The sequence below is a fragment of the Cibotium barometz genome, chromosome 6, assembly GCF_041138505.1.
Source record: "Cibotium barometz isolate CiBa-2024 chromosome 6, ASM4113850v1, whole genome shotgun sequence".
NCBI lineage: Eukaryota > Viridiplantae > Streptophyta > Polypodiopsida > Cyatheales > Cibotiaceae > Cibotium > Cibotium barometz.
Window position 1 is genome coordinate 33,855,061 of NC_141051.1, and position 288,358 is coordinate 34,143,418.

A 288,358-nucleotide genomic window follows, 5' to 3' on the forward strand; every position below is an offset into this window, starting at 1 on the left:
GTGCATCGTCTAGAAGAGCTGCATTGTTACTTTCAAATGGTCATACAACTCACTCACACTTCAAAATCCCATTGGTGCTCAATGCTTCTAGCACATGTGGAATCAAAGCTAATAGCCCATTGGCTGAGATGTCGAAGCTTGCAAGGTTAATCATTTGGGGACGAGGCTCCAATGATGCATCGGTATGCATATGAAGCATTGGACAGGACATTGAAGACATTATGCAAAGTGATACAGTGTTTGGTGGGAAAGTTATGCTCTTTGGTGGTGACTTCAAGAAAATCTTACCGGTTGTGCCAAAGGGATTGCGTGAGTATATTGTTGATGCAACGTTTTGCCGGTCAAATATTTGGAGATATGTGAATGTTTTAAAGCTCACCTAAAACATGCGGGTTAGACAGAGTGCTTATAATTGTATAGAACATGAATTTGTCAAATGGACATTACAAATTGGAGATGTCTCTATAGGCCATCCAAATCATGAAGGTAGAGTGGTAATTCCACCACAAATGTTGATCCATGGCAACTCTGTTTTGAGTTTGGTAGAATGGGTCTACAAAGACCTTCAGAGAGTGGAGGATTATGCATGCTTCTTTAAAGACCGTGCTATTTTTACACCACGAAATCTGGAGGTTCATGAGATCAATGAACTAGCCTTGAGTGCGTTGCCCGGTCTTGAAAGAGAATACCTCAATGTAGATTCGGTTGTTTCTTCTGAGAATGATGCAATATTATATTCAATTGAGTACTTGAACAGTTTGAACTTAGGTGGTGGCTACCCTCCTCACCGCTTACTTCTAAAGATTAATGCTCCTATCATGTTGCCCCGCAATTTGGACCCTCGACGAGGACTTTGTAATGGTACTAGATTGATATGCAAGCAATTTAACTCAAAGGTGATAGAAGCAGAAATCATTATAGATATAAACATTGGAGACATGGTCTTTATTCCCAAGATAACATTTATATCTACTATGCTTCAATTACCTTTGACATGAGAAGGAGATAATTTTTTGGTATGTCAATCAATAAGTCCCAAGGACAAACATTGAGTGTATTGAGACTTTATCTGGCCACACAAGTATTTACACATGGACAATTATATGTTGCTAAGTCACGTGTTAGATCATCTGATGCAGTGAAAGTGTGTGTAAAGTATATTGTGGAATATGAAAGCAGCATAGAAGGTTCAAATGAAGACTTCACAACCAATGTTGTTTACAAGGAGGTTTTGTAAATGACATGCATAAGAATGTATATGTAAATGGCAGTCTACAAATATTAGAGACTACATTTATACATATCTCTGTATCAATGAAGTAAGCATTTGAATGAAGAATGTTTGCAAAGATGTGACATGTGCAATCTATGTCTGCTTCTAGCTTGCTTTTATACGATGCCATTATTTTATTCCTTGCTTGGCTCAAGCTACTGAACAGACACACACACACACACACACACACACACACACACACACACACATAGAGAGCTTAAAGTCTTATGTAAATGATTAGTGTAGTGAGGGTTATATTTGATATCAGGGGTATATTGCTTAGGATGGATGTGGCAAGGAGATCATTTTCATTTGTTTATGGTGATGGACAAGATATTGAAGGTAAAATTTTTTAATGGTTGCTATAATATAGGTATTATTATTTTCTAAAATCTATTTAATATTCATGGCTTAATTGTAGACCCTCCATTTTGGAAAGGACAAGCAACAACATCTCTAATTATCGAACTATTAGAGAGCACCGATGTTTTACGGTCTATATAGAAACTTTCTTTTTATGTAGCTTTTTGCATTTTATTTGATAATTTTATATTGTTATCGATACATTCTTTTTACAACAGGGAATATCTTAATTTTTTAGAACCTAGATTATTGCTAGGTTTGTATGGTCGACACTTATAACGAGAGCTTTGGGCTCCTTGGAATTTACAATCTAAGATTGCGGATCAACTTCATGTACGTGTAATGTTTGTGGACTATGAAAAGCCTGATAAGTTAGATTTTTGGTGCATAGGCACATGATAATACATAATTTTTTGATTTGCTGTCTACAAGTCTGTTTAAATGCCGTTCGCCTCAAATATTGATCTACCAAATGACTTTTGTAAGGTTTTATCCTTATCCTTCTTTTTTTCTTTGAAAATTATATCTTCAATAGCTAATGTTTTTATCTTGAATATATTTTACCAGATGGAGGCGAGGAGTATAGGCTTCAAATGAGAGATAATCCAATTGCCCGAAGATTGTTTTAAAGCCGTATTCAGGTGTGTTAAGATTGTGAACATTTTGTTAGGTTGGAATGCTAGATGTATATTTATATGCCAAGTTTGGTGCTTTAGGAGCTTCTATATGGATATATATGGCAAGCATGATGTGTTTATATATAGGTTAGCAAGTTGAGGACCATGAGGTCCATCATGGGCTTCAAATATAAGGCTTATCTCTACTCACCCTCCAAAGATAGACGGTTTTTTAAAATATATAGAATTGACTGAAATTAGAAAGTGCAACACAACATACACACCCATGCGTGCCATCGCTTGCGCAATGAGAGCTTGAACTCGTGACCTTGGGACTCTTGGGCAACAATATTTCTCCATTGCACTAATTGGCGGTCGACAAAGACGAGCCTTTTGTTTTTATGCATGCAAGATTACTCTTGGCCGTCAAGGACGACTAGTAAAAAAAAAACTTCTCAAACCTAAGGAACCTTTTTGGGGCCTTAGTTAGTGTACTTTCGATTGAGCTCGGTGTTCGATTGATTTTCCTTTATTATCTATTAAGGAAGCTCAGCGATGGCGGGGCTTGGAGCTGCAATGCCGTTGGTCCATCCAACTCCTTACCTGGCTCCCACACCACCGCGCTTGCATGGCTCTCGCACGCGACACCTCCGGATACATGCTCGCTTGGATGCGTCCAGAAAGAACGGAAGCAAGCAAAGCGTCTACGAGGAGGACATCTACAACATAGATGAAGGCCCTGAATTGTCCACCAAAGAGGTATGTGGAGTAAAGCATCTGCCATTCATCACTTGTAGAATGTAAGGTACTCTTGTGTGATGGAATGGGGGGAAGTCGTTTGCATGCCCCGGTGGTTAGCTCACCACTTACCCTTGCCAAACTCTTCGAACACCGACATGTCACGTACAGCCCACACTTGATGCCGTGGACATACTACACCAATGCAAGTGCAAGGCCCTAAGACTTGACACTAAGTGGAACTTGTTTTTTGATTAACAAGGGGGCTTAGCGTAATATGTATGTACAAAGTGCATTTTATACAAAGTGCTTTTTGGGTGGGGAATGTTGGGATCAAGGTATTGCTGGTGTGTGTATGTGTGAACCACCTCCTAGACAGTGGGAGTGTAAGTGTCTTGTTTGTGTATGAACCACCTCTTAGAGGGGTGATAATAATATCTAGTTATTATATGTGTGCCTAACATAAGTAGTGATGTCAAGGCAACCTTTGTAACTTATAAAGGTGCGTGCACTTCATTGAAGAAATCAAGCAATAGTCACATAATTGAGTTGTGTACTTCACTCTCTCTCTAGCATTGTCTTCTCTGTCTAAACTCTCTTATTTCTGGTTGCTCCATAGCCATGGCTGCCTTCACCTTCAAGCCACCATAGCTCACCCCTATTTCAACATGGTGTCAAAGCTTCAGGTTGATACTGCCTGAAGTGTCCGAATTTTTGTACCCGTCCGTCCAGTCGCAAGCAATCCAGACATCCATAGTGAGTAGATCCATACCTGTCCGTGTATAGTACAGTCGCACTAATGTGCATCAGGTCCGACACTTAGGCACGACCAAGTGCCATGCTATCGCCTCATTACTAAATTACTAAAGTTTGCTTGGCTCAACTACAACCGTGGAGAGTTTCCCTGGTTAGCGCCGCTTGCGACACCTGCCGCTTGCTCTCAATGCTGTTGTGTGCATCGCCCTCGCACTATTGTTGCTCGCTTGTTCGCTGCCTTCATCTAGTGCAACCTCTTTCTCCCTGATGCAACCAATGAAGAAGAGCCCGGAACACAATAGGATCTATTTAGAGCAGAGAGGGCATATACCATCATTGCTCTTAGCTTGGGTGATAACTATTTGCATCACATATCTGATCTAGAATCACTTGTTGAAGCTTGTGCAAAACTTGATTTGCTTTTCAGTGCCAGTGCTAAAAGCTCAAAGCTATCTTTAAAGATCACTTTCTTTGAGTTGCAATTGAAGAAAGGAGAATCTCTTGCTGCACATGTCACAACTGAATGAGGAGTCTCATGACTCATCTAGCTGCAGTTCAATCTCCAGTAATTGAAGATGATGCCATGGCAGTGTGTCACATGCACTTTGCACTGTAGTGCATGGTGACAAGATGGCTCATCATCACTGCATCATTGCTCATCAGTAGGACCCTTTAGGATATGATTTTGTTGTATGCCGTGGCCCCATTGTAAGCCCAGTCCGGGACATGTCAAGCACGAGCTACGTAGGTCTTTCCTCAGCCATAGAGTGTCAGTCAGTCAGTCAGTCAGTCAAGTCCCTTAACCCACTCGAAGAGAATCATTCATGCATATAGAAGTTAGTGTAGAAGCCTTAGGGTTTGCATTAGGTCATGGTCTGCATTGCATGGAATTCATCTTATGTGCATGTGAACCTTCCCTTAGTCTTTATAAGCTTTAGCCATAGCTTTATAGCCCAGTTGGTAGCATTATAAGCATTATATTCAGCATTATTAACTCATTTAGCAAGTCGTGTAGCATTAGTAAACTAGCCGACTTGCTTCAGCCAGTCGACGAGCCTTGTTATTGCATATAAATACCTAGTGTTGCATTCTAGCATTCATTCATTCAAGCATTCAACAATCGAGTCATCAAGCGATCAATATCCAGGCTGAAGTGCATCATCCCTCTACTCATCTCTGTAGAAAATGCAGCACATCTTAGCCTGCATATTTAGCATCTCATCCTTTTCTTCTCCATCCTCCTGGGTGAAGGAAAACGAATGCATATACAGCACTTCCCAGCCATAGAACTGAAAGAAAGAGCATCATAGGTTGTAGGCCTAAAGCACAAACTGTAGAAGGTTGGAAATAGTTGATTATTACTGAAAATGAGCATGAGGGAAGCCCGTAGGTGCTTACAAGCATAAGAGACTGTTGATACAGTCAATGACCTCCAGTAGATATGCAAGAATGAGATGAAAAGTGAGGGGAAGGGTGAGAACCCTTATATATCCCTTTAGAGAGCTGGTTGGCTAGCTGTCTAGTTGAAACCGATCCCGTCAAGTGGGAATAGACTCCGTTGGACACCCACACGCATAATAGCACAACTTTGAAACCACAATTTGAAATGGACAACTTAATACAACTTGAAATTGAAATGAAATAAAATGAGATAAGTGGACACCAGCACTGGGGCCGGAACGGGCCGACCCCCCCCTCAATATATGATATATTTATTGGGAGTATTTAACAAATACAATGCTCCATGGGTTCCAAGAACCAGATGATGTCCATGTACAAATGAATACAGTACCAAACAAATAGCTCGAAGTAGATATTCGAAGTAGAACGACCACTAGCGTGGTCCAATCTCTACGGTCCTGTGCTTTCACTGGATTCCGCGGAGAGCGCCCAACTGGTGTTCCAGGACCACGCACAAACAGGCGCTCCCGTACTAACACCTGGCTCTCCCGATATCAGCACCTTTGGACCGAGGTTCTCCAATAGAGCTTGGACTACCCGGCACCGAACGGGTGTTGCCGTGGAGAGAGTCCCTTATCAAATTTATCACAAAATACTTTACTTAAATCTGAAGTTCACTTACTTGTGGATAGCAGATGGAGGACCAATATCCGAGGTATCGGTAGCTACTTGAGAGGGACACCAGATGTAACCTCTTGAAGAAGGAAGACGCCGCCTATGGAAAGGAGGCACAATCACCTACCAAGGAGATTTGCCACCTGCTGAGTAGAACACAGCCACCTTCTTGTGGAGGAGGGAAATAGAGTGGCACAGCCTGTGGAGTATGCAGCCGCCTGTAGATGTATAGCCGCCAGCAGCGATGGAGGAAATAGCACCACCCGAGAGCATGCGCTAGCTATATGCAGAGCACCGCCGCCTTTGAAATGGCTCAGCCGTCAGCAAGCGATGGAGCGCAGCAAAACTGAGGGTGATGGAGGCGCACCAAATCGTATGTTTTTAAGGGTGGTCGTGGAGCTTTTTTTTAATTAAGGTTGGAGAGGGAGTCACACGACTAGTGCTGGTTGGCTCCCCACGCTTGCATGTGGGCGGCCAGCTCTTTGGGGGTGTGGGTAGGTGACCATGCACCCACCCCCCCACACACACAACTAAAGTGTGGCTCCCCACCTTGGCCCCTAAGTGGGTGCCCACTTTTAAGTGTGTGAACATAAAACCTTATAAACCAAAGGGTTAGAATATGAAATATTAAAACAACATGTGCAATATACTTACCACCTGTTCACATGCACCAAAACTCGTCAGAAGACAGAGCAGACTTCACAGCTCACTGGCAGCGTCCCCGCTCAGTAAGTGACACGTCAAGCAGGCAAACACAAAAATACAAGTCATGCGAAAACAGTTTCAAACATGCAAAATATAAGTTCATGTGCAAATAGTATCATGGACATATCTCCCGTTCATGGAACAAGTACAAAATATCTGTCGGCACAAAAATGGCACGACGCAAAACATAAAAACCTGGTCTTCCTATGGAGTGACAGTCCCATAGGTAAGACACAGTTCCAGGCACGAGCCTCCCTATGGAGTGACAGTCCCATAGGTAAGACACGGCACGAATACTGGCTCTTCCATGGCGTGACAATCCCATGGATCGAACACAGTCCAGGTCATACATGGGTGGCACCAGTCTGGTTCTCGTCCATATGACACCATCCTGCTAACACACGGGTGGCACCAGTCTGGCTCCCGTCCATGTCAGCAAAATATTGGCCTCTTCACATGAGACACTGGCTTGGCCTCAAGTGAATGAGACACAAAAACTGGAGATGGACCAAATGGTCGGCCAATTGGTGACATCCCCCCGGGCTTCTAAAGAGTTGTCCTCAACTGAAAAGCCTCAAGATATGCCTGCAATAACTGTGGGTAGTCAACAAAATAGTCCTCATTTACCCATTTTGCATCAATAGGTAAATAATTCTTAAACTTCACAAGGTATCTCCTTGAAAGCTTTCCTGCAGGTAGCTTTCTCTCCTTGTGAAAAACAATCTGTTCTGGCTGGAGGATCTCCTCAAGCTCTTCAATCTCTGGCGGATCTTCTGTGTGACAGGCTCATTAGGATCTGGCCCCACATATTTCCGAAATAGACTCACATGAAATGCATTGTGAATCTTCCAGTGACTAGGCAAAGCAAGCCTGTATGACACTTCATTGATCTTCTGAATCACCTTGAAGGGTCCATAATAGCGAGGAGAAAGCTTAGGATATGATCCTTCTCGTCCTGGCCTCTTCCGAAGCCTAGCTTTCTCAAATTTCAGCAAAACCCAATCACCTTCTTTGACTTTCATGTCCCTTCTATGCTTGTCAGCAGCCATTTTATGCTTATTCTGAGATCTTGCAATGGCTGTCCGCACCTGTGCAAAGGATACATCCAAGTCACGAACATATTCATCAGCTGCAAAAATCTCATCCTTTGTACGAAGAATGGGTGGTAATACCACTCTCCCATAAATAATCTAGAACGGAGCCTTTCCCGTGGAAGCATGGATTGTATTGTTGTAGGCAAACTCAACAAGTGGAAGATACTTCTCCCATGCAGTCTTTTGATCTGCCACATAACACTTTAATAAATCCAACACGGCTGAATTTGCAGCTTCACTTTGGCCATCCGTTTGGGGATGATAAGCTGATGAAAACTCAAGTTTAGTACCCATATTATCAAATAAAGCCCTCCAAAAGAGGCTAGTAGTCCTGGGATCTCTATCCCCAACAATGGATTTAGGCATACCATGATGCTTGAAAATATTAGCAAGAAAAAGCTTTACCATATGATCAACTTTAATGGTTTTCTTGACGGGCAAGAAATGAGCTTGCTTGCTAAACCTGTCCACAATGGTCCAAATAGCATCATTCCCATGCTGGGATCTAGGCAAGTCCATAATGAAATCCATAGTAATACTTTCCCAAGGTTGCGAGGGAATAGGCAATGGCTGAAGCAAACCTGGAGGTTTTTGCTTGTCAAATTTCACCTTTTGGCAAGTAATGCATGCACGTACATAAGCCTCAATGTCTTTACGCATGGTTGGCCAAAAGAAATATCTTTGAATCATGCGTGTAGTAGGCATAATCCCTCTATGACCAGCATAAGGTGGAGTGTGACATTCGTCCATAACCTTTGGACGCAAATCCTTGACCACACATAGGCAATTATCCTTCATGAGATAACCCTCGTTGATAACATAAGAGGCATGTGAATGACCAGCCATCAAATCAGTCCATATATGGCAAAAATCAGCATCCAAATGATACAAATCTCGCATAGCAGATAAGTCTCCATGAGAGGCCACCGAGACTGCAGCTACATAAGGCCTCCTGGATAGTGCATCGGCCACCACATTTTTCTTTCCTCCTGGAGTATGCACAATCTGAAAATGAAACATGGAAAGAAAATTTGCCATTCTCATCTGCTTCTCTGAAAGCTTTGTTTGAGATAAAAAGTATCTCAAGCTTTGATGATCTGTCTTGACTACAAATTCAGCCCCAAGAAGATAATGTTTCCATATCTTTAAGGAGTGAATTACAGCCAAGAGCTCTTTCTCGTAGATATCCATATGAAGCTCAGCATCATGCAAACGACGGCTCTCGTATGCAACTGCATGCCTTTCTTGATTTAGGACAGCTCCTATGCAATCACCACAAGCATCACATTCAACTACGAATGATTTGTGCAAGTCAGGAACAATCAATCCTGGATGGACCACATATGATAGCATGCTTGAGCTGCAAGAAAGCATCCTATTTCTTTGAAGTCCATTTGAAAGCAGTTTTCTTCTTTGTGAGATCATGTAGAGGAGTGGCTATCATAGCAAAATGCCTTATGAAACGCCTTTAATACGAACATAATCCCAGAAAACTACGTACTTGATGTACGTTTTGCAATTCGGGCCAATTCCAAATGGTCTCTATCTTTGCAGGATCCATTGTAACTCCATCTTTGGATGCAATCAAGCTGAGCCATCAAGCTTATCCAAAATTTCATCAATTCGCGGAATTGGGAATCTGTTCTTGATGGTAAGCTTGTTCACAAAGCTCTATAGTCCACACACATGCGGAATGATCCGTCCTCCTTTTGAACAAGAAGCACAGGAGAGCAATAAGGTGAGGAACTGGGCTGAACCAAACCTTTCTCTAAAAGCTCGTTTACCTGCTGCATGATCTCTTGTTGTTGTGCGGCACTCACTCGATATGCGGGTTTGTTGGGTGGAGAACTACCTGGCACAAGATCTATACGATGATCTTCGGGCCTTTGGGGAGGTAATTCACCTGGCAATGTATCAGCAAAACAGTCGTTGAATGCATAAAGAAAATTCAGCCTATCATTAGACATAGCATCCACATTTTGATGATTTGGCACATGTCTATCACGAACAAAAACCAAGTACGCAGAAAGACTCTTTTTGATTGCTTTATTAATTTGGATGTGTGATACAAGTGGGATGGAATCCCCTTCTTTGCCAACATCAATAAAATGCATGCGGCCTTTATGCATAAAAGAAATCATATTGGACTTGTAGTCTTTGCGGGGCTCAAGCCTATGGTGCCACGGCTTGCCCAACAATACATCACATCCATTTAGTGGAGCAACTAGGAAATGTTCATTATCAAGGTAGCCCTGGATATGGATGCGCAACTTCCCTATCAATGGGGTAACCTGCACCTCTTTACCAATAAATGCAGCTTCGGCTTCAATCTGAGGTCCCATGTTCTCAACCTCAATACCGAATGCAGCTGCCGTTTGCATAGAGATGAAGTTATCGGCTGCACAGTCATCAAACATGAATAAGGCGGGCTGATCCTTGATTTGCCCCCAAGCCTTGCATACCATTCGCTCTTTTGCATCATGACTTGTATTTCCTTGCACATCAGGAACTGCATGTACATTAGCCTTGGTCTGCTTGTCCTCGTGCTTTGGTTTGCGATATGGGCATTGTCGAAACATGTGGTCTTTGCTACCACAAGAAAAGCATTTTCCGTCCTTGGCATATTGCTCTCTTTGCTCCGGGGTTGAGCCGAATTTGTTCTTTCTTGGGCCGTGATCTTTAGATGTGGTATTTTCAGCTTTACCACCCTTGTAGGTCTCCCGGAAGTTCTTTTTAGGTGGCTGTCCATCCTTTTGCAGATTTGGGATTGCAGATTTGGGACAGCCTTGTCTTTCCCCTTTGAACCTCCTTGATCCTGTTTAATCTTGAGCACCAATTGCTCCGTAGCAAGAGCAGAAGCTGTGAGCTGTTGCAAAGTATGTTTTGGTTGCAATTCAATGATATGCTGGTTGCAGTCTAGAGCGAAACTTCCTCTTTCTTTCATCCTCAGTGATTTGCATAAAGGGAGTTACTTCCAGCAATACTTTCCAGAACTTGTTAACATACTGTTGCACACTTTCATTATCTCTTTGCTCCAGCGTGTCCCACTTTTGAGTGAGAGTTTGCTCCGCATTTGGTGGCAAAAACTGAGCATAGAATCTATCCTTAAATTCCTTCCAGGTGCAAATGGGATCCTTGGTGATCTTTTCAGTGATCCACCAATGAGCAGCGGTCCCTTTCAAAAACATGCTAGCATGGCGTACTTTAGACTTTTCTGTGAAGTCCTCATCACTAAAAGCAATGTCGAACTGTGCCACAAATGCTAACACTTTAGAAGCATCATGTTCTCCATGAAAGACATCAAACTTAACAGATTTGTCACCTGCTTTAAATTCCTTGAGCTTTCTGGCATGAGGCTCATGGTCTTCTCTTTTTCTTTTCCCCTTATCCAACGGGGCAGCCCTATCTGCATGGGCTCCATGGGCCGTCATAGAAGTTTCATGAGGCACGGTGGCATGTGCTTCATGAACTTGAAACTCTGATGCATGTGACTTACCTGCATAAGGCATTGTCTCTCCATGAGACAGCTCAGAAGGCAAAATTCTTCTAGAAGCAGACCTGTCACCCTTACCATGGGATACATGTCTTGCATGCATGTGACTTTTATGCTCTCCATGAGCACTAGCATACATATATCTGTCAGGCTTTGTGCCTTGTGGAGAAGATGCATGTCGAGAGGTGACTGTCACCTCTTCCTTTTGCATAAAAGACTTAAGCCTTTGAGATGCAGGATCTCCATACTTCAAGCGAGGTGGATTTCTGAATTTCAGCTCTTCGTCGTCCCCCTCTTCGATGTCACCTTTGCGGAGAAGGTAGGCAAGTGCCAACTCCCTTGGCTTCTTGCCCACTTCCCGTGCCATGGACTCAAAAGTTACATCTACCATTGCATCAGCCTTCCTAGCTTCAATGGCGCTATGCACATGGGGATCCTCATGCAAAAATTTTAACTCTTGCTCTTGTGCCTGCAAAAGTTTTCTCATATGTTCCATTTCAGCCCTCATTGCATCAGGCTCTTGTTCAAGCATGACTGTCTTTCCTGGAGACAGTTGACCCTTTGATTCACTATCATTAACCCTTTCAAGGGGCTTGTGTCTTCCTCGCAGAGCATCAGAACCACGAGAGGCACTAGATGGACCCCTCGAATCAGGCACTTCCAAAGGGTTGCCTTGGCTGTCCATTGTGTTTAAGTGTGCTAAAAGTGGAGTGTCCAGTACACAGGTTCGTTTCCCCACTAGGAAGAGCGAAACAACCGTGCTCTGATACCAATGAAATCGATCCCGTCAAGTGGGAATAGACTCCGTTGGACACCCACACGCGTAATAGCACAACTTTGAAACCACAATTTGAAATGGACAACTTAATACAACTTGAAATTGAAATGAAATAAAATGAGATAAGTGGACACCAGCACTGGGGCCGGAACGGGCCGATCCCCCCCTCAATATATGATATATTTATTGGGAGTATTTAACAAATACAATGCTCCATGGGTTCCAAGAACCAGATGATGTCCATGTACAAATGAATACAGTACCAAACAAATAGCTTGAAGTAGATATTCGAAGCAGAACGACCACTAGCGTGGTCCAATCTCTACGGTCCTGTGCTTTCACTGGATTCTGCGGAGAGCGCCCAACTGGTGTTCCAGGACCACGCACAAACAGGCGCTCCCGTACTAACGCCTGGCTCTCCCGATCTCAGCACCTTTGGACCGAGGTTCTCCAATAGAGCTTGGACTACCCGGCACCAAACGGGTGTTGCCGTGGAGAGAGTCCCTTATCAAATTTATCACAAAATACTTTACTTAAATCTGAAATTCACTTACTTGTGGATAGTAGATGGAGGACCAATACCCGAGGTATCGGTAGCTACTTGAGAGGGACACCAGATGTAACCTCTTGAAGAAGGAAGACGCCGCCTATGGAAAGGAGGCACAATCACCTACCAAGGAGATTTGCCACCTGCTGAGTAGAACACAGCCACCTTCTTGTGGAGGAGGGAAATAGAGTAATAACCACCACTCTGAAGAGAAACCGCCTGGTTACAGAGTATAACTTGCTGGAGGTGAAGCACACAGTTGGCTGTATGAAGAGGCAACACAGCTTGTATGGAAAAGGCAGTCAGCCGCCTGTAGCAAATACAGTCGTCAGTTTGTGGTGTAGCCACCTGATGAATAGTAGGCGCCTGGCTGCAGTGAAGGAGAAGACACTGGCGCCTGCAGGAGATGGACAGCAGCGTATAGAACCGCCTGGCTGCTTCAGGTGGGGGCAGCCGCCTGTAGATAGTGGGCAGCCCTGCTGAAAGACAGGCACAGCCTGTGGAGTATGCAGCCGCCTGTAGATTTACAGCCGCCAGCAGCGATGGAGGAAATGGCACCACCCGAGAGCATGCGCCGGCTATATGCAGAGCACAGCCGCCTTTGAAATGGCTCAGCCGTCAGCAAGCGATGGAGCGCAGCAAAACTGAGGGTGATGGAGGCGCACCAAATCGTATGTTTTTAAGGGTGGTCGTGGAGCTTTTTTTTTATTAAGGTTGGAGAGGGAGTTATACGACTAGTGCTGGCTGGCTCCCCACTCTTGCATGTGGACGGCCAGCTCTCTGGGGGTGTGGGTAGGTGACCATGCACCCACCCCCACACACACACAACTAAAGTGTGGCTCCCCACCTTGACCCCTATGTGGGTGCCCACTTTTAAGTGAGTGTGAACATAAAACCTTATAAACCAAAGGGTTAGAATATGAAATATTAAAACAACATGTGCAATATACTTACCACCTGTTCACATGCACCAAAACTCGTCAGAAGACAAAGCAGACTTCACACTGGCAGGCGTCCCCGCATAGTAAGTGACACGTCAAACAGGCAAACACAAAAATACAAGTCATGCGAAAACAGTTTCAAACATGCAAAATATAAGTACATGTGCAAATAGTATCATGGACATATCTCCCGTTCATGGAACAAGTACAAAATATCTGTCGGCACAAAAATGGCACGACGTAAAACATAAAAACCTGGTCTTCCTATGGAGTGACAGTCCCATAGGTAAGACGCAGTTCCAGGCACGAGCCTCCCTATGGAGTGACAGTCCCATAGGTAAGACACGGCACCAATACTGGCTCTTCCATGGCATGACAATCCCATGGATCGAACACAGTCCAGGTCATACACAGGTGGCACCAGTCTGGCTCCCGTCCATACGACACCATCCTGCTAACACGGGTGGCACCAATCTGGCTCCCGTCCATGTCAGCAAAATACTGGCCTCTTCACATGAGACACCGGCCTGGCCTCAAGTGAACGAGACAAAAACTGGAGATGGACCAAATGGTCGGCCAATTGGTGACACTAGTAGCATAAAATGCTATAAAATGCCTTAAAAATGGTAGAAAAAACCTAAATAATATCTGCGAAATATGCTGATGTAGGGTCTCATAAAATGACCGGTACAAGCATGAAAAAAAGGTGATGTAGACCCTTTGGAGATGATATATTCCAACAAGAACAGTCTCCAATCAGCCCCTTTTCTCAGCCTTAGTTTGCAGCCTTCCTACAGCCCCTTGGAAGAGTGCATTGGCATTGAGATTGGTCATCGTTGGTGCTTCTACAATAGTGTGCGGTTAGCCCATCGTTTGGTCTTTCGAAGGTCTGGCGTTTGGCTACAGTCTCAAAGTTAGTCGTGGAGTCATTCTCTTCAAAGAAATAAAGTAAATACTCCTAGCAATAGGAGGGGGCCCTTCAGTGGGTAATTTGGGACCCAATAAGGTGTACAGATCTCTCTCTCTTTCTCTCTCTTAAAGTTTGAAGTGGTAAAGTGGATTGCTAAAGACTCACGAAACTTAGGATACAAAAGGTGGTGTGAGACTTTGTGTGATAGGATCCTTTCATCTACGCATAATTCTGCTACATGTTACATTGGTATCAGATTTAGCTTGTCCACACACACCGCATCCTAGCATGAGAGCATCCTTGGATGGTCAAACTTCGTTGCGGCACGACCATCGACTTTAGCAAAATATCTCGAGAGGAGAGTGCACACCATCAAGAAGACGTCTCTTTTGAAGGAGACCACACTCTTTCACCACTAGCAGATACCATAGCTATACTTAGAGCTCAGAACCAACTTCTCATGGAGCGTCTCCAACTCTTGGAGGCCACCGCAACAAAACCCACTCCACCAGCTACCCTCGACTTCATCTCTCTTTTCTTTCAAATGGAACAACAAAGATGAGAAGATGAGGCCAGACGGTGGGAAGAGAAAGCAGAAGCAAGAAAGCAAGAAAGCAACAAGAAAAAGCAGAAAGACGGGATTATGAGGAAGCTCAACGCAGGCTTGAAGAAGACAAGCGTCAGGTTGACCTTGCAGTTTGGGAGCACCAATGAGAGTTTGATCATGAGCGAATGTTACTTGAACACAAGGGGGAAAGGGAGGCTATGCATCTGTAGTTACAACATACCCTCTCTCTGTCCATAGGTGTCACTAGCCAGACTCCCGTAACATCAACGACCGTCATCTGGACTCAGCCAAAAACTTTAGGAAGGATGACGGTAAGTGTGATCATTCAAGTGTCAATCAATTTATTCATCAGTTTAATGCATATTTTCCTTTGGCTAAGCTGACAGATCCGCAAGATAAAGTCCACGTAGCGGCTCCCCACCTTACAGGCGAGGCACTCATGGGTGGCAGCATTGGTCTAGTTTACATTCAGACCCGACCGTAGGTGTAACAACTTTTCATTGGGACACCTTTGTCCATGACCTGAAGACCAGATTTCTCCCTCCCTAGTATATGACCAACCTGGCAGATGAGTTCTATGGACTCAATCAGAACGGGTCGCTCGTGCTTTAGTCTTTCGGTAAGGTTATTACTTTAGCACAACAATTAGGGTTATCTGAGTGGGCCAAAATGGATCATTTCATTCGTGGATTGGATCCTAACATTTGGTTCACAGTTCGCAACTATGAACCTAGCACATATGACCGGGCTTTGACTCTTGCTGAGAATGAAGAAATGAAGATGAACGGAGGCAAGCGAAAACAACCGCAGTCTAATACCAAAACCCAGCAGCAACAGTCTTCTTTGCAGTCGAGGAAGGGTACTCCGTCTTCTAAAGATGCTAAGAGGGACAATAGTTCTAGCTCTAGATTAGGGGGTAAGGAATCCAAGCCTAAGAAAACCCCCCAGGAAAAGGCTAAAGCAGGTATCATTGGAGACTATCTTCCTCCAGAGGAGCAAAGGAGGTACTTTCACGTTTCAGTGTTGAAACGTTTCATGTGCACATTGAAACCATATTGTTTCATGTGGGGAAAAAGGTTGTGATTTTGTGTGCTTTTTAGCTTTTACAATTCTTTCTCTTTCCTTCTTTCATCCTATTTGTCCTTTTCTCTTCTCTTTTGTATATCTTCTTTGTTTACCGATGATAAATATACTAATATCATCTTATAACTATTGGCCAGTACCTTCACATTTTATGCATATGATCGTTTCGGTCCAACATTTCATTGTTCACCTACCTAGTGTTGAAACGTTCTGTTCCAAAATAAATCGTTTCAACATCGTTTTGTTTCGATAGTGAAACGTTTCGCGGTGACCTTGCTCCGTACCCACATATCTCAAAACGCACAACAATTTTCTTTTCAGGTTCAAAAGGCCTCATTCCAGTGAGATTTCCTTGTCTCACTCAAATGGGGGAGGAACAGTTTTTCTGAGCCTGTCATGATTCGTGGGGATAGGAGCATTCTGGGCATTCCCTTGATTTCTCATCTCCAAGCCCGACGAGCTATCCAGAAGGGAGCGGAAGGAGCATTGATTTATGTTTGTGCTCAGACAGCTTCTATCTCATCGATAGCTTCTATCTCATCTGCTATCTCATCGATAGCAGATGTCTCATCTTCATCTTCAGTCCCTTAGTTGGCAGATCTCCTTTCTCGACATCACGACATTATGCTTAAGGACGATCTCCCATCCAGTCTCCCACCCTCTTGTCTTGAGGATCAGCATATCGATTTGGTCCCTGGAGGAGAACCTCCTAGGCTCTAGCAAGTTTCCCTATTGTCTTTCCACAACTTTAGAGAGCGAGCTGGAAAAGCAGTTAATGATCACAATGCCCAAACATTGGAAGCCTTTTCTTTATGTATAGGTTTTCACAGTCAAAACAAACCACCAAGTACTTAAGTGGCTCCAGACGATGCCAAGTGCCCAGTGGATTTATTGGCAAGCTAGATGGTGTCAGATCTTCCAACAGTTTGGAGGAATGATCAAGTACATCCCTGGTAAGCATAACCCAGTGGGGTTAATGCTCTTAGTAGAAAGACCAGCATCTAGATCATTTAGAAGTCTACCATTTTTGAGATCTTTGGAAAAGACTTGGATAGCATGAAAGATTAGTATGTTGATTTCGCTGAGTTTGGTACTCGATACAATTTGGTCCTCAATTCTCAGCCTGGCCATTATTCAGTGCACAGACAGGCATATAAGTCTAGACGAGATGTCCACTTCAAAGAAGGGGGTTGGGTCTATTTGTGTATCATGAATCAGAGATTTTAATAAGTGGTCAAGCGTTGTTCCAAGCTTTCTTTCCGTAGTTTTGGACCTTTTCCTATAGTTAAGAAGCTAAGTGATTTCTCCATGAAGTTAAAGTTGCCTAACAGTTGGACGATGCATGATGTTTTCCATGTTTCTTGGCTAAAACCGTATATTGGACTAGAAGTTTTTGATGTTTTAGATGAACATCAGCCAGACGTGGTTGACGAAGTAGAAGTCATTGAGCTTGAGTAGATCCTTCTTCATCGTTGGAAGCATGGTTCCGGTCGAAGACTCCGTCAGTTCTACACGAAGTTCCGAGATCAAGGTACCCACGAAGCAATTTGGCTAGACGAGTTCTTTCGAGAGTACCCCCAGTTGTTGGCAGACTACTTGGAAGCCATGAATCTGCTGCCAAGCTAAGCAGGAGGGAATGTCATATGCACTCTGCACTGTAATGCATGGTGACAAGATGGCTCATCATGTGCGTCATTGTATATTAGTAGGACCCTTTAGGATATGATTTTGTCGTATGCCATGGCCCCATTGTAAGCCCCAATCCCGGACATGTCAAGCATGAGCTACGTAGGTCTTTCCTCAGCCATAGAGTGTCAGTCAGTCAGTCAGTTAGTTAAGTCCCTTAACCCACTTGAAGAGAATCATTCATGCATATAGAAGTCAGTTTAGAAGCCCAGGGTTTGCATTAGGTCATGGTTTGCTTTGCATAGCATTCATCTTATGTGCATGTGAACCCTCCCTCAGCCTTTATAACCTTTAGCCATAGCTTTATAGCCCAGTCGGTAGCATTATAAGCATTATATTCAGCATTAGTAACTCATTTAGCAAGTTGTGTAGCATTAGGAAACCATCCGACCTGCTTCAGCCAGCCGACCAGCCCTGTTCTTGCATTTAAATATCTAGCGTTGCATTCCAGCATTCATTCATTCAAGCATTCAGCAATCACGTCATCAAGCGATCAACATCCAGGTTGAAGCGCATCATCCCTCTGCTCATCTCTGCAAAAAACACAGCACATCACAACCTGCATATTCAACATCTCATGTTTTCTTCTCCATCCCCCCGAGTGAAGGAAAACGCATGCATATACAACACTTCCTAGCCATAGAACAGTCTCCAATCAACCTCTTCTCTCAGCCTCATTTTGCAGCCTTCCTACAGCCCCTTGGAAGAGTGCATTGGCATCGAGATTGGTTATCATTGGTGCTTCTACAACAGTGTGTAGTCAACCCATCGTTTGGTCTTCTGAAGGTCTTGCGTTTGGCTCATCTGAGGTCTCAAAGTTAGTCGTGCAATCATTCTCTTCAAAGAAATAAAGCAAATACTCCTAGCAATAGGAGGGGGTCCTTCAATGGGTAATTTGGGACCCAATAAGGTGTACAGATCTCTCTCTCTCTCTCTCTCTCTCTCTCTCTCTCTCTCTATCGCTCGACGTCGTTCCTCTTGTGCGGCAACGCGGGCTGCCGCCTGTGTTAGAAGCTCTGCCTCTTGTACCTGCAAATCATGTAACGCATGGGATTGCTGTGTCAACTCCTCAAGGGAGATAACCAAAGCAGGGATTTGGGAGGGGTCTGGGAAGGGATCTCAGTGATGACTGGCAAAGGAGGGGGGGGTGTGTTGAGGTTTCTTGAAGAGGTATCTGTTTCTCCAAGGCCTGTATTCTGTTCCCCTTGTTGTGCTATGATGCACATGAATTCCTAGAACATGGCATTTGTGTCACCACTGAGGACTTGGCTTCTCAAAGTAGTCATTGTCGAAGAAACAATTTCTGCAGGGGTCTAGTGTTCTCTCTCGTCGTCGGAATTCGCCATAGTGGGAGTGAACAAGTTTTTCCTTGATCGCAATAATACCATCCGCTATGTGTGTGGGAGACGTCTCCGGTCGCTTTCGGAGGCCATAAACCAACTATCCTTCGAGGGACAGGAGTCACACCGGAATGGGAGTGCAATCGGCACTTGAAAACCAACCACACAAGCAAATTGTTTTTTCTTCTTTTTTTCTGTTGGCTGAATCTCTCTACCCAAAGGCAAAGCTTTGAACCATGTGGAAGCTTACAGAGAGGATTATACTTTGATAATGGATATTCAGCACCTTGGTTCCTGACGATTATACAATGTAGCGGATATAAGAGTGCCAGAGAGAGGAGACGGAGAGAGAGAGAGAAGTACAACAAAGACAAGGTACGCCCGATTGGGTCCCAAATACCCGCTGAAGGCCTCCACCAAGGATTGGTGTATTTGCTTTATTAAATTATGAGAGAAAGATTGATTTTTTAGGCACACCTTGGCTATAAACCTACAGCCTATAGTACCTGACTCTTGACCTTCAAGTTCACCTTTTGCTTGGGATTCCCTTGGCTGTCCGGGCCCTTAAATACCTTCAGCACTTTGTGAATATGAGATGTCTCCCACACACTGTGTGTGGGAGACGTCTCCGGTCGCTTCAGAGGCTATAAACCAACTATCCTTCGAGGGATAGGAGCCATACCGGGATGGGAGTGCAACTGGTGCTTGAAAACCAACCACACAAGCGATTTTTTTCTTCTTTTTTTCTCTTGGCTAAATCTCTCTACCAAAAGGCAAAGCTTTGAACCATTGAAACATGCGGAAGCTTACAGACAAGATTATACTTTGATAATGAATATTCAGCACCTTGGTTCCTGACGATTGCACATTGTAGCGGATATAAGAGTGCGAGAGAGAGAGAGAGAGAGAGAGAGAGAGAGAGAGAGAGAGAGAGAGAGAGAGAGAGAGTTGTATTAACGTCTTCAAAAGGCCAAAATGACCTATGAGACCAAAAGGTTACATCATATCCATGAGGTACATCATCTTGGGTACAAAATAGTAATAAAGAAAGATAACAAAAAATCTAGAACTTTAGTGTCCTAGCATCTGGCTACAAGCTTATCAATGTCCGGAACACTTGTCATCATTCGAGAGGGTGACTCATAAACGGACTGGCATTGCTTCACGTGCGGGACCTGCACACCTAACCAAGACCATGTACAAGGCTTGTACCCCTGACCTTGGACGCGTATAGTGGAATGCTAGCTGACTTGTCCCGGACTGGCGCCCACAAGGGACCAATTATCAGTCTAGGTCCTGCACCTGCTGTACAGGTGGCTGGCTCGTCCTGGACTGGGGCCCACAAGGGACCAGTTACCACTCCAGGTCTTGCATCCGCTGTACAGATATGTCCGCAAGGTGTTGGGGTAAAGGCGTTATGCCCACCCTTATAGTGTGTACAAGCCCATAAGTTATAGTACATAGTACACTTGGTACTTTTAATGTACTAAGTGCACTATGTGTACTAGTGCAATATACATGTGTGATAGGGGAGTCACACACTCACTTGGTGAGTTGACTTATCCCCACAACTCTCTCTCTCTCTCTCTCTCTCCCTTGTGCTTCTCTGTGTATGTCTCCCACATGACCTAACCCTAATTCTCCCATCAACTGGTATCAGAGCCTGTCTTGATCCTCTGTAGCTGAGTTTCTTCAGAAACGCCCTGCCATCAAAGAGGAAAGCGTGGCTCAAATTCTGCTATGCAGGCTGTGTGTGTGTAGCTCCATGGAACCTGGAGGGCTGAATTAGCTTGTCGGCGTGACCCAGTCAGTGTGAGCGTGGGCTGCCCAGCAGCCACGCTAGTCTGCCCAACATCGCTTTGCACACAGCCAGGCGCCTACAGCAGCAAGGCGTAAAACTCTCGAGCAGTAGGCGCACTTCAGCGTTGGGCGGCAGCAAGAATTCCAGGCGGACACGAAGGCAGCGCTGGCCCTTCCTTCAGCGTGAGAAGCGAGCGCTAGGCAAAGCAAGTCCATCGGAGCGAAGAAGCGTCGACTGAAAGCGTGTAGCGCTGGGCGTGAGACGGCTACTACGCAGCTAAGCGATTCGGCTGGCGAAAACGCGTATTAGCGCTGGGCGTTACACACGTAAGCCAAGGACACGGCGACGGCTGTGCAGGGTCTTTAGGCGTTTCAACACTTCACGCCCTCTTCGTAGCTATGGAAGCTGCTGTCCACCGCTTTGAGCCTTCCTGGCCATAGCAATTAGCATCAGTGAATAGGCAAGATGCAGTCGCTCACTATGTTGTACAAGCAGAAAAGCGAAGGCTCAAATTCAACAAGGGTTTGATAGAGAAAGATCTAGGGAAGGATCACTGGTCCTCAGGTACACTTAATTGACCCAGCCGTCCCTACCTGCACAGCTGCAGGAGCATCAGCAACAACATCATCTATACAGCAGCGCCTGAGGAGTCCCCCTTTCTGCACTCTTTTCCTGCAACAGCTTGCAAATTGAAGAAAAATCAGAAATTACAAGGTATTTTCCTCAAATTTTTTTTGGGATTTGCAATTGAGCAAGTACAATCAACAATTGAGCAGGTACAGGTGCCCAATTGCTCAATTTTTTGAGCAAAATTGGCAAAATTGGGTGACATTGGTCACAATCAGGATCAATTTGCAGGACATTGGTCACAATCAGGATCAATTTGCAGGAAATTGGATGTCGAAATTTGGGGCTTTTGATGTAATTGTGCAATTAAGCACTCATACATGCTGTATGATGTGAGAAATCGCACATTCGGGCAAAATTGCAACAAATTGCAGTGCAAATCAAGGGGCTTTTGTGCCGATTTGGTTGATTTGCATGCAGGCAATCGTGTTTGATGCTGTGGATAATGTGTTGATGCCTTACAAGCACTCAATGTGCCTGTAAATCATCAACACATTATCCACAGCATCAAACGCGATTGCCTGCATGCAAATCAACCAAATCGGCACAAAAGCCCCTTGATTTGCACTGCAATTTGCTGCAATTTTGCCCGAATGTGCGATTAATAACTTGGCTGACAATACCATTAAACTCATTGAGATGGGCTGTCATAGATGCCCCTTCCTTCATCTGAAGACCTATGAGTTTCTTCAACCAATACACTTTGCTTGAGGCACTTTGTTGGGCATACAAGTCCTGCAATCTCTGCCACATTCCCCAAGCTGTCTTCTCTTCACGAATGCTGAAAAGTAATGAGTCTGACACAGACAACATGATAGTAGATCTTGCCAGCTCATTCATATCTTCCCACTCTTCAGCAGTAAGAGAAGCGGGCATTACACCCCTTTCTTTAATAGGCTTGTGCTGCTTTTTCTGGAGCAACACATTGTAGCACTGGGTTTGCCAAATATCATAATTATGCGAGCCATCAAGCTTCTTGATGTGAAGCAATGAAGAGCTCTCACCTGTGGTTGCCATCGCAAAATGCAACCTGTCAATGCCTGACTCCCTGCAAAAATGTGCAAACACTGCACCAAAAGCACACAAAGTGCTCACAGTTTTTCTCCCAAAGTTTTTCTCCCACTGCGGAAGCAAGAATGCAACTTTTCTCCCACTTTATGTGATGAAATCACCAAAATCTGGTTGCTGCAGATTTAGGACAGCACCTTAAATGTGCTCTGTTGCCCTTCCAAAGTACTGTACAGCAGTACCAAGTGCTCACCAATGATGTACCAAACCTGTACCGGCAAGTTCAGCAGCTGAAATTGAACCTTTTGGTCACTCAAAACAGTGTACAGCCATGCCAAAACTTGCACAAAGTTTTGCCAAATCTGTACCAGCAGGTACAATAGCAATAAATGCTCTCCTGGCTGTCCAAATGAGTGAAAATCAGACTTTTACAGTCCTGTACACTGCATACAACAGTCCCAAACAGAAATTGGGCAAAAGCCCCTTGACTGCAAGCTGATTTTTGAGGATTCAAGGCATAAATGTCTTGCCTGCTACTTTACCAAGCTCAACAAGCATACGAACTTGAAAAGCCCCTTGATTTAAGATCAATTTCTGATCATACATGGTACATTGACGCACATGAAGGCATCCAGAGTGTTCACGATGCTTCCCCCTGGCCACATATACATCAAATACATGAAAGCCCCTTGATTTACAGGCACATTGTTGAATGAGCTGGCAAGATCTACTATCATGTTGTCTGTGTCAGACTCATTACTTTTTAGCATTCGTGAAGAGAAGACAGCTTGGGGAATGTGGCAGAGATTGCAGGACTTGTATGCCCAACAAAGTGCCTCAAGCAAAGTGTATTGGTTGAAGAAACTCATAGGTCTTCAGATGAAGGAAGGGGCATCTATGACAGCCCATCTCAATGAGTTTAATGGTATTGTCAGCCAAGTTATTAATCAAAAGTTGGCAATGGACGATGAGTTCAAAGCCACTTTTCTGTTATGCACTTTGCCAGAGAGTTGGGACACATTCAGGACAGCCACTAGCAATTCGCATGCTATGCTGTCATATGCAGATATTGAGGGTGCTCTTCTTCAAGAAGAGATGAACAGGAAAAACAACTCTGTTGGAAAGTCCAATGCAATGAATGCACGTGGGAGATCCCAGCAAAGGGGAAAAAGCCAAGAACGGGGAAGGAGCAAGTCTCGCTCCAAAAAGGATTTGGAATGCCATTATTGTGGCAAGAAGGGACACATTAAAAAGCAATGCTACAAATGGAAAAATGATCAAAAAGAAAAGGGAAAAGGCAAAGAGAAAGAGAAAGATGAAGCCAAAGATGTAAAGCCAAAGGGCAAAAGTGGAGTCAAGATTGAAGAAATCAATGTGTCACATGCATGTGGCAGTGAGGATGAGGTCCTCTTTACGTCTTCACTTGATGCCCATTCACTTCTTACAGGTGGTCATGGTATGCACTCATGGATCATTGATTCAGGTGCCTCCTTTCATGTCACAGGTTGCAGAGACTTGTTTGTCAGGTATACTGCTGGCAATGAAGGAGTGGTTTATTTGGGTGATAACCATGCATGCAAGATTCTTGGCAGAGGTGATGTGAGGCTTGTGTTTTCAGATGGCTCACAGCTTATGCTCCATGATGTCAGGCATGTGCCTGAGATCAAGAAGAACCTGCTTTCTACTGGACAGCTTGATGATGCTGATTATGTTACCACATTTGGTAGTGGAAAGTGGAAAATTAGTAAGCGCTCACTGGTTGTTGCCAGAGGCTCTAAGGTGGACACTCTTTACTTTATGCATGCAGGTGTTTGTCACCATGCTAATGTAAATGCAACCGAGCTGTCGGAAATCTCTATGTGGCATAGCCGGTTGGGACACATGAGTGTCAAGGGAATGGAGCAATTGTCTCGTTTGGGTTACTTGCCTTCTCTAAAGTTTTCAAGTTTTCAGTTTTGTGAGCATTGTATATATGGTAGGCAACTACAGTGCCCCCACAAGAAAGCTCTTGGATAGAAAGATGCTCAGTTAGAGCTTGTGCATACAGATGTATGTGAGATGCCTCAGCTTTCTTTGGGAGGGGCAAAATACTTTGTGTCATTTATTGATGATGCCACACGCAAGGTGTGGGTTTATCCTCTTCGTTTGAAGAGTGATACATTCTCAGTGTTTCAGAAGTTTGTTGCTCTTGTTGAGAATCAAACTGGCAAAACACTAAAGGCTTTGCGTTCCGACAATGGTGGAGAGTATATGTCCAAACAGTTTTAGGACTTTTGTGATGCTAAAGGCATCAAGAGGGAGCTCTCTACTCCTTATGATCCTCCACAAAACGGGACAGCAGAGAGGATGAACAGGACCATTCAGGAGAAGGTCCGTTCTATGTTGTCACATGCTGCATTACCTCATGGTTTTTGGGCTGAAGCTGTTATGATAGCCGTTCAACTTATAAACAGGTCACCTAACACGAGGCTTGGTGGGAAAGTGCCAGAAGAAGTATGGACAGGGAAGCCTCCGTCATACAAGCACTTGAGAGTGTTTGGTTGCGTTGCGTACGTGCACATACGCAGGGAAATGCGCACCAAACTTGATCCTAAGTCTCACAAATGCATATTCCTAGGATATGGTGACAGAGGTGAAATGGGGTATAGACTTTGGGATCCCATGAATAGAAAGATCATACGCAGCAATGATGTCATTTTTGATGAAACATGCATGTATAAGGAGCCTGCAAGGCAACAGGAGCCTGGCAGAGTCATCTTTGATGATGATGGACATCATGGACAACAACAAAGGGCTGTAAATCAGCCATTACAGCAGGAAAACCAGCCCTTAAATGGTGCTGAAAATGGTCCAAATGGACAGCCAGAGATGGCAGAAGATATCCCTATGGATATACCACAGTTGGAGGAGATACTGGGCATGATTTTTCAGCCTTATGGCATGGAACAGGAGCCACCAATGGGTGATATGCAGGCTGGACAGCAACCTGCAAATGATGGTCATTGGGTACGGAGGTCCACTAGACCCTCCAGAGCCCCTGACAGGTTTGTTCCAGGGGTTGACTACTTGATGCTCACTGACTGTGGGGAGCCCTCATGTTATAAAGAGGCTTTACAGAGGGCAGACAAAGCTCTATGGGAGCGTGCCATGAAGTCAGAGATGGATTCTCTGCATAAAAATGGAACTTGGAAGTTGGTGCATTTGCCTGCAGGCAAGAAGGTTTTGCCATGCAAGTGGGTATACAGGCTCAAAGTTGCATCAGATGCAAAGCCAAGATACAAAGCCAGGTTAGTGGCTAAGGGCTTCAAGCAAGAATATGGTGTGGACTTTGATGAGATCTTCTCTCCAGTGGTCAAAATGACCACACTTAGAGCTGTGTTGGCTTTGGTTGCACATGATGATCTGGACTTGATTCAGATGGATGTGAAGACTGCTTTTCTTCACGGTGATCTCCATGAGGAGATATATATGCAGCAGCCAGAGGGTTATGCAGTAAGTGGAAAGGAGAAGCTTGTATGCAAGCTGAAAAAGAGTCTTTATGGGCTCAAACAGGCACCAAGGGAATGGTATCATAAATTTGATACATTCATGAAATCCCAGAAATTCAGGAGAAGTGACATAGATCACTGCTTGTACACCAAGAAAGCTTTGGATGGCAGTCTATTGATCCTCATCTTGTATGTTGATGATATGTTGATTGCCGGGAAATCTCGTAAGGAGATGGATACCTTGAAGCAGAGGCTGCATGAAACCTTTGATATGAAGGATTTGGGTGATGCAAATCACATCTTGGGTATGCGGATACTTCGGGACAGAAATCAGCATGTGTTGTATTTGTCTCAGAAGGAATACATTGGCAAAGTTTTGCAGAGGTTCAATATGGACGGGGGGAAGAAAGCTAGTACTCCTTTGCCTCCATATGTGAAACTCAGTGCTATGGACAGCCCACAGTCGGATAGTGACAGGGCTGATATGGCCAAGATTCCGTATGCTTCAGCATGTGGCAGTCTCATGGATGCCATGGTTGCTACTAGGCCGGACATTGCATTTGCAGTGGGAGTGGTTTCTAGATACATTGCCAACCGTGGCAAGAAGCATTGGGAAGCAGTGAAAGGTGTCATGAGATACCTGAAGGGCACACAGGATTTGTGCATTTGCTTTGGCAAACAGGATGCATTAGTGCATGGTTACACGGATTCGGATTATGCCGGTCATCCAGATAACCGGAAGTCTACTACCGGTTATGTATTTACATTCACAGGAGGTGCTGTGTCATGGATATCCAGGATGCAGAAGTGCACTGCCTTATCTACTACAGAGGCCGAGTATATTGCAGCCACAGAGGCTTGCAAGGAGGCATTATGGCTATCTCGGTTAGTGGTTGATTTGGGATATACAGGGGATGTTCCATTGTTGCATTGTGACAGTCAGAGTGCCATCTAGTTGGCAAAGAACCCTGTCTTTCATGCAAAGACGAAGCATGTGGATGTGAAGTATCACTTCATCAGAGAGGTGATAGAGAATAAGCAAATTCAGCTTGTTAAGATTCATACGGATGACAACCCGGCTGATCTGTTGACAAAGAGTTTGCCTCCAGAGCGGTTTGCTCATTGCAGACACTTGATGGGCATTGGATGAGGCCATTTTCAGCCTTGATATGGCCTTGTATATTATCATGTACATGCTGATTTTTTCTTTTCCTTTACTTAAGGGCACTTTGCCTTTAAGTGGGAGGTTGTTGGGGTAAAGGCGTTATGCCCACCCTTATAGTGTGTACAAGCCCATAAGTTATAGTACATAGTACACTTAGTACTTTTAATGTACTAAGTGCACTATGTGTACTAGTGCAATATACATGTGTGATAGGGGAGTCACACACTCACTTGGTGAGTTGACTTATCCCCACAACTCTCTCTCTCTCTCTCTCCCTTGTGCTTCTCTGTGTATGTCTCCCACATGACCTAACCCTAATTCTCCCATCACAAGGCATCCAAGTGCGGGATGCACGGGACAGGGTCGCACATGCTTCTTAAACCAGATTGTCACCATTTGGTCCCTTCACCAGTCTTGACCAGTGTTTGACACGCATTTAATGGAGCCAAGGTGTGAACGGGGATTTTCCACATAAAAAAACGCTAAAGCATTCACTAGCATTTGGCCTGAAAGATGGCAACAGAGTATGAGCTACAAGGGATTTTATTTGTTGGTTTGATTTTTACAGCGATAGGTTCACACATCATTAAAGTCTGGCCGGATTTATCACCTTTTGGGCATGTATATGTGGACCAAAAGGAGACGACTAGAGGAATCTTGACCAACCAGCTTGGAAAAGCATGAAACTTGATATTTTTGGCTATTCAGCCACTTTTGGCCAAAAGGGGAAAAAGCACAGCTACTTTTGGGCTGGTCGACTTTATAAAAGCAGGGATGGGTTTCTCTTTTGCATGGATCAGCAAGCGCCCCTTTCCCTGGTCGGCAGCAACCTCTTCCTCTCTTCTGGGTGCTGGCCATACAGCGGAGGATCATCAAGTGCCTTTTTTTCTCTCTGGCCGACTGCAGCAGCAGCTTGCTTTCTCTCTCCTGATGCGCTGTCTGTACAGTGCGGCAGCAGCGTGCTCTTCTCTTTTCTTGAGCGCTGGCCATACACAATCAACATATCATCAACATACAAGATGAGGATCAATAGACTGCCATCCAAAGCTTTCTTGGTGTATAAGCAGTGATCTATGTCACTCCTCCTGAAATCTTGGGATTTCATGAATGTATCAAATTTATGATACCATTCCCTTGGTGCCTGTTTGAGCCCATAAAGACTCTTTTTCAGCTTGCATACAAGCTTCTCCTTTCCATTCACTGCATAACCCTCTGGCTGTTGCATATATATCTCCTCATGGAGATCACCATGAAGAAAAGCAGTCTTCACATCCATTTGAATCAAATCCAGATCATCATGAGCAACCAAAGCTAATACAGCTCTAAGTGTGGTCATTTTGACCACCGGAGAGAAGATCTCATCAAAGTCCACACCATATTCTTGCTTGAAGCCCTTAGCCACTAACCTGGCTTTGTATTTTGGCTTTGCCATCAGGTGCAACTTTGAGCCTGTAAACCCACTTGCATGGCAAAACCTTCTTGCCAGTAGGCAAATGCACCAACTCCCATGTTCCATTTTTGTGCAGAGAATCCATCTCTGACTTCATAGCACGCTCCCAAAGAGCCTTGTGTGCCCTCTGTAAAGCCTCCTTATAACAAGAGGGCTCCCCATAGTCAGTGAGCATCAAGTAGTCAACCCCTGAAACAAACCTGTCAGGGGGTCTGGAGGGTCTTGTGGACCTCCGTACCCAATGACCATCATTTGCAGGTTGCTGTCCAGCCTGCATATCACCCATTGGTGGCTCCTGTTCCATGCCATAAGGCTGAAAAATCATGCCCGGTATCTCCTCCAACTGTGGTATATCCATAGGGATATCTTCTGCCATCTCTGGCTGTCCATTTGGACCATTTTCAGCACCATTTAAGGGCTGGTTTTCCTGCTGTAATGGCTGATTTATAGTCCTTGGTTGTTGTCCATGATGTCCATCATCATCAAAGATGACTCTGCGAGGCTCCTGTTGCCTTGCAGGCTCCTTATACATGCATGTTTCATCAAAAAATGACATCATTGCTGCGTATAATCTTTCTATTCACTGGATCCCAAAGTCTATACCCCATTTCACCTCTGTCACCATATCCTAGGAATATGCATTTGTGAGACTTAGATCAAGTTTGGTGGGTATTTCCCTTCGTATGTGCACGTACGCAACGCAACCAAACACTCTCAAGTGCTTATAGGACGGAGGCTTCCCTGCCCATACTTCCTCTGGCACTTTTCCACCAAGCCTCGTGTTAGGTGACCTGTTTATAAGATGAACGGCTGTCATAACAGCTTCAGCCCAAAAACCATGAGGTAACGTAGCATGTGACAACATAGAACGGACCTTCTCCTGAATGGTCCTGTTCATCCTCTCTGCTGTCCCGTTTTGTGGAGGATCATAAGGAGTAGAGAGCTCCCTCTTGATGCCTTTAGCATCACAAAAGTCCTGAAACTGTTTGGACATATACCCTCCACCATTGTCGGAACGCAAAGCCTTCAGTGTTTTGCCAGTTTGATTCTCAACATGAGCAACAAACTTCTCAAACACTGAGAATGTATCACTCTTCAAACGAAGAGGATAAACCCACACCTTGCGTGTGGCATCATCAATAAAAGACACAAAATATTTTGCCCCTCCCAAAGAAAGCTAAGGCATCTCACATACATCTGTATGCACAAGCTCTAACTGAGCATCTTTCTGTACAAGAGCTTTCTTGTGGGGGCACTGGAGTTGCGTGCCATATATACAATGCTCACAAAACTGAAAACTTGAGAACTTTAGAGAAGGCAAGTAACCAAAACGAGACAATTGCTCCATTCCTTTGACACTCACGTGTCCCAACCGGCTATGCCACATAGAGATTTCCGGAAGCTCGGTTGCATTTACATTAGCATGGTGACAAACATTAGCATGCATGAAGTAAAGAGTGTCCACCTTAGAGCCTCTAGCAACAACCAGTGAGCCCTTACTAATCTTCCACTTTCCACTACCAAATGTGGTAACATAACCAGCATCATCAAGTTGTCCAATAGAAAGCAGGTTCTTCTTGGTCTCAGGCACATGTCTGACATCATGGAGCATAAGCTGTGAGCCATCTGAAAACACAAGCCTCACATCACCTCTGCCAAGAATCTGGCATGCATGGTTGTCACCCAAATAAACTACTCCTTCATTGCCAGCAATATACCTGACAAACAAGTCTCTGCAACCTGTGACATGAAAGGAGGCACCTGAATCAATGATCCATGAGTGCATACCATGACCATCTCCTGCATGGAGTGAATGGGCATCAAGTGAAGACATGAATAGGACTTCATCCTCACTGTCACTTGCATGTGACACATTGACTTCTTCAATCTTGACTCCACTTTTGCCCTTTGGCTTTGCATCTTTGGCTTCATCTTTGTCTTTGTCTTTGTCTTTGCTCTTTTCCTTTTGATCATTCTTCCATTTGTAGCATTGCTTTTTGAAATGTCCTTTCTTGCTACAATAATGGCATTCCAAGTCCTTTTTGGAGCGGGACTTGCTCCTTCCCCGTTCTTGGCTTTTACCCCTTTGCTGGGATCTCCCACGTGCATTCATTGCATTGGACTTTCCAACAGAGTTGTTCTTCCTGTTCATCTCCTCTTGAAGGAGAGCACCCTCCACATCTGCATATGACAGCATAGCATTTGAATTGCTAGTGGCTGTCCTGAATGTGTCCCAACTCTCTGGCAAAGTGCATAAGAGAAAGGTGACTTTGAACTCATCGTCCATTGCCAACTTTTGATTGATGACCTGGCTGACAACACCATTAAACTCATTTAGATGGGCTGTCATAGACGCCCCTTCCTTCATTTGAAGACCTATGAGTTTCTTCAACCAATACACTTTGCTTGAGGCACTTTGCTGGGCATACAAGTCCTGCAATCTTTGCCACATTCCCCAAGCTGTCTTCTCTTCACGTATGCTGAAAAGTAAAGAGTCTGACACAGACAACATGATGGTGGATCTTGCCAGCTCATCCATATCTTCCCATTCTTCAGCAGTAAGAGAAGCGGGCATTACACCCCTTTCTTTGATGGGCTTGTGCTGCTTCTTCTGGAGCAACACATTATAGCACTGGGTTTGCCAAATGTCATAATTATGTGAGCCTTCAAGCTTCTTGATGTGAAGCAATGAAGAGCTCTCACCTGTGGTTGCCATAGCAATATTTGACACAATCAATGCCTGACTCCCTACAAGATGTGCAAACACTGCACCAAAGCACACAAAGTGCTCACAGTTGTTCTCCCAAAGTTTATCTCCCACTGCGGAAGCACGAATGCAACTCTCCTCCCACTGAATGTGATAAAATCACCAAAATCTGGTTGCTGCAGATTTATGACAGCACCTTAGATGTGCTCTGTTCCCCTTCCAAAACACTGTACAACAGTACTAAGTGCTCACCAATGATGTACCAAATCTGTACCGGCAAGTACAGCAGCTGAAAATGAGCCTTTTCCTCACTCAAATCAATGTACAGCCATGCCAAAACTTGTACAAAGTTGTACCAAATTTGTACCAGCAAGTACAGTAGCAATAAATGCTCTCCTGGCTGTCCAAATGAGTGAAAATCAGACCTTGACAGTCCCCACCACTGCATACAACAGTCCCGGACAGAAATTGGGCAAAAGCCCCTTGACTGCAAGTGGATTACTGAGGGTTCAAGGCATAAAAGTCTTCCCTGCTGCTTTGCCAAGCTCAACAAGCACAAAATCTTGAAAAGCCCCTTGATTCAAGATCAATTTCTGATCATGAATGGTACATTAATGCACATGAAGGCATCCAGAGTCTTCACAATGCTTCCCCCTGGCCACATATACATCCAATACATAAAAGCCCCTTTTACTGGCACATTGAGTGCTTGACAGGCATCAACACATCGCCCAAACCATCAAATGCCAGTGCCTGCATGCAAATCAATCCAATTGGCACAAAAGCCCTTTGATTTGCTCTCCAATTTCTTGCAATTTAGCCCCGAATGTGAGATTGCTCACATCATACAGCATGTATGAATGCCCAATGGCACAATTACATCAAAAGCCCCAAATGTTAACACCCAATTTCCTGCCAATTGACCCGGAATGTGACCAATGTCACCCAATGTTGCCAATTGTGCTCAAATCTGAGCCATTAGGACCTGTACCTCCTCAATTGATGATAATGGACACGCAAATCCCAAAATTGAAGCAAATACCTCTGAAATTTCTGATTTCTTGCGATTTGCAGACTGAATTTCTTGATTTCTGTTGCAGGAAGGGGGGCGTCATATTTGCTGACTCGTGTGCTGCTGCTGCTGTGCAGGTACGACTGCTGCTGTGTGCTGTACGGCTGTTGAAGGGAGCTGCTGCTGGACTTGGTGCTGCGAGCTGAGAGCTGCTGCTGTGCAGGCTGGGAGCTGGCTGCGCTATGATGCTGCTGCTGCGCTGTGGTGCGCCTGGCTGAGTAGCAGCTGTTGGCTGCCTGGTTGGGCAGCGTGGCTGCTGCTCGGCAGCAGCTGAGCAGCCCACGCTGTGGTTGGGCACGCCTGGCTCAGCTGCGTGGTCTGTTGGTTGCCTACGCTGGGCAGCCAAGGCAGTACGACCAGCAATAGACAGGGCTCTTCGACCAGCTAAGTAAGACGAGCAGGCGCACAATAGACAGTGCGACCAACAGCAGGGTGATCACGTGCAGATGGTACGGCCAATAGGAAGCGACCAGTAGAGTAATCAACAGGGGACTGTGAGAAGAGGGAGGTGATCAAGCTCTGATACCAGTTGAAGGAGCTAAAGAAGCTCAGCTGAAACAGTTAGGGTTTCATGTGGGAGACACACACAGAGAAGAAGGGAGAGAGAGAGAGAGAGACATGTGGGGATAAGTCAACTCACAAAGTATGAGTGTGTGAGTCCCCTATCACACATGTATATTTGCTCTAGTGGACATAGTGCACTTAGTACTTTTAATGTAAAACTTATGGGCTTGTACACACTATAAGGGTGGGCATAATGCCTTTTGGTGGAATTATCGCGTCAGTCGGCCAACACTGAAAGGGTGGTCGGGTATCAACAGAGCATTCGGGCAACCAGTAGACACAGTCGGCCAACACCTGGGGGCAGCCGATAGCCCATACATAGCTCCAAATAAATGGGAAAAAATATGGAGAGTGAGGAAAAATGGGAAGACACCAAATACGGGCGGGCACACCCACAACAAAGGCCCTGACATAGTGTACAGACAGGAGATGACTGCTAACAGCCAATTGCTAGTCAACCAGGTCCCGGACAAATATTCCTCGAAATGCTGTAGGTGACTAGTCATAATTCTCGTATATGTTGGCCGACAGCCCTTTCATGTCCTCCACTAGTCCAGCGGAGGTCAAGTCAAGCAGTTCGACAACAAGCAGCTCCCTCCAAACGTAGGCAAGTCAAGCAGTTCGATAGCAGGCTCCCTCCAAACGCAGGCAAGTCAACAAGCAGCTCCCTCCAAACGCAGGCAAGTCAAGCAGTTCGATAGCAGGCAGCTCCCTCCAAACGCAGACAAGGGAGACCTGCTCTGATGCCAAATGTTGGAAGGCCACAATAAGAGAGAGAAAGAAAGAAAGAAAGAAAGATTTTATTAACGTCTTCCAAAAGACCGAACTCGGCCTATGAGACAAATCGGAGTACTTGTATGGGGTATCCTCTGTCATCCCAACAAAATGAAAAAGTACTGAATAAAAAAGCTGAATCTGGGTGTGCAGGGGATGGAGCTCTACTACTAGGAGAATGCAAAGCTATATGCATGGAGTATACAATCATGATATGCAACCTAGCTAGCTCCATCCTGTACCATACTGGGGGTATAAAATGGTATACATCAGTGAAGGGGGTGTCCACAGCTCCCTGAAGAACATGCCTGGGTGTGCTCTGAAGCGAGCCAGTCGCTCCGCACCCTCTCTGTGAAACTGAGCTCTGATCTCTGTCATCTCTCTCTGGTATAGGCGTGGTGTCCGAAAGCCAGGTGTCCTCTGTCTCCTGCGGGCTCTAAGTGTCTCTGCTCTCTGGAGAGTAATTCCTTGCCGTGTAGGGGCTGGGAGGGGGATGGATCTTTGAAAAAATGTAGTAATCTGTGTCTGTCGCCCCCCCTCTGGAGCTGTCTGAGCCTGTAATAACGTCTCTCTGTGGCGCTGTATGTCTAGAATGTATCTCCCCAGTATGCGCTGGTCTGCTGCCTCAAAGATCTGGCGTAGGGAATGTGGCTCTCTGAATAAAATGGGATCTCTCTCTGATGGCTGTATATGCTCTGCATCTGCATACATAATGCTCCTCACTCTCCACCTCCTCTCTGCACAATCTGCATACCCTCTCCTCTCGGGGGATCCGTGCTGCTTTGCCAGTCTCAATCTCCAATCGGTGTGATGAAACTCTGAGCTGACCAATAGCCACTCGGGAGCCGTGTGGTAAAAAGCCCTCCATGTATCTAGGCCTCTCTATAAATCCATCATCAGTGATACTCATGAAGTGATCTCTGTAGTAAAGCATCTTCGGTGGAAGAGGCTGTGTAGGCGATATCCATGTCTCTCGTGTATAGAGCTGCCATAGATCCTGTCTCAATACTCTGTTCCTCTCACTATGAGAGAGACGGATATGTGGTGCATCCCTGTCATACTGGAATGGTGGTAGATGATCCATGTCTAGGCCATGCTGTGAGAACCAATGTGTGACCTGTGCATACCATGATCCTCTGTCTCCTGCCTCAGCCAACTGTCTAGATGCCTCAAAAGCTCTGTATGATAATCTGTCTTGTGGCATCTCTCTGAATCTGTCTAGCAGGCATATAGTCTGAAATATGGCCTCTACCATCATAGGAGGCGCAGCAAACTGTGCTCGGATAATGTCATGAGGTACTGACGGTTTGCTGCGTATCATGCGTGCCATCATGAGGGCCTGTGGTCTCTCTATCTGTGTCCACCAATGGGTAGCAAGGCCTGGCGCCCATACTGCTGCTCCATACATCAATGCCGGTGTGACTAATGTGTCAAATAGCCACCCCTTCGTCCGTGGCTCCTGAAAATGCGCCTGGTGGCACTGTCTCTCTAGCATAGCCAATGCTGCATATCCCTGTGTCAATCTAGCTCTGGCTGCTGAACCCATGGTGAAGCGTGTGGCTGCTGCACAGAAGGTAACCCCTAGGTACACGTATGATGTCACCACCTCCACCTGGCATCCTGCGAGAGTGAATGTCAGCTGACTCCTGCCCTGTCTTGATGTATGAAAGACCATAACCTTGGTTTTCCCAAGGTTCACAGTAAGACCCCTCTGTGTGCAGAAATCATAGAGTGCATGTAGATGCTGCTGTAGACCACCTGGGGACTCAGACACTAATACAATATCATCAGCATAGAGCATAATATGTACTGAGGTACTTGCTAAATCAACTCCATCTCCGCCTCCCCATGTAATGAAGTCAGCCACCTCATCAATGTATAACCCAAATAGCGTGGGGGACAGTGGGCATCCTTGCTTCACACCAATGGTGCTAGCAATAGTCTCGGACATACCTCCTTGACATTTGACTCGCCCAAAAACCTGCTCATATAATGCATAGATGCCCCATGTCATATCTGCTGGTATGCCAAGAGACTGCAGGCGCTGAAAGAGCCTCTCTCGTGGTACTGTGTCAAATGCCTTGCGGAAATCCACAAAGCAGCAATATAGCTTTCTCTTCCTCACCCTGGCCTGATCAATCATACATCTCAAAGTGAATACATGGTTAGTGGTAGAGAAAGCTCTCCTGAAGCCTGCCTGCCCTGATGAGCGTAAACCTGCTCGCTCAGCATATAAGCTAAGCTCTTGCTCCAGCACTGCACCATAGAGTTTGGCCAGCACGTGGCCAACCATAACCGTCCTGTAGTTTCTCGGATCGAGCATATCCCCTGTTTTGTGAATTGGCACAATGGTGTGCATCGTCCACTCCGCAGGCAAACCCTCTGCTAGTGCCCTGTTAAACAGGTGTGCAAGAAAAGGAGCTAAACAATCTACTGCATATATGAGATGCTCACTCTGCAGGCCCATATGGTCGGCGGCCCATCCATGCTGTAGGCGGCGGATAGCTTCCTGTACCATCGAGTGGGTAAAGAAGCTAGCTGTGGTAGGTCGAGGCTCCTGTGGCTGAGGTATAGGTGGCTGCTGTGGGGCATGGTATAGACCCTCTGCATATGTGTGCCATGTCTGTGGGTCTGCAATAGGTGCCGGGGTCCGGGGCTCTCTGAAGTGCCGCCATGAGACAGGGCTATCTCTACTCATGAAGAAATGAAAGATCTCTAGCTCCTGTATCTCTGCGAAGGCCCGCCTTTTGCGGCGAGTAAGTCTCCTCATCTCTCTCCTCGACTCCTGCTCTGTGATGGCTCCCAAGGCTCTCTGTATGCGGAGTTGTGAGTATAGGGCTCTGCACTCGTCATCATACCATCTGTTCTGGGGCATAGTCCCAGGTCTCGCAAGCTCTCCTGAGTGTACACGATGTGGGAAGCTCTGTAATGCAGCCGTGTGTAGGAGTGATGCCAGCTGGGCTGTAATGGTATCCATAGATGCCAGGGGATCCATGAGTAGGAGCCCATCCTCTACTCTGCCAGTGTATATGTCTGCCATGTCATGTGTGAAGTAGATGGTAGTGTGTGGCGTCGGTATGTGGGGGGCTGGTGATACTGGTGATCCGGCTAGTGAAAATGCCAAGTATGTATGATCTGCCCCAATAGGACGTGGTGGAATGGAGAATGAGGTGACAAGCTGTGATGCCTCCAAAGACCCCATAATGTAGTCTACCACCGTGCCTCCGGTCCGTGTATGACCCCCATGTGGGAAGCATGTCAGCCCTCCTGATCCCGGCCACTGTAGCATCCCATTATAAATAACGAGATGATGCCTGGCTCCCAACTCTAGTAAGTGGTCCCCATAATGTCCTCTATCTGGTCCAGTGTCCTCTGATGCCCGACTAGCCCCTATCTCCTCCGGATCCACAGGGTGGAGGATCTCCATGTCATCATAGTCATACACCTCACACTGTCTGCTTTGTGTGTGGGCATTGAAGTCGCCCGTAAGAAATACTTCCCCTAGTGTAGAATAATGCATAATCTCCTCTGACAGACAAGTGTATGGCGAGGCTCCTGTCTCCTCCTCCTGTGGCATGTCCTCTGTAATGACATAGGAGGATCCTGATGGAGAAAAGTAACATAGAGCTATGTATATAACCCTGTCCTGTGAGAGCTGTAAGCTGATCCACATGTATCTGGCCTCTGGATCCTGTGCTACCACTCTCAGTCTCCCATGTAGCTCCCGTCTGAATAGGACTGCTACCCCCCCCGACCCTCTCGAGGTACCCTGGAGTGTGGTCCTCCTGTATGCTGACTCCCACTGGAATCCCTCTACTCGAGGTAGCCCTCTCTATGGGCTCTGATGTGTCTCTGTCAGAAGTATGATGTCTCTCCCCACCATAACATGCTCCAGTCGTCCAGGCTGCACCCATAGAGAACCATTACATTTCCATAGTGCTATGTGTATCTCTGTCAGTGGCCTGGTCTGTGTCCCATAGGCCCCAAACCGCTAATCCATGGGCCGGCCATCAATGATGAACCGACCATCTCGATAGAAGGCCTTCTTGCCTTCTCTCCTCGCGTGTAAGACTCGTGGCATGCAAGTTCTCCTATGCTCAAGCTGCATCCTCGTGAGATCATCATCCAAGAAAATGGGAGCTCCCTCTAAACCCCGTAGTATGATCCTCTTCCTCATGAAGGTGACCCTCTCCGTCTCTCCTGCAAACTGTAGGATGAGGGCTCGTTTGCGTGTTGAGTCTTTCCCGGCTCTCCATGCTTTGGTGAAGGGGAGAGGGTGCTCTTCCTTGTAGCCGAGCTTCATGCATAGAAGCTGTCCATCTTTCTCGGGAGTGGAGTCGGGTGTCTCGGCTATACCTGTGACTCGAATGTTGAGGCGGCAGGCATGCCTCATCTTCTCCTCCTCAATGGTGGTGTGAATGATTTGGTGTTCTTCCCTTTGAGTCTCCTCCCTCACTTCTTTACGGATGTTTTTCTTCACCACCTCGACCCATCCTGACTGCTTGGCTTCGAGCTTTCCCTCCATGTCTTTTGTGATCTCCTTGGAGATCTCTTCTTTGATGGCGGTGAGAGTGTTGTCATTGATCTCCCCTTCTTCCTTCTCAGCATTCTTGATGGCTACCATTTCCACTTTCAATGCATTCACCTCCTCCTTGAGTGCCGTGTTCTCTTGTTCGAGGTTCGTGACCCGTGCTTCGAGAGCTATGATGTGCCTGTGTAGTTTGTTTTCCACCTCATTGAGGTTGGAATCGGATGTCTTCTTGTTCTCCTTGATTAGTGCCTTCATTGCCATCTCGAGGGCCTCGAGTTTCTCTTGGAGACTCGGGGCCATTCCTCCAGATCACTCTGCAGTCCTTCCCACAGGCAGGGAGGAGAGAGAGAGAGAGAGAGTTATGTTGCTGCCTTGGGGGCCTGAGCAAGGCTGGGTGGGTGGGTTGGTGGGTGGGTGGGGGAAGCGGTGGGTGGGGTCTTGGCAGACCAGATGCGAAATGGGGGAACTGGCGGGCAGAGGCGAACTGGACACCAGAGGCGACTGGGCAGACCAGATGCGAAATGGGGGAACTGGCGGGCAGAGGCGAACTGGACACCAGAGGCGAAATGGAGGCGACTGGGACACACCAGAGGCGAAATGGAGGCGACTGGGCAGACCAGATGCGAAATGGGGGAACTGGCGGGCAGAGGCGAACTGGACACCAGAGGCGAAATGGAGGCGATTGGGACACTACAAGAGGTGTCATGTGATGCCTCACTCTCATAGAGCATTCATCAGTTGCCTTTGTTGGAGAAGTCGAAGCAGCTACTACAGTGTGAGAGAGAGAGAGAGAGAGAGAGAGAGAGAGAGAGAGAGAGAGAGAGAGAGAGAGAGAGAGAGAGAGAGAGAGATATATATATATTAAGTGTCTACTAAAGACCCAATGGGCCTATGAGACCAAAGTGATACAATAATGTCCATGGCATATCTCATCATGGAATGGAAAATAAAACAGAAAGAAAACATAAACATAGCTACCTCACTAGGGTGATACAAAACGGTTTCAGCTCACAGCCACAAAGAGAGATGGAGATAGACATAGTACATGAATTTGTGAGTGAGAATCGGTGGACGTGGAGTCAACCATCCACATATATCCATCCATAATAATAATATGGAACTACAAAGCAATAGATAGAGTGTCCTTTCACACTGGATATCCAAGGGGGAAAACCACATGGGAAAAGGTGCCCTTGGTTAGGTCCTGTTCACACATAGCACTACCATCAGTGTGCGTTTGCCTTCAAAAAGGCCCCCTAATAGAAAGGACAAATGGGGTCCAACAACCAAGTGCCAAGTGTCCCTATAAATGAGGAAGGTGCTACTAAGGTTATAAACCATTCAAGTGAGTGCTAATAAGTGCCTTATGTCCTAGCACAATAACTCCCACTTACAAACACATAAATCCGGCCACAAACTCAACCTCTGAGCTAGCCAATGGGTAGAAGCATGTTCACGTCACACTCGGGAGAGTGTGCACGTTGACATTCATGGAGCAAGCCAAGGAGTTCGGATATGAGCCTCATTCTTTGGCTTTATCCTACTTGACTAGGACAAGTGAGATCTTCAAGGGCCAAGATGGGGAATATCTATGAAACCAATCCAATCCAATGAAAACAAATCCCGGAACACTCGGAGTACAGACAGACAGCACAAAACCAGAAACAAACTTTGAGACGCAACCAAAGAACCATAAACAATCACCAAAAGAACACAGCACTGAGCCCGAACGGCCAGCCCCCCATAGGAACTTATTTATTCAAAGACCAAGGTGCGGGTGCAATCCTGCACCGGTTTTCCACAAAGCTTCCTCAGCAAACACTTGGTCAGGGATCTAGGTACAAACAGCACCAAAAACAGTACAAATCAGCCTCGAAACAGCCCCAAAAACAGTGGCCAACTCCGAAAGAAGAGAGAGAAAGTGCTGCCCTGCTGTATGACCAGCTCTCAGAGAGGGAAAACTGCTGTACGGCCAGCCCTCAGAGAAGAGAAAGCGTGCGCTGCTGCCCTGCTGTACATCCAGCGTTGTAGGAGACAAAGAACACCAGTCATCTGCCGCTGCTATGTACAGCCAGCGCTCAGAAGAAGAAGGGAACAGGCTGCTACTGCACAGCCAGCGCTCAGAAAAGAGGAGCACGCTGCTGCTGCTGTACGGGCAGCGCTCAGAAGAAGAAGGAACAGGCTGCTGCTGTACAGCCAGCGCTCAGAAAAGAGAGAGGAGCATGCTGCTCGTAAAGAGATGGATGCCTTGAAGAAGAGGCTGCATCAGACCTTTGATATGAAGGATTTGGGTGATGCAAATGCGGATACTTCGGGACAGAAATCAGCATGTGTTGTATTTGTCTCAAAAGGAATAAATTGGCAAAGTTTTGCAGAGGTTCAATATGGAGGGGGGGAAGAAGACTAGTACTCCTTTGCCTCCATATGTGAAACTCAGTGCTATGGACAGCCCACAGTTGGATAGTGACAGGGCTGATATGGCCAAGATTCCGTATGCTTCAGCTTGTGGCAGTCTCATGTATGCCATGGTTGCTACCAGGCCGGACATTGCATTTGCAGTGGGAGTGGTTATTAGATACATGGCCAACCCTGGCAAGAAGCATTGGGAAGCAGTGAAAGGTGTCATGAGATACCTGAAGGGCACACAGGATATGTGCATCTGCTTTGGCAAACAGGATGCATTAGTGCATGGTTACACGGATTCGGATTATGCCGGTCATCCAGATAACCGGAAGTCTACTACCGGTTATGTGTTTACATTCACAGGAGGTGCTGTGTCATGGATATCCAGGATGCAGAAGTGCATTGCCTTATCTACTACAGAGGCCGAGTATATTGCAGCCACAGAGGCTTGCAAGGAGGCATTATGGCTATCTCGGTTAGTGGTTGATTTGGGTTATACAGGGGATATTCCATTGTTACATTGTGACAGTCAGAGTGCCATCCAGTTGGCAAAGAACCCTGTCTTTCATGCAAAGACGAAGCATGTGGATGTGAAGTATCACTTCATCAGAGAGGTGATAGAGGACAAGTTGATTCAGCTTGTTAAGATTCATACAGATGACAACCCGGCTGATCTGTTGACAAAGAGTTTGCCTCCAGAGCGGTTTGCTCATTGCAGACACTTGATGGGCATTGGATGAGGCCAGTTTCAGCCTTGTACATGCTGATTTTTTCTTTTCCTTCACTTAAGGGCACATTGCCTTTAAGTGGGAGGTTGTTGGGGTAAAGGCATTATGCCCACCCTTATAGTGTGTACAAGCCCATAAGTTTTATAGTACATAGTACACTTAGTACATTAAAAGTACTAAGTGCACAGTGTGCACTAGAGCAAATATACATGTGTGATAGGGGAGTCACACACTCATACTTTGTGAGTTGACTTATCCCCACATCTCTCTCTCTCTCTCTCTCTCTCTCTCTCTCTCTCTCTCTCCCTTCTTCTCTGTGTGTCTCCCACATGAAACCCTAACTGTTTCAGCTGAGCTTCTTTAGCTCCTTGATGATTGTAGCAGATTCACATGGGTTTATTTTCTTTTACAGAAGGACCAAGCTTTTGTTCGGCTCAAGGAGTGGCATGTGATGGTGGAGAAATAGTGTGGCTTGCAGATAAAGACTCTTAGGGCGGACAAAGGAGGAGAATTTTCTTCCAATGCATTCGTGCAGTTTTGTGTGGAACATGGCATCAAGCAAGAGCTGGCCAATACAGGTTCGCCGTCAGAGAATGGAGTAGTTGAGCGTAAGAACAAGACTCTGGTGGAGATGGCGAGGATGATGCTGGAGCATCGTGATCTTTGTCGTCCTCTTTGGGGAGGGACTGGCACATTTTTTGTTAGAAGTCATCTCCTGTCTATTTGTATACACCAGGGCCTCTGTTGTGGGTGTGCCCGCCCGTATATCATTTTTCCACACTCCCCGTATTTTTTCCCTATTTTTTCCATTTTTTTCTAGTGGCTGGAGGGCTGCCAGTTGATGCCAGGAGCACTTTGAAGCTGGCCGACTGCATCTGTATCAGTCGTGGGCTGTAGGAGTGCTGGCCGACTTGTTCTGTCCAGGCGTGGGGCATCTGTTGCTGGCCGACTGCTATTTTCAGCAGTCGTGGACATTTATCTCAGTCGTGGGCACCATCTGAGGCTGGCCGACTGCTCATGTGGGATTGTATATATTGCCCCTCATCCTCCTCCACTTTCTCATTCAGTATTTCCGGGATCTTGTGTATAGAGAAGAGTTTACATACATCTCTCTGTGTTTCTTGTGCTGATTATTTTCTGCAATCTACTTGCTCTTGTCTACCCAAGTTTGGATATCATTGCCGCTGCATATTCTGACATGGTATCAGAGCCCTAGGCTCTAGGAGATCTTGGGCGTTTTTCTGAGCAAGAGGGGGAGCAACAGGTTGCTGATCGGTGGACTGTTTCGGGCTGAACGGGAAGTGAAGGTGCAAGAGGAAGGCGGGCAAGGGGGCTGGACAGCCACTTGCATATTTTCTGATTTTCTGATTTTTCCCACCCACCCACCCTTTCAGGTTACTCTCCGAGATGGCGGATTTACTCGAGATGGCAGAGAAGCACGTGAAGATTCCGACTCTCCCCACGTTCCCAGTGGATCGGCAGTTGGACGGGTCCAATTATGGCATCTGGAAGGTCATGATGGAGTCAGTTGTGGAGTCATATGATCTTGCTGATTTTATTATCAAAGGGGCGCGAAGGCCGGAAGCTGAGGAAGGGGAGTTATTATCGACGAGGAAGGACCGAGAGGCACAGGCACAAATGTGGGACCGTGTCAACGCCAGGGTCCGGTCGTTTATATTCCTCAATTGCACACCACAGGTGATCAACCATGTGAAGCACATGACGCTGGCGAGAGGCATATGGGAGCACTTGGCTTCTTTGTACAACAGGGAGCGGATATCCTTGGAAGTGCTGATGCGGGTTATGAACCCTGCAAAGTCTTCGACGATGCGGGAACACATTAACAAGCTGCAGGCCCTTCAGCAGGAAGTCCTTCAAGCTGGGAAAGAGATATCGTCCGAAGATATGGCCATCACGTTACTTTCCCACTTGCCTGGTCAGTATTCCGCTTTCTATTCCTCGTTGATCACGAGTGGCAGGCTCAGCACCATTACTTGGGAGGAGCTTGTGCCAATGGTGTTGGACCAGGAGGAACGTTTCACGAACCCTCCTCACGGCGGAGGTTCGGAGGCCTTAATTGGCCAACGGTCGAAAGGCCGTAATACCAACAAGGGCAAAGGGAAGGCTTCACCGAAGAAGTCTTCCGAGAAGAAGCCTGATCCAGAACGAGAGAAGCTGAAGGCCGAAAGATCGTGTAATGATTGTGGCGAGAAAGGCCACTACTGGAGGAAGTGTCCTAAGCGGACAGGGAAGAGTGCTGATTCCTCAGCCTCAGCTGCGAAGACTCCGGCATTTGTGCACTTGGAGATGGTAGACTCCGATGATTCATCGTCTTCGAGTGAGGAGGCAGTTGGCTTCACCGCAAAGGATACTCGGGAATGGATTCTCGACAGTGGTGCTTCCAGGCACATGACTCCATCCCGTGACTTCTTCCTGGATCTGAAACGGCAGTCAGGTCGTATCTTTATTGGCGATAACTCCACTATTCCGATTCATAGTGAGGGCCAGATGGAGATCATTCCCGACGGCAAGGGGGGCAAGCATGCTTCCCGTGTTCTTTATGTCCCTGCTCTGGGCTTTCATCTTTTGTCAGTGCATGAGTATGCAAGACTGGCTTTCGGGTGGAATTTGAGGAGCATTCAGTTGCTCTAAGGGACCGTGAGACAGGCAAAGTTGTTTGGGAAGGCGGTGTGGAGAACGGCATCTACAAGCTCTCTGCACTCTCCTCACTGACAGGCTCTCAGGTCGGAGATTTGTGGCACTTTCGTTTTGGCCACTTAAATGTGGATGCTTTGCGGCGCGCCTCCCGGGACCAGATGGTGGTTGGCTTGCCAGATGTTGGTAGTAGGCAAGGACGCTGCAGTTCTTGCATACGTGGTAAGCAGCACAGGGAATCCTTTCCGAAGCAGGCTTCCAGGCGGGCTTCGAAACCATTGGAGTTGATTCACACTGACTTGTGTGGACCACAGCAGATACCATCCTTGGGAGGATCTCTCTACTTCATGCTGCTTGTTGATGATTGTACTAGATTCACGTGGGTCTACTTTCTTTCACAGAAGGACCAAGCTTTTGCTCGGTTCAAGGATTGGCACGTGATGGTGGAGAAAGAGTCTGGATTTCAGGTCAAGACTCTCAGGGCTGACAAAGGAGGGGAATTCTCCTCGACTGTATTCTTTCGGTTTTGTGCAGATCATGGCATCAAGAGGGAATTGGCCAATACCGGATCGCCTTCGGAGAATGGAGTTGTTGAACGTAAGAACAGGACTGTGGTGGAGATGGCGAGGACTATGCTGGAGCATCGTGATCTTCCTCGTCCACTTTGGGGTGAGGCTGTGGCAACAGCTGTCCATACCATTAACCGCTCTCCGACGACTTCTGTACCCCATATGACTCCATTTGAGGCATATTTTGGCAGGAAACCCGATGTCTCGCACTTCCGTGTCTTTGGGAGTGACGCGTATGTACATATCCCGAAGAAGCAGAGGGGGAAGCTTGACTCCAAGTCCCGCAAGCTGGTATTTGTGGGGTATAACTCTCTTTCCAAGGGATACAGGTTGTATGATCCAGAGAGGAACGAGATTGTTGTCAGCCGGGATGTGGTCTTTGACGAGCATGTTCCAGCATCCACTGTCGAGGAGCCGCCACTTCTTGGAGATCCAGAGTCTGATGATGATTCCCAGTCTACCACTCCAGTTGATCCACCTCAGTCATCACAGGAGGTTGAGCCCGCAGCTGGAGTTGAGCCCCCGCGATCACAGGAGGCTCCACGATCTGTTCGAGTACCTAGGTGGTTGTTAGACACCCTTCGGGAGTCAGGTGTCACGGAGCTACCCTCCGAGTGGACCACACAGGACGGCCCTTGAAGATCACATCGAGTTCGAGATAAAAGCAACACGGCGGAGCTTCTTCAGGTGAACTATGCTCTTATGTCTCGTATCATGCGAGATAAAGAGCCCACTTCCGTAAAGGAAGCCCTTTCACAGGATACTTGGAGGGAAGCCATGCAGGTGGAACTTGACGCCATCGAGAAGAACAACACTTGGGAGTTGGTATCGAGGCCGTCGAAGCGGTCAGTCATTGGTGTCAAATGGGTCTTTAAGACCAAGTACGCGGCTGATGGGTCGGTGGACAAACACAAAGCCAGGCTCGTGGCTAAGGGTTATGCTCAGCGGGCGGCCAGGCATCGACTACGAGGATACCTTTGCACCGACAGCGCGGATGACCACGATTCGGACCGTTCTTGCCCTTGCTTCTTCTCAGAGGTGGCCCGTGTACCAGATGGATGTAAAATCGGCATTCCTTAATGGTGACCTGCAGGAGGAGGTGTACGTTGAGCAGCCTCCAGGCTTTATTGTTCCAGGATCGGAAGGGATGGTTAACAGGTTACGTAATCCTTGTATGGTCTTAAGCAGGCTCCGCGGGCTTGGAATCAGAAGATTGATTCCTTCTTTATTCGGATTGGATTTCAGAGATCGGTTGCAGATCCGAACCTGTATCTCTTTCGGGAACGCGGCATGGTCACACTCATCATCCTTTATGTGGATGATCTCATTCTCACCGGCGGTCATGTGGAGCACATTGGAGTGACGAAGGCTGCCTTGTCAAAGGAGTTTGAGATGACCGACTTAGGCTTACTCCACTTCTTCTTGGGATTGGAGATCTGGCAGACCCAGAGGGGGTTTTTCGTCTCTCAGCAGCGGTATGTTCATGAGTTGCTTGAGGCCTTTGGGATGGAGAACTGCAAGCCTATTACTTCGCTGATGGACCCGAACACAAAGTTAACCGTTACAGATCCTTGTGAGCCAGTTGATGCCTCGCAGTACCGGAAGTTGGTTGGTTCATTGATCCGGTTGCTGAACACCAGATTGGACTTGAGCTTCTCCGTGGGGCTGTTGAGCTCTTTTATGCAGACGCCATTGAAGACTCATTGGGACGCAGGATTGAGGATCTTGCGGTATCTGCAGAGTACGAAGGATCTGGGACTCTTTTACACAGGAGGGAATGGAGTCAAGCTCCAAGGTTGGAGTGACTCAGATTGGGGAGAAGATCCAGACACGAGGAGATCTACTTCAGGATACACTTTTACCCTCGGCTCAGGAGCGGTTTCTTGGAGCAGCAAGAAGCAGCCAACTATTGCCCTTTCTTCGACAGAGGCAGAGTATCGGGCTGCTTGTGGTGCTGCTTGTGAGGTTGTATGGCTGCGGAGGCTGCTAGGCGAGATGGGGTTTCCACAGAGGGAGCCCACAGTCATCCAGTGTGATAACCAGAGTTGTATAGCTATTGCTCGGAACCCAGTTTTCCATGCCCGGACCAAGCATATAGAGATACAGTATCACTTTGTTCGTGAGAAGATCTTGGCGGGTGACCTCTTGCTACTTTATTGTTCGACGGAGGACAATGCGGCGGACCTCTTCACGAAGTCTCTACCTCAGGCTACGCTCAGGCGGCACTCCAGCTCCCTGGAGTTGGTTACACAGCCAGGAGCTGAGAGGGGGTGTTAGAAGTCATCTCCTGTCTATTTGTATACACCAGGGCCTCTGTTGTGGGTGTGCCCGCCCGTATATCATTTTTCCACACTCCCCGTATTTTTTCCCTATTTTTCCCATTTTTTTCTAGTGGCTGGAGGGCTGCCAGTTGATGCCAGGAGCACTCTGAAGCTGGCCGACTGCATCTGTATCAGTCGTGGGCTGTAGGAGTGCTGGCCGACTTGTTCTGTCCAGGCTATTTTCAGCAGTCGTGGACATTTATCTCAGTCGTGGGCACCATCTGAGGCTGGCCGACTGCTCATGTGGGATTGTATATATTGCCCCTCATCCTCCTCCACTTTCTCATTCAGTATTTCCGAGATCTTGTGTATAGAGAAGAGTTTACACACATCTCTCTGTGTTTCTTGTGCTGATTATTTTCTGCAGTCTACTTGCTCTTGTCTACCCAAGTTTGGATATCATTTCCGCTGCATATTCCGACATTTTTTTCATCATTACCTTGCATTTTTAATTTAAAAAAATTGTGATATTTTATCTCTCCTCCTTCAAACTGGATCAAAAAGTGAGCCAAACTGGTCCAAAACTTGTCTAAAATGGATGAAACTGAAGCTGGAAGCCTCTAGATCCCAGTCGGACTTGATTAGTGGCCTCCCTCATCTTTAAATAGACTCTCATTCCTTTGTATTTTCATCTTTGAGTAATTACATGCCAGTATTATCTTCATTTTAGTGTAATTCTATTATTCCTCTATTTTGCCTCTACTTTTGGAAGCTTTGGAGCTTCACAATTCTCCATCCTCTCTTTGAGATTACCCTCCCCAACTTAGTGGCCAAAGCTTGCACGGTTGTCCATACCCTCAACTGTTCTCCGACGACTTCAGTACCGAATCTTTGAGGCGTATTTTGGCAGGAAACCAGATGTCTCCCATTTCCGTGTGTTTGGGAGTGATGCATATGTTCACATTCGAAAGAAGCAGAGGGGGAAGTTCGACTCAAAGTCCCAAAAGCTTGTCTTTGTGGGATATAACTCTCTCCAAGGGATACAGGTTGTATGATCCAGAGAGGAACGGGGTTGTCGTCAGCAGGGATGTGGTTTGTGATGAGCATGTTCCGGTTTCCACTGTTGATGAGCTGCCACTTCTTGGAGACCCAGATGATTCTGATGATGATTCCCAATCGATTATTCCAGTTGGACAGCCTCAGTCAGTTGAGGAGGTTGAGTCCACAGCTGGAGATGAGCCCCCGCAACAGGAGGAGGCTCCGCGTTATGTTCGAGTACCCAGGTGGTTGGTAGACACCCTTTGGGAGTTAGGTTGATTTCTTCTTTCTACGGACCGGATTTTAGAGATCGGTGCAGATCCCAACCTATATCTCTTTCGGGAACGCGGCATGGTCACGTTGATCATCCTTTATGTGGATGACCTCATTCTCACCGGCGGTCATATGGAGCACATTGCAGTGACGAAGGCTGCCTTGTCAAAGGAGTTTGAGATGACTGATTTAGGCTTACTCCACTTCTTCTTGGGATTGGAGATCTGGCAGATCCAGAGGGGGTTCTTTGTCTCTTAGCAGCGGTATGTCCATGAGTTGCTTGAGGCCGTCCAGTGGCAAAACCATCTTTGATTGTTTGCCACCCCTCTAACGCTTCAACGCCAGCCTATCACGTCACCAATGGACCCGAACACAAAACTTACAGTGAATGATCCTTGTGAGCCAGTTGATGCCTCTTTGTACTGAAAGCTAGTTGGTTCATTGATCTGGTTGCTAAACACCAGATTGGACTTGAGCTTTCTTGTGGGGCTATTGAGCTCATTTATGTAGATGCCGTTGAAGCCTCATTGGGACGCAGGATTGCAGATCTTGCGGTATTTGCAGGGTACGAAGGATCTTGGACTCTTCTACACTACTGGAGGTGAAATGAAGGAACGAGTTCGACCCCAAGGTTGGAGCGACTTAGATTGGGGAGGAGACCCAGACACGAGGAGATCTACATCAGGCTACAGTCTTACCCTCTTGGCTCAGGAGCTGTTTCATGGAGCAGCAAGAGACAACCAACTATTGCCTTGTCGTCAACAGAGGCAGAGTACCGGGCTGCTTGTGGTGCTAGGTTGTGTGGCTGCGGAGGTTGCTTGGCGAGATTGGGTTTCCATAGAAGGAGCCCACGATAATCCAGTGCGATAACTAGAGCTGTATCGCTATTGCTCGGAACCCGGTCTTCCATGCCCGGACCAAGCACATAGAGATACAATATCACTTTGTTCGTGAGAAGATCTTGGCTGGTGACATCTTGCTTCTTTATTGTTCGACGGAGGACAATGCGGCGGACCTCTTTACGAAGTCTCTACCTCAGGCTATGCTCCGGTGGCACTCCAGCTCAATGGGGTTGGTTCCACATCCAGGAGCTGAGAGGGGGTGTTAGCAGTCATCTCCTTGTCTGTACACTATGTTAGGGCCTTTGTTGTGGGTGTGCCCGCCCGTATTTGGTGTCTTCCCATTTTTCCTCACTCTCCATATTTTTTCCCATTTATTTGGAGCTGTGTATGGGCTGTCGGCTGCCCCTAGGTGCTGGCTGACTGTATCTCAAATTTTCTTATTTTTTAAAATTACTTCTTCTTTGTCCTTTTTCACTAGAGGGCAGCACGGGCTGCGGATTCCCTCTAGTGAAAAATCTTCTCTTTTATTACTCCCTTGAAGCTTAAGGTTTAAGCTTTGAAGCCTTAAAGCTTCATAATGATATTATAAGCTTTATTTTTGTAATGATATTATAAGCTTTATTTTTGTAAAGCTTATAACTTTAAGGAGGAACCTTAAGCTTTGAAGCCTTAAAGCTTCCTAATGATAAATGCCTGTTTTCAAGCTAAACCCAAGGGCTCCCACTAAACAAAACTAGATAACCTCATCTTGCAACCACCCAATGCCTAAAGTGTCAACAAGTGAAAGTTGAGCATGTAAAGGAACCAGGATCTATGTTATTATTATATGTGCCAGAGATGAAGTGAAAATGTATATCAATAGACTTTTGAGTGTGTTTGAAAATGATCATTGATTATTTTTCAAAATCAATGGTGCAATAGCTACTATAGTTCGAGACGGCGTGAGAACTCCCATATCTGGTAGAATCTTCCTCAACCATACTGCCTCACAAGCAACAAAACCAGTAGCCTTGTACTCTGCTTCTCTGTTGATACCCGACCACCCTTTCAGTGCTGGCCGACTAGATTTTCTCTTGCCGACTGACCTTTTTACTGGTCGTGAGCAGTCAGGCTGCTGTCGGCCTATTTTGGGCTGGTCGACCAGCAGCCAGGGGCCATATAAATGGCCCGTTGCCCTCACACTCCTTCATTGTGTATTTCCGGGATTTATTGGTGTATATAGCAGAGTTACACAAGCTTCTCTCTCTTTCATCTATGTATTGCTCTCTACAGCGGTTGTCTTCATTTCCACTGTGCATTCTGACATCGGCCAGTCTACTAGCAATTCCCAAGGGCTATTTAAGGCAACTTGGCTCATCATTTTAGATCACAGTCCAGCCAAGGACTAGGTCAATAGACTAGGTATTTCTGCCTTTTCGACGACAGCCTATGGCTGTAGGACTTGTACTACCTTCTTGTACATAATGAATATATAGAATACTCAGCTATCTCTCTGTCTCTTCTCTCTCTTCTGCTTGCATTTTGCATCAGCATGTTCCAAGATGGTGTTTAGGGCTGAAACAAGACTCCTAGAGCTTCCGCATGCGACACCTCTAATGCCTTAGAAAGGCGATAGGGGAACTTACTAGGAGGCTTTGTCCCAAGGACCGACTCAATGTGATGATCCTCAAGACGAGAGGGTGGGAGCTGTGGTGGGAGATCGTCCCTCAACATGATGTCTTGGAACTTTGGAAGGAGACCTGCCAGCTTTCTTTCTAAGGGGGTTGCTGGTTGAACAACAGATTGTTGGGCGTGGACATTATGCAACGCACACTCAGCTCCTTTTTCGAGAGCTCTTTGGGCCTATACATGTGAAATGAGAGGGATTCCTTGGATGCTCCTATCCCCACGGATTATGATGGGCTCAGGTAAACCGTCAACAATTGTGAAGGTGTCGTGTTGCCAATCAAGAATGGGCGCATGCTCTCGGAACCAATGGATGCCGAGAATCATGTCACAACCGAGAAGTGGTGAGACTATGAAATCTCGCTTGAGCGTGGTCTTTTGAATATTGAACTCAAACTATTGAGCTTTATGAGTGATATGTATGCGGAGACTAGGTGTAGACCCATCCATGACTAACTTATGAGACAGTAATGTGCAACTCATTGTCTTAGCCAACTGCGGAGAGATGGTGTCTTCCGAGCTGCCCATGTCAAATAGGACAATGAATTGTTGTCCCTTGGCTGTGCCTTAAGCACGGATGAGAGCTTTCGTGTGCCCTTCAGTATCGCCCTCCTGCTTATCATCAAATATCATTGGGGGTACTAGATTCAAAGAGGGTAACAACTGTACGACATTCGTGTTTGAAGGAGGAGGGATGGATGTAATGTCAGGAGTGGCCACTGTAGAGGAGGATGATTTGGAGGCTTTAGAAGCCTGTAACTTAATGCAATCCCTCTTACCATGGCCTACTTGATGACATAAAAAACGACAATTCTCTGTCCGGTACTGCTTTTGCTCCTCTGGTTGGACATAACCTCTGGTAATTCTCTCTTTGGCCTTTTCCTCTCAGACATCTTTTTAGGCTTAGCCTCTGTGGTTTTCTTGGTGCTTGAGGTGTTCTAAGACTTATCGTCCTTACTGTTTTTATTGTTATGAGTATCCTAAGCAACTGGAATGAAGATTGTTGTTGCTGTTGGGGTTTGTGACTGGTTTGGACACGCTTAGGCTTACCTTTGTTCAGCATCATCTCTTGATTTTGTGTGAGAGTCAAAGCTCGGTCATAAGATTGAGGCTCGAAATTGCGAACGGAAAACCTGCTCTTTGTATCTAATCCCTTGAGAAACTGTTTCAACTTATCATCTTCCGTCTTCCCCAATTGTTGTGCCATGGTGATGACCTTATTGGAATAAGTCAACACGTGCGACCCCTTCTGGGAGAGTTTATAAAACTCATCCTCCAAATTGGTCATGTACTGGGGTGGAAGGAATCTTGCTTTGAGGTTCTACACAAAAGTCTCCCATACGTAATGGGTCGTGCTTGTGGTTAGGTCTGTGTGCAAACCTAACCAATGTTGCCACCAAGTAACGGCTTCTCCCGTGAGACGTGGAGCCGGCAGTAGATGGACTTTGTCTTGTCGATTTGGAACTTTAGCTAAAGGGAAATATGCAACAAATTGATGAATAAACTGTGTAACTATAGAATGATCACACTTACCATCATACTTATTGAAGTTCGGTTGAGGTCGTATGACGGTGGTTGATGGAGTGGATGAGGTGCTAGGACGAGGTGCCATTTTGGGAAGCGTTGATAAGACTGGTCTAAAAGGTTGCTATCAATTGCTGATGTTGAAGTTGCATGGCTTTCCGATCTAGATTATATTGGTATTCTGCCACGCTGCGCGTTCTGCCCTGGCGTTGGTCTTCGACGTCCCTGCGTTTGGTATCCCCTATTTGTCACGCCTCAAGTTTTAATCTTCTTTGTTGATCCATGAGAAGAAGCATATGCTGAAAACTTTGGGGGACCTTGCTCCATGATCTATTCGTTAGGTTGCTCTTTAGGTTGTTCTTCTTTTTTTTCTTTTGCTTCTTGTAGCTGTAGCTTGAGTAACATGTTTTGTTCCATTAGCTCTTAAAGGATTATCGTTGCACTTTGCGGAAGCGTTTCTTTTTTTCTTGCGTGTTCGGGGACACTTTCTCTTCAGGGACACTTTCTTCTGGAGTGGGGTCTTCGTGGACACTTTCTTTTGCAGCGACACCTTCTTGGTAACTTCTTTCTTCTTCTCTTGACATGATGAATGGCCCAGTGGTTTTCCTTGACCTCAGTTTTACCATTCATGGTTTTGCTCACTTAGGTAGTCAAATTGGGTCACAACCAGCTCTGATACCAATGTAACATGCAACTGGCGAGATTGTGTAACGCACGCGGCACAACAAGACCACCTTTATACCTTTATGAAGTGAGTATGAAGCAATCTTTTATACACAAGAGGTACAGCTGGAGAGAGAGAGAGAGAGAGAAAGAAAGAAAGAAAGCTGTATTAACGTCTACTAGAGGCCGAACTCGACCTATGAGACAAATCAATGTACAACTATCAATGTCTTCTGGATGCCCAGGAAAAAAAAGGGACAAAATGAACATGAAATAAACTATGAAAGTACTGAGCTAGTGGGGGGGTGTGATGGATGGAGCACTATTGCTAGAGGCTCAGTATGCAACCTATATGCGTAGGGTATACAAGAATGCAATGCAGATCTGTCTAGCTCCAACCAGTACCATAATGGGGGTGTAATATGTAATATGTAATAGGCGATGGTGAGGCAAAAATACCTCGAAGCATGATCTCCGAGTGTGAGTGTAAGTGAGCTAGCCGCTCCTGGATATGGTGCTGATGTTGCGCCCGTATCTTTGTGATCTCCCTCTGATGTAGTCTGGGACTCTGGTAGCTTGGTGCTCTCGGTCTCCGTCTGGCTTGGAGGTCCGCAGCGCGCTAAAGTGTAACCCCCTCCTGTGTCAGGGTAGGCACTGGGATAGATATCTGGAAGAAATCAGTGAGTTGGAGCTGTCGCCCATCTCTCCCTGTGGTATGAGTCCGTAGCAGTGTCTCTCTGTGGCGCTGTCTCTCTAGCAAGAACTGGCCAAATCTGCGCTGGTCTGTGGACTCCATGATCTGGTGGAGTGAGGGATGTCCATTGAAGATGGAGGTGTATCTCTCTCTAATGACACTATATGCTCTCTCAACCTCCTCTTGGCATAGTCTGCATATCCTCTCTGCTTTGGGGATCCGTGCTGCCCTACCTGGTGTGATGACACTCTGAGCTCGCCAATCGCCACTCGGGCACTGTGAGGCATGTACACATCCATGTATCTAGGTCTCTGTATGAATCCATCCGCTGAGATACGCATAAACTGATCTCTGTAGTATACCATCTTCGGCGGTAGAGGCTTACTTGGTGTAATCCAAGTCTCTTGAGTGTATCGCTGCCATAAATCCTGTCGAAGGACTCTGTTCCTCTCACTGTGAGAGAGCTGGATGTGTGGTGCATGTATATCATACTGGAAAGGTGGCAGGTGATCTCTGTCGAGACCATGTTGAGTGAGCCACTGTATCATCTGTGAATACCATGATCTCCTATCTCCACTCTCTGCGAGCTGCTTGGACACCTCAAAAGCTCTATGTGAGAGTCGATCTGATGGTATATCTCTGATCCTTTGTATGAAGCAGATCGTTTGGAAGAGGGCCTCTACTAGCATAGGAGGTGTAGCAAACTCCGTCCGGACAATGTCATGTGGGACGGAGGGTTTGCTGCGGATCATTCGTGAGAGCATGAGAATCTGAGGCCTCTCTATCTGAGACCATGTGGAGGTGGCGAGCCCAGGTGCCCATACTGCTGCATCATACATCAAAGCAAGGGTGACTAGTGTGTCAAACAACCACCCCTTTGTGCGGGGCTCCTGGAAGTGTGCCTGGTGACACTGTCTCTCTAGCATGGCCAGAGCTGCATACCCTCGTGTGAGTCTATCCTTGGCTGCCTGTGCCATAGTAAATCTTCCTGGCGGAGTCGCAAATGTAATCCCCAGGTACACATATGAGTCTACCACCTCTACCTGTCCTCCTGCTAGTGTGAAGATGGCCTGTCGTCCGAACCGGCCGTGAGGTGTGGAAAATCATGGCCTTGGTTTTCCCAAGGTTCACTGTAAGCCCCCTCTGTGTGCAGAAGTCATCGAGTGCATGGAGATCGTGCTGTAGTCCCATCTGCGACTCAGAGACAAGAATAATATCATCTGCATATAGCATAGTGTGGACTGTGGTACCTAGGATGTCGCAGCACTATAATCTCTTCTCCCGCGCCCTAGCCTGGTCAATCAGACATCTCAGAGTGAATATATGGTCAATAGTGGAGAAAGCTCGTCGAAATCCAGCCTGCCCTGGTGCTCGCAGTCCCTCCTTCTCTGCATATGAGCTCAACTCTGCCTCGAGCAGCACTGTGCCATAAGTTTGTTGGCCAATGTACGACCAATCATGATAGTCCTGTAGTTGCTGGGGTCTAGCATGTCTCCCGCTTTGTGGAGAGGCACGATGGTGTGCATAGTCCACTCAGCTGGTAGGCCCTCCACTAGTGCCCTATTAAAGAGGTGAGCAACAAAGGGTCCCAGTGTGTCAACTGCATAAATAAGATGCTCACTCTGTATACCTATGTGGTTAGTCGATCTCCCATGCTGTAACCGACGGATAGCTCTCTCTACCATCGAGGCGGTAAAGAAAGTAGAGGTGGTAGGGCGGGACTCCCGTGGCTGTGGTATGGGCGACTGCTGAGGGATATGGTAGAGGCTCTTTGCATATGTGTCTATGTGTGTGGATCCTCAATCGGGGTACGAGGGCAAGGCTCTCTCATCCTGTGCCATGCAGTGGCTGCATCTCTGCTCATGAGTAGGTGGTATATATCCCAGTACTGTGCCTCCTCATATGCATGCCTCTTACGGTGTGTGAGGGTCTTCATCTGTCGGCTCGCTTGTCTCTGTGTAATGGTCCCCAGTGCTCTCTGGGCACGGAGGTGTCTATATAGCTCTCTGCACTCATCATCCTACCACTGATTTTGGGGCATGCTCCCAGATCTATCTGTGTGTGCAATGCGTGTATGATGGGGGAAGCTGTGGGTGGCGGCCATATGTAGTAGAGATGATAGCTGGGTGGTGAGTGTGTCTAGAGGTGACAGGGGATCCATCTCGAGTAGCCCGTCATATACATGATGCTCATATATGTCTGCCAAGTCATGGGTGAAGTAGAAAGGTGTATGCGATGCCTGTGTGGGCTGTGTGGGTGTTGGTGTGGAGCTCGCCAGTGACAGTAAGAGGTACGTGTGATCCGCACCAATAGGACAGGGGGGGATGGTGAAAGATGTCACTGCATGTGTGGTCTCCATGGACCCCATGATGTAGGTCCCCCCCCCCCCCCCCCTCCGCGGGATTGTGGAAAGCATGTCAGTGCTCTTGAATCCTGCCACTGTCTCATCCCGTTATAAATAACGAGATGGTGTCGCGGTCCTAGCCCAAGTAAGTGATGACCATATCTGGTATTATCTGGCCCCATGTCCTCTGACACCTTGCACGCTCCCGTGTCCTCCACCTCTAGTGTGTGCATCACCTCGGGGTGCTCGAAATCATAAATGTCGCACTGTCGGCTCTGTGTCCGTGCATTGAAGTCCCCCATAAGGAGGACTTCCCCCCAGGTTGGAGTACTGTACGATCTCATCTGAAAGGGTTGCATATGGTGACTCTCCCAATGGCCCTGTGTCCTCCTCCTCCCCTCTACTCTCCTCCTCTGCTCTCAAGGCATATCTCGATCCTCTAGGAGAGAAGTAGCATAGAGCAATGTATAACACCCTGTCTGCCGAGAGCTGCAGTCTGATCCACATGTATCTAGAGAGAGAGAGAGAGAGAGAGAGAGAGAACACCAGACTGGGTCCCAATTCACCCACTGAAAGCCCCCCTTCCCCCACTAGCCCCCCCCCCCCCCCCCCCCCCCCCCAACCCGTTGCAAGCAGGAGTATTTGCTTATATTACTTTGGAGAACTGTTACAGTGCAGAGAACTTAGACTTTGATTGATAGAGACTGCCAAACGCAAGGACGTTGTAGACCAGACGTTTCTTGAACCATCAAGTGGAGCCAACTTTGAAGCCACTTTGGAAAGCCTTATGCACACCCAAATCGGCTGAGGGAGATGCACTACTGAAGGCTGACTGCTGAAGCAAACTTTGGGGCTGCCTTTGGACTGCTTGCTTGGCTGTGAATTATGCTTGCAAAGACCAAAGTCTTCAAGCACACATATCTGCATCGTGTTCTCTAAGAGAAAACTGATTTTATGCAGGGCTGCTTATATAGTTCTTTAGGCTGCTGGTTGGTGGAGGAAAACAGCTGTCTGCCTGTTTTTAATGCCCTTGACCTGCTGTAATTAGTAATAAATGCTGCTTAATTGGCTTGGCTAGCAACTAATGCTGGCCTACTAGTATTTGTTGCTGGCCGACTGCTATAAATGCTGAAAAATGTGTAACATCCTCCATGATGGCTTGACAAAGGACTAGGCTGCCATATGCTGCCTAGCATGAAATGCTAAGGCATATAACATGCCCATGGGCTGTCCAATGCATCCATGTCATTAAATGCTCTAACATGCTTTGTGTATGCATCTAAAGGATTGACTTTTACCATGCCTAACCTCAGATGACCTAAATGCTTGTTCTCCAAGTGGGTTAAGGGACTCCCTGACATCTAAGGTTGGGAGACTGACCGATGTAGCTCGTGCCTGACATATCCCGGATTGGGGCTCACAATGGGGCCACGGCATATGACAATTAATTCTAAAAGGGGTACTAAACATTTGTATAAGTACAGCATTGTTGATGAGCCAATGTGTCACAGTGCACCTCAGTGCATGGTGCATGTGACACATGGGAACTAGTTGACTTGCCTCTAGGCAAGAATGTGATTAGTACAAAAGCAAAGGGAAACAAGATGGATCCATTGATAGGTACAAGGCAAGGTTCGTTGCTAAAGGCTATCCCTAAGGGAAGGGGATAGACTATGATGAAACCTTTGCCCCAACTTCAAAAATGACAACCATTCGCATAGTCATTGCATTGGAAGCTCACCATGGTTGAAGTATGCATCAATTGGATATAAAGACCGCATTTTTGAATGGGGATCTTTTGGAAGAGGTGTATATACAACAACCTCTAGTCTTTGTGGTTGAGGATGAAAGCAAGTTGTGCCTTTTAAAGAAGGCACTCTATGGTCTCAAACAAGCTCCTCGAGCTTGGTATGAGAAGATTCATGTACATTTGGCCAGCCAGGGTTCCAGAATAGTCCCACTGAGAGTACTCTTTATGTGTAGAGAGATGGTTCAAACATTGTGATAGTCATCCTAAATGTGGATGACTTGATCTTGACAAGGAACAATGAGATGAAAATTTCAGCTTTCAAAGTTGAATTACAGAAGGCATTTTAAATGTCACTCTATGGTCTCAAACAAGCTCCTCGAGCTTGGTATGAGAAGATTCATGTACATTTGGCCAGCCAGGGGTTCCAGAATAGTCCCACTGAGAGTACTCTTTATGTGTAGAGAGATGGTTCAAACATTGTGATAGTCATCCTAAATGTGGATGACTTGATCTTGACAAGGAACAATGAGATGAAAATTTCAGCTTTCAAAGCTGAATTACAGAAGGCATTTGAAATGTCACATCTTGGTTGTTTACATTTCTATTTGGGCATACAGTTTATGTAGAAGGATGGTGGCATTGTTATGTCTCAATCAAAGTATGTTGGGGGGGCTTTTAAAAAGGTTTTGCATGGAGGATTGCAAACCTATAGCCACACTGGTTGAGACAGATGTAAAGCTCAGTAGCTTTGATGTAGGTGAGCCTTTTGATGCTACCATGTATAGCGAGGCTGTGGGATGCCTTGTATACTTATGTTCGACATGGCTTGATATAGCTTATGGTGTGGAGTGCTGAGATTTGCATTTTTGCGGCGTACTTTGTTGCTGTGGATATGGCTCCCCCCCTGTATGAACAAGGAGGACAATGGGGGTGTCAGAATATTGTGCATCTCATTGATTTGGGAACTGGACCTTTTATTTGGCATTTATGTATTTTTCTCATTTTATGAGTCGTGGGCTGCTGTCGGCCACTTCATGAGCAGTCAGCCAGCTACAAGGCCTTCCTATATAAAGGGCCTCCCTCATCACTTGTTGCGGCGTACTTTGTTGCTGTGGATATGGCTCCCCCCCTGTATGAACAAGGAGGACAACAGGGGTGTTAGAATATTGTGCATCTCATTGATTTGGGAACTGGACCTTTTATTTGGCATTTGCAATTTTATAGCTGAGATAATTTGTCCTGTTGTGATAAACTGGTTATTCAATCTTGTGACTAAATAAGCAATGGAAATTTGATCGTGCGTGTAAAGATATATTTTCAGGCTAAGTCAATTTACTTGACTTGTTGGCCATGTTTTGAGGGCAATGTATTTTTGTGTCTTGGAAAGATTATTGAATTGGCAGGTGTTCAAGTGCCAAAGAGGTTGGTGCAACAACTTCAACAAGAGAGAAAGAAGGGCAAAACAAGCGTGGAAAGGCAGATTACTCCTATCAGAAAGACTCACAAAATTCTTCGGGTAAATGACAGCAACATTCTTGTGGCGTCCCCCCTCTCTCCTCTCTCATCTCCCATCTTGTTTTTCCCTTTGTCTGACTTATCCTTTTCCTTATAACTTTTGTCTGACGGTTCGTATTTTTTGGTGTGCAAAAGAACGATCTTTCAATGTGATTCTTCTCAAGCTAGACATATTTATTGAATTACTTTGATTTTTTGTCACAGAAGTGAAGGGAAAGGAGAGAGAGAAAAATAAAGTTCCATTATGTTTATGAGACCAAAAGTTATATAAATCATGGAAAAACGTAAAAAACCAACTAGAATTGATACAATGATACAATGTGATGGGATCAATGTGCATCCTTGGCATCCGTGGCTACGTTATCACCTAATCATCTTTACTTTTTATCTTCTTAGTCCTTTAGATTATGTTCTGAAACTTTTTGAGATTTCAAGGTCATTGCAGGAAAGGCAAGTGGTAAGAAGTTGCTATCTGTTGCAGACATTGGTGTGCGACCAATGATGGAAGTTGTTCGTGGGGCAGTTTTTGACATATTGCAGGTGTTTTCAAAACACTCTTTTGTATTGTTCTTTTTTTTTTTTTTTGATTTCATTCATTCAATTGAAGAACCCCCTACAATATTTCATGGACAGTTTTTCCAGATAAAGTTTTCACATAACGGGAGTTTGTTTCTGTAATTTCAGGCAAGGCTTCAAGGTTTCGGAAGCTTTTCATCAGGCGGCAGATGGCTGGATTTGTACAGTGGCACGGGCTCAGTTGGAATTGAAGCTCTAAGCAGGGGATGCACTTCAGTAATGTCTTTTCTTTCTTTCTTTTGTTGTTGCATTTGGTACTAGCCAGGCACCTTGTAGTAGTTCTTAGGCTTTAATCTTGGTTCATCACAGACCATAGAGTGAATAACTCTTTGTGAACAATAATAACCCAAGTCTCACTTACATCTGCCTCCGAAATTAGGTTTCATACCTGTCTAACAAAGCCACATAGCTAGGTATCCATTAACCAACTCAACTGAAGCTGCTATTCCTCGAGACTATCACCGAGGAAACAAGATGAAACCAGAACCTACTCAGGCTCTTGAGGAACACAACAATCTCTCAATCCCCCAACTCCTCAGGAAGTTGGAAAATCTCAAATCACTGAGACAACTATCTGCTAGCTACAACATAATAACTCATACCTAGGGAATAACTTCCCAACCTTCCCTGATTGTAACGTCTCAGAACTCTTGGATACTCTCAAACACACCAGCATTCCAATGGGTAACTCCCTCAGGGAATGCCTCCTATTAGAATATATCCTGAGAACTCTTGGGTACTCTCAAACAAACCAACATTCCAATGGGTAACTCCTATCCTGAGCACTATCCCTCAGTGAATGCCTCCTATCAAAATATAACCGTGCTCTATCCTGAGTAGTCCTGATAGCATCCGATGCACTGAATAGCTATCCTTAAGTCCCATAGTTAATGGAGATGCAAGTTGAAAACCATACATTAGCATACTTAGACTGTAATCAGTATCCGAATGATGGTACAACATAGACAAAACCGATCATAGGGATGCACGTCTCCCAGTTAGATGGTCCCCTGGAGACGTATGCATAAAGCATATCCTCCAAAACCTGACGCATCCTCTTGTTTGCCCAACAAACTGAGGATGATCAATAAATACTTTCCTTTTCGAGATTCATATAACTATCAGGTATCTGTGCACTCTCATCATAAGTAACCTTAGAGAATGCTCCTATTTGAACGGTGTTCAATTATCCGCCCTTTTCTAGGGTTAACTTGTCCTAGAGTTATACCTTCAAGTTCTAAAGTCTTAGAGAAACCTAGGTTATCGAAACCCACATTAAACATAATCTAGTTGTCACTAGGAGTCCAATGCTTAGCATCATCGTAGGTAAATTTGACCAAATCATACGATCTCTCGGTGCTAACTGCGTACAACATTCCACCAAAATATACCCGCTTTGCTGCCTGACAAACCAAGGACAATCATTATGAGCAAGAACTCAACCCAGTCAATCCTAGTTGCATGAAGTACCTAGAAACTTCAAGTTTTACCCAACCACTATGTCAAGGTAATCTAGATGCTAAACATCATCACAATGTTACTGGGACCGTGTTGAATCCCACTAGTCAACACTCTACTACACAGTTCTGGATAACAAATCCAATAGCCGTATATTTGTCACATTAGAGGATAGAGTTCATACCTCATGAACTAAGGTAACTAAAACATCAGTTTTACCATCGAGGAATCATGAGTTCTGGATCACATTGGAGGTTAAAACATCTACCTCACTGAAAACTCGTAAATTGCACATGAAGTAGACCCTAGCGTCCCATACCACGAGGATATGCCCTAGATATGTTTTAAAAATCCATCTCTCACGAGTCTGCGGACCCCGAGTATTTAAATTTCTGGCGATATCCGGCACACAAACTAACCCTTCACATAAGAATAAATCTATCCATGAAATTCACTAAAATACCATCAATGATATAATTTATGAGTATGGATCTCAACAGAATATAAGCGCGCGCCTCAAGATCCATTGGTAACCCAAACGGTTTCCCAACACTGCTCAAAATAGGCAAAACATAACAGCGTCACCATACCAATGAAGAAACAAAGAGTTTGCCCACCCCAATCCTAGATCCAATCAATATGTAACAACACTCCAATCATTTGCAATTCCCAATCCATTTTTCCCTCTTCAGGGAAGACTGATTCAAAAATCAACGGGTCTCACCTTCGGTCAACTAACACCCAAACAGAAATATGGATGCATCCGGAAATCCTATATGCAGCATATCCTAGTGTCCCATACCACCAAGATATACTCCATACAAGACCTCCTTTAGACATAGTCATAGGGAATGGGCATTTTTAGACTTGGGAATGCCGGGGATGGTAGCATCTTCCCGTTCCCATTCCCATCCCATGTCATTCTATAGTCACAGGGAATGGCCATTCTCAATCTTTTCCGTCTCCATTCCCTGTTCCCATTGCGCGTCCCATGTGACTATGCCTTTGGACCCATAAGTCCAGGTTAGAGTTATCAATTCCTTCTTGGACCTTGTCTTGACACAATTGGACTTCTACCTGAATGTTGGGCACTTTCAGGTTAGACCCCCACATCAATCTGCCAATACAACATTCCCTAGGACCCTCCAATCCTGGGACTACCATAAGTTCTTAACACTCAAAAAATGACTAACTATGTCAATACTCCAACGAACATTGTGCCTATAGCTACTCACTGGCACCGAGCGTAGCCATAAATGGCTAACCAGTCTCGGAGTACTGCTACCACAACTAAGTCCTACATAGGAATCTCTGAAGAGCATGGATAGCACATGATTCTAATCAAAGGACCCATGGACAATTGTCCAAATAATTGGAGAAGAATCTTAGAAAATCCCAAATATTACTCGGAACAAATTACACTACTCCAGGTAAGAGACAATAAATCCCTGCACAACGAGTTCCCAATCGTACTGAGGAAATTCACCCCCTTTTTCAGCCTTTGTATCCGCCCACCCCAATGTACATGCTCCGCCTAGTAGATCCAAAATCCCAAGATAACTAGGCTCTATCGAAGAATGTCTTCTCACATACCAAAGCTATAGCTTCTCGTCCAGAAACACTAAGACGAGGCTAAATAGAGAATGTTGCATGAGAAGCCATACAACAAATGTACTGATCCGTGAAGTGAAAGACCATCCAACATATGTTGTAAACCTTGAAGTGAGCTAAAGGTATCTTGGAAATAAGATAAGAGTCACCATGTCATACAGACACCTGGTATACTCGTTGAACCAACCACATCACATGGTTCATTCATTACCCTCCGATCATGGAGAGGGATATATATTCTGTTGAACCTTAATGTGCACACTTCAGAATAACTAGACAAATCCAAGTCAAATTAGTACACCTCAAGGAAAATCAATTGGTGAGAGACCCATCCTCCACATGCGGATAATTGTAAAGCTATCTCATGTGACCATAGAGAAATCACATAGTTATTAGTGTATCAAATCACATATGTGAATTGGTCTTGATTGTAGTCAAGGCTTATGCTTCCCGTGGCTTGGACTCATGTGTATCACCATACGTGGTGTCGTGTGCACCCTGCACCGGGGTACACAGTGACACGTTGGCATCATCACGAGTGCAGCATTTGTATAGTAGTAGTACCTTTTTTAGGAACTTTTGTCGTACGCCGTGACTCCATTGTGAGTCCTCATTCCAAGGACAGTCAGGGATGAGCTACGTAGGTCAGTCTCCGAGCCATAGAAGTTAGTTGGGAGTCAGTCCCCTTAACCCACTTGAAGAACCCCATTGGATAGATGCATGTAGAAGTCAACCATTGCTGTAGAAAATTGCATTAGAAAGCATGTATAGCTTAGATTCGTGTCTAAGCATGCCTATGGGCCAGCCAAAGGCTAGCCCATGGCCTTGGGACCATTCAGCAGCCTGTTTAGGGCTGTTTACAGCCCAAGACAGCACTTGAGTACTAGGGAAAGCTCCATGTTGCAGTCGGCCAGCATCAAGTAAGGCTAAGGCAGCATAAAGTGCTTATAGGCAGCAGTCGGCCAACACCATGCTGTTGGCCAGCAGCATATGGGGCAGCAAAAGCATCTTGTGCAACATTTAATGCTAATATTAGCATTATTTGTCCATATAAAACAGGCTGACAGAGCTCCTACTAGCCGACCAGCACCTTCAGTCCATATATGAGCAAGCGCCTTGTTCTCAGCCTAAATCATCAATCAACAAATCAGAATTCAGTTCATCGAGTCAGTCTTAATCCACTCCAGGCAACATTGAAGCCCCTCTTTAGCATTCAGCTAGCATATGTGCAGTCCTACAGCTATCCTGGACTTGCATCAGTGGCCCACAAGAGTCTTCTACAGTGCCCTTGGATTGGTGGATTCTCAGTCGACGCACGGTCTTCCTTGTCCTTGCGTTGGGCAGTCATAGCTCTTGTTCTCAAGCATTGTATAGAAGTTCTCCAAAGAAGTAATACAAGCAAATACTCCTTCTTGGCTTGGCTTCAGGTTCATGGCCTCCAAGTAGTCTGCCAATAACTGGGGGTGATCGTGAAGGACTTTTCGTCCAACCATACCGCTTCATGGGTTCGTTGGTCCTTAAACTTTGTATAGAACTGTCTGATTCTTTGACCCCATTGAAACCCTAGTGTAAAGCCGTAACCGCTATCAATGGATGCTAAAAAAATACCTCCAAGAGTACCGTGCACTACAACAGAAATGTGCCCAATCTCCTCCATTATTCCTATGTCTAATAGATAAGACTTAGGGACCATATTGTAAAACCAAGGTTTCCTAATCAGTAGTGGCAAAACAGGCAAGATCAATGATCATATAGGAAAGTAACAGCAACGACGAATAGTCACTATGCAACTAGCTATTAGCATTGGCTATGATAAACTTGGATTGTGATTGAAGTGACAACCCTTGTGAAATTTCTTCGTGGATGGTTGTTAGATTGGTAACTAGCAAAATCACTGATAAACTATCTAGAGTGACCGAAGTTATCCCTGAATCTATAAGTGTAAGAAGGTTTCCCCATGTGAATCTTGACAACCATGATAAACATCATAAACATGCCAGCCAAAATCTAGATATCCAGTGCCATGCTATCAAACATCCCTCTCATCATTCCGTGGTATCCACCAAGTAGCCTACAATCACAAGGATCCACACTATAAAATATGTGTGTCCCACGGATTCATGGAATGTGTATTAGAAGATACCACGCATCCCACATTGCATGCTCAAATCGAGGAAGTCTCTTAAAACCCTGTAGCATGTGTCAAAGAGATGCTCTCCATATCTAAGTCAACAACTCAGACACCGCATTGAAATCATCTCGAAAGTGCATCTTGAAATCCATCCACATAGTGGGTTTGTGTATATGCTCTCTCCACCCCGTAAGGAGACCCCTCAGAGACTCTTAGACCGTCCGTGGAGCGGTGGCTGAACCAACCATTGTCCTTTGAAGGATTATCACGAGTTTCCACAAAAGCTGAATATCAGGATGGAACTGAGCTTGTAGTTTGACAGTTGACTATCTGTCCAACACCCCGTCTACCATGTCCCGCTGAACCTCCATATGAGCCCTTGACCCACGAGGATAGTCTTCCTCATGGTTGTAGACATCTCACCAAGATGGAGTCATCCGCCATGGGTAAGAGATAAAAAGTTGAGAATGAATGTTGCTATCGCAAGATAACCTATGTGACTGATTCTGGCGGTTCGCATTTAAAGAGAGGAACTGATGTGCGAGAAACGATGACAGGATATGCAAAGAAAAGCACTGCCTACGTGTACTCCATGAACGAGAATTGGAAAGCTTGTTGTGTATCCATGTGAAGACCGTCTCCAAAGTTTTGTTAGGCATTGAGTTAGGTAAGTTTGCTTTAGTCCTGCTTTGTACGCTTTTTCCAAAAAAACATGACCTTCTTTTTTCTTAAAATTATAAAAATCGCAACATGCTTTTTCCTTAAAAAAATGTGGCCCCAAAATTTGCATCAGCTCCATGCGGCTGTTTTTTTTTCTATTGCCTGTCCTGCTGAGACCCACGTCCACCACCTCCTATTGTTGCTTTATGTACGCACATCTGCACAAGGCCTCCTAGCTGGCTGGGCTGTCCACTTGGCACCCTGTACGGAAGCTGTACCAGCCTGTATGGCTTATATAGATCAATGCCCAGCCTTGGCCCCTTGCTTGCAGCCCTTCCATGCATCCATAGCCACCTTGCTTGGCACCCCATGCAGTCCATGTATGCATTCCTATAGGCAACTCCTATGTGCATGACCCATAGCTACAAAAGTGCACTACAACCCATGCATAAAACCTGCGCAACCTGTTGCTACAGCACTTCGACAAGAAGACAACGTGCTTCAATTAGGGTTTCTGCATTTAGGGTATCCGGGAAAATCCCCCCCCTTCTTGCACATACGCATACATACTACTCTCTCTCTCTCTCTCTCTCTCTCTCTCTCTCCTTCGCCTAGAATCCACAAGGTTCCATCTTGCAAGCAACCATGAGAAAACACCTACTTCTTTCTTGTAAATCAAACATGGATATGGCGGCCGAGAGAAAAACCCGAGTCCAACTTGAAAAGCAATAGAAAGACATGCAAACCTTATTCCTTCTTCTGCGTTTAGGATTGCTTTGATATCAACTCTAAGATCCACTAGGATCTCCCTAAACACAAACAACTAGATTAGTACCAAATAGAAGGGGTGCAGGCTAGCTCACCTCCCAACCGTAGATTCCATCCGGAATCCCACAAACCATGCCAGTTAGCACTGGTATACCACCAACGCGTACCACCAACGCTTGCCTGTTGAGGCCTTCGGCATGACCGTTTGTGATCCGTCGATTCCAATCATGTTCCTGATGGTAATCCTGGTCCATCACAGACCACAGAGTGAATAACTCTGTGTGAACAATAATAACCCAAGTCTCACTTATAAGTGGCTATTGTGCGCGCGCGTGTGTATGTATACGTGTATATATGTACATTTGTACAGGTGTACAGTGCCTCCCCTTAGGGGATCGGAACTTTCAAAACTCTTTCAAAACCTGTACTGTACGCACATTTCTAAAGGTTCTGACAACCCTGCTACCAAAAAACAGGGCCTGCGTGCTATTTGAGCCTGTATGTAGATTGAAATAAGCTGTTAACACAAGTAGACTTCAATGTTGTTAAGTGTTGTTGCATGATTGTCACTTTAAGCTCTTACTGTTGATATGGATTATTGTTGATATAGGCTGTTGTTTGAGAAGCTATGTTAGATGTGCTTTTCTTTTTTTTTAAAAGTGATCCGCAAAGACACTAACCACTATCTCATGAAACAGGCACACTTTGTGGAGATGGATCCTTGGATTGCATCAAATGTGCTTAAACCAAATATAGAAAACACTGATTTTTCTCCGCATTCTGTTGTGCATGTTATGAAGACAGAAGCCTTTTTGCAGCAAGCCTCAAGACCAGGACGTATGCATATATCTCTTAGTTTCATGTTGGTGTAATTCTGTGAACAAAGTTTGATTCATTTGGCATCTACCCTGTATGGAAGGTTTAATATTTGTGGCCTGGAGTTTAGATTGTTGCTTTTGTTCACTTAAAAAGTACAGAACAATGTTTGTAAAGTATTGAGGGCCACTTCCTCAATTCACCTTCCAGCCTTGACTTGCTCTAGCATGATACGTATCCTCGTTATACCCTGTGTAGTCACATGCTGACCCCCTTGCCCTGTGGCTAGTGGAAATTTTTCTTACATACCTTTGGGTAGTTCACATTTTACACTTCAACTAATGCCTTAGGCCTCTCCATTGGCACTCACATTGGCCACCTCAGCCCCTGACTGAGCCTTGTGGACCTCCCAATCCCTTTAATCTCCCTTAAGAATCATTACACATAACACTCTCCTCCCTACCAGAAAACGTTTGCCCTTGGAAACAAATTCAAGAAAACTTAACTTCCCCCAGGGTGAAAATCCTTTTGGCCTATCCTTCCATCACACTAGGTATTCTCAATTATTTGTTTGATGAGCGCACATGTTTTTTGTATCCAAAATTATTTGTGATTTACAAGAAGACCAGTTGGTTCATTACATGCAACTAGGGCTTCAGCAACAACAAGGTTGTCCTCAGTGGCAAGTTTTCTTTTTAAGTGACTTACTCAAAACAATGGATGAACAAAAGTTTTCTACATACTTACATAGTTTCAATACTTAATTTTAAATACTTAATTTTAAGCAGTATGAAAGGACCATTTTACTTGGGAGATAGCTTTGCACATTTAGGCATCTGGAAGGTTTTAAAAGAAGAGCCTTTTAAACCCTACCTGTGTGTGGGAAGTGTTCATATACCTTCTTACTTGAGATGGCACCACGTCATTATTATCCATAGTAAACTCTACCGGAGGATAGGCATGCATAATAGCTTGAAAGATAATGACTTCAAGCAAGCTATTGTTTTGCTTATTTGAAGGGTTAATAAAACAAATCAGAAGTAGAATGAAATTTTGTTTTTGTTTTTGTTTTTCGAGCCGGGGTCGGGGGCGGCCGGAGCCGTCCCTGGATTCGAACAGAGAAACGCTTTTGTCATTAGGGCTGAAATGTTAGGGCATGATGAAGCTGACTTATGTGTGCTTTTTTCCACCCCCATGTAGGTGAGTTGGTACCATTCGACTACATAAGTGTGACTCCTCCTTATGAAGCGGTTGACTACAATGAAGTGATGGGCCAACTCTCCACTTCATCTATGTTGGGGAAAGATACTTTTGTGGTAAGTGAAATGAAGCATTGAACTCAACTAAACGATGCCATGAGGTACTTCTATGTGATCAACAGCGGCTTGTTTTCTATCTAGAATGTTGAGAAGAGAAAGTGTGTTCAATCACTAGTGGCCTTAGGAGAGAAACAATGTGTTCTGTGCTTTATTGGTGCATTTTTTAAGTGTTAATTGGAGAGGGTTGCTTGTTCTCTAGATGGGATGGGTTCAACTTGCACACTTTACATGCCCAATTGGGTTTCATGCAATATATGAAGTGATGATTCATTGTTTGTTGCATCCAGGCAGCGCTGTTCTTGAAAATTCAATGACTCTGAACAATGGGCCAGAACTAGATGTCTGAAACCTCCCTCATATCTCATAGTACTCTGGGCATTTGAGAAGGTGGCGTTCCTCCATCTTGACCTATAGAGTGCAGCACAGTATGCAGATCTTCTCCTTCCTTACAATGCCCGCTGATCACAGTCTCCAAAGCATGGGTGAAAACATCATCACTTGCAATTTCCCCACCCTCACTTAGTCATCCTTCCCAAGCTCTGGTCCCCAAAAGGGATCCCATACATAACTGCAGATGTCACTCCATCCATGAGTGTCAAGCACCTAGAATTTTTCCTGGAAACACTGCCTCCAAGGGAGATATTCCCTTGCAAGTTGGGCTTGGCCTTCCGAGCAGATGGTGAACATCAGGCTAGTGAAAGTAGCTCCATGGAATTTCTGCCATGTGCTTGTCTCTAATATCTGTGAGTTCGTCCATCTCCCTCGTGTAAAGCCTTTAAACCTAGAATTTCCTTTTCATGGTGTTCTTCCTGTAGTGAAAGGATCTCCTTTATACTTGTGAAGCTGTCTTGGACAAATGCTGCCATTCCTCCTGGCTTGCCCAAGTTGGCAAGACAAGTGTTCATTCCCCTAAAAGCATCCATCAGTTTCCCAAGGTGTCCGTTCCACTTGTTTGCTGGTGTCACTCTGTTCTTGGAGGTTTTTTTTTTTTTTTTTTGGGGGGGGGGGGGGGGGGGAAGAGAGAGAATGAACAAAAAAGAAAAAAATGAAAAGAAAATGGCCGGCCGAGGGTGCCACAGGCCGAGCACTCGAGCAGCAGGCACAATCACAGCAGGGAAATAGGGCGGCATAGGTGCAGTAGGCACAACAGTGAAGGGCAGTTGCCAGGTGGGCAGCGCAGGTCGCACAGCAATGCAGGTGTGTGTGGGCAGATGTACGCAGGAAACAGGACGTGGGAGGAAAGCGCAGCACAAGGGGGGGGAGGAAGGTGTAGCCGGGAACCATGCGCGTGTCATGCAAAGAGGGGGCACTGTAGCTGGTTCAAGCCATTACTGATTGTTCGACCAGTTCATGGTAGCGAGGAGGAGGGGGCATGCCACCTGCACAAGCTGGAAATGATAACGTGAGAGAAAAGAAAGAAACAAAAAAAGAACGTTATATTAACGTCTACGGAAGACCCCAAGGGTATATGAGACCATAAGTAATACGATGGTACCATGGATAGACTGAGCCATGGAAAATAGCAAAGAATACTTCCACCAGCCCGCACCCAGTAATGGATCTTGAGACCAACAGTTGAGCTTGAGCTGCGTGCCCCCCCATCGCTCTGCGTTTCCCCTTTCTTGCATCTCTGTTGCCTGTGTGCCCCCCCCCCCCCCCCCCCCAGCCTGAGCCCTGAGCCCTGCGCCCTTCTGCCTCCACCAGTGTTTTTTGTCCCCTATGTCTTCTTCCAGCAGCGCCTTCAGCTCTTGGGCAGTTATCATTTGGCAAGTCTCGGCCTCTTCTTGTCTTTGCCCCCAGGAGGACTCCATGGCAGCTGCTCCGTTATCCCCGACCGAGGCTGCCGTAACTTGCTTATCTTTCTCTGAAGTGGACCTGCAGCTTCTCGCTACAACTGTTGCATCCCTAGAGGCCTCCACTCTGGTATGCAAGATTGTCGGTAGCCGCCCTGCGGGAGGACAACTCAGAGATCTTCTTCAGGCTAGCCTCCTTGGTGGGCCTGCAAAGATCACATACATTCATCCTCTGGGGTGTGGCTACTACGAGGTTGAGTTCGACTCGCCACCGGCGTCAGATCGAGTCATGCTGCTGAGCCCTGTTGCATTGTGTACACCCCAGGCCTTCTTTGCATGGTGGCAGCACGGCTTCGACTCCGCATCCAGCACTCTCATTGGCGTTTCAGGCTTTCCCGTAACAGTCTGTTTCTTAGGAATGAATACCTTCCTATTCTCTTAGTGATCGGTCCATCCCTTCGCATTTGTATTGCCTCGCTGGAGACAGTGGCTCATGTCGTATCCATTCCTTGCCTTCGGGGAGACCCCATCATTCAGCAAGTGGAGTACTTAGGCCTTCCCGGCCAGTGTTTCATTTGCAGGCAGATGGGACACCTTGCCCTTGGCGCCAGTCCAGGAGACCGCCTCAAGTGGTCCCGCCCCGGTCCCTGTTCAGAGCCTCACTAGGGGGTAGAGAGAGAGGCAGGCCCTTAGGTAGTTGAGTACGAGAACCCGACCACGGAGGACTGTTGTCAGAGAGTGGCGGACCGTTGGCCTGTGTGAGGGCCGTCACCCGACTACTCGAGCTGAGCGCCGCCGCCGTTGCCGCGCGCGCCAGGCTGGCAGAGTATAGGAGGATTCAGTTATGTCAGAGAACCGTTTCGAGCACTTATCGCAAGACCCACTTGTCGGTGATGGGCTCCCTCCAGTCACTGTGAGGGTCCCTCCGGCTCCTCCGGCTCCTCCGGCTCCTCCGGTTTGGTGGTCGCTCTCCCGTTGAGATTCCTCCTCCGGTTCTCAGTTTCTAGTGAGGCCAGCTGGCCCCACTGAACCCCCGGGTGCCCCCTCTCCAATGGATCACTCCCAGCCGCTCCCATCTCCTTTCGTCTTTGCCTCCCCACCCCCACCCCCACCTCCCCGCCACCTCCTCCATCCTTGTCTCCGACTCTTCCCGCAGTAGTCCCCTCTGTCCCGTTCTCTTCCTTTGAGCCCGCACTCCCCCCTCCCTCTGCCTCTCCAGAGCACTCCCGTTGCCCTCTAGCAGCACCCGACCCGGAGAGGAGACAGCCGGCGAGCTCTGTCCGCTGCTTGGTTCATCGATTTGCGGAGCCGGTAGAGATGACCACCCCTCCGCCTCTCGAGAGCACTCCCGTTGCCCTCCAACAACACCTGACCCGGAGAGGAGACAGCCCGTGAGCTTTGTCCGCCGCTTGATTCATCGATTCTCGGAGCCGGTAGAGATGACCATCGCCGCTTCCCCGGTGAGGGCTCTCCCACCAGAGTCCCCAGGTGGGCCCCCAGGTTCTTGGGGCTACTTGTGGATTACAGTTTCTTCCGATGTCTTCGGGTAGAAGGGACATTTTTGAGGAGACAGTAGCTCATTCGGATGTGGTGTTTTATCACTCTAGACCTTCTACGCGAGAGAGTGGTGCGATGATCTTCTCCTTTCCCTTGAGTGCAGCCCCGGGCTGTCGCCATCTAGGGGCAGACAATAGAGAGCTCACACCATCTTCATGATCTACACATCACCGATGTTGTCACCCATCTTTTGCCATTGAGACTAGGACGGGGAGGTGGTTGCCTCCAGCCTAGAGGTGATGCTCTTTGTATTCTTTCATATCTTTACTGTAGTACCCCTCCCTCCTTATAGATACCTCCATTGTGATTGATGGAGTTCGGAGTATGCCTAATTTCGCGCTCAGACAGAGTGGCAACACATGGAGGACAGGATCCGCGCCTACTTGGCATGCCTTTGCCTCAGGACTGATTGTGATTATTCCCCATTTAAACCCACGCCCAAGACTCTTCGAGTGGAGGGTAGTTCCAATAGTTCTACCTCGCATAGGGATTGATATGCGGATAGCCTCATGGAACATTCAGGGTTTAGGGGAGCCTCAGTGCTTTCAGAGGCGAGGTGTCCTCAGAGGAGAGCTTCATAGAGCTATAGTTGGGGGACCCATCGGCATTCTTTTCCTCCAGGAGCACCGCCTCTCCGAGGGGCGTGCCTACTGTTGCTGGAAGATTTTACCAGGTAGGAGCCACTCTTTTTGGTCTCCCTCTTTTGTCCCCTTAGGGACGCAGGGAGGAGTTCGCATTTCTGTCAGTGAGCAGCTCTTTCCGACAGTGACAGGCTCAGGTGTCAATAGTCTTTGGGCGAGCACAGTGGGTTACCATTATGGTTGAGCAAGACTGCGTGGGCTTCCTCAATGTTTATGCCTTGAATGCCGCAATAGGTAGAGCCATCTTTTGGAGCACACTCCGTGAGGCCCTTCCTCAGGCTGACTTTTGGTGCATGGGTGGAGACCTTAACATGATTGAGGCAGCAGATGACAGACTCGGAGGAGGCACGGCTATGGTCTCAGGCGCAAAGTACTCTACATGAGAGGAGTTCATCGTGGCACTTAGGGGACAGGATCCTTGGCATCTCCCAGAGTTTGAGCGCAGCCTCGGGAGCTTGTGCTTCTCGTGGTCTGATAGGAGGAGCACCGGCCCCAACCTCTCTCGACTTGACAGGTTTTATGTGGATGAGTGGGCTTGCGGCCGTGGGGGCATGATCGGCATCTTGGCGGGCACTCCTTTTTCTGATCACTCTCCGGTTATTTTGTGCTTAGAGGACCCTTGGAGGCAAGTTAGGCATGTGAGCACTAGGATTCCGGACTGCCTTATATCTCCCCAGGTAGCCCATGGATTGAGAGTCAGCTTGTCTACCCGTATGGAGATCAAATCCATTGAGGAGAGGAGAGTGGAGTACAAGTATCATGCCAAAGCTTCCTTTTGGACGCACGCGAGAGGGTTTGGTGGCACACGAGAGAGGTGGTTCGCCCCGCTCTTCGGTCCTCCTTATTGACTCCCTTCATTGCAGAGGAGCTGGCGGAGGCATTGACGGCTCTTCCTAGGGGCAAATGCCCGGGGGCGGACAGGCTTCTAGTTTCTTTCTTTCTTCGCCATTGGGACCTCATGGAAGGCGGCCTTCGAGCAGCCTTCAACAAGATTATGACCACAGGTGCCATGCTAGAGAGGCTTTTAGAGGGTTTGATACACTTGATTTTGTAGTGGACTCGGTTGCCCGACTTGTCGGCACACTAGAAATCACTAGGGTCCTCTCTAGGGCAGTATACCCTCAGGAGTTGACACAAGCTAGGGAGATGGCAACCTCTCTGTCCCACTCCACTATGCACTCACACAAACTCAAGAACGGAATACAACACAGGAGTCAAGAGTGACATGCACATGCACAAGACTGAAGTCGATGAGAGTTGGAACATCACAAACTATGTATTGCATTTGGGGATCCCCTCTCAGTAGACCAAGGTCTCTCTTTATACAACGGCATGGCCCTGTGGGCCATCACGAGCCAAGTGCTAAAAGTGGTCACTGACAGATGCCGTTGGAGTAGGTGAGAGGCGCCGAGCACAAGTGGGTGAGCACCGCTTCAAGTGATCAAGTGGGTAGCCGAAGATTCTCTCCTTGTGTGATTGGTGGTGACTCTTTGGGGTGCCCACATTTGAGGTTCACGAAGGGGTGCCCGATCTTGGGTTCATGAACTTGGGGGTGCCCGACCAAGGGCGGTGAGGGTGGCTACGATTCCTAAGGAGAGTGGTGATAGATTGGAGATCTAGCAGTGGAGACCCATCACCCTTCTTGCGACTGCCTACAAGATCTTGGCCAAGGCCATGAGGCGGAGACTTAAGCTTTTCCTCACTGACTTAATCCATGACACTCAGAAAGGCTTTGTTTAGGATCAGAGCATTCTGGACAACATCTTCACCTTCTAGGAGGCGATTGCTTCAGCCCGGATGCGGCAACAGGACCTCATAGTGCTACTCCTAGACTTTGAGAACGCTTATGATAGGGTTGACTGGAGCTTTCTAGAGGGCACGATGAGCCGGATGGGGTTCCCAATGGAGTGGATCCGTGGTGTTTTAGGACTTTACTCAGCCTATCAGAGTTAGTTTCTCATTAAAGGAGCCCGAGGCGACAGATTCCCCCTTTTTCGCTCGGTTCAGCAAGGCTGTCCTTTGGCACCTTACCTTTTCCTATTTGTCGACGAGGCCACGCGCAATTTTCTCTCAACTTAGGAGACAGGGCTCTAGGGATTGTGTCTCCCCCTCCGTACTCAGGGAGAGCTGTTGGACTCACCGTTTGCAGATGACACAGTAGCTTACCTATCAAGAGATGTGGGGAATCTCTAGAGATTCGCTGAGGTGATCAAGATCTGTTGTTGCGCAGATCAATTGGCACAAGTCGTGTGGTTTTTGGATAGGCTCTGCACCTGCCCCGACTTGGCACCCAGTTGAGGCTTTCCAGTGGATCTCGAGGGGCACTCCAGTCCGCTATCTTGGATGCGAGGTGGACATCGATATCTCTCGGGAGCAACATCTTGCTCCTCTTCTTCTGAGCATTTGGAAGAAGCTTTTGTACCGGAGTTCTGCGAGACTCTCCTTAGCTGGTCGAGTGGTGGTGGTGAACTAGGTCCTTCTTGCCATTATGTGGTACATTACTTCTTGTTGGGCCTTCTCCCGAGCATGCATTGGTCAGCTACAATGGTTGGTCTGGAACTTCTTGTGGGCTGGCAGTTATGGGCATAGTTGTCAGGTACGATACCGTACGGTTCGTACGATACAATACCGTACAGAAAAATGCGGCACGATATACTTTTTTTTCTTATCGTACGATAAAATATGGTGTTTTAAAAAAATACTTGTAAACTTAGGTATTTCCAAGTCCAGATATGGAGTATTTTAGAAAGGAGAGAAGCATAATAGTATAGAGGAAGCTCAAACAACCATAGATAAGCAAAAGAAAGACCATTACCTACCAAAAAATTTTTTTTTTGGGGAAAAAAAATCCGTACGAGTACGTATGGTATCGTACCGTACGGTATTCCGTACGATAAGCCGTCGCACATTGTACGGAAACAACCCTGGTGATGGGAGGCATGCACTGACCAAGGTGGCATGGAGAGTGATCATTCAGCCTTGACGCAGAGGGGGCCTAGGCAATTTGACCGTGCTATTCAGAGTTGTGCCCTGCTGGGCAAGCTGATTGTTAGAGGACTCCTCGTTGGTGAGCCTTGGAAGGACTTCCTCTTGGCCCGGATTTCAGCTTGCACCTCGTGCCTGGGGGGCCCTGGCCACAAAGTACCAAATGGATCTTCATAGAGATGTGAGCCCGTGGATTCAGCCCAACTTTTGAGGATAGATTTGTAGCCAGCCCTTAGGTAGCTAGCTCCTGTAGTCTTAGAGGAGCTTCTTCTCAGTAGCCACTGATTTGGAACCCCTTGATCTGTTTACTTAGTGGCCATATGTTGGGGGCCTGACCTCATGTATCATTGGGTGCGTTGAGCATAGGACTTGCCAGGTCCCTTGGAGATTGGCTTGCACACAGGCAGCTACCCCCGAAGATTCAGGAGAGAGGCCTGGCAGGGATCCGGGGTAGAGACAGGCTCAGCCTCGACATTGACTCTGCTATTCCCAAGAGTGGCTGACACCTATCCCAGACCCGACCCCCCCACAGTGGCTAGGAGTGTTTACTAGGCATGATATTCTGTTGGCAGTCCATGGAGCGGATGAGGGTTGTAGTTTGCTCACTTTTTCCATTGGTCCCCATGGCAGATTAGAGAGGTCAGAGCCCCCCTTGGAGGATTTCAGTGGCTGCACCTTAGAGAGGGTGAGGGTGATTGGATTTCAGGCACATGAGTGGCACATAGACCCCCCACCAGCCAAGGTGGCTAGGGAGAGACTCTCGTGGCTATGGATTTGGGAGAGCCGACCTCTCACGCGCCTCTAGTGGGAACCGGGAGAGTAGACTTGGCGTGATCCTGGTGATTGGGAGGAGACTCTGGATGCCCCCTTTTGTGCATACACACTGTGGCTAGGTTGCAGGATTCAGATGCTAGAGATTGATGGCACCCTGATAGCAGTAGTACATTGGTAGTCACAGGTTCTCTCCCAACGTTTTCTCTCAGATTTTTGGAAGAGGCTCTAGGACAGTTTTCGTCCTCGAAAGATCACCCTCTTTCTTTGGCTGATGGCACACAAGAGCTTGGCGGTTGGCATGTGGTTGGCCATTGGAGGCCGACCAGTAGCTTGCACGAGGTGGGGCCACCCTCAGGAGTCTCGGGGACACTGTCTTTGGGATTGCCCGAAGGCTCAGCAGATTTGGCAGCGGATTCTTCGCATCTTCATGATGGACAGGATCTCGACCCGCATCATTACATGGGGCACTGTCGCTTGGGCCATGGAGGCTGAGGTTGTCAGGGCTTATGAGAAGGATAGTGGGAGGCTAGCCCTTTAGGTCTCTCACCTCCGCATTTCGGCAATACTAGTCTCAGCCCCATCTATTGACCAATGGAGACCGGACTCATGTCAGAGATGGGAGATTCGTAGTACCATTGCAGCCTGACACATATGGAGTGCATCGAAGCCATTGGGGGTACCCACACTCTGCTTGTGGAGTCCATCAGGAGCATTTGGCTTGACATCATCCATACCCTTCGCGGTCAGTGGGGGAAGTTGCAAGGTTGTTATGACCGCATGCGAAAACAGTGGGAAGCATTCTTGAGGCTTTGGCGGCTTGGCACTTTTCTCACCGATAGAGGTGGTGATCCTACTTGGCATTACAGACCACCTGTGTGGTTATTCTTGCCTGGTATGAGATAGCCTTCTCCTCATAGAGCGGCTATCCGGAGGAGAAGTGCATCTTTTTCCCCTTTGGATTGTGTGTTCCCTACCCCGTATATGGAGACGAGTTTGTATCTAGCCCTTCGTGGCTGTTTTCTATTAACTAATAGAAGGAGCTTTTTCCTGGAAAAGAAAAAGACTGGGCCATGGAAGAACTGAAAAGGAAATGAAAAAACGACTAGTGTATGTATACATCCAGATAGCAGATGATTATCCTATGATCCCTCCTTAGCCAGTACCAAACTCAGGGCAGAAAGAGGAGGGTCAGGACTCTGTGATGGGAGCATGTCATGTCGGCGGAGAACCTCCGGATCTATCTCTGTGTGGTGGAGGGTCCTGATACTCTAGGTTGGGGTGTCTGACTTGTAGAATGGATCAAGCTCTCGCTAAGAACCCCTCTAGGGCACAGAGGTGGAGTGCGGGTATTGGTTGTGGGCTCTGATGTAAGAGTAGAGGCATTGGTATGGGTGTGGACTCTGATGTGGATGCGTGTACACAAAGAAATCTCTAATGGCTCTGTGGGAGGCATCCTGACGGGGCTGGGCCTGTCTCTTAGCATGCTGCCTCAGCACTATATCCGTGTCTCAGCGTGCTGCCTCAGCACTACGTCTCTGTGTCGTCTGAGCTCCATCACGTACATGCCTACGCATCTCTGATCCTCATACTGTATCACCCATGTGAGTGGCCTGAAGGCCCTGAAATCACCCCTGCATCTCGTAGTAAGCTGAACAGCTAAACATATAATGGGCCTTATCCTCTACCACTCCCGTGGTGCATACTTTGCATATAATGGGCCTTATCCTCTACTGCTCCCTTGGTGCATACTTCATATCCTCTTCTCCTGTGGGATATTCTCGGCTCTGCGAGTCTCTACTTTGAGGCGTTGGGAGAGCTGGCCAATTGCAATACACAGCTTGTGACATGAGTATTCGTATGTATACTGGGATCTTAATGGATCCATCCTGGGAGAATTTCAAGAAGTGGTCTCTGTAGAACTCACACTTACCAATCTCACCAGCTAGCTCATGAATGTAATTCCCCCTTCATGAGGCACGCCATGTTTGAAGGGCCCTAATATCATTTAGACACTAGATGGTAGGGGGAATCTAGGCTGTACTGAAATGGGGGGAGATGGTCCATCTGTATGCCATGTGCATGAAACCACTCAACTACCTCCGAATACCATGCCTGTGTCAGTAATGGTGGTGGCCATGTCAATGAGTAGGACAGCCCAGCTTGTCTCACCCGCTCCCTCTTCCTCTCGCGATATACTTGAATAGAGTACTCTAATGCTAACCGTGGGAGGCAATCTCTATCGAGAGTGTATACATGCTGAATGTAAGTGACGGTATGAAAGAGGGCATTTGTAACTGATGGGGCCACCCCAAACTGGGCACGTGTAATGTCATGTGGTACATATGGCTTATTCCTGATCATGTGTAACAACATCATCACTTGTAGCCTCTTGATGCTCCTCCATTGATCCTTCCCTAGGCCTACCTTAGAAGGCTACACCATACAGCACGTGGACCCTTTTTCAAAGACAGGCCAACAAGAATGAACATACATGTAGAAAAAATAATTTTGATGTCAAAGAGAGAGCACCACAAATGATGTTTTGAACAAGAGTAAAGATGCTGTATTTGTTTCAAATTAATGGTCGTTTGTTGATGTTTTGTTTATTTAGGTGGTTGAGTATCCCTCTGAAGTCGATATTCTTGATAGTTGTGGGCCACTCCAAAAAGTAAGTTCTTACTTCTTTTTTTTGAGTTCTTACCTTCTAATAGAGTTAAAAGTGCAACATATATTACTCACTCAACAGTCACATTGAAGAGACTTTCTTTTAGTCTTGTACTAAAGTCCTTGCATACCATCTCTACTCTCTCCCCGCCCCTGAAAAAGAAAGAAAGAAAAACACTTTCCTGTCCCAACTTCTCTCTTCTTCTAGTCACCTTCCCCTGTCATGGTCCCACCATCTGCTTTTGCCCCCCCGTTAGGTTGCCTTCCCTCCTGCTTCGCTGCCTTACATCCATCCCCCCCAAACCACCCCCCCAAAACCATCTACTTTCTTGTCCTTGCGCAAGCCTGTTCAACAATAGGAGCTGACCAGCCTCCTATTTGGTGCAGTGGATTTGCCTCCACCTAGCGCCATGTGGCAAGTCCACCTCTTGCTTGTTGCTTTACCCACCTCCCAGCATGTTTGAGGCGATGGGAGTCTATGCTTGCCCTCTTGTATTCTCTTTCCTCTGCTTGCCACTTCTTATCCTTCTGGCTTCAGCTCATGATGCTTAAGTTTCTGGTCAAGAACAGTTGGCATTTGTTGTAGGTGAGAACTGTGGGGCCTGTTCTCCCGCCAACACCTGGCATGCCCGGTGGAGACTGCACCAGCAGTTGAAACCTTCTTTTGGCCCTTGATTTGGAGGAAGAAATTTTTGCGGAACCACTGCAGATCTGGAATTATTTATTCTTGTTCCCATCCTTTCTCAGTTGATAGCTGGATCATTGATGCTCCCATATACAAATTCTATCTTTGTTCTGGTATTGTTTCTGGGCTCATACTCTCTTCTGCGTCTGCTCATTGCAGCATGTCCGAAGTTTCTTCTCTTCCGGTCTTCTGTTTTCTACTTGTATTACTTTGGCTTCCAGAAATCTGGCTTGTGCTCTTCGCATGACTGAAAACAACCATCTTTGCAGAAAAAAGCGTGGGGCTCTAAATATTCAAGAGAAATGGCATCATCATAATAGATTTGGCTTTCTGGCTTGCTGGTTCTACTCCTGCTTCCAGTGCTCCAGGTCCATCCGTATGTAGGCCTCCCGACATTTTGGGAGGGGCTCTGTATTGTTCCTCTTTTTTTTTTTTTTTTTCAGCTAGCCTGGTCCATTGGTGAGTGGTACTGGCGGTGTCGCCTTTTGCTTGGGTTTCTACCCCCTCACTTGTAGCGGCTAATCAGGACATGGGTCCACTTCCTCTGACAGACTTGGAACTGGTTTGGGGATGTGGTGTCGGGTCTTTGTCCGGCTGTTCCATGAACTTTCGGATTTCCACCCAGTGCCAGGAGGGCCAGCCCGGCCGTGCATAGTGTCATCTGCTAGATCCCTCAGAAACTCGCATGCCTTCTTCATTTCTTTTTCGGAGTCTTCCTTGGTCTTGTAGAGCTCGCTCAGCAGTTGGATTTTATCCTGTGCTAGAGCTTTTCTAGCATTGTTCTCTCTTAAGGCTCAACTCTGGAAGTCCAAGAGCATAGCCTCCCCTGTACAGTCCAGTCTACACCTTCTGCCCGACCCTACCCGACTATATCTGGCAAGCACTGACAGTGTACAGATCTCCGCCCACCTGCACACTACAAAATTTGGGGCATTTGAATTTTTTTGAAATTTCAGCCCACAGATTTACAGATTCACAGGTTTGTGGGATTTGGCAGTTTTTGACCTGAAATTGCACATTTTGTCTGTTGAAATTCGGGGCTTTTCACCATTGAGCTTGAAATTGCAACATTGGCACACATTGGCATTGATTTGAGCAGATTTGGTGCGTAATTGCACTAGAAATTTGGGGATTTTGCAAAAATTGGCACTATTTGCAGGTCAATTATAGACATTTGCAGGCATTTTGGGTGTTACAGGCACATTTACTTGGCATTGGGGCATTTCCCCCAATTGTTTGGGCATTACAGCATTTGGTATAGGTGACAATTGCTTTAACAGATATATTGGTGCAGATTTGGTTCAAATTTGGTCTAATTGGCGGCTTAAAAATTGGGGCTTTTCTACATTGAGCGCATTTTTGCAGCAGTCGACCAGTTTACCTTTGATTTTTCTAGGTTTGAGCACTTGCAGCTCTTACAGGTGTTAGCTGATCGTGTTTTTCACGGCACATGTATACATTTGTCGTTTGCTGCAGTATATGTATGCCATTGTGGACACTTTGATAGATTTGCATCATCGAGCAGTACACTAGTAGATTTGGGACATGCATATGTATTTCTTGTGGTGAAGGAGTTCCCTTTCAGTCTATTGATTATCCCGCTGTATTTATCTCCCGCATTCTTACGGTTTTGCTGGGCATTGCCTACTCGTGGTGACTTGGCAGATTTGCTGTGTTGTCATGGCCAACAGTAATAATGACCTCTTTGGCATGCTATCTGTGACCGCTCCCTATAGGAGGCCTACAGATCGGAAGACAATATACACATATTTAGAATACTTAATTTAACTGTTATTAAACAACGGAAACAACATCAACAACACAAATATTGGAAATGCTGAAAATACAAATGACACCAGCACTGGGGCCGGAAAGGGCCGCCTCCCCCCTCAATGCTTTTTTTGTATTTCTTGGAATATTTATATTTGTACAAGTGTCACGGGCCTGACTGGCCAGATTTCTCCACAAGGGAGTGAAAACAACCAAATAAAACTGGTTCAAGTCGATGAAGAGGTGTTGGTCGGAGTAGCCCCAAATTACAGGCTCATTCCCACCTTCACTGGGTGGACACCTGCCTTTCCCTGGTCTTCCGGGACCGTGCACCAACAGGCCTGCCCGTACTAACGCAAGCCAAGGGGTACACTGCGGAGGGAACGTGGCCTGGTTCTCCCCAATGAAGCTTTGTACTTGGTTTTTCCTCATACCCTCTTGACCTTCATTGGCTCCTCTATAAATGAGGGTGCGGTCAGGGCAGTCATGGGAGAAACCTCTTTCCAATGATCCTCCAGAGTGTATGCAACTGGAGCAGAACTTACCTACACAAAGCTTGTAATAATAGCATTTAACTTGAATTATTACCTGAATTTGAGATAAAATATTGAAATAAATACCTGGCATGGATTTTAATTCATATCTCAGTAATGAAGACCATTTCCCTTGTATTATACTCCGAATGGAAGCTTCTGCTGCTATAAACAAAGCAACCAGCCGGTACACAGGGAAAGTATAGCAGGTACATATGGGTAGCCAGCAAGTACACGTGGGCAGCCAGCAGGTACAGCAAGGACACAAGGCAGTAAATGAGCAGGTACTGTAGGTGGTACAGCAGGCGTGGGCAGCCCTGCAGGTAAGTACAACTGCAGGTACAGTAGGCGTGGGCAGCCCTGCAGGCAGGTACAGTAGCAGCTTCAGTAGGTGTGGGCAGCAGGCGAGTACCAGCAACAGCTTCAGTAGGCGTGGGCAGCAGGCGGGTACCAGGCGATGGAGAGAGAAATCCAGCCACCACCCACCCACGTTGGAAATATGTACTAATCTTTCATGCAATAGTTGCTTTTAGAATTATTAAACTCTAAACAAAGGTTAGTTTATAGGCACCCACACTAGAAAGTAAATGTCTAGCCCAAATTTAAATGTGTGTGAACACATTAGCTTATAAACATTAAAGTTAACCATAGTTTATGGATTTTACCTTTTAAAAAGGCCAAAATGAAAATACTTACCACTTGTTCACCAAGTCAGTAAACAGCATTCCACGGTACATTGGGGGCGTCCCCGTCCAGTGTATTGGCATGGCATAACAGGCAGACACACGCAAACAAGTCATGCAAAAACAAATTTATGCATACAGGCATAAATGCATGTGCACAAATAATGGACGAAATCTCCCTTTCATGAAACTTGTACAAGAGGTTCTTGTCGGGCACAAAACTGGCACGACAAATATAAATAAATATGTCCTGGTCTTCCTATGGAGTGACAGTCCCATAGGTAAGACACCATCCTGGTCATACATGGGTGGCACCAACAGGCTTCCGTCCATACAGCACGAAGCAAATCACACACGGGTGACACGAAACAACTGGTTCCCGTCCATGTGACGCAGCACTGGTCGTACACGGGTGGCACTGATCTGGCTCCCGTCCATGTGACACCATAAAACTGGCCCTTTCACATGGGACACTGGCCTGGCCCCATGTGAACATGGCACAAATCTGGCTGCTCTATGGAGTGACAGTCCCATAGAAGTGGCTCGAGAAATGGAGATTGACCAAATGGTGACATTCCCTCGGGCTTCCAAACAGTTGACCTCAACTGAAAAGCCTCAAGATATGCTTGTAGAAGCTGAGGGTAGTCAGCAAAATAATCCTCATCTGTCCACTTTGCATCAATTGGTAAATAATTTTTAAATTTCACAAGGTATCTCCTGGAAAGCTTTCCATGTGGTAACTTTCTCTCCTTGTGAAATACAATTTGCTGTGGCTGAAGGATCTTCTCAAGCTCATCAACTTCTGGCGGATCTTCTGGGACAGGCTCTTCTAGATCTGGCCCCACATACTTGCGCAAAAGACTCACATGAGAAGCATTGTGAATCTTTCAATGGTTGGGTAAAGCAAGCCTGAAGGACACTTCATTGATCTTGTCAATCACTTGGAAGGGTCCATAATATCGAGTAGAAAGCTTTGGATATGATCCCTCTTGTCCTGGCCTCTTCTGCAGCCTAGCTTTCTCAAATTTCAACAATACCCAATCACCTTCCTTGACTTGCATGTCTCTCCTATGCTTGTCAGCAGACCTTTTATGCTTATCTTTTGACCTTGCAATGGCTGTCTGCACCTGAGCAAAGGCTACATCCAAGTCCCGCACATACTCATCAGCTGCAAAAATCTCATCCTTTGTACGAAGGATGGGTGGCAAGATCACTGTGCCTAATCTCAAACATGGCCTTTCCCGTGGAGGCATGAACTGTGTTGTTGTAGGCAAACTCTACAAGTGGAAGATACTTCTCCCATGCAGTCTTTTGATCTGCCACATAACACTTCAACAAATCCAACACAGCTGAATTTGCAGCTTCACTTTGGCCATCCGTTTGGGGATGATAAGCTGATGAAAAATCAAGTTTAGTGCCCATGTTATCAAATAAAGCCCTCCAAAAGAGGCTCGTATTCTTGGGATCTCTTTCCCCAACAATGGACTTAGGCATACCATGATGCTTGAAGATGTTAGCAAGAAAAAGCTTCACCATATGATCAACTTTAATGGTTTTCTTGACGGGCAAGAAGTGAGCTTGCTTGCTAAACCTGTCCACAATGGTCCAAATAGCATCATTCCCATGCTGGGATCTAGGCAAGTCCATAATAAAGTCTATAGTAATACTTTCCCATGGCTGCGAGGGAATAGGCAATGGCTGAAGCAAACCTGGAGGCTTTTGCCTATCAAATTTCACCTTTTGGCAAGTAAGACATGCACGTACATATGCCTCAATGTCTTTACGCATGCTGCCAAAAGAAATATATCTCAATCATGCGTGTAGTAGGCATGATACCTCGATGACCAGCATAAGGTGGAGCGTGACATTCCTCCATAACCTTTGGACGCATATCCTTTACCACACATAAGCAGTTATCCTTCATAAGATAACCCTCTTTGATCACATAAGAGACATGTGAATGACCAGCCATCAAATCAATCCATATATGGCAAAAATCAGCATCCAAATGATACAAATCTCGCATGGCAGATAAGTCCCCATGAGAGGCCACTGAAACTGCAGCCACATAAGGCCTCCTGGATAATGCATCTGCCACCACATTTTTCTTTCTCGGGTATGTAGAATCTGAAAATGAAACATGGAAAGAAAGTTTGCCATTCTCATCTACTTCTCCGAAAGCTTTGTTTGAGATAGAAAATATCTCAAGCTTTGATGATCTGTCTTGACTACAAATTCAGCCCCAAGAAGATAATGTTTCCATATCTTTAAGGCATGAATTACAGCCCAGAGCTCTTTCTCATAGATATCCATATGAAGCTCGGCATCATGCAACCGATGGCTCTCATATGCAACTGCATGATCTTCTTGATTTAGGACAGCCCCTACACAATCGCCACAAGCATCACATTCCACTATGAATGACCTTTGCAAGTCGGGAACAATCAATACGGGTCCACATGATAACATTCTTGAGTTGCAAGAAGGCACCTTGCTCCTTTGGGTCCATTTAAAAGTGGCTTTCTTCTTTGTGAGATCATGTAGAGGGGTGGCAATCATTGCAAAATGTCGCCTGTAAGATGAACATAACCCCAGAAAACTACGTACTTGATGTACATTTTGCAACTCTGGCCAATTCCGAATGGTTTGAATCTTGGCAGGATCCATTCTTACACCATCTTTGGATACAATGTGACCCAAATAGTGTATCTCTGAAAGGAAGAACTCACTTTTCTTGGCACACTGTGGCCAAATGAGTCCTATGCACCTGCTCATTCTTGGAGAAAACCAAGATGTCATCAAAGAATACACCTGTGAATTTTCGATGGGGTCGGAATATCCTATCCATCATACGATTGAATGTGGCTGAGACATTGGTGAGACCAAAAGACATCACCAAAAATTCATACAATCCAAAAGCTATCCTGAATGCAGTTTTGTGGACATCCTGTGGCACCACTCGTATCTTGTGATAACCACTCTTCAAATCAATACGGTTGAAACAAGCCGAGCCATGAAGCTTATCCAGAATGTCATCAATACGCGGGATTGGAAATCTATTCTTGATGGTGAGCTTATTTAGAGCTCTATAATCCACACACATGCGGAATGATCCATCTTTCTTTTGAACGAGAAGCACGGGAGAGCAATAAGGTGAGGAACTTGGCTGAACCAAACCTTTCTCCAAAAGCTCATTAACTTGCTTCATGATCTCTTGTTGTGCGGCACTCACACGATATGCAGGTTTGTTAGGTGGAGAACTACCTGGCACAAGATCTATGCGATGATCCTCGGGCCTTTGAGGAGGTAGTTCACTAGGCAAAGCATCAACAAAACAATCTTTATATGCATGAAGAAAATTCAGCCTATCCTGAGTCAAAACATCCACATTTTGATGACTTGGTTCAATGCTATCACGAAAAAAAACCAAGTACGCAGAAAGACTCTTTTTCATTGCTTTATTAATCTGGATGTGAGATACAACTGGGATAGAATCCCCTTCCTTGCCAGCATCAATAACATGCATGCGGCCTCTATGCATAAAGGAAATCCTGTTTGTCTTGTACTCTTTGTGGGACTCAAGCCTATGATGACATGGCTTGCCAAGCAATACATCGCATCCATTAAGTGGAGCAACCAAGAAATGCTCATGATCAAGATAACCCTGAATATGTATGCGCAACTTCCCAATAAGTGGGGTAACTTGCACGTCTTTACCAACAAATGGAGCTTCTGCTTCAATTTGAGACCCCATGTTCTCAACCTCAATATCCAAGGCGACTGCCATCTAGGTAGAGATAAAATTATCTGTTGCACAATCATCAAACATAAATAGAGCGGGCTGATCCTTGATTTGACCCCATGCTTTGCATACCATCCTCTCTTTTCCATCATGCTTTGTGTTTCCCTGCACATCGCGAACTACATGCACATTTGCCTTGGGTTGCTTGTCCTCATGCGTTGGTTTGCGGTTGGGACATTGTCTAAACATATGCTCTTTGTTGCCACAAGAAAAGCATTTCCCCTCCTTTGCATATTGCTCCCTTTGCTCGGGGGTCAAGCCAAATTTGTTCTTCTTTGGCCCATGATCCTTGGATGAGGTATTTTCAGCTTTACCTCCCTTCTGGACATCCCGAAAGCTCTTTTTAGTAGGTGGCTGTCCACCTTTTTGAAGGTTTGGGACAGCCTTCTCTTTGCCCTTGGAACATCCTTGATCTTGCTTAACTTTGAGCACCAATTGCTCCGTAGCAAGAGCAGAGGCTATAAGCTGTTGTAGGGTGTGTTTCGGGTGCAATTCATTGCCCGAACGATAAGCTGGTTGCAATCCGGAGCGAAACTTCCTCTTTTTTTCATCCTCGGAGAGTTGCATAAAGGGAGTTACCTCAAGCAACACTTTCCAAAACTTATTGACATACTGCTGCACACTTTCATTATCTTTTTGCTTAAGTCTATCCCACTTTTGGGTGAGAGTTTGCTCCGCATTAGGAGGCAAGAATTGGGCATAAAATCTGTCCTTAAACTCTTTTCAAGTGCAAATGGGATCTTTGGCGGTCTTTTCAATGATCCACCAATGGGTAGCTGTCTCCTTCAAGAACATGCTTGCATGACGAATTTTGGACTTCTCAATGAAGTCCTCATCACTAAAAGCAATATCAAACTGTGTCACAAAAGCTAGCACCTTAGAGGCATCATACTCTCCATGAAAGGCATCAAATTTCACGGACTTGTCCCCTGCCTTGAACTCCTTGAGCTTCTTGGGATGTGGTACATGTTCTTCTCTTTTTCTCTTCCCCTTATCCAACGGGGCAGCTTTCTCTGCATGGAGCTTCATGGGCAACCAAAGATGTTTCAAAAGGCACGGTGGCATGTGCATTATGAATCTGTGGCCCCGATGCATGTGACCTCCCCAAATGCGGCAATGTCTCACCACGAGACAACTCAATGGGCAAAGTCTTTCGGCTTGCATGCCGACCATTGTCCCCATGATGTACATTCTTGGAATCCAAATGGCCTTAAGCATGCATAAATCTGTTTCCTCCTGTGCCTTGAGGAGTGGATGCATGGCGGGAGGTGACCGAAACTTCTTCTTTATGCAAGTATACCTTTGAGAGGCTGGGTCTCCATGGTGCAAACGGGGTGGATTCTTGAACATAAGCTGTCCATCCTCTCCCTCTTTAAGGTCACTCTTGCGGATAAGATAAGAGAGTGCCGTATTGATATTTGTACTTTTTTGCACCTAGGGAGAGTCTCCCTAGCTGCCTTGCTTGGATCTCTGCTCTGTTTTCTTATGAGCAGGAGAGGGTCTTTTGTAGCCCTATGGGCGTTTTTTATATAACTAATGAAAGGATCTTTTCTCGGAAAAAAAAGAAAGATAAGAGAGTGCTAGCTCCCTTGGCTTCTTGCCCACTTCTCGAGCCATAGACTCAAAAGTCATGTCTACCATAGCATCAGCTTTCTTGCTTCCATGAGACTTTGTACACGAGGGTCTTCATGCAAGAATTTCAGCTCCTGCTCTTTTGCCTGCAAGAGCCTCTTCATGTGCTCCAACTCAGCCCTCAATGCATTGGGCTCTTCCTCGTGCACGGGTTCTTTACCACGTGATGGTTGTCCCATGTATGCACTGTCATAGACTCTCTCAAGAGGCTTATGCCTTCCATGCAATGCATCGGAATCCCGTGAAGCACTTGATTGGCCCCTTGAATTCGGCACCTCCAATGGGCTGCCCTGGCTGTCCATTGAATTAAGTGTTCGTGCTTGCTTCCGATCTCAAAACTCTGTGTCTCCTCTTGAGAGAAAGAGAGACGTCCGGGCTCTGATACCGATGTGACCGCTCCCTACAGGAGGCCTACAAATCGGAAGACAATATACACATATTTAGAACACTTAATTTAACTGTTATTAAACAATGGAAACAACATCAACAACACAAATACTAGAAATGTTGAAAATACAAATGACACCAGCACTGGGGCCGGAAAGGGCCGGTCCCCTCCTCAATACTTTTTTTGTATTTCTTGGAGTATTTATATTTGTACAAGTGTCACGGGCCTGACTGGCCAGATTTCTCCACAAGGGAGTGAAAACAACCAAATAAAACTGGTTCAAGTCGATGAAGAGGTGTTGGTTGGAGTAGCTCGAAATCACAGGCTTACTCCCACCTTCACTGGGTGGACACCTGCGGGACCGTGCACCAACAGGCACGCCCGTACTAACACAGGCCAAGGGGTACACCGCGGAGGGAACGTGGCCTGGTTCTCCCCAATGAAGCTTTGTACTTGGTTTTTCCTCATACCCTCTTGACCTTCACTGGCTCCTCTATAAATGAGGGCGCGGTTAAGGCAGTCATAGGAGAAACCTCTTTCCAATGATCCTCCAAAGTGTATGCAACTGGAGCAGAACTTACCTACACAAAGCTTGTAATAACAACATTTAACTTGAATTATTATCTGAATTTGAGATAAAATATTGAAATAAATACCTGGCATGGATTTTAATTCATATCTCAGTAATGAAGACCATTTCCCTTGTATTATACTCCGAATGGAAGCTTCAGCTACTGTAAACAAAGCAACCAGCCGGTACACAGGACTGGTACAGCAGGTACATATGGGCAGCCAGCAAGTACACATGGGCAGCCAACAGTTGCAAGTACAGCAGGTACTGGTCAGGTACACATGGGCAGCCAGCAGGTACACATGGGCAGCCAGCACGTACACATGGGCACAAGGCAGTAAATGAGCAGGTACTGCAGGTGGAACAAGAAGCGTGGGCAGCCCTGCAGGCAAGTACAACTGCAGGTACAGTAGGCGTGGGCAGCCCTGCAAGCAGGTACAGCAGCAGCTTCAGTAGGCTTGGGCAGCAGGCGGGTACAGCAGCAGCTTCAGTAGGCGTGGGCAGCAGGCGGGTACCAGGCGATGGAGAGAAGAGAGCAGGCGATGGAGAGAGAAATCCAGCCACCACCCACGTGGGAAATATGTACTAATCTTCCATGCAATAGTTGCTTTTAGAATTATTAAACCCTAATCAAAGGTTAGTTTATAGGCACCCACACTAGAAAGTAAATGTCTAGCCCAAATTTAAATGTGTGTGAACACATTAGCTTATAAACATTAAAGTTAACCATAGTTTATGGATTTTACCTTTTAAAAGGGCCAAAATGAAAATACTTACCACTTGTTCACACGCCACACCACCAAGTCAGCAAACAACATTCCACGGTACACTGGGGGCGTCCCCGTCCAGTGTATTGGCACGGCATAACAGGCAGACACACGCAAACAAGTCATGCAAAAACAAATTTATGTATGTAGGCATAAATGCATGTGCACAAATAATGGACGAAATCTCCCTTTCATGAAACTTGTACAAGAGGTTTCTGTCGGGCACAAAACTGGCGCGACAAATATAAATAAATATGTCCTGGTCTTCCTATGGAGTCACAGTCCCATAGGTAAGACACCATCCTAGCCATACATGGGTGGCACCAACAGGCTCCCGTCCATACAGCACGAAGCAAATCACACACGGGTGACACGAAACTGGTTTCCGTCCATGTGACACAGCACTGGTGGCACACGGGTGGCACTGATCTGGCACCCGTCCATGTGACACCATAAAACTGGCCCTTTCACATGGGACACTGGCCTGGCCCCATGTGAACATGGCACAAATCTGGCTGCTCTATGGAGTGGCAGTCCCATAGAAGTGGCTCCAGAAATGGAGATGGACCAAATGGTGACACTCTCTCAAGGGGACAAGGTCAATGGGGATAACTACCCTACGTGGGCTTATATGATGCGTCATGTATTGGTTGCTAAGAATGTATGGCTATATGTGGATGGCATTGAGGAGCGTCCTGTAGCACTTGCTCCAACGGAAGGTGAAGTGATTCCCGCTCACCTTCCTGCAGGTCCACCTCCTCGTTCTCCTCCTACCTAGCAGCAGCGTACTTGGGATGCTAGGGATGCTCAGGCCCATGCGTTGATTGCTCTCTAGTGCCGTAGGCATATCATTCCGCACATTCATTCCTGCATCACTGCAAAGGGTGCTTGGGATACCTTGGTGGCGTTGTATTCAGGTCGCAATGAGGCTCGTGTAGTTTACCTTTGGGGCAAGCTTGAAGGTGACTCTATCGATCAGTACCTTACGCATGTGAAAGACCTACGAGAGCAGCTCATTAACATTAATGTGGTCTTGACAGATGGCTATGTTGTTCAGACAGTTTTGTGTAATTTGTCCGACTCTTATCAGGCATTTGGCACCACTCTACAGTTGTTGGTTGGCAATGCACCTAAAGCGGTCACTTTTGACAACCTTGTGACTCTCTTGCTCAGTGAAGAGCAATCCCGTTCCAACAGGAACAACATGATGTCTACTACTGTGCTCTAGCATCATCACTATGACATTGGGCATTCTCCTTTTCCCCGTCATATAGTGCTTGCTTTTTCCATTGGCACTGCAATTCATCTTTGCCTTCGTGATCTCTCTTGATCATTCTTACTGTGGAGCATAGTGCAGGGCAGCATTCACAACTTTATCACCTTGCTACCCGTTCACACCGTTCACTTGAGCGGGGCTTGTTGGTCATGTCCACTCCCGGCTAGTTCAGGTGTAATGTAAACCGGCCTTCTGAAAGCAAAGGGCGGTGAAACAAACACTCGCACATAAAACACTTCAACACCATTGAGAACCTAGAAAAGGAAAACAAACAGGGGGAGCTAGAGTGCTCCTGCAAATAGTACACGGACACCGATTGGCCCCAAATCGCAGTGGCGCCCCTTGCGGTATTTCTTTAATTGATTAAAAGAGCTTTGATTACAATATAAGGCTGGCAACTCAGCCGTCCCAGTAGAACTCCTGAAGCCTGCAAAGAACCTGCATCTGGCTTCTAATCCACACGGCATCCACAAACAAATCCAGCCATTGCTCACATCGAAAGACTCTCACATTGAGTCTGAATACAGAAGCTTTCTCCCATGATCAAGGCTGCCACAACCATCTATAGCCTCTCACACTATGAACAGCTTCACACCCTGACACATCCAGTGCTTCTGCATCACAACACAGACTGCCAAACTGTCTCTCAAAAGAGAACTCGTATCATAGCACGACATACCATACAGACGACACACCTGTACAAACCCTCTCTACCTTCCAAGGGTACTATCCATCTCTGTCATGGATTCCCTGTCCCCTGTCCTATCAGTAGCAAGGCTGTACCAAACATGTGTCCATTCCTGTACCTTCTGCCTGCATGTGACCTATCTCCTGGAGAAACCCAAAAACATGTTTCCTCGTCGAGAAACCTACGACCTGTTTCCACATGAAACCCTTAGGCCTGTTTCCCTTTGAAACTTATGTCCTGTTTCCCATACATCTAGTTACCTGTTCCCTCATGAAACATCTGGCAACATAGAGATGCCCATAACTGTAGGTCCCACTGTTCCTTTCTAGCAAGAGAAAACAATCTGCTCCATGAGCACGCAGCCATGCGAGCTTGCATCACTCCCATGCCAAGAAACATATTCAAGTGACCTGTACTTGCAGCCATAAACCCAAGCACATAGCTGAATTTGCAGCCAAACAAAAACAGCCCATAAACTGTCCCAAAACAGTCCCGAATCCAAAGCAAAGAGAAACTGAAAATTCCATCAGATGAACGCCATCGACATGATGTCTATGTTCATGGAAATCCAGCCCTTGTCCACCTTTGTGCCGACTTTGAATGTACAGATCTGAAAAACAGCCCCGTACCCGTCTGTACCACCTCGGGATACGTGCCAGGAGTTGTACTTGCGCAATCAGCCTGCTGTCCTGATTCTGGTCGCCTGAATCTGAGTAACCAGGCCTGTCCAGCACCTGTCTACACCCCTGCAGCAACTGTACTTGCTGTACTTGGCTGCCCGTACACTGTACGGCAGCCGTACAGTACTGTACTGCTGTTGTACCTGCTGGTACAGCCTGACCAGACCTGTGCGCAGAGAATCCAGCAGAATTTAACAGTCGCCTGTGTGTAGCGTGGACCAAGGAAGTGCCTGCAGCCTGTCCGTACAGGCTGTACGGCTGGTTTGCACAGGGAAAACTGCAGCAAAGAGTCTTCAGCAGTCGCCCTTCTCCTTCCCAAGAGAAAAGCACATGTGCATGCTGCAGTCGACTCTTAGCAAGAGAGAGAGAAAAGCCAACGTGCTGTTCATCCCCATGCTTCCTTGCAGCCCACTTCTTCCAAAAAGCACACGCTTCCTCATCAGATAGGCGCCTCCTTTGCCTGCCAGCCCCTCTTCTTCCCAAAAAGCACACGTGGCCCCAAAAATCTCATAAGGGCCACGTTTCTTTAATGAAAGGCTTAATAAATGATTTTAAAGGTTTTTAAACCTTCAAAGCTAAAATCTCTTTGCCCCCTTTCACACATGGGGTTATCCACACATGGGCTTCCATCCTCACTCCCACCTGATGCCATTCACACTGTCCACCATGTCCCCGTGCACATCTGCATCTTGTCCAGAGAAAAACACAGGGTGATGACATGTAAACCCAGCTTACTCACGGGCATTTTTTCCCCGCGACTGGACACAGGTTTTTTCCCCATGTGAACACACTTTTGTGTGTTGGGCACTTAGCCCTAGGCTTTTTTAGTACTCACTTGTACTTTCATTTTATCATTTATTGAGTACATCTTTTCCAGCACTCTCACGTTTCTCTGTGCTTGAGGTTGTGTGTGTGTGTGTGCTGGCTAGCTGCCCTCCTACCCAACAGTTGGGACAATCAATTGGGTTAGTTGATGATAGAGAGCAAGGGACACTGATAGCATGATTGCAGAGGGCAGCAATGCTCAGAAGGCTCAAAGTGATAGTGAAGGGTGCCGAGCGGTTCATGCAACTCAAAAAGAGGTTGCAGTCACTAACAGCGGTTGGCTCCGGGTGCGCTTCTCAAAGGCTCAATTGTGTACCGCTGAGATCCTCATGATTGAGCACGATCTTTCGCTTTTTGTGTATTTATGTGAAAAGGCACACGAAACAATAGAAATCATGAGGGGTAGGGGTGAGCATTTACTAATGTCACCTCTCCACCCTTTTCCCTATGCTCACTATTTGTGGCTGTTCCCTTTGGTATTCTTGGTGTCGCCAGCCCCACAACGGCTCTTCTTCTACCATTATGACATCAATCATGAGCACATCATTCAGGATATAGACTGCCTCTTGGTTTGGATCTTCTCTTTTTTGATTCGGTTTCCTGAGTGGTTTTTCCAGAACAGGTCCATGGTACTGCTTCAACCTATACCCATTCACTGGCTTCCAAACTTTCTAATTCAAATGTTCCTATACCCAGCTTCCTAAAGATTTTGTATGGTCCAACCCCTCTCATTTTCAGCTTTGCTGGGTGTGGTCTCATCCTAGAATAAAACAATAACACTACATCAACGTTTTGAATTTTGAGTTCCTGTCCACCTTGATCTTTTTTCTCTGAACCACTTCAACTGTCCAGGCACTGAATAGCCTCTTCTCTTCTAGCTTGAGGAGGTTCTCTATCCTATGCTTGTGAGATTCCTCCTGAGATAGCCTTCCTGCTATAGCTACTCTACGGCTTGGTACTAGGATCTTCATGGGCACCACAGCCTCCAACCCACACACTATGCAAAAGGGTGTCAGATGTGTGGTGTGCTTGTAAGCTGTTCTAAATGCTCACATTGCATAATGCAGCTTTGTGTCCCAGTCCGTCCGGTTCTTATGAAAGGCTCAAAAGGTAGTACTAGGTTTAATGGCATTTTGTCTAATGCATTCGGTTGTCCCATCCTTCGGCACATGTCACATTCTTTTGCAAAAGTGTGAGCATCCTTGAGTGTTGTTGGCCACCATAGCCTTGAAACACTTATCTTCCTATTATCTTTCCAGAGTAGTGTCCCCCCCGTGATCCCTTGATGCACTTCTGGAAACATAGTGGGCTGTTCATGCTCTGGGACACACCTTTTGAGTATTTGATCAACGTCCATTTTGTAGAGTTGCCCAGCCACTAGTATGAATGACTTACTAAGGGTCAACTTCTTTCTTTGGTCTCTTGACATATACGCTAGAAAGGATAAGTCTGATAGGAATTGCAACATCTCTTCGTGCCAGTTTAACTTTTCACCATCCACTGTGAATAATTGTGCGTGGCAACACAGTGGGCTGTTCATGCTCTGGGACACACCTTTTGAGTATTTGATCCAGCCACTAGTATGAATGAGTTACTAAGGGTCAACTTCTTTCTTTGGTCTCTTGACATATACGCTAGAAAGGATAAGTGTGATAGGAATTGCAACATCTCTTCGTGCCAGTTTAACTTTTCACCGTCCACTGTGAATAATTGTGCATGTCGTCCTCTACTTGTATTGGAGCTTCTCCAGACTCCAATTTGGATAGGAAATCGGCTATTGCATGCTGATTACTCTGTGTGTGCTTGATGGTGAAGTTGTACTCCTGAAGCAACAACATTCATCGTGCAAGATTGGATTTGTTCACCAGATATAGAAATGTCCTGTGGTCTACGTGGAACTCAAACATGTTCCCCAACAGGTAGTGCCTGAACTTTTTGATGGAATAGATCATCCCCAATGATTCTTTTTCTGTGGTGGAATAGTTTCTCTCTGCTTTATCGTCTTTTGCACGCATAGTACACTGGTCAGAACCATCCCTCTTGTGCTTCTTACATCACAGTGCTCCCTATGACCACATCTGAGGCATCCCAAAGACATGAAAAACGAGGTCATAGTTGGGCTGTTGAAGTATGGGTGTGGAAGCCATCATTTTCTGCAAATTCCTGAATGCATCCTCACACTCTCTGATCCAGACATATTGTGCATCTTTTCCTGTCAATCAATAAAGGGCCGTAGCTACATCGGCTAGAAACCTTCTGAACCTTGTGTGCCATTTCATCTGGTCTAGGAATGTGGCTAATTCCTTTGCATTTTTTGGTGCTTGCAGTTTTACAATGACCTCAATCTTGGCCGGATCCATTGCCAATCCGTATGTTGACACTGTGTCCTAGTAGGGACCCACTAGTAACTACAAAAGCACACTTTGCTGGGTTTAGACTGAGCCTTGTCTCTCTGCATTTTTCCAGGCATAGAGTGAGGTGTTGCAGGTTATCTATTGTTGCTTAGGATATATGAATCCAACCTTTAGCAACTTGTCTATTTCCTCTTTGACTTGCTGTGCATAGTTTGGGTTCATCTTGTATCTGCCTTGTCTGATGGATATTTTGTCCTCCTGATTAATCTTGTGTTGAAGGGGTCGATTCCTTTCATATGTGTAGCTCCATGCAAACACATCCTTATATGAGGTTAGCAATTCCTATAGTTCCTTCTTGGGATCTTGGTCCAGTCTGGCACTTACCCTCACCATATGCAAGGTTCTCTCTCATCATTCAGATTTATTTTTGTGAGCTCATCCTTGTGCACTCTGACACGTAGCATCTGCTATCCGCTTTAACCATGTTCACAGTTGAGATCAAGTACTCCTGGAAGCACATTTCTTGGTTCTTTTGCATCTTGTAACTCCCATTGATGTCTGACCAGGCATGCTACAAGTTAATCTTGCTCCTCTCTAGCCAAACCTTCCACCTCTAGCTCTTGTTCCATAAGGGCGGTTATTTCGAGGTGCAACATCTACTTGATTGATGTCTAGTGGCAGTTGTTGACATTGCTGCCTCTCCGTCACCCTAGGATTTTTATTCCTAGTATTATAGTAGGAGTTGTCAATGGTGTGGTTGGTCTTGTCACAGATGGCGCATAGCTGAGCAAGGGGGAAGCTGGCACTCTTCCTTAGTGTGGCCATGATTTTTGCACTTTGTACACCAGACATCCGTCTTTGGTCCAGATCCTTTTTTGGTTGCGTGTCCTCCGGCAAGCTTGGCTAGGGTAGCCTTTAGTTCTTTATGAATATCCACTGCTTGCTTCCTTTTTTTTTTCTCGGGAAAAAAGATCCTTCAATTAGTTAAAGAAAAAACAGCCACAAAGGGCTAAGTACAACCACGATGGGCTAGATACAAACTCGCCTTATATAAGGGCAGGAAACAAGTGATCATAAGGGGAAGAGATGCTTCTCCTCCGGTTGGCTGCTTTGTGAGGAGAAGGCTATCTCATACAGGGGGGGGGGAGGAAACAACCACACAAGTGGTCTGTAGTGCCAAATGGGGTCACCGCCTCTATTTGTGAGGAAAGGGCTAGGCCTCCAAAGTCTCAAGAAGGCTTCCCGCCGCTTCCGCATGCGGTCTGAACCCCTTGTAGCTTTCCCACTGACCGTAGAGGATGTGAATAATATCAAGCCGTGATGGTCTCAACCGGCGGAGTGTGGGTACCCTTGATGGCCTTGCTGCATCTAGTACGCCAAATGTGCCAGGCTGCGATGCTATTGCAAATCTCCAACCTTTGGCATGAGCCTGGCCGCCAGCCACCTATAGGAGGGTCTGTGACTGGTACTGCTGCAATACAATGGTGAGAGACCTGAAGGGCTAGACCTCCCCCATCCTCCTCATAAGTCCTGATCACTCCAGCCACTGTGGCCCAGGCGACAGTGCCCCATGTGATGATCCGGGTCGATACCCTGTCCATAGCGAAGATGCGGAGAATCCACTGCCAACTTTGTTGAGCCTTCGGACAATCCCAAAAGCAATCTTGACAGTGGCCGCACCGCGGACAAGCCGCTGACCGACCTCCAACTACTAGCCAAGTACCGACCGCCAAACTCCGATGTGCCATCAACCAAAGAAAGAGTGATAGGCCCTGTGACTGCCAATGTGCTGTTGTCGGTGTGCCATCTATCTCATGCATCTGGATCCTGCTGCCTAGCCGCGTTGTATATGCAAAGAAGGGGCGTCCAGAGTCTCCTCCCGATCCGTAGGATCATGCCAAGTCCACTCTCCCGGGTCCCACTGCAGCTGTGTGAGAGGTCGGCACTCCCAAATCCATAGCTGCCATAGTCTCTCCCTAGCCACCTTGGCCGGTGCTGGATCTATGTGCCATTCCTGTGCCGAGAAACTAATCACCCTCACCCTCTGCAAGGTGCAGCCTCTGAAATCCTCCAAGGGAAGCTTTGATCTCTCTACTCTACCTTGGGATCCAATAGAAAAAGTGAGCAGACCTGTGTCCTCATCTGCTCCTTGGACCACCATGAGGATATCCTGTTTGGTAAACACTCCTAGCCACACTAGAGGGGTCGGGTCTGGAATAGGCATTAGCCACTCCTGCGGGATAGTTGAGTCAATGTCGATGTTGAGCCTATCTTGACCCCGGATCCTTGTCAGGCCTCTCTCCTACTCCTCTAGGGGTAATTGCCAATCTCCAAGAGATCTAGCTGGTCCCCGGCTCAAGGCTCTCCAAGATACATGCGGCCGGGCCCCCAACATGTGGCTATTGGGTAAAGGGATCAAGGGGTTCTAGACCAAAGGTTGCCGGAGCCGCTTCTCTAAGGTAACTGAAACCATCTGTCTGAGGGCTAGCTTGAGATGATCCCAAGCCCGAAGTAAACTGGCTGCAAATCTGTCCTCAAAAGCTGGGCTAGAGCCACGGGCTCTCATCTCTATGAAGATCCATGGGGTACTCTACGGCCACGGGCCCCCAAGGCTCGGGGTACGGACTGAAATCCGGGCCAATAAGAAATCCTTCCAGGGCTCACCACCGGGAAGAAGCCCCCCCCCCCCTGACAATCAAATTGCCCAGCAGGGCTCAGCTCTGAATAGCAGGATCGATGAGGCCAAGCCCCCCCTCTGCTACGTGGCTGAATGATCACTCGCCATGCCACCTTGGCCCTGGCTGGCCTCCCATAGGAAAGAGGGCAGATTTATGCCGCAATTGAAAACCAAGGGCCAAATCGTCAATTCTCTATCATCCATACTCCAGCTGAGTATAAGGATAAGCCATTTAAGCTTTTGATTGATTCAAGCAGTACTCATTAATTTATTTCCCTAGGATGCTTACATAAGCTAGTCTCAAAACAGAAATCAGGGAAACTTATGCAAGTTGAATTGGCCAGTGGGAAGATTCTTTTCACTCACCATGAGACGGATCATATTCAATTTAATCTAGATGGTAATGTACCTGACTGCCAGTTCAGAGTCTTACCTTTGGGAGTTTTCGACGGAATCCTTGGAATGGATTGGCTCCACAAAAATCAAACTGACATTCACTATCACAATGGAACCATTTCCTTCAGTGACCTTCACACGGGAACAAAGTTCAAGGAACTGGAGCTTTCGGATCCCCAGATCTGCAATTAGTAAAAGGGAGCTTCATTGCAGATCTGATATAACAACCATGCACCCTTAGCAGAAGTACATGAACGGATATGAGGAATGACTTGTTGTCTACATGAGAGAGGGATCAATGCATGAGCTTGTGCATCAGTAGCATCCCATTTGAGCTGTTCCTGTGTAGGAGGAACATGTGCAAGCGGTGCACTCACACTGGAACCAGCATCACTAGTCCCAAGAGTGGACCCCCCTGACGTGCTAGCTACAGGTGCAAGACCAATAGGTCTTAACTCAGCACAAGATACATATACCCATAAATTCTTTGCAACCAATACATGCTTCATCATGTATGCACACATGGGATAGTTGGTACCATCCAACTTATCCTCAACTGACAACATGCCAAACAAGTCAGTGGTGTTTCCAAACATTTTCCAATAATATGTATACACTGACTGTTGAACACAAATCTGACTCAATCAAACTGTCTGAACCACATAACTTGCAGCAAAATGAACTAATGTACTGCAAAAATTGGACAAAATGTACCTCTAAGACAAATTGTTCACACGGGGAAAAACCCCATGTCCAGCCGGCATGGTAAAAAGTGCCCATGAGTAGGTATATGTTCACACCCGAACTTCCCGGAGGACAATAGGCTAACATGGGGGCTGTACAAACATAAGCTAGCTGGTGCTTGGACAATACAAAGAGTGGAGCATTGATACCAATAGACGGTCCCTCAGCCTACCCATTGACCAGAGGATTTTACCTAGTGCATCGAATTTTCTAGCCTTCCAAGTCGATGTGCCTCAGCTATCACCATATGGGACGTTAAACGAAACATTGCCCACATTTATGGAGCCTCTCCAGGTGACCTCCCCAACTGGGGGGCCAGGCCCCCCCTTGCTTCCCTCCCCTTTCCCCACTGCCTCTTCCCCCTCTACTAGTGTGGCAGTCACACGACTGACTAGTATCCAATCATTTCTCATGTTTGCAGATGCTTGATTTGTAAAAATCCATGCCCATTTTTGTGGCTGCTCCCTTTGTTGAGTGGGTTTTAAAACGGAATCACACAATGTCTTAGTGCATATTGCTTTTAGCTGATCATTTATGGTGTTCAGAGTCATATATCTTCTGATATCTATGAAGAATATTTTGTGTAGTCACTGTACTTTGATTCATGATGTCTAAGCAAGAGATAATCTATATGCTACTCATGTTTATGTTGCAGATTCTGAATAGACGCTATGGTCGAACTCATGTAGCAATATATGGTCCTGAGTGGGCCTTGAGGACTTGAATGCTAACGAACAAGAATGTAATTAAAAAGGGAAGTGCACATGCTGGATTATAGAGTATGAGATTGTGCCATTATAATCCTTTATTTTCTCATGAAATGAAGAGTATCTCAGAGGCAAGATTCTAGAGTCTTGAGACAGTTTTGCTTTTAGTAGCGTCACATACTTACAAATGAGTTGATGAATACAAGGCAAGGTTCTGGAGTCTTGACACACTATGGAGTGTTCCCTGCAACATCTACAGACTAACACAATATTGGTTGTAGTCATATTAGTTGTATCGAGACAGACTTGAGTGGTCCCCACAACATGATATTAGTTGTATCGAGACAGACTTGAGTGGTCCCCACAACATGATAGTAGTTGCGCCATATTTGTTTGATTAGGACTACCACCTTCAGCTTTCAGATGGTTGTCCTTTGCCAAAACTTCTGAGAACTTCATGAAGTTGTAATGGTGATATCATCTAGCCTAGGAGGCTACCTCCATGAAGGTCCATGCTTTATGCCTCTTCCCATGCATCAATCAATGCATTAAGCCTTACAACATCTTTGAGTATTGTTGATTTGTATGAGCAATGCAGCTTAATCAAAACTTTGTCATCCTTGGTTGTGTAAAGAACCTTCCAATCAATCAATCAAGGAAAGCACTGTACCCCTCAATGAAAAAGTTAGCACACATTATTTCTTTTCTTATGAACATCTGCTGCTGTTGGTCAAGGCTAAAATTGGCATTTCAAAATTAGAGTTCAAACATTATTTTTGGTGGCTAGCCTTCCGAATGGTGGTCAAAAAATAAATAATGATTGTTTAATTATCTACCTTAAAACGGTGACATTAGGGTAATGAGAGTTTTGAGACAAGGCTAATTATGTAAAAGAAATTAATGGAGTGGAAAGACTATCACTTGCAAATAATTGAAGATATCAATCTTTAATATAAGTAAAATACATGTGAACAATGTATCTCACATACAACTTAATCAACGACAATGTAGTGGCAACGCGAGATAGCCATGAGCCTCAATACACGTGCTTGCACACATACATGTAGAGGAAATAGTATATAAGTAAATGTGTAAAGTATGACACTCCAAAACAAGGTAATCTTTTGTCACCTTAAAGAACATACACATGAAAATAAGTCAAATAATGTATGATGGTGATTTGGGTAGAGCAAAGTCAACAAAATGACATCAATGTAGCAAATTGTCATGTTATTAGTGTTCACTTAATGTGTTCGACATGATTCTCAATGTGTCTAACTACTTTGTCTACATAAGGTGAAAATTTATAATCATTATAAATATTTCAAGATTTATTAATAATACTGATTACATTTATGGAAGTTGGGTATTTTGTCTCTTAAGTTGAGAAAGACACATTATTCTTTCATTTTGGTAAATCCAAGAGAAATATATCAACCTTGGAAAGTTGAATCTAGCTTCCTAAACTCAATACTATATTCTATTGTAGTGGACGTGGGCTTGCACTCTTTGTTAACCACTCCGTTGATAGCATAATTTTGGCCGTCCAACCTACCATAAGATGTTTTGCCATCTTACCTACTCAAACAGGTACGTAACTTTTGTAAGACGATGATGGAACATATAAAGCAGCCTTAACCTATGCTTGATGTCAAATAGGGAAAGTATACAGATGTAGTGTAAATAGTTACTTAAGACTCGTAATAGAGGTCTAGTAATTTTTTAAGTTTGGTTGACCTTGTGTGAAAACTAGTCATTTGTATATGTGTCATTTCGACAATAAGCAATACACAAACATTCCCTTGCAATAGGTTTCTTGTGAGTTCTCCTTCTCTCTTTTTGCTTGCTTGCTTACCTTTATTACTTAATGGATGCGTGCTTTCTTAGGTTTGATTGTAGGTTTTCTTCTTGCATTAGCTTCTTCTTCTTCCCCCACCTTTTATGAGAGAGAACCATCGTGAAGGATCATCTCTTCATACCAAAATCTAGGCATGAAGAGCTCCCCCGTTACCCCTTTAGCAAGGAGCATTTTGGTGTGACAACGGAGTGAGGACCGCAATGGACGGGCTAGCGCACCCACAATGGGAAGTTGCATTTGTGGCTTGAAGGCAAGACTTAATGACACATGCTTCGGCAAGGCTAAGGTAAGCTCTTGACCTAAACATATTTAGTGTTGCTATTAGGGACTAGCCCAGGGATTAGCACAGTTTTTCATCAATTCCAAGATATTGGGATCACCCACCATTGTCTCGTGTTGATTAGGAGGTCACACTCTAAAAAACATACGGTTTTGGAGCCATTGGATGTGTTTGTTTGTGTTTAATTTTGATTTAAACTTTATTTTATATTAGGGCATTCTATTTTCATCTATTGATAGAGAGAAATCATGGTTCTTTAGTGATTTGCATGAAATTGGATCCCAAGAGACATAGATTTCATTACTTTGATCCAAGAATTAGCTTATCAATTGTGATTAGAAGTGGAATCTACATCGAAAACATGAGCATTGAGCTTCATTAGGTTGATTTAGAGTGGGATTATCAATTGGTTTTCTTGCATTGTTAGAATTGGTAGATTAGGTTAAATTAGAGGAGGATTATCAATTTTTGTTTATGCATTTCATAAATTTTTGTAATTTATTCATGCATTGTTTGAATTGATAGGTTAGAAGCATGCTATAATATCAAAAAACATTCCAAAAATACTAAGTTAGTTGTATAAAAAATATTAACTAGGATTAGGACCATTAATTAAAATAATTAAAAAAACATTCCAAAAATACTAAGTTAGTTGTATAAAAAATATTAACTAGGATTAGGACCATTAATTAAAGAGAATGCGGGGGAGAGAGAGACCTTGAGTTCCTTGCAAGCAAACACACACACACACACACACACACACACACACATACACAAAAGAGTGTAAGACACGAGAGAGATGGATGGGCTGAATTTTCTTCTATTTCTTCTCTTCTCTACAACCATATAACTAAAAGATAAGAGTACATACATAAAGGGAAAGTACTCTCCTACAATAATATACAAAATGGTTGGTCCATAGTGTGAACCCAACTATATGGCCTGGCGCTATAATATGCCATAAGTCTAGTACTCCCAAGTGGCTATCACACAGCCTGTTATCCACTGGCGGCATATCAACCATAATCACACCAACTGTGCCAATGGCATAAGTTCGGAAGCTATCACCTAGGTGGGTCATCAATGTCCACTGTAGCACTAGTTGAGCTCGATATCTCAACACTCCCCCTCGAGCTCAAATCCACACACTGCACTCCAAGTAAGCTCCTAAGCCTGTGGAGCTTCTCTGTGCCCAATGCCTTCATGAAGATGTCAGCCACCTGATCCTCTATGCTGACATATACCAGATCTACATCACTTGCTAGAATCTTGTTCGTCACAAAGTGATAGTGCACCTCAATTTGCTTTGTTCTAGCATGATATACTGGGTTACTAGCCAATTGTATGTTACTTATGACAATTGTCCTATACACGGGCTCACCCATATCACCAATTAGCTTCTGAAACCAAGCTACCTCACAAGCTGCCATAGTAGTACCCCTGTACTTTAGCTCTGTACTCGACAAGGCAACTGTTTTTTACTACTCCAACATAGTAGCACTACCAAATGAGAATATAAAACAACTGGTAGATCTTCTGTCTGCAACACCACGAGCCCAATTAGCATCTGTGTACCCATGTAGTTGTATCTCTATACTAGTCTCATAGAAAAGGCTATAATCAACTGTGGACTTTATCTATCTAAGAATCCGTTTGACCGCATCCAAGTGTGGCTTCCTAGGGGCATGTATATAAACTGACTCACAAGTCTAACATTATAGCTCAAGTCTGACCTAGTAATGATCATGTTGATCAAGCTACCACCACTATGCGCCTGTATGTAGTGGGGTCCTCCAAATGCTCACATGTATTTGCGAAAAGCTTTGTGTTCTAATTCAATGGCACTGAAATAGGCTTACAGCCTATCATGCTATACTTGAACATGTCCAAGTCATACTGCCCTTTGCAATAACAAAATGCCATGAGGTGATCTCACCATCTCTATGCCTAAGAAATACCACAGCTCACCCAAATCCTTCATCTCAAACTTTTTCTTTAAAAGCCTCTTGACATCATGTATGTCAACATCACTATCACCAGTGATAATCAAGTCATCCCCACATAGATGACTAATAGCATGATCCCTCTATCTATCTTTTTCACATAAAGTGAAAAATCTACATTGGATATCGGAAATCCAATGGTAAGAAGATACTCCTTGATCTTGTTTGACCATGCTCTTGGTGCCTGCTTCAAGCTATACAAGGCTTTGCGTAACCTACACACAAAATCTGGGTGTGCATCAATCTCATAACTTGGTGGCTGCATCATGCAAACTTCTTCTTGTAAATCACCATGCAAGAAGGCATTCTTTACATCCATCTGATGTAAAGCCTAGCAGCCATAGCAATGACAACTCTCACGGTTGCCATTCTTGCAACCGGGAGGAGTGTCTCTTCATAGTCAATGCCATAAGTTTGTGCATAGCCTTTGGCAAACCAATCTTGCCTTATACCTGCTCACTTAACCATCAACATTATACTTGACTTTATACACCCACTTACATCCAATTTTCTTCTTTTCCTTAGGCAAAGACACTAACTCCCATGTTGCATTTGTATCCAATGCTACTACTCATTCATGGAATCTTCCCATTTCTTATTTCCAAGTGCCTTTTCAAAACAAGGCTCCAATTCTTGTATTGCTTTAACCATGTAAGCATAATGATGTGATGTATATCCATCATGTCTCAATAGGGTACCTAACCCTCATAGACCTGTGCACACCTGGATCTCTGCCAAGTGTCCTCAAAATAGCCCTCGGTATCCTTACACTAGGAGTAACCAAAGACGGAATGCCAAGTTCCTCATCAAAGGCTCTGCTCAGAGCCACTAGAGTCACCATCCACATATGAGTGACCTGTTGATAGATCATGCACAAAAGGTTGATCTACCTTTTCCTTCTCTTTGCGTGATATATGTGTACCTACATCTGTCCTCAACCTGCATGACTATGGGCTAACATTGGATCCATTGCTAGAGGACTCTCCAGGTCCACTAAGCACCTGTGCTCTACATGTGGTGCAACATCAACACTTCTTACATTTGCATCTTCTATTGCCATCATTGATGGTACATACTAGCTACACATCTCATCAAAGATAACATCTCTACTTACTCGCATATCATGAGAGTGGTAGGGTTATAACATCTATAACCTTTTTGCTCCATAGCATAACCAATAAAGATGTATTTCTCTGCCTTTGGATCCAACTGTTTTCTTACTTCATTAGGAACATGCACATATGCAATACACCCAAACACTTTCAAGTGAGACACATCTGGTCTTATGTAAAATTTTGTTCAGGAGTCATACCATGAACAGTTGCAGTGGGAGCCCTGTTCATAATGTGCACAGCAGTTGCTACTGCTTTTGCCCAAAAATAATGTAGCATATTCTTTTCAGCGATTAAGGCATGTGCCACTTCTACAATGTGCCTTTTTTTTTTGCAACACCATTCTGTTGGCGGAGTGTACCTGCATGTAAACTATGTCGTCTTGATTCCCTGCTTTCTCAGGAAATCACTCAACTAATTGGAGAAATATTCTCTCCCACTATCTAATCTCAAGAACTTTATTTGCATGTATTTTTCCTTCTCGACCAAGTCTTTAAATCTCTAAAAGTGAGCAAACACCTCACCTTTGTCCTTCATGGAAGTAAACATGCTTTCCTAGTGTGGTTATCAATGAATGTAACATAATATCTACAACTTGCAATTCTTGTCGTCTTGGCCGGTCCCCATACATCTGAATGTATGACATCTAATGGCCTTGCACTGACATGCTTTTCATGTGGGAAGCTTGTTTGTCCTACTTACCAAGCAGACATGCTTCACATACTTTATGCATACCATCAACCACCTTAAACTTTGGCAAACTTGTAACAATATTTTGGGCCTCCATAGACTTCAGTCGTTGTATATTCATGTGACCAATGCACTTGTGCCATATGTCAATATCAGCAATGACACCTGTTCTATGCACAAACATGGCTGCCTTTACTTCATGCATGTTCACATCCAAAGTAAACATCCTGCCATTTTTGTTACCCTTTGCAACCAAGTGACATTGATTTTTGAAGTCTTCCACAAAATATCATTGAGGATTAAACCTCACTTGTAGACCTTGCTCAACTATCTGCTGTCTAACAGAAACTAGGTTCTTTGTAATATTTGAAACATGAAGTACATCTATCAAGTACTTCATTTTGCCATCTTGTAATATACACAATGGCACTTTACCAAGAGCACAATGGGATGCGCATGTTGGTCATCACTTGTTTCTACATAACCTTGTTTTTCTATTTTTTGCATGTCTCTAAACCACTTAGCATAATTGGTCATGTGGTTAGAGGCACCAGAATCCACATACCATATATATTGTGATCCTGACACTTCCGCTGTTTGTGGAGCTGAGCATATGGTGCATCACAAACAACTACTCACTTCTGTCGTCTCCCCACCCTGTTTACTAGATGATGCATAGCTGCTTTGCTGTGCAACTTTCCACTTTTAATTTCATTTTGCTTTTTATAGTAGTCCTTTGCCATGTTCCCTGGTTTGCCGCAAATAATAGTACTCTATGCTATTTACACTCTGGTTTCTTTGCCAACCACCTCGGCCGCTTTGGCGCTGCCTCTAGACTGGTCTCTTTCACCTGTGCATGATTGCTGCTGTGATGCAAATCATTGGACTATTATTGTCTAGAATTTTGATTTCCTTGCCACCACCTTGGCCTTGACCACGACCTCTATCTTTGCCTCTACCTAACGTAGAGTAGAAGGCATGTTCTAATGTGTTCTTGCTTTGAAGAAGAGTCCTCACCAAGGGACTTTTATTCTATAATCAACATAGACACTAAGTCTTGAAAGTTGGGAATATTCTCCTTGACTGCACAATGGAGGTCTTGAATGGTTTGTATACTTTGCCAAGCCCATTTAAATATACACTCACCAAATCATCATCCTCCACCGATACATTGATAGACCCAAGGGATTCAACAATGCCCTTGATCTTTAAAGCATACCCATTTAAACAGACACTCACCAAATCATCCTCCTCCACCGATACATTGATAGACCCAAGGGATTCAACAATGCCCTTGATCTTTAAAGCATACTCATTGATAGACATGCTTTTCTTTTCCCACAGTATGCAGCTCTTGTTTTAAATATAATTTCCTTGCCTATGTGTTGGTCTGGAACATCTACATCAGATTCTGCCATGCAACTTCTAGAGTGTTGGCATCCTGTATGTGTCCTATCATTGTGTCTGGGACACTAATTGAAAGCCAATACATGACTTTCCTTACACCCTGGTTCTAATCCTTGAATGCCTTTATATTTGTTGGAGTGGCATTCTCTTCAGACGACTATGTCTTCAGACAACTATGGAGGCTCCTCATTGTCTTCTTCAACATAGTCCCAAAATCCTTTGTTTATCAGGAAATTCGTCATTGTGAACTTCCAAGCATGGAAGTTGTTCTTGTCCAACCTCTCACTAACAATCTGATTGAGTCCGTCAAACATGTTTACATGTAACAATCAGAAACCTGCAAACATACAATTTCTATATGTAACCTGTAACACAATAGTATCTTCTGTGTCACTAACAATCTGATTGAGTCCGTCAAACATGTTTTCATGTAACAATCAGAAACCTGCAAACATACAATTTCTATATGTAACCTGTACCACAATAGTATCTTCTGTGAAACTTGTACAGTGGTACTTCAGCACAACTTATAGAGGTTACTAGATCTGACTAGAGTATATGTACATACACCCAATATCAACAACACATGTGCAAACACTGTTCGGACTTCCAAAATGCTCTGCAAGAATGGAGATCGAACGCACTCGAAACATAATTCTGGTCATAAAACTGCAGTACAAAGTACTATGTACCACACAGGCACCTCCAAGCTTGCGAAGATAGATCCTCAATCGAATATGTGTAGCTCCCGGAGCTACTGAGGGTGGGTGTTGTATCTAAACCAAGAAGGGAAAGAGATGATGATGCTCCTACCCGTGTACAACTTCCTTGCTTGCTTGTTCTTACCTCTTACTTGTCTCCTTAGCTCTCACACGAATTGGAGCTCTGTTACTATAAAGAGAATGTGGGGGAGAGAGAGAGCTTGAGTTGCTTGCATGCAAACACACACACACACACACACACACACACACACACACACACACACACAAGAGAGTGTAAGGCATAAGAGAGAGATGGATGGCTGAATTTTCTTCTATCTTCTTCTCTTCTCTACAACCATGTAACTAAAAGATAAGAGTTTATACATAAAGAAAAAGTACTCTCCTACAATAACATACAAAATGGCTGGTCCATAGTGTGAACCCGAGTATATGAGCTGGCGCGCTTGAACTATGCCATAACTCTAGTACTCCAAAGTGACTGTCACACAACCTCTCATCCATATCAACCATAATCGCACCAATCGTGCCGGTGGCATAAGTGCGGAAGCTATCACCCATGCGGGTCATCACTAGTTGAGCTCGATATCTCAACGGTAATTATACACAATAAAGGCTAAAAAATCCTAGTTAATTTTTGTATAATAACTATTAACTAGGATTAGGACCATTCATCACATCCCATCAAATCTAAAAAATCATAAAAATCATCAGGGGGTGAGCCTGTATATACATAAGCCCGAAGATGCGAGAGGCGTGAGCTGGAGGACGTGAACCTGGAACATGTGAGCCTAGCAATAGCAAAAAAAAACATTTCTAGACTTGGACTAAAAACACCAAGAACCTTTGATGCAAACCTGATCTGGACTGATTGTTGGAAACATTTTTGGACATGGACTTAAAACACCAAGGATCTTTGATGCAAACCTGATCTGGACTGATTGTTGGAAATCACAATATAATCACATTAAACCACACTTTCTCAAATCCCCCAAGCTTGTATACATAAGCTTGAAGATGTGAGTCTAGAGGTGTGAGTCTGGAGGCCTGATCCTTAAACATATGAGGTGTGAGTCTGGAGGCCTGATCCTCAAACATATGAGCCTACAGTAGCAAAAAAAATATTAAAAAAATAAAAAATAAAATTAGGCCTGTACTAGAAACACCAAGGATCTTTGATGTAAACCTGATCTGGATTGATTGTTGGAAATGACAATATAATCAATTTTAATGCATCACACCACATTTTCTCAAATCCACCAAGATTTCGATCCCAATAAATAAACAAGTACACAATAGAGTGCTCCCCTATTAAGAATGCTAGAATCCTTCAAATCCACCTCAAGAGAAAGGAGCTTTGGGAAGAAATGAGCCAACAAAACACATACGCAAGTAGAGCAACAATGAAATCCCTAGAAATAAGAGCTACCCTGGGGCCTCAGAGTTCCAAATTCACCTACTGGCTCTGTAAACATTACCTTAAATTTTATAAAGAAGGCATTCAGTTGCTTTATCTTTGGGTGCAACTCTAGTGAAAGAGAGGGAGCAGGACCTAGAACCTCAAGGTTTGCTTCCATTAGAAGTAGTCAAACCATGTCAGACGCCATAATGTTTAAAACATTTGGTGTCAATCATGAGCTAGGTTTATCCTAAACCTACCATTGCTATACCGCCAAGGATAAATGTTCCACACATTACACACAACAATAACACAATCGCACACAATGCAACAATGCAAGTAGGAGTCCCCCAATCCTTGAAATAAACTTGAAAATAAGGAAGACATCCCATGGGTTGAGACATTCTCACCAATGAGTTTGACACAACTGCTTGGACTGCTTTAGTTTGATATTTGACACAACTGCTTGGACTGCTTTAGTTTGATATTTATAGAGTACACAATGTGTGTAGAAGCTCACACCATATTGTTTGATATCTATAGAACTTGTAACAGGATGTTGGATGTTGAAGATGAGGACTAAGAATATGAGTCCCTCATGGAGCGTACCAACTCTAAGGATTGCATTCGTGTTTTGGCAACCGTGGTGGACACTTTTCCTCCACAGAAACTTGGGACAAGGTTTGGACGATTGCACTGTGTCGAAATCTCATCCCTATTCATGCTCGATGCATTTTAACTAGAACGAGCGGTGGAACCAGCTTGCCTTGAGCTTGAGTTAACCAAAAGACCATCTAGTTGCGTTGTCTACCACCAAGGCTAGCCATAACATTTTGTCTTAGGAGACATGGATCTCATTAGGCCACCCAACCCTCATAGCATCTGCTCTCTGTTGTGCAACCATTGGTGAAGGGGAAAACTTGAGCGAGACTGTGGAGAAGTGGGACGAAGCAATGGAAGAATACTTCGATGTCACCAGGTACAATGAGAAGAGCAAAATGGCTCTTGCAAGGCTGAAGATAGTAGAAACAGCCAGAGTACCATGGAGAAACCACTGCGAGACAAACCGTGTGGATCGAAACACTCAGTCACGGAATGATCTCAAAATATACCTAAGGAAGAGATTCTGTCGTCCCGGCTTTTTGGAAACAAAGATGAACGAATTCTTAGAGTTAACCCAGGGGAGCAAAACTATTGAAGTATATCACCAAGCGTTCGCTCTCCTCCTCAAATACTCGCCACACTGCGGGATGAAGAATAGCTGATGGTGGCCAGGTTCATTCGGGGATTGAACGAACCTTTGAATATCCTAGTGAAGAATGCCAAGCCAGTTTCCATGGCTAAAGCAATGCGGATGGCAAATGATTTTGCCAAGGTCTTTGATGTCAAGGTCCCGCCGAAGCCAGCATCATCACCTTTCGAAAGGTTTTTAGCTCCAGAAGGTGATTCCAACCTTCCACCGTCTAAGAGATATAAGGGTCAACAAGCCCAGGATATGGGAAGTTCCAGAATGGAAGAAATGTCCTTTTCTCGAAACTCAATCCCTTGGAATTCAACTTCAGAAGTTTCACTTTTGAACAAGGGAGCGAACAAGGGAGCGAAATGCTATAACTGTCAAGGATTTGGACATCGCAGTATGGATTGCCCAACTCCTTTTAGAACAAGATTTTTAGGGTGAGACCAGACTCCAGCTCCTTCCTTCCAGAGTAATCAGGTTTCTTTCCACCAAAAACAGAGAAATCCCAGAGGTAGACCCTCTAACCAAACCGTAGTTTCAATCCAAAGTAATGCAAGACCTCCGCCTCAGAATAGGGAAAGTCAAAAAGAGATGTTCCCAAATCAGCCGTCCACTTCCAAGGCAGTAATGCTGGAAGTGATTGATGAAGAAGAAGAAGATGAAAGAGATCATACTCCACCTACGAGATGAGGACATCTCATGTTTTTTAAGTGGGGTAGGATGTAAGATTCCTCCCTCTAGCTTTTGATGTAGGATGTAAGATTCCTTCCTCTAGCTTTTGAGGTGTACAGGTGTAAGAACCTCCCCTTCTGATCTTGTAATTATTCCCCTCTTTGAAATAAAAGAAAGATTTTATTTTACCTTGTTTTTGACCTAGAGAGAGAAAATGTCTAGAAAGAGGTAATCCAAAATTAAGATATTTTTGGATATAAAATCCTCCTAGTGTCTAAAATGGTTTCCCTTGAAACATAATTTCAAAAAGATTTTTCAATGTGCAATTGGAATTAATTGAAAATAAGTATAAAGGACCTTAGCCTAAGGGTCTAGATTTTTAGAAGTTTTTGGATTATGGTCCAATTAAGGTTCCTATGGGCCAATAGGATCAATCCAAGTATGGGGAGGAGATAAATCAAATTTTTAAAAGACAAATATCCAAAATTGAGTAAATGTCCACATAGGATGAAGAGTTGACTAAGTACAAGGTTTATTAGTAAAAAACTATGAATATTGCTAAAAAAAAGGAGATATTTTAATATAATGACTCAATTTTGATACCTTGGTAAGGAGAAGGGGGCTCTTCAATGAGGCGCCTATTTCACATGTGTGGTGGAGTTTTAAACTCAAAAATATTGTGATATTTTTATCTCTCCTCTCTCCTGGATCAAACCAAATCAAAAGGGAGCCAAACTAGGTCCAAATCTTGTCCAAATTAAGCCAAACTGAACCTAGAAAATTCTAGAAACTAGTTGGACTTTGTTAGAGGCCTCCCTCACCTATAAATAGATCCTTAGCTCTTTGTAAAAAAATATGAGAACTATACCATGCCAGTATTATACTGAAATAATGATATTTTCTATTATCCTCTAAAAGTCCTCTACAAATTGAAGAGATTGGAGCTTCTCTCTCTCTTCAATCCTCCTTGGAGTCTTCATCAACATACCAAACCAATTGATTGGTTGAGGTCCTCTACTTTGATTAAAGAATCAAGCAATCTAGGAGGTAAAGTGTGGTTTATGGTCTTTTTTTAAAATCTCCAAATGTTTCTCTCTTCTCAACCCCTCTCAAGCTTGAGAAGCATTCAATTGAATGGCTTTTTAATATAATTGAAGTTCTTTAATGAATAGTAGTGATAAAACACATAAATTTTCCATTTATGCTTAAATTAAATGTTTCTTTTAAAGCATGTCTCTCTCTCCCCCAAAGAATGGACATTCCTATGACCTATTCTATATTCAAATGAAGCTTCTCATGAAGTAATTCTCTAATCTAAAAGTAATTTCTATGCTTGTATATCCAAATTAATGGTAAATTCAAATAGAAGATTCATAAAAATGAAAGTGGGTCTTCAGATGAAGTATCGCAATAGTATGGAATTCTCTGACTTGCTTGAGGCCTAGTCATGATAGTATTTACCTTATAATTCCAAGGATCGTGACTACCCATATATACCGAGGGTATAACTGTAGCTCTTTACTGGCAATATATACGAGTAAATCTAAGACCTTGAAATTATAAGTAAAAATGCTATCCAGATGATGAATTTGAATGTGGTTGATATGATTTTAAAATTCTGGTCGAGAATTGATGAGTTGATTTGGATTCTGATTGAAAAAGATGATTCCTGAATTTTGGTTGAAAAGCGATCAGTTGAACAAAGCCACAATGAGGATGAATGGGACGAGTCCCTGTGATGATGTTCGTAACTGGAATGACGATAATGACTTTAGCGAATCACTACGAGATTAGTGGTGGATTGTGCTGACAGATTGCTACTCTTAACACGACCTAGTGGATCCAGTTAAGGGATGACAAATTAAAAACCTCCATAACTGAAACTTCCATGGAGGAATGTTCAGCAGATGGAATTTTTGGTCTGATGGACCATTATTGTGTTAAGAATATGAATGATATGTTCTGAATGAATTGTTATCTGATAATGAGTTCTATATAAGGGATCTTTATCTCATGATTCTGTGGAGAGCTAACCAATCTAAAGAACCCCTGAATCAGTTGGGTCTAAAGTCGGATTTGAATTGTAAATAAAAGGACTTAACAAGAATTTTCGTATTGATAGGATCATGGATCGAGGTCATCGTGGTAGGAATGATAACCCCCAACTCGATGAGGAAGAGCTCGACTTGGATGTTTGTAAAACTCTTCATAAATCGCAAGCTGGACCTTTCAAGGGTGAAGGGGAAAACTTGGGCGAGACTGTGGAGAAGTGGATCGAAGCAATGGAAGAATACTTCGATGTCACCATGTACAATGAGAAGAGCAAAATGGCTCTTGCAAGGCTGAAGATAGTAGAAACAGCCAGAGTACCATGGAGAAACCGAAGCGGTAAACAAACCATGTGGATCGAAACACTCAGTCATGGAATGATCTCAAAGTTTACCTACGGAAGAGATTCTGACCTCCTGGCTTTTTGGAAACAAAGATGAACGAATTCTTAGAGTTAACCCAGGGGAGCAGAACTATTGAAGTATATCACCAAGCGTTCGCTCTCCTTCTCAAATACTCGCCACCGCTGGATGAAAAAGAGCTGATGGCCAGGTTCATTCGGGGATGGAACGAACCTTTGAATATCCTTGTGAAGAATGCCAAGCCAATTTCCATGCCTGAAGCAGTGCAGATGGCGAATGATGCCCGCCGAAGCCAGCACCATCACCTTTCAAAAGGTTTTTAGCTCCAAAAGGTGATTCCAACCTTCCACCATCTAAGAGATATAAAGGTCAACAAGCCCAGGATATGGGAAGTTCCAGAATGGAAGAAATGTCCTTTTCCCGGAACTCAATCCCTTGGAATTCAACTTCAGAAGTTTTACCCTTGAACAAGGGAGCGAAATGCTATAACTATCAAGGATTTGGACAACGCAGTATGGATTGCCCAACTCCTTTTAGAACAGGGTTTTCAGAGCGAGAAAATCAGGGATCAAGATTCCAGACTCCAGCTCCTTCCTTCCAGAGTAATCATGTTTCTTTCCGCCAAAATCAGAGAAATCCCAGAGGTAGATCCTCTAACCATACCGCAGTTTCAATCCAAAGTAATGCAAGACCTCCACCTCCTCAGAATAGGGAAGTCAAAAAGAGATGTTCACAAATCAGCCGTCCACTTCCAAGGCAGTAATGCCGGAAGTGATTGATGAGGAAGAAGAAAATGAAAGAGATCATACTCCACCTAAGGAGATGACATCTCGTGTTTTTTAAGTGGGGTAGGATGTAAGATTCCTCCCTTCAGCTTTTGAGATAGTGTAAGAACCTCCCCTTCTGATCTTGTAATTATTCCCCTCTTTGAAATAAGAGAAAGATTCTGTTTTACCCTGCTTTGACCTAGAGAGAGAAAATTTCTAGAGAGAGATAATCCAAAATTGAGATATTTTTGGATATAAAAATCTTCCTAGTGTCTAAAATGGTTTCCCTTGAAACAAAAATTCAAAAAGCACTTTCCAATGTGCAATTGGTAAGGGTCTAGATTTTTAGAAATTTTTGGATTATGGTCCAATTAAGGTTCCTATGGGCCAATAGGATCATTCTAAGTGGGGAGGAGATAAATCTAATTTTTAAAGAAAAAATACCCAAAATTGAGTAAATGCCCACATAGGATGAAGAGTTGACCAAGTACAAGGTTTATTAGTAAAATACTATGAATATTACTTAAAAAATGAGATATTTTGGGTATAATGATTTAATTTTGACACCTTGGTAAGGAGAAGGGGGATCTTCAAGGAGGCACCTATTTCACATGTGTGGTGGAGTTTTAAACTCAAAAATATTGTGATATTTTTATCTCTCCTCTCTCCTGGATCAAACCAAATCAAAAGGGAGCCAAACTAGGTCCAAATCTTGTCCAAATTCAGCCAAAGTGAACCTAGAAAATTCTAGAAACTAGTTGGACTTGGTTAGAGGCCTCCGTCACCTATAAATAGATCCTTAGCCCTTTATAAAACAATATGAGAACTATACCATGCCAGTATTATAATGAAATAATGATATTTTCTATTATCCTCTAAAAATCCTCTACAAATTGAAGAGATTGGAGCTTCTCTCTCTCTCTTCAATCCTCCTTGGAGTCTTCATCAACATACCAAACCAATTGATTGGTTGGGGGCCTCTACTTTGATTAAAAAATCAAGCAATCTAGGAGGTAAAGTGTGGTTTATGGTCTTTTTTTAAAATCTCCAAATGTTTCTCTCTTCTCAACCCCTCTCAAGCTTGAGAAGCATTCAATTGAATGGCTTTTTAATATAATTGAAGTTCTTTAATGAATAGTAGTGATAAAACACATAAATTTTTCATTTATGCTTAAATTAAATGTTTCTTTTAAAGCATGTCTCTCGCTCCCCCAAAGAATGGACATTCCTATGACCTATTCTATATTCAAATGAAGCTTCTCATGAAGTAATTCTCTAATCTAAAAGTAATTTCTATGCTTGTCAAATTGAGGCCAAATAAGTGGCTTTTAAATACTTTTATGCTATTTAATTCATGAAAAAAGTAGGAATCAAGTCCATAATTAAGTATTTATCCAAATTAATGGTTATTCTATCATATGATATTACTAAACTTTATGTTTTCAAAATTATTGAGAATTATCAGTAATAGCAGCGAAGCTATGGGACAGAATTTCTAAAAAATTATCACATAAATCATTTTCATTCATAATGTGAAAAGAAGACTTCCTACCATATTCTAGGATTATTCATCCTAGATTAATTGAATAATTCTCATTATAATTATGAAAAATTTAATTTTTATGTTTATGCATTAGGAAAAAGAAGAATTTCTAGTAAGTCATTTTTATGTTAAAAGAGTAATCCCCATGACAATGGAAATCCATGTACTCCAATAAAGTAAGAGAAAAATTGGGATGCTAAAATAATGTATATTTTATTTAAAAATTAAAGAAGTATTTTAGTTAAATTTATCTTTTTGCATAGATAAATTTAAATGATGAAAGAGGAATTCCCACCATATTGGAATTCAAATATTTAATTGATAAAAGTGTAATTAAAAATATTTAAATGTTAAAAGAGGAATTCCTATGACATTTGGAATTCCATCATTTAGATGGGAAAAGAGAAATTCCTAGCATATTGAAATAATGGATATTTTATTTTAGAAGAATTTATTTTATGAGAAATATTTGATGGTAAAAGAGGAATTCCCATGACATTGGAGTGCAAATAATTAAATGCAAAAAGAGAAATTCCATGGTAATTGAGATCCAAAAAATTCAATGGAAAGAAGAGGAATTTTTAGTATAATTCAATTTATGATTATTTACCAAAAGTGGAAATATGGGTAGAATTGATTTCTACAAATCCCATGAATTCTTTTATTCAAAAGAGAAATATTGAATATAATTCAATTGAGGAATTGAGAAGGAATATAGAAATAGTCGTTCGAGAAAAGGAACCTTTAATTACGCCAAAGCAATTGGTAGAAATTTAGAGAGAGTCCCATTATCGGTATCAAACTAGAAAAAGCTATTAAATGGAAATAGCATGTAAATGGATGTGAATGATGAGATGAGAATAAGATAAGAGGATATGTGAAAAGGGTGAGATGGTGAGTACATGGATATGGATGTGGATGTGTATGTGAGAATGGATGTGGATGTGTTTGTGAAAGAATGGATGTGGATGAATGGATGTGGATGAGAATGAAATGTGGTGTGATGTAAAGAGAGGTGATGTGATGTGAATGTGATGTCGATGTGGATAAGATGTGGTGTGATGTAAAGAGATGTGATGTGATGTGAAATATGTGGATGTGAAGTAATAGATGTGAATGGATGGATAGATGTGGGTAGTCGTTACATGTGAGCGATTGGAGGGATGTGGATAAATGAGATGAGATGTGTATGAATGAGATATGATGTGGGCAGATGTGATGTGATGTAATGTGGATAGAATGTATGTGATGGGATGGTGATGAGAATGAATGTGATGGATGTGAATGGATGGATGTGATGTGATGGATGTGATGTGATGAATGTGATGTGATGGATGTGAATGGGTGGATGTGATGTGAGTCAGACAAGTATGAATGGGTGGATGTGATGTGATGTGATGGATGTGAATGGGTGGATGTGATGTGAGTCGAGTATGAATGAATGATATGTGATGTGAATGGATGAGATGTGCTGTCATGTGAATCAGGATGTGAATGAATGATATAAGATGTGAATGGATGAGATGTGATATGATGTGAATCGGGATGTGAATGAATGAGATGTGATTTGAATGAATGAAATGTGATGTGGAGGATCGGGGTAGATATGAATGGATAAGATGTGAATGAATGTGATATAATGAGATGTGAATGAATGTGATATAATGAGATGTGGAGATGGGTAGATGCGAGTGGATGAGATGTGATGAGGGTAAATGAGGAAAGATAGTAATAAGATGGAAAATGATGTGATTGGATGAGAACGGTTATACATATGAATTGGACGTGGATTAAGTCATGTGGATTGACAATGTGGAAAGACGAGAGTTCGTTATAGAAATTGTATTTATGACCTGTTTTAAAATGACTGTTTTAGGTCAATAATGTTACGGAAGCATTTTGATCATCTTGTGAATGAGGTCGTGGAGACCTAAGTGATAAAGTTGCAACGGCTGACGGAGAGTCAACGGAGAACGTCTCATGGTAGCAAGGTCAGACAAGGTCTTGACCAGCCTTGGTTCGATTTAAATGGTGAGCTTTCGGTATGGTGGATGAGGGACCAAGGAAGTGGCTTATGAGTGAAGCGCTAGATGACCTGGGAAGGATCCTAGAGGGTGCTGACCATATGGTGCTCAGGCTCTGGGTCACTGAAGATACCCACACGTGCGTCGTGGAAGATATTAGAACAAGGAGTAAGAGTTGTTCTCTGAATTTGGGCATGGATCTAGTTGATTGACCTTGCTGGTCCTCAACGAATGAGTCCATGGTTCTTTTATATGGATCTGTTGGTTGATCTTGCTGATCTTCAACAGGAGATTCCATCTTGATTTTTATAAGTGAATATATTGTCGGGTACTATGAGCTAGGAACTATCAAAAAGGAACTATGAGGAGGAGGGATAAGTGATGAGCGTTCTGGTTGCCAATGATGCCATAGGTACACCGATGAAGGAATGATTGGAAATTAGGATTCAACCGGATGTTTTGGAGGATCATGATCAGTGATACTATGGTTTTATTAAATGATTGTTTTAAAGATAGCTGAATCTGTGAAAAAGGCAATTTCATATTGGGTGTGTAAGTGGTGTGACTGGTGTTAAATTTGTATAAATATCCGGCTAGAGGGCCTGGGAACTCTTTTCCCTGGTACCCGAGACAAAACCTAACCAAATTCCTAATCGGATCCCATCACTACAGTGGTTGGGGGTGGTTGGCTAACCCATGGGACTGGATGGGGTTAGGCTGGACTGATGGATCCGTAAATTGAGACTCAATTTTGTTATAGTACGACAGATGAAGTAAATCCCAGATAGTAATTATTCTATGGAAAAAGAATCAACGGTTGTGACTCTCGATGGGAAAAAAAGTGTTGGTTTCTATCGTCCAAGTGCAAGTTTCTTCCTTGATCTGACCATGTGATTCACAAGTTCGGTCGGATCAGTTTGGTCAGTAATGACCCTGACTACCTTAGAGTAAAAATATCCACGGAGGAATTGCCCGTGCTTTCTGGGCAAGGGAAGTTTTTTCGGGTTCAGTTTTGGAAGAACCGAGGGATTAGTCTCTTGTCCGGATATCCATGGGGAGAGGCCCCGAGTGAGAGGCCTTTCCCCGCGTAAGAAGTGCTACTTGCGCGGAGGGGGCAGGGATCTTTCAGCTGGTATCAGAGAGAATTGACTAAAGTGGATCAACTCAAAAGCTAAAAATGTCAAAAATTTGTGAAGTAACAGTAAAAGGTTGTAATTGTGTGATAAAATTCATACAACTTGATATTCAGAATGAAGATTCATAAAAATAAAATGGGTAAGATAGTGTACCGCAATTGTATGGAAATCCCTGACTTGCTTGAGGCCTAGTCATGATGGTATTTACCTTATAATTCCAAGGACCGTGACTACCCGTATATACCGAGGGTATAACTGCAGCTCTTTACTGGCAGTATATACGAGTAAATCTAAGACCTTGAAATTATAAGTAAAAATGCTATCCAGATGATGAATTCGAATGTGGTTGATATGATTTAAGAATTCTGGTTGAGAATTGATGAGTTGATTTGGATTCTGATTGAAAAAGATGATTCCTGAATTCTGGTTGAAAAGCGATCAGTCGGACAAAGCTGATTGGATATTTTAATGAGTATTTTCAATCAGAATCATCTTTTTCAATCAGAATCCAATCAGAATCATCTTTTTCCATCAGTTAGCATATTGAAATTAATGAGTATTTTATTTAAATTCAAAGATGAATTTTAGATAAATTTATTTTATCTATGAGAAATATTTAAATGTTAAAAGAGGAATTCCTATGACATTTGGAATTCCATCATTTAGATGGGAAAAGATAAATTCCTAGCATATTGAAAAACTGGATATTTTATTTTAGATGAATTTGTTTTATGAAAAATATTTGATGATAAAAGAGGAAATTCTCATGACATTGGAGTGCAAATAATTAAATGCAAAAAGAGGAATTCCCATGGTAATTGAGATCCAAGAAATTCAATGGGAAGTAGAGGAATTTTTAGTATAATTCAATTTAGGATTAGTTACCAAAAGTGGAAATATGGGTAGAATTGATTTCTACAAATCCCATGAATTCTTTTATTCAAAAGAGGAATATTGAATATAATTCAATTGAGGAATAGAGAAGGAATATAGAAATAGTTGTTCAAGAAAAGGAACCTTTAATTAGGCCAAGCAATTGGTAGAAATTTAGAAAAAGTCTCATTATCGGTATCAAACAAGAAAAAGCTATTAAATGGGAATAGCATGTGAATGGATGTGAATGATGAGATGAGAATGAGATAAGAGGATATGTAAAAAGGGTGAGATGGGGAGTACATGGATATGGATGTGGATATGTATGTGAGAAAGAATGGATGTGGATGTGTTTGTGAAAGAATGGATGTGGATAAATGGATGTAGATGAGAATGAAATGTGGTGTGATGTAAAGAGATGTGATGTGATGTGAATGTGATGTACATGTGGATAAGATGTGGTGTGCTGTAAAGAGATGTGATGTGATGTGAAATATATCTGGATGTGAAGTAATAGATGTGAATGTATGGATAGATGTGAGTTGTCATACATGCGAGCGATTGGAGGGATATGGATGAATGAGATGAGACGTGTATGAATGAGATATGATGTGGGTAGATGTGATGTGATGTAATGTGGATAGAATGTATGTGATGGGATGGTGATGAGAATGAATGTGATGGATGTGAATGGATGGATGTGATGTGATGGATATGTGAATGGATGAATGTGATGTGATGGATGTGAATGGGTGGATGTGATGTGGTGAGTCGCACAAGTATGAATAAATGATATGTGATGTGAATGGATGATATGTAATGTCATGTGAATCAGGATGTGAATGAATGATATGAGATGTGAATGGATGAGATGTGATATGATGTGAATAAATGAGATGTGATGTGAATGAATGTAATGTGATGTGATGTGGATCAGGGTAGATATGAATGGAAAAGATGTGAATGAATGTGATATAATGAGATGTGGAGATGGGTAGATGTGAAAGGATGAGATGTGATGAGGGTAAATGAGGAAAGATAGTAATAAGATGGAAAATGATGTGATTGGATGAGAACGGGTATACATATGAATTGGACGTGGATAAAATAATGTGGATTGACGTGGAACAATGTGGAAAGACGAGAGTTCGTTTATAGAAATTGTATTTATGACCTGTTTTAAAATGACTATTTCATGTCAATAGTGCTAGGAAAGCATTTTGACCGTCTTGTGAATGAGGTCGTGGAGACCTAACTGATAAAGTTGCTACAGCTGACGGAGAGTCAACGGAGGACGTCTCGTGTAGCAAGGTCGGCCAAGGTTTTGACCAGCCTCGGTTTTATTTAAATGGTGAGCTTCCGGTACGGTGGACGAGGGACCAAGGAAGCGGCCTATGAGTGAAGCGCTAGGTGACCTGCAAAGGATCCTAGAGGGTGCTGACTATACGAGCTTGGGCTCTGGGTCACTGAAGATACGCAGACGTGCGTCGTGGAAGATATTGGAACAAGGAGTAAGAGTTGTTTTCTGAATTCGAGCATGGATCTGGTTGATTGACCTTGCTGGTCCTCAATGGATGAGTCCATGGCTCTTTTATATGGATCTGTTGGTTGATCTTGCTGATCTTTAACAAGAGATTCCATCTTGATTTTTATAAGTGAATATATTGTCGGGTACTATGAGCTAGGAACTATTGAAAAGGCCCCTACTGAGGGATAGGTGGTGAGGGTTTTGGTTGCCAATGATGCCATAGGTACACCGATGAAGGAATGATTGGAAATTAGGATTCAACCGGATATTTTGGAGGATCATGATCAGTGACACTATGGTTTCATTAAATGATTGTTTTGAAGATAGCTGAATCTGTGAAAAAGGCAATTTCATATTGGGTGTATAAGTGGTGTGACTGGCATTAAATTTGCATGAATATCCGGCTAGGAGGCCTGGGAACTCTTTTCCCTGGTACCCAAGACAAAACCTAACCAAATTCCTAATTGGATCCCATCACTACAGTGGTTGGGCGGTTGGCTAACCCATGGGCTGGACTGCTGGATCCGTAAAATGTGACTCAATTTTATTATAGTATGTTAGATGAAGTAAATCCCGCGGATAGTAATTGTTCTATTGAAAAAGATTCAATCAATGGGGAAAAAAGCATTGGTTTCTATGATCCAAGTGCAAGTTTCTTCCTTGATCTGACCAAGTGATTCACAGGTTCGGTCGGATCAGTTTGGTCAGTAATGACCCTGTCTACGTTAGAGAAAAATATCTATGGAGGAATCGCCCGTGCTTTCTAGGTGAGGGAAGTTTTTTCGGGTTCGGTTTCGGAAGAACCGAGGGATTAGTCTCTTATCCGGATATCCGTGGGGGCGAGGCCCCGAGTGAGAGGCCCTACCCCGCACAAGAAGTGCTACTTCCACTGCTAGCACCCCCGAAGAGGGGGCAGGGATCTTTCGACTGGTATCAAAGCAAATTGACTAAAGTGGATCAACTAAAAAGCAAAAAATGTCAAAATTTTGTGAAGTAACAGTAAAAGGTTGTAATTGTGTGATAAAGTTCATACAAATTGATATTCAGAATGAAGATTCATAAAAATGAAAGTGGGTCTTCAGATGAAGTACGGCAATTGTATGGAAATCCTAGACTTGCTTGAGGCCTAGTCTCATGATGGTATTTACCTTATAATTCCAAGGACCGTGACTACCTGTATATATCGAGGGTATAATTATAGCTCTTTTACTGGCAGTACATACGAGTAAATCTAAGACCTTAAAATTATAAGTAAAAATGCTATCCAGATGATGAATTTGAATGTGGTTGATATGATTTTAAAATTCTGGTTGAGAATTGATGAGTTGATTTGGATTCTGATTGAAAAAGATGATTCCTGAATTTTGGTTGAAAAGCGATCAGTTGAACAAAGCCACAATGAGGATGAATGGGAAGAATCCCTGTGATGATGTTCATAAACTGGAATGACGATAATGACTTCAGCAAATCACTACGAGATTAGTGGATTGTGTTGACAGATTGCTACTGTTAACACTTGACCTAGTGGATCCAGTTAAGGGCCAGAGTAATCAGGTTTCTTTCTGCCAAAATCAGAGAAATCCCAGAGGTAGACCCTCTAACCAAACCGCAGTTTCAATCCAAAGTTTCAATCCAAAGTAATGCAAGACCTCCACTTTAGAATAGGGGAAGTCAAAAAGAGATGTTCCCAAATCAGTCGTCCACTTCCAAGGTAGTAATGTTGGAAGTGATTGATAAAGAAGAAGAAGATGAAAGAGATCATACTCCACCTACGAGATGAGGACATCTCGCGTTTTTTAAGTGGGGTAGGATGTAAGATTCCTCCCTCCAGCTTTTGAGGTGTACAGGTGTAAGAACTTCCCCTTCTGATCTTGTAATTATTCCCCTCTTTCAAATAAAAGAAAGATTCTGTTTTACCCTGTTTTGACCTAGAAAGAGAAAATGTCTAGAGAGAGGTAATCCAAAATTGAGATATCTTTGGATATACAATTCCTCCTAGTGTCTAAAATGGTTTCCCCTGAAACAAAAATTTAAAAAGAACTTTCCAATGTGCAATTGGAATTAATTGAAAATAAGTATAAAGAACCTTAGCCTAAGGGTCTAGATTTTTAGAAATTTTTGGATTATGGTCCAATTAAAGTTTCTATGGGCCAATAGGATCAATCCAAGTGTGGGGAGGAGATAAATCCAATTTTTAAAAGAAAAATACCTAAAATTGAGTAAATGCCCACATATGATGAAGAGTTGTCTAAGTACAAGGTTTATTAGTAAAAAACTATGAATATTACTAAAAAAATGAGATATTTTGGGTATAATGATTCAATTTTGACACCTTGGTAAGGAGAAGGGGGATCTTCAAGGAGGCGCCTATTTCACATGTGTGGTGGAGTTTTAAACTAAAAAATATTGTGATATTTTTATCTCTCCTCTCTCCTGGATCAAATCAAATCAAAAGGGAGCCAAACTAGATCCAAATCTTGTCCAAATTCAGCCAAACTGAACCTGGAAAATTCTAGAAACTAGTTGGACTTGGTTAGAGACCTCCCTCACCTATAAATAGATCCTTAGCTCTTTGTAAAAAAATATAAGAGCTATACCATGCCAGTATTATACTGAAATAATGATATCTTCTATTATCCTCTAAAAATATCCTCTACTACAAATTGAAGAGATTAGAGCTTCTCTCTCTCTTCAATCCTCCTTGGAGTCTTCATCAACATACCAAACCAATTGATTGGTTGGGGCCCTCTACTTTGATTAAAGAATCAAGCAATCTAGGAGGTAAAGTGTGGTTTATGGTCTTTTTTTTTAAATCTCCAAATTTGGGCTCTACAGCAACGGTGCAGGCTCAAAATTTGCATTGTTCTGGCACTGCTCCCCCAGCCACTCAGAATCATTTTTGTTGCATTTATAATCAAGTTGAGTACATTGATTATGAGAAACAGTAATTTACAAGATAAAAATACCTTTAATCATGTGTAAAAATACATTATTTATCATCCAATGCATCAGAATTGCTCCTGAAGGGATGGGGAAGCTGTGCCAAAATAGTGCGAATTTGGGCTCTACAGTAGCGGTGCAGGCTCAAAATTTGCACTGTTCTGGCACTACTCCCCCAAGCTCCCAGGGTCATTTCTGATGCATTCACAAAAACATTGATGGTACAAACTAGAAAAAACAATGATATACTTGATGAAAATAAGTTTGCAAAAATTGTATTGTATTCATAAATAAGAAATGATACATCATCTTTACAAAAGCTTTCTTACAATATTGAGCTTCCTTCTCTTGTTATTGGGCAGAGTGTGCTCAAGGAGTGTGCTCAAGGAGTGATTAGGATATTTCTTGAGGATCCTCTATGCCTATGCTTTTGGCTATACCTATACGATCAAGAAGCTTACCCCTAAATCCAAAACCAAAAACATCGAAGGCAAGGGATTTTTTAATAAGAACTATACATTTGGTGCTCTGTGCCGCCATAGAGGCTACACAGAGCACCTTAGAGAGGGCTTTCAAAAAGAAGAGAGTGAAGGCAGATTGAGGGGTGTAGTCCCTGTGGATAATGGCGATGCCATCCACAGGAAGTCAACCAAGATAGTGCGCCAACATAGCATCATGTCCATGGATCTTGGCCTGGTCTCTGCTGTGTCGCCGCCACTCCCAGCAAATGCGTCAATTTTAACCACCATCTGCAATCAAAGGAAAAATCAAAATATTTTCCTATCCATAATTACAAATGTTTCTAGGTTGTAAAAAGTCGATTATTACCTCTTGCTCAATGTCTTCTTTTGCCAAAGTGCTGGTGGGGGCGGAGAGGTCAATCGAGGACTTAGCCTCATCCTTTTTTGGTGCTTTGGTCTCCTCCATTACTCTAGCAGGCAGCAAGGGTATCCTTTTCAACCTCTAGCTTGTCTTGTAAGGTTGTGAATTCCTCCTTTGGAACTAGGACTTGCTCTGCAGTCTCAACCATAGTTTCCTTGACCAAACCAACTATCTCTGCGATAGATTCTCCAAGGGGTAATATAGCACTATCTAGGTGAGGACCGAGGTTGGTATGTATCAAGGTCCACCTCACATCGCGTGCATATAATGCCCAAGAATTCATCCATTCTAAAGCCAGCTGTCTTTTCAAGGTCATGAAGAAATAAGTATTCTTCACCTTCCACCACAATGGTGCTCAAGAGATTGATCTCAAGCTCTGGCAGCACCTTGATCTCCTCGTGTGGGGAAGATGGCCCCGTATCTTCTACTACAGTAGTGGGCTGTTCAGCTATAGATTGTGCACCCTCTGGTGATGCAAGCTGCTCTTCTACACCAGCACTCGTTCCTACTGCCTTCACTTTCTTGTCATCCCTCAAATACCCTACCAACTGCAATGCAGGCATCTCTACCTCCTCATACGAATCCTCATTGATGAGAAACACAAAAGTGGCGAGCCACGAGAGGAACCTAGTTCCTAAATTGCCCTTCCCCAACCTCTTCACCTCCTGCTTATTGTAGGTACAGTAAGCTCCTGTGGGGATGCAGATGTTGATGAAGCATTCAAGGCGCTGGATGTATGGGCGGGCATATTGTTGAATGTCCTTAAGCAGCTCAACATGCACCCATCACGATCATTGGGGCAATGGGGAAAGGAGATGGAGTGGGGAGCCAAGTATTGCTCCATGTATGCAATCTGCATCTCATAATATTGGGACGCAAGGGCGAGCGACTTTTCAAAGTCGGCATGTGAATGCAAAGAGCTCGTTCTTGCCCGCCCACCACGGGGTGGTGTGGAGAGGAACTCACAGAAGTTGTCAAAGTGGGTAGCCATGTGAATGCAAAGAGATAGTGTGAGCTCGTGCTTGGTTTCTATCGCGTGAAAATGAGAAAGAAGGCACCTTTGGCTATTTATAGTTATTAAAATTTAAAGTTTGGCCTTTTCACACTAGACCATTAGACAAAAAAATTACAGTTTGCAAAAATATTAAGATTTCAATTAAATAAAGATTGGTTAAAAAAGAGCCTGCTACAAAATTACAAGCATGTCATCTAATCTAAAATTGTTATAATGTCTTCATTTTTTGCCCCTCTTGTGACATTTACTTCATGTTGATCTCCATCTCCTTGTTGACTTGAAAGCTTGTCATTGCCTTCACCTCGATCCTGAAACTCTTGCCCCTCACGTGCATCAAAACAGAGGCTATTTTCCCATATACTCAGTTCATCTTCAAGCTCTTCCACATGCCTACTATGTGTTGGTAGGGCTATGCACCTTGCTCTACTAAAAATTCAAGGTCCCCCATTTGCCATGATTCTAAGACCATGGTTGTCCCCTCCTTATGCTTCCCAATCTGTAAAAATATAGAAAGTGGCACAATAACCAGAAAGTGTAAGGGTTAACTCTAGACATGCAGTGGAATTAGATATACCTTTCTTCTCATCAACTTGAAAGTTGACTCTTCCACATTGTCAATTTATCTACAAAATATGAGTGAGAAAAGAAAAAGATATTGTTCTGTACAAGATCACTTGGGCTTTGAGGAGATACAAACATTGCCTCTCCAATGGATGCATGCATAGCATAGAAAACTCCAGTGAGGCTTTGGAGTGGTTGTTCCTCAACATAATTAGAGGGGAAAATATCTGCAGAGAGACATAAGAAAATTTGAAACAAAAAATCCAATATTAGCATGTTGTTAAAGGTGTGTTTATGTTACACTGACAATTTGAAGGAAACCTTGGTCGTTGGCCTTGAATGTACAGGTCTCCAAGGGTATACACATGTTGCACTATGGCAACCAGTCGTTCCTTCTTAGTATGCTTGAAGCCTTGTAGCCACCCCTTCCAATGATGTAGCCACCCCTTCCAATGATGTAGCATATTCTCCAGTTGATGCACTCGATGTGGTCCCTTATAGCTTGGCTGCATGTAGACCCAAGCCCCAACCTTGAATCTTGTTGGAGCCCAAACTCCATTCTCATCTCTTGTGTTATGCAGCACGAGCTCTTCCACCTTCTCCCTAGGTCTTCTCACATTACTGGAAGAGGCCATGGTGGTAAGAAAAGAGAAGAAGGGAAAAGAAAAGCTTGTTTTACAACAGAAGAGTGGAGAGGAGAGAAAGTTCAGGGTTTTCAGTGCAGCAATAGAAAGCTTAAAAGAGGGTTAGAGTTTGAGAATAGGCTTTCTCAACCTAGAGTAGACTAAAGAGGGATAGAGTTTCTACAGCAATGGAGAGGGAGGGAGCTTGAGAGAGAGAGAGAGAGAGAGAGAGAGAGAGAGAGATTGAGAGGGAGGGAGCCTGAGAAGGAGGGAGCTTGAGAGAGAGAGAGGGGGGGGGGAGATTGAGAGGTAGGGATCTTGAGAAGGAGGGAGAGCTTGAGAGGGATGGAGTTTCTGCGCAGCAATGGAGAGCTTAGAAAAGGAAGAAAGAGGGAGAGGAGCTTGAGACTGAGGGAGCTTGACAAGGAGGGAGAGCTTGAGAGGTATGGAGTTTCTCCAGCAATGGAGAGCTTAGAAGAGCAAGAAAGAGGTTCAAAATGAGCTTTCCAAACCTAGAGTATGTTGGGGGGAAGTTTGAGAGGAAAAACACACTTTTGGGAAAAAAAATAAAAAATAAAAATTTTTAGGGTTTTTCATCTGCACGATTCTAGGTGGGGGGACCTCTAAGTTTGGGCCCAAGAGGTAGAGGGACAAGAGTAGTAATTAGGCCCCATTAGCAAACCAAAGCCTAGGCCCCCTAGGGTCAAAGAAGTCAAAAATGTGCACCCAGCCCTCTTCCTATTCGTCCATTCCTAATCAAAAGTTAATCCAAGAGGCCCTCTTTGGGTCCAAAAAATTCATAATGTGGAGGATCAAGATGTTGAAAGGTTCGGGATACCTTCATCCACCAAGAGAGTACAGTAACCATACCGAAGGGGAGCTCGAGCAACATCATAGTCTTCTTTGCCAGTTGACAATGCAATCGGTGGCCGCGATCCATCCTCTAATAAGGATATGATGCTCTCTTTTATTTTACCCATGGGAGTCACATAAAACTCACACAATTGAGGTTTAGATCAAATAAATAACTTTGCTTTCATGGATTAGGAATTGTTTTATTGTAGTAATGGTTGCACACAGCAAGCGAATGGTGCGAGGGGTGTGGGAGGCCTAATGAAGTACATGTCTCCTAAGATAAAATGTTGCTTGATTATGAATTATTTTAATGAGGTGCATGTCTCCGCGCAACGAATTCGGGGGTGCTAACAGTGGAAGTAGCACTTGTTGCACGGGGCAGGGCCTCTCACTTGGGGCCTCGCCCACCACCCACGGATATCCGGACAAGAGACTAATCCCTCGGTTCTTCCAAAACCGTGAACCTGGAAAAACTTCCCTCGCCCCTAGAAAGCACGGGCGATTCCTCCATGGATATTTTTACTCTAACGTAGTCAGGGTCATTACTGACCAATCTGATCCAACCGAACCTGTGAATCACTTGGTCAGATCAAGGAAGAAACTTGCACTTGGATCATAGAAACCAATGCTTTTTTCCCCATCGAGAGGCATAGTCGTTGATTCTTTTTCCATAGAACAATTACTATCTGGGATTTACTTCATCTATCGTACTATAACAAAATTGAGTCTTATTTTACGGATCCATCAATCCAGCCCATGGGTTAGCCAATTGCCCAACCACTGTAGTGATGGGATCCAATTAATAATTTGGTTAGGTTTTGACCCGGGTACCAGGGAAAAGAGTTCCCAAGCCCCCTAGCTAGATATTCATGCAAATTTAATGCCAGTCACACCACTTATACACCCAATATGAAATTGCCTTTTTCAGAGATTCAGCTATCTTTAAAACAATCATTCACTGAAACCATAGTGTCACTGATCATAATCCTCCAAAATATCTGGTTGAATCCTAATTTCCAATCGTTTCTTTATCGGTGTACCTATGGCATCATTGGCAACCAGAACGCTCACCACCTGTCCCTCAGTGGCCTTTTCGATAGTTCCTAGCTCATAGTACCCGACAATATATTCACTTATTATAAAAATCAAGATGGAATCTCCTGTTGAAGATCAGCAAGATAACCCAACAAATCCATATAAAAGAGCCATGGACTCATCCGTTGAGGACCAGCAAGGTTAATCAACCAGATCCATGCCCAAATTTAGAAAACAACTCTTACTCCTTGTTCCAATATCTTCCACAACACACGTGTGAGTATCTCGGCGACCCAGAGCCCAAGCACCGTATGGTCAGCACCCTCTAGGATCCTTCGCATGTCACCTAGCGCTTCACTCATAGGCCGCTTCCTTGGTCCCTTGTCCACCGTACCGAAAGCTCACCATTTAAATCAGACCGAGGCTGGTCAAGAACTCGGCTGACCTTGCTACGTGAGACGTCCTCCCATCAGCAGCTGTTGCAACTTTATCAGTTAGGTGTCCCCCATGACCTCATTCACAAGATGGTCAAAATGCTTCCCCAGCATTATTGACATAAAACAGTCCTTTTAAAACAGGTCATAAATACAGTTTCTATAATGAACTCTCATCTTTCCACATTGTTCCACATCAATCCACATTACTTAATCCATATCCAATTCAAATGTATACCCATTCTCATCCAATCACATCATTTTCCATCTTATTACTATCTTTCCTCATTTACCCTCATCACATCCACTCGCATCTACCCATCTCCACATCTCATTATATCACATTCATTTACATCTTATCCATTTATATCTACCCCGATCCACATCACAACACATCACATCACATAACATTACATTCATTCACATCACATCTCATTCATTCACATCCCGATTCACATCATATCACATCTCATATCATTCATTCACATCCTGATGCACATGACATCACATCTCATCCATTCACATCACATATCTTTCATTCATACTTGTCCGAATGACATCACATCACATCCACCCATTCACATCCATCACATCACATTCATCCACCCATTCACATCCATCACATCACATCCATCCATTCACATCCATCACATTCATTCTCATCACCATCCCATCACATAAATTCTATCCACATTACATCACATCACATCTACCCACATCATATCTCATTCATACACGTCTCATCTCATTCATTCACATCCCTCCAATCGCTCACATGTACGACTACCCACATCTATCCATACATTCACATCTATTACTTCACATTCACATATATTTCACATCACATCACATCTCTTTACATCAAACCACATCTTATCCACATCTACATCACATTCACATCACATCACATCTCTTTACATCAAACCACATCTTATCCACATCTACATCACATTCACATCACATCACATCTCTTTACATCACACCACATTTCATTCTCATCCACATCCATTCTTTCACATCCATTCATCCACACCATTCTTTCACAAACACATCCACATCCATTCTTTCACATACACATCCACATCCATATCCATGTACTCCCCATCTTACCCTTTTCACATATCCTCTTATCTCATTCTCATCTCATCATTCACATCCATTCACATGCTATTCCCATTTAATAGCTTTTTCTAGTATATCTCTTAGACGGTGGAAGGTTGGAATCACCTTCTGGAGCTAAAAACCTTTCGAAAGGTGATGGTGCTGGCTTTGGCGGGACCTTGACATCAAAGGCCTTGACGAAATCATTCGCCATTTGCACTGCTTCGGCCATGGAAACTGGCTTCGGCAGGACCTTAACATCAAAGTGTTGAAATTTAAGCATAATGATGAGCTATGGTGGATCAAACACTAGAATCAACATCATTAATAAAGTGATTAGCAAATAATTAAGACGTAATTAGTGGGTAATTAACAAATAGATTAATGTAGGCATGGATACTCAAAAACCAGCAAATTCTCATTAGGGCTATGCCTCAATTTATAGAGTTTACATCAAGCATCAAATCCCATTGATTTCTCCATGATTCACTCCACCTCTTTTCCCTGATTCTCTCCACCTCTTCACTTTTCCCAGAATATCTCCCAGAATAACTCCACACTTCCCATAATATCTCCACACTTCCTAAATCTTCTCATGCTACCCTTTATTCTCTCCCAGTAGATTCTTCTCACCTTTTCACAAGTTCTTTCACATTTACACATTCTCTTTTACAGCCTCTAACCAAGGGCTTGTTCCTGCACACACCCTATTCACTTGTATTTTCAACACCTCCCCTCAAGTGAATAATCCTAGCACACCTGGACCCTATACCGAGTTTGCCTCCCCTTACTTGGTAGTCCGCGACTAGTGTCTAGCATACCTCCCCTCAAGTTATCTTAGTACACTTGGACCCTGTATCAAGTTTCTCTCTTACTTGACAGTCCGCGACCAGTGCCTCAAGTCCCTAAACTCCATAGTCCTTGACACACTCTCTCTCTATGTGTCCAAGGCTACTATAAGTGCCCGCGACCTTGACTAAAGTGCTCACACATACATCTACCACGTGGCCTATATCATCGGTGGCTTAGAGGTGGTTTTACTTTGTTGGGGCAGGTTACATTGAGTTGTGGGGTCTCTCTCTCTCTCTCTCTCTCAGAGATTTTCACATGGCTCCTCACTCTTTGGAGCCTCACATCTTCTCTTTTCTTCAGTCTTCTTGTCGTGGTAGCTTCTCTCCACGCGTCTGTCTCTTCTTTCAGTCTTCTTGGGGCAGCTTCTCTTCTCGTGGTAGCTTCTCTTCTCGTGTCCATGTCTTCCTTCAATTCTTCCTTTAGATCTTCTTGGTGTGGATCCTCTTCTTGGAAAGAGATATTCTTCTTCTTTCATGGCTGGGGCCATGAGCTCGTCCGTGAGGTCTTTTTGCTCCATGTGAACAACATGTTTCAATGTTTTGCTAACAGTTTCTTTGGGCTTTTGATGTTCATCTTGTGTCATTATGCAATGCAAACCCAAATTTATGCGGGAGGTCTTACCTCTTGCCTTATTCTGGACAAGGGCAGTGTCTGATCCCATATTTACACTGATGTAATGTGCCCAATACATAATGCGTATAGCATTCATTCTTATGCACATTCCAAATGCAACTTTGGCTGTGAATAATCTTGAATTTGAGTGAGATTTACAGGCATTAACCAAGGGTTAAATGCAAAATGATGATTATCACAAATTTATCAGCACAATTTTCCCAGAAATTACATTAAATCAAGGGTAACCAATTTGTACGGAATGGTTGGAGTATCAAACCAACTCCGATTTGCAATCTGAAGTTATAGGGATCTGTATCAGATACCTAAGAATCCTCAATTGCACCAAAATATAGTAATAGGCACTGATTAATCACTGATTAGTAAATTAATGCTCTGTTTTATGTGCAGAAAATAGAGTATGCGAGGAGTCCAGATCTGGTGCCTTAGACTTTAAATGAGCTCAAATGCTTTCAAAGCCATCAATAGCAATGAGTCTAGTAGAGGATTAAGCCAAGAAACACAAGATTTGACCAAATATTGAAAGCTTAATCTCTGTTTTACCAAAGTCCCCTGAAGATTTGATGAAGAGCTTGGATCTCACTGTAGACTTGATGAAACTGAATTCTGTCTTCACCAACTTGTAGAGCATGCTTGAAAACACCTTGGGCTAAGAGGAATTAGAGTGATTCACCCTGAGTGAGTGTAGATCTGAGATCTTTTGCTGAAAAATGTAGCCTGCTAAAAGAGCGATTTCTCCTTCATCCGATGACAGTTTGCTACGTTGTTTGGATGAGCTTGAAGAGCTATGAGATACCTATCATGTGCTAGAAGGGTTTGGCCTAATTTTATGTGTGCAAGGAGAGGGAGCTCCTCCACTGGCTGGGGGTACAGAGGTGAGTTGAAAAAAGAGGGAAAATTATAATTTTCTACTAATTCTAATTAGCAAAATAATTAGCAAGATAATGGGCTCACAAACTAGCATGGCTCTGATACCATATTGAAATTTGAGCATAATGATGAGCTATGGTGGATCAAACACTAGAATCAAAATCATTAACAAAGTGATTAGTAAATAATTAAGACATAATTAGTGGGTAATTAACAAATAGATTAATGTAGGCATGGATACTCAAAAACCAAAAAATTCTCATTAGGGCTATGCCTCAATTTAAAGAGTTTACATCAAGCATCAAATCCCATTGATTTCTCCATGATTCACTGCACCTCTTTTCCCTGATTCTCTCCACCTCTTCACTTTTCCCAGAATATCTCCCAGAATAACTCCACACTTCCCAGAATATCTCCACACTTCCTAAATCTTCTCATGCTACCCTTTATTCTCTCCTAGTAGATTCTTCTTACCTTTTCACAGGTTCTTTCACATTTACACATTCTCTTTTACAGCCTCTAACCAAGGGCTTGTTCCCGCACACACCCTATTCACTTGTATTTTCAACACAAAGGCCTTGGTGAAATCATTCGCCATCCGCACTACTACTTTGGCCATGGAAACTGGCTTCGGCCAGGACCTTGACATCAAAGGCCTTGGCGAAATCATTCGCCATCCGCACTGCTTCAGCATGGAAACTGGCTTGGCATTCTTCAATAGGATATTCAAAGATTCGTTCAATCCCTGAATGAACCTGGCCACCATCAGCTGTTCTTCCTCCCGCGGTGGCGAGTATTTGAGGAGGAGAGTGAACGCTTGGTGATATACTTCAATAGTTTCGCTCCCCTGGGTTAACTCTAAGAATTCGTTCATCTTTGTTTCCAAAAAGCTGGGAGGACAGAATCTCTTCCTTAGGTAAATTTTGAGATCATTCCATGACTGAGTGTTTCGATGTCTGGCAGTGGTTTCTCCATGCTACTCTGGCTGTTTTTACTATCTTCAGCCTTGCAAGAGCCATTTTGCTCTTCTCATTGTACCCGGTGACATCGAAGTATTCTTCCATTGCTTCATCCCACTTCTCTATAGTCTCGCCTAAGTTTTTCCCTTCACCCTTAAAAGGTTCAGGCTATGAAGAGTTTTACGAACATCCAAGTCGCGAGCTCTTCTTAATCGAGTTGGGGGTTATCATTCCTACCACGACGACCTCAATTGATGATCCTATCAATATGAAAATTCTTGTAAGGTCCTTTTATTTAGAATTCAAATCCGACGTTAGATCCAACTGATTCTGGGGTTCTTTAGATTGGTCAGCTCTCCACAGAATCATGGGATAAAGATCCCTTATATAGAACTCATTATCAGATAACAATTCATTCATAACATATCATTCATATTCTTAATACAATAATGGTCCATCAGACCAAAAATTCCATCTGAACAGTTCTCCATGGAAGTTTCAGTTATGCAGGTTTTTAATTTGTCATCCCTTAACTAGATCCACTAGGTCAAGTGTTAACAGTAGCAATATGTCGGCATAATCCACTAATCTCGTAGTGATTTACTGAAGTCATTATCGTCATTCCAGTTATGAACATCATCACAGGGACTTGTCCCATTCATCCTCATTGTGGCTTTGTTCAACTGATCGCTTTTTAACTGAAATTCAAGAATCATCTTTTTCAATCAGAATCCAAATCAACTCATCAGTTCTCAACCAGAATTTTAAAATCATATCAATCACATTCGAATTCATCATATGGATAGCATTTTTACTTATAATTTCAAGGTCTTAGATTTACTCGTATATACTACCAGTAAAAAGCTGCAGTTATACCCTGGGTATATACAGGTAGTCACGGTCCTTGGAATTATAAGGTAAATACCATCATGACTAGGCCTCAAGCAAGTCAGGGATTTCCATACAATTGCGGTACTTCATCTGAAGACCCACTTTCATTTTTATGAATCTTCATTCTGAATATCAATTTGTATGAATTTTATCACACAATTACAACCTTTTACTGTTACTTCACAAATTTTTGACATTTTTGGCTTTTCAGTTGATCCACTTTAGTCAATTCGCTTTGATACCAGCAACAACTGAAAGATCCCTGCCCCCTCCGCGCAACAAATTCAGGGGTTCTAGCAGTGGAAGTAGCACTTCTTGCACGGGGCAGGGCCTCTCACTCGGGGCCTCGCCCCCACGGATATTCGGACAAGAGACTAATCCCTCGGTTCTTTCAAAACCAAACCCGGAAAAACTTTCCTCACCTTGAAAGCACGGGCGATTCCTCCATGGATATTTTTACTCTAACGTAGTCAGGGTCATTACTGACCAAACTGATCCAATCAAACCTGTGAATCACTTGGTCAGATCAAGGAAGAAACTTGCACTTGGATCATAGAAACCAACGCTTTTTTCCCCATCGAGAGGCACAGTCGTTGATTCTTTTTCCATAGAACAATTACTATCCTCGGGATTTACTTCATCTATCGTACTATAACAAAATTGAGTCTTATTTTACGGATCCATCATCAGTCCAGCCCATGGGTTAGCCAACTACCCAACCATTGTAGTGATGGGATCCAATTAGGAATTTGGTTAGGTTTTGGTAAAAATATTGTGATATTTTTACCCACACGTGCGTCGTGGAAGATATTGGAACAAGGAGTAAGAGTTGTTTTCTAAATTCGAGCATGGATTTGGTTGATTGACCTTGCTGGTCCTCAACGAATGAATCCATGGCTCTTTTATATGGATCTGTTGGTTGCTTGCTGATCTTCAATAGGAGATTTCATCTTGATTTTTATAACTGAATATATTGTCGGGTACTATGAGCTAGGAACTATCGAAAAGGCCCTTGAGAGGGACAGGTGGTGAGCGTTCTTGTAAGATTCCTCCCCAGCCTCTCAAGATGTCCAGCATCTTCCCCTGTAATCAAAATCCCTCTTCAGAAATATAAAAGATCTTGTTTCTACAAATTTTGGCCTAGAGAGAGAAAATCTTCTAGAGAGTGGTAATTCAATTTTTAAATATTTTTGGATAGAAAAATTTCTCATCTTATTAAAATAAGTTTCCTTGAAACAAAAGTTCAAAAAGATTTCCAGAAGGTGCATTAGAAATTAAGTATAATCTGTTCAAGAGGCATTATCCTGGGGGTGAAGATTTTTTCGAAATTTTAAATTAAGGTTCCTATGGACCAATAAGATTCATCCAAATGTAGGAAGGAGATAAATAGAAGAATAAAAGAAAAATCCCCCAAAAATGAGTAAATACTCACACAAGATGAAGAGTTGACTAAGGAAAAGGTTAATAGTTAAAAAAGAGAGATATTTAGAAGTACTGATGCATTTTTGACACCTCTGCATGGGGAAATTCCCCTCATGAAGGAGGCACCTGTTTCACATGCTTGAATGAGTTTTAAACTCCCAAATAATGAGATATTTTTATCTCTCCTCTCTCCTGTTTCAACTAGATCCAAAACGTGAGCAAAACTGACCTAAAAATGGTCAAAATTGACCAAATTGATCTGGAAAATTCTAGAATCAGTTGGGTTGGTTAGAAGCTCACTTTTTTCTATAAATAGAAGCCTTCCCCCCTTTATTGAAACTCAATAGTGTTTTTGCACTGTTACCTTGCTTCTCCCAAGAGCCAGAAAACTGTGAATTCACTCATAATTCATTAGTTTTTTGAGCTTCCCTCTTCTAAAGACTGGTGGCCACTCTTGTTTCAAACAAGAGTAGAACCCTCAAACCATCAAGCCAAAGGAAAGCTCTCAAATTCCTTTGTAAGTTGGAGATTCTTCTCTTTTTTTAATTTTTTTTATGGTTTTTTTTATGATTTTTGTCTTCTCTAAATTGTAAATGATGTTATGCCTCATTAAAAAAGGCATTCCCCTCTCTTCTTTAGCAAATCCAACCATTCTTTATCCTAGATGAATGATTAATGGGAAAAATCAAGTTTTTATAATGTTTCTCTTAATTAAGTAGAAAATGTTTACTTTATAATGATTTAAATACTCTTGATGAACTTCTAATTAGTTTTAAAGTTTCTCTTAATTAAGTAGAAAATGTTTACTTTATAATGATTTAAATACTCTTGATGAACTTTTAAAGTTTCTCTTAATTAAGTAGAAAATGTTTACTTTATAATGATTTAAATACTCTTGATGAACTTTTAATTAATTTTAAAGAGTAAAAAATTTAAAAAATGGTCATCCATACAAAGGAGGTTATGGCAAAATTTTTCAAAAATTTAGAAATAAGTATTATCTTTTATTATTCTAAAAGAGTAATCCTTATGGTTTCTATATTCTAAAGTGTCATTTTCATGCATAGAAGATGCATTTTGATTATTTGTATAAAAAAATTTAGTTTTATTATAAAAGTATTACTTTCATTATTATTGATTTTTATGCATAAAAGTATGCATAAAAGATTATTTTTTTAATTATAAAAGTGTTACTTTTATCATATTTGATTTTCATGCATAAAAGTATGCATAAAAGATTATTTTTTTAATCACCATAACAGTGTTACTTTTATCATATTTGATTTCCATGCATAAAAGATTTTTTTAATATAAAAGTGTTACTTTCATCATAAATGATTTTTATGCATAAACATATGCATAAAATATTTTTTTATATTAAAAGTGTGATTTTTATCATAAATGGTTTTTATGCATAAACGGGTGCATAAAAGATATTTTTTTATATTAAAAGTGTGATTTTCATCATAAATGATTTTTATGCATAAATGGGTGCATAAAAGATATTTTTTTATATTAAAAGTGTGATTTTCATCATAAATGGTTTTTATGCATAAATGGGTGCATAAAAGATATTTTTTTATATTAAAAGTGTGATTTTCATCATAAATGGTTTTTATGCATAAACGGGTGCATAAAAGATATGTTTTATATATTAAAAGTGTGATTTTCATCATAAATGGTTTTTATGCATAAATGGGTGCGTAAAAGATATATTTTTTATATTAAAAGTGTGATTTTCATCATAAATGATTTTTATGCATAAATGGATACATAAAAGATATTGTTTTTATATTAAAAGTGTGATTTTCATCATAAATGATTTTTATGCATAAATGGGTGCATAAAAGATATTTGTTTTATATTAAAAGTGTGATTTTCATCATAAATGATTTTTATGCATAAATGGGTGCATAAAAGATATTTTTTAATATTAAAAGTTTGATTTTCATCATAAATGATTTTTATGCATAAATGGGTGCATAAAATATATTTTTTATATTAAAAGTGTGATTTTCATCATAAATGATTTTTATGCATAAATGGGTGCATAAAATATATTGTTTTAATATTTAAAGTGTGATTTTCATCATAAATGGTTTTTATGCATAAATGGGTGCAGAAAAGATATTTTTAATATTAAAAGTGTGATTTTCATCATAAATGATTTTTATGCATAAATGGGTGCATAAAAGATATTTTTTTAATTTTAAAAGTGTGATTTTCATCATAAATGGTTTTTATGCATAAATGGGTGCATAAAAGATATTTTTTATTAAAAGAGTGATTTTCATCATAAATGATTTGTATGCATAAACATATGCATAAAAGAAACTCTTTCATGTTAAAAGAATGATTTTCATCATAAATGATTTTTACGATGATAAAAGTGTGACTTTCATCAGAATTGAATTTTATGCATAATTAGATGCATATAGAATCTTTATAATTAAATAAGGGTTCTCCTTAATCTTCTGTTTAATTTTCGTAAGAATTGGAAAAATGAATAAGTAGATAATCTATGAGAAGAAATGCTACCGTTTCATATTTACTAAGATGGTAATGAGAAAATTCAATTAAACTATCGAAGTCGGAGATCGAGATAAATGATTATTTTATTCCTCAATCATAAGAAATTCATGTTTTAGAAATGAAGCAAATATTCGTCGAACGAAATTTAGAAAAAGAGATATTGAAATAGTACCTTTTGAGAAAGATAGTTTAGGAAGAACCTTTCCAGACCCAAACTCTGATTCAGACTATTGACCAAGACCTAATTCCTTCGTCAAATTCAATCAATGACGATGTGCCCAATTCAGGAAAAATGTACTCAAATCCCCCACCGAATCCGAAACTAAGTTAAGACTTTTGATTTTGATCTGAGGATCAAGTTAACAGAATTCAAGGAATTCTGTTTGGAATTCAGACCTGGTTCTAGAAGTATTGAGATACGGATTTAAGATTATTCATGGTTTTCAAACAAAATCAAAACTGAAAACTTGCATAGAAACCCTGTTTTCTTAAAGAACTGTCTTATGCCAGAATGCTAGAGGGAGCATTTGGCATATATGTTTATCTAAGGGAAGCTCGATTGCAACAGCTGGCGGGGAGTGTTCGAGGGATAGCTCACGCGGCAAAAACCTGCGCAGGTCTTGACCAGCCTGGGTATGGTAAAAAATGGTGTGCTTCCGGTACGATGGGTGAGGGCCAACGAAGCGGTCCCTGAGTGAAGTGCTAGGACACCTAAGGAGGAACTTGGAGGGTTCTGACCAGGCGATGCACGGGCTCGCGGTGCTTATGACACCCATTCGTATGTCGAGGAAGATATATATATGTTGCTGACGAAATGATTATTGTAATCTGTTACTGGATCTCGTTGGCTGACCAGTTGGTCCCAACGGAGAGTCTAGTGTGGTACTGTTTTTGTGAAACAAGGGATTGAATGGAAATTTTGAACTATGAAATCTGTGATCATATCTGTTTTGTCAATGGATTATTTTTATATTAAAGTTTTAAAGAGGAGTGTGTGCGTATCTGTTTTCTAAAGCTAAAGTTAAGCAAGGCATTTCAATTATAGGTGGGTGAGTACTTGTTTGGTTCTACCGATTCCAGTGGTAGGGTGGTGGCTAACCCATGGGCCGGATGGGGTTAGGCTGGAATCAGTGGAGTTTTAATAATCAAACTGAAAAATCTTAGGAATACGCTAGGATTCGAGTAGCTAGTTAATTCCCTGATAAATTTCTCAATTGAGTGGATCAATGGCGGCTGTGCCTGTTCTTGATTAGGAAAAAAGCGTTGAATTTACTCAAATGATCAAATTATATCAGCGATAATTTCCTTCTATCTGGTTTGTTCAGGTGAAGGATAGTTTAGAATTGATCTCGTTAGAAAAATTCGTTTTAAGAAATTCAAAAAGGTGAAATCGTCCCCACTTTTCGGGCATGGGAAATTTTCCCGGTTTCGGTTTTTGGAGTGACCACTAGCCTAGTCTCGTGCCCGGACATTCGTGGGCGAGGCCTCGAGTGAGAAACCCTGCCCCGCGCATGAGGGGGCTACTTTCGTTGTCAGCTACTGGGAGTCCGGTGTGCGGAGGGGGCAGTGGGTTCTCACAGTTGGTATTAGAACCAAGTTGAAAGCTAATAAAGATAAACAAATTCTTATCAGAAATTGATAATAATAACTCAGAAAAAACATTTTTCATAATGTATTCTCATTCCGTAAGCTTCTTTAATGAAGAATTTTTTATCAAAGAAATTGTTTTTATAGATGGAAGTTCCCTATTTATCTCGTATTCCCGACCTCACCCAGTCTCAAGATATGACTGCTTTCGCCTTCGAGCATCTCATTTCTTCCGCTTCAACTCGAACAAGCCGAGCTAGACTCGCACGCCATTTCAAGGATTTATATTTTCCTAACCCAGTGGAGAAACTACAACATAAGTGGTTTGCAGGGCAGTATGTCCACGCCTCTTGCGACCACCGTGCAATGCTGTGGTCTCATTGGCTATGATTCTGTTAAAGCTGAAAATGGTGCGTGGCATCATTCTATATCATTCGACGCCTCAAAATTTCAGACTTTCATGCCAAGTCTACAGACTCCTTAGTTGTTTAATTCCTAAGGAGAAAATCATAGCTCCCTTGTCAGTAAGTGAACGTTTGTATCAGGGCATGCCTATGGCCGAGTACCGTCATCTTATGCGTCTCCCGAGGAGATTTTGAATTCTGGAGCCGAGCTGCTCTATGTTCATATTGCAACTTTTATATAAATAAAGAAATGTTTTCCGAAAAAAAATTCCTTGTTGTATAAGTGATTGTTTATGTGGACGATCTGATAAAGAAAAATCTGTTATCGGACATATGTCATAGATCTCCAATAAGATCATTGTCTTGTTTAAGAAATTATTTTCCAAACCTCTTAAGTCTTAGGATCTTGTGGATGATATCAAAATAAAAATTTAATAATATATAAATTTTTGTTAGAATCATGAGACGAGGAAACCATGGCCGTTAGCCAGACCCTCTCTCTGAAGATGGCGAACTTGACCCTGATGTTTGCAAGGCTCTTCATAGGACTAAGCCTAGGACCCTTCAAAGGAGAAGGGGACAACCTGGGCGAGGCTGTGGAGAAATGGGTGGAAACCATGGAATAATATTTTGACGTCACAGGCTACAATGAGCGGAGCAAAATGGCTCTTGCCCAGCTGAAAATAGTGGAAACAGCCAGGGTAGCATGGAGGAACCACTGTGACACCAACTTTGCTCTTCTACTCAAATATTCACCACCTCTCTAGATGAAGAGCAACTCATGGCCAGATTCATTCGGGGAATGAACGAACCCTTGGACACACTGGTCAAAAATGCCAAGCTAGTGTCCATGGCTGAAGCAGTAAGAATGGCAAAGGATTTTGCCAAAGCCTTTGTAGTAAAGGTCCTGCCCCAAAGCTTGCACCCTCTAACTTTAAAAGATTCCAAGCCCAGGGAAGTACTTCAAACTTTCCACCCCCGCAGCAAGGCCCGAATCAGAATCAGGATGCAGGAAGATTCCGAAGTGAAGGAAGACCCTTCCCGCAGAATACTTTCTCAGGAGTCCCACCTCTTTCAAGAAATCAGAGGGATGAGCTCAGAAGTGAAAACTGATGTTTTGGATGCCAAGGTTTTGGTCACCAACTGAAAGACTGCCCGCAACTCCTGCCATGTCAAGGGGACAGGGAAGTCAAGGACCTCGAGTTCAGAGACCAACCCCTTCATACCAGTCTAATCAAGGACCCCGAGTTGAGAGACCAACCCCTTCATACCAGTCTAATCAAGGTCCGTCTCGCCCAAGCCAAGGAAACCCCAGAAGAACTCCAGCTCAGCCATCTGCCTCTGTCCAGAGTAACCTTAGAACTCCTTCCCAGAACTGGGGCAACCAAAGAGAAAGAGTTCCTCCTCAGACTGCAACAGCCAGAGCAGTCACAATTTCAGATGTAGTAGAAGAGGAAAGAGCGTAGATCTATGCTGCAATTGAAAACCAAGGGCCTAACCCCGATAGTTCTTAGTCATCCATACTCCAGTAGAGTATCAAGGTAAGCCTTTTAAGCTTTTGATTGATTCAGGCAGTTCTCATTCATTCATTTCCCCTGGATGCTTATGTAAGCTAGTCTTAGAGCAGAAATCAGGGAAACCTATGCAAGTTGAATTGGCCAGTGGGAAGATTCTTTTCACTCACCATGAGACAGATCTTATCCAGTTCAATCTAGATGGTACTGTAACTGACTGTCAGTTCAAAGTCTTACCTTTGGGAGTTTTTGACGGGATCCTTGGAATGGATTGGCTCCACAAAAATCAAGCTAACATACACTGTCACAATGGAACCATTTCCTTCCATGACCTTCACGGGAACAAAGTTCAAGGAACTGGAGTTTCCGGATCCCCAGACCTTCAGTTAGTAAAAGCTTCTATGTTGCTGAAAGGACTTAGAAAGAAGTAGCAAATTTATGTTGTCAAAATGAACCCAGTAGACTCAAAGCTTAAGGCTAAAGAACCAGAATGGTTAAGTGAATTTGATGAGCTATTCCCAGCAGAACTAACTGAAATGCCTCCAATTCGGGAAGTAGATCATGTGATTGAATTGACCCCCGGATCTTAGCCAGTAGTCCTGCGCACGTACAAAATCCCAGTTCTTGAAGCCATTGAACTCAAGGAATAGCTTAGACAGCTGTTAGAACAAGGGTTTATAAGACCTAGTGTTTCACCTTAGGGTGCGCCAGTTCTCTTTCAGAAAAAGAAAGATGGAACGCTTAGACTCTGTGTGGACTACAGAGGTCTAAATCAGTTGATAGTTAAGAATAAGTATCCTATCCCAAGAATTGATGAGCTTGTGGAGACAGGCTAAATGGAGCCCAGATCTTCACAAAGATAGATCTCAAATCTGGGTATTACGAGATCAGGATCAATGATCAAGATATACCAAAAATAGCCATCAATACTCGCTATGGGCATTATGAATTTATTGTCATGCCATTTGGATTAACTAATGCCCTAGCTACATTCAATTGCCTAATGCAGGACATCCTCAGAGCATACTTGGATGATTTTGTTCTAGTTTTCTTTGATGACATTCTGATTTACTCAAGGAATGCAGCTGACCATGAGACTCATGTCCGAAAAGTTCTTGAGATTCTAAGGAAGCACCAACTCTTTGCCAAAAAGAGCAAATGCACTTTCTCTGCCGGCCACGTTGAATACCTGGGCTTCTTGGTATCCAAAGATGGAATTTCTCTAGATTCCACAAAGGTCCAAGCAGTCATAGATTGGCCTGAACCAAAGACAGTGAAAGAAGTCAGAGGATTCTTGGGATTGATTGGTTGGTATAGAATTTTTATACCAAAGTATGCTCTCATAGCTTCCCCCTGACTAACCTTCTAAAAAAGAATACCCCATTTCAGTGGGCTGCCAAGTGTCAGAGTGCTTTTGATAAGCTGAAGACCGCCTTAGTAACCAGTCCCGTTCTGAAGCTGCCAGATTTCTCTCTACCCTTTGAGGTAGTAACTGATGCAAGTGGTTTTTCCCTGGGAGGTGCACTCATGCAGGAAGGTCATGCAATGGCCTATGAATCCCGAAAGCTCAGAACGCATAAGAGGAATTATGCTATCCACGACCTGGAATTACTTTCAGTAGTCTATGCCTTAAAGTTGTGGAGACATTACCTACTGGGAAAAAGATTCACTTTGATATGACAGACTATCAGAGTTTAAAATGGATCTTCACTCAGAAGGACCTCAACATACGCCAAAGAAGGTGGATGCAGACCCTGCAGGAATTTGATTTTGAAATCAAGTACTGCCCAGGCAAAGAAAATGTGGTAGTAGATGCCCTCAGCAGAAAAGCCTCCTTGCTTGCAATTATTGTAGTATCAAATCCTTTGATTATTGAAGCAAGAGAGAAGATCATGCAAGACAGATTCTTTGGCCCTATTGCTACCCTACTTATGCAGGAAAGCAAAACTCCGCAGGAGTTGACTAGAGTTCAAGGGTACAGGCTGGATGATGGCATTATGTATTATAATTGCAGGTTATGCATTCCCAATGATGAGGGAACCAAAGACCAAATTTTGAATGAAGCCCATGATAGCCTTATAGCAGGACATCCAGGTTTCATCAAAACCTACATGTCTGTAAAGAAAAGCTTCTTTTAGCCTGGTCTAAAAAAGGATGTACTGAGTCATGTACGTCAATGTCTGACATGCCAGAAAGTCAAAGCTAAAAGAGTTAAAATGCCTAGGAAGTTACATCCATTGGACATCCCCAAGATGAAGTGGGAATGTATCAGTATGGACTTCATTACTGGATTACCTGCAGTGCAATCAGGTTACAACTCCATCTTCGTGGTAGTTGACAGACTAACCAAAGTTGCCCATCTGATTCCAGTATAAGAAACCTACACTGCAGTGGATGTGGCTAGAGTGTTCCTTAAAGAAATCTTCAGATTGCATGGCCTACCCAGGAGAATAGTAAGTGATCGAGATTCCAAGTTTACTTCAAGGTTCTGGACTACATTTTTCGAAGCAGTGGGAACTTTCTTGGATCTCAGCACAGCTTATCACCCTGAGACCGATGGTCAAACTGAAAGGGTAAACCAAGTAATCGAAGATATACTTCGGTCATGCTGTGGGGCAGGGAACCCAAGAAGTGGCTAAGCTATCTGCACCTAGTCGAGTTCGCCTACAATGCTTCTTATCACAGAAGTATTGGGATGAGCCCTTTCAAAGCTTTGTATGTACAAGATTGCTTAACTCCATTAACTTGGTCCGACCCATTGATTAGAGTCGAGATGTCCAGATAGATGCTTGATGACATGGAGCACCAGATGCAGGCAATTCGTAAAGATATAAAAGCTGCCCAAGATAGATAGAAGCAGTATGCAGATAAGAAGAGGACAGACAGAAAGTTTGAAGAAGCAGATATGGTCTTCATTAGAGTACGGCCCAAAAGAAGTTCTTTATCTCTTGGGAAGTACAAGAAGTTATCCCCCAGATATTGTGGGCCATATTTGATTACAAAGAAAGTAGGTGACTTAGCCTACGAGCTTCTTCTACCTCCTCATCTCAAAGTTCATACTAAACATATGCAAAAAAAATATTTTTTTATATTAAAAGTGTGATTTTTATCATAAATGGTTTTTATGCATAAACGGGTGCATTAAAGATATTTTTTTATATTAAAAGTGTGATTTTCATCATAAATGATTTTTATGCATAAACGGGTGCATAAAAGATATTTTTTTATATTAAAAGTGTAATTTTCATCATAAATGGTTTTTATGCATAAACGGGTGCATAAAATATATATTTTTTATATTAAAAGTGTGATTTTCATCATAAATGGTTTTTATGCATAAATGGATGCATAAAAGATATTTTTTAATATTAAAAGTGTGATTTTCATCATAAATGATTTTATGCATAAATGGGTGAATAAAAGATATTTTTTAAATATTAAAAGTGTGATTTTCATCATAAATGATTTTTATGCATAAATGGGTGCATAAAAGAAATATTTTTTAATATTAAAAGTGTGATTTTCATCATAAATGGTTTTTATGCATAAATGGGTGCATAAAAGATATTTTTTATTAAAAGAGTGATTTTCATCATAAATGATTTGTATGCATAAACATATGCATAAAATAAATTCTTTCATGTTAAAAGAGTGATTTTTATCATAAATGATTTTTATGATGATAAAAGTGTGACTTTCATCACAATCGGATTTTATGCATAATTAGATGCATATAGAATCTTTATAATTAAATAAGGGTTCTCCTTAATCCTCTGTTTAATTTTCGTAAGAATTGGAAAAATGAATAAGTAGATAATCTGTGAGAAGAAATGCTACCGTTTCATATTCAATAAGATGGTAATGAGAAAATTCAATTAAACTATCGAAGTCGGAGATCGAGATAAATGATTATTTTATTTCTCATAAGAAATTCATGTTTTGGAAATCAAGCAAATATTCATCGAACAAAATTTAGAAAAAGAGAAATTGAAATAGTACCTTTCGAGAAAGTTTATGAAGAACCTTTCCAGACCCAAACTGTGATTCAGACTATTGACCAAGACCTAATTCCTTCATCAAATTCAATCAATGACGATGTACCCAGTTCAAGAAAAATGTACTCAAATCCCCCACCGAATCCGAAACTAAGTTAAGACTTTTGATTTTGATCTGAGGATCAAGTTAACAGAATTCAAGGAATTCTGTTTGGAATTCAGACCTGGTTCTAGAAGTATTGAGATACGGATTTAAGATTATTCATGGTTTTCAAACAAAATCAAAACTGAAAACTTGCATAGAAACCCTGTTTTCTTAAAAGACTATCTTACGCCAGAATGCTAGAGGGAGCATTTGGCATATATGTTTATCTAAGGGAAGCTCGATTGCAACAGCTCGCGGGGAGTGTTTGAGGGACAGCTCACACAGCAAAAACCTGCCCAGGTCTTGACCAGCCTGGGTATGGTGAAAAATGGTGTGCTTCCAGTACGATGGGCGAGGGCCGATGAAGCGGTCCCTGAGTGAAGTGCCAGGACACCTAAGGAGGATCCTGGAGGGTTCTGACCAGGCAATGCACGGGCTCGCGGTGCTTAGGACACCCATTCGTATGTCGAGGAAGATATATATATATATATTGTTGACAAAATGATTATCGTAATCTGTTAACTGGATCTCGTTGGCTGACCAATGGAGAGTCTAGTGTGGTACTGTTTTTGTGAAACAAGGGATTGAATAGAAATTTTGAACTATGAAATCTGTGATCATATCTATTTTGTCAATGGATTATTTTTATATTAAAGTTTTAAAGAGGAGTGTGTGCGTATCTATTTTCTAAAGCTAAAGTTAAGAAAGGCATTTCAATTATGGGTGGGTGAGTACTTGTTTGGTTCTACCGATTCCAGTGGTAGGGTGGTGGCTAACCCATGGGCCGGATGGGGTTAGGCTAGAATCAGTGGAGTTTTAATTTAATCAAACTGAAAAATCTTAGGAATACGCTAGGATTTGAGTAGCTAGTTAATTCCCTGATAAATTTCTCAATTGAGTGGATCAATGGCTGTGCCTGATCTTGATTAGGAAAAAAGCGTTGAATTTACTCAAATGATCAAATTATATCAGCGATAGTTTCCTTCTATCTGGTTTATTCAGGTGAAGGATAGTTAAGAATTGATCTCGTTTTAGAAAAATTCGTTAAGAAAATTCAAAAAGGTGGAATCGTCCCCGCTTTCCGGGCATAGGAAATTTCCCAGTTTCGGTTTTCGGAGTGACCACCAGCCTAGTCTCTTCATTAAATATTTATGATAAATATTTCCTCTTCTTCTTTTTGTTTGCTCATGGCCTAAAATAATTTTAGGTTCTATGATCTCAGAATCTTCTTCAAGTAATGGAGGGTCATCATAGACTAGATATGCAGGAAGAGTACCTCGAAATAGTCTCAAAGAGACCTTTGTGAAAAGAGTTATGAATATGCCAATGTGATGGAATATCCAAATGGAAATTATTTCTATGAATCTTCATGATAATCTTAAATGGGCCATAAAAGGGAGGAGCTAATTTAACTATTAGGTGTTTTTCTATGTTTTTCAATCTTATTTTTCTATGTAAAGCTAAATATAATCACCTTCTTGAAAAGTCACTGCCTTATGTTTCTTATTAGCTGGGGTCATATATTATGTTTGGGATTTAGATAGCTTCAATGGACATGTTAAAGAATACATGTATTGTCTCCAGTAAAATCATATCGGTAGAGTATGTGAAAGTCAAGAAATAGGTGTCAAAAGGAGCTTTGCTAGTAGGAGAGTGTGGTGTATTATTGTAAGAAAACTATAGCAAATGAACTATTACTCTTAGGATGAAAAGTAGATGTGAAATTGTAAGATTTCTCCCCAGTCCCTCAAGATGTCCAGTATCTTCCCCTGTAATCAATCCCCTTTTCAGAATAATAAAAGATCTTGTTTTGCCTGTTTTGGCCTAGAGAGAGAAAATGTTCTAGAGAGAGGTAACTCAATTTTTAGATATCTTTGGATGGGAAAATATCCTTTCTTATTAAAATAAATTTCCCCGAAACAGAAGTTTAATAATTTCCTAAGGTGCATTAGAAATAAATTATAATCTGCTAAAAAGACCTTAGCCTAAGGGTCTAGATTTTTTGAAAATTTTAGATTAAGGTTCTGAGGGGCCAATCAGATTAATCCAAATGTAGGAAGGAGATAAATTGAAGAAATAAAGAAAAACCCTCCAAAAATGAGTAAATACTCACATAAGATGAAGAGTGGACTAAGGACCAAAGAAAATACTAAAAAAATAAATTTTTGACACCTCAGAGAGTGGGGATTCCCCCTCATGAAGGAGGTGCCTATTTCACATGTGTGGAGGAGTTTTAAACTCTCAAATAATGAGATATTTCATCTCTCCTCTCTCCTAATTCAAGTCTAGTTCCAAAAAGTAAATTGAACTGACCCAAAAATGGTCAAAAATTGACCAAACTGATCTGGAAAATTCTAGAATCAGTTTGCTTGGCTAGAGGCTCACTTTTTCCTATAAATAGAAGCCTCCCCCTTTGTAAAAGCTTAATAGTGTTTATGCACTGTTACTCTACTCCTCCCTAGAGCCAAAAACATTGAATTCACTTGTTTTTTTACTAATTCCTCTACAAAGAATTGGTGGCCACTCTTGATCCAAACAAGAGTAGAACCCTCAATCCCTCAATCCAAAGGAAAGCTCACAAAACTCCATGTAAGTTAATAATTCTACTTTTTTTTAATGATACTCTATGGTTTTTTGAATTCTTTGCTTTCTAATGTGAATATGGATGTTAAGCCTTGATGAAAAGGCTTCCCCCTTCTCTTCATTAAGAATTTCAGCCTTTCTTTATCCTAAAATGAGAAACAAATAAATTAAGTTAAACGTTTCCTATTGATTACTCTTTAGAAGTGAAAATTGATTAGATTAGAGTGCTTTATATCATCTTGGGATAAATTTTAAAATAAATTTAGAATGTAAAAATTGAGAAATGGTCAGCCATACAAAGGAGGTTATGGCAAAATTTTCTTAAATTTTATGGAAATAAGTTTTATCTTTATGTTATTCAAAAAAAATAATCCCCACCATTTGTGCATTCTAAAAGAAATTCGTTTAATTAAAAAGGGTTATTCCTATTTTATGCATAAATAGATGTATAAAAGGATTTTCTTTTATTATAAAAGTGTTATTTTCATTAGATTCAATTTCTATGCATAGAAAGATGCATATTGGATATTTATTTATTATAAAAGTGTTATTTTCATTAGAATTGATTTGTATGCATAGAAAGATGCATATTGGATATTCTTTTATTATAAAAGTGTTATTTTCATTAGAATCAATTTCTATGCATAGAAAGATGCATATTGGATATGTTTTTATTATAAAAGTGTTATTTTCATTAGATTCGATTTCTATGCATAGAAAGATGCATATTGGATATTTCTTTATGATAAAAGTGTTATTTTCATTAGATTCAATTTCTATGCATAGAAAGATGCATATTGGATATTTTTTTAATTAATAAAAGTGTTATTTTCATTAGATTCAATTTCTATGCATAGAAAGATGCATATTGGATATTTTTTTTATTATAAAAGTGTTATTTTCATTAGATTCAATTTCTATGTTGCATAGAAAGATGCAATTGGATATTTTTTTTAATGAAAGTGTTATTTTCATTGAATTCAATTTTTATGCATGGAAGGATGCATAACAGAAATTCTTTTTATTTTCAAAAGTGTTATTCCTATTAAATTGATTTTATGCATAAATAGATGCATAAAAGGATTTTCTTTTATATAAAGGTGTTATTTCTATTGAAGTTGGATTTTATGCATAAATAGATGCATAAAGAATTTTTATATCAAAATTAGATTTCTCTTAAATTCTATGAGTATTTGATAAATGAATAAGTAAATACTCTAAGAGAGAAATTTCTATCGTTTCATATTCACTCGAATTATAATGAGAAAATTCAAAAATTTTATCGAAGTCAGAATTTCAGATAAATGATTAATTTATTTCTCATTAGAATTCATGATTAGTTTAGAAATCAGTTAAGTGAATATTAAATGAATGAAATTCAATAAAATAGTAATTGAAGAACTGAGAAAGATAGTTCAAGAAGAACCTTACCAGACTCAAACCCAGAATCAGACTATGACCAAGACCAAACTCTTTCGTCAGTTTCAAGGAAAGACGATAAGACCAGTTCAGGAAAATTCACTCAAATCTCCCCCCAAATATAAAACTAAGTTGAGACCCTTTGAATTGATCTGAGAATCAAGGTTATAGAGTTCGAGGAATTCTGTTTTGGAATTCATACCTACGGACAAAAAGTTTTGGGGACGTGGATTTAAGATATACTCATTGTATTAAAAAGAAAATCAAAACTGAAAACTTGCAAACTCTGTTTTCTTAAAGGACTATCTTAAGCCAGAATGCTGGAGGGAGCATTTGGTATATGTGTTTTTCTAAGGGAAGTTCGGTTGCAACAGTTGGTAGCGGGGAGTGTTCAAAGGATGGCTCACGCGGCAAAGCCTGCCCAGGTCTTGATGACCAGCCTCGGCACGGTTAAAATGGTGCGCTTCCGATATAATGGATGAGGGCCGACGAAGCGACCCTGAGTGAAGTGCCAGGACACCTAAGGAGGATCCTGGAGGGTTGTGACTAGGCGATGTACGGGCTCGCGGTGCCGAGGACACCCATGCGTATGTCAAGAAAGATATTGTATGATGGACCAATGTTTTTTGTAATCTGTTACTGGATCTCGTTTGCTGACCAGCTGGTCTCAACGGAGAGTCCAGAGTGATACTATTTTTGTTTGAGAAACAAGGATTGGATGGGAATTTTGAGTTATGACATCTGTAACCAATAATTGTTTGTCAATGGATTATTTTATAAATTAAAGTTTAAAGAGGAGTGTGTGCGTATCTGTATTCCAAAGCAAAAGTTAAGAAAGGTATTCAATTATCGGTGGGTGAATACTTGTCTGGTTCTACCAATTCCAGTGGTTGGGGGCAGTGGCTAACCCATGGGCCGGATGGGGTTAGGCTGGAATCAGTAGAGTTTTAATAATAAAATTGATTAATACACTTAGAACTCGAGTAGTTAAATAAAAGCCTGAAGACTTCTCAAATGAATAGATCAACGGCTGTGCCTGATTCAATTAGGAAAAAAGCGTTGATTTCTTCAAGTTAAGTCTGTAATAGTTTTCCTTCTATCTGGTTTAATCAGATGAAGGTTATTTTAGTCTCTTGACCCGTTAGAAAATTTGTTAAGAAATTCAAAAAGGTGGAATCATCCCCGTTTTTCGGGCAAGGGAATTTTTCCCAGTTTCGGTTTCGTAAAAATGACCACCAGATAAGTCTCGTGCCCGAACATTTGAGGACGAGGCCCCGAGTGGGAAACCTTACTTCCGCTGCTACCAACCGAGAATCCGATGCGCAAAGGGGGACAGTGGGGTCTCACAGCTGGTATCAGAGCACTGTTGTAAACTTATGAAATAGCAGCAGAAATTGCTTAAATTTTCAAAGTAAATATGGGAAAAAAATATTTTCACTTGCTAAGATTATGTTTGAAATGAATTCATAAATTGAAAACTCATAAATTGAATTGGATTTTTAGATGGATACCCCGAATCTCTCTAGCATTCTTGGACTTTCCCAGAGTCAGCCCAGGATATGATTGCCTTTGCCTTCGATCATCTCATCAACTCTACTACAACCCGAGAAAGCAGAGTGAGGCTCGCTCGTCACTTTGAGGATCTATACTTCCCTGATCCTATAGAGCAACGTTAGCACATGTGGTTCTCTGGAGGGCGATGTATTAATGTCAATACCAATCAGCTTCAAAGACTCAGGTGGTAGAATATCTCCCTGGCCATGATCTTGATAAGGCTAGGAGTTGTTCATTATGTTCAACTCTTTAATCATTGGCCCCGAAATTTTAGAAATTCTTGCCAAATTTTTAGACTTATGAGTCGCTTTATTCCTAGAAGTAGAGTTACAACACCCTTATCAGTGATGGATCGTGTATATCATAGCACGTCTCCCTCGCAATATCGCCTTTTTATGCGTACGCGGTTGAGGCAGTGACTTTTGGAGCCGAGATGCTCTATGTATATATCAAAAACTTTTGATAATAAATGATGTTTTGCAAAAGATTCCAAATTGATTTTGTGGTTGTGAATATTGGTTAATAAAAGTATCAGAGTGAATCTTGTTTTTAAGAATTATGATGGAATAATTATTGTTTAAGAAATAAATCTCAAAAATTAAATAATCATAAATCTGATGCCAAAGTTAAGTTGACAAAAATCTTGTTTTGTCAGAATCATAAGAGGCGCGCGGCCCGTGCTATAGGCAACCGGATCCTCTTACTGCGATAATGAAGAGTTAGATCCGGACTTTCGTAAAGCCCTGCACCGATCCCAACCTGGTCCATTTAAGGGTGAAGGGGAACAATTAGGAGAAAGAGTGGAAAAATGGATTGAGGCCATGGAAGAGTACTTTGATGTAATCGGTTACAATGAGAGGAGCAAGATGGCTCTCGCCAGATTAAAGATTGTGGAAACGGCCAGGGTCGCATGGCCAGGGTCGCATGGAGGAACCATTGCAAGACAAACCCATAACATTTGGAGCTTATCTATTAATGGTGCTAAATACACATCCATGATTTTCACTTTGTACTTTCAAATTACCTAGTAGACCAAGAAAGAGATGCCTAGGATGTTGTAATTTACCAATACCACTGGCCATGTACTCCATCTTGTGGAACACAAACTAAATAAATTAACACTATTCATTGCTAGACTAAGATATATGTATGGAGGATCCTTCTTAAATTCAGGCCATGTTTGTTCAATGTGTCTCCATGTAGCACACATCTAGAATCCTTAAGATACCATTTGTGAATTGATTTTCAACATGCCATATCATTAGCTTTGCTATGAATATTCACTTAAACATGTTTTTTCCCTTGACTAGCCTTCAGACCAAGATCCTCCCATATTACCATTTTTCACCACTCGGTGATGTTGCCAAGGAAGCACCATGTGGGGTTTTGAATCCACAGGTTCCTAATCCTTTGATAAACAACCCTACCACTTTATCTATCACCTCATTGGCACTTAAACATGTGTTTCATCCTTGGGATTATGGTAAAATGTTTAAAAATCTTGCAAGGAACGGCTCCACCTTAATAATCTTGCCTATATCTATGAGAGTAGCCACATTTTGGACATGTGGACAATTCTTCATACTTTCAACAAAACAACATGCAATAATTTGGGCATGTGTGTACACTTTTGTAATCTATGCCCAAAGAACTCAACGTCTTCTTTCTCTCCTCTCGTGTCTTGGCCATAGAGTTCTCCTTATTATTAGTAGGCAATATTGTAAATTTTAAAAACCTAAATAATGCAGAGACATGTGTTTGACAAACCATAAATAGATTGTAAACCAAGCAAGGAATGACAAGATCACAACTTTTATTTTCTCTATTTCTTATACAAAGGGGTTGATGTTGAATTTTATTCTCTAGATTCTTCTAATAATGTGTCTTGTCCATCACACATCACAACTCAATTGTCATGGCATCTCTCATTAGTTGTCAGGGCAAACACTAGTCCACTTAATGCACAAACAAGATAAAGCTGACTTGTCATTGAACCCAACTCGATCAGACTGATTATATCAAACTAATAGATTCAACTTGCCATGGACCTAACCAAGGATCGAGATGCATTAAAAATATATGCACTAGAACTTTGGTCCAAATTAGGCCCAAAGTGATTCCTGTTTATAGGAGGATTCCACTATTATTATGAGACTACATTCCTCTTAAAGATAAAGTGACTGCTTTCATGTGATAGCTTTAAGTCCAACCATTACATCAGAGGATAGAGAGGAACTAAGGATGCATGCTTTCATGTGATAGATTTAAGTCCAACCATTGCATTAGAGGATGTTGAAGCCAAAAATGCATTCCTATTGGAAAATCATAATTGGCGTGTCTTCTCACACCAACATTTGCATATAGGCCATGGATAACTTCTTTAAAAATACCCAATTGTGGCTTTTCTACCTCCTACCTACAGGAACCACCCATATGATCGATTTGGACTTGAATATGTCCCATGAATCTAGCACTACAATCTTTAGATAAGTTAGATCCAATGGAACCACCGGAATCATTGACTTGATATGCTAGAGCCGCTTCGACAAAATCACAAATTAGGGAATTTGCTACAGTATGCCCAAACATAAAAAATGTAGAGCATGCATTGACTAATGTCATCTATGATGATGGATACTCCTTGTTGCATAACTGATGAACCATATCATTTGACCATGCATGCACCTGTACTACTAGGACTTGATTGTAGACAAGATAATAAGGACAATCTCCTTGCATAGAGATAGCACTCTAGACAGCTATTTAGATCCAACCACTAATCTTTCAATCCTTGGAGCACCTCTAGATGTCTATTTAGAGATCAAACAATCTTCATTCTACACTTACATAGGTCTCCTTCATATATTGAGGCCCATCTTGATGACCTAAACTCGTTCTCTTCATCGACATATGCTCTCAAAGTCTACCCCAGCCTATAAACTACACAGTTGTCAAAATTCTTTTCTCAGGCTATAACATTTCCATGTGTTCACTTAATCATATTATATAATTTATAATGGTGTGCCTTACTTTTATTGGGAGCCACATTTTGGAAGATGTACACTCATAACCTATTTATTGGGTGCATAGGTGTTAGCGTTGTGTGGTGGCTGGTGGGTGATGGCCTCTATAACACCACCAGCAGACACACAAGAAGAAAATGTGAGAGGAACAGAACTAGGGGACACTAGGATCCAAGCTTCAATGGCACCAATCAGCTCTTTAACTCTAACCTCTGGCACCCGGCTGACACAAATGTGGACACCTCTACACCTTCCTATCCGACCTAGTTGTTACTTACTTTTATTGGGAGCCACATTTTGGAAGATGTACACTCATAACCTATTTATTGGGTGCATAGGTGTTAGCGTTGTGTGGTGGCTGGTGGGTGATGGCCTCTATAACACCACCAGCAGACACACAAGAAGAAAATGTGAGAGGAACAGAACTAGGGGACACTAGGATCCAAGCTTCAATGGCACCAATCAGCTCTTTAACTCTAACCTCTGGCACCCGGCTGACACAAATGTGGACACCTCTACACCTTCCTATCCGACCTAGTTGTTACCTCCAATTGTCCTTCATGGTCAGACCACATCTTCAAGACTTCAAATCTTTAGCCCAAAATTCTAAGCTAGCCTTAGCTAACAAGAAGCTGACCTAAATCTCTCCCAACTGCCCAGACAGATCACATATTAATTTTCACCTGAAACAGACTCTAACTGATGATCCTAGGCAAAACATTATCCCTGCCAACTTCAATGTACATCAAAAACTTGTCTCAAAACTTCAGAGCACTTGCCAACACTCTTTTATTGACCTGATTTACTCCAACTAATGCAAAAATGATAGAAAACTACCTCCGAAATCCTCCTTTTGTCTCCAGTCCAAAATATGTCCTCCAAGATCCTCTTCAATCCTCCCTCTTCAGCCAACCTTATAGCCACAACCCTAATGGCTTACCAAACACTTGGTCGACCCCCTTCTAACCTCCTATTGATAGACAAAAAAAACTGATATAAAACTTCCTCAAATGATTGTCACAGAAATAAACCAATTCTCACCATAGTTTAAAATAGATGTCTGCACAGCAAATTCCAGACAAGAAAAATTATTCTTGTCCTTCAGAGTGTCCTCCAATGATAGCCAACCATAAATACTTGATCCTAAACTCTTTAGACCATGTTGGCTCTCTTCTATTGATGCCCTACCGATACTTATTCTGCCCTAGTTTCTTGTAAACTCGTTCGAATGCCTAATGCAAAATTCGACCTCAATATTCTTCCTCCTTGCATTATTATCGTCCTCTTGTTCTAGCTAGCATCAATCTCTCAACTCCAAAACCACACTAAACATCCTCTTATGCTCTGTGGACGTTCTGCTGACATTGAACCAACTGATCTAGATTGTTATCAATTTTGCTTTTGGAGGTAGAGCCTACTGGCTCAAAAGCCCTACCTAGATCATAAACTTTCTCTTTTATGTCCGTTGAATCCTCCTAGCCCTCAAGCTGCCCTAATTTCATGAAGACAAGACTCCAAAGGTTATGTGTAAGACTCCTCCCCAGCCCCTCAAGATGTCCAGTTTCTTTCCCTGTAATCAATCCCCTTTTTAGAATAATAAAAGATCTTGTTTCTACCTGTTTTGGCCTAGAGAGAGAAAATATTCTAGAGAGAGGTAATTCAGTTTTTAGATATCTTTGGATGGAAAAATATCCTTTCTTATTAAAATAAATTTCCCTGCAACAAAAGTTTAAAAAGAAATTCCTAAGGTGCATTAGCAATAAATTATAATCTGCTCATCAAAAGACCTTAGCCTAAGGGTCCAGATTTTCTAAAAATTTTGGATTAAGGTTCTGAGGGACCAATAAGATTAATCCAAATGTAGGGAGGAGATAAATTGAAGAATAAAAGAAAAACCCCCCAAAAATGAGTAAATGCTCACATAAGATGAAGAGTGGACTAAGGACCAAAGAAAACAATTAAAAAACTAAATTTTGACACCTCAGAGTGGGGATCTCCCCTCACAAAGGAGGCACCTTTTTTCTCATCATTACCCCCAATTTTAAATCAATTAAATGAGATATTTCATCTCTCCTCTTCCTATTTCAAGTCTAGTTCCAAAAAGTAAGCTGAACTGACCCAAAAATGGTCAAAAATTGACCAAACTGATCTGGAAAATTTTAGAATCGGTTTGCTTGGTTTGAGGCTCACTTTTTCCTATAAATAGAAGCCTCCCCCTTTGTAAAAGCAAAATGGTATTTATGCACTGGTACTCTACTCCTACCCTGAGCCATTTACATTGAATTTCTTGATAATTCAATTGTTTTTGGCCTAATCTTCTCCAAGGTAATTGGTGGCCACTCTTGCTTCAAACAAGAGTAGAACCCTCAATCCCTCAAGCCAAAGGAAAGCTTACAAGCTCCATGTAAGCCTATTTTTCTAACTTGTTTATTTTTAAATCTATGGTTTTCTTGATTTTCTTGTTTTATAGTTGATTGAAGTAAATTCTAATGCTATGCCTTGATGAAAAGGCCACACCCTTCTCTTCTTTACAATTCAGCCTTTCTTAATCCTAGAAAGATTAGTTAAATGTGTAAGAAATTACAAAACAATAGAAGCCAAGATCTTTGTAGACAAGAGAAAACATAGAGATATGGAGAATAAAAAGTTTCTGATTACTGTATGCAATTACAATAGATAGCTACCGCTTCCCAGTCATGTGCTTCAGTAAAGAAGCTTTGATAGCTGACTGGAAGAAGTGAGAGCAAAGGTTGTATGCAAAAAGTATGGGTGAAGAGTGATTTTAGTGGAAAAGACCATCTCGCTAAATAGAGCTTTGCATGCATGATTTTTCATCATGCAAGCATAAATGGCCACCGAATCTATATTCCGGTTGGCCAGCAAGTAGGCTGGTGTGAAACTGCGCGCACAACGGACCCAATATTTACAGCCCATATGCAGTAGGTGTATAAAAACTCACCGCATATGCATGTAGCTTGGCTGGCAGTGTGCCAACCTTCTCCAGAATCGTCTCATGCTATCTGGCCACAATCGGCCACCATTCGGTGTTTAAACTGGGACCTACCAGGCGACCTGTCTTGATTTTTAAAAATTGAGTAGATTACAGTCCTGTACATCTAGATTGGGTTAATTTAAGTTGAAATTAGAATGATAAAGATGAGAAATGATCAGCCATACAAAGGAGGTTATGGCAAAATTTTCCAAAATTTTATGGAAAAGAAAGTTTGTTTTTATGTTATTCCAAAAGAGTAATTCCCACTGTTTGTGCATTCTAAAAGAAATATTCTAATTTACTCCATGTACATATTCACCTATGAATATGCATGGATATCACTGATATTAATTATTAAAATTAATTTCTATGCATAGAAAGATGTATAATGGAAATGTTTTTATTATAAAAGTGTTATTTTCATTGAATTTAATTTCTATGTATAGAAAGATGCATAATGAAAAAAAGAATTATTATAAAAGTGTTATTTTCATTGAATTTAATTTCTATGCATAGAAAGATGCATAATGTAAATTTTTTTATTATAAAAGTGTTATTTTCATTGAATTTAATTTCTATGCATAGAAAGATGCATAATGAAATTTTTTTAGTTATATAAGTGTTATTTTCATTGAACTTAACTTCTATGCATAGAAAGATGTATAATGGAAATTTTTTAGTTATATAAGTGTTATTTTCATTGAACTTAACTTCTATGCATAGAAAGATGTATAATGGAAATTTTTTATATTAAAAAAGTGTTATTTTCATTGAATTTAATTTCTATATATAGAAAGATGCATAATGGAAAATTTTTTATTATAAAAGTGTTATTTTCATTGAATTTAATTTCTATGCATAGAAAGATGCATAATGGAAAAAAACATTATTATAAAAGTGTTATTTTCATTGAATTTAATTTCTATGCATAGAAAGATGCATAATGAAAAATGTTTTATTATAAAAGTGTTATTTTTATTGAATTTAATTTCTATGCATGGAAAGATGCATAATGAATTTTTTTTATTATAAAAGTGTTATTTTCATTGAATTTAATTTCTATGCATAGAAAGATGCATAATGGAATTTTTTATTATTATAAAAGTGTTATTTTCATTAGAATTGATTTTTATGCATAGAAAGATGCATAAAGGAATTTTTTTAAAAAGTGTTATTCCTATTAAATTTGATTTTATGCATAAATAGATGCATAAAAGGATTTTCTTTTATATAAAAGTGTTATTCCCATTGAAGTTGATTTTTATGTATAAATTGTTGAGATATCGAGCTTATCTAGTGAGGCGATGGACACTGTGATGACCCGCCTAGGGGATAGGCCCCACACTTACACCAGTGGCATGGTTGGTGAGATCATGGGTGATATGCGGTGTGTGGCTAAAAATAGAGGCTGATAATGTGTGCATACGTGTGCATGGCGTGTGTGAAGGTTTTACTTTTGAGGGCGTTGCCAGGTGTAAAGGGTGGACGGTATTGGCTTTGAGCTTGTTGCAGGCCTGTTGGGTGAGAGGTCAGATGATGGAGATGATGTCAGCTGCTCGGCCACTTGAATTCTGTGCGCGTCCAAATGGAGTGGGCACTGAAGGTTGTGTTTGAAGGTGTGTGGAAGCAAAGGCAATAAAAGATAAGGGGCCAAGGCTGCCCTTGCTTTGGTGTGAAAGGAACATGGTGGCCTTTTTCTTCAAAATAAATAAATAAATAAGGATAAATGTGGCCAACTGCGTGGAGCCTTGAATGGCTACCAACGCAGCTTCTGGAAGCGTGGCAAGCACGTGAAGGTCTTAGAAGCTTGGCGAAGGTGGCGAGCTCGCGGGGGCTGCAGAAAAAGAGTGTGTCGCCGTGTTGATCTGGGGGGGAGCAGCAGAGAGAAGGAGCTCCTGTGTGTTTGGGTGGCTAGCTGAGGAGGCCACCGTGTTGTGTGGAGAGTTGAGGCTCTGGGGCGTGTGCCGCCAGGCGGTATTGTTTTGTGGGGATTTGGCTGGGAGCCGACGGGGGAGAGAAGGCCCCTTGTGTGTTTCTTGTGTGGCCAGCTACAGCCACAGGCGCAGAAGTGTGCTGGCCGCGGAGTGAAGGGCAACGGAGCTCTGGAGCAGGCAGGCGTGGCTGCAGTGTGTGTGGGAGAGCTGGCGACAGACAGAAGAGGGCTGGCATCACAGTGCATGAAGAGTGGTGAAGTGGACGTGAAGGGCTGAGAGAAGCCGCCTTGGTTGACTGGGCTGACGGAAAGGTGAGCGTGCAGGCACCTTGGTGTGGACAGCCGTTTGGGGCTGGTGTAGCGACGGGCAACCTTTGACCAAGAAGAGTGAGGGCTGGCGAAGGTGTTGAGAGGGCTGTGTGTGAAGAACAGCAAGAAGGCGGCTCTGGAGTGCTGAGAGGGCGATTCTGCTGGGAGGCGGTCTGGTACAAGAGGAGTGTAGCTTGAAATTAACGGGCTAGGTGAAGCCTTGTAATGGCTGGTGATAGCGGGGTTATGCAGTGCAGCTACTGGCGTTAAGTAGACTGGCTGGTGACTGTAGCAAGTGTAGTGGGTCGCAGAGGAGTGCCTGGCGAGGGGCCAGATGCCAGGGGAGAAGGCTTGGATGGGCTGGTGAGTGTGGGTTCTAGGTGTTTGTGTGAAGCCTGGAGTGAGCTGGAGGTGCTGGTCAAAGGGGTGACAGGCTGGAGCGGACAGCATAGTGGGTGGTGCAAAGAAAAAGAGAGAGATGATGGAATAGTGGGCTATTGGGGAGGCTGGGTCATCTGCAACAGTGAGTGCCTTCCTTCATATTGGACACAGCTGGTGACTGGTGAAGACAAGAGGTAGCTATGGTCTTGCTTTGGGGAACTGGCAGTGTGCTGGTGGTGTAGCAAAGAGACTCTCAGCTAAGGTGCAGAGCAAAGAACGAAGAGATCGGCTGTAGAGAGAAGCAAGGAGCGAAGGGATTTAGAGCGACCAGGAGAGCTGGAGAGGGCTGATTACGAGCGAGTGCTTGATGAAGGTGGTGTCTGGGATATTTTGGGATATCCACCTCTGTAAAGGTCAAGGTCCTGTCTGAAATATAAGTCTTGTTCATGCTCTCTGGTCTGGTGTTCTGGTGTGTTTGCATGCGTGTGTGGAAGTGTGGCATTCTATAAAGGCGTAAACAGCTTTACCGCTTCCGTGCCATCACTTTTTGGTGCCTCCACAGAGGAGCAGATTTCCTCTGGATTGTGAAAGAGAACAGGGTTTGTGTGAAGAAGGTTGGGAAGATGGCTCAAGATTTTCCGGAGTATTGGGGATTGCCACAGGAAAATGCAACCAGGTTTTTGGAGAAGATGGAGTTTACAGCTTTGATGAAAGACAGGGCAACTCCGGAGATCCTTTCTCGGATTTTGGCTTATTGCTTGCAGGGTGATGCAAAAGTATGGCTACAGATGTTTATGACTGCACACAGAAATGTTCATCGACAGGATCTTGAATACCGTGTAGTCAGAGCTGCATTTTTGGCACAGTTTGCTCGAGTGAGGAGTCCGAATGAAGTGTGGAAGGAGTTGTGTAACATTCAGCAGAAGGACGGTCAGGATGTGGATCAGTATCTGATAGAGTTTGGTAGACTGTGGAGTCTATGGTGTGAGGCTTTGATTCCTGAAGTACCCCCCGCAGATGATTAAGAGGGAGCAATTTGTGGCTGGTCTGGAGCCAACGGTCCTTTTGAAGGTGGAGCTGAAGAACCTGGATAGCTTTGAGGAGGTTGTCAAAGTTGCTTGTGAGAAAGAGTGGAAGGTGAAGCGTCTAAGGCAGATGGGAATGCAGGAAGAGCCAAAGAGGTTTGTGAAGATGCCAGAGATTGAGAGTATGCATCCTGGAAGAAAAGCTGCTGTTGTTCTTAAACAGGAGGATTCTTTGAAGAGGGAGGTTCATGATGTAGTGGAGCTCATGAAGTCTTTAAGCGTGAATTGGATAGAGTCCACAGGAAGAGGACGAGGCATAGGTGTTATGGGAAGGAAGACTGATGGATCATCTGGTTCTGGAGGAAATTCAGCAGATATTGGAAGAGGGAGAGGGTATCCGAGTGATGTGCAATGCCGGAATTGTGGTGAGTGGGGTCATATCAGTCTGCAATGTGAGAGACCAGCCAAAGCTAATGGTGGTATATATCAATTGTCTTTGGGAATGAGTGATAGGGTGAGTGGCCCTAATATGCAGGTGAAGAAAGCAATTCAGCCCAATGTTTGTGAAGCCCGTGAGGTCACATTTGCAGAACAGGGTATGGGACAGATTAATCTGTTGGAAATGAAGAAGGATGAGGTTTCTGGAATCAGCCCTAAAGAGCCCAGAAGGTGAGGAGGAGAAGGATAAGGTTATTGATGGTGATGTGGATTGTGAATGAGTTTGAGTATGGATATGACTTAGATGATCTCTTTGATTCCATTTGTAGAACATGGTATGGGACAGATTAATCTGTTGGAAATGAAGAAGGATGAGGTTTCTAGAATCAGCCCTAAAGAGCCTTCAGAAGGTGAGGAGGAGAAGGATAAGGTTATTGATGGTGCTGTGGATTGTGAAAGTGATGCTAGTGCTGTGGAGCCTGATGAGTTTGAGTATGGATATGACTTAGATGATCTCTTTGATTCCGATAGAGTAACGACTTGCAGGTGCCAGTACTTCAGCCAGTCAAGGTAGAGTGTGATGATCAAGGTGTTACTAATGAAGGTACTATGGATGGAGTATGTGTTGATGATCTGGGTGATGAGTTGGATACTGTAGCCTGTGAGAGTGTGGATGGTGAGTTGGACTGTGTACTTGTGGATGATCTATTGGAGTTGGCTTCCTTGGAGAAGATTACTTCCATGTGCAGGAAAGGAGTGATGGTGTGACTGAGCTGGATGCTACTTTGGATGATAGTGTGATAGATTTTGGATGTGCGTTGGCTGATCATAAGGTGTGTGTTCCTTGTCATGCCCAAGAGAATGAGATGGTGGTTGTCAATGGTGAGGATGCATGTGAGGCTATTATTGTTGGTCAGGGGGACCAAGATGCTTTGCCTAGCAGTTTGGGGAGCTTGGACTTGGTTGGGATGCCTGTGCAAGATGTGGGGAATCTTGAAGGATCGCCAATGGTCTTGAAGCTGGAGGAACTGCAGGAAAGCGACAATGATGAGTCTACAGTGCATGAGGTTGCTATGTGTGATGTTGATGGGCTGAAGGGAAATGGGTTTATGAAGGACACACCCCATGTTGATGCTCAGCATATGGATGAGTGGTTTGGTTATAGTCCTTGTTTGGCAGTTTGCCCAGAGGAAGAGTTGGAGGCCAATGATGTGGGTTACAAATTGAATGACCGTGAGGTGGAAGTTGATGATGAGATGTCTGTTATTTCGGCATATGATTATGAATGGGAGTCAGATGTTTCAAGGGGGAGTAGAGGTGAGGAATGGTTGTTTCCCTCACAAGGTTATGTGAGCTGGTCTGGAGGAAGAAGTGCAACAGTGGATGGTGATGAGGCCATGTGTGAAGAGCTAAGGGGGTTGCTGAAAGTGGAAGGCCATGATAGGGTGTATCAACGGTTGTTTGACAGAGGAAAATGCTTGAAGGACTGGAAGGTAGATGCACCGAGATTTTTGTTTGATCCAGGAGGATAAATGGTTTCTGGTTGTATAGCTGCTAGACATAAATGTCTCAGCAGAAGTAAGGGGGTTGCTAAATATGTGTGGCTAAAAATAGAGGCTGATAATGTGTGCATACGTGTGCATGGCGTGTGTGAAGGTTTTACTTTTGAGGGCGTTGCCAGGTGTAAAGGGTGGACGGTATTGGCTTTGAGCTTGTTGCAGGCCTGTTGGGTGAGAGGTCAGATGATGGAGATGATGTCAGCTGCTCGGCCACTTGAATTCTGTGTGCATCCAAATAGAGTGGGCACTGAAGGTTGTGTTTGAAGGTATGTGGAAGCAAAGGCAATAAAAGATAAGGGGCCAAGGCTGCCCTTGCTTTGATGTGAAAGGAACATGGTGGCCTTTTTCTTCAAAATAAATACATAAATAAGGATAAATGTGGCCAACTGTGTGGAGCCTTGAATGGCTGCCAACGCAGCTTCTGGAAGCGTGGCAAGCACGTGAAGGTCTTAGAAGCTTGCGAAGGTGGCGGGGGCTGCAGAAAAAGAGTGTGTCGCCGTGTTGATCTGGGGGGAGCAGCAGAGAGAAGGAGCCCCTGTGTGTTTGGGTGGCTAGCTGAGGAGGCCACCGTGTTGTGTGGAGAGTTGAGGCTCTGGGGCGTGTGTCGCCAAGCGGTATTGTTTTGTGGGGATTCGGCTGGGAGCCGACGGGGGAGAGAAGGCCCCTTGTGTGTTTCTTGTGTGGCTAGCTACAGCCCACAGGCGGCGCAGAAGTGTGCTGGCCGCGGAGTGAAGAGAAACGGAGCTCTGGAGCAGGCAGGTGTGGCTGCAGTGTGTGTGGGAGAGCTGGCGACAGACAGAAGAGGGCTGGCGTCACAGTGTATGAAGAGTGGTGAAGTGGACGTGAAGGGCTGAGAGAAGCCGCCTTGGTTGACTGGGCTGACGGAAAGGTGAGCGTGCAGGCGCCTTGGTGTGGACAGCCGTTTGGGGCTGGTGTAGCGACGGGCAACCTTTGACCAAGAAGAGTGAGGGCTGGCAAAGGTGTTGAGAGGGCTATGTGTGAAGAGCAGCAAGAAGGCGGCTCTGGAGTGCTGAGAGGGCGATTCTGTTGGGAGGCGGTCTGGTACAAGAGGAGTGTAGCTTGAAATTAACGGGCTAGGTGAAGCCTTGTAATGGCTGGTGATAGCGGGGTTATGCAGTGCAGCTACTGGCGTTAAGTAGACTGGCTGGTGACTGTAGCAAGTGTAGTGGGTCGCAGAGGAGTGCCTGGCGAGGGGCCAGATGCCAGGGGAGAAGGCTTGGATGGGCTGGTGAGTGTGGGTTCTAGGTGTTTGTGTGAAGCCTGGAGTGAGGTGCTGGTCAAAGAGGTGACAGGCTGGAGCGGACAGCGTAGTGGGTGGTGCAAAGAAAAAGAGAGAGATGATGGAATAGTGGACTGTTGGGGAGGCTGGGTCATCTGCAACAGTGAGTGCCTTCCTTCATATTGGACACAGCTGGTGACTGGTGAAGACAAGAGGTAGCTGTGGTCTTGCTTTGGGGAACTGGCAGTGTGCTGGTGGTGTAGCAAAGAGACTCTCAGCTGAGGTGCAGAGCAAAGAACGAAGAGGTCGGCTGCAGAGAAGCAAGGAGCGAAGGGATTTGGAGCGACCAGGAGCTGGAGAGGGCTGATTACGAGCGGGTGCTTGATGAAGCTGGTGTCTGGGATATTTTGGGATATCCACCTCTGTAAAGGTCAAGGTCCTTTCTGAAATATAAGTCTTGTTTATTCTCTCTGGTCTGGTGTTCTGGTGTGTTTGCATGCGTGTGTGGAAGTGTGGCATTCTATAAAGGCATAAACAGCTTTACCGCTTCCGTGCCATCAGCGGCCAGTGGGATGACAGGCTATGTGTGACAGCCATTCTAGAGACGGCATAGTTATAGTGCTAGCTCATTTAGTTGGGTTCACACTATAGAGAACCCTAGTATGTATTTGGTTGAGTACCTTTTCATATTGTGTGTACTCTTATCTTTGTATATGGTGTGTTGAGTGTTGTGTGAAGAAGAAGAAGATTTTCAGCCTCTCACCTTGTGTGTTCTCTTTTAGGGTTTTGTGAGTGTGTGTGTGCTTGCAAGAGCTCAAGCTCTCTTCTCCCTTACATCTTTTCATGGTATCAGAGCCTGGTTCATGCTAAGGGCTGAGCTACGAGCAAGAGAAGCACAGGAAGCGGTACAAGGGTAAGAGCTTCATCTACTCTTCCCTATTTGTGTTGGTGAGTGACTACACCCTTATCGGGAGCTCTACGGGAAGCACCGGCAAACGATCTCTGATTGAGGAGATTTCTTCGTGAGAGTAAAGCTATAGAGCAACTATAGTGTCCTATCGGACATTATATTTCGGGCCGAAAAGGGTGGAATATTCTTCACATTCAGAGGATGTAAGGAAATACATTCTAGGGCACAACCAAAAGAGTTTTCATCAAGAAAGTTTACAGTTTTGTCCTCCCATATGAGAATATTGACTTGTTGCTTGAAAACTTTCAATGAAGCAGTTCTAGAATCCCAATCAATAGTACATCTATAATGGCTTATCCAATTCCTTCCGAGTAATAAATCCTTTGATAGTGTTTGAGGAGACATCACAAAATTTCCTTCTGCTAGGTGATTTGCTATGTCAAATACCATTTTGTACATGCCCAAACAATTCACCATTTGGTTATTAACTAGTTACACTTGTGCACTTGTGGGAAGACAATGGGGATTTCCCAAGATAAGTCCAAGTCTCGTAAGACATTAGGTTATGGCTTGTGCTACAATCTAGAAGACCTCATTTGTGTACAAAATTGTTGCCCTCTCGTATAGGCAACCACAATCATGCAAGCTTAACTTCCCATTCCTCTTCTTTCTCAATTCCCACAAGTTTAACCATACTTATGTGTAATGTCTAGTGTCTTCATTTGTGTTTTTCTTGTCTTTCTTTGGCTTCTATGTCTTTCCTTGCCAACTCCTGTTTCCGTTTCCACCTAGTCAAACGACTAGATTTTTTGGGTTCTTAGGGTTAAGTAATTGGGGGGAGGGGGACTTTGGCCTTGCATAAGAAGGTAGGCATTTGTGTTAGTTGTGCTCCCCCCTCTATTGACTTCCCAATTTCATATTAGTCGTTGTGGGTTTCCATAGCTCCGAGATAATAGAGCTAGTCATGGTCATCTTCAATCACATGGGGTTCTTCTGCATGGATTTTAATATGAATTTTTTCCTCTTTTTTAAACCCCTAATTGGTTCAACAAATGCTTCTTTAAACCATGCTTGAATTCTCTAGGGGTTTCAAGGATACCTGAAGTTCAACCAAGGTATCTAGGGCCTTTTGTAAGGAGTTTTGAAGCTCACAAGTCCTTAGGCTATGTTATTGATATAGTCTAGTTGGGGTCTCAGGACTCCATATAGATACCCTAGTCAAGAGTGTTTGTTTTACCATTAGCATTGTAAACACAAGAATAGTCTTGGGTATGATATCTATTGTTGCTAGGATGTGGAGCCAATTCCAACTTCTCCAAGTTCAGGAAGATATTTAGCATTAAAGTTCAATTCCATGGATGACAGATCATTAGTTGGGCTTTTAAAAAAAGAAAAACAATTTTAGCGTACTCTTTTTCTTTTTTATCAGTGGTTTTAGAGTCTTCTTTGGATTTGTGTACATATGGGATGCATGGTTTGCGAATAAGCTTTGCCCTGAATGCCCTGGCAAATGTACAGAGTGGGTGGTTTTATGTTTTTTTTTACGAGCTCTTGGTGATGCCTTCATATGAGAGTGTTATGGGAACCCCGAATGTGATGATGGTTGGTCAATCTGGGTTGATTCTGGATGCAGAGATGGTGCTCCATTTTTAGTAAACATGTGGAAGAGGTTGGCAGAGCATGGGGAATTGATCATTTTTGGAAATTATGATGCAGCTGATGGAGGGCTGTGGGCAGTTTTTACATGTGTTCTGGAAAGTCGTGGACGCCGCATGTTCAAGTGAAGCATAAGGAGCCGCCAGCCCTCTTAGTATTGTGGCCATCATTGAAGCTTTAAAGAAGAATAATAAAAATATAACCACGTGGCCAGCTTGTAGGAAACCACTTGGAGGTTTATTTTGCTGCCAGCGTGACGTCTAGAGGGTTGGCGAAGAGGCAAAGGTGGAGTGGCCGCCTTGTGAAGGGAAACCTCTCGACAGGAGAGAGCCAAGAGAGAAGAGAGCTGCAGAGGCTGCTGGTCGCAACACACAGAGGAGATAGGCTGGGGAAGTCGAGGGTTGCTAGTGGGGCGCCCTCTGAAGAGAGAGAGTGGCCGTCTTTTTTTGGTGGGGTTGGCACAACCGCAGCGCAACAGAGCAGGGAAGAAGCGTGTGCAGAGGTCAGAGCTTGGCGTAGCTGTGGCTGGCGACAGAGGGCCAGGCGAGGGTTGGGGAGCCGCCTTGGTGATGTTGTGCAGTTGCTGAAGACAGGTGCAAGAGAAGCTGTTAACTGAAGGCGACAGCATGAAAGGTGGCCGCCTTTGGAGCTGGGCGACGTGGAGAGAAGCTGGATGCGCAGAGCTGACTGGGAATAGCTGAAGAGGGAAGTTGGAAGTAAGGGAGGGTTGCTGGTGGGGCGCCCTCTGAAGAGAGAGAGAGTTGATGCAGGTGGCTGATTGGCTAGCAGTGGCTAGCGATGTTGAGGGAGCTGTGGCTGCAGGCGAAGACAGTAGAGGTGCCGACTTGGGCTGGAGACAAGTGGGGCTCGCCTACAACACCTGGCTGTGCAGAGCTGGAGGCAGTGAGACAAGAGGTGGCTGGCCGTGAAGGAGGGACAACATTTTTGCCAAGAGAAGCAGAGATCGAGAGAGAGGCTTGGTTGTTAGACGCAAGGGTGAATTCCCTTGGCAGTAAATCCAAGCCAGAGTCTTGGTTTTTGGTGTAATTGTTGTATTTGTTTGAAGTGTGATGAAGATGGGACTGGATTTCCCAAAGTTTTATGGTGTGGATGGTGCTGTGTATGTTTTTGCTGGATGATCATTTGTCTATCGTGGTTTTGAGCTATCTTTATGGTGTGGGTGGGTGGTGAACTGTGAAAAGTGTTCCAGCCGGTGGCTGGGTGGTGCCCCCGTTGTCATGGTGTTTTATCAAAGTTTGGGAGGTGAAGGGCTATAGAGGCATGGTCTTTTTTCTTGTTTTCACCTCACAATCAGCAGCATGGGATGGAGTCACCAGTTGGGGAGAACCCAGAAAGGGGGATGAGAAAAGAATGGTATTTCTATAAGTTGCCAATTGGGGGAAATGCATGGTTCTCAGTTGGAAGGGAGAAAAAGAAGAAAAAACAATGGCCAAGGGCAATTTTCTATTCCCAGAGGGGAACTTGAAACGTGATCAAATTGGGAAGCAAGGTTGTGTATGCATTTGAGCAGGAAAGGAGAGAAGCAAAAAACAACAAGCTAGATAGTAGTGGAGGGTGAATTGAAAGTGCAGGTGTGCCTACAAAGTGTGGGATTGAAGGTGAAGTTTTTGAAGCCTGGTTGACTAGCGGCACTATTTCTAGGAGTCAAGAAGATGGTAAGTTTTGAAGGAAGAATACAACTATGCAAAATTTGACTACCTGTAGATTTATGAAGGTTTGAAGTCGTAGATTGCAGAGGTAAGCCTCCTACAAATTCATTTTTTTAAGTTTTTGATAGGTTGGTTCAGCTATGGAGAGTTTGAGAGATTTGGCCAAAGTTTGAAGCATTGGGCAGAGGCTGAAAGTCCTGCCACATAGCAGTGATTCTATGAAGGATTTGTTTTTAAGGAAGTCTGCAGAGGTGAGGTTAGTGCAGGAAGAGATCAAGGTAGATGGACATTAGTGCTATGATACTCGCTATTAAATGACGATACTAAGGTGAGGTTTCTTGTAGGCTGTTTGGTTTTTGAGATATGGAGCTTTGTGGATAGCTATAGAATTCTATGAGAGAAGAAGAGTAAGAAGTGTGAGTGGGATTGGTTTGGCTAGAGCAGAGGATGAGCTAGGAGATAGGAGATCTACTAGGATGTGGTTGGCCTAGAATCTTTGTTAGAAACATGGTTCAACTTATTTCTTGACTCAACTGTTAATGACTAATGTCTAAAGTAGAAGAATTTAGATGGTGGTTGCAGTTTCAGTAAAGTTTGAAGATATGGAGATGAGGATATAGACTTGAGGACTGCTCTGTTAGGTCCCATCTATGAAGGTTCCCCCTTTTCTGTGTTTTTATTCTTCTCATGTTTGAACACATGTCTTAGGGTTATTGAGATATCTATTTTTTCAACTGTAGAGATAACTGAGGGTTTGGTTTGAACATATGGTAAATGGGATGATGATGGTACATGATGATATGATTAGAGTGTCTGGGTGTTGTTGTTTTGGATGAATCTATGTTACATGGTACCAGTTGTGGATGAACATGTTGTTTTGATTAAATTCTGTTGGGATATCACATGGGATGAAGGATAAGATCTGAGGATGCATGGTTGAATCAAGCATGATGTAAGTTCTGAGGGAGTTGTTGGTTTTGATGATTGTTAAGGAGAGCCACATGTGTGTAGAGATATAAAAGTGATTGTCAAATCTGAATCAAATCTTATGATAGCTACCTAGAGGTTTATAGCCAACTGAAGATAGCTGTGCACCAAGGTAGGTCAGTTGAAGGGATAGGAGGATAGATCTATCTTGTTTAGGCAGGGAGTGTTTAGGTGTTAATTTGAATTAGCAAGATTACAGAGCACATCAATTGAGTTGTTAGGTGCCTTGGAGCTAGTGGTTTGGGAACTCCCAATTCTAGTATTAGTATACCTTACCCATGTGTTGTGTTTGGTGGTGTTATAGAGGACATCACCCAGAGCCCTCACAAAGTGATATCCGTGAGGTGCAATTCATGAGGTGTCAATCCACGAGGTGTGATTCATGTGATGAAAAATCCATGCCCCCTCTGTGCAATGAATTTGGGGGTGCTAGCAGCGGAAGCAGCACTTCTTGCGCAAGGTAGAGCCTCTCACTCAAGGCCTCACCCATGGATATCCGGATAAGAGACTAACCCCTTGGTTTATTCCAAAACCGAACCCGGAAAAACTTCCCTTGTCCAAAAAGCACGGGTGATTCCTCCATGATATTTTTATGTAGTCAAGAGCCTTAACTAACCAAACAGATCCATGATATTTTTATGTAGTCAAGAGCCTTAACTAGCCAAACAGATCCGACTGAACCAGTAAGTAACATGGTCAGATCAAGGAAGAAACTTGCACTTGGATCATAGAGACCAACACTTTTTTCCTCGTCATCAAGAGGCACAGCCGTTGATTCTTTTCCATAGAACAAGGACTATCCGAGATTTACTTTCGTAATATAACAGAATTAAGTCTCATTTAGGGATCCATTAGTCCAACCTAACCCCATCTAGCCCCATGGGTTAGCCAACCGCCCAACCACTGTAGTGATAGGATCCATTTAGGAATTTGGTTATGTTTTGTCCCGAGTACCACGGAACAGAGTTTCCACGCCCCCTAGCCGATGCTTCAAGCAAACTTCAAGATAGTCACACCACTTACACACCCAACATGAAATTGCCTGTTTCACAAATTCAGCTGTCTTTAAAATAATATTTTAATGAAACCATAGTATCATTGATCATAATCCTCCAAAATATCCAGGTTGAATTCTATTTTCCAATCATTCTTTCATCGGTGTACCTATGGCATCATTGGCAACCAGAACGCTCACCACCTATTCACTTAGGGGCCTTTTCAATAGTTTTGTAAGATTCCTCCTCAATCTGAATATCAAATAACCCTCTACTTCAATCCCTTGTAATCATTCTATGTTTCTGAATACAAGAAAATATCATTTTTCCTTGTTTTGCCTAGTGAGATAAAAATTTCTAGAGAGTGGTACTTCAAAATTGGGACATTTTTGGATAAATAAATTCTACAAATATCAAAAAAATGTTTCCCTAAAACAGGAAATTCAAAATGGATTTTCCAAGGTGCAATTGGAATTAATTAAAATTGATTCAGAAGACCTTAGCCTAAGGGTCCAGATTTTTTAAAAAAATTTGATTATGGTCCAATTAACGTTCCTATAGACCAATAAGATTCATCCAAAAGTTGGGACAAGATAAATCCAAAGAATAAAAGAAAATACCCAAAAATGAGTAAATGCCCACATAAGATGAAGAGTTGACCAAGTACTAGGTTTATTAGTTAAATTTTTATCTCTCCTCTCTCTCCTAAATCAAACCAAATCAAAAAGGGAGCCAAACTGGTCCAAATCTTATCCAAATTCAGCCAAACTGAAGTTGAAAAATTTTAGAACTCAGTTGGACTCAATTAGTGGCCTCCCTCTCCTATAAATAGACCCTCATTCCTTTGTATTATTATATGTGAACTAAACTATGCTGGTATTACTCTAAACTAAGCTTAATTTCTATTATCCTCTAAAAACCTCTACAAAATTGAAGAGATTGGAGCTTCTCTCTCTCTTCAATCTTCCTTGGTGACTCCTACAACATACCAAACCAATTGATTGGTTGGGGGCCTCTACTGTGATCAAAGAATTAAGTAAATTAGAAGGTAAAGTGTGGATTATTGTCTTTTTCTTATTAAAACTCCAAATGCTTCTCTTCTCAACCCCTCTCAAGCTTGAGAAGCTTTAATTTGAATGGCTTTTGATTACTATTGAAGTTCTTTTATGAATTATAATAAAGAAACACATAAATTTCCATTTATGCTTAATTTTAATGGTTCTTAAGCATTTCTCTCTCTCCCCCCAAAGAAAGGTCATTCCTATGACCTATAATGAAGCTTCTCATGAAGCATTTCTCTAATCCAAAAGTAATTTCTATGTTTGTCTAATTGAAGGCCAAATAATGGCTTTTTAACACTTTTATGATATTTATTTCATAGAGAAATTATGAATCAATCCATAATTGGATAATGATCCAATTAGTGGTCATTCTAATCATATCAATAATATTAAACTTCATTCTTTCAATTAAATTGAGAATTATCAGTAATAGTAGCAGAGCTATGGTAAAATTTCTGTAAAATAAACACATAAAACATTTTCATTCATAATATGAAAAGAGGACTTCCTACCATATTCTAGGAATTATCATCCTAGATTAATTGAATGATTCTCATTGTAATCATGGAGAAATTAATTTTTATATTTATGCATAATTAGTAAATTAGAAAAAAGAGAAATTTCTAGTAATTTATTTTTATGTTAAAAGAGTAATCCCCATGACATTGGAAATCCATGTATTCCAATGATTTAGAGAAAAAAAATTGGAATGCTAAAATAATGTATATTTTATGAAAGATTTTAGTTAAATTTTTCTTTTTGTATAGATAAATTTTAATGTGATGAAAGAGGAATTCCCACCATATTGAAATTCAAATATTTAAATAAGGAAAGTATAATTCCTAGTGCAAAGGAATTAATGAAGATTTCTATTTAATTTTTAAGAGAAAATATAGTTACATTTATCTTTTTGTATAAATAAATTTTTATGATGAAAGAGGAATTCCCACCATATTGGAATCCAATTAATTAAATGAAGAAAGTGTAATTCCTAGTGCAAAGGAATTAATGGAGATTTTTATTTAAATTTTAAGAGAAAAATTAGTTAAATTTATCTTTTTGCATAGATAAGTTTAAATGATAAAAGAGGAATTCCCACTATATTGGAATTCAAATGTTTAGATGAGAAAAGTGGAATTTTGAGCTTAAAGGAATTAATTGTTATTTTTATGTAATTTTAAGAAGAATTTTAATAGATTTAATTTATGGAAAAGAGGAATTCCCATGATAATTGGATTGCACTCATTGAAATGAGAAAAAGAAGGATTTCAAGTTTATTCAAAAAAATAAGTATTGATATTTTAGTTAAAAGATGAATTTTCATGATATTTGAGAAAAGATGGATTTGAATTAAATTCTAATGTCAAAAGATGAATTTCCATCATAATTCTACCTAATGAATTAAGGTTGAGAATTTATGTGGGAAAAAGAATATCTTGGATATTTGAATTGGTAAAATCACTAAATGGATATTTACCCAAAAACTAGATGTTTAGTTGAAAGGAATCCTAGTAGAACTAAACTGAATGAATTTATTTAGACTACGAGAGGTCGGACAGTAAACCTAATTGTCCTTCTCTCGAACTGAATCAGACAAAAACTTCGTTACCAATTCCAGTTACTAAATCCAAAGAATAGACTACCGGAACTAATCTAGTTTTTCCCTGACCAATCTCACCAAGAATCTAGTTGGATAAATGGATAAAATTATGGGTAGATTACCCTCATGAGAGATCAAGGATCCTCATTATGAAACTGGGAATTATTGGAAAAAGGGTCTTTGGAACCAATCTCAAACTGGAATCTCACTTGCATTGGAAACTCTGTTTTTCATTCAAAGGATTGTTTTACGCCAGAATGCTGGAGGAAGCATTTGGCTTATGTTTTTCTAAGAGGAGGTTCGTTGGAACAGCTGGCGGGGAGTCGTCAAGGGATGTTGCCCCCGCGGTAAAACCTATCGAGGTCTTGACTAGCCTCGGTACGGTTAAAATGGTGCGCTTCCGGTACGATGGGCGAGGACCGACGAAGCGGTCCCTAAGTGAAGTGCTAGGACACCTAAGGAGGATCCTAGAGGGTTCTGACTAGGCGATGCATGGGCTCGCGGTTACTAGGACACCCAGGCGTATGTCAAGGAAGATATCTGATGGACAAAAAGGAAAGGTTTTTGGGAACAAAAATTTGATACTGGATCTCGTTGGTTGGTTAACTGGTCTTCAACAAAGAGTTGAGAGAATGCATTTTTGTAATACAATGGACTTGGAATTTTGGAAAATGATGATGATCAAAAATATTATGATTTTATTCAAGGATTGTCTTAAAGCCAGTCGAATTTGTTATAAATGGCAATTTCATATTGGGTGTGTACGTGGTATGCCTATTTGATTTTTGCATGAATCGCCGGCCTACTAGGGGGCCTGGGAACTCTTTTCCTCGGTACCCGGGCAAAAACCCAATCAAATCTTTATAAAGGAATCCCACCAATTCAGTGGTTGGGTGGTTGGCTCTGAGAAACATCTACATACGATTAGTTACGTTAATCAGTTTAAATCCTAAGAAGATCTTGTTCTATGGGAAGGGATCATCGGTTGTGCCTTGAAAAAGAGGAAAAAAGTGGTGATTCCATGGTGTTGAGATATCGAACTCTAGTGAGGCGGTGGACACTGATGACCCGCCTGGGGGATAGGCCCCAGACTTACACCACTGGCATGGTTGGTGAGATCTTGGGTGATATGCGGCCAGTGGGATGACAGGCTGTGTGACAGCCACTCTAGAGACTGGCATAGTTATAGCGCCAGCTCATTTAGTCGGGTTCACACTATAGAGAACCCGTGTATGTATTTGGTTGAGTACCTTTCATTTGTGTGTACTCTAATTCTTGTATATGGTGTGTTGAGTGTTGAGTAGAGAAGAAGAAGATTTTCAGCCTCTCACCTTGTGTGTTCTCTATTAGGGTTTTGTGAGTGTGTGTGTGTGCTTGCAAGAGCTCAAGCTCTCTTCCCCCCTGCATCTTTTCATGGTATCAGAGCCTGGTTCGTGCTAAGGGCTGAGCTGCAAGCAAGAGAACCACAGGAAGCGGTACGAGGGTAAGAGCTTCAACTACTCTTCCCTATTGTGTTGGTGACTACACCCTTGTCGGGAGCTCTACGGGAGGCACCGGCAAACGATCTCCGATTGAGGAGATTTCTTCGTGGGAGTGAAGCTATAGGGCAACTATACAGTCTTACGGACTACAATTTTCGGGCCGAAAACGCGTTTCGGGCGCGTCTGGACCTCCGTTTTTCAGAAAGCAGGCGATTTCGAGCACTGCGGGTAAGTCATCGATTCTCTACAGAACTCTGTTTTAAGAATTGCAGGAAGACAAATTGACTGTGCAGACACTGTGGGTGCTGCAAAGAGGTCTACAGTTGCCATTGGGTGTATGTATGCACATTGAAGTCACTGGTTGTGACATTTGAGAGTACTACAGTACCGCTGTGCAGAAAATACAGCATTTGTGCAGGAAAAACCAGAGTGCAGGTTCTGGTAAAATTGTGTGTTTGGCAAGATGTCTAATGATGGCATAACACAGATTGTGGCTGAGAAGCTTGACAAGAATAACTTCCATGCTTGGAGGTTCAGGTTGACAAATTTCCTGATGGGAAAAGGCTATTGGGACTACATAGAAGGTGAGCATGAAGAGGCACCGGAGATACCGGATATAAATCTGACTGCTTTTGCAGATGTGAAAGAGTTTAAAGACTGGAACCAAGGAGCCAGGAAGGTTATGTATTGGCTTTCCATTAGTATACAGGACACCATGATTGGGCACATTCAGGATGCCAAGTCCCCCAAGGAAGCGTGGGACACCTTGGTAAAGCTCTATGAAACAAATACCAAGGCACGTAAGATACAGTTGAAGAATGAACTTCATACTGTGGAGAAAAAGAGCATGTTTGTGAATGACTATGCGCTGAAGATAAAGGGTATTGTGGAATCCCTTGCATCTGTGTGTCAGTAGATGATGATGACAAGGTGGAAGTCTGTTTACGTGGTCTCGGGCCACAATACAAGGCATTCAAGACGTCTATTCAGACTCGGGAAAACATTCCCAACTTTACAGATTTGGTGTCTATGCTGATTATCGAGAAGAGAAGAACTTGGGTGAAGACCAACAGTCTTCACAAAGAAAAAACAGTTCAGAGCAACAGGCCTTCTACACAAGTTCAAGAAGAGGACGAGGTAGAGGAGGCCGTGGACGCTATCAAGGAGGTGGCCGAACAGGTAATCAAAATTATGGCCAGCAGCAGCAGCAACAACAACAGTCCCAGAATCAACAACAACAACAACAGGCAGGTGGAAGAGGCAAATTCAGAGGCAGGGGGAGTCAAAGAGGCCGTGGAAATTGGCAAAGGCAATATAATGATGCACGTGAATGCTATTATTGTGGTAAGCCTGGACATGTGCAGGCAGAATGTTATAAGAAGCAGGCTGACATGCAAAATGGGAAAGTGCAGCAAAACAACTATGCATCCTCAAGCAGAAATAATGAGGATAATGAAAGGTTGTTTGTTATGCAGCATGTCGTGAATGCCATGTCTGAAAATGTTGATGCAGCACAAAAAGATAATGTATGGTATGTGGATTCAGGTGCTTCGAACCACATGACGAGTCATGGGGAGTGGTTCAAGGAGATGAAAAACCCGGAAAGACCAGGTTTTGTGGAAACAGGGGATGACACTGCTCATCCAATTGCCCACGTTGGAGATGTGCCATTGTCTATGCAGGATGGCAAAGTGAAGTACCTTGCAGATGTACTTCATGTATCGAATATAACAAAGAATCTGGTTTCAGTTGGCCAAATGATTGAGTAGGGTTTGCAGGTTCGGTTTAACCCTGATGGGTGTTATGTTGAAGATTTTAAAGACAAGTGCAGGTTGGTTGCAAAAGGCAACAGAGTGGGCAGAATGTTTACGTTGAATGTAGACATGCCTGAAATGAGTGCTGCGATGTTTGCAAATGGTTCAGGAGTTGTTGCAGACACAGACATATGGCATAAAAGAATTGGACATGTAAATGTGCGGAGATTGAAGTCTATGCAGACAAAAGGAATTGTGACAGGGCTGCCAAAATTTAAAGTGGAAGGTATGCAGAAAATATGTGAAGCATGCCAATTTGGGAAGTAAACAAAGCATGTGTTTCCACGTAACAGATATGTGAGCAGAAATGCACTAGATGTTGTGCATTCAGATGTATGGGGTCCTACGAAGACCGTGTCTATGGGAGGCTGCAGGTACTATGTCACTTTCATTGATGACCACACAAGAAAAGTGTGGGTATATTTCATGAAGGAGAAGAGTGAGGTGTTCACTCACTTTCAGAATTTCAGAGTTTTGGTTGAAAAGCAAACAGGGAAATATGTAAAGTGCCTAAGGTCAGATGGAGGGGGAGAGTACTTCTCCAATGAGTTCTCTGAATTCTTGAAGAAGAATGGTATTCGGAGACAGTTCACATGCAGATATACTCCGCAGCAAAATGGAGTTGCTGAGCGAAAAAACAGGCACATTGCTGAGATTGCGCGAGCATTGATGGAAGAGAAGAATATGCCGCATTGCTATTGGGCTGAGGTTGTTTCTACAGCAGTATACATCATGAACAGGACTCCAACTGCAGCCATACATGATGTAACTCCAGAGGAGAGGTTTACTGGCAGAAAACCAGATTTATCTCATCTTAAAGTCTTTGGATGCATTGCATATGTGCATGTGCCAGATGAGCTGAGAACTAAGCTGGATCCGAAAGCTGAAAAATGTGTGTTTATTGGATACTCCCTTGAGCAAAAGGGATACAGGTGTTATAACCCTGCTACACGTGAGTTGAGGGTAAGCAGGGATGTTGTATTTGATGAGATGAGCAGCTGGTATGCTGCTGAAAAAGAAGCTGTTGGGGCTGATTTGAGTGGAAGTGTGGCTGCATAGAATGCAGGTCAGCAATCACAGTCTTTGAGTGGACCAAGAGAGTCCTCATCTAGTGGGTCTGTTGATAGACCATGGAGTGGCAGGCTGCGTCATAATACCAGCCCTGCAAATGTGATTACTACATCACGTAAAGGAAAAGAGAAAGTGGTTGAGCCCCTTGGTATGCCTGACATTTCTGTAGGGCATTCTCATGTTGATGGAGAGTCTAGTGGCTCAGATATGAGCCTTGATGAGGAGCTTGGGATCCCAGCTATGAGAACACCTGGTGTAAAGAAGGCTATGGAAGCCATGAATGAGAAGCTGCGAAGATCTGGGAGAGTGAGAAATCCTGTGCAGAGATTTACCTATGATGGTTATGTGGCACATCACTATGCATATATGGCAAAGGTTGTGCAGGTTGTTGAGCCCACATGCATTGATGAGGCTATTGGAAATGTGTGTTGGGAGAAAGCTATGGATGAGGAGATGGATGCACTATATGGAAATGAAACTTGGGATTTAGTGCAATTGCCAGAAGGCAAGAAAGCCATTGGATGCAAGTAGGTGTACAAAGTTAAACATAACAGTGATGGAAGCATAAACAGGTACAAGGCTAGATTGGTAGCCAAAGGATATGCGCAGACATATGGGATTGATTATGAGGAAACTTTCAGCCCAGTTGCCAAGATGGCAACGGTGAGAGTTGTGATAGCAGTGGCTGCGTCAAAGCAATGGTCTTTACATCAGATGGATGTAAAGAATGCATTTTTGCATGGGGATTTGCAAGAAGAGGTGTATATGTTGCAGCCACCTGGTTATGAGAATGTGAGCCACCCCGAGCATGTTTGCAGGTTGAAGAAAGCCTTGTATGGCTTAAAGCAAGCACCAAGAGCATGGTCTGACAAGATTTCTGAATATCTTGTCACTATTGGCTTTCATGTAGCCAATGCAGATTTCTCATTGTATGTGAGACATGGTGATAGAGGGGTTGTGCTTGTTGTCATCTATGTAGATGACTTGATCATTACGGGGGACCATGATGCAGAGATCTTTGATGTAAAGATCTTGCTAAGACAGAAGTTTGAGATGAAGGATCTGGGGGAGCTCAGATATTTCTTGGGCATTGAGGTGATTAGGTCACCACATGGTATTGGATTACTGCAGAGACAGTATGGCTTGGACATGTTGTCCAAGTATGGTATGACAGGCTGTAAGCCTATTTCTGTGCCATTGGATCAGAATGGCAAGTTGAGTGCAGATTCAGGAGAGATCTTGGAGGATCCTACTATGTACAGAAGCATAGTAGGAAGTTTGATCTACATGACGATCACCAGACCAGATTTGAGCTATGCTGTTGGGTTGGTGAGTCAGTTTATGCAGGTTCCACGGAAACCGCATTTGGATGCAGTGAGACGCATACTGAGGTATGTGAAGTCTACTTTACATTGTGGACTATTCTATGAGACTGGGACAGAGATATGTGTACATGGGTACACAGATGCTGATTGGGCTGGTAGTATCTCAGATAGAAGATCTGCTAGTGGATTCATGTTTTCTTTGGGGAGTGCTGCTGTGACTTGGAGCAGCAAAAAGCAGCCTACGGTTGCTCTATCGAGTACGGAGGCCGAGTATAGAGGAGCTGCTATGGCAGCATGTGAGGTAGCTTGGTTGAGAAAGCTACTTGCAGATTTGGGTCTATCAGTGGATAGACAAGTTGTCATTTTCTGTGACAACATTAGCAGTATACAGTTGGCCAGGAACCCAGTCTTTCATGCTCGTACGAAGCACATAGAGGTCCACTACCACTTTGTCAGAGAGAAGGTCTTGGCAGGAGACCTTGACCTTGTCTATGTCAGCACAGAGGATCAGGTAGCTGACATCTTCACCAAAGCATTGGGTACAGAGAAGCTCCGCAGATTCAGGGCTTCACTTGTTGGTGTACATGAGATGGAGTTGAGCTCGAGGGGGAGTGTTGAGATATCGAGCTCTAGTGAGGCGGTGGACACTGATGACCCGCCTGGGGGATAGGCCCCGCACTTACACCACTGGCATGGTTGGTGAGATCTTGGGTGATATGCGGCCAGTGGGATGACAGGCTGTGTGACAGCCACTCTAGAGACTGGCATAGTTATAGCGCTCTTGACAATTGCCACATGCAAAATGAAGGAGGAGGATACAAAAAGCCAAGTACTATTTTGGGAAATGCTGAATAGCACAATGGAGCAATGCGGTTATGCAGCCGCACACTTCTATGGGTTTATGACTGATGAAGCAGGGTCAAATTGGTGTGCAGTTAGGACCGTTTTCAATGGGGGTCCGCACAACATTATGGAGGACAGGGAGCGAACGTGCTTATTCCATTGGAAACAAAGTTTGATGAAGCATGCTAAACAATGCATGAAGGTAAAAAGTCGACAACACCATATTGACTTGTGTGAAGAATGAAGATTGGCAAGAGTTTTAGAAAATTTGATTTTGAGCTTTAGAAAAATTATATAAATTTTGTATTGTTGAGCTTGGGTATGAAGGTACCTTTATGACTCTATAGGTAACAACTAGTTGATTCAAAAGTCCTCTATAGGTAACAACTAGTTGATTCAAAAGTCCTCTAAAAGTTAAATATTATCGTATGATTTCAAGTGTTGTGGGCTTATTAATTTCTCCTAAGGTCATTATTTGCTTCTTATTAGTAAACTTTGCTATGTTTTACCAGGTTCAATAAGAAAGGGGTGGTTGAAAAGAGAAAAGAGAGGAAAGAATCTTCTTCTTCTCTACTCAACACTCAACACACCATATACAAGAATAAGAGTACACACAATATGAAAGGTACTCAACAATTGAAGAGTAGGAACATACTTGTGAAAAGATAAATCATTTTTTGTAATAAAATAAGAAACTCTAAATAAATTTACCATGCCATCTTCATTCTCATCATATTGACATTGTAATCCTTTCACAAAGTTTTTTTTTCCCTATGATGAGTTACCCAAATCATTAATTGATGACCCTTTGATTTCGCATGTGACACAAGGACACTATATTGAATGTTTATCATGCTTTGTGTCCCGAATTTGTTTTTGCACTTCTTGTCCTTTTTACACAAGGTACAAAACATTTTTCTTATCTGTCTACTAAACTCAAACCGATGAAATTTAGTTTTCCATTTTTCATTCCATGAAAGTTCTGCTCTCTTTCTTTGATTGGACTCCTCAATGTCTATCTCTTCTAACCCCATGTTTGTGTCAAGTTCCACCTCTTTACCTACTCACCTTGTGTGTTCTCTATTAGGGTTTTGTGAGTGTGTGTGTGTGCTTGCAAGAGCTCAAGCTCTCTTCCCCCCTGCATCTTTTCACATGGGCCGAGTGCAAGTCTCTTCTTGATCCGACCATGTGACTTCAGGTTTGGTCAGATCAGTTTAATTTAGTCAAGACTTGACTCGTTAGAGTAATCTCCTAGTTAAAAGATTTTTCCCAATTGGCGGAATCGCCCGTGCCTTTCGGGTGAGGGGAGTCTTTCGGGCCACCGCCCCCCGGGCTAGCCTCTCGTCCCGGAAATCCGCGGGGCAAGGCCCCGAGTGTGCAGGACCCCCGCCCCACGCGGGAGGCCGACACCGCTTCCGCCGCCGCGGCGGCGGCAGGAGCCCCGGAGTGGGCAAGCGGGGACCTCACAAGTTCCTAGCTCATAGTACCCGAAAATATATTCACTTATAAAAATCCAGATGGACTCTCCGTTGAAGATCAGGAAGATCAACCAGCAGATCCATATAAAAGAGCCATGGACTCATCCGTTGAGGACCAGCAAGGATAATCAAGTAGATCTATGCCCGAGTTCAGAAAACAACTCTAACTCCTTGTTCCATTTTCTTCCTTGACACACGTGTGGGTATCTTCGGCAACCCAGAGCCCGCCAAGCACCGTATGGTCAACACCCTCTAGGCTCCTTTGCAGGTCAACCTAGCGCTTCACTCACAGACCGCTTCCTTGGTCCCTCATCCACCGTACCAAAAGCTCACCATTTAAATCGAACCGAGGCTAGTCAAGACCTTGGTCGACCTTGCTATGTGAGACGTTCTTCATTGACTCTTCGTCTCAGCTGTTGCAACTTTATCACTTAGGTCTCCACCCACGACCTCATTCACAAGATGGTCAAAATGCTTCCCCAACATTCTTGACATAAAATAGTCATTTAAAAATAGGTCATAAATACAGTTTCTAACGAACTCTCATCTTTGCACATTGTTCCACATCATTTCCCGTTATTCCACATTCTTCTACATCAATTTACATTGCTTAATCCACATTCAATCATATGTATTCCCATCATCCTTCATCCATTCTCATCTAGTCACATCATATTACATCTCATCACATCTATCCTCATCATCACATCTCATCCATTCACATCTATCTCGATTCACATCACATCACATCTCATTCATTCACATCTATCCCGATTCACATCACATCTATTTCACATCACATCTCATCCATTCATATCTATCTCAATTCACATCAAATCACATCTCATTCATTCACATCACATCACATCTCATTCATTCACATCTATCACGATTCACATTACATCACATCACATCCATTTTACATCACATCACATCCATTCACATCTATCCATATCCATATCACATCACATCACATCCATTCACATTGCATCTCATCCATTCACATCTATCCCGATTCACATCACATCTATTTCACATCACATCACATCTCATCTATTCACATCTATTTACATCACATCTCATCCATTCATATCTATTTACATCACATCACATTCACATCCATTCACATCTATTTACATCACATCACATGTCATCCATTCACGTCATATAACAATTGAGCATTTTCGGACGTATGGTCTTCATGAGGCATTGGCACAACTAAGTGCGGATGATGACATGGAGGAGAACCATAGGAAAGGTACTTATTTCATGAAGGAGAAGAGTAAATTTTTCACTCATTTTCAGAATTTCAGAGTGATGGGGGCTGAAAAAACAGAAAAGAAAGCATATGAAGTGCCTAAGGTCATATGGAGGGGGAGAATACTTCTCCAATGAGTTCTCTAAATTCTTACAAAATAATGGCATTCAGAGACAATTTACATGTAGATACACTTCGTAGAAAAGTGGAGTTGCTAAGCGAAAAAATAGGCACATTGTAGAGATAGCACGAGCATTGATAGCAGAGAAGAATATGCTACATAGCTATTGGGCTGAGGTTGTGTTTACAGTATTTTATATCATGAACAAGACTCCTAATGCAACCATACATGATGTAACGCCTAAAGAGAAGTTTAATGACAAAAGAAACCTGATTCGTCTCACTTGAAAGTTTTTGGATGTATTGCATATTGGCATGTGTCAGATGAGTTGTGTACTAAGCTAGATCCAAAGGTAGAAAATTGTGTGTTTATTGGGTATTCCTTTAAGTAAAAGGGATATAGATGCTATAATCCTGCTACATGTGATGGTTGTATTCGAGGGTAAGTAGGGATGTTATATTTGATGAGATGAGTAACTGGTATGCTACTGAAAAAGATGTTATTGGGGCTAATGTAAGTGGAAATGTGGTTGCACAGAATGCAAGTCAACCATCACAGTCATTGAGTGGACCAGGAGAGTCCTCATCCAGTGGTTCTATGGATAGACCATGGAGTGGCAGGCTGTGTCATAATACCAGTCCTGAAAATGTAGTTAGTACATCACATAAAGGCAGAGAAAGTGGTTGAGCCCCTTGGTATGCCTGATATTTCTATAGGGCATTCACTTGTTGTTGTTGTTTGATAGAGAGTCTAGTGGCTCGGAGATAAGCCTTGATGAGAACCTTGGGATTCCAGCAATGACACCTGGTGTGAAGAAGGCTATGGAAGCCACATGAATGCAAAGTTACAAAGATCTAGAAGAGTCAAAAACCCTGTGTAGAGGTTAACTTATGATGGTTATGTGGCACATCATTATGCTTATATGGAAAACGTTGTGCAGGTTATAGAACCCACATGTTTTGATGAGGTTATTGAAAATGTATGTTGGGAGAAAGCTATGGATGAGGAGATGGATGCATTGTATGGGAATGAGACTTGGGATTTGGTGCCATTGCCTGAAGGCAAGAAAACTATTGGTTGTAAGTGGATGTATAAGGTGAAACATAACAATGATGGTAGCATAAGCATGTACAAGGCTAGATTAGTATCCAAAGGATATGCACAGACACATGGGATTGATTATGAGGAGATATTTACCCCGGTTGCAAAGATGGCAACTGTGAGAGTTGTGATTGCAGTGACTACAGCTAAAGGCTAGTTTTTACATCAAATGGATGTAAAAAATGCATTCTTGTATGGTGAATAACCCCTTGTTCACTTGAATAAACCTACAAAAAAGAAACATAATAAATAAAAAAGTTAGTTCTCATTAACACATCAACAAACAAGGGGAACAAGAGGAAAAAGAGGTGAGTACCCTAAACCCTACTCCTAATGCATAAGTCATTGAAATAAATTAGTTTATGTTAAGCCTAAACCCTAGCTCTATGCATAGAATGCATAATATATAGCTTTGATGGAGAGCTCTCCCATCAAAGCTCTCCATTAGAGCTCTATGCATAGGGATAGGGTTAGGGCAAGGAAGAGAAAAGAGAGGGGAAGGGAGAAAGGGGAAGGAAAGAGAGAGAAAGGGAAAGAAAAGCTCACATTGAGCTATGAACAAGATTTCCATGAAAACTTGGAATAAGGGAAAGCATTGAAGCTTTCCATTAAAGCTCGGAGAAAGAAATCATCCTCTTCACTTCCTGTGCAGCTTCATGCTCATAATTAGGATCCTCCTCTTCCTCTTCCCTTTCATCCTACATACATGCCATCAAGCCCAAGATAAGCAAGGAAAATAAAATACAATTAGATGTAGAAAAGAGAAGGGTTAGGTTCACTTGCCTCATCTGCTTGAGTCCCCAAAACGGACTCATTATCCAAGTCCACGCCCAAACTGCAGACGGGGGCTCATTACCCATAGTCGTACTCCTCCTTTGTTAGGTCACGCCCAACAACCTCCCTCTACAAAAAAAATACAATTAAAACAATATAGTACAAAAAAAAAATGAAAGAGAAGAACTTCTTATTACTAAAAATGGTACTTACGAAATGAGCAATGAAGGAGGACTTTCCTCCCAAGCCGAAGTGTGAATCTTCTCACTTTCATAGTCGGGAAGCACTCGCCCCGCTGCTTGTTGTTGAAAAGCACGTGGGTGATTTCGCACAAAGCTGCATGCGTGCCTCCACTCCTCAGCCATACAAATGCTGGGCTTCTCTAAATCATTCTTTGCTACTCTCCTATTAGAGAGCAAAAGCTTGATTTGTCTCTTTATCCACTCCTCGGAGAAGCAAAGACCTGCATGTGGAATATGAAACTTCAAATTTAGCACATCAATGACGTATTGCTTTTTGAAAGTTCATCATGTGCTTTCCACTTTTTGAAGGAGTTCACGAACTCCAGGTTTGCAAGTACATGCATGCAGTTCATGACTTGCTTTCCTCGTGCATCCATCAGAAGGGTACCATCAACAACCACGTTGTATGGTAGGGTGCATGGATTGAATGGTGGAATGGGTCGCTTTTAGGGGCTGGCTCATAATGTGTAGATGAAAAACCCCCGTTGCTAGGGAAACGCATTGGAAGACCTAGTGCTACTTTTGCCAAAGCAAAAGTAGCCTGCTCCCCCCCCGCTAGCACATCTACTACCCCCCAAACTCCCTACTATGTCGTCATCATGGGTGGTGAAGACGATGACGTGAGGGAGCGGGGGTGGGTCTAGTTGAGGAAGGTGGTGTGGGCTCATCACAACCATATCATGATGGGCCTGCACCACTCGACCCCGCGCCTGTCAAAGGCATGGTCTGCCCTGACTGGCCAAGTGGGGTAGATTTCCCCCATGGTGTAGTCTGGCCCGATTGTAAGCCCACTTGCATATAAGATTAAAAAATAAGACTTATAGAATACATAAAAGATTAACTTTGTGTATGTGAAAAGGTTTGATGGAGCCATACATGTGTCTAAGTAAACTGATACCAAGCTTGCTGCCCATATCATTCATTTATAATAAATAGCAAATTTGCCACACCAGGGTCTTGTGATGAGGGGTCGATCGACATTGCCTATACAAACATGCATGAGGTAACAAAACATGATTGATCTAATAAAAGCCATGCTTAAAGCTTAGATAAAAAAATACAACATGTGATATTAGAACATTGTTAAGACCTCCTACAATACTGCTTAGACAAGTAGGGTGGACAATTCCTCTTTCGAATGATAGCTTTTGAGGACTTTCCACATGCTCCCCATGATTAAAGACATAGGCAACTCCTCTTTTACAAGAGAAGGATAGTGAGAAGATCGAGGACTCCCCCTCCACTATAACCACCTACTCGGTGGATAACCACTCCTAACTTGACATAAGCAACGTTCTAGATGGTCTATAGCAATGCCCCATATCTCTATGCATAAGCCTATGCATACCCTATGCTAGGCTATGCATAGCCTATGAATACCCGCGCCGCATACCCTATGCATACCCTATGCATAGCCTATGCATAGTACTTATGCATAGCCTATGCATAGTGCTTGTGCATAGCTTGTGCATAGCCTATGCACAAGCACTATACATAGGTTATGCATAAGCACTATGCCTAGACTAAGCATAGGGGCCATATCCTCTTGACCTAAACCTAATCCCTGGCACGCAAGGGTGCAAAAACACAGAGATACACAAAGAATGAAAAAAGAGGCTTACCCCTTCTAGCTAAATTTGTATGAACCGCTACGTGGCCGGAACCCTTGGTGGTTGTTTGCTTGAATAGACCTACAAATAATTATCATAATAAATCAAAAAATTAGTTTATTAGCACTATGCATAGGCACTATGCATAGGCACTATGCATAGGGCATGCATAGGCTATGCAGCATAAGCACTATGCATGGGGCACTATGCATAGCCTATGCATAGTGCATAAGCCTGTTGACCTAAACCTAATCCCTGGCACCCAAGGGTGAAAAAACACAAAGAGAATAAGCATAAACAAAGAATTAAAAAATATGGCTTACCTCTTCTAGCCGAATCCGTATGAGCCTCCCCGTGGTCTAAATCCTTGGTGGTTGTTCGCTTGAATATACCGACAAAAAATTATCATAATAAATCAAAAAATTAGTTCATTTTAACATATTATGAAATAGGCCTTATGCATAAGGGTATTGCATAAGGCTTATGCATAAGCCTTATGCATAAGCCTATGCATAAACCTATTGCATAAGGCTTATGCATGACTTATGCATAAGGCTTATGCATGACATGCATAAACCTATTGCATAAGTGTTATTGCAATAGGCTATGGATTGCGTATTGCATAATGGCTTATGCATAGCCTATTGCAAGAGGGCTTATTGCAATAAGGTTATGCATAAACCTATTGCATAAGGGCTTATGCAATAGCCTATACATAAACCTATTGCATAAGCACTATGCATAGGCTTATGCATAAACCTATTGCATAAGACTTATGCATAAACCTATTGCATAAGCCTTATTGTAATAGGATTTGCATAGGCTATTGCATAAGGACTTATGCATAGCCTATTGACCTAATCCTAATCCTTGGCACCCAAGGGTGCAAAAACACTAAGAGAAGAAGTATAACAAAAAATGAAAAAAGAGGGCTTACCGTATGAGAGGATTGGCCTAAACCTTTGTTCACTTGAATAAACTTACAAAAAAGAAACATAATAAATAGGAGAGTGCTAGGTAACATGCCACACCATTTGGTGACATCGGGTAGAGTGCAGAAGGTGGCAAGGCTTCATATGAAAATCATGGCTAAAGCTCATCTTCCCCAACTAATAAATGAGGTGCCTCCACCATTGCCACATGAGAAGGAAGAGAATCTCATCATGGATGACATGGTGAATGACTTCTTTGGATGGGAGGTCATAGATGATAGTGAGCAAGCTCCAATGTCACAAGAGAAGGAAACCTTGCATAGAGAGGCAAGCACCCTTTTGTATGAGGGATGTTTATACTCTACACTGCAAGCAAACTTGGAGCTATTAAACTTGCAAACAACTTATGGATAGAGTGATGCAAGTGTCACAAGTCTTCTTTGGTAATACTACCTATTCTCTCAAATAGAAAATGTTTCATGTTCTATATACTCTCCTTGCTAATATTTTGGCATATGCGTTTTTATGTTTTATTGTAGCTCTAAAGAAGATTCTTCCCCCTCAAAATCTATTACCAAACTCATGAGATGGGTGTCGTAAAATGCTCTCTATGCTAGGTATGGATTACACAAAAATACACGCATGTCCCAATGATTGCATGCTATTTAGAGGGGTTAATAAAGATGCAACATAATGTAGCCAATGTGGGGAGAGCCGCTACTATAGGGATGATTTGCAACAGGAGATAAAGTTCCCCGAAAGGTTTTGAAACACTTTCCTATCATTCATCGCATCATGCAACACATGTTTAAATGTAAGGGGATTGTAGAACTCAACTGATGGCATCATGAGGATCATAGCTGATTCATCGGCATGGCAACATGTGGAGCATCAATGACTAGAGTTTAAAGATGAGCCCCATCACTTACTTCTTGGCTTGGGCATGGATGGTGTTAACCCATTTGGCTTCAAGTCCACATCATGATCTACTTAGCCTAATGTATTGGTGAATTATAACCTCCCTCCATGGGTGGCAATCAAAAAAGGTCATATCATGCGTGCTCTCCTTATACCAAGCAAGGTGGCGAACATAGATGTGTACCTCGAGCCTTTGATTGAGGAGCTTGAGACACTATGGCAAGGTATCAAAGTACATGGTGTTTCAAGGCCAATAAATAGGCATGAGGCAGAGGTGAAAGGAGTTTTGCTTTGGACGATGCATGACTATCTTGGGCTCTCAGAGTGCTTAAAGGTACCTACTTGAACCTTATATGCATAAGGCTTCAACCTTTAAACTTTAAGTTCGTATCTCTATCTTAATTTTAAAATAGGTTTGGAAACCTCCGAACATCATGCATGTTCGATTTGTGGACCATCACTTGTTTTGGAAAGACCCTCTACGCTTTAGAAGGTGGTGTATGACAAACATCATCGCCTCAATGGCATACGCATAAAAAGGCGATATTGTGAGGGAGACATGCTATGATATACACGATCCATCAATGATAAGGGTGCTGTAATTCTACTTCTAGGAATAAAGTGACTCAGAAGTCTAAAAATTTGACAAGAATTTTTAAAATTCTACATCTCGGCTCCAAAAGTTGCTGCCTCAATGGCGTACGCATAAAAAGGCGATACTGTGAGGGAGACATGCTATGATATACACGATTCTACTTCTAGGAATAAAGTGACTCAGAAGTCTAAAAATTCGACAAGAATTTCTAAAATTCTGGGGTGAATGATTAAAGAGTTGAACATAATGAACAACTCCTAGCCTTATCAAGATCATGGCTAGGGAGATATTCTGCCTGAGTCTTTAAAGCTGATTGGTATTGACATTAATACATCGCCCTCCCAAGAACCACATGTGCTAACGTTGCTCTAGAGGATCAGGGAAGTATTTCTGCTGCTGTTTCATAAGTTTACAACAGTGCTCTGATACCAGCTGTGAGATCCCACTGCCCCCCTCTGTGCACCGGATTCCTGATTGGTAGCAGCGGAAGTAGCTTCTTCTTACGTGGGGCAAGGTTTTCCACTCAGGGCCTCGCCCTCGAATGTCCGGGCACGAGACTAATCTGGTGGTCATTAGGAAACCAAAACCGAAAAAATTTTCCTTGCCCAAAAAACGGGGACGATTTCACCTTTTTGAATTTCTTAATGAATTTTCTAACGAGTCAAGAGACTAAACTAACCTTCATCTAATTAAACCAGATGGAAGGAAAACTATTACACACTCAACTTGAGGAAATCAAGCTTTTTTCCTAATTGAATCAGGCACAGCCATTGATCTATTTATTTGAGAAGTCTTCAGGCTTTTATTTAACTACTCAAGTTCTAAGCGTATTCCTATTAATCAATTTTATTATTAAAACTCTATTGATTCCAGCCTAACCCCATCCGGCCCATGGGTTAGCCACCGCCCAACCACTGGAATTGGTAGAACCAGACAAGTACTCACCCACCGATAATTGAATGCCTTTCTTAACTTTTGCTTTAGAATACAGATACGCACACACTCCTCTTTAAACAATCCATTGACAAATAATTATTGGTTACAGATGTCATAACTCAAAATTTCCATCCAATCCTTGTTTCTCAACAAAAATAGTATCACTCTGGACTCTCCGTTGAGACCAGCTGGTCAGCAACGAGATCCAGCAATAGATTACAATAAACATTGATCTACGCATGGGTGTCCTTGGCACCGCGAGCCCATGCATTGCCTGGTCAGAACCCTCCACGATCCTCCTTAGGTGTCCTAGCTCTTCACTTAGGGATCGCTTTGTCGGCCCTCATCCATCGTACCGGAAGCGTAGGCTTTGCCGCGTGAGCTATCCTTTGAACACTCCCCGCCAGCTGTTGCAACCAAACTTCCCTTAGAAAAACACATATACCAAATGCTCCCTCCAGCATTCTGGTGTAAGACAGTCCTTTAAGAAAACAAAGTTTCTATGCAAGTTTTCAGTTTTGATTTTCTTTTAAATACAATGAGTATATCTTAAATCCACATCCCCAAAACTTCTTGATCGTAGGTCTAAATTTCAAAATAGAATTCCTCGAATTCTGTAAACTTGATCCTCAGATCAATTCAAAGGGTCTCAACTTAGTTTCAGATTTGGGGGGAGATTTGAGTGAATTTCCCTGAACTGGTCATATCGTCTTTCCTTGAAACTGACGAAAGAGTTTGGTCTTCATTAGGACTTGTTTGGGGTCTTCTTGGGCCCTTTAATTTGCCCCAAGCCTAATGACAGTCATTAAGGAGTGGTGCAATGGGAGAAGTCCATGTGGAGAAAAATGTTGGGTTTCCCTGTCCCTAATATGTAGGGGTCAAACTTGAATCATACCATTTTTTTTAAAGAAATTGGGCTGAAAAATGCAAAATCTTTCAATAAAATCAAATTTCCCACCTTTTTTTAATAAAGACAGCTCAAACTGGCATAAATGACCCCACCTCAAAAAGTGGGCTAGGGCCAAAAACGCCCCCCCATCATTATCCCTCATTTAAAGCTACTTTTTCCTCTCCCCACTCCCTCTTCCTCTCTCTAAAACTAGCAATTCGGTTTTGAGTCTCTCTCTAACTAAAAGAGTCTTTTTTTGGCCTCCTCCCTCCCCATTCTGCCTTCCCCTTCCCTCCTAAAGTTAGATCTATCTTTCTGTGCCTTCTTGGCTATGGAAAGCTTGGAAAACAGTCCACTTTTTCCCCCATCAAGTCCATCCTCTCTAGCTTATACACATTCTTGACTCCTCTTGCCAGCTTATATGCTCTGCTAGCATTAGGTTGCAGAGATCTTCTTGGCTATGGAAAGCTTGGAAAACAGTCCACTTTTTTCCCCATCAAGTCCATCCTCTCTTGCTTGCACACATTCTTCACTCTCCTCTTGCTAGCTTATACACATTCTTGACTCCTCTTGCCAGCTTATATGCTCTACTAGCATTAGGTTGCAGAGATCTTCTCACATACCTACAACTTCATAGCATTTAGCTTAATCGGTTAGCCAAGCACAATGAGTCGCCGACCTCGTTCAAGGGTGGAAGCCTTTAGCAACAGCAACCAACGAACAAGACGACACTGGCTTGTGGGTTACAAGCACCTTTGCAAAAGGAATGTGGGTGACGATGCGTCCAAGCACAAGGGGAGCCCACAAAGTCTCTCGCAGATACATAGGGTTAAAGTCACACCATTGGAAGGGTCGCATAGTGGATCTCAAGCAGGGGGCTGACAGAAGCAAGAAGGTGATGATCCAACACGTGTACAAGGCATCGCAACTCCGTGTTGACAATGCCAATCACAAACGCTTTCCTACAAATTGTAAGTTTTATTTGTGCTTCTTGTTTTATGGGCTGCACTGAGACATGCTAATATCATTTCATGTTACTACTACGGAAGCTTAATTTTTTCAAGTGTGTTCTTGTAATGTTCTGTGTAGACATCTTTCCGTCGACATTTGTGGAATGGGAGCCTTTAGAGGCCCTTTCTGGAACCTTTGAGGCGCACCACTTTGAAATCGGCAAGCTACTATATACTGGTTGTTCGGCATCAGAGCTTTTAGAGCGCTGAGTTTTCTTCTTTTATGCAGAGTATATTGTACCCACGTCAAGAGATGGTTCTGGGACTCTACGGAGGCTCCCTACACCAAGTCTCATGGACCATGATTGGCCAAAGCCCGAAAATACTTTGGTTGCACTAACCAGACGTCGGATTGAGATTGATGTGTGCAATGCAATGAAGTGCACCTATGGGTCACATCGTGCGACTCTCACGTTCTTCATGCCTTTACATTTGTTTGTGTTTTTGTTCAAGGAGGCTGATGTTCACCGGACTCCTACAATGTGGATTGCAAAGGGAGGCACAGTAATGAGTGCCTTTTTGCCACCTTCGTGGGATTTGAAGGTTATTCAACATCAGGGTGATAAGATAAAGTGCATGGTGGTGTCGGAGAAGATGGTCGTTCGGTACCAGCTTGGAAAGCAACAACTCTCTATTATCTTTCCTTACAGACGTTGGAAGCTGACTGGAGGCAAATGGCAAGCACTCGATTCGGACATCAACGATGCAGAACAGCTTGATGTACATGTTAGCACGCAAGCTGATGTGTGGGATATCGTAGTAAATGCTGATTGGAATATGGCGAACCTAAGGGAGTACTTAGGCCTTAGGTTTGCACTGAAAGGTGACTTTTCATTTGTGATTGATAACACACCTCTACGTAAGAGGAAAGAGGCATCTTACTTTTGTAAAAGCATTCCCTTCCCTAGATGTATCCATATCAAGCAAGCTATGTAACAGATTTTGAGAGATTAATTCAAAACAATTTTGGCTACTCGCAATTTGCGTTCAATTTTGTGCACTTTTAAGTTATGTCGCATGTTTTTATTTTTTTGGAGGTTTTAAGTGAATTTTTAAACATAAAAAAAGTTTTAAAGACCTCTTTATAAGTCACTTTTGGCCACTTTGAGTTCATCTCCTCACTCTCGGCATCTTTGCGGTCCCCTCGCCTTCTTCCCTACTCAAGCATGGCCACCCCCGCCCAAGCTCTCCTATCTCAATTGCACAAGCTTGACCTCGGTCACTTGATCGAGAAGCTTGCACCCATCTTTCAGATATCTATTGACATGGAAGGCACCGCCGAACTCCATAATGACGTGTTTGGGGCGTTCACTAGCTACGTGGACACATACATGGTTGAATATTGTGTCAACTTTGAAGACGAGGAGGGGACTTGGGTGCCTGCAGATCTTATCAAGCATACCTACAAAGCGGACAAAAATTTCAGGTTTAGGCTTGCAAGATTCCTCAAAGGCCTTAGTAGCACATATCTAAGGGAGGAGGAAGAAGATAACCTGGTAGGTCTTGGAATGGGCAACATCGGCACAAGTTTTTTGAGGTGGGACATGACTCTTGCCCTCCTGATCTTGGAGGGAACAGAGAAAAGCAAGGGAAAGAGGAAGGCCACTCCTCCAAAGAAAGCCACACCTTATCTCTTGATCAAGGAAGCTGACCCAAAGGAGGAGATTGTCACCCCAGTGCAAGAAGCATCTCTTGCACTTGTGACTCTGGCAGAAGAGCCGCAAGCTGAGGCTGTGAAACGGGACATCGAAGGGGACGATGTCATGGATGAAGTTCCAGAGCTCGAAGTGCGAACTCTACACCCCATCATAGTAGAAGGTGTAGAGTTCTTATTTTTGGATGACATCGTCCATGTCCTTGGGCTGCACCAGGATGAAACTCTCTCAGTCATTGCTATGTACGCGGGCATGCGAGACACACAACAGCCATCCAAAGATGATGACATCCGCATTGACTTCAGTTCCGCAGATGTCACAAAGGTGCTTGCGCTCCCGAAAAATCATGCCTCAATAGAGTCCCTTGTGGCAGAGACTCTTGTACAAATATCCCAGTGCAAGGATTTCTATGAGAGTGTGCCAGAAACTAGCTTTGCCCCTCATAAGCCGCTTGCCATTTCGGATTCCGTCAGCCTCGGGAGCATCAATATTAGTGATGCAGACCTTGCGGATCATGATGATGCCACTGAGGTAGTACACCCAATTTCTTCCCTTCTTAATTTGTAATTTTTTGAAGTCAACTCATTCTTCTATCTACTTTGTAGACCGCAAGAGAAATGGACTGGTTCGCAAGCCGAAAGGGTGGAGCACGAAAGGAGGTGGAGGGGAAAGATGCTGCGCTATGGCACTACATCCCGAGCTTCAATGCCGAGATGCTTCGCGTGATTCACAACGACTTTTCAAATGATGCACAAGCTGAATTTTTGAAGTGCAGAGCCCTAAGCGCCATCGTGTCTGAAGCCCCTATAGCCCAAAATGCCCACAAATGTATTCTTGTAAATAGGGAAGCAGCTATCTATAGCTTTGGTGATAAAAGTACAGGGTCTTTCCTAGGATTTTGTGGCCTTAGCCTTGGACAAGGCATTCACTGATGCCAAAGAGATAGCCGAACGCATTGGTGACAAACCATCAGTAAAGACTCTCACCCACGAGGCTTTCACCAAGCTCATCAAGCGAGTTGGCTAGATCCAATGTACTCATTTGCCTTTTGTGAAAATCAAACAATTAATGACATCAAGATGTTTTTCGAGCTGATTTTAAGTTTTATCTTCTTGATGTGTTTATATGTTGTTGTCGTGTCCTGTCATGATGTTTCAGTCAATTTTTGTGAACGCTCGTCTGCCACCACCCGTCCGACTTTGGCTCGACTCGACGGGCCGATTTCTCATGCGTATGGCCCCAAAAGGGTAGATCAGATGTGCGGGGTGCGCCGGGGCCGACGGGGGGGCCGGTGGTCACGCCGTGGAACCTGTGTGCCACGGAGTGACTTTTGCCTGTTTGACCTGCGTATGGCCCCAAAAGGGTAGATCAGATGTGCGGGGTGCGCCGGGGCCGACCGGGGGGGGGGGGGGGGGGGCGGTGGTCGCGCCGTGGAACCTGTGTGCCACGGAGCGACTTTTGCCTATTTGACCAGGGTCGCGCCGTGGAACCTGTGTGCCACGGAGCGACTTTTGCCTATTTGACCTGGTCAAACAGGCAAAAGTCGCTCCGTGGCACACGGGTCCACGGCGCGACCACCACCCCCCCCCCCCCCGCGGCCCCGGCGCACCCCGCACATCTGATCTACCCTTTTGGGGCCATACGCAGGAGAAATCGGCCAGTCGAGTCGAGCCAAAGTCGGACGGGTGGTGGCAGACGAGCGTTCACAAAAATTGATTGAAACATCACATGAGGTCGAATGTACGTAGCGACAACAATTACATGCAAAAGACTACAATTACCTTGACAAGACGACAATCACTTGCAATAGAAAATAACTTTTTTGAAAATAGACATGGTTTTTCATAATCAAATTGAGATTACAAAACACGGATTTGTTGCATTACAAAGGCTTCCCCTATCTAGTGAAAGAGAGCGTCCTCTCCACGGATACGCCTAGCTAGACGAAGATCAGATGGCTTCAAAGTGACACGTTTTGCATGCACCATGCACAAAACCGCGTCTTGGAAAAGCGAAACCAAAATATCCTCGGCACCTTGTTGCAGAGCGCCTAGTGCCGCCGCTTGCACACGATTGACATCCCGACGCTGGTCGTGGATAATCTCTTTGACGAGATGCCCAAAAGGTGCCTTCGGAATAATTGGTGTGCAGGTCTTCTGATATTTGCAAATTTCTCTAAGGGCAACTGTCCCTGGTCTCCACCTTTGCTTCTTCTGCATTGTTGGGGGCGGTGGTGCTTGCGCATGGTGAGTCCAAGCTGGCGTGTCATTTTTGAACTTTTGTCGCTGCTCTTGGAAGTTATCGGAAGGGGGTTCTGTGCGTTTAGGAATGGTTTTCCCCTTCTTAGCCTTTGCAAGTGTTGGAGTTTTCTTTGCCTTTGCAGATGGAGTCTTCTGAGCTGCTCTCTGCTCTGCCTCCTTCCTTACTCGCTCCTCTTCATCTTTCCTTTCTTTTTCCTCACGAAGCCTCCGTGTGTTTGCTGCCCTGGCTTCTCGTTCAAGCTTCTGTCTCTTATTTTCTACTCCCTCAGCTGAGAGTTTTCTCTTTCCTTTACCAAGTGCACGAGCCAAGACTCTGTCTAGCATTGCATTGAGAATCCTATTACTCGGCAAGTGCTCCCTTTCTACTGTGTCTTCATTTCTCCTCTTTGTATATTCTGCTCGAAGACTTTGTATAGCCGCTTCCAAAATTGTGTCATCTTCGTATCCAGCCATTCGCAGGTCAGCAACAAATCCACGAGCTTTTTTGTTAAGCCAATCCTCCTCCGTAGCAAAGAATGCTAATCTTCTCTCGTTGCTTGCGGCGGCCTGAGCTTCTTCTACAGCCTTCTTATTTGCCTCCGCCTTCCTAACTGCCTCGTCTTCTTCCGCCTTCTTGGCAGCCTCATCGTCTTGTGCTTTCTTTTCTGCCTCGTCCTCCTCCTGTGTTCTGACGGTCTCTTCGGCTTCTTTTCTTGCTCTCTCAGCTGCCTCCATGTCCTCTGCTTCTTTCTGTAATCTCTCCGCTTCTTGGCGTTCTTGGGCTTCTTGGGCCTCTCGCTCAAGCCTCACACGCTCAGCTTCCAAATCCATTTGGGCTTGTGGGTAAATGTTTGGGATTTCAGTTCTATGTGCCACCGGTAAGGGCCCAAGGTCTTTGAAAATGTCATCCTGCGTATTGGAGGGAGGATCATTTGGGGGCTCCACGTGTGTGAGATATTAGTGCACGAGAGAGAGAGAGAGAGAGAGAGAGAGAGAGAGAGAGAGCGCGAGAGAGTCAAGGGGAGAGGAAGAGAGAGAGCTCACAAGTCAAGACTTTTAAAAATGACTAAAACTCACTGATATTTATAGGGGGCCAAAATTACAAAAAAGTCAATTTACAATGAACGCGCCAAAAAGTGGCGAACAAGAATTATTGGGTGGGTAACCACACGCGGCCATTTCTTAGTCGACCATTGTGCCATTGCCTCGCTCTTTCACGTGCCATTGATGCATTGCACCCTTCTCTTTCGCCTTGCACCTACCACCTTCATGATTTTGCACCTCAAAGATAAATTCCGGCTCGCTTTTGGGCCTTTCTCCCAGTAAGTGCACGGTAAAACCAATTGAACATTTCCTGAAACGCATTGCTGCGAACCTTGCCACCGCCATGATCCGTGTTCTTAAAATAGGCCGCCTTGGATTGGTAATGTGATCGTTCCATGCCTTGGTTGCTCCAGAGTGCAAGAGACCCATATTCATCTAGAAAGAAGGAACTGTGCGCATAGAGAATATGCATGTAGTGTGTTATATGAGTTTCCCCCCAAGCATCGATCATTTCTTCTGTGAATCTGTCAATCAAAGTCTTGAATGTAGCTATCTCTGCTTCATCAAGATACGGGCGCTCAAGAAGCCTCATCATCTCATCACAAGCTTCCCACACATGTGCACGCTTCAATCCTAGTGTCGCCTCATTGCCTTGATAGGTTGTTACATCACAAATCTGCTTCCATAATTCAAAATGTGTATGGCTTTGAGCCTCACCATAGTTTGAGAGCAGGTGTCTTGCTTTTGCACCACCCATACATATCTTATTAGGGTTATCTTGGGTACTTGATGGGTTTTTGCGATCCTTAGAGAGGGTGACAGCACCTGCATGAAGCCCCACAGATGATAAAACAACTTCAAGCTCTTGGATGCCCTGTTCTCGCCGTGACTCTGGCTCCATGTTCCAAGCATAATTGATGTGGAGCATCAACAATTTGTCCAGAATTCTAAGTCTTGCGTGCAAGGTATACACATGTACTCGCGACAGTGGAATTGAAAGAATAGGGTTCCAAGTAGCATCCTCCTCTGCGCGAGATGGTGCCTTGCTTTGATTGCAGCTCATAATTCCATTGAGCCAGACGTGCATACCCTTCCCTTTTTGTAATTGATTTGAGCCCTTTGCACTTGCCTGCTTACGACCTTTCACCTTGGTTGCTTGTTTGGCCTTCCCCACTGCGACACTTGGCATCCTTGGATGACAACAAAAGATGCATGGAAACAAAGTGTTAGCACCGCTTTTAGTTCCCAACATGCATTTGAGGGTCTTGAGATCACCACCAAGGTGCCACTCTATTTCAAAGTGACCAGTGCCAGGCACATGCAAGACTTCACCATTTGATTGCCTGTGTATCACTCCTTGAATACCTGTACGGGTGAAGTACCACCTCAGACTATCATGGTCCTCGTGCGGAAGGGTCCATGCCGCCTGCCACCATATGTTCTTCTCAGATTGCACTCCAAAGTAATCTTGCTTGCGTCGCTTTGTGTGCAAGTTATTCTCCGCATCACCTGTTTCATCTTCGCCGTCTAAGCTCTTTCGCTTCAATGCCCTGCTCATGAGTGTCAGACTTGTACGTTCCACCCTTTGGCCCTTTACAACCTGACATTCATCCAATTTGAGGACAAATATAGCCTTTCCATCCGTCTCCTCTAATGTCATATCATAAAACTGAATCATATCTCGTTGATGCGCCTCCACCTCGACGTAAACATTGTTAAACTTGTTGTAAGCAAAATCTTTTGAATTTGACATTGGCATGCTACCATCCACCCATCTGTAGCCGCCTAGCAAGTCGGCAATATTGTTGTTTGCTGACTTCCTTGCCATAACTATACTGTATGGTGTTGGAAGTATAGATTGTGTCATTCCTTTGCCTCGTAGACTTGCTGTGATGCAAGTATACAAAGCCCTGTATCCCTTATCACTGATACCTGCTGTGTCGCACACAGTGAGCATGTCAACGGGACTGACAATCTGCTCGAATTCCTTGAGAAAATACTTTTGAATCCTGTCACACAACGCACCATTTACTGGATTGGTTATCATATTGATTACTTTCTGCTCTGGAATAATGTGCTCAAGGATAGACTCCTCAGTATTGGAACAACCTAATATTGCTTTAGCACATTCCCTGGACACCACATAGTTCAGACTCAATGACATAACTATATGAAAAAGGAATGTAATGCTAGTTTTGAAGCTGTGATTACCTTGTTTGACGCACACGTCGCTTTGCGAGCCCCCCCATCTTTGGAAAGAAGACTCAGAGGCTTGCGCTTTCGCTGCCTTGCATTATATCCCACGGGGAGGTGAGTGAAATGATCGACACGTCGGCGAAGGTTTCGAGTTGAGTTTCGAAGACGGAGATAGTTCTCTATAGCTCGATCCCTGCTTTCCACACCTTCATCAAGCTTCATCTTCTGCTCTGCATCCTCCTTCTCTAGATCCTTGACTCGAGCCAGCATATGTTCCTTTGTGACCATGAAAGTTGACACACATTCTTCCTTTTCTGCCTTGCATAATTTTAGAAGCTTCCTGAGGTGATTTTGATTTGAGAGTTCCTGCAAGTACAAAGAATAGAGCCTCTGACAGTACCCTAAGAAACCATTATAACCATCACCCAAGAAGCGTACGACCTGCGTGATATTACGAAAAGGGGGAGGTGCACCAGTTTGTGGATTAAGGGGATAAATGCTTCCATCAGTCCAAAGATCAATGGCTTTTGCACCTTGAAGTCGTAGCACCTCAGCAGGAATACATCCCTTCGTTCGATTACTTCGCATTGTGGCATACTCCTCGTCTAAGTCCAAAGATCAATGGCTTTTGCACCTTGAAGTCGTAGCACCTCAGCAGAAATACATCCCTTTGTTCGATTACTTCGCATTGTGGCATACTCCTCGTCTAAGTCCACATGCAAGCGAAACTTTGATTGCTTGTTGGTGATGTCCCGTAGAGCCATTGTACCTAGCAAATGGAGATGGAGATGTAGATGGATACAGAGATGGAAATGTGGATGGTGATGGAGATGATGGAGATGGAGGATGGAGGTGGAGGATGGAAATGTGGATGGTGATGGAGGAGACGAAGATGGAGATGGTGATGGAGATGGAGATGGAGGAGATGCAGATGGATACAGAGATGGAAATGGAGGCCTTGAGGAGATAGATATGGAGAGCTTGCTAGTGATGGAGATGGAGAGCTTCAGCTTGCAAGGATGTGTAGATCTGTACCTTCACAGGAGGGGATGGTGAGCTCTTCCATGAGAGCTGGTGGAGAGGATGATAGATATGGAGAGCTTGCTAGTGATGGAGATGGAGAGCTTGCTAGTGATGGAGATGGAGAGCTTCAGCTTGCAAGGATGTGTAGATCTGTACCTTCACAAGAGGGGATGGTGAGCTCTTCCATGAGAGCTGGTGGAGAGGATGATGGAGTAGGAGGTCCAGATCTGTAGGCCATGGCTCCTAGAGAGAGAAAAAGAAGCCCTTACCCAAGTAAAACACCCTAAACGTATTTTAGAGAGAGAGTGTAGAGAGAGAGTGGGATCTGCAGCACCTCCAAAAAGGGAGGGAACAAAGTGACGAAAATTTTCAAACATTCTTTGTGAAAGGTACTTCACTACAAGACAAAAAGGCAGTTAGGTCCATATTCCTTCCCAAGGACAGAAGATCTAATGATTAGATCACCTTTTGGCCTATTTTCTTTTTTGTAGAAAAGGAAAAATGCATTTTCACGCCTAGGCCACTAGCTTGGTCAAAGCTTGATTAGCATTTTAAGCATTTCACTAAGTGTCCAAATAAAAGGGCCCAAGAAGACCCCAAACAAGAAGAGATAAAGTTCCCCGAAAGGTTTTGAAACACTTTCCTATCATTCATCGCATCATGCAACACATGTTTAAATGTAAGGGAATTGTAGAACTCATGACATGGCTTGCTACTCATCACTCAACTGATGGCATCATGAGGATCATAGCTGATTCATCGGCATGGCAACATGTGGAGCATCAATGACTAGAGTTTAAAGATGAGCCCCGTCACTTACTTCTTGGCTTGGGCATGGATGGTGTTAACCCATTTGGCTTCAAGTCCACATCATGATCTACTTGGCCTAATGTATTGGTGAATTATAACCTCCCTCCATGGGTGGCAATCAAGAAAGGTCATATCATGCATGCTCTCCTTATACCAAGCAAGGTGGCGAACATGGATGTGTACCTCGAGCCTTTGATTGAGGAGCTTGAGACACTATGGCAAGGTATCAAAGTACATGGTGTTTCAAGGCCAATAAATAGGCATGAGGCAGAGGTGAAAGGAGTTTTGCTTTGGACGATGCATGACTATCTTGGGCTCTCAGAGTGCTTAAAGGTACCTACTTGAACCTTATATGCATAAGGCTTCAACCTTTAAACTTTAAGTTCGTATCTCTATCTTAATTTTAAAATAGGTTTGGAAACCTCCGAACATCATGCATGTTCGATTTGTGGACCATCACTTGTTTTGGAAAGACCCTCTACGCTTTAGAAGGTGGTGTATGGCAAACATCATCGCCTCAATGGCATACGCATAAAAAGGCGATATTGTGAGGGAGACATGCTATGATATACACGATCCATCAATGATAAGGGTGCTGTAATTCTACTTCTAGGAATAAAGTGATTCAGAAGTCTAAAAATTCGACAAGAATTTTTAAAATTCTACATCTCGGCTCCAAAAGTTGCTGCCTCAATGGCGTACGCATAAAAAGGCGATACTGTGAGGGAGACATGCTATGATATACACGATTCTACTTCTAGGAATAAAGTGACTCAGAAGTCTAAAAATTCGACAAGAATTTCTAAAATTCTGGGGTGAATGATTAAAGAGTTGAACATAATGAACAACTCCTAGCCTTATCAAGATCATGGCTAGGGAGATATTCTGCCTGAGTCTTTAAAGCTGATTGATATTGACATTAATACATTGTCCTCCCAAGAACCACATGTGCTAACGTTGCTCTAGAGGATCAGGGAAGTATTTCTGCTGCTATTTCATAAGTTTACAACAGTGCTCTGATACCAGCTGTGAGATCCCACTGCCCCCCTCTGTGCACCGATTCCTGATTGGTAGCAGCGGAAGTAGCTTCCTCTTACGTGGGGCAAGGTTTTCCACTCAGGGCCTCGCCCTCGAATGTCCGGGCACGAGACTAATCTGGTGGTCATTAGGAAACCAAAACCGGAAAAATTTTCCTTGCCCGAAAAACGGGGACGATTCCACCTTTTTGAATTTCTTAATGAATTTTCTAACGAGTCAAGAGACTAAACTAACCTTCATCTAATTAAACCAGATAGAAGGAAAACTATTACACACTCAACTTGAGGAAATCAAGCTTTTTTCCTAATTGAATCAAGCACAGCCATTGATCTATTCATTTGAGAAGTCTTCAGGCTTTTATTTAACTACTCAAGTTCTAAGCGTATTCCTATTAATCAATTTTATTATTAAAACTCTATTGATTCCAGCCTAACCCCATCCGACCCATGGGTTAGCCACCGCCCAACCACTGGAATTGGTAGAACCAGACAAGTACTCACCCACCAATAATTGAATGTCTTTCTTAACTTTTGCTTTAGAATACAGATACGCACACACTCCTCTTTAAACTTTAACTTATAAAACAATCCATTGACAAATAATTATTGGTTACAGATGTCATAACTCAAAATTTACATCCAATCCTTGTTTCTCAACAAAAATAGTACCACTTTGGACTCTCCGTTGAGACCAGCTGGTCAGCAACGAGATCCAGTAATAGATTACAATAAACATTGATCTACGCATGGGTGTCCTCGGCACAGCGAGCCCATGCATTGCCTGGTCAGAACCCTCCAGGATCCTCCTTAGGTGTCCTAGCTCTTCACTTAGGGATCGCTTTGTCGGCCCTCATCCATCGTACCGGAAGCGCAGGCTTTGCCGCGTGAGCTATCCTTTGAACACTCCCCGCCAGCTGTTGCAACCGAACTTCCCTTAGAAAAACACATATACCAAATGCTCCCTCCAGCATTCTGGTGTAAGATAGTCCTTTAAGAAAACAAAGTTTCTATGCAAGTTTTCAGTTTTTATTTTCTTTTGAATACAATGAGTATATCTTAAATCCACATCCCCAAAACTTCTTGATCGTAGGTCTAAATTCCAAAACAGAATTCCTCGAATTCTGTAAACTTGATCCTCAGATCAATTCAAAGGGTCTCAACTTAGTTTCAGATTTGGGGGGAGATTTGAGTGAATTTTCCTGAACTGGTCATATCGTCTTTCCTTGAAACTGACGAAAGAGTTTGGTCTTGGTCATAGTCTGATTCTGGGTTCGAGTCTGGTAAGGTTCTTCCTGAACTATCTTTCTCGAAAGGAGGTGATACTTCATTTACTATTTTACTGAATTTCATTCCTTTAATATTTACTTAACTGATTTCTAAACTAATCACGAGTTCAGATGAGAAATAAATTAATCATTCCGACTTCGATAAATTTTCTGAATTTTCTCATTACAATCCGAGTGAATATGAAACGATAAATTTTTTGAATTTTCTCATTCCGAGTGAATATGAAACGACAGAAATTTCTCTCTTAGAGTATTTACTTATTCATTTATCAAATACTCGTAGAATTTAAACATAGAATTAAAGAGAAATCTAATTTTGATATAAAAATTCTTTATGTATCTATTTATGCATAAAATCTAACTTCAATAGAAATAACACCTTTATATAAAAGAAAATCCTTTTATGCATCTATTTATGCATAAAATCAATTTAATAAGAATAACACTTTCTTAAATAAAAAGAATTTTTGTTATGCATCCTTCCATGCATAAAAATTGAATTCAATGAAAATACACTTTCATAATTAAAAAATATCCAATATGCATCTTTCTATGCCTAGGAATTGAATCTAATGAAAATAACACTTTTATAATAAAAAAAGTATCCAATATGTATCTTTCTATGCATAGAAATTGAATCTAATGAAAATAACACTTTTATAATAAAAAAATATCCAATATATGCATCTTTCTATGCATAGAAATTGATTCTAATGAAAATAACACTTTTATAATAAAAGAAAATCCTTTTATACATCGATTTATGCATAAAATAGGAATAACACTTTTAAATTAAAAGAACTTCTTTTAGAATGCACAAACGGTGGGGATTATTCTTTTTGAATAACATAAAGATAAAACTTATTTCCATAAAATTTAAGAAAATTTTGCCATAACCTCCTTTGTATGGCGGACCATTTCTCAATTTTTACATTCTAAATTTACTTTAAAATTTATCCCAAGATGAAATAAAGCACTCTAATCTAATCAATTTTCACTTCTAAAGGGTAATCAATAGGAAAAGTTTAACTTAATTTATTTGTTTCTCATTTTAGAATAAAGAAGGGCTGAAATTCTTAATGAAGAGAAGGGGGAAGCCTTTTCATCAAGGCTTAACATCCATATTCACATTAAAAAGCAAAGAATTCAAAAAAACATAGAGTAGAATTAAAAAAAAAGTAGAATTATTAACTTACATGGAGTTTTGTGAGCTTTCCTTTGGCTTGAGGGATTGAGGGTTCTACTCTTGTTTGGATCAAGAGTGGCCACCAATTCTTTGCAGAGGAATTAGTCAAAAACAAGTGAATTATCAAGTGAATTCAATGTTTTTAGCTATGGGGAGGAGTAGAGTAACAGTGTATAAACCCTATTAAGCTTTTACAAAGGGGGAGGCTTCTATTTATAGGAAAAAGTGAGCCTCTAACCAAGCAAACTGATTCTAGAAATTTCCAGATCAGTTTGGTCAATTTTTGACCATTTTTGGGTCAGTTTAGCTTACTTTTTGGAACTAGATTTGAATTAGAAGAGAGGAGAGATGAAATATCTCATTTTATTGATTTAAAATGGGAAGCAATGATGAGAAAAAAGGCGCCTCCTTCATGAGGGGAATCCCCACTCGGAGGTGTCAAAAATTTTTTTTTTTAGTATTTCCTTTGGTCCTTAGTCCACTCTTCATCTTATGTGAGTATTTACTCATTTTTGGGGGGTTTTTCTTTATTTCTTCAATTTATCTCCTCCCTACATTTGGATTAATCTGATTGGCTCCTCAGAACCTTAATCTAAAATTTTCAGAAAATCTGGACCCTTAGGCTAAGGTCTTTTTAGCATAATATAATTTATTTCTAATGCACCTTAGGAAATTCTTTTAAACTTTTGTTTCGGGGAAATTTATTTTAATAAGAAAGGATATTTTTCCATCCAAAGATATCTAAAAACTGAGTTATCTCTCTCTAGAACATTTTCTCTCTCTAGGCCAAAACACGTAGATTATTCTGAAAAGGGGATTGATTACAAAGGGAGATACTAGACATCTTGAGGGGCTGGGGAGGAATCTTACATTCTCCCCCACTTGAAAAATGCGAGTTGTCCTCATCTCACAAATTGGGAGTAATCCCGCATCAGTTCAGCTTCTTTCTCCTAGGTGGCGTCTTCAAAAGGATAGAACTTCCATTTGACTAAGAATTCTCTCAGAATTCTATTCGTGAGAACCTTCTCTCGAACGTCAAGGATTTCTTCAGGTTGGAGTTCCATCAGCCCTTGGGTTGAAGAAGTTAAGAGTTCATCATTAAGCACATGTTTCGGGCTCGATACATACTTCTTAAGTAGGCTGACATGAAATACATTATGTACTTTGAGATGAGGAGGCAGAAGAAGTTCATAGGCTAAGTCACCTACTTTCTTTTTAATCAGATTTGGCCCATAGTATCTGGGGGATAGCTTCTTGTACTTCCCAAGAGATAGAGAACTTCTTTTGGGGCGTACACGAATGAAGACCATATCTACTTCTTCAAACTTTCTGTCTAACCTCTTCTTATCTACATACTGCTTGTGTCTATCCTGGGCAGCTCTTAAATCTTTGCGGATTGACTGCTTCTGCTACTCCATGTCGTCAAGTATCTGTCTGGACATCTTGGGTGATGAGACCAAGTTAATGGTGTTAGGCAGTTTTGTCCATACAGCTTACCCACTTTTTGGGTTCCCTGCCAGCATGACCGAAGTATATCTTCGATTACTTGGTTCACCCTTTCTGTTTGACCATCGATCTCGGGGTTGTAAGCTGTGCTGAGATCCAAGAAAGTTCCTACTGCTTCGAAAAATGCAGTCCAAAATCTTGACGTGAACTTGGCATCTTGATTACTTACTATTCTCCTGGGTAGGCCATGCAATCTAAAGATTTCCTTGAGGAACAATCTGGCCACATCCACTGCAGTGTAGGTTACTTTTACTGGAATCAGATGGGCAACTTTGGTTAGTCTATCAACTACCACGAAGATGGAGTTGTAACCTGATTGCATTGAAGGTAGTCCAGTAATAAAATCCATACTGATACATTCCCACTTCATCTGGGGGATGTCTAATGGATGTAACTTCCCAGGCATTTTTACTCTTTCTGCTTTGACTTTCTGACAATTCAGGCATTGACGTACATGATTAAGTACATCCTTTTTTAGTCCATGCCAAAAGAAGATTTTCTTCACAAACATGTAGGTCTTGATGAAACCTAGATGTCCTGTAAAATAAGGCTATCATGGGCTTCATTCAAAATTTGACCTTTAGTTCCCTCATCATTGGGAATGCATAGCCTACTATTATAATACAAAATTCTATCATCCAGGCTGTTACCCTTGAACTCGGTTCAACTCATGAGGAGTTTTGCTTTCCTGCATAAGTAGGGTAGTAATAGGGCCAAAGAATCTATCCTGCATGATCTTCTCTCTTGCTTCATTAATCAATGGGTTTGACACCACTGTGATTGTAATCAAGGAGGTTTTTCTTCTTAGGGCATTTGCTACCACATTTTCTTTGCCTGAGCGGTACTTGATTTCAAAATCAAATTCCTCCAAGGTCTGCATCCACCTTCTTTGGCGCATGTTGAGATCCTTCTGAGTGAAGATCCACTTTAAGCTCTAATGATCTGACATCAAAGTGAATCTTTGACCCAGTAGGTAATGTCTCCACAACTTCAATGCATAGACTACCAAAAGTAGCTCCAGGTCATGGACAACATAATTTCTTTCATGCGTTCTGAGTTTTTGGGATTCATAGCCACTGCACGAGTGCACCTCCCAAGGCAAAACCACTGGCATCACTTTTACTACCTCAAAGGGTAGAGAGAAATCTGGCAATGTGAGAACGAGATTGGTTACCAAGGTGGTCTTTAGCTTATCAAAAGCTCTATGACACCTAGTAGACCATTGAAACGGGATATTCTTCTTGAGAAGATTAGTCAAGGTGGAAGCTATGAGAGTATACTTAGGTATAAAAATTCTATACCAACCAATTAGTCCCAAGAATCCTCTAACTTCTTTCATTGTCTTTGGTTCAGGCCAATCTATGTTTGCTTGGACTTTTGCGGAATCTGGAGAAATCCCGTCTTTGGATATACCAGAAAGCCCAAGTATTCAACATGGTCGACAGAGAAAGTGCATTTGCTCTTTTTAGCAAAGAGTTGGTGCTTCCTTAGAATCTCAAGAACTTTTCGAACGTGAGCTTCATGGTGTTTAACTGCATTCTTTGAGTAAATCAAAATATCATCAAAGAAAATAAGAACAAAATCATCCAAGTATTCTCTGAGAATGTCCTACATTAGGCAGTTGAATGTAGCTGGGGCATTTGTCAATCCAAACGGCATGATTGTAAATTCATAGTGCCCATAACGAGTATTGATGGCTGTCTTCGAGACATCTTGCTCATTAATCCGAATCTGGTAATACCTTGATTTGAGATCTATCTTTGTGAAGATCTGGGCTCCACTTAGCCTATCCAGAAGCTCATCAATTCTGGGGATAGGATACTTATTCTTAACTGTCAGCTGATTGAGACCTCTCTAGTCCACACAGAGTCTTAGCGTTCCATCTTTCTTTTTCTGAAAGAGAACTGGCGCTCCCCGAGGTGAAACACTGGGTCTTATAAACCCTTGTTCTAACAGCTGCCTAAGCTATTCCTTGAGTTCAATGGCTTCAGGGACTGGCATCCTGTACGTGCGGTGGGCTACTAGTTGAGCTCAGGGGTCAATTCTATCACATGATCTACTTGGAGGCATCTCTATTAACTCTGATGGGAATAAATCATCATATTCACTTAACCATTCTGGTTCTTTAGCTTTTAACTTTGTGTCTACTAGATTCATTTTGACAACGTAAATGAGTTGCTTCTTTCTAAGTCCTTTCAATAACTTAGAAGCTTTTACTAGACTTGGGGATCCTAAAATTCTGGTTCCTTGAACTTTGTTTCCATGAAGGTCACGGAAGAAAATGGTTCCATTATGACAGTGAATGTCAGCTTGATTTTTGTGGAGCCAATCCATTCCAAGGATCCCGTCAAAAACTCCCAAAGGTAGGACTCTGAACCGACAATCAGTTTCCATGAAGGTCACGGAAGAAAATGGTTCCATTATGACAGTGAATGTCAGCTTGATTTTTGTGGAGCCAATCCATTCCAAGGATCCCGTCAAAAACTCCCAAAGGTAGGACTCTGAACCGACAATCAGTTATATTCCCATCTACATTGAACTGAATACGATTTGTCTCATGGTGAGTGAAAAGGATCTTTCCACTGGCCAATTCAACTTGCATAGGTTTCCTTGATTTCTGATCTAAGACTAGCTTACACAAGCATCCAGGGGAAATAAATGAATGAGTACTGCCTGAATCAAGCAAAAGTTTGAATGACTTACCCTTATACTCAGCTGGAGTATGGATGACTGAGAATTGACGGTTTGGCCCTTGGTTTTCAATTGTGGCATAAATTTGGCCTCTTTTGGGCTGATGGAACTCCAACCTGAAGAAATCCTTGATGTTCGAGAGAAGGTTCTCAAAAACAAAATTCTGAGAGAATTCTTAGTCAAATGGAAGTTCTATCCTTTTGAAGACGCCACCTGGGAGAAAGAAGTTGAAGTGATGTGGGATTACCCCCAGTTTGCGAGATGAGGAAATCTTGCATTTTTCAAGTGGGGGAGAATGTAAGCTTCCTCCCCAGCCCCTCAAGATGTCCAATATCTTCCCCTGTAATCAATCCCCTTTTTAGAATAATAAAAGATCTTGTTTCTACCTATTTTGGTTCCCTAGAGAGAGAAAATATTCTAGAGAGAGGTAACTCAGATTTTAGATATCTTTGGATGGGAAAATATCCTTTATTATTAAAATAAATTCTCCCGAAATAAAAAGTTTAAAAAGAATTTCCTAAGGTGCATTAGAAATAAATTATAATCTGCTAAAAAGACCTTAGCCTAAGGGTCCAGATTTTCTAAAAAATTTTAGATTAAGGTTCTGAGGAGCCAATCAAATTAATCCAAATGTAGGGAGGAGATAAATTAAAGAAATAAAGAAAAACACCCCAAAAATGAGTAAATACTTACATAAGAGATGAAGAGTGGACTAAGGACCAAAGGAAATACTAAAAAAATGATTTTTTGACACCTCAGAGTGGGGATTCTCCCTCATGAAGGAGGTGCCTTTTTTCTCATCATTGATTCCCATTTTAAATCAATAAAATGATATATTTTATCTCTCCTCTCTCCTAATTCAAGTCTAGTTCCAAAAAGTAAGCTGAATTGACCCAAAAATGGTCAAAAACTGACCAAATTGATTTGGAAAATTCTAGAATCAGTAAGCTTGGTTAGAGGCTCACTTTTTCCTATAAAAAGAAGCCTCTCCCTTTGTAAAAGCTTATTAGTGTTTATGCACTGTTACTCTATTCCTCCCCAGAGCCAAAAACATTGAATTCACTTGTTTTTGACTAATTCCTCTACAAAGAATTGGTGGCCACTCTTGATCCAAACAAGAGTAGAACCCTCAATCCCTCAAGCCAAAGGAAAGCTCACAAAACTCCATGTAAGTTAATAATTCTACTTTTTTTTAATTCTACTTACTCTATAATTTTTTGAATTCTTTGCTTTTTAATGTGAATATGGATGTTAAGCCTTGATGAAAAGGCTTCCCCCTTCTCTTCATTAAGAATTTCAGCCTTTCTTTATCCTAAAATGAGAAACAAATAAATTTAGTTAAACTTTTCCTATTTATTACTCTTTAGAAGTGAAAATTGTTAGATTAGAGTACTTTATTTCATCTTGGGATAAATTTTAAAGTAAAGTTAGAATTTAAAAATTGAGAAATGGTCAGCCATACAAAGAAGGTTATGGTAAAATTTTCTTAAATTTTGTGGAAATAAGTTTTATCTTTATGTTATTCAAAAAGAATAATCCCCACCGTTTGTGCATTCTAAAAGAAATTCTTTTAATTTAAAAGTGTTATTCCTATTTTATGCATAAATAGATGTATGAAAGGATTTTCTTTTATTATAAAAGTGTTATTTTCATTAGATTCAATTTCTATGCATAGAAAGATGCATATTGGATATTTTTTTATTATAAAAGTTTTATTTTCATTAGATTCAATTTCTATGCATAGAAAGATGCATATTGGATATTTTTTCATTATTAAAATGTTATTTTCATTAGATTCAATTTCTATGCATAGAAAGATGCATATTGAATATTTTTATTATAAAAGTGTTATTTTCATTAGATTCAATTTCTATGCATAGAAAGATGCATATTGGATATTTTTTTTATTATGAAAGTGTTATTTTCATTGAATTCAATTTTTATGCATGGAAGGATGCATAACAAAAACTCTTTTTATTTTAAAAAGTGTTATTCCTATTAAATTGATTTTATGCATAAATAGATGCATAAAAGGATTTTCTTTTATATAAAGGTGTTATTTCTATTGAAGTTGGATTTTATGCATAAATAGATGCATAAAGAATTTTTATATCAAAATTAGATTTCTCTTTAATTCTATGCTTAAATTCTGTGAGTATTTGATAAATGAATAAGTAAATACTCTAAGAGAGAAATTTATATCGTTTCATATTCACTCGGATTGTAATGAGAAAATTCAAAAAAATTATCGAAGTCGAAATTTCATATAAATGATTAATTTATTTCTCATCAAAATTCGTGATTAGTTTAGAAATCAGTTAAGTGAATATTAAATGAATGAAATTCAGTAAAATAGTAATTGAAGTATCACCCAAGATAGTTCAAGAAGAAGCTTACCAGACTCGAGCCCAGAATCTGACTATGACCAAGACCAAACTCTTTTATCAGTTTCAAGGAAAGACGATATGACCAGTTCAAGAAAATTCACTCAAATCTCCTTCCAAATCTGAAACTAAGTTGAGACCCTTTGAATAGATCTGAGGATCAAGGTGAGAGAGTTCGAGGAATTCTGTTTTGGAATTCAGACCTACGATCAAGAAGTGTTGGGGACGTGGATTTAAGATATACTCATTGCATTCGAAAGAAAATCAAAACTGAGAACTCGCATAGAAACTCTATTTTCTTAAAGAACTGTCTTACGCCAGAATGCTGGAGGGAGCATTTGGTTTATGTGTTTTTCTAAGGGAAGTTCGGTTGCAACAGCTGGCAAGGAGTTTTCAAAGGATAGCTCTTGCGGCAAAGCCTACCCAGGTCTTGACCAGCCTCGGTACGGTTAAAATGGTGCACTTCCGGTACGATGGACGAGGCCCGACGAAGCGGTCCATGAGTGAAGTGCCAGGACACCTAAGGAGGATCCTAGAGGGTTCTGACCAGGTGATGTATGGGCTCACGGTGCCGAGGACACCCATGCGTATGTCCAAGAAGATATTATATGATGGACCAATGTTTATTGTAATTTGTTACTGGATCTCGTTGTGCTGACTAGCTGGTCTCAACGGAGAGTCCAGAGTGATACTATTTTTGTTGAGAAACAAGAATTGGATGGAAATTTTGAGTTATGACATCTGTAACCAATAATTGTTTGTCAATGGATTGTTTTATAAGTTAAAGTTTAAAGAGGAGTGTGTGCGTATGTGTATTCTAAAGCAAAAGTTAAGAAAGGCATTCAATTATGGGTGGGTACTTATCAGGTTCTACCAATTCCAGTGGTTGGGCAGTGGCTAACCCATGCGCCGGATGGTAGGCTGGAATCAGTAGAGTTTTAATAATAAAATTGATTAATAGGAATACGCTTAGAACTCGAGAAGTTAAATAAAAGCCTAAAGACTTCTCAAATGAATAGATCAACGGTTGTGCCTGATTAAATTAGGAAAAAAGTGTTGATTTCTTCAAGTTAAGTCTGTAATAGTTTTCCTTCTATTTGGTTTAATAAGATGAAGGTTAGTTTAGTCTCTTGACCCGTTAGAAAATTTGTTAAGAAATTCAAAAAGGTGAATTCATCCCTATTTTTCGGGCAAGGGAAGTTTTCCCGATCTTGGTTTCGTAGACCACCAGATTAGTCTCGTGCCCGGACATTCGAGGATGAGGCCCCGAGTGGGAAACCTTGCCCGCGCAAAAGGAAGCTACTTCCGCTGTGCTACCAATCGGGAATCCGACGGTGCGTAGAGGGGGGCAGTGGGATCTCATAGCTGGTATCAGAGCGCTGTTGTAAACTTATGAAAATTGCTTAAATTTTTAAAGTAAATCTGGGAAAAAAATGTTTTCACTTGCTAAGATTATGTTTGAAATGAATTCATAAATTGAAAACTCATAAATTGAATTGGATTTTTAGATGGATACCCCAAATCTCTCTAGCATTCTTGGACTTTCCCAGAGTCAGGATATGATCGCCTTTGCCTTCGATCATCTCATCAACTCTGCTACAACCCGAGAAAGCAGAGTAAGGCTCGCTCGTCACTTTGAGGATCTAGTTCCCTGATCTTGTAGAGCAACGTGAGCACATGTGGTTCTCTGGAGGGCAATGTATTAATGTCAATACCAATCAGCTTCAAAGACTCAGGCATAATATCTCCCTAGCCATGATCTTGATCAATAAGACTAGGAGTTGTTCATTATGTTCAACTCTTTAATCATTATGTTCAACTCTTTAATCATTCGCCCCGGAATTTTAGAAATTCTTGCCAAATTTTTAGACTTCTGAGTCACTTTATTCCTAGAAGTAGAATTACAGCACCCTCAGCGATGGATCGTGTATATCATAGCATGTCTCCCTCACAGTATCGCCTTTTTATGCATACGCGATTGAGGCAGTGACTTTTGGAGCCGAGATGCTCTATGTATATATCAAAAGCTTTTGATAAAATAAATGATGTTTTGCAAAAGATTCCAAATTGATTTCGTGGTTGTGAATATTGGTTAATAAAATTATCAGAGTGAATCTTGTTTTTAAGAATTACGATGGAATAATTATTGTTTAAGAAATAAATCTCAAAAATTAAATAATCATAAATCTAATGCCAAAGTTAAGTTGACAAAAATCTTGTTTTGTCAAAATCATGAGGCGTGTGGCCCGTGCTAGGCAACCGGATCCTCTTACTGATGATGAAGAAATAGATCCGAACGTTCGTAAATCCCTGCACCGATCCCAACCTGATGCATTTAAGGGTGAAGGGGAACAGTTAGGAGAAACAGTGGAAAAATGGATTGAGGCCATGGAAGAGTACTTTGATGTAACCGGTTACAATGAGAGGAGCAAGATGGCTCTCGCCAAATTAAAGATTGTGGAAACAGCCAAGGTCATATGGAGGAACCATTGTGAGACAAACCGTCTCGACCGAAATACCTAGACCTGGTTAGATCTTAAAGCATACCTCAGGAAAAGGTTCTGTCCTCCGAGCTTCCTGGAAACCAAAATGAATGAGTTCTTGGAATTTAAGCAGGATAGCCAGACAATTGAAGAGTACCATCAGGCATTTGCCATTCTCCTCAAATATTCTCCACTTTTGGATGAAGAGCAATTGACATTCAAGAAATGAACGAGCCATTAGATACTTTAGTAAAAAATGCCATACCAGTCTCAATGGCGGAAGCTGTCAGAATGGCAAAGGACTTTGCCAAGGCATTTGTTGTCAAGGTCCTGCCAAGGCTACACCCTCAAACTTTAAAAGGTTTCAAACCCCGGGAAGTGCTTCAAGCTTTTCACCCCCAAAGAGGCAGCAAGGCCCTAGTCAAAATCAAGATGCTGGCAGATTCAGAAGTGAAGGAAGACCCTTCCCTCAGAACACTTTTTCAGGAGCCCCACCTTTTTCATGGACTCGGAGGGAGGAGCTAGAAGTGAGAACAGATGTTTTGGATGTCAAGGTTTTAGACACCAGCCTAAAGACTTCCCGACTCCTGCCATGTTAAGAGGGCAAGGAAGTCAAGGACCTAGAATGCAAAGACCAACCCCTTCCTATCAGTCAAATCAGGGTCCGTCTCATCAAAATCAGGGCAATCCCAGGAGGAATTCAGCTCAGCCACCCATCTGCCTCTGTACAGAGTAATCTCAAAACTCCCTCCCAGAACTGGGGTAACCAAAGAGAAAGAGTTCCACCCCAGTCTGCAGAGCAGCCAGAGCGGTTACAATAGCAGAAGTAGTGGAAGAACTGGCATCTTGTACGTGCGCTAGGCTACTGGCTGAGCTCCGGGGATCGATTCTATCACATGATCTACTTCTCGAATTGGAGGCATCTCTGTTAACTCTGCCGGGAATAAATCATCATATTCACTTAACCATTCTGGTTCTTTAGCTTTTAACTTTGTGTCTACTAGATTCATTTTGACAACGTAAATGAGTTTCTTCTTTCTAAGTCCATTCAATAACCTAGAAGCTTTTACTAATTACAGACTTGGGGATCCTAAAATTCCGGTTCCTTGAACTTTGTTTCCGTGAAGGTCCCACGGAAGGAAATGGTTCCATTATGACAGTGAATGTCAGCTTGATTTTTGTAGAGCCAATCCATTCCAAGGATCCTGTCGAAAACTCCCAAAGGTAGGACTCTGGAACTGATAGTCAGTTATATTCCTATCTCTAGAGATTGAACTGAATACGATTTGTCTCATGGTGAGTGAAAAGGATCTTCCCACTGGCCAATTCAACTTGCATAATTTTCCCTGATTTTTGATCTAAGACTAGCTTATGCAAGCATGTAGGGGAAATAAATGAATGAGTACTTCTTGAATCAATCAAAAGTTTGAATGACTTACCCTTATACTCAGCTGGAGTATGGATGACTGAGAATTGACAGTTTGGCCCTTGGTTTTCAATTGCGGCATAAATCTAGCCTCTTTCCTTTTCCACTACTTCTGCTATTGTATCCGCTCTGGCTACTGCTGCAGAGACTGGGGCAGAACTCTTTCTCTTTGGTAACCCCAGTTCTGGGAGGGAGTTCTGAGATTACTCTATACAGAGGCAGATGGCTGAGTGGATTCCTCCTGGGATTGCCCTGATTTTGACGAGTTTTTTCTTAAATGTTTGTTATAGTATTGTAAAATTTAGAGCATTATGGTCAAAATTTAGAGCAATATGTTCCCATGGTTGTCACTTTGAGTGGACCTTATACATAAGAGAAGAACGACCTTTGATTCTAGAGGAATCGCTAACTTTCTCTAAGAGAGTAGAGAAAGTGCACCAATGATACTAATCTTGCTTATTGTGGAATCATACAAGATATCATAAATGCAAGATTTAGACAGTTTGACATATTCATTAAATGGTTTATAGTTATCAAAGAATCTTGTACATGGAGATTTGTCTTGCCCATATTAACCAAATAAATAGTAGAATCCAAATACTATGAACAGAATATAAAACCTTGCACCAAGTATAAATAAATACATAAGATAATAGTAAAGAATATAAAATTAGGTGCAATCTCCCCCGTGCCATGTGTGGCTCCTTCTCCCACACATGGTATTTAAATAATATTAACAAAAATAGTCCATCCATTAATAGAGTGCTTTTACAAAATTGGGATTTTCTTTTACAAAAGTAATCTTTTCACAATGTCTAAGATATCAAAAATAACATAACCTTTTCCCCACAACTATGTATAATGGGGCCTGATAAAAATAAATCCAAAATGGTCCACACATGTACCCATCATCATCATCCTCGTACTCGTAGCATATACTCATATAATCCAAAATGTTAGCTCATAATTAAATTAGAATCACTTAACAAAACAATACTAACATGTGGTAGCAATTAATTAGACTCACTCACAACTAAATACTATCATGTGAATACGGAATTGATTGGAATCGCTCACAACAAATCACCTCTCACACATATGGTACAAGCACAAACACAACTAAAATCCATGTAAGCAAATATTCAGCCATCAAGTATTAAATAGAATCACCCACTACTCTAAGCTAAATACAATGACACACTAGGCGTTCCTAGTGTGTCATTGTAAGCATATATTCATCCATCAAGTATTAAATAGAATCACCCACTATACTGAGCTAAATACAATGACACACTAGGTGTTCCTAGTGTGTCATTGTAAGCATATATTCATCCATCAAGTATTAAATAGAATCACCCACTATACTGAGCTAAATACAATGACATGCTAGGCGTTCCTAGTGCACCATAGAGAGAGAGAGTACACATCACATATAACATTCCCTCTTGTTTGGATTGTAATTGACCTTAGTTGAATGTCTGGTGATTTGAGTAGATAAGATCTAGATACTAACGAAAAAATTGCTCAGGTATCCACCTAGCATGTTCAATTAGATGGTACTTGAAAGTAATAAGATACTTGGTATATAAATTAATTGTTCTTGTTGTAGCATGATGATGGTCAATGATTGAATTCTTCTTGTTTATCAATAATCAAAGGAGGTTCTTTACAAACTGGAGGGAAGGTAAAGGTCCTTTGAAAGGTCTAACAAGACTAATGTGAAGAGAGTTATGAATCTTCCAATGTGATGGCAAATCTAACTGATAAGCAAGGTTATTAATCTTTTTAATTATCTTGAAAGGAGGTTCTTTACAAATTATATGATGGGAAGGTAAAGGTCCTTTGAAATGTCTAAGAAGATTAATGTGAAAAGAGTTATGAATCTTTCCAATGTGATGGAAAGTCTAACCGATAAAAGCAAGGCTATTTATCTTTTTAATTATCTTGAATAGTCCATAAATACTTAGTGCAAATTTCACCATTGGATGTTTCTCTACACTTTTTGAGAATATATTTTCAGTCATAAAAAGTACAGTCATCTTCTTTAAAAGATATGTTTCTACATTTCTTGTTTTCTTAATGGTCTTGTGCGGAATGGATAGCTACACCTCTTGAAGAATAGAATCAAAATTAATAGTGAAATCATTTGTTGCCTGGATCCTATCTAAAATCCTCGTACTCAAAATGGGTAAGATTTTTTCATAAATAATCTCAAATGGTGCGAGGTGTGTTATTATAAGCAAACTATTAGAATGTGAATGTAACAATCCCAAAGTTTTGGTTGAGATGATGTATAGGCTCTAAGTAAATCTAGTATGGTGCTATTAGTCACTTCAGCTTGACCATTGGCTTCTAGATGAAAAGCAATTGTCAAATCAAACTTAGTGCCTACGTTATTAAACAAAGTTCTCCAAAAGTGATTATAAAACTTATGTATTTAATAAACATATTCATGTCTTTCGAGATGATAGTAGTCTTGCTTGGAATAAAGTATGCTTGCTTATTTAGGCATTCCTGTAAGATTCCTCCCTCCAACTTTTGAGGTGTACAAGTGTAAGAACCTCCCACTCTGATCTTGTAATTATTCACCTCTTTGAAATAAAAGAAAGATTCGGTTTTACCCTGTTTTGACATAGAGAGAGAAAATGTCTAGAGAGAGGTAATCTAAAATTGAGATATTTTTGGATATAAAAGTCCTCCTAGTGTCTAAAATGGTTTTCCTTGAAACAAAAATTCAAAAAGAACTTTCCAATGTGCAATTGGAATTAATTGAAAATAGGTGAGAAGGACCTTAGCCTAAGGGCCCAGATTTTCAAAAAAATTTAAATTATGCTCCAATTAAGGTTCTTATGGGCCAATAGGATCAATCCAAGTGTGGGGAGGAGATAAATCTAATTTATAAAAGAAAAACCCCCAAAAATGAGTAAATGCTCACATAAGATGAAGAGTTGACTAAGGACAAGGTTTATTAGTAAAAAACTATGAGTATTACTAAAAAAATGAGATATTTTGGGTATAATGATTCAATTTTGACACCTTGGTAAGAAGAAGGAGGGCTCTTCAAGGAGGCACCTATTTCACATGTGTGGTGGAGTTTTAAACTCAAACATATTGTGATATTTTTATCTCTCCTCTCTCCTAGATCAAACCAAATCAAAAGGGAGCCATCAGGCCATCTACATAGATGACAAAAAGCACAACCCCTCTATCACTGTGTCTCACATACAACGAGAAATCTGCATTGGCTACATGAAAGCCAATAGTGACAAGATATTCATAAATCTTATCAGACCATGCTCTTGGTGCTTGTGTTAAGCCATACAAGGCTTTCTTCAACTTGCAAACATGCTCGGGGTGACTCACATCCTCATAACCAGGTGGCTGCAACATATACACCTCTTCCTGCAAATCTCCATGCAAGAATGCATTCTTTACATCCATCTGATGTAAAGACCATTGCTTTGATGCAGCCAATGCATTCTTTACATCCATTTGATGTAAAGACCATTGCTTTGATGCAGCCAATGCTATCACAACTCTCACTGTTGCCATCTTGGCAACTGGGCTGAAAGTTTCCTCATAATCAATGCCATATGTCTGTGCATATCCTTTGGCTACCAATCTAGCCTTGTACCTGTTTATGCTTCCATCACTGTTATGTTTTACTTTGTACACCCACTTGCATCCAATGGCTTTCTTACCTTCAGGCAATTGCACTAAATCCCAAGTCTCATTTCCATATACTGCATCCATCTCCTCATCCATAACTTTCTCCCAACACACATTTGGTCTTGGGGTTTACTTTGATGATGAAGTGATTGAAATCATTGATAAACAGTCACTTTCTTGTGTGGCACATGGTTATCAAAATGTTGGGCTTTATCATGTAAGCTCTTTTACAGCATAATTGCCACCACATGAGTCTCATCTTCATCAATTATTTGCTTCTCCTAAAGCACTTGTTTCTAATGAAGATAGTGATCTATGGCATTTCCGCTTTGGCCATGTTCCTCTTGCTACTTTGCTACATCTTGTCTCACATGACATGGTTACAGGTCTAACAAAGCTTCAAAAACCTCGCCATTATATTTGTTCTTCTTGTGCTCAAGGAAAGCAACATCGGGCTTCTTTTCCAGAGGAGGCTACTCATAGGGTCACATGCATACTTGAGCTTATTCATGCTGATCTTGCAGGACCTATGGAAGTACAATCGCTTGGTGGATCCAAGTATTATATGCTTCTTGTGGATGACTTCTCTCGCAAATCATGGGTTTATTTCTTACCTAAGAAGTCTGATGCTCTTTCTCATTTTAAGGTTTGGCTTGCCCAAATGGAGAATCAAGCAAGTCAAAAGGTATCTTTTCTCATGACAATGGAGGTGAGTTTATAGCATTTGAGGATTTTCTAGCTTCAAAAGGCATACAACGACAAACAACCATACCCTACACTCCTCAGCAAAATGGTGTGGTTGAAAGAAAGAATAGAATGGTGAAGGAAATGGCTCGCTCCCTCTTACATCATACGAAGCTACCTTCCTCCTTTTGGGGTGAGGCTATAGCTTTATCTTCTCAATCGCTCTCTTACGAAAGCAATGGACGGCATGACTCCAGAGGAGGCTTTCACAGGCCACAAGCCTACTGTTTCTCATTTTCATGTCTTTGGTTGTGTTGCTCATGTGCATGTGCCTTCTTCTAAGAGGAGGACTCTTGATGCTAAGTCCAAACCTATGATATTCATAGGATATGCTTCTCGCTCCAAAGGGTTCCGTTTTTGGTATCCTTCTCGTGAGTGAGGATATTGTTCTTTCACATGATGCCATCTTTGATGAGCATGTTTTTGGCCTTGATGAGTTACCACCTTCTACATCTCTCTCAGATCCATTTCCATCTCTTGAGCTTGAGCCTCTCTCATTCCCTACAGTCTCATCCTCATCTACACCATCAGTTCCTACTTCATCCCCTTCATCCATTTCGATTGCGACACCTACTACTTCATTGGATCTACACGGACTTCTAGTCCTCCAAAATGGGTTCGCTCTCTACTTCAGGATTCAAGTATATCACTTTCAGATGCTCAACAATCTACTACACGTGTCTTACGTACATGCCCTTCACAGTAAATATTGCCTTAATGTCTCATATTGGTGATGTGTTTGAGCCTGAAATGGTTAAGGAAGCTCTTTCCTTACCACATTGGTGTGAAGCAATGCAAGCAGAGATTTCTTCTATTGAATCTAATAACACATGGCAGTTAGTTCCACGACCTTCACATAAAAAGGTCATTGGTGTTAAGTGGATTTTCAAAGTCAAGTTTCATTCTGATGGTACTCTTGATAAGTACAAGGCACGCCTTGTTGCTAAAGGTTATGCTGAAAAAGAAGGTGAAGACTTTGATGAAACTTTTTCTCCTACTGCCAGATATTCTACTATTCATGTTGTTTTTGCTCTTGCTTGTCACTATGCCTGGCCTATATATCAAATGGATGTTAAATCTGCCTTCTTGAATGGAGATTTAGAGGAGGAAGTTTATGTGGAACAACCTAAAGGTTTTATTGCACAAGGTCATGAACATGATGTGTATTTATTACAGAAAGCTCTTTATGGTAAGCAAGCTCCTCGAGCTTGGTATCAGAAGATTGACAGTTTTCTCCTTTCTCTACATTTTGAGAGGACTCATGCAGATCCTAATCTTTATGTGCTTATTGTGGATGATGATATATGCATTCTTGTGCTTTATGTGGATGATTTGACACTCACTGGCTCTAATTTGGATCTCCTCAAATGGGTTCAAACTCAACTCACAACATCATTTGCCATGACTGATCTTGGACTACTCCACTATTTTCTTGGTTTAGAAGTGTGGCAATTTGCTTCTAGCATCTTTCTTTGTCAAAAGAAGTATACTTTAAGGTTGCTTGAGAAATATGGCATGCATGATTGTGCATCACTCACTTGTCCCATGGATCCTAATTCCAAATTATCCAAAGATGATGATTCTCCTGAGGTTGATTCTACAGAGTATTGCCAACTTATTGGTTCTCTACTTTATTTGGTTAACACTCGGCCAGATCTCTCCTATGCTATGAGTATTCTCAGCCAATTCTCTTCACAGCCTCGTCGATCTCATTGGCAGGCAGCTTTGAGGGTTCTTCGATATCTTCATGGAACTCTTGAGTATGGCATTTCTTATGCACGTGGAGATACACTTATTGGTTACTCAGATTCTGATTGGGCAAGGTGTATTGATACTAGGCGTTCCATGTCAGGCTATTGTTTTATGCTTGGTAAAGGACTTGTTTCTTGGAAATGTCAAAAGCAACGAATTAATTCTTCTTCATCGACCGAAGCAAAGTACAAGTCATATCTTGATGCCACTTCTGAAGCACTTTGTCTTCAACAAATTCTGAATCACCTTGGATGTTCATCTACTCCGACACTCATCTACTCAGATTCACAGAGTGCTATTGCTTTAACCAAAAATCCAGTTATTCGAGGACCAAACACATTGATGTTCATTTTCATTTTGTTCGTGATTGGATTTTTGAAGGTCGCATTCAGCTTGAGTATTGTCCTACCAAAGATAATGTTGCTGATTTGTTTACTAAGCCTCTTCCTCGACCTACCTTGGATTATCTTCTTCAGCGCGTTGGCGTTGGTCCTCCCATCTAGACCTAAAGAGGAGGTGTTGGATAGGTGTCATCTCCAGATGGTGTCACGCTAGTGGCACACTCTTTAGCCTCTAGGAATTTTGGGGATTTATAGCATTCATTTTCATTTTTTCCTATTTACACACATTTTTGGGTAGAGGAAAGGGTGGAGGAACTTTCCTATATATATGAGGCATTGTAGTTCATTTCTAATCAAGTTGGCTAGTGGTTCATTGATGAGTTCTTGAGTTCATTGTCTCTTCTCTCATCTCTTCTTTCTCACATCACTCACTCAAAATAGTAAAACATTTTAAAATTTTAACGTTTTAAAAAAACTAAAAACAATTAAAAACCCACCCACACACCCACAAAATACTCTCTCTCTCTCTCTCTCTCTCTCTCTCTCTCTCTCTTTCTATTCACACGCACACACCACAAAATTAAAAAACTTTCAACTACAATTAAAAAAACGCTCTCACACGGCACATACACACACTCAAATTAGTAATATATTTTAAAAATTTTAACATTTTTAAAAAACTAAAAACAATTAAAACCACCCACACACCCACAAAAATAATCTCTCTCTCTCTCTCTCTCTCTCTCTCTCTCTCTCTCTCTCTCTCTCTCTCTCACACACACACACACACACACACACACACACACACACACACAAATGAGACACGTGGAGGGGAAAACACCCCCACCGCATGGCCGGCGAAAGGGGTGGTGTCAACTGTCACACCGCATGGCCGGCGAAAGGGGTGGTGTCAACTATCACACTGCATGGCAAAACGCCCACTACATGGTAGCACTCATGCATGGTCGAAGGTCGTTGAGGAAAACACCCACTAGATGGGTGGCGGAAGGGGCAGTGTCCACTGGCTATGGCAAACGCGAGATCATTGGCTAGCCCTCAGGGTGAATGCCCACTGCATGGCCGATCGTCACACGTTGCCATGTCACCTTCGTAGTAGAGGAAGCTTGCAGATCCGCGAGAGAGAGAGAGAGAGAGAGAGAGAGAGAGAGAGAGAGAGAGAGACAGAGAGAGAGAGAGAGAGAGAGAGAGAGAGAGAGAGAGAGAGAGGGAGGGAGGGAGGGAGGGAGGGAGGGAGGGAGAGAGAGAGAGAGAGAGAGAGAGAGAGAGAGAGAGAGATGCTCACCAAGGGACAGAGAGCTCGCTGGACACTGGCCTCGTCGATAGGAGGAGATCTCTTTGACACTTCCAACAACCTACACATCCACGCTTCCCAAAGCCTACATGCCAACAAAAAAAGCCATCCGGCAACACAATGAGAGAGAGAGAGAGAGAGAGAGAGAGAGAGAGAGAGAGAGAGAGAGAGAGAGAGAGAGAGAGGGGGGGAGGGAGGGAGGGAGAGAGAGATGGAGAGAGAGAGAGAGAGACGGTCCCAACAGCCTGCACAGTCTCGGGAGTTGGCAAGAAAAAGGACGTGAAGAGCTCGTTGGGCACTGCACAAATAGGAGCCTAGAGGGGAGCAGACCAAAATGCCATGAAGTCGAATAGGGGCGGCAACCTACAACTTTGGAGCTACAACACCTACAACCTCTGCAACAACCGATCGCCTAGCATCGAATAGGGCCGACGTGGACGTGGTGGCAGTCTGGCAGAGCATGTAAGAGGCGACGTGGACGTGGTGGCGGTCCAGAGAAGAGAAAGCAGTGCATGCGCAAAAGAAGTTGACACGTGGACGACAACACAAGCCGCGTAGTAAGAGATGTTGAAATATCAAGCTCATCTAGTGAGGCGGTGGACACTGATGACCCACCTGGTGGATAGGCCCCACACTTACACCATTGGCATGGTTGGTGAGATCATGGGTGATATGCGGCTAGTGGGATGACAGGCTGTGTGACAGCCATTCTAGCATAGCTATAGCGCCAGCTCATTTAGTTGGGTTCACACTATAGAGAACCCTAGTATATATTTGGTTGAGTACCTTTTCATATTGTGTGTACTCTTATCTTTGTATATGGTGTGTTGACTGTTGTGTGAAAAAGAAGAAGATTTTCAGCCTCTCACCTTGTGTATTCTCTTTTAGGGTTTTGTGAGTGTGTGTGTGTGCTTGCAAGAGCTCAAGCTCTCTTCTCCCCCTGCATCTTTTCATGGTATCAGAGCCTGGTTCATGCTAAGGGTTGAGCTGCCAGCAAGAGAAGCACCAGAAGCAGTACAAGGGTAAGAGCTTCATCTACTCTTCCCTATCTGTGTTGGCGAGACTACATCCTTGTCGGGAGCTCCACGGGAGGCACCGGCAAACGATCTCTGATTGAGGAGCTTTCTTCGCGGAAGTAAAGCTATAGGGCAACTATACTGTGCTATCAAACATAATTTTTCGGGCCGAAAATGCGTTTCGGGCGCGTTACGACCTCCGTTTTTCGGAACGCAGGGATTTCGAGCACTGCGGGTAAGTCATCGATTCTATGCAGAACTCTGTTTTAAGAACTGCAGGAAGACAGATTGGTCGTGCAGACATTGTGTGTGCTGCAAGGAGGTCAAACAGTTGCCCATTGGGTGTATGTATGCACATTGAGGTCACTGGTTGTTACATTTGAGTGTAGTACAGTACCGCAGCAGAAAATACAACAGTATCTATGTGTCTGGCAAGATGTCAAATGATGGCATAAACCAGATTGTTGCTGAGAAGATTTACAAGAACAACTTCCATGCTTGGAGGTTCAGGTTGACAAATTTCCTGATGGGAAAGGGTTACTGCTGCTGGAACTACATAGAAGGTGAGCATGAAGAGGCACTGGAGATACCGGAGATCAATCCGACTGCCTGTAGATGTGAAAGAGTTCAAAGATTGGAACCAAGGAGCCAGAAAAGTTATGTATTGGCTCTCTATCAGTATACAGGACACCATGATTGGGCACATATAGGATGCCAAGTCCCCCAAGGAGGCATGGGACACCTTGGTAAAACTCTATGAAACGAATAGCAAGGCATGAAAGATACAGTTGAAGAATGAACTTCATACTGTGGTGGAGAAAAAGAGTATGTCTGGGAATGACTATGCATTGAAGATCAAGGGTATTGTGGAATCCCTTGCATCTATTGGGGTTTTAGTAGATGATGATGATAAGGTGGAAGTCTGTCTACGTGGTCTCGGGCCACAATACAAGGCGTTTAAGACGTCTATTCAGACTCGAGAAAACATTCCCAATTTCACATATTTGGTGTCTATGTTAATTATAGAAGAGAAGAGCTTGGGTAAAGACCAACAGTCTTCACAAAACCAAAACAGTTCAGAGCAACAGGCCTTCTACACAAGTTCAGGAAGAGGATGAGGTAGAGGAGGTTGTGGACGCGGCCAAGGAGTCAAAGAGGTTGTAGAAATTGGCAAAGGCAGTATAATGATACACATGGATACTTTTATTGTGGTAAACCTGGACATGTGCAAGCAGATTGTTATAAGAAGCAGGCTGACATGCAAAATGGAAAATTGCAGCAAAACAACTATGAATCCTCGAGCAGAAACAATGAGGATAATGAAAGGTTGTTTGTTATGCAGCATGTCGTTAATGCCATGTCTGAAAATGTTGAAGCAGCACATAAAGATGATGTATGGTACGTTGATTCAGGTGCTTCGAACCACATGACAAGTCATGGGGAGTGGTTCAAGGAGATGAAAGACCTTGAAAGACCAAGTTTCGTGGAAACAGGGGATGACACTGCTCATCCAATTGCCCATGTTGGAGATGTGCCATTGTCTATGCAGGATGGCAAAGTGAAGTACCTTGCAGATGTACTTCATGTTTCGAACATAACAAAGAATCTGGTTTCAGTTGGCCAGATGATTGAGCAGGGTTTGCAAGTTCGGTTTAACCTTGATGGTTGTTATGTTGAAGACTTTAAAGACAAGTGTAGGTTGGTTGCAAAAGGCAACAGAGTGGGCATAATGATTACTATAAATGTAAACATGCCTGAAGTGAGTGCTACGATGTTTGCAAATGGTTTAGGAATTGTTGCAAACACAATTATCTGGCATAAAATAATTGGACATGTGAATGTGCAGAGAATGAAGTCTATGCAGACTAAAGGAATTGTGACAGGGTTGCCAAAGTTTAAAGTTGAAGGTATGCAGAAAATATGTGAAGGATGCTAATTTGGAAAGCAAACAAAGCATGTATTTCCACGTGACACAGATGTAAGATTCCTCCCCAGTCTCTCAAGATGTCTAGTATCTTTCCCTGTAATCAATTCCTCCCCAGTCTCTCAGGATGTCCAGTATCTTTCCCTGTTATCAATTCCCTCTTCAGAAATATAAAAGATCTTGTTTCTACCTGTTTTGGCCTAGAGAGAGAAAATATTCTAGAGAGAGAATATTTAGATTTTGAATATTTTTAGATGGAAAAATATCTCTTTTTATTAAAATAAGTTTTCCCAAAACAGAAGTTCAAAAAGATTTTCAAAAGGTGTATTAGAAAATCAAGTATAATCTGTTCAAGAGGCCTTATCCTACGGGTCCAGATTTTTGAAAAATTATAAATTAAGGTTTTGAGGGGCCAATAAGATTCATCCAAATGTGTGGAGAAGATAAATATAAGAAATAAAGAAAATCCCCCCAAAAATGAGTAAATACTCACATAAGATGAAGAGTGGACTAAGGACCAAAGGAATTTAAAAAAAATGGATTTTTGACACCTCACAATGGGGATTCCCCCCTCATGAATGAGGCGCCTAATTCACATGTGCAATTGAGTTTTAAATCTTCAAAAATTGGGATATTTTGTCTCTCCTCTCTCCTAATTCAAGTCTAGTTCCAAAAAGTAACCTAAACTGACCTAAAAATGGTCAAAAATTAACCAAACTAATTTGGAAAATTCTAGAATCAGTTTGCTTGGTTAGGGGCTCACTTTTTCCTATAAATAGAAGCATCTCCCTTTGTTGAATAATAATAGTGTTTATGCACTGTTACTCTACTCCTCCCAATCCAAGAACTGTGAATTTATTAATAATTCACTAGTTTTTGACCTTTCCCTCTTCCAAAGATTGGTGGCCACTCTTGTTACAAACAAGAGTAGAACCCTCAAACCATCAAGCCAAAGGAAAGCTCCCAGAAATTACGTAAGTTAGAGATCTTCTATTTTTTCTTTATTTATTTTTATATTTTCTAATTTTTATGTTGTTTGAAGTGATAAATGGACGCTATGCCTTGTTCGAAAGGCTTTCCCCCTCTCTCATTCTTAGAATCAACCCCCCTTCTTTATCCTAGTTAAGTGAAAATAGTTAGAATTAAACTTTTTATATTATTTTCTCTTCTATAAGTGAATTTTGATTAGTCTAGATTACTTTAAACTAATTGGAGTTAATTTTTATTAAAAATTAAGTAGAAAATTTTGAAAAATGATCAGCCATACAAAGGAGGTTATGGCAAATTTTTTAAAAAAACCTTGGAAATAAGTATTATCTTTTATTATTCTAAAAGAATAATCCCTATCATTTCTATATTTTAAAAGTGTCATTTTTATGCATAGAAAGATGCATAAAGAAATTTATTTTTATTTCAAAAGTGTTATTCTCGTCAATTTTGATTTTATGCATAGAAAGATGCATAAAGAAAATTATTTTTATTTCAAAAGTGTTATTCTCATCAATTTTGATTTTATGCATAGAAAGATGCATAAAGAAATTTATTTTTATTTCAAAAGTGTTATTCTCATCAATTTTGATTTTATGCATAGAAAGATGCATAAAGAATTTTATTTTTATTTCAAAAGTGTTATTCTCATCAATTTTGGTTTTATGCATAAATAGATGCATAAAGAAATTTAATTTTTATTCCAAAAGAGTTATTCTCATCAATTTTGATTTATGCATAAAAAGATGCATAAAGAAATTTATTTTATTTCAAAAGAGTTATTCTCATCAATTTTGATTTTATGTATAAAAAGATGCATAAAGAAATTTATTTTAATTCAAAAGAGTAATTTTTATCAATTTTGATTTTGTGCATAAAAAGATGCATAAAGAAATTTATTTTTATTCCAAAAGAGTTATTTTCATCAATTTTGATTTTATGCATAAAAAGATGCATAATGAAATTTATTTTATTTCAAAAGAGTTATTTTCATCAATTTTGATTTTGTGCATAAAAAGATGCATAAAGAAATTTATTTTTATTTTAAAAGAGTTATTTTCATCAAATTTGATTTTATGCATAGAAAGATGCATAAAGAAATTTATTTTTATTTCAAAAGTGTTATTCTCATCAATTTTGATTTTATGCATAAAGAAATTTATTTTTAATTCGAAAGTGTTATTCTCCTTAAAATTGAATTTATGCATAAATAGATGCATAATCGGATTTTTATAAAAGTGTTATTTCCCACTGAAATTGTTCTTATGCATAAATAGATGTGTAAAGAATCTTTATATTAAAAATAAGAATTCTCTTACATTCTATAAAAGATGTGATGTAATAGAAATAAATGTAAATGTGAATAATGAGATGAGAAAATAGTTGAGAGGATATGTGAAAGGATGGATGTGGATGTATGTAAAGGATGGATGTGGATGTATGTAAACGATGGATATCGATGTATGTATGTGAAAGGATGGATGTGGATGTATGTAAAGGATGGATGTGGATGTATGTATGTGAAAGGATGGATGTGGATGATGTAAAGGATGGATGCGGATGTATGTGAAAGAATAGATGTGGATGTATGTATGTGAAAGGATGGATGTGGATGTATGTGAAAGAATGGATGTGGATGTATGTATGTGAAAAGATGGATGTGGATGTATGTGAAAGGATAGATGTGGATGTGTATGTGATAAGTATGGATGTGGATGTATGTGGAAGAATATATGTGAATGTGAATGTGATGGATATGAACGAGGATAGAGGCAATGGGATGGAAGTAAATTGGATAAATATGAATGAATCAGGATGTGAATGAATGATATGGGATGTGAATGAATGTGTTAGCATGTGAATCAGGATGTGAATGAATGATACGGGATGTGAATGAATGATATAGGATGTGAATGAATGTAATATAATGTGAAATGGATGTGATAAGATGTAATGTAAACTGGATAGATGATAATGTATGTGAAGTGATGAGATGTATGGGTAGATTCAAGTGGATGAGATGATCTGATGAGGATAAATGAGGAATTAAGTGTTGAGATAGAAAAAGATGTGATTAGATGAGATGGGGATGCTTATGAAATGAATGTGGATTGATGTATGAATGAATGTGGATTGATGTATGAATGTATGGATGATGTGGATTGATGCGTGAATTGATGTGGATATGGGTATGGATGTATGGATGTGGATGTGGATGTATGAATGTGGATGTGGAAATGGATGTATGGATGTAGATGTGGATGTAGATGTAGATGTATGGATGTGGATGTAGATGTATGGATGTGGATGTGGATATGGATGTATGAATGTGGATGTAGATATGGATGTATGGATGTGGATGTGGATGTGGATGTGGATGTATGAATGTGGATGTGGATGTGGATATGGATGTGGATGTATGGATGTGGATATGGATGTGGATGCATGGATGTAGATGTGGATGTGGATGAATGTGGAAGTGGATGTGGATGTATGGATGTAGATGTGGATGTGGATGTATGAATGTGGATGTGGATGTGGATGTATGAATGTGGATATGGATGTATGAATGATGTGGACTGATGTATGAATGAATGTGGATTGACGTATGAATGTATGGATGATGTGGATTGACGCGTGAATTGATGTGGATATGGATATGGATGTATGGATGTGGATGTGAATGTGGATGTGGATGTATGAATGTGGATGTGGAAATGGATGTATGGATGTAGATGTGGATGTAGATATATGGATGTGGATGTGGATGTGGATGTGGATGTGGATGTATGAATGTGGATGTGGATATGGATGTATGGATGTGGATGTATGGATGTGGATGTATGGATGTAGATGTGGATGTGGATGTATGAATGTGGATGTGGATATGGATGTGGATGTATGGATGTAGATGTGGATGTGGATGTATGAATGTGGAAGTGGATGTGGATGTATGAATGTGGATGTGGATGTATGGATGTGGATGTATGGATGTAGATGTGGATGTGGATGTATGAATGTGGATGTGGACGTATGAATGATGTGGATTGATGTATGAATGAATGTGGATTGATGTATGAATGTATGGATGATGTGGATTGATGTGTGGATTGATGTAGATGATGTGAAAGAATGTATGGATGATGTGGATTGATGTGGATGAATGTATGGATGATGTGGACTAATGCGTGGATGATATGATTGAATGTGATTTTGATGTGGGAATAATGTGATGTGATAGGGATCGATGAAGAAAATAAAATTGTGGTAAGATGAAAAAGATGGGGTCTAATGTGAAAAGATGTGGAGTAATGAGAAAAGATGGAAATATTGTATGAACTGTATTTGTATGTGAAATCTGTTTTTAAATGACTGTTTTATGTCAAGAATGCTGGGAAAGTATTTTTGATTGTAGATGTGGATGTATGAATGTGGATATGGATGTATGGATGTGGATATGGATGTGGATGTATGGATGTAGATGTGGATGTGGATGTATGATGTATGAATGAATGTGGATTGATGTATGAATGAATGTGGATTGATGTATGAATGTATGGATGATGTGGATTGATGCGTGAATTGATGTGGATATGGATATGGATGTATGGATGTGGATGTGCCTGTGGATGTGGATGTATGACTGTGGATGTGGAAATGGATGTATGGATGCAGATGTGGATGTAGATATATGGATGTGGATGTGGATGTGGATGTATGAATGTGGATGTGGATATGGATGTATGGATGTGGATGTATGAATGTGGATGTGGATGTGGATATGGATGTGGATGTATGGATGTAGATGTGGATGTGGATGTATGAATGTGGAAGTGGATGTGGATGTATGAATGTGGATGTGGATGTGGATATGGATGTGGATGTATGGATGTAGATGTGGATGTGGATGTATGAATGTGGATGTGGATGTATGAATGATGTGGATTGATGTATGAATGAATGTGGATTGATGTATGAATGTATGGATAATGTGGATTGATGCGTGAATCGATGTGGATGATGTGAATGGATGTATGGATGATGTGGATTGATGTGTGGATTGATGTAGATGATGTGAAAGGATGTATGGATGATGTGGATTGATGTGGATGAATGTGGATGAATGTATGGATGATGTGGACTGATGCGTGGATGATATGATTGAATGTGATTTTGATGTGGGAATAACGTGATGTGATAGAGATCGATGAAAAAAATAAAATTGTGGTAAGATGAAAAAGATGGGGTCTAATGTGAAAAGATGTGGAGTAATGAGAAAAGATGAAAATATTGTATGAACTGTATTTGTATGTGAAATCTGTTTTTAAATGACTGTTTTATGTCAAGAATGCTGGGGAAGCATTTTTGACCGTCTTGTGAATGAGGTCGTGGAGACTTATCTGTTAAAGTTGCAACTGCTAGACGGAGAGTCATTGGAGGACGTCTCGCGTAGCAAGGTTGGCCGAGGTCTTGACCAGCCTCGATTTGATTTAAATGGTGAGCTTCCGGTACAGTGGATGAGGGACCAAGGAAGCGGACTATGAGTGAAGCGCTAGGTGACCTACGAAGGATCCTAGAGGGTGCTGACCATACGGTGCTCGGGCTCTGGGTCACCGAAGATACCCACGAGTACGTCAGGGAAGATATTCGAATAAGGAGTAAGAGTTGTTTTCTGAATTCGGACATGGACCTGGTTGATTGACCTTGTTGGTCCTCAACGGATGAGTCCATGGTTCTTTTATATGGAACTGTTGGTTGATCTTGCTGATCTTCAATGGAGATTCTATCTGGATATTTTTATGTGATTATATTGTCGGGTACTATGAGCTAGGAACTATTAAAAAGGCCTCTGCATGTGGTGAGCGTAATGGTTACCAATGATGCCATAGGAACACCAATGAAGGAAAGAAATGGGAAATTAGGATTCAACTGGATAATTAGAAGATTATGATCAGTAACACTATGGTTTCATTAAATGATTGTTTTAAAGATTGTTGAATCTGAGAAAAAGGCAAGTTCATATTGGGTGTGTAAGTGGTGTGACTAGTTTTATGTTTGTATGAATATCCGGCTAGGGGGCCTGGGAACTCTTTTCCCTGGTACCTGGGACAAAACCTAACCAAATTCCTAAATTGGATCCCATCACTACAGTGGTTGGGCGGTTGGCTAACCCATGGGACTGGATGGGGTTAGGCTGGACTGATGGATCCGTAATTCCAGACTCAATTTCTGTATAGTACGATAGATGAGGCAAATCTTGGATTAAAAAATTGTTCTATGGAAAAGAATCAACGGCTGTGCCTTTCAATGAGGAAAAAAGCGTTGGTCTCTATGATCCAAGTGCAATCTTTTCCCTAATCTGATTATGGGACTTACGGGCTCGGTCAGATCAGTTCTATTAGTTAAGGCTTTTGACTACGTTAGAGAAAAGTTATCCTGGAGGAATCGCCCGAGCTTTCTGGGCAAGGGAAGTTTTTTCGAGTTCGGTTTTGGAAGAACCAATGGATTAGTCTCTTGTCCGGATATCCGTGGGCGAGGCCCCGAGTGTGGGACTCTACCCGCACAAGAAGTGCTACTTCCACTGCTAGCACCCCTGAATTCATTGCGCGATGGGGACAAGGATCTTACAGTTGGTATCAGAGCAAAATTGGGTGATGAGGATCAATCGAGAAGCCAAGAATGTCAAAAATTTATGAAGAAGCAGTAAAGGGTTGTAATTGTGTGATAAAATTCATACAAATTGCTATTCAAACTGAAATTCGTAAATTGGAAATTGGGTCTTCAGATGGAAGAACGACAATTGTATGGAATCCCTGACTTGCTTGAGGCCTAGACATGATGGTATTTACCTTACAGTTCCAAGGACCGTGACTACGCGTATATACCGAGGGTATAACTACAGCTCTTTACTGGCAGTATGTACGAGTAAATCTAAGACTTGAAATTATAAGCATTAATACCATCCAGACGATGAATTCGAATGTGGTTGATATGATTTTAAATTCTGATTGAGAAATGATGAGTTGATTTGGATTTTGATTGAAAAATGAAGATTTTTGAATTTTGACTGAATTGTAATTAACTAAGTAAAACCACAATGAGGATGAATGGGACGAGTCCCTGTAGTAATGTTCGTAGCTCTAATGACGTTAATGACTTCAGCAAATCACTTTGAAATTAGTGGATTGTGCTGGCAGATTGCTGCTGTTAACACTTGACCCAGTGGATCAAGTTAAGGGGTGTCAAATTAAAAATCTGTAAAATTGGAAATTCCCATGAAGGACTGTTTAGATAGAAAGTTCGGTCTAATGGACCATTATTGTGATAAGGAATTGAATAATATGATCTGAGTGAATTGTTATCTAATGATGAGTTTTATATAAGGGATCTTTATCCTGGGATTCTGTTGGGTTCTCCAGTCTCTATAAGGAACCTAGAATCAGTTGGATCTTAAGGAAAAGAATTCTCCTCTAGTTTTGCGCCTCTAGTTTTGCGAGATGAGGACATCTCGCATTTTTTAAGTGGGGTAGAATGTAAGATTCCTCCCCAGTCTCTCAGGATGTCCAGTATCTTTCCCTGTAATCAATTCCCTCTTCAGAAATATAAAAGATCTTGTTTCTACCTGTTTTGGCCTAGAGAGAGAAAATATTCTAGAGAGAGAATATTCAAATTTTGAATATTTTTGGATGGAAAAATATCTCTTCTTATTAAAAATAGTTTCCCCGAAACAGAAGTTCAAAAAGATTTTCAGAAGGTGCATTAGAAAATCAAGTATAATCTGTTCAAGAGGCCTTATCCTAGGGGTCCGAATTTTTGAAAAATTATAAATTAACGTTTTGAGGGGCCAATAAGATTCATCCAAATGTGTGGAGAAGATAAATAGAAGAAATAAAGAAAATCCCCCCAAAAATGAGTAAATACTCACATAAGATGAAGAGTGGACCAAAGGAATTCAAAAAAAAAGGGGTTTTTGACACCTCACAATGGGGATTCCCCCCTCATGAATGAGGCGCCTAATTCACATGTGCAATTGATGTTTATATCTTCAAAAATTGGGATATTTCATCTCTCCTCTCTCCTAATTGAAGTCTAGTTCCAAAAGTAACCTAAACTGACCTAAAAATGGTCAAAATTGACCAAACTGATTTGGAAAATTCTAGAATCAGTTTGCTTGGTTAGGGGCTCACTTTTTCCTATAAATAGAAGCCTCTCCCTTTGTTGAATAATAATAGTGTTTATGCACTGTTACTCTACTCCTCCCAAGCCAAGAACTGTGAATTTATTAATAATTCACTAGTTTTTGACCTTTCCCTCTTCCAAAGATTGGTGGCCACTCTTGTTACAAACACGAGTAGAACCCTCAAACCATCAAGCCAAAGGAAAGCTCCCAGAAATTACGTAAGTTAGAGATCTTCTATTTTTTCTTTATTGATTTTTATGTTTTCTAATTTTTATGTTGTTTGAAGTGATAAATGGACGCTATGCCTTGTTAAAAAGGCTTTCCCCCTCTCTCATTCTTAGAATGAACCCTTCTTTATCCTAGTTAAGTGAAAATAGTTGGAATTAAACTTTTTATATAATTTTCTCTTCTATAAAAAAATTTTGATTAGTCTAGATTACTTTAAACTAATTGGAGTTAATTTTTATAAAAAATTAAGTAGAAAAATTAAAAAAAAATCAACCATACAAAGGAGGTTATGGCAAATTTTTTAAAAAAACCTTGGAAATAAGTGTTATCTTTTATTATTCTAAAAGAATAATCCCTATCATTTCTATATTTTAAAAGTGTCATTTTTATGCATAGAAAGATGCATAAAGAAATTTATTTTTATTTCAAAAGTGTTATTCTCCTCAATTTTGATTTTATGCATAGAAAGATGCATAAAGAAATTTATTTTTATTTCAAAAGTGTTATTCTCATCAATTTTGATTTTATGCATAGAAAGATGCATAAAGAAATTTATTTTTATTTCAAAAGTGTTATTCTCATCAATTTTGATTTTATGCATAGAAAGATGCATAAAGAATTTTATTTTTATTTCAAAAGTGTTATTCTCATCAATTTTGGTTTTATGCATAAATAAATGCATAAAGAAATTTAATTTTTATTCCAAAAAAGTTATTCTCATCAATTTTGATTTTATGCATAAAATGATGCATAAAGAAATTTATTTTATTTCAAAAGAGTTATTCTCATCAATTTTGATTTTATGCATAAAAGGATGCATAAAGAAATTTATTTTAATTCAAAAGAGTAATTTTCATCAATTTTGATTTTGTGCATAAAAAGATGCATAAAGAAATTTATTTTTATTCCAAAAGAGTTATTTTCATCAATTTTTATTTTATGCATAAAAAGATGCATAACGAAATTTATTTTATTTCAAGAATTATTTTCATCAATTTTGATTTTGTGCATAAAGGAATTTATTTTTATTTTAAAAGAGTTATTTTCATCAAATATGATTTTATGCATAAAAAGATGCATAAAGAAATTTATTTTTATTTCAAAAGTGTTATTCTCATCAATTTTGATTTTATGCATAAAAAGATGCATAAAGAAATTTATTTTTAATTCGAAAGTGTTATTCTCCTTAAAATTGAATTTATGCATAAATAGATGCATAATCAGATTTTTATAAAAGTGTTATTTTCCACTGAAATCATTCTTATACATAAATCGATGTGTAAAGAATCTTTATATTAAAAATAAGAATTCTCTTACATTCTATAAAAAAAGTGATGTAATAGAAATAAATGTAAATGTGAATAATGAGATGAGAAAAGGGTTGAGAGGATATGTGAAAGGATGGATGTGGATGTATGTAAAGGATGGATGTGGATGTATGTAAAGGATGGATATGGATGTATGTATGTGAAAGGATGGATGTGGATGTATGTAAAGGATGGATATGGATGTATGTATGTGAAAGGATGGATGTGGATATATGTAAAGGATGGATGCGGATGTATGTGAAAGAATGGATGTAGATGTATGTATGTGAAAGGATGGATGTGGATGTATGTAAAGGATGGATGTGGATGTATGTGAAAGAATGGATGTGGATGTATGTATGTGAAAAGATGGATGTGGATGTATGTGAAAGGATAGATGTGGATGTGTATGTGATAAGTATGGATGTGGATGTATGTGGAAGAAAATATGCGAATGTGAATGTGATGGATATGAACGAGGATAGAGGCAATGGGATGGAAGTAAATTGGATAGATATGAATGAATGATATGGGATGTGAATAAATGTGTTAGCATGTGAATCAGGATGTGCTAGCATGTGAATCAGGATGTGTTAGCATGTGAATCAGGATGTGAATGAATGATACGGGATGTGAATGACTGATATAGGATGTGAATGAATGTAATATGATGTGAAATGGATGTGATAAGATGTAATGTAAACTGGATAGATGATAATGTTTGTGAAGTGATGAGATGTATGGGTAGATGCAAGTGGATAAGATCTGATGAGGATAAATGAGGAATTAAGTGTTGAGATAGAAAAAGATGTGATTAGATGAGAATGGGGATGCTTATGAAATGAATGTGGATTGATGTATGAATGAATGTGGATTGATGTATGAATGTATGGATGATGTGGATTGATGCGTGAATTGATGTGGATATAGGTATGGATGTGGATGTGGATGTATGAATGTGGATGTGAAAATGGATGTGTGGATGTAGATGCGGATGTAGATGTATGGATGTGGATGTGGATGTGGATATGGATGTATGGATGTGGATGTATGGATATGGATGTATGAATGTGGATGTGGATGTGGATGTGGATGTACGAATGTGGATGTGGATATGGATGTGGATGTGGATGTGGATGTGGATGTATGAATGTGGAAGTGGATGTGGATGTATGAATGTGGATGTATGGATATGGATGTATGAATGTGGATGTGGATGTGGATGTGGATGTACGAATGTGGATGTGGATATGGATGTGGATGTGGATGTGGATGTGGATGTGGATGTATGAATGTGGATGTGGATGTATGGATGCGGATATGGATGTGGATGTATGGATGTAGATGTGGATGTGGATGTATGAATGTGGATGTGGATGTATGAATGATGTGGTTTGATGTATGAATGAATGTGGATTGATGTATGAATGTATGGATGATGTGGATTGATGCGTGAATTGATGTGGATATGGATATGTGTGGATGTGGATGTGGATGTGGATGTGAAAATGGATGTATGGATGTAGATATGGATGTAGATGTATGGATGTGGATGTGGATGTGGATGTATGAATGTGGATGTGGATATGGATGTATGGATGTGGATGTGGATGTATGGATGTGGATGTGGATATGGATGTGGATGTATGAATGTGGATGTGGATGTGGATGTATGGATGTAGATGTGGATGTGGATGTATGAATGTGGATGTGGATGTATGAATGATGTGGATTGATGTATGAATGAATGTGGAATTATGTATGAATGTATGGATAATGTGGATTGATGCGTGAATCAATGTGGATGATGTGAATGGATGTATGGATGATGTGGATTGATGTGTGGATTGATGTAGATGATGTGAAAGGATGTATGGATGATGTGGATTGATGTGGATGATGTGGATGAATGTTTGGATGATGTGGACTTATGCGTGGATGATATGATTGAATGTGATTTTGATGTGGGAATAACGTGATGTGATAGGGATCGATGAAGAAAATAAAATTGTGGTAAGATGAAAAAGATGGGGTCTAATGTGAAAAGATGTGGAGTAATGAGAAAAGATGGAAATATTGTATGAACTATATTTGTATGTGAAATCTGTTTTTAAATGACTGTTTTATGTCAAGAATGCTGGGGACGCATTTTTGACCGTCTTGTGAATGAGGTCGTGGAGACCTATCTATTAAAGTTGCAACTGCTGAGGACGGAGAGTCATTGGAGGACGTCTCGCGTAGCAAGGTCGGCCAAGGTCTTGACCAGCCTCGGTTTGATTTAAATGGTGAGCTTCTGGTACAGTGGATGAGGGACCAAGGAAGCGGACTATGAGTGAAGTGCTAGGTGACCTCCGAAGGATCCTTGGGTGCTGACCATACGGTGCTCGGGCTCTCGGTCGCGGAAGATACCCACGAGTACGTTGGGGAAGATATTGGAACAAGGAGTAAGAGTTGTTTTCTGAATTCAGACATGGACCTGGCTGATTGACCTTGCTTGTCTCCTCAACGGATGAGTCCGTGGTTCTTTTATATGGAACTGTTGGTTGATCTTGCTGATCTTCAACGGAGATTCCATCTGGATATTTTATGTGATTATATTGTCGGGTACTATGAGCTAGGAACTATTAAAAAGGCCCCTGCGTAAACAGGTGGTGAGCGTAATGGTTACCAATGATGCCATAGGAACACTGATGAAGGAAAGAAATGGGAAATCAGGATTCAACTGGATAATTAGAAGATTATGATCAGTAACACTATGGTTTCATTAAATGATTGTTTTAAAGATTGTTGAATCTTAGAAAAAGGCAAGTTCATATTGGGTGTGTAAGTGGTGTGACTAGTTTTATGTTTGTATGAATATTCGACTAGGGGGCCTGGGAACTCTTTTCCCTGGTACCCGGGACAAAACCTAACCAAATTCCTAAATTTGATCCCATCACTACAGTGGTTGGGCGGTTGGCTAACCCATGGAACTGTGGATGGGATTAGGCTGGACTGATGGATCCGTAATTCGAGACTCAATTTCTATATAGTACGATAGATGAGGTAAATCTTGGATTAAAAAATTGTTCTATGGAAAAGAATCAACGGCTGTGCCTCTCAATGAGGAAAAAAGCGTTGGTCTCTATGATCCAAGTGCAATCTTTTCCCTGATCTGATTATGGGACTTACGGGTTCGGTCAGATCAGTTCTGTTAGAGTTAAAAGCTTTTGACTACGTTAGAGAAAAGTTATCCTGGAGGAATCGCCCGAGCTTTCCGGGCAAGGGAAGTTTTTCCGAGTTCGGTTTTGGAAGAACCAATGGATTAGTCTCTTGTCCGGATATCCGTGGGCGAGGCCCCGAGTGTGGGACCCTACCCGCACAAGAAGTGCTACTTCCGCTACTAGCACCCCTGAATTCGTTGCGCGATGGGGACAGGGATCTTACAATAGAAATGTGAGCAGAAATGCACTAGATGTTGTGCATTCATATCTATGGGGTCCTACAAAGACCATGTCTATGGGAGGCTGCAGGTATTATGTGACATTTATTGATGACCACACAAGGAAAGTGTGGGTACACTTCATGAAGGAGAAGAGTGAGGGTGTTCACTCATTTCCAGAATTTTAGAGTTATGGTTGAAAACGAACAGGGAAACGGTCAGATGGAGGGGGAGAGTACTTCTCCAATGAGTTCTCTGAATTTTTTGCAGAAGAATGGTATTCAAAGACAGTTTACATGCAGATACACTGCAGCAAAATGGAGTTGCTGAGCAGAAAAACAGGCACATTGCTGAGATTACGCGAGCATTGATGGGAGAGAAGAATATGCCGCATAGCTAGTGGGCTGAGGCTATTTCTACAGCAGTTTACATCATGAACAGGACTCCAACTGCAGCCATACATGATGTAATTCCAGAGGAGAGGTTTACTAGCAGAAAACCTGATTTCTCATCTAAAAGTCTTTGGATGCATTGCATATGTGCTTGTGCCAGATGAGCTGAGAACTAAGCTGGATCCAAAAGCTGAAAAATGTGTGTTTATTGGGTATTCCCTTGAGCAAAAGGGATACACGTGTTATAACCCTGCTACACGTGAGTTAAGGGTAAGCAGGGATGTTGTTTTTTATGAGATGAGCAGCTGGTATGCTGCTGAAAAAGAAGCTGTTGGGGCTGATGTGAGTGGAAATGTGGTTGCACAGAATACAAGTCAGTAATCACAGTCTTTGAGTGGACCAGGAGAGTCCTCATCTAGTGGTTCAGTTGATAGACCATGGAGTGGCAGGCTGCGTCATAATACCAGTCCTGCAAATGTGATTAGTACATCACATAAAGGCAAAGAGAAAGTGGTTAAGCCCCTTAGTTATGCCTGACATTTCTGTAGGGCATTCTCATGTTGATGTAGAGTCTAGTGGCTCAGAGATGAGCCTTGATGAGGATCTTGGTATACCAACTATGAGAACACCTGGTGTAAAGAAGGCTATGGAAGCCATGAATGCAAAGCTGCAAAGATCTGGGAGAGTGAAGAATCCTATGCAGAGGTTTACCTATGATGGTTATGTGGCACATCACTATGCATACATGGCAAAAGTTGTGCAGGTTGTAGAGCCCCCATGCATTGATGAGGCTATTGTAAATGTGTTGGGAGAAAGCTATGGATGAGGAGATGGATGCACTATATGGAAATGAGACTTGGGATTTAGTGCAATTGCCTGAAGGCAAGAAAGCCATTGGATGCAAGTGGGTGTACAAAGTAAAACATAACAGTGATCGAAGCATAAGCAGGTACAAGGCTAGATTGGTAGCCAAAGGATATGCACAGACATATGGCATTGATTATGAGGAAACTTTCAGCCCAATTGCCAAGATGGCAACAGTGAGAGTTGTGATAGCAGTGGCTGCGCCAAAGCAATGATCTTTACATCAGATGGATGTAAAGAATGCATTCTTCCATCAGATGGATGTAAAGAATGCATTCTTCCATGGGGATTTGCAGGAAGAGGTGTATATGTTGCAGCCACCTGGTTATGAGGATGTGAGTCACCCCGAGCATGTTGACAGGTTGAAGAAAGCCTTGTATGGCTTAAAACAAGCACCAAGAGCATGGTCTGACAAGATTTTTGAATATCTTGTCACTATTGGCTTTCATGTAGCGAATGCAGATTTCTCGCTGTATGTGAGACACAATGAGAGGGGTTGTGCTTGTTGTCATCTATATAGATGACTTGATCATTACGGGGGACCATGATGCAGAGATCTTTGATGTAAAGATCTTGCTTAGACAGAAGTTTGAGATAAAGGATCTATTTCTTAGGCATTGAGGTGATTAGGTCACCACATGGTATTGGATTACTGAAGAGACACTATGGCTTGGACATGTTGTCCAAGTATGGTATGGCAGGCTGTAAGCCTATCTCGTGCCATTGGATCAGAATGGCAAGTTGAGTGCAGATTTAGCAGAGATTTTGGAGGATCCTACTATGTATAGGCGCATAGTAGGAAGCTTGATCTACATGACAATCACCAGGCCAGATTTGAGCTATGTTGTTGGGTTGGTGAGTCAGTTTATGCAGGTTCCTCAGAAGCCGCATTTGGATGCATTGAGATGCATACTGAGGTATGTGAGGTCTACTTTGCATTGTGGACTATTTTATGAAACTGGGACAGAGATGTGTACATGGGTACACAGATGCTGATTGGACTAGTAGTATCTCAGATACTAGTGGCTTCATGTTTTCTTTGGGGAGTGTTGCTATGAGTTGGAGCAGCAAGAAGCAGCCTACGGTTGCTCTATCCAGTACTACTACAGAGGCTGAGTACAGAGGTGCTGCTATGGCAGTATGTGAGATAGCTTGCTTGCAAGAGCTCAAGCTCTCTTCTCCCCTGCATCTTTTCAAGAGATAGTACAGAAGAATGCATGATCATCATCCTTTATGTGGATGACTTGATCTTTATAGAGGAACTAGAAAACAAAGATCTTGTCGTCGCCAACACAAGGGATCATAGATATTAGGATCTACCGAAAAGTGCCAATAGTCAGATATCATTTTCATTTCTCAAGAAAACTTGTTAGATCGCTGTAACACCACTACGGGCGTTACCACAGGAGGGGACAGCCTCTGGCTCACCACCCAGCCATAGAGGAAGAATGAGGATTGCCCCTCATCCCCCAGGCTATATAGTGTGTGGCCTGCCGTCCACACTAGCCTGGCCGCCCATGACTCCGCATGGGCGTCCTCTCCCACTGAACCCCGGATGACCACGTCCTTGGCCATCCGGTCTGCCGTCGGTCACTCACAGGCGTTACAGCCTACGTGACATTACCCCCCTTAAGAAGAGTTTTCGTCCTTGAAAACAAACTGGGGAAACCTCTTGGAAATTGCACTACGGCGTTCCCAGGTAGCTACCTCCTCATCCCTGTCTGTCCATTTAACAAGTACCTCTTGGTACACTTTATGTCGGGTTTGTCTGTCACGATACTCTAGAATCTTTTCAGGTTCATGTGGTATCTTTGGTGGCTCTATCAAGTCCACCAAAATCTCTGGAGAAACTACGTTCTCTAACCCGTGAACTGATTTCTTCAGTTTACTGACATGGAAGACAGGATGGACTTGAGAACTCTCCGATAACTCAAGTTTGTATGCTACGTCCCCAATCTTCTTAAGGATTTTAAAAGGACCACAATATCTCGGAGAAAGTTTATCACATTTTTCCGTTTTCATGGTTTCTAATTGCGCAGGAACCTTAAGGAATACAAAGTCACCTTCTACAAAGGTCACCTTTCTACGTCCTTTATCCGCATAAGTTTTAGCGCGATCCTGAGCGCTAGGAATGCTCTCACATGCGGCTCTGAGCATATCATTCATATCTTCAAGAAAATCCTTGACAGATTGAATCTTCTCCTTTTCTAGGCCTACAGCCATCGGAGATCTTGGCTAGAATCCATACATTAACATGAATGGTGTAAATCCAGTTGCTGAGTGTTTGGAGCTGTTATAGGCAAACTCCAATACAGGCAAGTACTCTTCCCAATTAGATTGCTTCTTACTAACATAAGAACGCAACATATCCTCTAGAATTTGGTTAACTCTTTCAGTTTGACCATCAGACTTCGGATGATCTGCCGTACTCATACTCAAAGTAGTATCCAACTTTTTGAAGACTTCCCTCCAAAAATGACTGTTGAACTTTCTATCTCTATCCGACACTATATCTGCGGGCAGGCCATATAGCTTGTAGAGATGTTCAATAAAGAGTTTTGCCAACTCTGGCGTTTTTAACAGTTTTCTTCGTGGTGATAAACTTTGCCATTTTAGTTAACCTGTCCACTACCACCCACACCGAGTCATTCCCTCGACTCATCTGGTAAACCGGTAATGAAATCCATGGAAATGCTTTCCCATTTCCCTTGAGGAATCTTTAGCGGATGGAGTAGTCCTCCAACCTTAAGACATTCATGTTTATTGACCTGGCACTTATTGCATTTCAGCACATAAGTTTGGACGTCCTTAAACAAACTAGGCCAATAAAACTGTCTTTTTACTAGTGCATAGGTCTTCTGAATCTCGGGATGACCCGCACTTGGATTATCATGACTTTCTTTAAGAATTTGGGCCCGAAAGTCACCAATAGTTGGCACACATACTCTACCCTTGTAGAGTAAGTACCCGTCGTCAATGGAGTAATTAGCATATTTCTCCCCCCGATGAAGTTTATCACCCCCTTTGAAGCCGTGGGAGTCAAAGGTGATGAAGGGCCTACATCGCAGCTCTCCGGCTCCAAACTATACCTGGAAGACACGGCTAGTCTCTCCGGACTAACTCTCGCTTCCCTTCCCGTTGCACCTTCAGCTAGTCTCTCCGGACTAGGCGTCTGTGAAGAAATGCGTACGCGTACAGCACGCCAGACCTCTGTAAAAGATGGATCATGCTCACATAAACCACGTAGTGACTCCAAGAAATCATTCTTGAAGACTGTGAAACTAAGTTCATTAATCTGTGGCATGCGACTAAGTGCATCTGCCACCACGTTATACTTACCTTTCTGGTAACGTATTTGAAGGTCAAACTCCTGTAGAATCTCCGCCCACCGAGCTTTTCTACCCTTCAGTTCATTTTGACTTGAAAGCCATTTCAGACTTTCATGGTCCATCCGAACCTCAAAAGTAGCACCATATAAATAGTGTCTCCACTTTTTCAGTGCATGAACTATCGCTAGTAACTCTCGCTCGTAAGCCGAGTAGTTACGCTGCGCACGATCTAACTTTTTACTCTCAAATGCAATTGGGCGTCCCCTTTGCATAAGTATGGTCCCAATGGCCTCATTACTAGCGTCTGTTTCCAAAACAAATGGCTCATTTGGATCGACAATAGTCAAAACAGGTGCAGCTGCAACTACGGTCACCTTGAGCTTATCAAAGCTCTTCTATTGGGCTTCCCCCCAACTAATGTTTTTAGTTTTTGACCGTAAACTGGTCAGTCAACGGGACTGTGATCTTCGCGTAGTCCTTCACATACTATCGGTAGAACCCCGACATGCCAAGAAAAATCTGCAGTTCCTCGAGATTCTTCGGTGCTGGCCATTTAAGAATAGCCTCTACTTTTTCTGGCTCCATCCGCGTACCATCGACGGATACCAGTGTTAGATCGTTGTAACACCACCTGTAGCACCACTACGGGCGTTACCACAGGAGGGGACGGCGGCCTCTGGCTCACCACCCAGCCACCATAGAGGAAGAATGAGGATTGCCCCTCATCCCCCAGGCTATATAGTGTGTGGCCTGCCGTCCACACTAGCCTGGCCGCCCATGACTCCGCATGGGCGTCCTCTCCCACTGGACCCCGGATGACCACGTCCTTGGCCATCCGGTCTGCCGTTGGTCACAGGCGTTACAGCCTACGTGACAAAACTAAAGCGTCGTCTTCCACCACTTCCACATGATAATGAACACCTAATGAGCTATGGCTCTCCTTTGCTAACCACTGTACTCCTACAAACAAACATCTCTACCAAGCGCGAAATTATCAATCCTGTCAATAATTCTTTACGCTCTAAGGTTTTTCCCGCATAAGAAAGGAACACCATATTAGTGAATTTGGGAATTTTTCAATTCCCATTTTTGAATACTTAAAAAAGGGGGACATGGATAACATGTTTGTAAGTTTCTCAAAACCCTATCATATGACCTATCGTTGGAAAGCGCTTGAAAAATGGAATCTAAAGAGCTATAAAGCGCTCATTTTGGATTAGTGGTGTTCAAGTTATGGTTAATCCAAACTTTTGACCACGTGTCCCAAACTTGTGAGAAATTCCCATATTCCCCAATATGGTGTTAAGGGTTAATAGTATATATGCACGAACACTATTCTTACTTTTCCCTGCTTTAGCAAAACCTGGCATACCGCGACCTTCGTTAGATATACCCACCATGCCTTTATTCATTTCGACATGCCTTGTGGTATAACCTTCATCCCTCTCAAGAAAAATATAATTAGTAGATTAAAAAAAAGCATTTGAAATTTTTGAGTGTAAGATAGTTAGCATTTCCATGGATGTTTATCCACTCATAGTAGTTAAGTCACTACACAAGATGCATATAGAGAGCCCCAATATCTTGTGCAACACAAGACCATAAAATTTGTATTTCTCAAATAAATTTGAGAGAACCATCATATTTGAGCACTAAAATAGTTTTTTTAAAAGTACACAAAAATATGTAATCTATGAAATCTTATCTACAACAAAGTAGCGTATTTAACTTCATACAAGATAATATAGGAGGATTTTTAAGGATATGGGAGCTTCGTAGGAGCAACCAAACTGTTACAACATGTTTAGTCTTGCATTATATCAAGATAGAGGCATGGTTGGTGGGCTGGCTCAATTTGGATCCAACAACAAGATAAGCCTTGGACATCACCCAGTCATCAAGGTACTAACTAATATGAAGACCCTAGGTGTATCCCTACAACTACCCTTCACTCATCTACCTTCATTACACTTCCACCCTTGTATACTCTCTGTACAAGTGTACAAGCTCCATTTAAAATATTCCTATAAAGTCTTCTAATCCCCCTTCATAGGAGCCCATGAATTGGGATAAAAAGCCATTTGTATAGTCATCATTTTTTCAGTATTTATTTTAGTATTAATCTCCATCTCCCCTTGTTTACTATTTAGGCTTTACATTTATATCCTTTCGAGATTTTTGAATGTCATTGTTTGTATGCCAGATTTTGTAATTTCTTATGTAAAAGTATAGTTTTTGAAGATGAATATGTCCATTTGTGAATGTCATTGTTTGTACACCATATTTTGTAATCTCTTATTTAAAAGTATGTATAGTTTTTGAAGATGAATACTCTATGTCCAAAAATAAGTTAAATCTAATTTTTATAACCTTCCACGCGTAATGCATTAACATTTAATAGACTATCTTATATAAGACACAATGTATGTGCACTAGTTTTTGACTAAGTTTACATATGCGCCACACTTAAGAAATTGAGATGACGTTTGTGGTGAAATCCACACGAGGTCATGCAAATTCTTTTCTCTATTTATATATCTTTAATTGAATTCCTTTGCTTCTATAAGGTAAGTGGAGTTATCATGTTCAAGCATCTCATTTGTTTGACTAGTATGTGTGGATATTTTCATCATTCCAGGTGGCTACCTTGATAACACAAGCCCTTTAGACTAAGTTGATACAATTAATACTTATATTTTATCATGATTTGCATCATAACTTCTTCTAGCAAAACTATAGTAATTTGTAAGTTGCTTAAACATTTTGTGTGAAATTCCATTTTGATGTTTCAAAAACATAAAGTAAATATCTATCATGGGACCAAGATTAGACTTGAGTGGAACACCCACATGGTAATCGGCAAAGTAAGCAAAATAAGCACCACAAAGGAAAAAGTTGATTTTGAGACTCCCAAGTTTATGAAGAGTTGACGGTAACTTTTCGGGGGGCTCACTTAAAAATATGTTAGTCTACTACGTGCGATCATTAGGAGGGGTTTTTTTAACCAAGATTAATTTTGACGATACCCATATACTTTGAGGGGAATATATTCTTAAAAAGGATTGCTTTATTTCTTTTTGACGATACCCATATACTTAACTTATATGAATATGCTTAAATATATGTTTTCTCAAATGAATCATTTTGACGATACCCATATACTTTGAGGGGAATATATTCTTAAAAAGTATTGCGTTCTTTTTGGGAAGTAACATTCACTCTCAATACTTTTTCTCAAGACCAATTCCAAATAGACTTTGACAAGAACCCAAGTGGATGAAGCATATTGTAATGTAAATCCATCCAAAAATCCTAGATGGATGCACATGGGTTGTGAAAACTTTTTATCGATCCTAATATGTGTAATTTCCCACTGAAATAAAGTTTTTGTTTCATTTTTTAATTCTTGAAAATATTAGGCCAAAGTATTAAGGGGTTGTATGGAACTCAAAATAAGAAGTTTCCACCATAATATGCACGTAAAAGAAAAATTTGGACCACTTTGCAAAAGTAGACAAAAGTGATGGTTGTAGTCAAATGTTTTGGACCTTTTGCAAACCTTAGTTAAGCATTGGGGAAAAGAAAACCCATTCCTTTTAGCCTTTATGAAGTAGCTCACTTTGGTTGTACACTAGTGACCAATCATTGGGGAAAAGAAAACCTATTCATTTTACCCTTTATGTAGCTCACTTTAGTAGTACATTGCACTAGTGACCAATCATTGGGGAAAAGAAAACCTATTCATTTTACCCTTTATGTAGCTCACTTTAGTAGTACATTGCACTATCATCATGCAAACAATCTTTTCACTTTTTGAAAAAGTGATTGCACTTTAATATTAAAGTGCCCTTTTCTCTCTTTTCCACTTCTTTATTAGCCACCACTAGCAAAACAAGGCAAGCCTTTTGTCAACCCTTCACATGTTACGATGATTCACTTGATCACGTGGGGTGCCTTATCTTTTGCAAAATGGAAGCTTACTCTCAAAGTCTAGGTTTCACATGCAGGAGTTAGATATTTCTTGCCCTTGAATTGCCCTTGAATTGCAACAAAAGTAAGCCACGCTAGCTTGACATTCACGAGACTCATGCCACCACTAGCAAAACAAGGAAAGCCTTTTGTCAACCCTTCACATGTTACGATGATTCCATGGATCACATGGGCTACCTTATCTTTTGAAGCTTACTCTCAAAGTTTAGGTTTCACATGAATGAGTTAGATGTTTCTTGCCCTTGAATTGCAACAAAAGCAAGCCACGCTAGCTTGACTTTCACGAAACTCATGCCAACACGAAAGGACGTGTAAGAAATATGGGTCCTAGGGCCAAACAAATGTTGCAATTTTGCTACAATTCAATAACTCTTTTTGTCTAAGAGTTCCTAAGTGTTAGGATGTGCAATATGCACCCACAATGTTTTGGTGGGTGTAAATAATTAGTTTGGTGAGAATTGTTTGCAATTTAGCTCATCTCTAAGGTTTAGCCGTTTTGCTTTTTTTTTCCTCAAGGTATATCGAGAACTTCTTTAAATGGTAAACCTGGATTTGCATACACTTGTCAGCTTGCATGCATCCTTGCTCGCCCACATCGGTTGGGCCGTGGCTATGAACCCCTCTCTCTCTCTCTGTCGTATGCATAGAAAGGAGGCAGACAAAGGTGGGAGAGAGAGAGGTCAAGAACTCACACTAAAGCAGTTATGTGCCCACTGTCTGCGAAGCTAATCAATTAGCGTTAAGTGTTTGTGAATCTGCCTTTTTTAGCATATGGAAACACGTGGCTTTTCAGTTAAGGCTGCGAGGACATGCATTCTGCACGAAGATCGAGGGATGGCATGGACAGGCATGCTGCAAGCCATCGTGAGGGAGAGAATGGGTGCAAAGGTCGTCTAGGTCATCTCCCTCTCTCTTTACTGTCCCTCAGACAACACAATTTTTTTTTCTCTCCCGGTCTAGGACGACGCAGAGCCCATCTCTCTTCTCCATGCTCTACTGCGACCTCACCACTCATTTCCTCCTCCTTTCCTTTCTTCCACAATCGGTTGCCTTCACCCTCATTCGCGCAGCTTCGTCCGTTGTGCCCCCTACCTTCCATCCCCCTTCACCCGCTTGGGCTAGTTCTATCAACCTTAGGTGAGTGGGCATTAATTATCCCCTTCACCGCTTCACCAAAGATTGTCAACCTTAGGTGAGCTAAGGGTGTGGGCCATTAAATAATTAATGAATTTAAGACTTACTAAGTGTTAGGATGTGCTCCGTTAGTTAGGATGTGCATTAACGGAGCGTGATGGAAATGGGCTTCACCAAATTTATTTTATTTTATTTTTTGTTAAAAGTTTTTGGATGCCTGCACAAAATTTAATTATACACATTGGCGCAAAAAGCCAAACGGAAGTTGGAAGGCGTGCGTCAAGTGTTTCCATCACCCCGGCAAGTGTTTCCATCACCCCGGCAAGTGCCCTCGTTATTTATTATTTTTGGAAAATCAATCTGTGCTTCAAAAATGATTGCTTTGAAAGACGAAACGAAAACAACATGCGATTTATTTTTAAAAAATGTACACTGGACTGGAGAAATACACATCATTAGGTGGGGGCGGCGGGGCGCTACACAGGCGGAGCGGGAGAAGGCGGGATTTCGGGTGTTGTTGGGAATGAAGCGGGGGACACCGGGCCGGTGACCACAACGAGGCTTGGGGAGAGCAGTCCGCTCGCTTTTGGCGTGGAAATGTCCACCACTTTGGTGGAGGGGGGCGCCTCTTGCACAAGTGCCGGGTCATGCTGCTGCACCGCCAGTACGGAGCAGCGAATCTCCGAGGAGGCGGTCGTCAGCGCCTCGCCCACCGGGCCCAGCTCAGGATACTCCGCCTGCCGCCCTGCAAGTGGCGCGATTAGTGGCGACGGCCTCCGCCCCCTCCCGACCACTACGAGGCTCAACGTCTCCAACCTTCCGATCGCCACCGCAGCCTCCACCGGGTCAGCCACTGCCCTCTCCTCATAGCGTATATTGGACTGAGCGGCTACCACTGCCGTTGCCGAATCAACGTCGCCAGTGACGATAGATGGGCCCCCTGCTCTCCTCTTGGCCAACGCTAAGCACTCCTCGTCCAGCTTGCTCTCCTTGGCCCAGTCCATGTCGGTCACCATGTACTCAAAAGTGTCGTGGCCCAGCGAAAATCTGGAGCTCATAGAAAACCTGGTGTGCACGGCTTCTCCGCTGCCATGGCCAGCGTAGGCACCGCCAACGGTTTGGCCGTGAGACGGCACTGTCACGGCCGTATGGTGTTCCGATGGATCACCGAAGACAAATCTGAACACCGTCAGCCTCACGCCCGGGTGCTCTGCCATGCGGTAACCGAAAGCGAGGGCCTCCCGATCATCGGGCCCACCGTAGAAGAGGACGGCAACGTTCTGGTCCACAGAACTGGAAGAGAGAGAGGTGATGCCGATGCCGCGGTCCACCAGAATGCCCACAGAGCAAGGGGCGTGTAGGAGGACTTTTTGAGTGACGTTGCGGAGCCCCGCGTTGTGGCCTTCCCACACCCCGCCGGCCATGGGGCGCGCGTGCTTGTGGAAAGGGAGGACAATAATGGCGGCGCGCTTCTCCGCCGCAGTGGCGCAGATGTCCTCGTGCATGTCGTCGAAGCGGGAGATGGCCGTCATGGGCCGGACGGTCACCTTGCTGAGCGGACCGTAGGCTTCGAAGGCCACGACGATGTTGTCAACGCCATGGAGGTGCTGGTTGTCCCAGAAGGGACGCCCATTTCGCCGGACTCGCTGCACTTTCATGATAGAAGACGGCCGCTCTGAGAGCTCCAGCAAGTGCAGAATATACATGTGCAGTGGCCGCCTGCCGGTCCCCCGGGCAGCCTCCACCAGGTTGATGATCGCATGCACATTGGGCATTCCGTGCACGCAGGCCAAGAGGCGGAGCTCTGAGTCCGCAACCTTCTCGTTGGCAGGCATGTAGAGCGTCCGGCGGTTGTAAGGCACTGGGTTCCTTGCGGGCTTGTAAAGCGCCATGACCACGGGCGTTGTGATGAAGGTGGTGAAGAGGGCCATGAGAACCATAATTGCAAAGGTTTCATCATTTAGGACCTGCCAAATTGATGAAAGAAATCGATCAATCACACTCTTATGTAAGAAGCACATGCGTTTTAACAAGAACCACAGATTTTTTTTAAGCGCACAGCATCTGGATTGATTAGCTATGCTAATTTTGGATCGTGGGCCTGCAACCGGTTTAATTAATTCCATGTGGGATCAAGATTAGTCGGTTTAATCAGGCTTTAAAAAGACGTACCTGTGTCCACCACAACACCCGGATTAGAGAGCACTGGGCAAGGAAGTTGTAGGGGTGGGCTACAATGCCCAGACTAGAGAGAGCAGTGGACTGTCATCAACACACAGCAGGTAAGGTTTGCTCGAAGTGAGCATTTGCCAATAGCAGCACCCTTTGCTGGAAGTGAGCATTTGCCAATAGCAGCACCCTCGCTCGCAACCATCATTATATCGCGCCCGCACAACAGGTAAGGTGTGCTGGAACAATGCAGTCCCCTCGCTCGCAGCCAACCGCCCTATCCGCCCCTATTAGTCACATTGGGGTAACAATGCGAAATGGCTAGCAGCCCCCTCGCTCGCAACCATCCGCCCTATTATCTGCCAGGCAGATTGCAACCGTTGGCTGTTGGAAATTAGAATGCAAAGAATAGCAGCCCCCTCGTTCGACAGATTGCAACCGTTTAATAATATCATTAGTAATTCTAAGGTTTTCCTATTATGCCTCACAGAAAATTAATGATCCGCCCCTATTAACCTCTCAAAATTCCCACATCTTGTGTAACCTTTCAAATTTCCTAGGGTGACCACTACATATAATAAGATCGATCAGTTTTAACCTTTCAAATTTCCTAGGGTTACATACACACTTTTTGAGGTGGGCACTCAAAGTTGTTACTATGGAAGGATCTACTCAAAAATATATATACATATATATATATATATATATATATATATATATATATATATATATATATATATACTAGATATGAAGCTCAAAAAGTAAAATTAAGAAGTTTCTTAAATTTAAAAAGTAAAGCATTTCAAAAGGGGAACTTTTATGATCTTAATTTATAAAATGAGTACAATCGTAAAGATTCCAACCCCCTTGGTTCTAAGGTAGAGAACCCGGATTAGACCCAGACCCCGACTCCTCAAAGTAGGGATTTTAGAATATCCCTTGCATAGCAAAATTCCATTGAAAAATGTGAGGAAATTGTCCAGAAAAGGGAGTGGTGATCTCTTACCTTCCGATCCTTGCCAATGTTGAGGACAATAAGCTCCACCAGACCTTTGGTGTTCATGAGGAATCCCAAGGTCAAAGACTTTCTGAAACTCATCTTGTGAAGAGATGCCACCACAAATGTGCCGAGAATTTTGCCAAGGCATGCTGTGGTGATGACCAGGACAAGAAGGCCGCCAGATTGGGCGCCATGGATGGCCCCAATGTTGGTCTTCAGACCACTTGCAGCAAAGTAGAGAGGGAGCATGAGGATGGTGACCAGGTCTTCAATCTTCTCAATGAGGAGCCCTGCAAACGGCCCGTCCTTGGGGACGATGAGGCCGAAGACGAAAGCACCAAATATAGAATGAATGCCAATAGCATCCGTCATAAAGCCCGACACCAGAACCGCCGCTAGCGTTATCGCCACATACATCTCATTCACAGGCTCGTTCTCAACCGCTTGCCTTGCAATCAACGACATTACCGGCTTCACAGCAACGAACATCACCACCACATACCCCACTCCGCACAGCAGCACCCACACCGCTATCAGTGGACTCTTATTCGAACCCGACAACGCCACCGCCAGTGCCAGTAGAATCCACGCTACCACGTCGTTTACTGCCGCTGCCGCCATGGCCATCTGCCCTACATCTGTTGTTAGAAGCCTCCGCTCCGCCAGAATACGAGCCAGCACTGGAAACGCCGTTATTGACAACGCCACGCCCATGAACACCAGGAACGGCGCGAAGTTGCCATCGCTTGCAATCGTGTTGTGTAGAACCACAGAAACGCCGACGCCTGCAACGAAGGGGACGCTGATCCCAGCCGCGGCGATGGCCAAGGCTTGCTTGCCAGTCCTCTTGATGGCCTCCAGGTCAAGCTCGAGACCAACGAGGAACAAGAAGAAAATGAGGCCCAGATCAGCGACTGTGTCGAGCACTGTTAAGCTCTGCTTGGGAAAAATCTTATCCATGTAGACAGTGCTCCGACCCAAGGCAGATGGCCCAAGCAAAATCCCCCCCTGTATCCAAAAGCATGATTAGGGTTAGGGATACCAATTAATTTTTTAAAGCTAAAATGAGAGGTGAATGTGCTTACTATGATTTCAGCAATCACGCGCGGCTGCCTCAGCGGCTTCAGAAGCATCGCTAGCGTTCGCGTGACTACAAGCACAAGGCAAATCTGCAGAATTAGGAGAGGCAGCGCAAAGTCTACTGGGTTGTCCCCCTGCCACACTCCGTTGGAGGTGGCGGACATCAGCGTCGGACAGGTTACGTTCCCTGCAGCGCTAGCCATGGCTGAGAAAATTGGTAGGAAGGGGCGTCACAAGGCTGAGATATTGAGACCTATAGGATCTTCATGGAAGATGATTACTGATCATTTGGATCCAGATGCAGCGAATTTCCACCCGTGGAAAAGCGGGTTGGATGGGCGCCGAGCTTTGCTTTGCTTAAGTAGGCCACGGGAGGGACGTGCGTGGATGGTCATGACGGGGCCAACCGTGCATCCTCATCTGCTGTAAACCGAGTCTTGCGCCTCCTCCCTCGCTTCTCTTTTTTTTTTCTATAACACCCTCCTAGAAGTGCCACTATGCCTCATTTGGTGGGCTCTATGCATGTTGTCGACAAAGGCGGTTCCGTAGTACTTCCTCCTAGCATTTTGCGAAAAATTACTCGCACATCAATTGTCGTTTCTTTGGATTAATTTTATTGGAATATGCATTATTTGCACATACTATTTGGGAGATATTGTAAGGATTATGATGGGACGTTTTGCACGGGATTTTGACACGTGTCCTCCAATCAAATCTTTGATTTGATTTTTGGATATTTAGGCATACACAATCTCCTAGTCGAAGACCAAGAGACAAGTAGCCTCTTGCGATGGTACAACCCAGATGAGAAGAGGAGCTCCCATGCAAATCTCTGTTTGTTATACAGAGAGAGGGATTGCACATTGCGAGCGAGCGAGCGAGAGAGAGAGAGAGAGAGAGGAGGACTTGGTTTCTTGGGCTTCAACTTGCTCTGTGGGGTTCAAGGTCGCTCTCTCTTTCTTAAAACTTCGCCGCCCTCTCTACTATGTGTGCTGAGGCAAAGGGGAGGGGCTATGGTGAAGAGGAACGAAAGAGGGAGGAGAGAGAAGTTTTTTTTTAATAATTAAATTGTTGGCAATTTCCAAAAGTATGGTACTTGCAAGAAAGCTCAGGGGGTTCACTATATGCAAAGTCTTTGTATCACGTGCGTTCAAGGCCTATTTTTGAAACCCCTTATCTGTGAATTTTTCATGAATAAATTGCATCCTTTGTCTATTCAATCTATGAATACACCCTTTAAATGGTACCCTTATGTATGTAAAAATTGTGTTAAAAAAAGAGTTTAAAAACCCCTTATGTTGAACTCACGTGCTACGCTTACATATCTATGAGTGAGCCCCCCGAGCAAGAAAGACTATTTTGGGGGAAGAGGGAGGATGTGGTGGTTAAGAAAGCGGCCTTTCTCCTCCCGAAGGATAGGAGTTCGATTTTGCTCAACCCTCCTCCTCACTTCACAAAGGGGTAAAAGAGTGCTTGTGTTCCTCCTGCACTCAAAAAGAAAAAGAAAGACTCGACTATTTTGGGCGAGGAGGGGGGATGTGTTGGTTAAGGAAGTGGCTTGTTGGTTCCAGATAGCCAGACAAGTCTATAGCAACTGGACAGGTCGAAACACTACAGTCGTGGCCAGTCGGCGCTTGTAAAACGAACTCATTGTCTTAGCCATTATTAATGTAACTCAGTCGTTGCTCATAGCACAGGAACTTCTTTTTGTAACTGTGCCTTTAGGAGTATAAACTTGTAATGGAAATCCAAACAATGGTTGTTGGTTATTAGCCATTTTTTTATCAATCAAGCATCTACTATGTATATCAGTCTCTTCTCTTTCTTTTCATGTGGTAATACATAAGTGCCGATTCATCTCTTGTAAATGGTATTTTCGTCTCTTGTGATTTAAGTTGTACTTTGTCTTCTGCACCAGTCTGTGTACTTGTTCGACGCTACACTGGTGTATGCTGTGCGCATAACCAGAGAACACTCAATAGGTTATCGAAAAGCGGTCACCCGATAACACTTTGGCGACCACGATGCGCCTTGTTGTTTCTGCATGTTTTGTTGTCCGTGTAATTTTCCTTGATTTTGAGTCCGTCATTCCTTGCATGGCCAAGAGAGCACATGTCAGCAGCGCTATTTAGTACGTCAACAAGCTCGGGCCCTTCTATTTGTTGAATCCATCTCGGAATCATCACATGAGGAGGAGGACAAAGAGTCTATAACTCATCCATCCTCTCTGGACAACATCGAGAACAACCCCCGCAACCACAACACCCACCACCTCCCCCGCCCCTACCACCCCCTCCTCAATTTCATCACTTCAACATGCTTCCAAAACCAACTGTCACGCTGAAGAATCCAAAATTCTTCAGGAAATCCTCGGGGGATATGGATGCACACATTATTCTTTTTGGCAGTGCTTGGCATGTGAATGTCCCTAGGCTGATTGACCAAAACCTGAAGAAAGCAACTTTTGTATCAACCTTACAAAAGAGTGCAACACTCAGGGTTGCTTAATATTAGTATTCTCACTTCCCGACGTATGACATAACTAGGGATGCATTTCTCCAAGGGTTTCAGGAGGACAAGACATCCGTGCATGTGCTGGATAAGCTATGCCGAATGAACCAAAAGAAGTTAATTGAGAAGGATTATGTCGCAAAGTTTCGGAAGCTCCTCCGCACATTGGATGTGGCCAATCGGCACCTAAAGAGATCCTCAATTCCTACTTCATAAAGGGATTGAGTAAGCAACTAAAAAGGACAGTTGCTGGTGCAAATCTCACAAATCTGACTCTAGAGCAACTGGTGGACTGAGCACTTAGGGAGGAGAGAGTGTTGGTCACATCGGCGGAGGCAAAAGCAAGAGCAACAGCAAGAGCAAGTTGAAAAAGTACTCTTGCGACTCTTCGGATGATGAGAAGAAGAAGATTCTGATATCTCAAATTCCAATGAAGAATCAGAGGATGAGGACAAAAACCGCAAGACATGGTCAAGGAGCAAGACATGGTCAAGGAGCAAGAAGGCAAGGAAAGTGGCCATGGATCTAGCTGCAACCATGGCTCAGTTGTCCACCAGTGAGACGGAGCAAATACCCCTTAAGAAGTACGATTGAGAACTTGGTGTGAAAGATGTCGGAATCATGGCCATGTGGCCAAAGAGTACGGCTTAAATGCAGCGCTCTGGTGTGCCATCTACAGAACTGCCACGCACAACACGAATGCATGCCGATACAATGGAAGGCGATTACCTTAGCCAACTATGATACCAGCCCCAGTGGTGGCGGTAGTTCAACTTGACCCATAGATGGCTCCGCAGGAACAATACAGAAGTCCTCCATTCCACCCAAGAGGATTTGCTCCTAGGGATGTCCCAGGTGCACAGTGCCCCACTCTGAATTTCACTTGTTTTTATTGCCATGCACCGAGTCATCGAAAATCAGAGTATGAGATATGGAAGAAATATAGAGCCGAGGTGGAAAGCGCTCAGGCATCAACCTCCGGCCAACCGACAGAGTGAATGCTGTGGAAATTACAGCTTCGGAAGAGCAGGTAGTGGGACAAGCTGAACATGGAGGAGGCCAAATCGTCTGCCATGGAAGTGACAAGGTCAATGCAAATCGAGACTCCGAAGGTGGAGAAAGAACCAACCTCGGATAAGAAAGGGAAGCAAAAAGTGGTCACATGGCAGGAGCAGCACAAGGTACGGACACAGGTGTCCGACTAGGTAAAGAAGCAGCAAGCTCAACAAGCACGTCAAAAGATGGAGAAGGAAAGGAGAAGGCCGATAACGCAACAAGAAGCTGAGGTCACACTACAAACTGATGGTGTGACCTAGCAAATCACGAGTTAGGGGGGGAAGTGTCAAAGACAAGGGACACAGTAAACCCGCAGGCACTAAAAAAAGAAGAAGGGCTGAAAAGGGTAGCGGAGAAAGAAACTTTGCAATATGATCTATGGGAAGATCCGAAGCACAGCAGATCCATATATCAGTGGAGCAGCTCCTAACCCTAGTGCCAAACTTCAGAGAACACAACTAGTACGCCAATTGACTCAGAGAGGACGGCTCCATCCCAGACTTTGGAAGCCATGCACATTGACAAGACGGACACTCCACTGAAGAAGCTCCGATCTATGATGAAGCCATCCCGATGAGTCAAGTTAAGCTATGTGGAATAAAAAAAGCGGAGGTACTTCTAGATGGTGGATCAAGAGTCAACATTGTGTCGGATATGACATGTCAAAAACTAGGATTGAGCAACTCAGATCCAACCCCATTCGCCGTAAAAATGGCAGATCAATGCAAAGTACAACCGCTTGGATTGATTCGCAGGTTGGCAAAATAGAAGTCTCTAGATTAACCTTCTAAATAGCAGTGGTGGTGCTTCGCATGGAGGATATCAAAGGTGCGTACCCGCTGTTATTGGGCAGACCATGGCTTTGGCAGACACAGATAAAGCAAGATTGGGATGCCGATAGAATCTCCATCCGGAAAGGTAAGAAAATGGTCAGACTTTCACTAGTGGGCTGTCCCGCAAGAGAGTGGAGAACCTATCTCGGGCGAAAGTAGCCAAAGGAGTCAACATGCTTGAGGGACTAGATATGGATGAAGAAGAGGAATACCTTCAGTAGAACGCCATTTTGATCAACCTATTTGAGGTTGATGTGGTCATCATCATGGAGAAGTACCACCCAACCCAGAATCACCAGAATGAGGTAGAAGAGACTCAACAGGATCGGTCAAGGCAAGTAGAGTCTCCAGATAAGGCCCAAGAATTTTATGAAGGATTGGCAGATGATGACAGTTTACCAAGCCTCTAGCAAATCATTACGGCAGAGAAGGCCCTTGAAAGGGATCTGAAGTAGTCTAAACGGGTCATAGAAGATGATCTGATCAAAATGAATCTCAGTACAGAGGCAGACCCAAAGATGGTTCGTGTTAGTGCTAAATTGGATGTTGTATTCCGAGAGGAGATTCGAGGATTGCTCACTTCCTTCAAGGATGTATTTGCATGGAGCTACACCGACATGAAAGGGATTGACCTGCAATTCTACCAGCATCAGATCAATCTGAGGGAGGAAGCAGTTCCAATCCAGCAGCACAAAAATATCGGATGAACCCGAACTATGCAAAAAGGGTGAAGGAGGAGCTAGATAAGCTACTGTATGTCGGATTTATATATCCGATCAATCGGGCATCTTGGCTATCTATGATTGTGATTGTCCCCGAGAAAAATCGAAAGCTCGAGGTCTGTGTGGACTACTGGAAGCTCAACGCCACAACCATTTCAGACCCCTTCCCTCTGCCGTTCACACAGACAGGGACTGTTGGATGCAGTAGAGCTGGCCACGAAGTGTATTCATTCTTGGACGGATTCAGTGGCTACAATCAGGTTCAGATGGCACTAGAGGATCAAGAGAAGACGTCATTCATCACCAAATGGGGTGCGTTCACATCCTATGTGATGACCTTCGGGATAAAGAATGCTTTGACAACATTTCAACGAATGGTTTAGGAAAATTTTGCATAACATTTAACAAGCTTCATGCGGGTGTTCATCGATGACTTCAGGAAATCATGTGAACACTTGACGCATCTGGCGCTATGCTTGTCCAAATGCAGAGGTTCCAAATTGGGCCTGAACCCCACAAAATGTGCATTTTCCATCCAGAGCAGTATGATCCTTGGCCACGTAGTATCTCAGGAAGGCATTGTAGTATCTCAGGAAGGCATTGTAGTAGACCCGACCAAGGCGGAGGTGATTCACAAAGCTCTAGTTCCGACAAGTGTGAAGGAGCTGAGAAGGTTCTTGGGGAAAGTCCGATGGCATAGCCGAATGTTTCGGTACCTAGCACATGTAGTAATGCCATTAAACCAGCAGGCTGGCACATTTAAAGATGCCATTGAACCAACAGCGTTAAAGCATGCCAATATGGAGTGGTCGGAGGAATGCGAGATTTCATTCAGGCACCTCAAACTGAAGCTGACCGAAGCCCCATTGTCCAAGCACCCAATTGGGAATTGCCATTCCATGTATTCGTGGATGCATCGGATGTGGCAATTGGGAGTGTCTTGATGCAGAAAATGGAGAAAAGGTGGTTCTGCCCAGTCTACTATGCCAGTCAGAGATTATTAGATGAAAACTGGAACTACTCCACCACTCATAGGGAGGCACTTGAGATTATTAGATGAAAACTGGAACTACTCCACCACTCATAGGGAGGCACTCGAGATGATCTACTTGGTCAACGAGTTTTGCCACTATTTGCTCGTCGTCAGCAACAAATTTACCTTCCTCTATTATTTTTTTAATCAAAACATGTAGTCTCTCATTCTTATTTCTCCCCATTCCCATTTCTTCCACTAGCCATGTTTACATTTTGAAATTCTTGCTCTTAACAACTATGCTTCTCGATTTATGGGCTGCATAGCTTTCAAACTTGTTTACTAAGCTTTCTTGCTTCAAAACTTTAGGCTTGCAAGCTTCCTTAATAACCATGTTGTACTCTTCTCAACTTATGAACTTATGGTCATGCAAAATTATAAGCCGATCATAAGGATTGTGGGCATGTGGGCTTTTTGGCTTACATGCTTCGTGTGACTAATTGGCTTGTATGCTTCCCAAGGCTTCCTGTTGTGGACTTCCTAATTACTTTCCTTTAATGCTTGTGGACTTCTTATCTTGCAAAAGTTCTGACTAACCAACTAGTAGGCTCCCCGACTTGCAAAATTATGGTCTTACAAAGTGTTTTGGCATGTAAGCTCATGGACTTCCAAGCTAACCGGCTTGGAAGTCCATGATCTTGTGGAGATCCTAACTTTGTAGGCTTCTTAGCTTGAAAATTTATGTGCTTATGGGCTTGCCAAATTGCATGCTTATGGACTAACCATCAAACTTGGAAGCCCCAAAAGCTGCAAGCTTGCAAGCAAGTTAGCCCCCATAAGCTTGCACCTCACATGATAAGAAGTCTACCTAGTTAGTCTTTAAGTTTGCAAGCTAGGAAGCCCGCATTCTTGTGAGCTGACCAGCTTTCATTGCAAGAAGTCCAACAGATTACTAATTAATTACCTTAGAAGCTCGAAAGTACATATACTTCTTCTTCCACCACCTTGCCCATGACTCTTAATTGTAGCATATATTCAACAAGCCATTGTCAGACTTCTTAGATTAGCTTAAGTAGAGGTTTTAAAGTGATATGTTCTTATCAGTGAGAAGAATCCAATGGCCATCCCCATCCTTCTAACATGCCCCATCATTTTGATGTGATGCACATTGAAAACATCATAGTTGATCACATGTGCAACATTCCATAACTAGCTTGCTGAAAACCAAAAATAGAGAAGAGAAAGACGTAGAGAGGAACACTGTCACTTGGTCCCAACCAACTCTCTCAAGGGTCCCCACTTGTTTCTAGGAGTATTTGCTTCTATACATTGCAAAGAGATAATGAAAGTACAACACTTATAAGGTATCCTAGACCTGTGGACTATTATGGACCTTCTTTGGGCTAAGAAATGGATTTGATCGACTACTTGAGATTGGCCCTTTGGTTGGATACTTCACCCTTATTTATCTACACTTGTTCTTCCACCACCTTGCCTATGACTCTCGATTATAGCATATTTAACAAGCCATTGTTGGATTTCTTATTTAGATTTCTCCATTTGCTCAAGTAGAGGTTTTGAAGGGAGATGTTCTTGTCAATGAAGAATCCAATAGCCTTACCCATCCTCCTCTAATGCGATGCAAATACCTTTTAAAGTCATTGGAACATCACAAATCTTATTGTAAACCAAAAACATAGAAGAGAATAAACAAGAAGGAGAGAAGAATGGTCCCAATTACCAACCCTCTCAAGGGTCCCCACTTATTGCCAAGTGTATTAATTGCTTCTATATTGCAAAGAGATAATGAAAGTACAACCTTACAAGCTTTCCCAGATATGTGGACTGTTATGTACCTTCTTTGGGATGAGAAATGGACCTAGTTGGCGAGCGGCATGAGACTGGTTCTTTGGTTGGATACTTTACCCCTATCTGGTGCCTGTAATTGAGCCCCTAGAAAATCCCTATCTACCTCCCCATAAGTCTCTCTATTATAGCATATTCAATAAGCCATTGTCGAAATTCTTATTTGGATTTCTCCATTGCCCCAAATTTGTTTCACCTTCCATGAGCACGTTCTTTATGTTGTTGTTGAGACTCTTGTATAAGCTTAGGTCACTATGAATTTACATGGCATGCTAACCCATTCTACAAAGCCAATCTTATAAAGCATCAAATCCCCTCTTAGCTTCCAAAACACCATCCTTTTATTCCTTCAAAACCATGTGCTTAAATTCATTCCATAAACTTATTTTTGTTCTCATTCTCAACAAGCCATTGTGGGACTCCTTGGTTGGATTCCTCTATTAGCTCAACTAGAGATTTTGCAAGTGAGATGTTCTTGTCAGTGGGTAATCATCCCACACTTAACACTTTAATAACAATTGTGTAGCATAATACACGTGAGGGAGAGCGCGAGAGAGATATATTTTTTGTGTAATCTAATTTTGAGTTATATTATTTATCTTATGTTCATGTTACTTCAGTTATACTAATACACTAGGATCTGGATTAGTAGTACACTCGATATGGGTTCCACTTCCATACCCTCCACACCTACACCACCACCCCCCCAAACACCTCTACCACCACCTTCTACCACACCCATTTTCACCACACCACCACCTATTACATCTATACGACCAGCCGTGGTGCAGTAGACCCCAATCCCCATGGGGAAAGTCTCTTATGATGTCCTCATCATGATTTTTGAGCACGATTACAAGAGAGCCAGTGTCGCTCTACCCATTGCATGTGCATATTTCATGGGCATAATTTAGATCTAGGAGTGAATCCTTATATGCTTCAATGGGAAGATTAAGATGAAAGCCTAAACCATCTTCATCAGGTACTTCAGTGTCATCATCAGCCTTCTGGTAAGTCATCCTCAATGTCATGTACAAGTTGAGTGCCTTTGTCATCTACATAAATTTCTGTGTTGTTCTTTATAGGTGCCGGTCCTTGCTCTACATCCAAGATGTACTCCCCTCTCTTGTTTCTATCTTGATCTATAATCTCATCCCTGTTGCTTGGCCTTTCTTGAAATATACACCTACTACCACAAACTAACACATTGTGGATATAACATATGGCCATTGCCCATCATGTGGATCTAGATAAAAGAATACTTCTTCAGAATACTCTGGGAAGACAAATGAATCAATTCTCTGATGAATACTTTTGATGAGTTGATGGCATATAATCCATTTATATCCATTCTAAATGTTACATTGTGTCCACGATACTATGTCTAGAATCATTTGACTCGTAGAAACGCTTGCTTGAAGGACCTGTAGAGTTGACCTTGATGATGTTTTCAAGCACCCCAACATAGCCGAGATCACCATTGACAAAATTTATATCCATAATTTTACCATGTCTTTGTTGTTGAAATGATGCCACAATGCCAGAATCCATCATGACACGTTGCAAATCAACTTTTGAGATCGGAACATGTTGACCATAAGCCCACATACTACTATAACATCATACTTGTACAAACAAGTAGCGTGATAGTGTGTGAATTTAGGCATTACATGTGAAGTAAAGTTGTCTTCATCATGATAGAAAATGTATATACATGGAAATCACACCCATGTGAAGTAAAGTTGCCTTCATCATGGTAGCAAATGTATATACATGTATCTTACATGGAAATCACACCCATGCTCAAGATATCTCAACTTCATCCTCTCACGAGACGAGAAACCATCATCCCCTCACTCGCCACCCTATCCAAAGTATCTCAAACCCATTCAAATACATTAGGCATGCTTGCAGTTGAGTGGTGATGTCGTGGTCTCTTACTTGTAAGAAGTCTCTTGCTCTTTTACTCCTCGTACAAGTTAAGCCACTTTGCCATGCATTGCATATTGTTACAACACAAAGGTGTTTATTTGTTGGCGATAAAGATAATATGAGAGCTTTACCTCCATGCCTTTTCTAGATAGCACCTCCCCGTGAGTTTACCAGATGGTGGTTTATCCATAATCTTGGTGCAACACAATCCATGATGTACTCGGTTATGTAAAACAATGTTTATTGAATAGCCAACCCTTTGCCATGGAGCCCTCTAGTCCTACTTTTTTTTATGACCAAAATGTTTTATCACCTTCATAAACCGCTCAGAGAAAAACATCCATCGGCTACTCAATGACACCTGCAAGCAACATTCCATCCATGAGGCAGATGAGCACATGCACTTTATCAAAGAAGCCGCTAGGTAATCTGTTTTCCAAAAGACACAAAAGCATTATGGTTTCTTTCATCTTTAGCAAATCTCGACAGGATTAATCTTGTTGGACATGGCCCTCTCTTATTACTAAGGGTGCACATGTACCTAATGTGACAAGATGTTAGGAATGGGTTAGTATAGTAGTACACTATATTGTGGTATGTGATCTCATGTAACATTTGTTAAAAATACAAGTGAATAGGGTGTGTGCGGGAACAAGCCCTTGGTTAGAGGCTGTAAAAGAGGATGTGTAAATGTGAAGAAAGAACCTGTGTGAAAAGGTGAGAAGAATCTACTGGGAGAGAATAAAGGGTAGCATGAGAAGATTTAGGAAGTGTGGAGATATTCTGGGAAGTGTGGAGATATTCTGGGAGATATTCTGGGAAAAGTGAAGAGGTGGAGAGAATCAGGGAAAAGAGGTGGAGTGAATCAAGGAGAAATCAGTGGGATTAGATGCTTGGATGTAAACTCTATAAATTGAGGCATTGCCCTAATGAGAATTTGCTGGTTTTTGAGTATCCATGTCTACATTAATCTATTTGTTAATTACCCACTAATTACATCTTAATTATTTACTAATCACTTTGCTAATGATGTTGATTCTAGTGTTTGATCCACCATAGCTCATCACAATGCTCTAATTTCAACATGGTATCACTTTGCTAATTAATTATTTACTAATCACTTTGCTAATGATGTTGATTCTAGTGTTTGATCCACCATAGCTCATCACAATGCTCTAATTTCAACATGGTATCAGAGCCTTGCCTAGAATCCATCATTTTATGAGCTCATTATCTTGCTAATTATTTTGCTAATTAGGATTAGTAGAAAATTATAATTTTCCCTCTTTTTTCAACTCACCTCTATACCCCCAACCAGTGGAGGAGCTCCCTCTCCTTGCACACATAAAATTAGGTTAAACCCTTCTAGCACATCATTGCTCTTCAATCTCATCAAGAAAGAAGCGCAAATCGCCAACGGAGCTGGGAGAAATCACATTTTTAGCAGGCACCATTTTTCTGAGCTGATTTTGATATTTCTACTTCCACGAATCAAATTTCTCTAATTCCTCTTAGCCCAAGGTGTTTTCAAGCATGCTCTACAAGCTGGTGAAGACAGAATTCAATTTCATCAAGTCTACAGTGAGATCCAAGCTCTTTATCAAATCTGTAGGTGACTTTGGTAAAACAGAGATTAAGCTTTCAATATTTGGTCAAACCTTGTGTTTATTGGCTTAATCCTCTACTAGACTCATTGCTATTGATGGCTTTGAAAGCATTTGAGCTCATTTGAAGTCTAAGGCACCAGATCTAGACTCCCCGCATACTCTATTTTTTGCACACAAAACAATGGATTAATTTGCTAATCAATGAGATTAATCAGTGCTAATCACTATATTTTGGTGCAATTGAGGGTTCAAATTAACCATTAGGTATCTGATACAAATCCCTATAACTTCAGATTGCAATTCGGAGTTGGTTTGATACTCCAACCATTCCGTACAAATTGGTTACCCTTGATTTAATGTAATTTTTGAAAAAATTGTGCTGATAAATTTGTGATAATCATCATTTTGCATTTAACCCTTGGTTAATGCCTGTAAATCTCACTCAAAATCAAGATTATTCACAGCCAGAGTTGCATTTGGGAATGTGCATGAGAATGAATGCTATACGCATTATGTATTGGGCATATTACATCAGTGTAAAAATGGGAACAGACACTGCCCTTGTCCAGAATAAGGCAAGAGGTAAGACCTCCTGCATAAATTTGGGTTTTGCATTGCATAATGACACAAGATGAACATCAAAATCCCAAAGAAACTGTCAGCAAAACATTGAAACATGTTGCTCACATGGAGCAAAAAGACCTGACAGACGAGCTCATGGCCCCAGCCATGAAAGAAGAAGAATATGTCTTTCCAAGAGGAAGATCCACACCAAGAAAATCTAAAGGAAGAATTGAAGGAAGACATGGACGCGTGGAGAGAAGCTGCCACGACAAAAAGACTGAAGACAAGAGAAGATGTGAGGCTCCAAAGAGTGAGGAGCCATGTGAAAATCTCTGAGAGAGAGAGAGAGAGAGAGAGACCCCACAACCCAATGTAACCTGTCCCAACAAAGTGAAACCACCTCTGAGCCACCGATGATGTAGGCCACGTGGTAGAGAGATGTATGTGTGAGCACTTTAGTCAAGGTCGCCCGGGTAACTATAGTAAGCCTTGGACACATAGAGAGAGAGTGTGTCAAGGACTATGAGTTTAGGGACTCGAGGCACTGGTCGCAAGCTATCAAGTAAGAGAGAAACTTGATATAGGGTCCAGGTGTGCTAAGATAACTTGAGGGGAGGTGTGCTAGGCACTAGTCGCGGACTATCAAGTAAGGGGAGGCAAACTTGGTATAGGGTCTAGGTGTACTAGGATTATTCACTTCGGAGGGGAGGTGTTAAAAATACAAGTGAATAGGGTGTGTGCGGGAACAAGCCCTTGGTTTTAGAGGCTGTAAAAGAGGATGTGTAAATGTGAAAGAACCTGTAAAAAGGTGAGAAGAATCTACTGGGAGAGAATAAAGGGTAGCATGAGAAGATTTAGGAAGTGTGGAGATATTCTGGGAAGTGTGGAGATATTCTGGGAAAAGTGAAGAGGTGGAAAGAATCAGGGAAAAGAGGTGGAGTGAATCAAGGAGAAATCAGTGGGATTAGATGTTTGGATGTAAACTCTATAAATTAAGGCATTGCCCTAATGAGAATTTGCTGGTTTTTGAGTATCCATGGCTACATTAATCTATTTGTTAAGTACCCACTAATTATATCTTAATTATTTGCTAATCACTTTGTTAATGATGTTGATTCTAGTGTTTGATCCACCATAGCTCATCCCCACAATGCTCTAATTTCAAAACATTAGGAGAAGTTTGGATTCAAATTGGGCCCTTTAAGGATTGCTACACATTCTCTCTCTATAAAAATGGGCTCATGGTGAAAATTTTACAAATAAACTCAAAAAAAAAGTAAGCAAGGTTTGGACATTTGGGATCTACTCTTCGAGACCTTTCCAATGATATATAGCATGATGGGCAATTTTGCATATAGAAGAAGTCCCCAAATTTTGTGATGTCCCATTATGCTATATATCATTGGTAAGGTCTCGATAATAAGTAGATTCCAAATGTCCAAACTCTGCTTGCTTCTAAGTTTATTTGTAAAATTTCACCATGAGCCCATTTTTGTAGAGAGAGAATGTGTAGCAATCCTTAAAGGGCCCAATTTGAGACCAAATTTCCAGTAATGGTGGGAGCTTGTGCTCTCTAGGTAGGTTAATTGTTTATTATAGTAAGTGTGCACATATACCTAATATGGCAAGATACTATGATTGTGGACAAATTCTCCTTTTAAAGGATTCCTCAAAGCCCCACATATAAAGAGACTTGGATAATATAGTGGTACACTATATTGTGCTATGTGGTCTTATGTAAGTGGTACCTTGTGCTCTCTAGATAGGTTACCTTGTGGTCTTATGTAAGTGGTACCTTGTGCTCTCTAGATAGGTTAATTGTTTATTATAGTAATAGCTCAAAAGCCTCTCCTCTAAATTGGGTTCAGGAGGGTTATATAAGGTAGAAGAATAACCAAAGGGGTTAGTATGAAATTCATAGTGGGATTCACATATGTAATAAAACATAATCCCAAGCCCTCGAGGGAACTATATATCGATGGAACTCAAAGGCGCATATTACAAATGACAAAATGGTCAAATGTATAGACCACTAACTTGGATATGAGACAAAGTTGTCCACATAGTTCAAAATCACCCAAGCACTATAAGAATAAGGAAATCTCACAAATAATCTCTCCCTAAGATAATGAGTGTGCTAATTTTCCAAAATCAAAGAACAACATGCCTAAAACCCTAATCAAATGAACCAATGTGAAAATCTACTCTAAACTCTCTACAAAATCCTAAGGACCTAGCACAGCTCTAATACCATGTTGAGAATACTAGGTGCTAGGGGTAGGCTTGGTAAAGTGTTACACATAATGAGAGATTTTTTTTTCCAGGAAAGAGACTTCTATTCATTATGAAAAAACATACAACAATCACGGCTATAAGCAGAAATAGAATAGAATCACCCTAATATGTAAGGTGATTTCAACTGAGGAGCATCATGATGCCATGAGAGACCTATGGAACTAGAGGAAAAGAAAATGCCATGGTCCCACTCCCGCATAAATACATGCTTTGCCTGCGCGAAATGAGAGGACCCTTGAATACGAGCCCAAGTAGCCATGAGAGTATGGATGATATCACCCCATATAGTACTAATGCACTGAGACCCAAAAATCTCGACACCCTCAATAGCCTCCATGCATTTAGATCTCCAGATCGGCCATGCTATAATACTAGCAACAATCTCCCAACTGGTGTCAATCCTCTATCTAGGGGGTGTATAATCAAAGTGAGGGACATCTTGCAATAAACCATGCTGGGCAATACCTCTATGAATGAAAATAGAAGAGTCTATACCACTTCCCTCGTAGAAAAGCTGTGGGCTAGAGTGGGAGAGCCAAGTCACATACATGGCACGGCCACTCAATATTCCCATAAGCCCCCATAAGTTGGGCTATAGAAACCCAAATATATTGTGCAGTGATGCATCCCCATAAACAATGATGTACAGTCTTAGAATCTGCCCCACATCTCGGGCAAGTAGGTGCTACACCAAAAACCGACCTCCACTGAGATTAGTGGGGAGACCACCATGTAAAAATAACCAAAAGAAATGAGAGATATGGCTCCTTCTGTATGAATGCCAAAGCCTATGCCAATAGCTATGTTGTATCACCATAATGAGAGATTAGATTAGGGAGACTAAAAATAATCAAGATAATCCATGATTAAGGGGTGTGGAAACCAATGAGCACAGTCAACCAAATGTATTACTCTAACCAATGTGTAAATCTACTCTAAGCTCTCTACCAAATCCTAAGGACCTAGTATGGCTCTACTACCATGTTGAGAATATTAGGTGCTAGGAGTAGGCTTGATAAAGTGTTGCACATAATGAGAGATTAGGCTAGGGAGACTCAAAATAATCAAGATAATCTATGATTAAGAGGTGTGGACACCAATGAGCACACTCAACCAAATGTATTACAACATGCTATCAACTATATCAATGATATAATGAGAGACTATATATAGATAGCCTCTAGCCAATAATATTTTCCATGATATAATGACTATATCAATGATATAATGAGAGACTATATATAGATAGCCTCTAGCTAATAATATTTTCCATGGAATCCTTATTCATGAGTTGTCACCTTTCCAAGTAGCACCAACCCATGTACTTATCCTTCCAACATTACACACAATTGATATTACCCAAATTTTGCTTCCACCAACCATTATAAGTCTTAAGGTTATTCAAAACCTTACCTTTTATCTATGTGTCATGCCAAAATGCAAAGTGTACCTCATTTCTCTCTTTATCTTAATTGGCAGTTGTTTCACTGAAGTTGCCTAGATGATGCTCTCTCTGTAAGCTACCGAGGTGCTATCAATGAAGCCCTTATCTACTTGATTTCCACCACAATGCTCATTGCATTTGCACTATTGTGATCTCTTGTCTATTGTTGTGTCCAATACCACATGGTCATGAGATGATGTTTCTGATAGATTGAGTGGAGCCCGAGATTTGGTGCTTGTGATGTGGAACAGAATGGTCAAGGGATCCATAGTTTTGTGTGTGTGCCCCAGTTGAGGCACTAATGTATCGTATGAGGGTGCCCTACCCATGCTACGAAGAGCCTTAAAATGTAAATTTTCCTAAGCTAGGCATGCATGTGTATGAGAGTCATAAGAGGAACATGTCTAGTTCATGTGAGCGAGATGGAGTATGTAAGCTTGTATGAATATATGGGAAATGAGAATTCTTGAATGCAAGTTGTTATACCAAATTGCAAGCAAGAAGAGTAGCTAAAGAGGTGGCGAAAAAACAAATAGCAGCTCAATCCTTAACTTCAAAAGTGGTGAAATCCAAAGAAACACCTACCAAACTTTACTTGATAAAGAAAAAGACCTTATTGACCAGATTCAAGTTCCCTAAGGTTTGAGAGAGCATCCAACCCTATTTGAGAAATATCAAGTTAGAGAGGCACAAGTTCCGAGCAACATCCAACCCTATTTGAGATATATCAAGTTGAAGAAGCAAAATAATTTATCAAGAAATGTCAAAGGTGTACAATTAGCCAAAACCTAATCTAGATCCCAAAAGGTGTACAATTAGCTAAAACCTAATCTGGATTCCCAAAAAAAAATCTACTAAACAAGAGAACAAGCTTTTGGGATCAAACAAGCAATGCTGAAAACCATAGTAGAGGACTTGAAACCAACCATGGGGTAAGATATTTTTTCATCTATGGAATTTTAAAAATGAGCTTGCATCTCCAATAACTGAGGAATGTGTGCATATAGGCCCAAGAATGTTGCTACACCCTCAAAGTGTGCATTCCATAGGCATAAACTTACAAGGAAATCCTTGCCTATGGAGAGAAGTTAAAGATTATATGCATGTCAATCTACACACACATGTAGAAAAGACAATTGAGATTGTATCAAAGTCAAGCTCTTAGCCAAATTCCAATACTCAACATAGGCTACCTGAAATGCCTATGAAGAAATCGGGACACTTCTTTAAAAGAAATTAAACAGATTCCAGATTAGGCGAAATATGGACTCTCATTTTTGCCCCTTAAGGATTTTCACACCTCCTCTCTCTTTAAAAAAAATGGGCTCATGGTGAAATTTTTGCAAATCAAATCAAACATTGGCGGAGATTATACATTTGGAATCTACTCACATCGAGACCTTTCCAATTATATATAGCATGATGGAAATTTTGATTATTTAAGAAGTCTCCGAATTGGTGATGTTATACAAAAGAAAAGAGGTTACTATAACCTTAGATGACACCTTGGATGGCAATACTGATGTCAGCATTGTCACCAACAAGCATTATTGAGAGACATGGTAGAAAACAACTTTAGAGGAAACAAGCTTGATGGTAAAAGCTTGCCAACAAGAACACTGCCTATGAGAGTTCAAAAATAAGTTACAATAAAAATGGTTAGAATGAGCTTCAACTACACTTTTGCGTTGACAAACTTTTAAACAATGAGGGTCCTACAATATTTAGTCTTGATTGTGAAGACATGTGAACATGTTGACACATCATATCCATCTAGTCATAGTGTCAGTATACATTTGCACTTCTTAAATCTTTGATTTGATGGAGTATGTGCTCTTAAATGGAAATTTCATATATTAATTGAATCAATCAAGCAGACCTTATCCTTAAAAGGTTCCTTTAAGAGGTGGGACTCTCTGGTGCTCCCAAGATGGTTGACTCAAGCGGTTTAAAAAAGGGATTTATGTCCGAATGGCAATAGACTGTCATTTTAGAAAGATTAGAAGAGAAGAAACTGAGCATGTTTTTTTGAAGGGGTTTTAAAAGCTGAGGAGGAGGTAATAGTGGAGAAGCTAAGCATGTCTTTGGAAGGGGTGTTAAGAGCTAAAACGAGTCACCGAAACGGGGGTGCGCCACGAGGGTTGACTTGTTTTCCGAAAACGGAAGGTTGAAACTTGTAGGAGGTGGTCTGGCAGGGGGCAACGACGTAGCTTGGGTAGCGGGTTGTCTGGAGAGATGCTCTCTCGAAGTCTTCCATGGGAGCACCATCAGCCCGCGACCTTATCTGCTTCATATAATCGACCCTCCATTATTGCCCTCATTGACTCACACACTGGTGTGGTGTGACAGCCTCTCCATAGTCAACCTCTCAAAAATCGTGGCCCCCCCCCCCCCTCTCTCTCTCTCTCTCTCTCTCTCTCTCTCTCTCTCTATACTTGAATCCATCATCCACCATCTCCACATGCCCCCCTCAATGTTCACGGAGAATATTATTCTTCTCAGATCTTAAAACTTGCAATTTAAAATTTACAAGTTTTTCTTCAATATTTACAGGTTTTTCCACTAAAATATAACTAAAATGCTTAAAATTTTATCGATTTTTAAAATTACAAAAATAAAATTTACAAGTGAGATCATGAATTTTGCAAGTGCGTTGTAAGGGTTTGCGGGTTTTCTATGAACACTGGCCCCCCTTGTCACAATTTCAACTACATCTCTATATCTCTTCTCTATATTATCTTAAGGACGAGTTTCACAAAGATGCCATGTGGCAAGAATTTGGAGGTTCGTGAAGAAGAGGAAGAGGTTTGAGGAGGTTTGGGTAGCATTTGATTTTGGAAGCCTCAAAAGACATGCGAAGCATAGGTTCCCAACTAGTTTTAAGAATGCTAGAGGTTCAACCCTATTGGTCCTCTCCTTAGTCCTTGGCTACAACTTTGCAACAATGCTCTCTTAAGGCTTTTGGTTCTATGTGGGTGCCAAAGGTGGGTGGCACCACATGAAGATGCTCCCTTTATAAAGGCTATGGCTTTGGCTTTTCTGGGGCTACCTCTCACTTCCAACAAAAAGTAGGGGCTCAGTTCACTCCCCCCATAAGTATTACTCTTAATATGTGTTTATCTCTTAGTATTACTAGAAATCAATTGATTTTATTTTTTTTAAAGAGCATGAGCCTTTACAATAGAAAGGCCAATAATATAACATCAAAAACTTTAATGTTTGCACTCCATTATTGTGACAATTTTGCTGAGGTGTCCAACCAAGATTCATTTTAAAAATCCACACATTTAATTTCCTCATCTCTTGTGTACCATTAGTGGTGGGTCTCTATGTTCTCATAGTTATGAGAATTATTTTATTCTTTTCTCCTAGAATTATATTCCTATAACCTTGCTAAACAAATGACTGCAAAAAACCTCAGAATTATTTTGTGATTAAGTACCAGATTGAATGCTTCCATTATTGAAAATTCAAAGGGTGTCACAGTGGCCCCTCTACCCTAGGTAGAACTACATGCATGTGCGGATGAAAAACCTAATAAGCTTATCAATAGTGGTCATTACCACGTTAGTAACCTTGATTTAGCAATGCTTGCAAGAAATGCCAACAGAGTAAAAGCATTTGCCAAAGGATTGTGAATTGGTTGTTGCATTTAGATTTGGAAAACAGGGCATGTTGTCTTCCTTATAAGGAAAAAATATTTTTCTTTTGGTATGTCACAATATTGGTGCATTTACCCTTAAGGGGGATGGTGATCCTATGCACACACATGCACGTTTATGTGCACATGTGCATGCGTGCACACACACACACACACACACACACACACACACACACAAACATTTACTCACTCATGCATGCATGTGCTTACTTTAATTGTAGTCCTTTAGTGTTTCGAAAAGAATAGAAATCATAAGAGTAAAAAATTAGAATAGAATAGAAATCATAAGAGTAAAAAATTAGACTGAGATTTGCTTTCTGGTAATTGTGTGCATGGTTCTCTCATTGAAATAAATATTCACACACTCTCTAGCTCTTATATGACTTTGTCACTCTTGCTATCATTGTCTTGCTATATGTAAACTTTCACTAGAGTATTTCTTACCTACTTCTTTTTTTATCTTATCATATTTGTGACATTCTCTATATATTATAATTTTTAAATATCTTTCTTGAATTAGAGCCTTTTCAAGTTTTTTTGTGGTCCCCAAAAGGTATATAGAGAGCTTCGACCAAAGGACGCCAAAGCTAAAAAATAATTCCTAGAGCATTGTGAACAAGCATTCATTTTTCCAGATGAAAACAATGAACAATTGTTGTATGTTATCCATGTGTTGCCTTATAATAGGTGCATATTTCAAGAAAGGGAAATTGAAGGAGATGAGATGTTTACAAATCAAAATAACAATGAGAGAGGGGAGCACATCATCTTGGATGTGGAGCAAAGACCAAAACCTCTAGACAGCAATGCAGACACTGCTGCCACCAATGAAGACACTCAATACCTAACAAAGTACATGAAAATGAAGATGACTTACTAGAAAGCTGATGAAGGCACTAAAATGCCTAATGAAGATAACATAGAACAAAAAATATAACTCAAAATTAGATTACACAAATTATCTCACTCTCTCTTTCTCTCTCCCTCACTGTGGACAGTTTGATCTACTATATCTTGGTAGTGGGATCCATGAAGAAGGCCACCTTATAGTAGTTCTCTTCAACCATTCAAAATGTCCAATTAAAAGTATCACCCATAGGTGCATGCAACAACAATGACAATGGTAATGGCTGGGTAATAGTAGGCCCCTAGGAAATGACAACACTCTTCAACCCTTCAAAATGTCTAATTAAAAGTATCACCCATAGTTGCATGCAACGACAATGACAATGGTGATGGTAGGCCACTAAGAAATGACAACAGTTCTAGAGTAGGAAACGACAATGGCACATTTCCAGAGTAGGAAATGGCCAAAGGCACAAGGATTTGGTCAAGAAAAATAGTAAATAAATAGGAATTTGAAAAAGGCTAAAAGTACATGTTGGGGAAGCCTAACTTCTCCTATGAAATTGTGGGGGAATAGAGAGGAGAAGAGAAATGAAATCTTTTCCTTTCTCTTCTCCTCTCTATTCCCCCTTTTTTTTCTTTGTTGCATGTTTTAAGTTTCTTTTACATTTCAAAAGAAGTTCCGAGAATGGGGGTAGATAAAAGATATTTATTACTTATCAAACTTCAAGAATCAAAACTCTTTTAACTTGACACATAATGAAAACAAGAGAGTAAAAACATTCATGTTTCATAGATTTATGAACATTTAATCATCTTTATGAGAACTCTTATGAAGAATAAAAAACTCAATTACAAGGAAAATAGAGTCAAACACTGTTATTAAATATGTTCATGAATATGAAATCAAGACAAGAGTCAATAAAAAACTACGTTGTCAGGATTACAATAGGCAATAGCCATTGCATGCTCCTTGCCCTATGTTTCTAAAATGTTGCCTTGCCATTGTAGATAATGTCATGCTGACATGGCATGTTACTATAGGCATATAACATTTTGTGTATAGACTTTTCATATGCTTTATGCATATACCTATACAAAAAGCTATATACAAATAACCTATGCATAGCCTATATACATAAGATTTATGCATAGGCTTAGCATAAGACCTTTATTTATTTATGTATCTCTTGCAAAAAAACTAAAACTTTATACAAATGGTACTACTTACATGCACCGTGGTGCAATCTTTCTTGGTCTCTAGGGCAATCTCCTGTACAACCTCCTTCCCAACAACAAGAAGGTGTCGAAGCAACCAGTAAACAACAATGTCTCTAAGGGTGGCTAGTGGGTGGTAAAACACACCTCTCTCCACCTAGTGATCATAGCCTCTACCACGAAGACTCAAGCAAATTTCAAATCTAGTCTCTAGTGGCATGGGCCATAGAGGCCATAGCATCCTCTAGTATGTCTCTTATGAATCTTGTATATCATAATTTGCCTAAGTAATTTGGAGAAAGAGAGAGAGAGCAAAGAAAAAAAGGCAATTGATATATGAAAGAAGTGAATTTAAAGTACGTTTGGAATATACATTGTTTTTTCATGTGATTTGTGTCACTAGGAATGTCGCTGAATGACACTTTTTCAATGACACTTGTAGGCGACACTATTTATGTTGTTAAGCAATTCCTATTTTCTTTTTTGGAAAAAAAGCCCAAAAGTGTCACTAGGGATGTTACTAGTGACCCGTGTAACTTTTGTCGCTACATCCATGTCGCTACAACCCCCGTAACCTTGTATTGTAACTATAGTGTATATTTTCAAGTTATTTTTTACCTTTCTTAATATACCCTCATGGTACTTACCTTCATGACTTGGCCTATATAACTTGGTCCTATATACTAAAGGCTATTTAGACCTTATGAATTTAAAGATGAACTCCTTAAAGAAAGCCATCCCCACCGTAGGATCCTCAACTCTCCTCAATAAGCCTAATGAAAGAGAGAAGCTAAAGAGCTACCCAACTAAGAAGAGCAATAATGCTTAAGAAGGTGAACCAAATAAGTCTTTAAAACTAAAAGAGCATAGAATCAAGGATAGGGTTATTGATACATATACGACAACAAGCATTATCTCTCACACAGGCAAGCCATCACCTTCTTCAAGAAAAACTTTAGGTTTGAGAAGAATAAGAGAAGGTTTAAATGGAGTTGTAAATTGAACAATTTTGTTTTTGAAACTAAGTAGTGCACAAGGGTTATCAAGCTCTTGTGATCGATGGTGGAGCCGGAATGAGTATATTGTCACAAAACAATGTTGGGAAAAATGGGGAGAGCAGACAAACCTCGTCGTAAAGATGGCTGCGCGACAGTACTATGCCATCGACCAATGGGGGTTCTACAAAACGTGAAGATGAAAGTCTTCTCTTTTTCTACTGTCGTTTGCAATCATGAATTTCACAAGATATGCGGATTTTTACAATGTGATTCTCGGAAGACCTTTTATGAGAAGTGCCAAATTGGTACATGATTGGGCCACAGACCACATCTATCTACTACGGAAGGATTGAAAAACCCTGAAAGTAGTAGACATAAGAACTTGGAGGATGCATCCCTTGGATGGGGGGTTGTTTTGGTAACGAATCGGAAACTACAAAAAGAACCACCTTGATGCAACTATGTGCAATCCATGAACCACTAGAACCATCACAAGAACAGAACATCTTGTATTCTTCTCTTCCGAATGATGATTTTTTGTGAGAATTGGATTCATCTATTGGACACAATAGATGTCATGGGGAAGACTGGTATGAAGTTTAAGGAATCTGATAAGAAAGATGAGATGCTAGTCACCATAAATATGGATGCTAGGACCCTCATATGAACTAATTAGAGGAAAGCTCTTTAGAAGAGCAAGAATTTGAATTTGATTGATGAGAAAGTAGCCTTGATAGGTTGAATTTTTGGAAATGGTTAAAGAAGAAATGTTACTGAGTTAATCATTCACACGCAATGAATTCTTGAAGAGGACCCACAGATGCATAATGGCTAAGATACGATGTGTTGAAACCTCTCCGTTTATGTAATCATGACATTGTAATGTGTGTGTGAGTGCCTAGCAAAGCTTGTGAGGGCAACCAATGTAGTGTGTGTGAGTGTGTTGGATTTGGGGACATTTAACGCTAAACTTATGGCTATAAGTAGACTCACATTTTGAAGTGAGTGGAACCTTAATTTGAATTCAACACAAGAAGTTGAATAAGGATAGCTCTCTCTCTCACGTATTACACACAGCACACATGAGTCTTTGTATAGCTTGAAAGCTCTCATGCTCATCGTTCCGCTTCCTCTTTGGAAACATGAGTATTGAGCTCCATTAGGTTGAATTAGAGTGAAGTTGTAATTTTAGTTCATGAATTTCATAATTTTTCATAATTTGTTCATGCATTGTGGAATCGGTAGAGTAGAAGCATGCTAAACCATTTTAAAAAACTTAATTAGTTGCATCACAATCCTTAATTAAGATTAGAAACATTAAACGCACCGCATCAAGCCTAAAATTTTATAAAAACCACCAAAAACTAGACCAAGCCAACTCTTGATTTAGGAAACATGAGCCCATAGTCCCGCGCACAAAAAATACACAAATTTGGGCATGTAAGCTTACAAACGTGAGCCTAAAGCCATGAGCCATGAGGAGCCTGCAGACATGAGCCAGGAGGTAGGTACACCTAGTATAGCACATACCAATTATTACAGCCATAAAGACCCATATGGACACACTTACCCATGTCGTGTGGAAGATATTCTTGTCATACAATCTATACCAGCTACAAATTCCAAAGAAATTATTTTCTTTTGTAATATTAAGGAATTAAGTACACTTATTACCCAATAAGTGTAATACCAGCCCTTATAGGCCTTGTTCCCATATTTATGTAATATTATAGGAATATTAAGGAATTAAGTACACTTATTACCCAATAAGTGTAATACCAGCCCTTATAGGCCCTGTTCCTATATTTATGTGCCCTTGATAGGTCTATTTCACACTAGGGAAGTACATGAGACGAATTTAGATTAAAAAAAGGCATGTGTTTAAACTTGCCAAAAGCTTCAGCCTTATCCCAAATGAAATAAACCCACATCTTTCTAGTGTAATCATCGACTAGCAGCATAAAGTAACCATACCATCCCTTTTAGTGGTCATGTGTTGGGATGCTCCACTATTTAGAATCCATGATTCATCAACAACTAGAGCCTGAGCAGATGAGCATACCTCTTCAATGGTGACCCAAAGTTCAAGCTCAGTCTCGGCATTGTTGACTAACTCCTTTCCCTTCCATGAAGACTTTAGGGTACCATTCTTCTCGTCATCTTGCTTCTTTCTATGATCTTTAATAGCATGACTTTATTGTCAATAATAGCAGCTCCCTTGAAACTTCTTCTTCTTTAGCTTCTTCTTCTTGTCTCATCAAAATATGTCGCACCTTTGCCTTTAGCATTGGCCAAAAAAATAGCATCACCGCCATCACGAGCCTTCAGCCCCGCATCTCCTCCTCAAGCAACATAGCACTAAATTCTTCAAACGATAGAGGTGGTAATCTAACCTGAGTGTTTAGTGCCATAGCAAAGCCATTGTATTTTTGTTGAAGAATTCAGATGTACCTCCGAGCTAGTTCCTCACTAGTCTTTGTAATCCCCACATCAACCATTCAATTCCACGTATTTTTGATTTGGTGATTACAAAGACTAGTTTATCACTAGTTTCTCCTTCAACAAACATCTCAGCAGCATAGCCAACAAGATAATTCTCTAGGTTCTGAATCCTAGTTTAATTCCAAGTCTCATGCTGATTCCTAGGTATGGTCTAGGCCTATGATGCCTTAGTTGTGTGTTCAATCAAAGTAAGAACAAAATCATTTATGCTAGTAACGATGGCACAAAGTCCATCAACTTTGCACCTCTTCTATGCCCGAAGAAGTGTGTCACTTGGTGGAAGTATGTTTGTGCTATTGTTGGTGTCAGGGGCTCTCATTGGTTCTACATCTATTCCCAAAATAGTTTTTAGAAGCCCATAAGAGTCTAGAATAGCATTGATTTTGAATTCCTAGAGAGTTTATTTTGTCCCATCAACAAGCTTGTCTTCTGTGAAGGCTAGTGGGATAAATGCGCAAGACTAACACAATAGCACAACAAGTAGCAAGAACTGAGGTAGAAGCCATCACTCCTAGTATTCTATGCAGAGAATTACTAGCCTTTATATACTATTTTTGCTAAAAGCACCTAAGATCTGATACCATATAAGAATATAGTATAATGGAAAGATAAAGTTCAATAGATAATGCAATAGATAGACAATGGAGAGAATTTAAAATTCTAGATAGGTACAATGTGATGGTGCCTCCACCCGTGTACTCTCAAGTAGAGCTTAGATGGTGATCTAGACAGGCTCTAGATAGAGGAAGTATTAAGTGTAGAGGGTGTGGATAGCATTGGATACCTTAGCTTTGTGATAACTATATCCATATATAGTGTTGTAAGTGGTGTGGTAGACATGTATACAACATAGGCAGTTACATGGCATAGACACACGATCACCGCCATGACCATCTCTTAACCATCAATTATCAATAATGACCCCATCAGTGTCTAAGCCAGGGTTCCCACCAAAGACAAATGAACCAATGGCTTCTCCTCATAATGGGGGCCTTTACAAAAGTTCACTAAACATAGATGTGAGATACATGCTGAGAGGTAGGCATTGAGTATATACTAATAGGGCTCACGTGTCTTGGTTCTAGGTTCATGTCTCTAGGCTCACACATCTAGGGTTATACCTCTAGAATCATGTACACACATCTAGGTTTATACCTCTAGAATCATTGAGTATATACTAATAGAGCTCATGTGTCTTGGTTCTAGGTTCATGTCTCTAGGCTCACACATCTAGGTTTATACCTCTAGAATCATCACTCTTGGATCATGTACACAAGCTCACATCTATCTTTCTGCTATGCTATATTCTTATAATCCCAACCATGAAAACCTACACACAAACATAAGCCTAGAGACATGAGCCTACAAACGTGAGCCAAGATATGTGAACTTGCTGACGTGAGACTGGAGTTGTGAGTCTATAGACATGAACATGGGCACGTGAGACCACTAGTATTTTTATCAAAAAACAACTTAAAATTTAAAAAAACTTATGTGAAACCATTCTCAAACCTAATCTTGAAACACCAAGGGCCTTTGATGAGAACCTGATCTAGACTACTTGTTGGAATACAATCAATTACAACGCATCAAAAACCAAATCTCCTCAAATCTACCATTAGGGAAAAAGGGAGCTCATTTTGGGGCCCTGTAAGAAATTCACTATTTTTCGATTTATTTCTCTCCTAAAAGACCTCAAAAATAATAAAATATGGAAACGTGGCTCAAAACTGTCAGTAAGGACTACCGAACTGTCAGTTCAGAAAAGAATAAGATAATCTTTTGTCTAACTAACACAATTTTGCATTAAATATCTCCTTAGTTTTTTTTTTGTTTCTCGAAGATTCCGCATCTCTTTTGACGACGTGTGCAGACCTCTCATAAAGAATCCATCACTGAACTTAATGATTGTATGGATACCGCCACACTTCCATGATTCATGTTACAAAAAGACTATGAGATTGACAAGCAAACTTTGCAACCTCAGAAGCACAAAAAATGGCCGATACTAGTGAGTTACAATCTCAGAAGAAGCGATTACACCATCTTCACATCGACTTAGAAGAACAATATGCTCCAGCACAAAAAAGACGAAAGGATACGGTGCTGAATGCTCAACAACGGGAAAATATGAGAAGAGAAGGGCTCCAACATATTGACTTATGGTGTGATGGAAGTATATATCCAAAATGTCTAGTAAAAAACTCTACACCTCCATTTGTCAATCCAACCACACTACTGAGGTTTGCGGGCGATGGACAAAATGGACTTCTTGGTTATATTTCAGCACAGTCTACATTTGCAGAAACATTTGAAACTGTACCTACAAGAAAACGGGGCCAGGATTCAAGAGATAGCTATTCGTGCAAAATTGGAGCAACAGTTTGCAGAATGAAATTGAGGAGCATTCAAAGAGTAAAAAAGAGTTGACAAGATCAAGAAGGAAGAGAATCGTGCTTGGAGACAGACAACGAAGCAAGAAGATTAAAAACATTGCAAATTTGAAGGCTGGGACTGGTGGATGCAAGCGAAGAATTCAGGAAGCAAGGCTAGTTTGTAATTTTTTATTTTTTATACTAAAAAATGCTCTCAAATGACTATATCTATTTTGTCCATTAACGCAAAACAGGATTGGAAGTGTTGAATAATATAGGCATATTGTGTTGTTACTATAGGAAACTATTAGAGCCTGCAAAAGAAAATATGGATCCCAACCTTCTTCCAGTTAAACAAATGAAAGGATTGCTTTCTTGTGGTGTAGCAAAAGGTTTGATTGAAGAAAAAAAATACAAAACAATCAAACGCAATGTTGTAGAGGACTTTATATCCAATAATCAAGTTGATGGTACTACAATCCAAGAGGCTCTTGATGTTAGTGGAGTTAGCAGGAAGGGATATAGTTCGATTTTCCATGCGATATCCTCAACTTTGAGAGATCAAAGGATTAAACGAGTTTTACTGCCAAATCCAGCAACAGTGTGGAAGATAAGAGGTCATTTGAATGAAAGTATAGATGAGTTTATTGGACAATATATCCATATTGAAGAAATATTTCATGGTGGTAAAGGAACCACTGTGTATGACCCTTGGAACAATATATTTGTAGATCTACAACAACTTCAAAGAAGAATGGTCGAGTTTTATGGAATAACATTTGAAGAGTGCAAAGGCATTTTGAAATTTGTTATCAAATTGGATGAGTGTGAGGTTGTAAAGGAAAAGAAAATGGAAAGGATTACTATTATATTGATGAATGGAGCACTTGATACATCATTGACTGAAGCGAGTTCGAAGTATTTTAGTGTGCAGTCGGAGAAACACATATGGTGGTTAGGCTCGTTCCAGGTATGATCATTTTTTGTTTCGTACTTGATTTTAGTCAATGTTTTCAAATCTTTTATAGTAAGACTTTTGTTTTGTATAATCACAGGTGAAGACAGAAGACCATGAAACACTAGATTGGGTGTTTCACCACACGGAAATACCAAGAATAATTAAAAGACAAGTGCAAGGAGAGAATCTCCATGTTGCAGGAAAAGGTGATTTTCAAGTAGAGTGGCACATGGTGGGGGATCTTAAAACACTTAAGTGCATGTATAACGTTAGTAAAGGAGGTAACTCAAAGTCTCCTTGTCTTTACTGCAAAGAATCAGCTCAAGTAATGGATTCCAAATGGTGGAAGAGAGCACCTAATAGAGATAAAGTTGACCCTGACTTCAAGGCCATTCTTGACATTCCACTATGTAATGTTCACATATGCACATTGCATGCTCTATGTCGAATTATTGAGAAATTGGTATTTTTGTATATTGGATTTGCTTGGAAACTCCGTCCCGAAAGAAATAGAAAGGATGCTCTTCATGCATTGGAAAAAGTGTTATCCGATATAGGTCTGCATGGAGGTGATGTTCATATCAAAAGGATTTTAAAAAGTCTACCAATGGCAAGGAGGTACCAATCAAGCCCTCTATTGGTGGTGTTAAGGCAAGAAGATTCTTGTCTCGACCCAAACACAATAGTAAGCAAGTAAGGCAAGGTAGAACAGTTTCAAGGATTAGTTATGGATTGTGGAAGCAAGTCCATAATGCCGTGAAAGATCATGAGGCAGATGGGGAAGCACGAAATGTGAAGGCAGAGGTGTGGAGGTCTCTTGATCAACTCTTCATGTTCTGTGACAATGTAGCATGGACAAAGAGTGATTACAAGAACTTTGAAGAGGCAATTAAACATTTTGGGAAGTCAATGAAAGATGCGTGGACAGCCTGCAATATAACTCACTACATGGTAAAGTGATGTCTTCTTCTTTTACTTAAGTGTGATCCTCTTTTCTTTTATAACTTACTATGCATTCTTATGTCTCTGTGAAAACAGCATATCATCTACAACCACCTTCCCTATTTTGTCAAAAAGTATGGATGCCCAGCAATTTGGTCTACCCAAGGCATGGAGAAGTCTCACTACATGGCACGTAATGCATTTTTCAGACACACACAACACTATGGAGGGAGTCAAAAGGCAAATAGTCTGAAGGAAGTCTTCCAATGGTTTTACCGAGGCATTCTACAAAGGCTGCATGCTAAAAGAAAAGTTGCTAGTTCCAAAGTCAAGCTTGCTTTTATTCTAGCCCAAAAGCAAAGACGAAGATAAACTTTGGACAATTCAATGGCAGCAGAGAGACATAGACAATGGAGGGATTCGAAGATATTTAGAAACCATAAATGGACAAGTAAACATGAATAGCAGTTTGTAACTTATTGGTGTTATGTCCACATGTTTTCAAACTCAATCAATAGATTTTTACTATGTGGAACAAGTGACTCTTGGTGTTATGCCTATATGTTTTGAGACTCCATCAAAAGTATTTCTTTTGTGAAACATGTGATCTATATTAACAAGCATCAATACATCCATGAGCTACACACAAAAAATTCAATCAATACTACTTAATTATGCTAGACACACTATTGATCCTTACCAATAAGGTACTGAGTGTCAAACGCTTTTAGAAGCTACTGAGTGTGGGAAGAGTACTGAAGTGTCGTACGGTGATGGGACAAATGCAAAAGAGTACTGATCGTCCGTACGGACAAGGAACTGATGAGGATCAAAGACTTTGTACAAATCAGTTCAACTTCAACATAATGTTTGTGCTATATTTGATGACTAAATCCTATTACTCCCAAGGCCTGCCAGTCGGAACTCTCTTTTTGAACTTGATTGGACTCTTTTTCTTCCTTGTTGGCTTGATGTCGACTGTCTGTTTATCAATGCTTGCCTCTGTTGCTTGTCTGAGAGGGGTATCCTTGTCTTCAGCTATCTCCACGTGTTCTTCTTCTTGGATTGTGTGGCCTGATGCAATCATGGGTGGCTCTCGAAACCTTATGAGCTTGTGTTTTCCATAGCCCTCAAAACATTTGGGCTCCTTAACACCACATGCTAATGCATAAGAAGTGTAAGACAAAAAGTAAGAGGCCCTAGAGGCCTGCTTATTCACATAATCCCCAAATATATCTATAGCGGACAACCTCTCTATTAAAATGATCTTTTCCTTTTGCCATGGAAGATCATGTCCACCTAAAACCCTAGACAAACATTTAAAGAAGTAAACAATGGCTTCTCCATTGTTGCTCAACTGCCTATGGTAAATCAAGATCTTAGCACTGTCTAGATCATGAATATAATGAGCTAGGCTTGACATTTTGCCAAACCCAGCCAGCCTGCTTCCACTTGTTCTCTGGAGGAATGTGTCATCCTCAATTTGTAGCTGCCATGTATCAAAAGATTGGAGTGAGACAATAATACATAACTACAAAACATTTAAACACAAGATAAAGTATTTGATTTGAAGTAATAATATCATACCTTCTCATTTTCATCAGCAAATAAGAAGTTCATCTTTCCAAAGATTTATTCCTCTCCCCTCCAGTCCAGCCTCTTCTTTAAGCTTTTCCTTATGAAGTGCTGAGAGATTCATAGCTTCCTGGGTGAGCTGGAAGCAACTTCATCTGGCTCTTGGAAATTTTCAGCCTCTTTGAAACAAATAGTAAGGGCCTCTGCAGGATCAAAAGTTGTTTCCAAAGCCAGTAGTGAATGGTCATCCTCTATGCCAACCTCCTTGTCAAGCCTTAAAGCCTGGGCAATAAGGAAAATGGCATAGTCCTCCCTCAAATTGAACATACACTCTATATCATGGAGGAAAACATAATCTTTACCACCAATCAAGACACCTGGAAGCATGGGCACTGCATAGTTGCTACTCTGAACATCAAAATCTTCAACTGGCTGTGCTGCCCTAAGAGTTTCAGTCCTCAGTTGAACAAGGTCAAGAGCAGCCACTTGCAGCCCCTCATCCTCGAGGTTGATATCTTCTTCCTGCTCTGCCATATCTGTTGCCACAGGAATATCCTCTTTTACCTCCGCTACAGATATATCTTCTTCTTCAGCCTCCTTCCCTTGCTCTTCTAGAGATTGCTAATGGAAGACAATGTACATAAGGAATGCCATGGTTTCCTCAAGCACTCCACTTTCTGGTGTGCAAGTTACAGCTGAATTTATATTCCTCAGGCAGGCTGTCAAATCTTCTATTCACATGGTACCTCAGCCTGTCAATGGAGACAATATGATTTATATGCACAAAAACCTTTTCACCTTCCACAATTCTTCCTGCCTCTGTCAGTTGTTTGAAGGTATCCCAATGGTCTGAAAGAAAATCTCTGTGATGCTCCAAAACGGAGCTCATAGTGAACTCCCTATTGAAAATACTGTGGTATATGTGGAAGTTCCTCTGAGCCTTGCACTTGTGAAGAAAGTCAAATAGGAGCAAATCTGGAGATTTGTCCTCTTCTGGTTCCCTTTGTTTTGAAAGGGAAGACTCACCTTTCTGCTCTAGTCTCTTGCTTTTGCCTGAACAAAAATTTATATATCATGAATTCTATATGCTGACATATGCAATCAGGTAATGTATAGGATATCACCAAACAACTCTCTTCATGAGCACACATGAATCACCTGGTGATTGCTGTGGTCTGAGTATAGCAGCAGAAAAGTCCAGCTTCCTCTTGAAAGGAGGGGCCTGAGAATCAACTGTTCCAAAGCAAAAACTTTTCTCATCATCAAGAAAGAAATCCCCAAGGACATAGAAAGCAAAACAATGAGGAAGAAGTGAAAACCAAAAGGGACACAAGAATTTGCAAGAAAACGCGATGCAGCGCCATTTGGAAAATGTCAAGTACTCTCCTCGCATTTTGTTGCAAATTCTCCATTTCTATTTCTATTGACATCCATCTCCAATCAAATGCTAGGAACATCTCACAATGTTCTGGACAGTAAATGATACTAGGAGGAATTCCCCAGGGCAAAAGAGAGCAAAACAAAGAGGAAGAAATAAAAACTGAAACTAATATCAGAATTTGTAGGAAAACGCGATTTGGACTATTTGGAAAATGTAAAGCACTCTCCTCGCATTTTGTTGCAAAATTCTATGTCCTATTCATATCCATCTCTAATCAAATCCTAGGGTGATGTACCAGATTCCTAGGCAGTAAGATTCAAGAATTCTATAGATGGAAGAAATATATATCAGAAAACATTGAAAAGAGTATAGATCTCTGACCTTTCTTTTCCTCTTCCATACTGTTGGAGTTGCCCTGGTGATTCTCTTACTCTCTTCCAAACTTGAGCTGCAGCCCAAGTAGCCTGGAGATCTAGCAGTGGTAGTAGTCTTCAGACAGGTTGCAGAGTGGATGGAGTGTGTTGGGTAGGAAGTGATCAGAGGGGGAAGGAAAAGGATGATGGGAGGGTGCTAGCAGGCATGGAAGACGGGGAGGGAAGAGTGTTAATGGATCTGATTATGAAATCATGATTGGCACAATTTCCAAGGCAAAAAGTGACTTTCACACGTGTCAAATTTCAAATTCCAAAAGATCTGGGTGGGACCCACACGTGTGAAAAAACGACTACATTTCACACGTGTGGTATTTAATAGCTACTTTATTTGTATTTTGCAATAATCTATTCTCCTAACTCAGCTCTCTTGCATCTCTACCTCCCTACTCTACACCATCAGCATCTTGACCCGCAGCACAGGTTCATCCCCAGCACAGGATACTCATCATCAGCATAGCACACCTACAGATAGCTTCCAGGTCAGTAAGACACTCTATTTCCTTCTCTTCTTGTTTAATAGTATATTAGGGTAAGGTACTGATTGATGTGATGTAGGTTAGATATTATGATAAATATTATATGCATTTCTTAGATTTTTTTCACTGCAAGTAGAAGCAGGAAGACTTTTTAATTGGGCTTGTTGAGTGAGAGCTTGATCACTTCTTGCTTTCTATAGACTCAATCCATCTTGCACCAAGTTGTAAACACACTGAAATGACTGAAGGCATGCTCCAGTATGCTGCCTCAAGAATTTGCAGTAAAACGCGAGGAGGGGGCTTTAGAAATCTCAAACAGCCCAAATCGCATTTTGTTGCAAATTTGAAACTGCTGCTTCATCCACCCCTATCATTGTGATTTTGTGTCTTTCTAGGCTATTCAAGGTTGTATACTCCTTGCATAAACTCAATCCATATTGTTTGTAGTTGTAAAGACAGAGAATTCATTGTAGGAATGCAAGAGCATGTTGTTTCAAGTATTTGCAGAAAAACGCGATGATGAGCTGTTAGAAATTTCAAATTATCATAATCGCATTTTGTTACAAATTATTAAATTTTGCTTTATCCAATTTGTCATTGCCTTCTTTTATCATTCCATGTTCTCCATGGTTGTAATCTTTTTCCATTGCTTTGTATGCAGCTTTTCAGAGTGATGGCAAGAACCAAGGCAACTGCAAGGAGGTCTGGCAAGGGGCCAGGGCTTGCAGCAGCAGCAGCTGGGGCGGCTGATATCAAGGAATCTAGTGTGCCTCCACACCACCAAAGGGAAGAGTTGCACATGGCAGGAAGGGGAAGCCAATGAGCATGCTCCAGCAAAAGTCCAAGAGATTAAAACATTCTACAGGTGTGCTAAAGGAGATCAGGAAACAACAAAAAGCTATAGGCTTTGCAATCCCCAAGGCACCTTTTCAAAGACTAGTGAGAGAAATATGTGATAGTTGGCACCTTGGTTTCAGGTGGAACAGGACTGCCATTCTTTCCTTACAGAAAATGGCAGAGGATTACTTGGAGAAATACTTTGAAGATGCAATGCTTGTAGCAGCCCATGCTCACAGGGTAACTCTGATGGCCAAGGACTTCAACACTTTGTCCAGAGTGAGATGGAGGTATGACAAGCTGGTCCATCCTGTGGAATGGCAGGACATAAAAATGAGAGACATATTATTAATTCCACTACAAGGAAATTGAAGGTAGATAAGGTGAAGGTTGTTGAAGTGACCCACTCAAAGAGCACCAAAGGGAAAGCTGCTTATGAGGAGTCACTGAAGCAGCAAATAGAAGAATCCAAATCTGCTCTATAGATGTGGAGACTGTACAGATGGAGCTGCAGATATAGAGAAGGTTGCAGGAGCTGGGCCCTAACATAGTTGTCCATATTGAAGATGAAACTTCAGAGAATAATTTTGACTTGACAAAAGCATGCTTGGCAGCATTGGCTCATAAGAATGAGTATTGCTCAGATACTATCATTCTTGCAATGCTCTAGTAAGTGTCTTTTATTTTACATTTGTTTGCAAAACAATCCTTATTGTACCTCCTCCTTTACACCTTACCCTAATTATTGTTTTGTCCAATGTAGCATGATGAGAAGCTGGCTGAACCATGCTGTACAGCATACAGTTCATATTATTGATCCTACAATTTCCTTCAAGTTAAGAGATCCAAAGGAAACTCCCATGGATATTTCCAATTGGTTCAGACACTGTGATT

General features: G+C 42.2%; 2 protein-coding genes across 3 annotated transcripts; one reads left to right on the forward strand and one right to left on the reverse strand.

Annotated features, from left to right (window-relative positions):
- The first annotated feature begins 2,640 nt into the window (after nucleotides 1-2,640).
- Nucleotides 2,641-100,583, forward strand: LOC147637665 (methyltransferase). 2 transcript variants are annotated; one of them, XM_086799493.1, is made up of 8 exons: nucleotides 2,641-3,012; nucleotides 58,952-59,080; nucleotides 59,515-59,619; nucleotides 59,764-59,871; nucleotides 66,982-67,120; nucleotides 68,300-68,415; nucleotides 78,780-78,836; nucleotides 99,959-100,583. In XM_086799493.1, exons 1-8 carry the CDS (start codon nucleotides 2,809-2,811, stop codon nucleotides 100,025-100,027), a joined length of 927 nt encoding a protein of 308 aa, XP_086655619.1. In that variant the 5' UTR covers nucleotides 2,641-2,808; the 3' UTR covers nucleotides 100,028-100,583. The 2 variants fall into 2 exon arrangements, with proteins under 2 accessions (XP_086655619.1, XP_086655620.1); XM_086799494.1 differs by lacking the exon at nucleotides 58,952-59,080.
- Nucleotides 100,584-249,593: 149,010 nt separating this feature from the next.
- Nucleotides 249,594-253,870, reverse strand: LOC147637666 (cation/H(+) antiporter 19-like). The gene is made up of 3 exons (XM_086799495.1): nucleotides 253,464-253,870; nucleotides 252,385-253,386; nucleotides 249,594-251,176 (listed from the first exon to the last, which is right to left on the reverse strand). The coding sequence occupies exons 1-3, from the start codon at nucleotides 253,659-253,661 to the stop codon at nucleotides 249,686-249,688; spliced, it is 2,691 nt and encodes an 896-aa protein (XP_086655621.1). The 5' UTR covers nucleotides 253,662-253,870; the 3' UTR covers nucleotides 249,594-249,685.
- Between the last annotated feature and the right edge of the window lie 34,488 nt (nucleotides 253,871-288,358).

Excerpts from the sequence above, each read along its gene's own strand:
- LOC147637665 (XM_086799493.1), top strand. The coding sequence starts at position 2,809 with ATGGCGGGGCTTGGAGCTGCAATGCCGTTGGTCCATCCAACTCCTTAC. Across the intron at positions 67,121-68,299 it reads GCAAGCCTCAAGACCAGGAC|GTGAGTTGGTACCATTCGAC; the intron begins GTATGCATATAT and ends ACCCCCATGTAG. Across the intron at positions 68,416-78,779 it reads TGGGGAAAGATACTTTTGTG|GTGGTTGAGTATCCCTCTGA; the intron begins GTAAGTGAAATG and ends TTGTTTATTTAG.
- LOC147637666 (XM_086799495.1), bottom strand. The coding sequence starts at position 253,661 with ATGGCTAGCGCTGCAGGGAACGTAACCTGTCCGACGCTGATGTCCGCC. Across the intron at positions 253,387-253,463 it reads GCGTGATTGCTGAAATCATA|GGGGGGATTTTGCTTGGGCC; the intron begins GTAAGCACATTC and ends TTTTGGATACAG. Across the intron at positions 251,177-252,384 it reads ACATTGGCAAGGATCGGAAG|GTCCTAAATGATGAAACCTT; the intron begins GTAAGAGATCAC and ends TCAATTTGGCAG.